The following is a 244,767-nucleotide window of genomic DNA, read 5'->3' on the forward strand; positions in this document are numbered from 1 at the left end:
ATTGATGAGCCCAAATGAGGGCGAAACTCGAGTCTTGGACTTCCGGTTCGTTGACTGTCATGGCTCTTGTGAGCTGCGACGTTGTTTGGCTGTGGAATTTATTATATATATATATATATAGATATATATATATAATCATCCACATACAGTACTGTTTCGTTGTTTCACAGCTTATCAATGCGGTTAGACAAGCAACTACCTTAAGCCAGGCTCGAAACTCGACTGCCCATATGATAGTCGGAGCTTCTAACCGTTGGACTATTCGGCTGCTGCTATGCGGGCAGTGAATTTACAGTGTTTTGACATTGTCCAAATACCTAAGCTCAATTTGTTTACACAAAGGGCATCGCTTCATACGCTGGTGGTAATTTTATATTACTTCCCAATATGCTCAACCCAAGATAGGGGACATTATAGTCACCCACACACAGTACTGTTTCGTTGTTTCACAGCTCATCATCAGTGCGGCTAGACAACCATTATTGCTGTGAGGTAAGATTCAACCTGGAATATGCTATTACAAACCTGCAATTCAAGTACGTAAGTTTAATAAAGTATGTTGAGAAACACTTTTGTGACAATTTCGGAAAGGAAACACAAATAGAGGTGAAAGTCCTTAATCCGCGAAGTTTCGAAGAAATACTTTCCTTCTCGTCAGAGGGAAGGAGTTAGCAAAATGCATAAAGAAATTTCGCCTGTCAAGTATTTAAAGTATCAAAACGATCATATTAGCGTGAAAGTGAAATGTAGAAGAATGAAACAGATGGAGTGGGGTAAAAGGATCAAATTGGTTTCACGTGAGAGTGTATGTGGGGGGTACAAAAAATGGTTTTACGTGAGTGTGTATGTGGGGGGGTACAAAAAAATGGTTTTACGTGAGAGTGTATGTGGGGGGGTACAAAAAAATGGTTTTACGTGAGTGTGTATGTGGGGGGTACAAAAAAATGGTTTTACGTGAGTGTGTATGTGGGGGGTACAAAAAAATGGTTTTACGTGAGAGTGTATGTGGGGGGTACAAAAAATGGTTTTACGTGAGTGTGTATGTGGGGGGTACAAAAAAATGGTTTTACGTGAGTGTGTATGTGGGGGGGTACAAAAAAATGGTTTTACGTGAGAGTGTATGTGGGGGGTACAAAAAAATGGTTTTACGTGAGTGTGTATGTGGGGGGGTACAAAAAAATGGTTTTACGTGAGTGTGTATGTGGGGGGGTACAAAAAAATGGTTTTACGTGAGTGTGTATGTGGGGGGTACAAAAAAATGGTTTTACGTGAGAGTGTATGTGGGGGGTACAAAAAAATGGTTTTACGTGAGTGTGTATGTGGGGGGGTACAAAAAAATGGTTTTACGTGAGTGTGTATGTGGGGGGGTACAAAAAAATGGTTTTACGTGAGAGTGTATGTGGGGGGTACAAAAAAATGGTTTTACGTGAGTGTGTATGTGGGGGGGTACAAAAAAATGGTTTTACGTGAGTGTGTATGTGGGGGGGTACAAAAAAATGGTTTTACGTGAGTGTGTATGTGGGGGTACAAAAAAATGGTTTTACGTGAGAGTGTATGTGGGGGGTACAAAAAAATGGTTTTACGTGAGTGTGTATGTGGGGGGTACAAAAAAATGGTTTTACGTGAGAGTGTATGTGGGGGGTACAAAAAAATGGTTTTACGTGAGAGTGTATGTGGGGGGTACAAAAAAATGGTTTTACGTGAGTGTGTATGTGGGGGGTACAAAAAAATGGTTTTACGTGAGAGTGTATGTGGGGGGTACAAAAAAATGGTTTTACGTGAGTGTGTATGTGGGGGGGTACAAAAAAATGGTTTTACATGAGTGTGTATGTGGGGGGTACAAAAAAATGGTTTTACGTGAGAGTGTATGTGGGGGGTACAAAAAAATGGTTTTACGTGAGTGTGTATGTGGGGGGGTACAAAAAAATGGTTTTACGTGAGTGTGTATGTGGGGGGGTACAAAAAAATGGTTTTACGTGAGAGTGTATGTGGGGGGGTACAAAAAAATGGTTTTACGTGAGTGTGTATGTGGGGGGGTACAAAAAAATGGTTTTACGTGAGAGTGTATGTGGGGGGGTACAAAAAAATGGTTTTACGTGAGTGTGTATGTGGGGGTACAAAAAAATGGTTTTACGTGAGAGTGTATGTGGGGGGTACAAAAAAATGGTTTTACGTGAGTGTGTATGTGGGGGGTACAAAAAAATGGTTTTACGTGAGAGTGTATGTGGGGGGTACAAAAAAATGGTTTTACGTGAGAGTGTATGTGGGGGGTACAAAAAAATGGTTTTACGTGAGTGTGTATGTGGGGGGTACAAAAAAATGGTTTTACGTGAGAGTGTATGTGGGGGGTACAAAAAAATGGTTTTACGTGAGTGTGTATGTGGGGGGTACAAAAAAATGGTTTTACGTGAGTGTGTATGTGGGGGGTACAAAGAAATGGTTTTACGTGAGTGTGTATGTGGGGGGTACAAAAAAATGGTTTTACGTGAGTGTGTATGTGGGGGGTACAAAAAAATGGTTTTACGTGAGTGTGTATGTGGGGGTACAAAAAAATGGTTTTACGTGAGAGTGTATGTGGGGGGTACAAAAAAATAGTTTTACGTGAGAGTGTATGTTGGGGGTACAAAAAAATGGTTTTACGTGAGTGTGTATGTGGGGGGTACAAAAAAATGGTTTTACGTGAGAGTGTATGTGGGGGGTACAAAAAAATGGTTTTACGTGAGAGTGTATGTGGGGGGTACAAAAAAATGGTTTTACGTGAGTGTGTATGTGGGGGGTACAAAAAAATGGTTTTACGTGAGAGTGTATGTGGGGGGTACAAAAAAATGGTTTTACGTGAGTGTATATGTGGGGGGTACAAAAAAATGGTTTTACGTGAGAGTGTATGTGGGGGGTACAAAAAAATGGTTTTACGTGAGTGTGTATGTGGGGGGTACAAAGAAATGGTTTTACGTGAGTGTGTATGTGGGGGGTACAAAGAAATGGTTTTACGTGAGTGTGTATGTGGGGGGTACAAAAAAATGGTTTTACGTGAGTGTGTATGTGGGGGGTACAAAAAAATGGTTTTACGTGAGTGTGTATGTGGGGGTACAAAAAAATGGTTTTACGTGAGAGTGTATGTGGGGGGTACAAAAAAATAGTTTTACGTGAGAGTGTATGTTGGGGGTACAAAAAAATGGTTTTACGTGAGTGTGTATGTGGGGGGTACAAAAAAATGGTTTTACGTGAGAGTGTATGTGGGGGGTACAAAAAAATGGTTTTACGTGAGAGTGTATGTGGGGGGTACAAAAAAATGGTTTTACGTGAGTGTGTATGTGGGGGGTACAAAAAAATGGTTTTACGTGAGAGTGTATGTGGGGGGTACAAAAAAATGGTTTTACGTGAGTGTATATGTGGGGGGTACAAAAAAATGGTTTTACGTGAGAGTGTATGTGGGGGGTACAAAAAAAATGGTTTTACGTGAGTGTGGCCCCTGTGATTGTTGAGTCCAAAATCAGGTGAATCCGAGAAAGTGGTAGAAATAGTATATGCTAATGGAGATTATAAATGGTCCAAAGAATAAATATCTTACTGGATAGACACAGATGCAGAAGTCCTGTCTGTGAGGTTATCCAAAAAGAAAGCGATTTGAAGAATAAGTGTAGAAAGTTATCGCGCGGTTGACTGAGTTCATTCAAAGAGCAGTGAGAGTATTAGCCCAACGTCAAGGCAGTTCAACGCTGTGGTTTAAGAAAAGATGATGATCTGGTTGTCATGACAACCTGTCTTTGCAAAACTAGTAATTAGGGCATTGGGGGATGGGCGAAGTCGAATAGGTGAGTGATATGGTTTGGTGGGATTATGGGCAGTGTAAACAGGGATGAAGCACAAATATTTTTTCAAAAAGGGGGGGGTGAAGCATAAATATTTTTTAAAAAAAAAAGGGGTTATTGCGAGAAACCCTATAATCTGGAAGATTATAGGGTTTTTCTTGTGAGTTTTGTGGATTGTAGGGATTGTAGGGTGATTAAAGGAAGAAACGGGCGGTTAGCGCTTGTAAGTCTGTTATAGTGCAACCAATTTAAAGGAAAGAAAACGTATGTAAACCTATGCATAAACACACTGAAAAGCACACATGAATACAAGCATTAGAGTCAATATACACGTCATATATATAAAACTCAAATCGTCTTGCTTACTTTGGTGTTTAAAACGTCCTTCACGTGCCGGTTGGGGAGTTCGGTTTAAGATCTCCGGTTTCGCGCAAGCACTTGACACATACAGACGATATAGGCGAGATTTATTAATTAACAACAAATAACGATAAGACAAAAAAGTTACTTCTGCATTTAACGACCAACGCTGAAATAATAACGTTATTATTTAGAAACCTATCATTTAACATGAGGAAGGTAGGGTGTTTTTGTAAGTAATCTGTACTTTCACATAAAAATGTACTTAAAAAGACATCGTAAAACTTGAATTCAAATTAAAAATACTATTTAAAAAATAGCGCAGGTCGTTAAATGCAAAAGCACTTTTTAAAAAATCGTAAATAAATATAAAAAAATATTGACTGGGAGGGGCAGACAAAACTTTTTTTTTACATAGGCATCACCACTCATCAAGGCCCAAAGAACACTCGAGAATAAGGGTTAAGAGTGTACAGTAATCAATTGAACAATATAGGAATTGCTAGTAATGGAAATTCGGTAGATTTGTTAACTTAAGTGGAACGGCTCATCAAGAACTTGTTTATGTTAGACTTGAAGACAATCAGAATGTAGTCAGCTGGAAAGCAGGAAAACGGAAGACGGGCGTGCAGTTTTAAGAAAGAATCTTTGTTCATGGAATCTACGTTTAGGGTTAGGCACAGATTAAGAGTGGGGGGAATTATTGATAGTGTTTTCAGCTAGACGAGTGTTTCTTGTGAGAGTTTGGCGAGGGGGACCATAGATTGAAGCTCAGCCGAGCACTTGCCATGAAAATAACGATAAAGCAGAAACAAACTCGCAACATCTCTTCTGTGAGGAAAGAGGTTGCAGCGAAGAGAAAAGGACATCCCCCACGAGGCTACGAACTCTATTTTGAACCCTATCAAGGCAGGACAAGTTCTTTCTAGCAGCTTCTGCCTAGGTGTGGCAACAGTACTTCATCCTTGGACGTATCTGACTCTTATATAGATAGAGAATTGCATCAGCAGTGAGATATCTACTGGATCGATAGAAGGATTCCACCATTTTTCCAGCGGCCTTGGCAACATATTTAATGTACGTGTTCCATTTCAGATCAGGAGTAACGGTCAAGCCCAGAAGCTTGTCAAAACATGAGGCCTCCCCAAGAACTTTTCTCAAAGTGAAAAGTCGCAAAAAAAAAAAAAAAAAAAAGACAACAAAATAATAACAATGTAATAATGGCGAGGGTGCTGAAGAAGCCAACGTCAAATCGGGGTTGTAAATCAACTATGTAATCGTCTCCTCAGATATATTACTTTATATTTTAATATTTGTATTGATTAAGAATATTTTTATTAAGAATATTTTAATATTAACAAATAAATATGCGTGTACTTTGTGGCTAAATATTTGCTTATCCCTCCTATACATCTACTTGTTATGTGTATTCATTCATTTTGCGGACTGTTATCTTTATCTTCATAGTTGTTTTGGCCAACTAATCCTCTGGCCTGCTTGGGTAGGATTGAAACCGCTATCTTCAGACAATGCTCGACTGAAACAGTAGAGATTCAACGCCTCTATCCATTGCGCCACGGGTCTCGAATTGCGATCAAGGTTTGATTTTTTGCTCTTATATATTCTTGATTAACCGATTCCTTAAGTAATCCAATTTACCAAATTTCTATTACTAACGATTACAACAATATTATCCCATTGACTACTGTACACTCTATAACCGTTATCCTCGAGTGGCCTTCGGGCCTTGATAAGTGATGACTCCTATGAAAACAAAAATAAATCTAATTTTGTGCTCTTATCTGGTCTTTCAGTATTGGTTCTGAACCTCATTTCAAAGGATTAAAAAAATAAATAAATATAATATATAATACTAACTTGTCATGTTTGACTTTTTTAAATCATTTCCGTCGTTTGTTTCTTTGTTTATATTAAGAAACATTTTTATAACATTCTGTTTTTTTTTGTTGTTTTTTTTTTTTTCGTTTGCAGAAACAGGCTATAGTTTTGTTTCTTTTTCTATCAATCATTCTTATTTTTTTCTGACAGGGTTGCAGTGCGTGTGTGTGTGTGTGTGTGTGTGTGCGCACTTGCTTTTACGTACGAGTAGAGATTCTGACCTCTCTCTCTCTCGCTCTCGTATCATTATTTCATCTCTTTTTTTTCTACCTTACTAAAACTCAGTGCCTGTGAATTTGTGCTTAGTAGACATACGCTCAACCAACGGAGGGTGAAAAATTGCTTTTCACCTATACGTCCGAAATACTGTTAGCGCCCTTCACGCAGCATAATAATGAAGCTTCTACGAAAACACACTTCCTGATTCCCCAAGCGGCACATATATCCCACCGCCGCCACCACCACCTCACTCGGCTATCTTCACTGTTTGTTTGTTTTTTTATTTTATTTTTTTGTGATGTTTTTGTTTAAATCAAGAGATGCTATCATGTTGCCCTCTGTGCAGTTGTTGCAAATCCGGTGAATAAGAAAATTGGATAGCGGACTCATCTGGGCGCGCAGTGGGTTGACAGCTCGTCGCACCATTCTCTTCTTCCGCTGTTCACTCGGATGGACATTTGTTAGAAAGAAAATAAAATAAAAAATATTTCACTTCTTTTCTGCTGCCTAACCATTTTTGCGGAACGGCTATTTCCCACCTGAAAAAAAAAATAACGCAGACTTGCATGTTTTTCCTGAAATTTCCTTGCAATTTTGTCCGTGGTTTCCAATTCCAAAAGCGGCAGAAACAAAGAGAACAAAAACAAAACAGAAAAACTCACGTGAGATAACGGAAATCACCTTTATCACTATTCCTATACGAAATTTCAGAATGTTGTAATCGAAACAAATATTAGTTCATCCCATGAGTTTAGTCTGATTTTTTATTCTCTCAAATATAATCAAAGGGGCGTTCTAATGGAACTGAAGTATCTAGTTGTAGATCGGTGCAAAAGATTTTGCCGATTTACAATTATTGAAATTGAAAGTGAGAAATTGTATGTTTTTGAAAAGCAATACTCATAACAACTTGTTTTGATCTGTCAACTAGCCTGGGTGCCCACGTTCCTCGGGTGTTTAGAGGTGTGTGTTGACGAAAAAAAAGTAGTAGTAGGCAGGCAAGCTCGAACCCGTACCGCGAAGCAGGAAAAGAAAGTGAGAAAAAAAACGTGACGCATTAGATGCTGCGCCCATCGTCAAAGCGGAAGTGATGAATGTTTAAATTAAGGCTAGACAATCGAAAAGAGGCGATGACATTCGAAAATATCAGCGAAAAAAGTGATCCCCTCCCTGTAGAAAAGTGGCCCTTCCTGGTAGAAAAGTGCCCAGTTGAGGGTGAAGAAATTAATGTTTTTGGCCAATTTTTCGCTATTTGTCGTCCGAAGGTTCGTACTTCAAAATGATATCCATCTCGTGAAAATCCGTCGCCTCTGTCGAAAGTTTTTGCGAGATATACATATATACATACATACATACATGCATACATTTAAACAGACAGGTGAGATTTATATTATACGTGAACTTATACGAGGTTCTTTTACTAAGTTTCCAGACATTTTTGTACAAGCAAAAATCGTCGTACATTCTTGAAAATTAACTATGTTATCGCTATACATCTTATGAGATGACTGGCCAATTTTTATGATTTCAGGTTAGAATGAACAACAACAGCAGGAATTGGAATACATCCTACTAAAGCCTGATTGTTACAGATGATGAATTTAAAAAATGCAATTTGGACGTGAGGACCCTTTACAAGAACGCTATGCAATAAAATTTTGTTTTAAATTAGGAAAAATATTCCACAGAAACGTATCAAATACTTCAAACTGCTTTTGAAGCATCTTAGATGAATCGAACATCAGTTTCTGATTGGCATAAGAGATTCAAGGGAAGCAGGGAGTCTATGAGGGATGATGAGAGGTGTGGGAAGAGTAAGGGGGTCAGAACACCAGAGTTGATTGGCCAAATATAAAAATCATGGATAAAAACCGTCGAGTGTCTCTAGATAATAAGTGCACAGTTTGATGTCCATAAGGGAAATGTACACACAATCATTCGTGAGGAACTGAAGATTTGCGCCAAGTTTGTCCCAAAAGTGATCCATCCTTGTCACAGACTATTTGAGCAAGATGAGCATCAAAACAGTTTCTCACCCTCCCTATAGTCCAGACCTTGATCCCTGTGACTTGTGATTATTTCCTAAGCTCAAGTAAAACTTTATAGGCTGTTGTTATGAGACAGTTGAGGAGATTAAAGAGGCTGTGACGAGGGTCATTACCACGCTCACGCAAGATTACTTCTATGGAGCCTTTCATAAGTTGTTGGAACGGTAGAACAAGTGCATTGCAGCCGAAGGAGAGTACTAAAGTTTCATGTGTGTGCTATCAATAAAAGTGCCCATATAAAAAAAAACGTTTGGAAACTTATTGAGGGCATCTCGTACAATTATTGAAATTAAAAGTGAGAAATTGTATATTTTTTGAAAATCTTAATGCATAACAACTTGATTCCATTTGTCGTTGAACTTATCGTCTCGTCCGTAAAAATTCTTGAATTTTTTTATGTAAAATATGGATTAAACTCATGTTCAATATCTTCTCGTGATGTTAACCTAAGGCCACCTGAATGGTTTTGTAACCCTCGAAATAAGTGGTAATCCGAGGGAACTAGGTCATGAGAATATGAAGGATGGGGTAAAATTACCCAACCTAAACTTTTGGTCAGTACTTCTGTGTGATGACGAGCATTATCATGATGGAAGATTTTTGTTGTATCTAGAAGGTCGTTTTCGGGTCAACATGGGTCAAAATATTGCAGGAATAATATGAATAAAACCTGAAAGAAATATAAATTCATCATGGTGATATATTAAACTACTAACTATATGCATAAAATAAATTACAATGGTTTACAATATCCTTCTTGCACCGATCGGATATATAAAACTAAAAGGACGGATAAAATTAATTTCGTAAACAAAAGAGTTTTGCATGAGTTATGTCCCCTTACAATGATTAAAATCAAGATATCATTATATCAGATCTTATGTCTAGAATACTTATTTTGATGTTGATCAAAAATGTATTGCATGATCGTGATTCGGAAATGTCTAAGACTTGAAACTTAAACTTAAGGAAAAAATATTTCAAGTGAATGTTGCTTTATAACGAGTGATGAAATTAAATTAAAATCGTTTGAATCGTTTTAAATACGTTTGAATTTTCAAATAGGAGTTTGTTCCAGCACTGTTCCTCCCCAAATTAACTTCTAAAATATTTAAAAGAAACTAAAATTGAGGAATATTTATTAATTGATGTCTAATTTTTTTTATTAAGATTTCACCAAAAAAAGAATGCAGATATTTCACATTTCATGAAAGACTTCCATATCCTTTTTGGCCCTTTGCATAAATTAGATAAAATTAAATTTTATAGGAGCTTACCCATTCACTCATATCGAACTCTTCTAACCATTATAACCGAGAGTTAATATCAGGTTGACAAGAAAGTTCTTGCCGATTTTTAACCTTTAAATTCAGATGAACATATCTTGGCTCAAACAAAAAGCCATTGGTAAAAACAAGCACCATCAGAATCAGCAAACTTTTCCTAACGCAAAACTAGTGTATTCATGCCAGTAAAAAAAAACAATTTTGCGTTCTGGTATGAAATCGCTGAAGGTGTTTTTAATATCGCTTAGAAAGTTGTCGAGATGCTTGAAAAAGTGGTAGTTGGTAGGTGATACGTCTGGGAAGTATGGCGGATGAAGCAGAGTTTAGTAGCTCAATTCGTTCAACTTCTCCAGGGTCGGTTGAGCAACGTGCGGTTGGGCATTGTCGTGAGTGCTGTTTCGAAGTTTGTGTGGCTGTTTATTGACTGTTGTCAACATCCGATAGCCGACCACTACGCTACTCATCTTTAAGACTCTCATCGCCACCATGAAATTTCTTAAACCACCATTGTGCTGCGCTTTCAGTAGTGGTTCCTGGGTCAAACACTTCGTTGATATCGCGAGTTGTTTCAGTAGTTTTTCGGCCTAGCTTGAATTGAAATAAAAAAATTGTGCTAATTTGCTTTTTTCCCATCTTGTATTCGATGTTCTGAAAAGAAGACATAATTGTTTTAAAACGATTGTAATTAAAACGATTAGATAGCGCGATAAACGCTCTCAAAATTATATATAAAATAAAGGTATTATAACGAAAACTTATTTAGAAATGCATCATTTGAAATCAAAATTAAAAATTCCATAAGAATTCTTTTGTTAGCGTGGGAAATATCCCGACCCTGACATCGAAAGGGTCAACAATCAGTCCGACAGAAACTGGGTCATTTCGTAGTAGTTTTAATGACAGAGTGACAGAAATGTTATTGGTAGCCCTAGGAGGTCCATCCTGTCAGGCCTTGCCTCCCGGCTTTCGGGAGGAGTAAGTTTATCGCCTGTTGTCTGAAGCGCCCTCACCAGCCGGAGAATACCAACAGGGCCACAACAACTGAACTCATGAAGGAACCCCGAATTTTAAATACTCAAACATTCTTGCGACAAGGATTCGGGAACGCACGTTGACAGTCAAATTTAAAATTCTTCAGTGTTTCACAACAACTGGCAAATAGGTATCCGAACTAACAATATTGTATACAAATGATCTAATTGAACAACATCAAATTGCGACGAAGTATTCGAACGAGCAGAGAGTGTTCGAAAAGCACTCACAACCAATCATTCAGAGAGTCGGTACCGTCGAACTGGATGACTAAAGTTTTTTAAGGATCATGAAGCAACTCTGAAATTGAACTGAACTTTCAATTCGCCACATTATATTTGAAAGTTGCACCAACTCTCAATTTCCTGCACCAGTTTAAAAAAGATTATCAAATTGTTCAACGGAAAAAAGTTATAAATGAAGAATTTTCAATTTGATTCTTTGTAAACCGAAAAGTGACATCTCAGTTTGTCTTTTTTTTTATTTTATTTATTTATTTATTTATTTATTTGTTTGTTTTTTGTTTTTTCGCTAAAAGAGAAAAATAAATGTTGAAACCAAAAGAACTTTATTTTAACTTATTCTGCCAAGGGAAAACAAGTAAACTTTAATTTATTTTTTCTCCTCGGCCGCAAGATCTACATTTTTAAGAAAAAAAGACTACGTGGAAAACCGCCAAGATTCTTTTCACGCGTTCAAAGCCATATTTATTTTTCTTCATTCCTTTTAAAAGAGAATAGTAAGAAATCACGGGGGACTTCAAATCAACCATTGTGCAACTGTGGAAATATCAAATGTATTTGCAGGAAAAAAATGAAGAAAGATAAATGCAACAACAGCAAAAAAACTATGAAAGACAGGCTGAATTGGTCAAATATCAGATGAAACAACAACAGAAGTAGCAAAAAACACGAAGAAACACAACTGCAACAACAAAAAACAATTAAGATTACAGGCACAGCAACAGAAAATAGAAAAGCAATTTCAAAATATGTTTCTAGGACAACAACACATTTTTTACTACAAACTTTAACAAATAAAAATCAAGTCATAGAAAGTTGCATAGGGTTACTATAAAAAGCAATCTAGAACGTCATAATTTCATTTATGTCCCGGGCGAAAACAAGATTTTCGTCTCATATTTTAGAAGGCATGAGGACCTGTATAAAATTGATTGTGCCGATTGGGTGGACTCTAAAAAAGTTCGTTTATTGCTTCGAAAACTGTGAGCTGAAGATTTCAAATGCTTGATTTTGGTACAAGGATTAGTATCGGTAAAAGACTGAAATTCGGCGCAAAGTTTTAACGACGTCAGAAAGCAAATCAAACCTGACATTAAAAAGTTAGCAGAAGACTTCCAACGAATGATTAGCGTTAAAATTAATTCAAATGAATCTGTAGAATCTGATGTCGCGTAAGTAAGAAAGATTCACAAAGAGTCAAAAGTCTATTCCCCAGTGAAATTTAAAAAAGGATTTTATTCCTTCCTCAAAGTAAGTCAGCAATAAGTTCATGTTATCGGTGAGGGACTCTGCATTGGTGTAAAGATTGTCCATACCGCATAAAAGTTTGCCTTACTTGTATCAAACTTGGACATAAAAGTTTCCTTTGTAGAGAAAAGAACAAAATTAAAAGTCAGATACACTTGAAAAAACGAAAAAGATGGTAAAAATATACGAAAATATGTTCTGGTTAAAATATTAAATAAAATATGAAGTTTCATTTAGATTCGAGATCAGATTTATCGGTCATAAATGTTCATACATGGATAAACCTACCATGCAAAAAACAGCCTGAACGATAACTGGATCGAAAATAAATTTGGAAGGTGAATTAACGATTAATGTGAAATTTAACGGTACGACAAACTAATTAAAAGTGTTCATCTTAAAAAAGAAAAACACAGGAAATCTTTTGGGGACAGATTGGCTGTAACAAGTCAATTTGTGGGATTTAACTATAAATACTTTTTGTCAAAAAGTCAAAACTCCAACGGCAGAGAAGGAAAATCTGGTCAGAATCAAAAAAAATGTTTCCTAAAGTTTTCTCAGCCGGTTTGGGAAAATGCGCAAAAATGTCAGCCAGATCCGAACACAAAGCAACCAGTATTCAAGAAAAAATAAATTTGCTGTTCGCCTTATTGGAGAAAATTAGTGAGAAGCTTGAAAAACGTAAAAACCAGTATACTATCAATAATTGAGTTCAGTTAATAGGCAGCACCTACCGTCCATGTCTGAAAGATATCAAAAGAAATCCGAGTTTGCGCTGACTTCAGTACAGGTTTGAACTTAGTACTAAAATATTTGTCTTACCCACTGATTAGCCCTTTTCACTGAGCTAAACGGATAGAATATCTTCTCTAAAGTAGATCTGAGTGACGCATACCTCCAAATTCCAGTCGAGGAAAATAGCTTGAAGTTGCTTTATTTTAATGTAATATCGTGCGGACGCGCGTATGCAAATGCATGCGAAATGACGTTACAGGTAAGAAAACGAAAGAGAACGATCACTTTACAGACGTGGATTACGTTCGCGATCACGTGCAAGGCCTGGATGACGCTCGAGAAGACGATCACGTGATGGATGTTACAGATGAAACGAGAAAATGAGGAAATAAATATCGTTGTACAAAACAAAAAGCGAGTTGAAGTTCTTTTCTATTCTTTGTCTCCTTTGAAACTGATGCCACAACGTGTTCGTTCGACAGACAACGTTACATTAACGCCCATAAATGGTTCTTCAAATCCGAAAGATTAGCTTTTGGAATCAAGATAGCGTCCGCCATTTTTCCAAAAATTATGGAGAATATGTTGAGTTGCCTTGATTTCGCGATAGCATACCTGGATAATATGATCATATTAGTGAAACCAGAGAGCAACATCGGTAACATTTCCACACCGTATTTGTCGAATACAAGGTTTTAAAAGAAGGAATGTGTTACTTCTTCACGGAAGAAATAAAATACTTGGGAAACATCATCAACAAAAACAGAAGAAGACCAAACACGGAATGGCTACAACTATAAAGTATATGCCGGCGCTAAAAATTATTAAGTAATTACAAAGATTTTTGGAATTCGCGAACTATTCATTCCCAATATGCACGACCTACGAGCCCCACTGAATAAGCTAGTAAGAATGAACTGCGTGTGGAAATGGACATCTGAATGCCAGGCGACATTCGATAAAAAAACAATGATGTCAGATATATTCCTCACGTATTATGAGCCAAAAACTAGATGTAATAGTCGCTAGCGATGCGAGCTTACACGACATAGAGGTCAGTATCTTTCGTCAAATGCCGGAGGAAGTAAAAACATCGATTGCACACGCGTCAAGATCTCTGCTCCCGACAGGAAAGCACTATTCACGGATCGAAAAAGAAGTTCTTGCTATTATCTTCGTAGTTACAAAGTTTCACCGATATTTATTAGGGCGATTTTTCACACTACAAACCGACCATAAAACCTTTACTGACTATCTCTGTGTTGAAAAAAAGGGTTACCCGTCCACACAGCAAGATGTTGAAACTATCAGGAACTTTCCGATTACATTACATGAAATTAAACGCGAAATACAAAAAAAACGAATTTATTTGTGTGGCAAAACAGAAAATCACAAATAAAGACCAGCAAATACAGAACAGCTTTTCTATGTGTGATGAAGTTCTACTATACAGCGAGGGGATCGTCATACCAAAAGCATTACAAAAAAATGAAAAGGTACAATACGCCTTGCAGAATAAAGGCTTGATAGTGGGGTGTTATTGGGATTACCCCCATTTACTCATAATGGACTCGTCTAACCATTATAAAACCTTTGGGAGTTAACCCTCTCGTGGCGAAATATAGTGACCTAACGCGAGACTACGGCCTAACTCAAAACTCGGTAAATATCGACAACCTTTCGTTGTATTTACTTGCTTGTACATTATATTCTTTCTTCCTAAACATGTTGTTTGCGTCTTTCTTTATGACACTTTTCTAATGCAACAACGTTAAAGATAGCCAACATTTTGATCTTTTATGTCTAGCATCTCTGTTGCGAAAATCATAACAATCAGTTATTAGTTTAGAATTAAATATTGTGCATATAGATAGATAGATAGATAGATAGATAGATAGATCTTTACTTATATATAAAAGAAACTTTGTCTATCTCTCTCTCTCTCTCTCTCTGAGAGAGAGAGAAAATGTTCCCTATGGACTCCAAAATGGCTGCGCCGATTTTTATGAAATTTCACACAAATATATTTTGTGTCTGGGATTGTTCTTAGATAAGTTTTGTTTCGAAATGCCTCTAATAATTATCTAAAATCGTTAATTAATAGTCGAAACATCCGATTAAAGAATAACAGTACGATTTGGAAAAAAATTAACACCTTATAAATATTACGTTGTGTCATAAAATGAGCGTTTGTCGTATATTGGTTGAAATTGGAATGGAGATGATATATTAAAACGTGTCTATTTATAAAAGATCGGTACGTTGTGTGTGTGATCATCTAGTGGTCGTTCTATTACATATGTTCATATGCTGTTAAGTGTGAATATGTGTGTGACATGCATTTTCACATACCTCTGCTTCTTCGTTGGTCCATCTGGAAATTCTTGTCTAGGAGGGTGACTTGATACCTGTTTTGGGGGACAAAGATTTATTTCACACCAAGACAAGAAATTGGTTCTATAGTTTATTTCACTTTCCCAGATGTCTTGCAGAAGGTGGAAAGTGAATTTGGCCTGTGTTTTTTTCTTCTAGGTTTTATTTCTACCACGTCAGCGATCGTTCTCCACCCCCAACGAAGGGGAGGAGACAACGGCTAAGCCGTCCGCTCTCGTCCAAGTCGCAACCAAATCTCCTCGATTCAGCTAACCTGATCACATGACTCACACGCAATCAAATCAGCTGGTATTGACTTCCGGTCAACGTGTCTACACTATAACTCACACATCTCCCTCCATCTCTCTCTCTCTCTCTCTCTATATATATATATATATATATATATATATATATCCATTCTCTAACATAAAGTCGAACATCACAAGTGCACTTGAAGAGTTTTACCACCGCAAAGGCTGAAAGGCATGGCGTATAAAAATCAACGGTAGGGTCTTTGATAAAACGTTCGAAGTGAATGTTTCAGTTTAGAACACATTGGAACCATGATGCTTGATTTTTGAATTTTAAACTTTAATTCAAGTCATTATATAAAATAATTATATAAAATAAACAGTAGGTTCTCTACAGTGCAATAAAGACTACACTATATCGTAGACTAAGTCACTACAGGCTTCCTATCGATACACTGCAGTGGGTCCCTAACTAGAGCAGGCAATTAATCGATTTGATTGAAAAATACTGATATATATATATATATATATATATATATATATATATATATTAGAGGTTGGACGATTCCAATATTTTTTCTCGATTCCGATACAATTACCGATTCCGTACTAAATTACTACATAATTATTATTTTTCCGATTACCGTAAAAACACATGTTAAATGTGCAAATGTTTTCTCAACCGTAAAAATACTCGGGGATTGATCTATAGATTGAAGTTTTATTGGTAGTTTTAGATCAATATTTTATTAGTACTGGTAGCAATGAAGGTTTTTAAAACAAAATCAAATTAAAAAAAGTAAGTTAAAGGAATCTTTTTATGGCATCGGAAAAAAGGTTGAACTTTTTCCAATTCAAATGCCGATTCTGATATCCCGAAAAGTTCCGTTTTTCCGATTCCCGATTCCGATTAATCGTCCCAACACTAATATATATAAACTATATATAAAGATAGATATTTGGTCAGCTTCTCACGGAAAGGTTGTCGCTTACATAAAATAAATATTCAACTAGCGGTTTATATCTGAAATCACTTTATATTCATAGATGACTTTATATTCATTTTTTGTGTTTGTGGCCAGGCGCTGTTCTCATTAGGAGAGAGCCACTTTTGTTCGGTCTACATCGGTATCGGTTTGTATGCGCTTTTTGTTTGTCTTTTTAATTTGTTTTTAAGGAATGTGCGTATGTTGTACTTTTTTTATTTTTGTTTTGCACAAATTTTGCTTGGCTGGTTCCATAATTTAAATTCATGAATTCAGTCCGACCCGAGTATGCTAATTGTATTCCTTAATACATAAGATTTTAATTTTTTTTTTTTTTCATCTTTCCACAATAATGTGGCGTTCGCTAAAAATTCACCTTCGAAGTTAATTCACGTACCCTTAACGGCTTTTGCTATTTTTCGTGTTCTTAGCATTCTCAGTTTATTCAATTTCTTCCCGGTATTTAAATGGAAAAGTCTGAACCCGAATCCAGTTGCATTTTATTTCTTTATCATGAATTTTTATGGTCACATATTTTCCCAACCTTTCTTCGTTATTTTCAGTCTCCGCCAAATATATTCAGGTTTTGTATTTAATTTTATTCATGCAATGAGTACCTTTTGTTTTTTTTTTTGTTTTTTGTTTTTTTTTTACATATTAAACATTTTCCTGATAAATATCGACGGTCCTTAACCCAATGCAAATTACCACATCGATTACACGGAGGCAGGGTGTTTCTTTTATTCTTTCTTAGCTTTGAGTCGATATGTGTGTTTTCCCCCTAATTACGTTTTATTTTTTACGTGTTTTTTTTTGTTTTTGTTTTTTAATTGTCTGTCTGCTTTTTTTATTTGCGCGCCTGTAACTTCGATATCCACTGACTTTTTTTAATAATTTCTATTTTCTGGTTGTCTTCCGTTAACTTTTGTGGGGTTAGGTTTGGTTCATTCTATAATATTCTTAGGACACGCCTCCTAATTTCCGCATCTCGACCAAATGTCAATCCTTGAGCAAATACTAAACATTTAAAATTGTCTGCACTGAGGTCTGCAAGTTTGAATTCGTCGCAATATTTATTTACCATGGCTATGTACGTTGCAAAATCATCTTCGTCATTCTTTTGCAAATTCAGGCATGACCAACGCTTATGGAATAAAGAGACTTTCGAGTTAAATAGTTCAGTAAGAAGTTCCACCGTCATGGCGAAAGTTAATTCCGACGTTTTCCGAGATAAAATAAAATCCACAAACTTGTTATGCTCAGCCGTCTCTAGTTTTCGTAATAGTAAACGAACCTTTTTTCTGATCCGATCATGTTTGCAGTCGAAACTAAAAAAATATTCATACTGACGTAAAAAAGCTTCAAATGATTTACCTTTTTCAAGTCTGTAGCAGAAATCGTGAATCGTCATCCATATTGAGTTTTATGAAAATGCGATAGTATTATGAGTGGACGTATTAGTTTTTATGACGAATAAGCAGCCCTTTCATTTGCTGTTGATGTTCATATTGCTGGCCCTATAGACTCATTAGTTCTTCTTTTTGGCTTTCATCTGTTTCTGGTGTTAAAATAAGTGTTGTCTTTCCTCTGCGTATTGTTGTTTTTCAATTTGCAGTTTTAATAATGATTTCAATGTCCTTTGTAAGGGCTGCATTTTTATACGATAGGCAAAATACTGAATTAATTGAAATTTAACAAAACCGTGTTCAGATTAACAACTTTTTAGTATTTTTAGAACAACTGGAGGGAAACGGAACAATATTCCGTTACTTTGCAAACGGACGTTGAACAATTTTAAATTACTTGGAAAGAATATTTCTTCCAAAAAGAATGTCTTTTTCATAGACGAGAAAAATATATCGTCAGAAATATTTAATATTTCTTCAAAACAAACATCTTTTTCCATAGAACAGAAAAAATGCTGACCGTGACGAAAAAGGCCGAAAACCGTAGTTACTTTTGTTTTGTTTTATTTATTTATTATTTTTTTGATAAATAAAAAAAAGTTCACTAACACACTTATTTAATGACGCAAGAAAAATAAAGCACGAATAATCGATGTTCTCTTTTTGTATTTACGGGTGCGCCCAGATGTCGTGAGAAGAGAAGAAAAGGTGTGAAAATATTCTTACTTTAAACGAGTTTGCAATTCAAATTTTTATGTATACGCACTCATTTGGTTTTTGCGGGTTACTTTTTTTCCTTTCATCGGTGTTTTCTGACATTTGCTTAGTTTAATTCAACTTTCCGTCGTGAGTTCTTTTGAATACTGGGGTTATTTTAAATTCGAGTGACCTCTGTAAGTTCGAAATCCGATGTCGTCACTGTTATAGCCCTGCAAAAGGGTTACAAAGAAAAACAGAACGCTAATATAAAGTAAAAACATGTATTGCAAACAATACAATAGATGGATTGTTCGTCGTAGCCGACGAACGACCAATATCGACTGATTAATTATTTGTTTCCCAACGAAACAAAATGTGACACAAGGTCGTTTTAATATGATAACCAGCTCCCCTCAAAAGGATATTCTGCAAAAATAAAATTGCCTCACTATAGAAAGGATTCCCCCTCCATTGACTGAGGACAAGTAATTTCAGTGCAGCATCTGTGCAGACACCGCACGTATGTGACCAGCCCAGTACAAGTACCGGGTGTCGACTGGTTATTTATTTGTCTCCCACGAAACAAAATGTGACACAAGGTCGGTTTAATGTGGGAGATAACCAGCTCCCCTCAAAAGGAGATTCTGCAAAAAATAAAATTGCCTTAGTATAGAAGGGTTTCCCCCTCCATTAACTGAGGACAATTAATTTGAGTGTAGCATCTAAGCAGACACCACACTTCAGTGAACAACTCAGTACAAGTACCGGCTGTCGACTGACATTTTACGACTTAGTCGTCTGGTATTTATTCAGATTGGAATAGTTTATTAGTAGGTAACATAGGTTAGTTCCTCCACAACAGTTCAGTAGTGCCATATCTTGGTTCTAATCTTTATGAGGGAACATAAAATAGTGCGGGGTCATCTGTTCGAAGAATTGATTTTCCTTCCCTAGGGCGGGTATTTTTCTAGCTTAGTATAATGTTAACGTTTATGTTTACAGATACTACTTTTAACAGGTTATTCGTTTAAGTAGCACCGCTATAATATCAACTAATGGAAGAATTTCAATGTTTGAATTAATTTCCTTAAATATCTATAGAAGTTTAGACTAAATGGTGCTTGTGTGTGTACTTTATTATATGCTATCCGGATTTGTCTAAAAACGTGGTTTCAACTCTAACCTTTTGGCTCTGAGTAAAATGTTGTATTCGTTATAATTCTGCATTTAGTTTATTCTGTTCCAGGTTTGTTGAAAAGTACTTCTAGACTGGGGTAATATAAATTTTTATTCCAATCCAGAGTGATACTTTTGGGACAGCTTGATTTTCCTCACATTAAAATCCAGCGTTGTGTCTAACTTTGCTCTCGTCACGAGGCAAGGAGATAGGAACAGCGACCCATCGGAACAGGCATCTGTTGTGGGATACGTCTACACAGGATGAGAAAGGGGCATATTTCAATTAATCTAAATGCTTATTCAACTGTCCGTTACAATTCGGCTATGCTTGATAAAACACGAGAATATTATCAATATATCTATTATTGGTCATACTTTTTTTAATATTAAAATAGTAGACTTACCCAGCCTTCTCTGCGTATCAAATGTGTTGTCCATAAGAAATAATATATTGGAAAGGTATGAACCCATTTTCCATTCATTGTTCAAATATTACAATTAATTTTCTTATACTAATTCGATTAAGTTAAACATTTATCAAGAAAAAAATTATACACTAGTTTTGCACCCGCACGCTATTGCTTCGCAATTTAATTCTTGTTTACTACTTGAAATCGCTGAAACGAAACTAATCAATGAGAAAAAAAAGGCAAAGCTATTGTTTTTTTTTGTTACCTATAAACTGTTGAAAACTCTTCCGACACCAAAGATGGGTCAGATGTAAAAACTTGCAAAGTATTGCGAAATCGCGACACAAACTTAAAGAGTTAAGTAGCAAATTATATTGTGATCTTATTCTGAAGAATTTTAAAATATCACAATCAATAGAAATCTAGCAAACAATAACAGAAATTAAAGAGATCAGAAAATAGAAATGCGCTTAATAACTACAATTCAATAAAGCAATCAGTAATAACTACAATTCAATTAAGCAATCAGTAATAACTACAATTCAAATAAGCAATCAGTGATAACTATAACTACAACAAAAATCAGTAATAACAATAACTACAACAAAAATCAGTAATAACTATAACTACAACAAAAATCAGTAATAACAATAACTACAACAAAAAAGTAAAATAAAACAAATACATTAAGAGCAATATTTACATAAAGTCCATTGGTAAAGTCATAGGGAGACCGTCCTTGGAAAAGCTATCGGCTGGGTAGTCGTCAACTCTCGATCTTGTTGTCTCTCGTTGGGTTTCTCCGTCTTTACGGTACCAACCATATTTATATGCGCTTAAACAATCAGTAATTGGCAAATATTCAAATTACTCTCTTCAAATAGAACGTATAATTACAAAACCAGGATCGTTCCTAGATTCAACTTTGAGAAATCCCAATGACACGTAAGTCTTTTAACATTTTTCTCACAAATCCACAGAAACACACGCACGCGCACATACACACACACACACACATCTATCTCTCTTTACGTTATCTCTCTCTCTCTCTTCTCTTCTCTTCTCTCCCCGTCTCTCTCTCTCTCTCTCTCTCTTTCTTTTTATATATATATATATATATATATATATATATATATAAGTAGGTTGTCGTTTGCTTGAAGCATTGTTGAAGAAAATTATAAGGTGAAATTAAAGCCAAGAACAATGCGAGATTTTTTTTTATAGAGTAAGATTATTTCAACTCTAAACAACAGTAGTTTTTTTTTCTGTTGTATCCAATGGTGTTATAAATCTCAATATATTTCGGACTTATTAGTCCTTTTTCAAGAGAAGACAGCGGAAGAGTGTTTTTCATGAGTGCATAATAATTTTCTTCAACAATGCTTCAAGCAAACGACAACCTACTTATATCCCTCAGTCTCGGCCAGACAGAGTTTGCACTCATGAAGAACACTCTTCCGCTGTCTTCTCTTGAAAAAGGACTAATAAGTCCGAAATATATTGAGATTTATAACACCATTGGATACAACAGACAAAAAAAAAACTACTGTTGTTTAGAGTTGAAATAATCTTACTCTTTAAAAAAAAATCTCGCATTGTTCTTGGCTTTAATTTCACCTTATAATATATATATATATATATATATATATATATATATATATATATATATATATATATATATATATATATATACGCGCGTGCGCGCGCACATACACACACATTAGTCACGGACACGTATTTTGTCGTCATACGACTCATGATCACAGCTGCGCCGGATGAGAATCGGGGTCTCGAGTCTAGCGTTCTGCCATTGAACCCATCCTCGTTACTTAAATATAGCGCATTTTTAGTAGATGTTATTTCTTTATTTAGTTTGCCTGCAGTATTGTTTTGAGCGGATGTCATTACCTTAATATTAATTGGGAGTGTGATATGTTGCGTATTTAACCATAGTTCCTGATTTCAAAAGGCGAAAAATTAAAAGGTAAATATTTGTATGTATGTTTTTGTGTGTATATATATATGTATATCTATGTATATATATATATGTTGCATATTTTTTCATATATACGCATGTATGTATTTGTATATGTATGTATGTATAATATTGTACTTAAACCAAATTTATATTTATAATTTTACTCTATTTTATTTCTATCCCTAACTTATAAGTATTTTCTTATCAAGGTTTAAATCCATACCTTTATTTTAATTTTTTCCAGATACATCTGCCTTACTTTAATGCTAGGTTTATTTATAGTGCCTTTTACATTTAATAAAAACCCTTTCCAATATTTGCTGATAAGGAAACCTTGTTTAATAAAAAAAACTATATGTAATAATTATTGTCCGTAACTTGATGTCTACCACAATAAAAACATTGTTTTTCGAAACGATCGTACAAATAATTGATTTTGTTGTTGTTCCTTCTTATGAAACGGATTTTTAATTTAATTATAATTTGATTTTTAAATTATCAATCAAATTACTAAATATATATATATATATATATATATATAAGCATAAGCCTGAAGAGTCCTAGAGTCGATGAAACGCGGAATATTCTATGTAGCTTAATCGCCATATATATTTTATAAATTACTAACTAGCTCTACCTACGTATTGAGCACTTTTGAAGTAAATACTTAAAGTTTACGCATAAATGTATGCTTTCGTACATTAATTTTATGTGAGTAAATGAAGTAGTTATATATATATATATATATATATATATATATATATATATATATATATATGCTCCCTATCTTGGGTTGAGCATATTGGGAAGTGATATACAAACTGTCATTAGCATATTAAGCGACGCTCTATGTGTAAACAAATCAAGCAGAGGGATTTGGACGATATCAAAACATCGTTAATTCATTACCCGTATAGCGCAATGGTGAGAAGCCTTGATTGTCGTTTGGGCGGCCGGGTGCCTATCTAGTTGCACTGATGAGCTGTGAAACAGCGAAACAGTACTTTTTTTACATAGTGGTCACCACTAATCAATGCCCGGAAGCCACTCGGGAATAAGGGTCATTGCGTACACTATAATCAATGGGATAGTATCGTAGTAATCGTTAGTATTGGAGATTTGATGAAGTATCTTACTTAAGTAGGCGGTTCATCAAGAATTTGTTTATGTTGGACTTGAAGACAAGTTGTAGTCAGCTGGGAAACAGACAAACGGAAAAGAGTTCTACAGGCGTGAAGTTCTAAGAAAGAAGATTTGTTCATGAAATCTACGTTTTGATTTAGGCACAGATAAAGAGTGGAGAAAATTATTGACAATGGTTTCAGCTAGACGGGTGTTTATCGTGAGAGATTGGCGAGGGAGGACCAGAGATTTGAGCTCAGACGAGCACTTGCCATAACAAAGTCAGGCTCATAACGTCTCTTCTGTGGGAGAGAGGTTGCGGGGAAGGGAAACGGGCATTCCTCACTAAGCTACGAAGTCTATTTTGTACTCTGTCAAGGCAGGATAGGCTGTTTTAGCAGCTCCTGTCCAGATGAGGCAGCAGTACTCCATACTTGGAGGTACTTGGCTTTAATATAGATAGAGAATTGCATCAGCGGTTAGATATCTTCTGGAGCGGTAGGAGGATTCCACCATTTTCCCAGCAACCTTGGCAACAGACCTGATGTACGTGTTCCATTTCAGATCAGGAGTAAATGTCAAACTCAGAAGCTTGTAAAAACATGGAGCCTCCCCAAGACGAAAGCCATCCATTTCAATTGATGCCAGATGGGGATCAGAGCGTTGATGATGTAAAGATAGGAGCTTGGTTTTAGATGCATTAAAAGTAACCAGCCACCTCTTCCCCCACTGTACCACGTGTTCAAGATCAGAGGACAGAGAATCAGAGATATCTTTGTCATTTACGGCGTTTGATGTGTTGCCGTAGATGGTCGAGTCATCAGAAAAGATGTCAACGAATGATTTAAGTATATGTTTTTGGATCATTGATGTAGATCAGGAAGAGAGTTGGGCCCAGGATGGATCACTGAGAGACTCAAGCATTAATACTGTGGACTTCTGATTTCTGCCCATTAATCACTATTCTTATGAGCCTATCAGAGAGAAATGATTTAATAATTGAGAAAACATTTCCATAGCTGGAAATCTTGTGAAGTAGGCCTTTATGCCATACCTTATCGAAGGCCTTTGATATGTCAAGAGCAGTTGCCCTAGAAAGGAAGCTTTGCCGAGGGATTCACTAATCCTATCAGATATTATCGTTAGCACATCTGCTGTAGATCTAGCAGAACGGAAACGATGTTGCATGTTACTAAGAAGGTTATTTCTGCTGAGGTGGTTGACTACTTTTTTATTTAATATGGATTCCAACAACTTACTCATAACACACAGCAGACTTATTGGTCTGTATTGTATGTGACAAGACTATATATATATATATATATATATATATATATATATATATATATATATATATATATACACATTCTCTATATTATTTTATACGAGTCCACTCACCCATCACCCTATAACCTTATTTTGGGGTAAAAATGTAATAATATATATATATATATATATATATATATATATATATATATATATATATATATATTATTACATTTTCACCCCAAACAAGGCAAATTGCCACTTTGGTGTAGGGGGCAACTATCAGGGGCAACAACTACTGGGGTACTATGAAGGGATTTGGGCAGCAAGATGTCGGTTCACGTTACATTTGAACTTCTGCACGTCAGTACTGTTGGGGAAGCAGGGACCTGGAATGGAATTCCAGAGTCTAGCGGTTCTGGGGAAGAAACTATTGGAGTAAAAAGATCTTTTACATCTAGGGATCTCTACACTGTGGGGTGGGATTTTGCAGCTTGTCGGGTTTGTCGAGGGTGTTCACGTCGTGGGGGCACAAGTGATTGCAGTTCGTCAGAGCATTAACCACTAAAATACTTGTAGAAAAGGCAGAGGGATGCAACATTTCGTCGATGGGACAGAGGCTGAAGCTTAGATGCCAGTTCGGGGCCTATCAGGTTTGCGACTCTCTTTTGAACCTTGTCAAGGAGCGAGAGACTAGTAGCAGATGCACCAGCCCAGATGTGACAGCAATACTCCATACCTGGGCGAATGGTGGCCTTATAGAGGTACAGGATACTTTCGGGTGTTAGTAGTTTTCTAGCACGGTAGAGAGAGCCCACCTTTCTTGCAGCGGCCCTGGCAATGCCTTCAATGTAATTGTTCCAACTCATGTTTCCTGTGAACGTTAGGCCAAGGAGTTTGAAAGATGTGCTCTCAGATAAAGAGTCGTTGGCCATTGCTATAGGTGGTAGGGAGGGTTTCTTGTAATTATTGAATGAAACTAGTTTAGTCTTGGCAGCATTGAACGCGACCAACCACTTTTGTCCCCATTCCATCACAGATTGGAGGTCTTCCTCTAGTGTTTCTGCCATTTCTTTAGAAATGTGTTCATTCGTCTTCCTGTCGTGCCTGCCATAGAGTGTAGTGTCATCAGCATATATACCCATCTCAGAGGCAATTTTGTCGGGGAGGTCATTTATGAATATCAGGAACAATAGAGGTCCAAGGATAGAACCCTGGGGCACCCCCGCATTTATATCATATTGTTTAGATGTACGACCGTCGAGAACAACCTGGATTTTTCTCTTATCTAAGAAGGATTTAATTATGTTAAGTATTCTACCAGTGATACCGTATGATCTAATTTTCCTGAGGAGACCCTCATGCCATACCCTGTCAAAAGCCTTAGATATATCTAGAGCTACCGCTCTGCCTTCCCTCGCTTTGTCCAGTGAATGGTATATACGTTCAGAGATCACAGTTAGGATGTCTGCTGTGGAACGGGCTTGTCTAAATCCATATTGTTTGTCAGTCAGAAGTTTAGCATCTGTAAGGTGATGGACTAGAGCATGGTTAATTAAGGTCTCAAATATTTTGGCAAAAAGTGGGAGGAGGCTAATGGGGCGATAATTTGATGGGTCAGTCCTTTCGCCAGAATTCTTGAATACTGGTACAACAGAAGCAGTTTTCCAACAGCCCGGAAAGCAAGCTTCATTAAGGCATTTGTTGTAAAGTTTGGAGAGAACTGAAGCTACTTCGGCTGAGCACTTTTTAATAGCACAGCTGGGATAAGATCTGGTCCACATGCTTTTGAAGTGTCAAGGTTTTTTATGATAACATGCACCTGAGCAGGGGTAGTTTTCAGATCGTCTAGCGTGGCGTCTGTCCGCATAGGAAAGTCAGGTAGGGGGTGGTTGGAAGGGTCCAGTGTGGAGTTTGAGGCAAACCGACTGGCAAGCATGTTAGCCTTTTCGGTTGCTGAGGAGACAACCTCGTGATTGTTGGTTAGTGGGGGAATTGTTGATTGCCCATTATTTACTACACTGTTGTAGATTTTCCAGAAGTCTCGAGTTCCTAGTTTTTGCTCTTCGATGCGCTTTTTAGTGGTTTCCGTAAATTCTCTCTTAGCTGTCGCTATTTCTTTCTTAACGTTACTTCTAGCTTCTATATACTTCAGTCTGTTTGAACTGGACTTATGTCGGTTAAAGCTACGGTATGCATGCTGCTTTTGAGCAATGGCAGTTGCGCAAGTCGACGTAAACTATTGGGGAGAGTGGGGCTTACTATAAAATTTCCGCATGGGAACATGCGCTTCGATTGCAGTTTTGAACCAGTCAGTGGTCTCGTTTGCACACTGTTCAGCAGGGAGAGAAAAAATATTTCTCCATGGGGCATCTCTGATTAGTTCCCTGATGGCTTCCCAGTCAGCCTTTTTATAATATCTCGTTGTTTTGAGCACTGGCTCTTCAGTTTTGGCTCTAGAGTTTAGGGCGATTTCAACCATTATTACTGCATGATCAGCGTTCCCGAGTGGGCTGTGGGCCTTTTTTATGCAGTCATCGGGAACTGCGGTCAAAAACAGATCTAGAAGTGATGCTTGTTGTTCTTCCTGGTCAGGGAAACGGGTTGGAAACGTAACAATTTGTGATAGGGAGTGAGATATAGTGAAGCTATGAGTTGTGTTGACCGCTGCATCTGTGTAAGTAGAGAATCCAAGCCAGTTTTTGTGGTGGACATTAAATCACCAAATACATGTATTTTCACCAAATACATGTATTTGTGCGCTAGTGTCGAGGGACAGTGCCGTGTCTATGCTGTCAGAGACTTTGTTTATTATGGTGCAGTCCTGAGTCGAGGGAGAGCGGTAGAGAAAATAATAGTAGCTAATATTGTGCTGCATGTTTAGTCTAAAGCACATAAAGGCTTGATCATCTGTTTCTAGGTTTGTTTCTCTAGTCAGGGGGAGGGTATTACGAATGTAAACTCCAAGTCCGTGCATGTGTCTGTCAGAGTCCTTACGGCAGAGTGGGAGATATCTAGGCATGTTAAAGTGGTTAGAGGGGATGGAGGAGTGTAGGTTAGTCTCACTTAGTGCTAAGATATCCGGGGTATTTGTTAAGAGAAATGCTTCAACGTCAGCTTAATTAGTTCTAAGCCCACGGATATTTATGAATGCGAGCCTCAAGGTAGGAGGCAAGTTGAATTTATTTGTCCCTAAGCCTGGTTTAAGCTTATTTTTAGATTGTACTGTCGTCATATTTTTTTAAAGAGTTTCGGTTTAGGTAAGGGGGAGCTAAACAAGAGGTTATGCAGAGCATCAGACATGCATCACAAGTAGACCATCAGCTGGCCTTTCTCCAATTAGGATTGTGGCCTCAGGAAATATATATTTGTGTGTGTGTTTTTTCTCGTCGGATAACCGAAGTTAAGCAACGTTCAACCTGACTAGTACTAGATGGGCGACCATTTAGGAACATTAGGCGCTGTATGTACTCTCCGCTCATCTCGGTATTGTTTCCAGTCGCCCTGAACCTTCACTTGCCACTAGTATTTTATAACGCTGACTCAAGAAAAGTGTGATTGAAGATTGCGTAACTCTTGCCACAACATTTCCGCACCAAGGCACCCTTACAGTGCGGCTAGACAAGCCACTATAGATAGATAGATAGATAGATAGATAGATAGATAGATAGATAGATAGAGGTTTGTGTGCTATTTTGGTAAAATATGTTTTTTAATTATATTTCACTCTTTGTAACGCTCCTCGCATTATCAGAAAATATAGTCTAAAATATACTTCAACAGAATTAATAAGGCGATTCTTGTCCAGAATTCTGTTTTAAAAAACAAAAATAAAATTTTGTATGGTGTGCGAATGTGTGATGAAACCAAAATACCATATTCCAAAAGTTATGTTAATTGATCAAGTGTTTTTATTTTCAAAAAGAAAATCATTTTTAAACGATTAATGCAAATTCGTAAGCATTACGACATACATCTCGCAAGCTTGAATTATTGAGTTATCTCCCTTTGTTTTTATGTTGTTTTCAAAATAGTAAGCAAGACAACCGCTTTTCTGTTATTCATAAAATTTGATTTTCTTATTTTTAAATAAAACTACTTGATCAATTAACCTGATTTTTGGAATATGATATCGAAAAACAGAATTGACAAACAGCTACTCACACATGACCCCTCACATACGAAGGGAATTCCAAAAGTAATGGTTCCTATTTTTATCTCGACTAAATGGGCCAACATGAATTGCAAATGGCATTGTTATGATGACTGAACTTATGCATTAATGACCTGAAAGTTTCTCTGTTTCAGATGTTGTCGGTTTAAGACTCTGATAAACAACCCCTGTCATGGACGTGCGTCAGAAGCAGAGTGACCTCATTGAATTCTTCTATGCAACAAAAAAAAATGAACCTATCGACATTCACCAGCGTCTGTTGAACGTTTACTAAGCCGATGCAGTTGATATCAGCACAGTTAGGAGATGAGTTAATCGATTTCAGAGTGGCAACAGAGACGTAAGTGACAAAGCGCTCTCCGAGCGCCCATGCACAACCACCACTTCATCGCTAGCAAAAGTGCATTGAGAATAGTGATGGCTATGTAGAAAAATGGATTCTAGAGCGCAACGTGTCGCTCGTTATAATGGTACAACTTCTGTGTTCGTAGGCCTTCGACTTTTTTTGTTAAAAATAAGATGCATTACTTTTGGAGCTCCCCAAAAGAGGGAGCGAAAACTTAAAATTCACGAGCGAAAGCTGAATATGGTGCGCCCGGGCGACAGCAAGTATCCCTGCTGAGAGAAAAGAATAAAATAATAGATTACTTTGTTTAATCCATCAACAACAATATCGTTTTAAAGGTTGAGTGAAAACATAATCGGTGAGCCGGTGCAAATAATGAGAATTCGTATTTTGGAGAATGAATGCTTATACATCGAGGACAGCTCACCTAACCTGGGATCACGGGTGCGACCCCGGAGGCCTGATAACCCGCTCGCAACATTGTAGGTGCAATTCGTGTGGAATTTCTAAGGGGACCAATCGAAACATGGCGGAAGTTGACACTATCGTGGCTGATTGGTTGGGGGATCACCCAACTTCACCCCGCCCTGACATATATAATCATAAGCATAGCCAAGAAACGGAAGCTGGAAGTTAAGAGTTTGGAGGGTAGAGTTAGAGTGGAGATTGATCGAAGTTGAGAGCCGAATAATCGCTTGCCCTCCTATTCATGACACTTGTATCACTAACACCGCACTGCTAAAAAAAGGAGAGAGAAAGCATAAAAGTTAATTGTCAACTTATACGGACTCGTTACTTGTGAACTGTAAGAAAAAATTGTACATATACATATTATTTTTTCTTTTACATTAATCAGTAGTCTAGAAAGAAGCTGAGTTTGTGTTTTTTTTTTCTTGTGAATTGAGTTGCCTTCCTGTCGGAAGACGAGTGGGTTATTATTTCTTTTTGCTTAGCGTGCGGCTAACCAGCGAGGTAACGGCATATCAACCCTGACGCGAGAGGAACTGACAAGCACCGGCCGCGAATGGAAGACTGATCAGTCCAACCAATGGGTCCTACTACATTGAAAAAGGTTACACCTGATCGTTGTCGAATGAGATCACAGGAACGACCATCGTATATTTGTTGATGTGATCTGTTTTCTCATTGGATGTACGCTGTTCTTTTGTGCCTATCGTTCCGCTTATTAAGTCATTTTTAATTATCCTCTAATGAATGTGAACGATTCAATCGTTAACGTATGCAGCACGCAAATGCGTGATAATCTAAGTCATGCTCTTAAGTTGCTATGACACGTGATGCTTAACTAACAAGCTGCTTCAGATATCTACGAAATATTGCTTAACACTTCAGGGTAGAATATTTATCTTGTAACAGAACCGGCTGCTTTTTTCCAGCATAATGTTTTAATATCATTTGATTCGGATGCTATATAACAGAAAACATCGTCGTGTAAACATGAGGTGCGTTCAATAAGTTTCCAGATTATTTTGTACGTGCATTTAAAATTGTCATAGACTCTTGAAAATTCAGTTTGTTATTGCTATAAATCTTATGAGATGACTGACTAATTTTTATGATTTCATGTTCAAATGAACAGCTACACCAAGAATTAGAATACACTCTACTAAAACCTCATTGTCACAGCTGGTGAATTTCAAAAATGCAGTTTAGACGTGAGGACACTTTAGAAAATTCTGTTTTAAATTTGGTAAATGCCACATAATCTATGGAGTGCTTCAGTCTGCTTTTGGACCATTCTGCATGTATCGAGTATCAGTTTTTGGGTAGCATATGAGATTCAAGGTAGGCAAGAAGTCTGTGAGAGAGAGGTGTGGGAGGAGTAATGAAGTCAGAACACCAGACTTGATTGGTCACATAAAGAATGTCATGGATCGTCGTGTGTCTAAAGCGACAATAAGTGCACAGTTTGATGTCAGTGTGGGAACTGTACACACAATTATTTGCAAGTAATTGAAGATACAGAAGATACGGAAGATACGGAAGATACAGAAGATTTGGCGAAGTTTGTCACAAGGGATGTTTTTGGTTAATATTGTTGTCGGATATGTTTTTATTTCATATAAATAGAAATATAAAGTTAGAATATTGTTTTATTACCAAAAATATACATTTTTAAACTCTTACAATAAAGTGATACACACTTAAAATAGAAAATAGAAAAATTAGCACAATTTTAAAAATATTTGTTTAAATTCTACAAAAATCAGGGAAATAAAACACCTGTTTATGCTCTTTCAGTGTACCGAGTTTTACTTCTCCGTGTTTCATAGCAATTTCAAAATTGAAAAATATTAACCTGCAATAAAGCGATACACAAGGTTTAGATATATTAATTAAAATATTTATATTTTTTAATAAAAATATTTTTATTTCAATGTAAAGGAAGCAACTACGGATTTTCATTTGCTCATAAATTTTCTATTAATGAAAACTGCCTTAAAGTAGCCCAAATTTTTCATATTTATTTCAACGTTTATATATTAATATTCGCAATCACAACAAGGATTCAGTGAAAGCACCTGCTGGGAGGAGAATTTTAATAGTTTTTGTTATGAATGCGTCAACATTGTGAATAACAAACATTTTCTAATTAAAAGATATCACAATTAAAAGTAAAGATTACAGAAAATAATGTGCATTTGCAATTATTCAAATTTCGCTTGAGCATGATGACTGGAGAACATTTTTTTTTTTTTGCAATTATACAGGTGCCCCCTCCCACAAAATACGACCCATTAAATTATTAACAAAATCTACAATCCTTTCTGCAATCCAACTATATTTAAGACAAATAAACTTCAATCTATACCTAAAATTTTCGTTTAGTTTTACATACAAATAGAGAGAAAAGGAAACAACTGATAGTGGTTGTAACTAGACGAGTGTTTGCCGTGAATGTTTTACATGGAGAAACATAGATTGAAACACAGTGGAGCACCTGCCATGAAAATAACAATATAGCAGAGACAGACTAACAACGTCTCTTCTGTGAGAAAGACGTATCAGAGAGGGTAAAAGGATATCACCCACTAGATTTCAAAGTCGGTTTTGTACCCTGTCCAGGTAGGAAAGGATGCCCTGAGCAGCTCTTACCGAGATGAGGCAATAATATTTCATCTTATGACGTATTTGTGCAGGTAGAGGATTGCGTCAGGAATGAAATACTGTCTGAGTATTATCCAATCATTTTTCCGATTACCTTGCTAACAGATTTGATGTAAGTCTTTCATTACGTATCAGAAGTGAAATTCAGTTCCAGACGTCTATTAAGGCGGCGTGCTTTTTAAGACAATAGGAATTGATTGCAATTAAGGCTAGGTGGGAACTAGAGCGTTAGTGATTAAAAGATAGAAGTTTAGTCTAAAATTAACCAGCCACCTTTCCCCCATTGTATGACGTCTTCAAGATTAGAAAAGAGAGAATCAGAAAGGTCTTGGTCATTACCAGCCTTTGAAGTCTTGTCAGAAATGGTGGTGTCGTCTGCATAAATGTCGATGAATGATCTAAGAATCTAAATGTAACGTGTCCAACAAGTTTCAGTTATTAATGTCAAACAGTTGTTCTATTGTCGTTCAATCATATGTAAAGGGCATTTTGGCGTTTGTCTCGTCAGCAGGAGGTTTGTGTTAGAAAGAACTTTATATGCTACGAACTTAACCTACCATCTGTCGAGTTATCTCAAAGCTAATGTCTATCAATTTATCGTTCAATCATATGTAATGGGCACTTTGGTAATCGTCTCATAAGCAGGTGGTTTGATGCTAAATGGGCTTCATATTCACCGAACATCTACCAGTTTGTTACTTGTCGAATTATCTTTAAAATAATGTCTCTCAATTCATGGACTTTTCCTAAATTAAACAGAGTCATCGCAGCACAAATCAGAGGAATGGCAAAGTTATTGTTAATTTTACGTGTCGGATTTAGTTGTGTGTATTATTTAACGGCATAATCCCGTTGACACACCGATTCTAATCGAAGTTAAACAACGTTGAGTCTGGTCAGTATCAGATGAGTGACCATTTATTAATAACAAACGCTTTATGTAGGAGGACGTCGCCACCTTCCTGCAAGAACTGCAAAAATCCAACGTGGACATCTCCGATATATATGCAACTGGAGACTGCTTGTGAATTTGATATTCTCTTGAAATTTCCTCCTTTGGTTTAACCAGTCTAGAGTGAATGCAGTGTGATTAATCATTGGATGGCAATGAAGCAAAAACTATCGGGCATTTCTGACTGAAACTTGGTGGACAAGTCTTAACTTGTACTAAATTTTATCGTGGGGAAGACTGTGAATTGGCAGTTTTGTAAATAAAAAAGTTTATCGCCGACAAATTCAAACTGACACGATTGAAGAACGGTCCTTTTGGACTCAATCTGTTGAAAGGTCATCAAAAGTCAATTACCTCCCCCATCTCCTCCTTTCATTTCCTCTATATTATATTCGTTTTCTTTTCGCTACTCACATTTTTTTTGAACTCGCAATGACGTTTATTTTTATTTTTATTTATTTTTTAATAATACGCAAATACACATTTATATGTTATAGCTCAATGGGTATTGACTAAGGCTGGAGCGCTATATACTTTGGTTTCGAGTCTATCTGATAGCACCCAAGTTTTGAATTTTGAAATCACAACTCTATGATTGGTATAATATAATAATCGATAGAAAATTGACTGTATTATAATAGATATGGAATCTGCATGAATTAAAATATCATATTTAAGCGTATTTTATGACCGACAACGTCATATATATATATATATATATATATATATATATATATATATATATATATTCATATATATATATATATATTCATATATATATATATATATATTCATATATATATATATATATATATTCATATATATATATATATTCATATATATATATATATATATATATTCATATATATATATATATATTCATATATATATATATATATATATATATATATATATATATATATATATATATGAATGCATTTTAGTCGTTTATCAATATGGTGATGCAAAGATCTCAACCGTTTATCGTTGATCACCTCCTCCGATTCCATTAGTGGAACTCTCTTTCCACTGCTATCCCCCCCCTCAAACGACCAATTTGACTTTCTAATATCAGCAAACACGCGGCGAAGGAAGTCTCACGGGAAGGTGGCGAATGTGACGCGAATGTGGACTTTACGATCCAATCCCACGGCTGGGTCTCGCCCGAACGGGTTTTGAATCAGTGCCATCTCTGGCTGAACTCTGGTCCGATCCACGGAGAGAAAAAGAGAGGATAAAGATGTGACAAGAGAGAGAGAGGGGGTATGAAAGAAAGGGGAAGGGAGGGAGAGTAAGAAAAATATAGTGAACAGGGAAGAGAGAGTCATCTACTCGACCGTTCATGCAAGTGATGCGCTTGTCTTGATACGCTTGGTTGGTTATCGAATGCGTTTCGCTAGCTTCTAAATTTTTTATTATTATTATTATTATTATTATTATTATTATTATTATTATTATTATTATTATTATTTTCTTTTAACCAATTACACGACTTTATTGATACTCTGTACGAACGAACCAGAAATAATATTGGCGATTGAAAAAAATCGCTTTGCTTGCAAGTAAATGTTGTGCGACAAAGCTGGAATTTTGATCACGTGAAAATACACAAGAGACAAAAAACATTTCGGTTGCTTTTCAAATAACATTACTTATTTTTTACATATTTTCTGATGCGGTAGCTAAAAGCACATACTGTGGAATCGGCACACAAGGTTCAAGTTCTGCTGGCGCTTCTGTGTCACTTTCACTGATATCTTTAAGAAAAAGTATGAATCTATCTATCCAACCCTCCAGCTGTGCATCAAATAGTAGAGTAAATTAAACTCTCAAACCTTGGTTTTGTGCAACGAATCTACGAGAAGGAAAAACTCTGAAATAACACTAGATTTTCTCTGCTTGTCGCGGCATTCTTTCCAACCGTATTAAATTTCTCCTAGATGTCGTTTTCTTATTTCAATTCATCATAATATTGTAACTTGAAATGAAATAACCAAGTATATATATATATATATTTATATATATATATATATATATATAAATATATATATATATATATATATAAGTGTAAAATTAAATTCTGTAGATTAAAAATAAAAAATATATTTAAGTTATGAATTTATTGTTTGAATCGTCTTGAAAATATGACCTCACTGTAATATTTAATACGACAATAATTTATTTGATTATTTAATCTGTGATTTAACCTATATATATGCGTGTGTGCGCGCATGCGCGTGTGTGTGAAATAAATAATTGGATTGTCATCATAACTTTAGATCTGGTAAGCTTAATCGCTGGTTGCCATTCTAGCCACACTGATGAAACTGCGAAAGAGTAATGTATGTGGATGACTACAGTGCTCCCTATCTGGGGTTGAACATATTGGGAAGTGATATACAAATTACCATTAGCGTTTGAAGCGATGCTCTTTGTGTAAACAAATTGAGCTTAGGTATTTGGACAATGTCAAAACATTGCTAATTCACTGCTCGCATAGCAGCAGTCGAATAGCGCAAGGGTTAGAAGCTCCGACTATCGTTTCGATCCTAGCTTGAAGTGGTTGCATTTCTAGCTGCACTGACGAGCTGTGAAACAGCGAAACAGTTCTGTATGTGGATGACTATATATATATATATATATATATATATATATATATATATATATATATATATATATATATGTGTATATATATATATATATTTCGACAACCAAACGTGGCAACCAACTAACCGAGACTCGATTTTCGCCCTCATTTGGGCTCATAAATTAGACATATCCTGCTTCGGTTATAGCTTGGTTGATGACCACACACCTTAAGGTTTCTTAATCTGTGTAAGTTAATAGACTTTCTTGTGTATTGCGTCTTTGCTCATGTGGAAGAGTACTTGTCTCGCATGCAAGAGGCTCGTGTTTCGAATCCTAAGTTCGGATATGTCTAACTGATGAAGCCAAATGAGGGCGAAACTCGCGTCTTGAACATCCGGTTTCTTGGCTGCGACGTTGTTTGGCTGTGGAAATAAAAACATAAATAAAAACATTCTGAAAATGTTATATATATATATATATATATATATATATATATATATATATATATATATATATATATAGTCGAGTTATATATATATATATATATATATATATATATATATACAATTGTATAATCTCTCATATATATATATAATTATATCACATATATATAATTATATATATAATTATATGTAATATCTCACATTCTGAAAATTATATATATATATATAATTTTCAGAAGGGGAGAGATTATATAATTACATATATATAACTATATATATGTGTGTGTGTTTGTGATATAATTATATATACATTATAGATTATACAGTTGTGTGTGCATATATGTACGTAAAGCAAATTTGCCAGTAAATGTAGCTGCTAAAAAAAATTGTCAGGCGTAAGTTGATTTACAGTGCCCATCTACGCATGCGCGAAAATTTATACGTTTAAGTTTGTTCATTTGTAAAGCTTTGGTATGCATGTCGTTTTAGCTCTGATAAATTTAGTCGCCGGTGGCACATTATATATATATATATATATATATATATATATATATATATATATATATATATATATAAAGCTGAACGTCTGTGTGTGTGTCTGGTCACGAATAGGCTCCTATATGGTTGACTATTATAGAAAACTGATCACATAAAATGATAGAAGATGTATCGAGACACAGGAATGGGTATGTTTGATCTGGCTTAATGATGATTCATTAAAATTATGGGGTCTGCGTAAGCGCTTGGTCCACAAAGTATGGAAATAAAAAATTTAAAAATTTAAAAAAAATACGTTTACAAGTGTTTTTGATATAGATGTACATAATACTTTGATAAGTATGTTTTAACTTAAATAGGGATGGTATAATAAAATTGTGGAGTCTGCGTTCGCGCCTTGCCTCCCTAGAATGGAAATAGGCACAAACTTTAATAAAGATTTTTCATATCTATCTGCGTAGGTATACTTTGATAATTATGTTTCAGTTTGAAGAAATATGGTATAATAAAATTATGGGGTGTTCGTTCGCGCCTGACCTCCATAGAATGGAAATATGTCACAAAGTTTAACAAGGTTTTTTAATATAGATCCACAGAATATTGTGATAAGTGTTTCAGTGTGAACAAGTATGGTATAATAAATTATGGGATTTATCTATTTTATTTTTACTTTCATCATATTTTGCTTTGGTTTTGATACCCCCAAATTCGAAGCTATCTCTTTACAACCCTTCCTTTTCATAACCTATCATACTTTCATAAATGAGTGTCCATTTTCTGTAGGCTGTTTTTGAACCCAGTCAACGACGGGTACTTTTGCTAGTGTATATATATATATATATATATATATATATATATATATGTGTGTGTGTGTGTGTGTGTGTGTGTGTGTGTGTGTGTGTGTGTGTGTGTGTGTGTGTATTTATGTATGTATGTGTGTGTGTTCATTTCTAAATCAAGTATGAGTTAAAAATAAAGATTTAGGAGTTTGAAATAAAGATTCCGGCGTTCAGAAATACGCGTTTGAAGAAGGTCGATGGTTACATCGGACGAATTTTGTAGAAATAACATCCAAGATTAGAACAGTATTTCCAATAATCCAAATTATTAATCCTTATCTCAAAAATTCCTCAGCAAAATATTCTTAAACGTGCAATTATATTAGAAATGTATAAATAAAGAGTTATATTGCAATTAATTCGTACTAAACGCAATAAATAAAACGTTATAACTTCCCATTTTTAGTTAAAATGACGTTTTTATATAAATAATAAATAATTTTTAGTGTATAAGATTATATGGCAACGTAGAGTTAATTGCGACGCGTGAATGTGTGTGTGTGTGTGTGTGTGTACGCAGTTAATATGTTTATGTTATTCGTTATGTTGTTCGTATAAGTTCGTTTAGTTATAATAAGAAGAATTAAAAGACGGCGGATTTTGAAAATAGAGGTTTATTGAGAGAAAAATATTAAATAATCACAAGTAATTACATGTCTATGTAGGCAAGGGACAGAAATATTAACCTAAGTAACTATATAATCGATAAGTAGATAGATAGATAGATAGATAGATAGATAGATAGATAGATAGATATCAGCGCACCTCACCGCGGCGACCTTCAACGGTTCTCTCGTGTTTATGACATTTTGTCAGCAGCCGTTCGCGTCGGACTCTCAAACAGATTTCATTTTACAATCTTCTACTCGAAAATTTATAACTGACTTTTCCATAACTTCTTCTAAGTAACTAGTTAATGGATTGATTGATTAATTAATTGATTGATTGATTGATTGGCTGCTTTTTTGTATATATACAATTATAGACATAGATTGAGTGATATATATATAGCTATATATATATATATATATATATAGCTATATATATATATATATATATATATATATATATATATATATAGCTATATATATATATAGAGAGAGAGAGGGGGAGGAAGGAGAGAGAGAGCATTCGCGTCGAATTCCCAAACCAGTCTCGAACCTTTATACCTGACCCATATTCTCCCCCACCTCGTTCAGGTTTCACTTAGTATCGCATTTTGCGTCATGACTGTATGTCTCACTGACGACAAGATTCAATTTCCAATACGCATTTTCTTTGTGATCAGATTATGGTTGCGCAATTAATCTTTTGCGTTCTTCCATTTGTTTTTTACTTGGTGTCCGCGAAAGGTCAATTGTTGACGTTTTTTTTGTTTGTTTTTTTTATTCAATTTTCACCCCAAACAAGGCACAGTGCCACTTTGAAGCAGGGGGCTACTATTAGGGAATTAATTAGCGGGGTCATTATGAAGGGAGAAGAGTAGAAAGATGTTTGTTAACATTACACTTGAACTTCTGCATATCATTGCAGTTGGGAAAGCAGAATCCCGGAAGGGAGTTCCAAAGACCCGCAGTTCTGGGGAAGAAACTATTGGAGTAAAAGGCTTTCTTGCACCTAGGGATCTCCACTGTAAAGGGATGAGACTTAGTAGCTTGTCGGGTTTGTCGGGGGTAGTTACGTCGGGGAGGTACAAGTGTTTGCAGTTCGTCAGAGCATTCACCATTAAAGTATTTGTAGAACAGGCAGAGGGATGCAACATCTCGTCGATGGGACAGAGGTTGAAGCCCAGATGACAGTTCAGGACCTATCAGGTTTGCGACTCTTTTTTGAACCCTGTCCAGGAGCGAGAGACAAGCAGCAGATGCACCAGCCCAGATGTGACAACAGTACTCCATACATGGGCGAATGGTTGCCTTATAGAGGTATAGGATACTGGCAGGCGTAAGTAGTTTTCTAGCACGGTAGAGGGAGCCAACCTTCCTTGCAGCAGCCTTGGCAATGCTCTCAATGTATCTATTCCAGTTCATATTCCCTGTAAACGTTAGGCCGAGGAGTTTAAAAGAAGTACTTTCAGGCAATGTGTTCTTGGCCATTGCTATTGGTGGTAGAGAAGGTTTCTTGTAGTTATTGAAGGAAACAAGCTTAGTCTTAGCAGCATTGAATGAGACCAACCATTTTTGTCCCCATTCCACTACGGATTGGAGGTCATCCTCTAGTGTTTCTGCCATTTTCTTGGATATGTGTTCATTTGTTTTCCCCTCATATCTGTTATAGAGAGTGGTGTCATCGGCAAATATACCCATCTCCGAAACAATATTATCAGGGAGGTCGTTTATGAATATCAGGAACAATAGAGGTCCAAGGATAGACCCCTGAGGCACTCCCGCATTTATGTCATATTGTTTGGATGTACGTCCGTCGAGGACAACTTTGATTTTTCTATTACTTAAGAAGGATTTAATTACGTTATGAATTCTTCCAGTGATTCCATATGATCTAATTTTCCTTAGAAGACCATCGTGCCATACCCTGTCAAAAGCCTTAGATATATCAAGGGCCACCGCTCTACCCTCCCCTGTTTTATCCAATGAACGTGAGTCTGTTTATCTCATCTGATAACTTATTTGTCGCGTCAACCCAAAAAGTCATTACTTTGTTGTTTCGGGGATTTAAGAGCAATTTTTCTAGTGTTATATTATCAAAATTTGTCAATGTCAATGGCTGATGAAAGAAACTGTTTTATCATAATTTCAACAGTCTCTAATGATAATTTTCGTTTTTTTTATGTTGTTTTTTTTTTCATGTTGATGTGTTTCAGGTTAAGAACATGTATCCCAAACAGGGGATCTGCTAGGAATCATATGGCTTAATTAATTGACGGTGGAGAGTTTACCCTGGATGTTTATATTTCATATAAAAAACCCACATCCCATATAGCCACTGAACACAAGAGGCTAATATTTGGGACCATATCTAGAGGGGTTATGTAAGGAGGTGAATAAGTTGTCTGTTAACATTTCGTACCTCATATAATAAAAATACACATCGGTTCCCGTTAAATCACCGACGCTAATTAATGCTGAGCCTGGTCAGATCTAAAATGGACACTCCACCAGACTAGATGAATTCTTGTCCTGGTATCCACTAAGACTAAGAGACCAAAACGAAGGATATTCTACAACGCATGAAAACGATTAATTGGGGAGAGGGAAATTATGTTCTCAATTTCTTTACTAACTCAGTGTTTGAGAAATAAAGAACTTTAATGGGACATTCGAATATCTATGTATCTCATATAGAGTGCTAGCCCCATGTTGGAGGTCCCTTGATTTCTGAGAACTTCGTCTGAATTAAATAAAACAAAAGGGTACAATCTTCGACTTGAAAAGTGTAATATTTAAGATTCGCATTAAATTTGATCAATAGTCGTTAGACTTTATGTAATAGGATTTTCAGACTTCACAGTTCTGATTTTTGATATGAGGATTGCTTATGCGTATTAGAATTGTTTGCAAAAATCTCTGGCGGAGTGGAAAGAGTACTTGGTAAATTTAGTTATAAAAATTACACTTCTCTAGACGATGACGGTTCAATCGTCAATACTAACGAGACCCAAAATACAATTGCGAATTACTTCAGATATCTACCAGAACGAGAGCATGCTCTCCTTGTGGATTAAAACTAATGTTCCGTTCGAAATTCCGTGCAGATTTCCAACAGAAAGATTCCTAAGTTTGACATGATATACTTGAAAAAGGTCGGAAGTGACATCGATTGAAACGTTATGAAAATAACACGGAAGATGAGAACAGTATTCTGAAGAATCCAAATTATACGGAGATTCTTTAAATTTTAATTTCTTCTAAAGAATCCTTAAGATAAAACTTTAAATTTTAGATATTTTCTAGATTAATGAATTTTGATCAATATTGGAATAGTAGTCTAGATAGAGAGTTTAGAACGCATATAGACAGCTAGAACACACACTGTGACCTTTCCGGGTCACCGGAAACCAGTGGTGAACCCTCAGTAATCCCTGACAGGGATCCCTTTTTCACATATGCGTCGTGCTCATCTTCACATGAAATTCTTTGTAAGATCTCTCGGCGCAGCAGACTCGTTGATCGGGTTGGTCAGTGTCGATTTCACATTCGGGTTGATATGCCGCTGTCACGCTGGAGGTGAATAGATTTTCATGCACGCAAAAGAAAGACTCAGATATCTCTATTTTATTTGGTTAATTCAAGTTAGATTATAAAAAATATGATATACGCTTATACACAATCGTTCAGTTGTTCATTTTTAACAAACACACTTGAGTCCCAATTGGGTTTAATTACTCTCAATTTGGGCGGTAGCAACGGACGGGAAGAGAGGCTGTGGCGACGACTCTTCGATTAGGATTACATTTGATTAAAACTCAGCTCCAACTGATTGATTTTGGCGCGGGAATTTGCTTATGTACAGAGGTATCGGGGTAGGGTGGGTGCTCTCATGGCCAACCGCCGGTAAGTGCGTCATCCCAAGGAGATTCCCGATTCTCTGCATGCACCTTCGAACGCTTGCAGATTCGGTTCTCACGATCAGAAGAGGTTAACTCTGTGACCCCTCGTCTGGCCTCAGAAACGAAATTATATTTTGTTATGTTTCTCAAAACGTGAGCCAAATGTCTCTTTCACAAAACAATCAGATTTATATGTCAATTTTACAAGAAAATAATAAAATTTATAACTTAACTCTTCCTTTCAGCAGGGTCGACCGCCGCTACCCGGGCATACGATAATGCTTAACAAATATCACAAGCATAGCTTCCCTGCATTCTTCAAAGTTTAGGGAGTCTTAACCTCTTCCAATTGGGGAGAGCTGTCGCTCCTTGGGACGGTCACGTCATACACACACATACACACACACACAAATATATATATATATATATATATATATATATATATATATATATATATATATATATATATATATATATATATGCACATATATAGTCTTTGAAGTTTTTAACCTTTAAAACTATACAAAAAAATAAATAAATATTTTTATCATTCGTTAAGAAAACCATCTAGTCAGTAAGTCATTTAATCACCTGCAATCACTGCATCAACTCGTTCTCGAATTTACTATAATACCAATAATTTATTTTATTAAGGAATCATCAGTTGTTTACTGTGAAACACTGTTTCGGGGATTTAAAAACAAAACAGTATATTACATCATGGCTCCCCAGCAGTATTGAGCAAACACCACCTCCCTTAATCTTAGGAAGAAGACATGTTACAAACATTTGATCCAATTTCCTATTCTTAATTGCAATACTAACCTTTTCATGCTATAAAAATGAATTTCTTACCTGTGCGATTCATCAATTTTCAAATTAAAAATGGATATATTTTTTAATTTATCAGTCTTGTATTTACAAGATTAGGGTTAATCCATTCAACTACTTATCACCCCCACTATGATTAGTATTTTGTATATTTACATTCTTATTTATTTAAAATAAAATATATAAAGGTTAAAAATATTTATACATATATACATTTTTTATTATTATTATCATTATTATTATTATTATTATTATTATTATTATTATTATTATTATTATTATAATTTTATTATATCTAATTATAAATACATTTTATACATTGCTAATATAGTCTTGGATTTCCTTTATTAATATAGTCTGGTTAATCTTAAACGATTCAAACGCATCAGGATAACGAACAAATGCTTTATTTAACTATTTAAATATTTTATTTTTATCCCCACCTTGTTTTATCATCCTTATTACTAAGTTAGAAACTGGTGGTATTAAATCTGTTAATTTTAAAGTAACGCGAGCTATTCTCAAAAACTCTGACATAATGGTTCCATAAAACATAAAAACAGGACAGGTACTATCTTTATGCGGCATACGTACTATTTGAAAGCGTTTCTTTTATCAAATATTTTATAAAAGAAAAATCCTATACTAAATTTTTATATCTAAATCCAGAAATGTAGCCTGTTGTCCTTTATGTTCACAATTCAATTTTAATTCGATATATAAGATGTTTATTTTTTTCGAATTCATCATTATCGTTTATACATATAAGGTCATCTATAAATCTCCTACACCCATGAAAGTTATGTTTTTAATAGTGATGACATATATATATATATATATATATATATATATATATATATATATATACTCGAGTCTATGTAAATACAAATTTGCCCAAAATGGTGCAGATCCAATTCAATTGGGATACCTATCGTTTGGAGTAATATTTTATTTCCTATTTGAAAATAGCATTCTTTAATAAGATGGCTTACAAGTATTTTTAAAATACATTTAGAAAAACTCGTCTTGCTATTTTTATTTTTACACCAAAAAGCTTTAGTGTTTGAAAAGTCTATATATTTACCTTTTCCACCTTCAAAAGCTAAATCTACAGTATCATTTAATTCTTTTATAAGTTTTTCGTGCGGAATTTTAGTATATAGCGTACTAAAATCATAAGTAGCTATAGATTTTGCTTTTATTCTGGAATTTATTTTATCTAATTTTTCTTTCACTGGTTGGGAATTATTTACTACCCAAAATAGATTTATATTACTATAGAATTTTCTTTTCAGGTTATAATTATTTATTTGATTTATAATTAATTTAAATATTTTAGATATAGCTTTACTTAAAGGTTTAGTAATTCACGCCTTTGATCTAGCACTAACTGGATTTTTGTGCATTTTAGGTATCCAATACATACATGAAAGATTTTTGTTTTTTTTTCTTCTAACTGTAATCCTACTTTTTCACTAATACTATTATTCAGAATAATGCTATCTAAATTACTATTACTTATTTATAGGTATCTGAAACGTTACCTATAATTCCTACTTCTATCAATAAACGTTGTATATAATATTTTTTACATATAAAAGCTATATTTTTGCGGCTTTATCAATAGGAACTATTACAAACTTGTCTTGAAGTATTTAAGTTCCTCCAGTATTCCTGAATTTGTTAAAAGAGGATTGGTTTTTCTAGGGTTTTTAAATTTTTTTATATGTTTAACCTTTTCATTTACACATTCAAGTATATTATTTTTCCATGCATCAAACGTAGACTGTGCTAATTTATATTTATTTACCATAGACATAATAAAACCTTCTAGTGCTTCAGTTACTTCTTTAACGCATTTAGTGTAATTTAGGCATTTAGGCTCTCTATAATTCGGACCCTTACTGAGGAGTTTTCTTACTTTAGGATTATTTACTATCTTTAAATCTCCTGTAATTACATGTTTTATCTCATTATTACAGAAAAGAGAGGAATTACATTCACATTCTGGAATATTTATAATATTATCATTTATATTTATATGTTCTACCGTTTTCTTATAATTAAAAATCTTATTGCGTATTGTTGGCCCTAGTTTATATGTAACTATTGGTTTTTGATCTTTTGTCTGTAACTCATTAGGTAGTAATTGTATATTTTTTTGTTTATTAAATATTTTAGGTAAATTTACATCATCAAAAACTTTATTTTCATACAAAACTACACAAACATTATTAGGTTTCTTTTTATACCGTCCACGGGTGGCTTATATAATTTAGTGTCGATTATATCCAGAATATAGTCATACCATTGAATGAAATAGTCCTTCCTATATATCGTATCCGGTTGTAATAATATTTTCGATGCTATTTCCTTCAAAACTTTCTTTTTTGTTTGATTAAACAATTTTCTTATATAATTGAATGACTCAGAAATTTGATTAATCATAATATCTTTAATTTTACTAACAAAATCCTCGCATGAAATTACTGATCCTCTATTATTTCTATTAACATAAGTTCTATCTTTAATACCGTAGCGACTCAAGGCTGGATATAATCTATATATCTATAAAAGTGAACGTGTCTGTCTGTCTGTCTGTGTGTCTGTCTGTCTGTGTACATTTCCCTACGCAATAACTCTGTCAATTTTTAGTCTATAGACTCGAAATTTCAAATACCGGGTACTGAGATTTGGGAAAATCGATGTGACGGGTGTCAGCCAGAAATTTGGCTATTAAGGGGTCAAATTTCAACGATTTGACCTTTAAGAACTCTACCAAACTCCTCCGACAATTTTGGGTCTAGACACTTGAAATTTTAGATATAGGTTCCTTGAACCTGGATCTAACTTAATAAAGTGATTCGATCCCGAAACAATAAATTTTAAGGGGTGATAATAGGGGTCAAAGTTTTAAAAAATTAACCATTTTTTTTGTTTTTTTGCTTTTTTTGCACAGCATACACCTCCAAACACCCGAGCAACGCCGGGCACCCCTGCTAGTCTACCTATAATTTCAGAATCTTGCAGGTTATTATTTTTTTAACTTTAATATTCAAACCATATGGATGAATTACTCGCATTTTTTTAATTATGTTGTCTTCCTTATCCTGACGCATCCTTAGGATATCGTTATCTACATTACCCAAACTATTATATCCATTACTTTTAAATTTTTCAATTATTTGTACGGAAAAAGACGACTGACTACAGGTTTCTTTAAAATGTTTAACAACATGAATACATCCCTTAGTGCTAGTCCTATGCAAATTCATACACATGTATATATATATAACACATATGTATATATATACATGCACATATATATGCACACATATATATATATACATACACATGCATATATATATATATATATATACATATACATATATATATATATATATATATATATAACATAGTGCGTATAGTACGCGCGTGAGAAAATCAACAGCAGCCTCTTAGCAAATATGCAAATCAAGCAAGTGTGCATGCGCTGAAATCACGTGAAAGAGAAGAAAAAGGGCAGAAAAAAAGAGAGCACGTAGTCGAGCAAAGGAAGCGATGGTACGTTTTGTTTATTTATTTTTTGTTTGTTTTGTTTTATTTTTTGTTTGTTTGTTTTGTTCTTTCACGACGATGGAGAAAATACGTGATTGAAAAAGCGAAACGACTTTTGAAAGCTAATGAAATGCGTTATTATTGGAAGAACCACGAATAAATGTATTTCATTTGCACTTTTAATAAAAATAAAATGCACAGTCGATTTTTATTTCTTTCTTATTTATTTTTTGTTCCTTTGCGACGAAGTATTAGACAACGTGTGAGTTTAAGATGCTTGAAATGTAACGGCAGTTAAAAAGTAACGGCCATATTATTACATACACCATAATAAATATATAAAGAATATTAATATATATGTATATGAAGAATATATATATATATGTGTGTGTATATATACATACATACATACATAAATATATATATATATATATATATATATATATATATATATATATATATATAGTTAAATAGAATTGTAGAAGGCGGTACAATGCAGACGTAACGGAAAGACACAAGCTGAAGCAGGTGAGAAATTTATTAATACCACTTATGTATGTATTTATAAGTTGTATTAATAAATTTCTTACCTGCTTATGTATGTATTTATAAGTTGTATTAATAAATTTCTTACCTGCTTATGTATGTATTTATAAGTTGTATTAATAAATTTCTCACCTGCTTATGTATGTATTTATAAGTTGTATTAATAAATTTCTTACCTGCTTATGTATGTATTTATAAGTTGTATTAATAAATTTCTCACCTGCTTATGTATGTATTTATAAGTTGTATTACTAAATTTCGCACCTGCTTATGTATGTATTTATAAGTTGTATTAATAAATTTCTTACCTGCTTATGTATGTATTTATAAGTTGTATTAATAAATTTCTTACCTGCTTATGTATGTATTTATAAGTTGTATTACTAAATTTCTCACCTGCTTATGTATGTATTTATAAGTTGTATTACTAAATTTCTTACCTGCTTATGTATGTATTTATAAGTTGTATTAATAAATTTCTTACCTGCTTATGTATGTATTTATAAGTTGTATTAATAAATTTCTTACCTGCTTATGTATGTATTTATAAGTTGTATTAATAAATTTCTTACCTGCTTATGTATATATTTATAAGTTGTATTAATAAATTTCTTACCTGCTTATGTATGTATTTATAAGTTGTATTAATAAATTTCTTACCTGCTTATGTATGTATTTATAAGTTGTATTAATAAATTTCTCACCTGCTTATGTATGTATTTATAAGTTGTATTAATAAATTTCTCACCTGCTTATGTATGTATTTATAAGTTGTTTTACTAAATTTCTCACCTGCTTATGTATGTATTTATAAGTTGTATTACTAAATTTCTTACCTGCTTATGTATGTATTTATAAGTTGTATTAATAAATTTCTCACCTGCTTATGTATGTATTTATAAGTTGTATTAATAAATTTCTCACCTGCTTATGTATGTATTTATAAGTTGTATTAATAAATTTCTCACCTGCTTATGTATGTATTTATAAGTTGTATTAATAAATTTCTCACCTGCTTATGTATGTATTTATAAGTTGTATTAATAAATTTCTCACCTGCTTATGTATGTATTTATAAGTTGTATTACTAAATTTCTTACCTGCGTATGTATATATTTATAAGTTGTATTACTAAATTTCTCACCTGCTTATGTATGTATTTATAAGTTGTATTACTAAATTTCGCACCTGCTTATGTATGTATTTATAAGTTGTATTAATAAATTTCTCACCTGCTTATGTATGTATTTATAAGTTGTATTACTAAATTTCTCACCTGCTTATGTATGTATTTATAAGTTGTATTAATAAATTTCTCACCTGCTTATGTATGTATTTATAAGTTGTATTACTAAATTTCTCACCTGCTTATGTATGTATTTATAAGTTGTATTAATAAATTTCTCACCTGCTTATGTATGTATTTATAAGTTGTATTAATAAATTTCTTACCTGCTTATGTATGTATTTATAAGTTGTATTACTAAATTTCTCACCTGCTTATGTATGTATTTATAAGTTGTATTACTAAATTTCTCACCTGCTTATGTATGTATTTATAAGTTGTATTAATAAATTTCTCACCTGCTTATGTATGTATTTATAAGTTGTATTAATAAATTTCTCACCTGCTTATGTATGTATTTATAAGTTGTATTGCTTAATTTCTCACCTGCTTTTGTATGTATTTATAAGTTGTATTAATAAATTTCTCACCTGCTTATGTATGTACTTATAAGTTGTATTAATAAATTTCTCACCTGCTTATGTATGTATTTATAAGTTGTATTACTAAATTTCTCACCTGCTTATGTATGTATTTATAAGTTGTATTAATAAATTTCTCACCTGCTTATGTATGTATTTATAAGTTGTATTAATAAATTTCTCACCTGCTTATGTATGTATTTATAAGTTGTATTACTAAATTTCTCACCTGCTTATGTATGTATTTATAAGTTGTATTAATAAATTTCTTACCTGCTTACGTATGTATTTATAAGTTGTATTACTAAATTTCTCACCTGCTTATGTATGTATTTATAAGTTGTATTACTAAATTTCTCACCTGCTTTTGTATGTATTTATAAGTTGTATTACTAAATTTCTCACCTGCTTTTGTATGTATTTATAAGTTGTATTAATAAATTTCTCACCTGCTTATGTATGTATTTATAAGTTGTATTACTAAATTTCTCACCTGCTTATGTATGTATTTATAAGTTGTATTAATAAATTTCTCACCTGCTTTTGTATGTATTTATAAGTTGTATTAATAAATTTCTCACCTGCTTATGTATGTATTTATAAGTTGCATTAATAAATTTCTCACCTGCTTATGTATGTATTTATAAGTTGTATTAATAAATTCCTTACCTGCTTATGTATGTATTTATAAGTTGTATTACTAAATTTCTCACCTGCTTACGTATGTATTTATAAGTTGTATTAATAAATTTCTTACCTGCTTATGTATGTATTTATAAGTTGTATTAATAAATTTCTTACTTGCTTATGTATGTATTTATAAGTTGTATTAATAAATTTCTCACCTGCTTATGTATGTATTTATAAGTTGTATTAATAAATTTCTCACCTGCTTATGTATGTATTTATAAGTTGTATTAATAAATTTCTCACCTGCTTATGTATGTATTTATAAGTTGTATTAATAAATTTCTCACCTGCTTATGTATGTATTTATAAGTTGTATTACTAAATTTCTCACCTGCTTATGTATGTATTTATAAGTTGTATTACTAAATTTTGCACCTGCTTATGTATGTATTTATAAGTTGTATTACTAAATTTCTCACCTGCTTATGTATGTATTTATAAGTTGTATTACTAAATTTCTCACCTGCTTATGTATGTATTTATAAGTTGTATTAATAAATTTCTCACCTGCTTATGTATGTATTTATAAGTTGTATTAATAAATTTCTTACCTGCTTATGTATGTATTTATAAGTTGTATTACTAAATTTTGCACCTGCTTATGTATGTATTTATAAGTTGTATTACTAAATTTCTCATCTGCTTATGTATGTATTTATAAGTTGTATTAATAAATTTCTCACCTGCTTATGTATGTATTTATAAGTTGTATTAATAAATTTCTCACCTGCTTATGTATGTATTTATAAGTTGTATTAATAAATTTCTCACCTGCTTATGTGTGTATTTATAAGTTGTATTACTAAATTTCTCACCTGCTTATGTATGTATTTATAAGTTGTATTACTAAATTTTGCACCTGCTTATGTATGTATTTATAAGTTGTATTACTAAATTTCTCACCTGCTTATGTATGTATTTATAAGTTGTATTACTGAATTTTGCACCTGCTTATGTATGTATTTATAAGTTGTATTAATAAATTTCTCACCTGCTTATGTATGTATTTATAAGTTGTATTAATAAATTTCTCACCTGCTTATGTATGTATTTATAAGTTGTATTAATAAATTTCTTACCTGCTTATGTATGTATTTATAAGTTGTATTAATAAATTTCTCACCTGCTTATGTATGTATTTATAAGTTGTATTACTAAATTTCTCACCTGCTTATGTATGTACTTATAAGTTGTATTACTAAATTTCTCACCTGCTTATGTATGTATTTATAAGTTGTATTACTAAATTTCTCACCTGCTTATGTATGTATTTATAAGTTGTATTAATAAATTTCTCACCTGCTTATGTGTGTATTTATAAGTTGTATTAATAAATTTCTCACCTGCTTATGTATGTATTTATAAGTTGTATTACTAAATTTCTCACCTGCTTATGTATGTATTTATAAGTTGTATTACTAAATTTCTTACCTGCTTACGTATGTATTTATAAGTTGTATTACTAAATTTCTCACCTGCTTATGTATGTATTTATAAGTTGTATTACTAAATTTCTCACCTGCTTTTGTATGTATTTATAAGTTGTATTACTAAATTTCTCACCTGCTTTTGCATGTATTTATAAGTTGTATTAATAAATTTCTCACCTGCTTATGTATGTATTTATAAGTTGTATTAATAAATTTCTCACCTGCTTATGTATGTATTTATAAGTTGTATTAATAAATTTCTCACCTGCTTTTGTATGTATTTATAAGTTGTATTAATAAATTTCTAACCTGCTTATGTATGTATTTATAAGTTGCATTAATAAATTTCTCACCTGCTTATGTATGTATTTATAAGTTGTATTAATAAATTCCTTACCTGCTTATGTATGTATTTATAAGTTGTATTACTAAATTTCTCACCTGCTTACGTATGTATTTATAAGTTGTATTAATAAATTTCTTACCTGCTTATGTATGTATTTATAAGTTGTATTAATAAATTTCTTACCTGCTTATGTATGTATTTATAAGTTGTATTAATAAATTTCTCACCTGCTTATGTATGTATTTATAAGTTGTATAAATAAATTTCTTACCTGCTTATGTATGTATTTATAAGTTGTATTAATAAATTTCTCACCTGCTTATGTATGTATTTATTTTTTTTTTTTTATTCAATTTTCACCCCAAACAAGGCACAGTGCCACTTTGAAGCAGGGGGCTACTATTAGGGAATTAATTAGCGGGGTCATTATGAAGGGAGAAGAGTAGAAAGATGTTTGTTAACATTACACTTGAACTTCTGCATATCATTGCAGTTGGGAAAGCAGAATCCCGGAAGGGAGTTCCAAAGACCCGCAGTTCTGGGGAAGAAACTATTGGAGTAAAAGGCTTTCTTGCACCTAGGGATCTCCACTGTAAAGGGATGAGACTTAGTAGCTTGTCGGGTTTGTCGGGGGTAGTTACGTCGGGGAGGTACAAGTGTTTGCAGTTCGTCAGAGCATTCACCATTAAAGTATTTGTAGAACAGGCAGAGGGATGCAACATCTCGTCGATGGGACAGAGGTTGAAGCCCAGATGACAGTTCAGGACCTATCAGGTTTGCGACTCTTTTTTGAACCCTGTCCAGGAGCGAGAGACAAGCAGCAGATGCACCAGCCCAGATGTGACAACAGTACTCCATACATGGGCGAATGGTTGCCTTATAGATGTATAGGATACTGGCAGGCGTAAGTAGTTTTCTAGCACGGTAGAGGGAGCCAACCTTCCTTGCAGCAGCCTTGGCAATGCTCTCAATGTATCTATTCCAGTTCATATTCCCTGTAAACGTTAGGCCGAGGAGTTTAAAAGAAGTACTTTCAGGCAATGTGTTCTTGGCCATTGCTATTGGTGGTAGAGAAGGTTTCTTGTAGTTATTGAAGGAAACAAGCTTAGTCTTAGCAGCATTGAATGAGACCAACCATTTTTGTCCCCATTCCACTACGGATTGGAGGTCATCCTCTAGTGTTTCTGCCATTTTCTTGGATATGTGTTCATTTGTTTTCCCCTCATATCTGTTATAGAGAGTGGTGTCATCGGCAAATATACCCATCTCCGAAACAATATTATCAGGGAGGTCGTTTATGAATATCAGGAACAATAGAGGTCCAAGGATAGACCCCTGAGGCTCTCCCGCATTTATGTCATATTGTTTGGATGTACGTCCGTCGAGGACAACTTTGATTTTTCTATTACTTAAGAAGGATTTAATTACGTTATGAATTCTTCCAGTGATTCCATATGATCTAATTTTCCTTAGAAGACCATCGTGCCATACCCTGTCAAAAGCCTTAGATATATCAAGGGCCACCGCTCTACCCTCCCCTGTTTTATCCAATGAACGGTATATACGTTCAGAAACTACAGTTAGGATATCTGCTGTTGAACGGGCTTGCCTGAATCCATATTGTTTGTCAGTCAAGAGTTTAGCAGCTGTTAGGTGCTGGACTAGGGCTTTATTAACTAAGGACTCAAATATTTTGGCGAAAAGCGGGAGGAGGCTAATGGGGCGATAATTTAGTGGGTCAGTTCTTTCACCAGAATTCTTGAAGACTGGTACCACAGAGGCGGTTTTCCAGCAGTCGGGAAAACAAGATTCGTTAAGGCATTTATTGTAAAGTTTGGACAGAACTGGAGCAACCTCGGCAGATCATTTTTTTAATAGCACAGCCGGGATGAGATCTGGTCCACATGCTTTAGAGGTGTCTAGGTTTTTTATAATAGCATGTACCTGAGAAGGGGTGATTTTCAAGTCGTCAAGTGTGACGTCTGTTCGCAGAGGAAAATCAGGGAGTGAGTGGTGTACCGAGTTCAGTGTGGAGTTTGAGGCAAACCGACTGGCAAGCAGATTAGCCTTGTCAGTTGCCGTGCAAGCAACCTCATGATTGTTTGTTAGTGGGGGAATAATTGACTGTCCATTATTAACTACGCTGTTGTAGATTTTCCAAAAATCCCGGGTTCCTAATTTCTGTGCTTCGATGCGCTTTCTGGTGGTTTCAGAGTAATCTGACTTAGCTGTGTCTATCACTCTCTTACAATTATTTCTAGCTTCTATAAACTTCTGTTTATTTGAGCTGGACTTATGTCGGTTGAATCTGCGGAACGCATGCTGCCTTTGACAAATGGCAGCTGCACAAGCAGAAGTAAACCATTGGGGGAGTGGGGCTTGCTATAGTATTTCCGTGCGGGAACATGTGCTTCAATAGCAGTTTTGAACCATTCAGTTGTCTCATTTGCACACTGTTCCGCTGGAAGAGTAAAGATATTTTGCCATGGGGCATCTCTGATGAGCTCCCTGATGGCTTCCCAATCAGCCTTTTTGTAATACCTCGTTGTTTTGAGTAGTGGGTCTTCAGTTTTAGGGCGAGAATTTAGGCTGATTTCTACCATTATCACAGCGTGATCAGCATTCCCGAGTGGGCTATGGGCATTTGTTGTACAGTCATTGGGAACTGTTGTCAGAAAGAGATCTAGAAGTGAGGCATGTTGATCGTGCTGGTCTGGGAAACGTGTCGGAAATGTAACCATCTGAGATAGGGAATGAGATATAGAGAAGCTATATGTGGCGCTACCAGCTACGTCTGTGTGATTTGAGAATCCTAGCCAGTTACTGTGGTGGACATTGAAGTCACCAAATACATGTATTTGTGCGCTAGTATCGAGGGAGAGTGCTATATCTATGCTGTCTGAGACTTTGTTTATTAGGGTACAGTCTTGGTTTGAGGGAGAGCGGTAGAGAAAATATAAGTAGCTAATATTGTGTTGCATATTTAGTCTGAAGCACATAAAGGCCTGGCCCTCTGATTCTAGTTTTATTTCTCTAGTTAGGGGGAGGGTGTTTCGAATATAGACTCCAAGTCCATGCATATGTCTGTCCGAGTCCTTACGGTAGAGTGGGAGATAACCAGGCATGTTAAAGTGGTTAGAGGGTATGGAGGAGTGAAGGTTAGTTTCACTTAATGCTAAGATATCCGGGGTGTTTACAAGGAGAAATGACTCAACATCATCTAAGTTAGTTCTAAGCCCGCGGATATTAGTAAATGCAAGCCTCAAGGGAGGAGGCAGGTTGGTTTTCTTTGAGTTTGGTCCTGGTTTAAACGTAACTTTTGCTTGAGCTGTCATTTCATTTTATTTTATTTAAAAGTTTCAGTTAGGGTGGATGAGTGAGGGGGTGCTGGACAAGTAATTGTGCAGAATACCAGACATGCAATACAAGTAGACCATCAGCTGTCCTCACCCACAGGATTGTGGCCTCAGGAAAGCCCACCGGGGATGAGTGCAGGGTCCCTTTCAATGCGCGACATGGCACTACAAACATCCCGATATTTTACAACTGTTGATGGAGCAGCCGCTCTAAGCGCTACCAAAGAGTTAGGGCTCCTGTACTATCAGTCGGAAACAGCAGCCAGGAACTGTCAATCCGGTACCCTCAATCCATTAGGCAAAGCCAGCCCAGTCCAACTGCACTGACATATATGGCACTGAAGCACCCCACTGTGTCCAGTTTAGGGGGGTGGGATGTGGCAGGAGTGGGGAAAAGCGGCGTTCATTACCCTAGTCAGGAAACAAGGTCAACCACTGGGTGATTCAAGCGAGTCCCTGTGATAGTACCTCGACGCCTGGCCAATAGGCAAAGAAGGAGTATGAAAGCCAGGCGATAGACAGATGTATGTATTTATAAGTTGTATTACTAAATTTCTTACCTGCTTATGTATGTATTTATAAGTTGTATTAATAAATTTCTCACCTGCTTATGTATGTATTTATAAGTTGTATTACTAAATTTCTCACCTGCTTATGTATGTATTTATAAGTTGTATTAATAAATTTCTCACCTGCTTATGTATGTATTTATAAGTTGTATTAATAAATTTCTCACCTGCTTATGTATGTATTTATAAGTTGTATTACTAAATTTCTCACCTGCTTATGTATGTATTTATAAGTTGTATTAATAAATTTCTCACCTGCTTATGTATGTATTTATAAGTTGTATTAATAAATTTCTCACCTGCTTATGTGTGTATTTATAAGTTGTATTACTAAATTTCTCACCTGCTTATGTATGTATTTATAAGTTGTATTAATAAATTTCTTACCTGCTTATGTATGTATTTATAAGTTGTATTACTAAATTTTGCACCTGCTTATGTATGTATTTATAAGTTGTATTACTAAATTTCTTACCTGCTTATGTATGTATTTATAAGTTGTATTACTAAATTTCTCACCTGCTTATGTATGTATTTATAAGTTGTATTAATAAATTTCTTACCTGCTTATGTATGTATTTATAAGTTGTATTACTAAATTTCTCACCTGCTTATGTATGTATTTATAAGTTGTATTAATAAATTTCTTACCTGCTTATGTATGTATTTATAAGTTGTATTACTAAATTTCTCACCTGCTTATGTATGTATTTATAAGTTGTATTAATAAATTTCTCACCTGCTTATGTATGTATTTATAAGTTGTATTACTAAATTTCTCACCTGCTTATGTATGTATTTATAAGTTGTATTACTAAATTTCTCACCTGCTTATGTATGTATTTATAAGTTGTATTACTAAATTTCTCACCTGCTTATGTATGTATTTATAAGTTGTATTAATAAATTTCTTACCTGCTTATGTATGTATTTATAAGTTGTATTAATAAATTTCTCACCTGCTTATGTATGTATTTATAAGTTGTATTACTAAATTTCTCACCTGCTTATGTATGTATTTATAAGTTGTATTACTAAATTTCTCACCTGCTTATGTATGTATTTATAAGTTGTATTAATAAATTTCTCACCTGCTTATGTATGTATTTATAAGTTGTATTAATAAATTTCTCACCTGCTTATGTATGTATTTATAAGTTGTATTAATAAATTTCTCACCTGCTTCAGCTTGTGTCTTTCTGTTACTGCATACCCGGCAATTGACATAATTACCGACTGCATTTCATCCTGTAACCTCTATTGCTTTGGCCTTACTGGAACTGATATACATGACCTCCTATAAATAATAATAGATAACACTTACTTCACATAGAAACAAAGCACATATAAACAAATCACAGGATTGCCTATGGGGTCCAGCCTGTCAGGACTACTCGCTATCGCATTTATGGACAAATTCGAACGCCGCGCCCTCAACTCCTGCTATTCTTACACCTTCTTCACGCGATACGTTGATGATATCCTCCTCCTAACACCTTCCCAGGAGGACGCAAACTCAATTTTTAACATGTTTAACAACACCGACCCACACATTGAGTTCACCATTGAGCACCCGGACAGCTTTGGATCCCTGGCACTTTTAGACTTCAGCCTCAAGATCTCCAAAGACGGTAATATATCCACCAAATTCTACAAGAAACCCGCCTGTAGAGATCTCTTCGTACACTATAAATCTGCCCTCCCCCCTAAAGCTGAAATAAGCTATGCGAGGAATGAAATAGCGCGCATCCGCAACAAATGCAGCAACGAAGCGGATAAAAATACCTGCACAAATAAATTCAACCAAGTGCTAGAAACCAATGGATACCAAAAACCAACCATTGAAAACCTCAATAAATCTAGAAGACGCACGCAACATTCTTCCTCTAACACCTGCTTTCTAAAGCTGCCCCATTTCAACGACAAGATCACAACAGCCATCCGCAAAGCTATACACAGAGAGGGTCTAGACATACAACTTATACACACTAGGCCATCACTACGACAACATTTGTCAAAACGCAAAACCCACCCAAGCAACGTACCCTGCACCCTAACTAACTGCCCGATGAACCCCACTAACATGTGCCACCGTACATACACAGTATATCGCATACATTGCACCAAATGTGACCAATCATACATCGGTAGCTCAGTGAGACACCTGCACATTAGAGTAAAAGAACACATACAAACACAAGCCTCTTCTGTTCGCAAACACCTTCACCCATGCGGCAACACTAACAAATCCATCAGAGTAGATATTTTAGCCACCGAACGCAATGTTGGCAACCTTCGTATCAAAGAATCAATCCTGATTGCCAAATTACATCCCAAGATTAATCGTCGATATGAATTAGGCTCTTCATTCTTAACTTAATGCACACCATCCCACCATTGTATAATACAATTAAAAAATAAATAAACAAAAAAAATAAAATAAAAAAGTAAATCCAAAATTAAATTAAAATAAACCAAAAATAAATAAACAAACAAAATAATAAATAAGCAATCCCTATTCAAAATTACTACACATTAATAATAATAACAATGTTTAACAATTAAATAGCAAGCCTAAGATATATGAATTAGATGGTGCGAGCATGTGGGCTACATGGCTACATGTATATGACTCATGCAAATTTATAAGTTTATATGCCCCAATATAACCCAATTGATTTCTCCGAAGAAACCTAACAATATTAATCGCAAATAACAATAAGGCAAAATACACCAAAAACAGACATCCAAGTTAACTCAAATAAATAAATACATTATAAAAAAAAAAATTTACTAAAACTCTCGAAATAACTTTAACCACTTCGTCATAACACATTGCATATATAAATAAATAATTTTAGTTAATATAATTGAATTAAAGATACAAGAATCCATAAATGAGTATATATACACTACATAACGAATTAAATAAAATACTCCCGGAATGAGAACAATATCACTAACATAAAATAAGCAAACAAATAAATACACAAAAAGTAATGCAACGTTATACATCTGAGAAGAAATATCGGTAACGATTATCCCCTTAGAACAACCCATCAAGTAGTCTCCCTTAACCAACCGACTTATTCTAAGTCTACGCCCACCACCACCAAACAGAACGCAGAAACGCAAACAACAAATAAATTAGTTAATTAAATCTCCTCAATATAAATATAAACTACTATAAAAAAACAAATAAATAAATAAAATAAATAAATAAATTAAAATAAAAATAAGTAAAAGAAAAACAAACAAACTCAATCATATCAAATTAAAAAGCAACCAACAATGTCCGGACAATTATTTAGCCCGATACTGTAACTATTTACTGTTTACAACAACACGTTTGAACCATAGACAAACTATTATAAAAAAATAAAAATAAATAAACAAATAAATAAAATAAAATATAATATAAAATAAATAATTTAGAAATATAAAATAAGAATTGAGAAAAAAAAATCTAACCATATACTACCCACAAGTCCCGAGCGATGATTTGCTGCGGTATAGTTACTGCTTACAACAACACGTTTGTCAAAGTCAAGTAAATATCTGACGAAGAGATCTTTCTCGAAATATTATATTACACGGACATACCACCAGACCGACTTTCCCAGGTAACCACTGTGCAAATATAAATATACTGAGTATATGAAATATGAATATGTACACATGTATTTATAAGTTGTATTAATAAATTTCTCACCTGCTTCAGCCTGTGTCTTTCCGTTACTTCTGCATTGTACCGCCTTCTACAATTCTATTTAACTACATACTATACAATGCTTCAAGCAAACTACACCCACCTCTTATTTATATATATATATATATATATATATATATATATATATATATATAAGGAATATTGCACTATATTCTAATGAACCAGTTTTATTCATTTCTTCCAAATCCAAAAAATGAATAAAATCTTGGTTACTGAAATTTAATGGAATATTCTTTATTTATATTATTGCTTTATTGTTAAATGCTAACAATTATCGAGCTTTTTATGTTGAATAGTTTGGACTATATAATAAATATATATGCACAAACATATATTTTCCATGGGTATATATATATATATATATATATATATATATATATATATATATATATATATATGTTTCAAAAAATAAATTTTATAATTTAGCAATGGATACAGTTCAGTGTTTTTTCCTTAATCCAAGGATTTTCGATGTAGGCTTATCACCTCAGAGTAGGAGTCATTAGTAAATATTAGATCTAATTCGAAATAATTTTGCTATTCACTGCATACATAGAAAATATATTAAAGATTAAATCATTTTAAGGTACATAGATAAAGAAAATAAAATTAGAAACAAAGAAAGGATATGAAATTATGGTATCCAGGTGTCGTGGTAATTCTTGTATGGAATTGGATGATATTGTTAGAATCCAAGTTAATTAAATAAATCCACATTGTAGGTAAACTCAAATTTATTGTAAAGCGTTCTTGGTCCTTAGTGATAATCCTTTTAGTATGGAAGGTCCAAGGTTCATTCCACCTCATTTTTAGGTGGTGCAGCCTCTTGTATGAAGTGTCCACTGAAAGCTGTTCTCTGTTATAGATTAAAAACCTCCTTAATATTTTTGATAAAAAATCAATCATATATTTTGAAGATGGACTTAAAATAGAGATACAATAAGATAATATCAAAAATATACTAAGATAACATATATAACATATACAAATATAGATAACCAGAATAACAACAGGCATAATAAGTATAGTATTGGTAGTGACGGTGTCTACGTGGTTAATGACGTGGGCTTAAATCCGGGGCGTTCCGCGTTCAAATCCAGTTCGTTTCACAGAAAACTTTTATCAAAGCAACACCTAAAATTGTGTTTACTCTCCTTGAGATCAGATAAATAAAATATGGTTTTATGGAATAATATGTTGCTTCGTAATGGAATATGAAATTGGTGAGAAATTATTCTGTTTCGGAAATTATTTTACCCGTCTTGGGGCGGGTATTCTCTCGCTTCATTGTATACAAAAAAAAAAAAAAGAAGACGCTGTTTTCTTATATAAAAGACAGCAAGCGGTGAATCACTATTTTTACTAAAATCTCTTGGAAGGTATACGTTGTGTTGCTTCTGGCGCCAACCACATCGTAATGAAGCCCAGATAATTAAAATTGAAAAAGAACTCAACGGTGACACGGCCCTACCATTAGAAAAATCGTACGTTCATGCAGCGTTTCATATAGATTATAATAATCATACTAGCGGGACTCATGGACATTGCATTAATTAATAATCTCTACCATTATATAAATGTAACTTTATCTCTGTGTGTGAGTTCGTTCCTTATAAACTCCGAAACGGCTGAACAAATTATCTTTAAAATTTACAGAACTTTAGTGTATTAGTCTGGGAGTGATCTTAGTAAAGTTTTATCTCAGAATACCCCGATAATTACTGATAATCGATGATCGAAACTGTTATTCTAATTTATCTATCATCGGTAAAGCCATTTGCTTCTATGTCGTTGCTTAGCAACAATGATAGAACAACGGGCCGTGAAAATTCTACTGTGGATAAGTTGATAGCGTGGTCTGTAGGTTCAAACTCCAAATGTAAATTTCTTCATTTTTTTTTTTTCATTAACTGCAAAGAATTTTATAAGACTTGAAAATATACGTGTTTTTTGTTTTTGTTTTGTTTTGTTTTTGTTTTTGCTTTGTTTTTGTTTTTTTTGGGGGGGGTTGCTTGTTTTGTTTTTTTTTCTTGTTTTTTGTTTTTTTGCATGACGTGGTCTGTAGGTTCAAACCCCGCACGTAAATTTTTTAATGTCTTTTTTTTTTCGTTAACTGGAAAGAAGTTCATATAAAATAATTTCATAAAAGAAACAGTAGGTTCTCCAGAGTGCAATGTAGATATAACATACATTTTGAACTAAGTAACTGCATGGAGACATATAAAGTTTCCTCCCAGACAATTTCACGAATTTCGATGACAATAAAAATATAAGAGTATGAAATATTCGTTGATCATCATTCAATCCCGGGCAACGTCGGGTCTCCCTACTAGTACATTATGAGTGAAACATTACGCCATATATATATATTATATTTTATTTATAGTGTTGCATATAATGAACTTTGGCTGGCACTTTTCGGGTGAAATCGATTAAAAAGTTTTCCATGTGCCTGAATACTCTATATACCAAATATCAAGACTGTAGATCAAACATTTGTTGAGTATATAGTTTGAGTGTTGTCCTGAGACACACGCACACATTCTCACTTTTATAGATGTAATAGCAGTTCACCTTGCGTTGCCCGATCGTAAAATACGTATAAATATTATATTTTAATTCATGCAGAATTTGTTTATTTATTATAAACAGAAATACTGCATGTATTAAACGTAACGTTAAATTTCTTTAAAAAAATAAGTAAAAAAAAACAGAAAAAAAATGTGACATGTGCATGCGAGTATTATGTTTTTTTCTAAACCGTTCGTTTCTTGTAAGTAAAAAAGATACTTGAGCTGAGATCGAAACCAAAACCTTAAGATAGTGAGTTAAGTACGATAACTATTAAGCCAGCTTGACACGTGTTCAAAAAGCGTTTTAAAACAAACGTATACTAAACATAAGGAAGCTTTTATGTTTCACAACCGCGCATGCGCAGTCGTAAAATAGTTGAAAACAGAGAAAAATCCGATCACCCCTCCATCACGTACCAATTTTTCAATTTAGACCCATTAGCAGCCCTTTATCCGGATGAATACTAATAAAAAATTTTATCGTGTGTGAATATCCTATATACCAAATTTCCAGTCTGTTGATCAAAAATTCGTTGAGTATATAGGTTGAGAGTTGTCCTCACACGCACACATAGTCACACATTCTCACTTTGATAGATAGATAGATAGATAGATAGATAGATAGATAGATAGATAGATAGGTGTGTGTGTGTTTGTGTACTTTTTATTTGTTTTACATAAGCATTTACATGTCGTCACACATTCATGAACATGTTTCAATCAGCAAGTAACTAGAGCCCCCTTCAGGCGATGCTGCTTATAAAAAATTAGAGTCTGCGATGAAAATTGGAAAGCATTCACAACAGTTATTAATCAATATGGTAGTCACGTGATATTCCAAAATAAAATAAGTTAATGGCATTTAAATAAGTGAAAAAAAAAAGAAGAAAAGAAGAAAGAACTAAAAAGGAGAGAATAAAATAAAGATATATAAAAAAAGAAACAAAAAAGAAAATAATAATAATAATAATAATAATAATAATAATAATAATAATAATTTTTTTAATTATACACTTTTTAAATTGCCATATAAGCTGACAGGCTAAACTACTGGAATAGTTAAGTCGGACATTACCCTCACCGGACATTTAGTGGACATTCCATCTTTTAAAAGACATGTAACAATCGCAATGTCGTCTCCCGCCTTACTTTACTTGCAATCCGTCGTCAAAAAATCGAGGGGGGTATTACACTATGTTACCTATTCAGAAGAAACCATCCTTGTTTTTTGTTGTTGTTTTTTTTTGTTTGTTTTGTTTTTTTGCTTGTTTTTTTTTGTTTTTGTTTTTTTTTTTTTTCGCATTCGCCGGCTAAGAAAAGGTCAGATTCCGTCCCACTTTTGCCATTTTGGTCAGTCCTCGATCGGTCCCCATTAATTCCAGGTAGGCACCTCTCTGCTCTTCGAATAACATTTCTTATTTTATTTAGACTGAAATCCTTTTTTCAAACATTGCATTTTCCTCTGGGTATAGATTCTACTTCCTATGATTCTTCCAACCAGCCTTTGGCCATAGTTAGAGATCATTTTAACCTTACCACACAACTTGACGACATTTCGTGTGTTTTTCTGACCCTCCCTCTCCCTCTCTCTCTCTCTCTCTCTCTCTCTCTCTCTCTCTCTCTCTCTCTCTTCCATGGATGTTACTAACAATTAGGCCCCTTATATTTCCTAGCCATCGATTCTCTCGATCGATCCATTCATACTCATTACGGTTGGAGATCCAAACAAAAAATCCATGCTTACTATATCTCCAGTGGTCAGCCCTCAATTACACAACTGTTCTATTCTATTGATACAGTATGGCAACCAATTCTTTCATTACGAATTAAAATCTATTTGAAACAGCATTGTTGGTCTTAGTGAACATTCCACAATGTAAAACAATTAACAATCTCAATGTTATCTCCAGCTTCACTTTCCTGGCGACCCGCCGTTACCCGTGAGTCTCATAATTCAACAGTTGTGCAACGTGGCCGTTACGCTCGAAACGTGTTCGTTTACATTTCAAACCTTTCTTGGATCCCAGCGCCGTGTGGCACCATCGAAAAGGAATAAACAAATAAAAATAAATGAATCAGGCTCGGCTTTTCTTCCTTTTTTAACACGTTTATTACTGTTTTTCTTTCTCCCTGTCTCGGCACCAGCTTAAAGAGTCTTTCCATAATATTGCGGGGCCACATGTCCATTTTCCCCCGGAGGGTGTTTCCCTTCCTGCTTCACTACACGCCGGTCGTAAACAGTCATTTCTTGTTTTCCATTTTTACATATCCATTTTTTTTCATCCGCACTTTTTCTTTTGACGACCACGTGGTGTCCTTTATTTTTATTTTTATTTTTATTTTTATTTTTATTGTCGTGCAAGCTTGCGCACACTTCTTAATTTGCATATGTGTTGTTTTTGTTTTTTTTCGACTACTGCTGCTATACTCGTAAGCCAGCTATCTTACAGTTCTTGCTGATATTTTCCTATGCACTCATACGCGTTCTGTTATAGTTGTAGCTAGGTGAGTGTTTGCTGCGAATGTTCTACAGGGATGACCATAGATAGAGGATCAGATGCAATGAAAATAATGATAAAGCTAGACTTGCTACGTCTCTTCTGTGAGAAGATTTGTAGAATAGCCTCAGTTTTTTTTGTTTTTGTTTTTTGTTTTGTTTTTGTTTTTGTTTTTTGTTTTGTTTTTGCTTTTTGCGACAGCGGCAAGAAGACGAATGCTATAGACCCGATTGGATTCGAATTCGGTTTAGGCGATTACATAATCCAGGGTGGTATTCATTATACATACACCACCTCTGCCTCTTCCCTGGAATATTTTGTCTACTCTTAAAATGTGTTTTTTTTTTTTTTCGTTTCGCTCTGTTTCTTTTTCCTATTCGTTTATCTTCGGCGAGATTCATTTTTCATTGTGTGCCTCCATTAATCTCGCAATATGACGTCACCGTCTAAAAAGTCCGATTTATTTTTTTCTGGTGTCACACATAATTGAAAACGAAACAAATCCTGATGACGATGTGCGATTAGTTTCATGAAGATTGTTGTCTTCTGTCTTCTTCGAGAAGATGAAATCTTTCGCCTTAAAAGGCGAAGCCAATTTATTCTCCTCCTCTTCCTCATCTTCCTCCTCTTACTCATTTTTCACTACCTTTTTTCTTCTTTTTCTGCTTCTTCTTCTTCTTCTTCTTCTTCTTCTTTATTATTATTATTATTATTATTATTATTATTATTTATCACATTTTGTGTCTGGCAGTTGGTATAGCCGATTTTATACTGGTAGGCGGATCATAACAAATGACCATAGACTATCAACATCTTCTTTTCTCAGTCTTCCCAGCACTTTCCGCAAGATTCTGCCGGTTCCCAACAAGGCAAACTTTTGAAGTACTCCAACATTGCAATGGATCCCAATTGTCTCAATCCACTTGCCAAATCCTTTTGTTACTCTCCCCATCACAATAAGTACAACTTCCACAATCATTTTATTTCCCTTTTAAGTCATTATTATTATTTACTCACTAGGAGTAGTCATATAGGTAATCATCAAAGATTTCTTTTTAAGAACAACTTGTTGTGTTCTCTGGAGTCTAAGTGACAACAAGTTTCCTCAGTCTTTTCAGTACTCTTTAAATCATTCGGTAACCTTTGCAGATGAAATTGCGTTATCGCAACAGTCGCTTACCATTTATTTTTCGTTGGCGGCGACTATTGGTCTTCATTGGAATTTGGGTGCCAATAAGCCTCTCCAAGGTCCATCTTTGCACTCATCCAGCAGAAGTCTGGCTAGTGCTCTCCTTCCTCTGTCTTTCAATCCTCGTTAACCCTCTTGGATTATTTGGAGCGTTGTCAGTTTATGGTGGCATACACAAAAATCTAAAAAATATAAAAATATAAAAAAAATAAATATAAAATAAATGAACAATAAATGAAGTAAAAAAATAAAGTGATTATTATTATTATTATTATTATTATTATTATTATTATCATCATTATTATTATTATTATTATTATTATTATTATTATTATTATTATTATTATTATTATTGGCTCACATGAAGCTTTCACACAAGTCAACAACCGATCTGATTGGAAACTTGTGGTGTTTTCTAGAAGCTGAGTGACAACAAGTCTCCCCAGATGTCCAGCTCTCTCAACCTCCCTCGATAGCATTTGCAAATAAATTTGCGTCATCGCAACAGTCATTTACTATTGATTTCTCGTTGGCAGTGGCCATTGGTTTATACTGGAATTTGAGCGGCACTAACCTCCTCAAGGTCCAAATTCTCTTCGCGCTTGTCCAGTGGAGGTCTGGTCAGTGCTCTCTCCTCGGTTTTTCCATCCTCCTTGACCGTTCTCGGCTCTTTGGTACCCCGATTGTTAGTTTTAAAATAAATAGCAGATATGTTTGTTTAAAAAGGAATTCGATTGTTTAGAAATGTAAAGGTCGCCTATATTTTTATGAGGATAAATGTTTTCGTCCAGAACGACAATACGCTCATTGTCAAAAAAAAAAGAAGCAGACAGGAAAAGCATTTTCTGTTGAACTTTTTAGCTTTTAATGTGTTTTATTTGATTTGTTATTTGTTAGAAAAGAAAAGGACAATTTTTGTTGTTAACGGACTTTTATTGTTGTTGTTACAGAAAAGAATTTTTTTCTGGAAAAAAAGTTACAACTGTTGTGTAATCATAGTTAAATGTATAATGTAATGAATTTTTTTAATGTTTTTATGTTATTGTAAAATGTCTTAAATGTATGTAAATGTTAGTGCATTTTTGCGACAGGAATTCAAAGTCATTATTTTAGGTATATACATTAAAATGGAAAGATTTAGGAAAAATAAGATGTTACTGACAGATGGTTGGCCTAGAAATAAGTACAGAATTTTAGAATGGGACAAGATAGGAAATTATGTAAACGGGTATTTTTGAGTTTTTACAGATGTGATAAGCCAAAAGATAGAGTTTCTTTTGTAATATTTGATTTTTGTATTGTTTTAAAGTCCATAAACATTTTTTGCAATAAGTGTAGCTTGCCGAGTAAGCATTAGAGATGCCCCGTTCCGAAAATATGATGGATCCTTTGAATTGGGTGTTTATAAGCTGGTCGCACGTAACAACTCCAAGCAGGGTAGTAAGTCGGCTCAATAAATTAAAGGCAGGCGGGGGAGGATACGAGAATCCTTAGGGTATCAAAAGAACTATGAGGGCCAGTACCATAGGCAAATCATGAGGTGAGAGAAAAGTAAAATATACCGTAGGTACATAAGAAGATATAACCTTATATTTTTTTTAGAAATGCATGAATGCGGGATATCTCTGCTGGATCTTGGAAGCGCTGATGAGAAAAAAAAGAAAAATCACAGAAATCGGGCCATAGTTAGAATTTAGTGCGCAAATAGGAATCGTGGCGCAAGGTTTGGAGGTTAATTAGTTAGGGGTGATATTTTCTAAATCTTCACCAAGTTCCAAGAGTCCAAGCAAGGAAATCCAAGTGAATCAGTTGATGAAAAGGTATATCTTAATAATTGGAAGCCAACCATAAAAATTAATTATGAGCTTTGAGATGTCCCGAAAAAGATAAGATAGTTACAAAATGAAATCAAAGCCATACTTAATAGAACAACCGGAAAGGGATACAATCAGGACACTTTTGGGCGAAAGAAGTTGTCAATTTCGAAAGAGGTAAAGTGAGACCTCGAGTTTACGGCATAAGGGTGGCTCGATGAAGCAGCTGACGTGGATCAGGGGAGGAATACCCTACACCCAAAACGTAAATGCCAAGAAGATCGGAGAGGGTCTGATCTAATAAAATAAATAAATAAATAAATAAAATTGTGAAATCAGTTGGGAAGGGCTGACTAAAGGAGTTTTTTTTTAGCCTGATCTGTTGTGTAGATATAAAGAAAAACGTACTAGAATTTAAAAATGCGTACATTTTTTTGAAAATAAGGATGATATCGATGTTACTGTTCTTGTAAGTAAAAATGGGATAAGATACCGAGAATTCGAACCTGGAAAGCTAGTTTTGGAATTAAGATTCAGAAGAATTCCGATTGTTAGTTTTAAAATAAATAGCAGATATGTTTGTTTGAAAAGGAATTCGATTGTTTAGAATGTTATTGTAAAAAGGAATTTGATGATTCAATTCTGTTCATAAAAATTAAATTAAAATAAGGTTATCTAGAAGCGAACAATAGAAAATGTTAAACATATTGGGAAATAGGTTAGTCGAAAAATAGGTTAGAAGAATATATGTGTGAACAGTGCATGTGAGTTCAGGACCACGTGAGTCAAGCACATGCTCGGACATGAGGGAACGAGACACGTGAAACATGTCCAGGCCATGGGATCGGTGCACGTTTTTGGCAATGCGATGACGTCATGGCTGGGAGATGAGTTCTCAATATAGTTGGCTAGTAGTGAGAACGGAGAGAGGGTCGGACAGAGTCGGACAGACAGAGCTGACATTGGTCAGAAGGAATCCCCCTTTGGAAAGCGAAGGGTTAGAAGTCTAAATCATGTAGTGACTTGATGTGAAATCATTGACCGGTCGAAGAAATAAAAGAAACATCATCATTTTGTAACTGCGTCTTGTGCCAAAACAAAGGTAAAGTTAATTGTATTTGTATATGAACTTTGTGTATAAACCCCATCCTTAAGAAATGTGTCTCCCTATCATAAGAAATGACTGTTCCCCTTGTGTCGTAAGAACCGATTCTCCTCTCTAAAATATATGTTATAGAAAATTTCACAGACTGTATAAATGTATCTCTCTTATATCTCTCCCCTCATCAATACGAATACCCCATCCGTATTCCTGTATTAAAATGTACCCTGTCTCTCCCTCTAATATGAACACCCAGTATGCAACACTTCTTCGTTCTCTTTTTCTCTATCTTTTATTACTTTCCCTCTTTTTCATCCTCTTCTTTTTATGTTTCTCATTCTTTCTCTTCGTCCTCTTCGTCTTTCTTTTCTTTTCTTCACTCTTCTTTTCTTTTTCTTCTTTTTCTCATCATCATCATCATCATCCTCATTCTAAAGTTTCATCATCATCATCATCATCATCATCATCATCATCATCATCATCATCATCATCATCATTCTAAAGTTTCATCATCATCATCATCATCATCATCATTCTAAAGTTTCATTATCATCATCATCATCATCATCATCATTCTAAAGTTTCATCATCATCATCAGCATCAGCATCATTCTAAAGTTTCATGGTAATCTCCAAAAATACCGTTAGGGCTTACAATATGGCCGCCAGAAGAGTCACGTGATCCGGTAGGTGTGTTAGAATTTTAGGCGGAATTTTTGACACCCCCAACAAAAAACTGCGAATAAAATATATAAAACTCGTAATTTCTGTTTTTAAAGTGGGTTGTCAATTTTCTTTATGAAATATACTTCCAAAATAAACTATTACAGTCGTTTAAAACATAATAGAAGTATTATTTTTTATTTTTTAAAAACAATGTTTACAAAATGTTACGCACGTTCGTAACATTTTGTAAACATTGTTTTTAAAAAATAAAAAATAATACTTCTATTATGTTTTAAACGACTGTAATAGTTTATTTTGGAAGTATATTTCATAAAGAAAATTGACAACCCACTTTAAAAACAGAAATTACGAGTTTTATATATTTTATTCGCAGTTTTTTGTTGGGGGTGTCAAAAATTCCGCCTAAAATTCTGATACACCTACCGGATCACGTGACTCTTCTGGCGGCCATGTTGTAAGCCCTAACGGTATTTTTGGAGATTACCAGTTTCATCATCATCATCATCATCATCATCATCATCATCATCATTCTAAAGTTTCATCATCATCATCATCATTCTAAAGTTTCATCATCATCATCATCATCATCATCATCATCATTCTAAAGTGTCATCATCATCATCATCATTCTTTCGCTATTACAGTTCGTCGCCCATAATAATGTTGTCTCCACCATTATTCCACGCCTTTACCTGTGTTTCTCCAAAACGATTTGACCGAGCCTGACAACTACTGCCAATATCAATTAGGATTTCGACACTGACAAGAAATCGGACTCGTGTCGTTATCACCCCCGTCCCAACTTAAATGACCAACAAAAAACCCACGAAAAAAAAATCGTCACAAAACGCAGAGAACATTTTGTTGTTGAAAAAAATACGCTTTATAAAACACTGGTTTGCATTTTAGTTTTTTAAGAAATTTATTTTTATTGATTCAAAATTTCATTTTTTTTTTTATTCCTTCCCTTTTAATTGCGAATTCTTTTGACTCTCGCAGAACCCCTTTTTTTGTACGTCGAACTGAATTGCGCTTTCTTTGAACCTTGTAAGCTGAGGGAGTATTCAGTTGCATAAGGGAGGCAATAAATTCGAGGGAGGGTATCCAATCCTATTTAGACTATCCTTGTTTTCTCTGTGCTAGCTACGAGGTTCATTCAATAAGTTTCAAAACATTTTGTACATGCATTTAAAATTGTCGTAAATTCTTGAATTCTATACATGTTATGAGATGACTGACCAATGTTTTTTTTGGGGGGGGAGGGGGTTAAGGTATGTATATGTATCTATAAATGTGCCTGTATATGCATTCACATATGTGCATGTACTTATATGCATACGTATGGGCCTGTATCTATATTTGCATGCATGTATATGTCTATATTTATATGTATATATGTGTGTGTGTCTATATTTATGTGTGCATATGTAGGTATCAATATTTATATGTACATTATCTATATTTACATATGTATATGCATAATGAAAAAAAAACAATATCCTGCCATATAGAAGGCTTCATCGTCCCAGCCGGTTACACTGGTCAACAAAATTGAAGTGACTTCATGGATCAAAGACCAAAATAATAATTTTGTGGTGTCAAATCTAAATCTGTTGTCAGAATTCCGCTGTCAGGTTTCAATTTTTAAATTGAGGCATCCCAAATTTGAGCCATCGTTGGTAGAAATTTTAATACTGAAATCACATTCAACTTGTTTAATGCCCGCTGTTTGCCGGATAAGTACAGTTAACGTCGTTTTCCATTGTTCAGGATACCTTTTGGACTGTCAAGAAGATTTATGCATAACAATGGCTGCCCTAAAACATGTTTAGATATTTGGTAAAGTGTTATATATCATCAGAAAGCACGTATTCTGTTCTACAAGATAATGGTCATCGTTTTTTGCTCATATAATCTTTTCTCATTTTTCAGAACCTTCAAATGGATTGTCAAGTAGATAAAAAAGCACATTTTCGACACCTCATTTTTCCACTTTTAACCGAAGTCAAAAAGCGAGTGAAGTGATCAAGGATATTTATGCCGAATGTGGATAAAACGCTATAGCGGAGAGAACTGTTCGAAATTGGTTTACCAGATTCAAACACGGTAATTTTGACTTCAATGACGCCCCTCATCCTGGAAAACTAATCAGGATAGACGAAGACCAACTCAGAGTTCTTTTGAAGGTGGCCATCAGACATGTAGAGAGTTGGATAAAAAGATGAATTGTGTGATTTTGGCACAAGTTCATGCCACCTTCAGTCGATGGGATTCACATAAAAACTTCGAGTTTGGATTCCACACAGACTTACTTTTTGCTGTTAAAATTCTTTGATTTACTTTAAAAAAAAAAACGGCGGGAACTCAGGCAACAACTTAATATATATATATACATACATACATATTCTACATACAACATGTGACCACATGTGCTTTTACTTTGCCCTCATCAGCCGCTAACCAGAGGTGATGACACAGTTTCGGTGGCTAAAGCGGGACTGCCACCCCTGGCGCCACCAGCAGCTATTGCTGCAGGGCAAAGCAATAAATAGGATTAAAAAAAAAAATTACCTGGCATATATATATATATATATATATATATATATATATATATATATATATATATATGATGTTAATCGATCGTGACACACTGCACTGAAGATTCCCAAAAGGATGAAACACTAGTGTCTGTAGGTATTTAATAATTATTATAGTAAATAATTATATATATATATATATATATATATAACTACTTCATTTAATCACATAAATTAATACACGAAAGTATAAATTTTTGCGTAAACTTTAAGTATTTACTTCAACAGTGCTCAATACGTAGGTAGAGTTAGGTATTAAGTTATAAAATATATATGGCAATTAAGTTATAAGTAAGTTATAAAATATATATGGCATATATGGATTCATAAGCCTGATGAATCCTAGCGTGGATGAAACGCGGAATATTCTGTGTAGCATAATCGCCATGTATATTTTATAACTTATATATATATATATATATATATATATATATATATATATATATATATAAGTTATAAAATATATATGGCGATTATGCTATCATCTTTTTAATTATTCATAAAAATAAGGCATGCACAAAGATAGCTTTTTAAGCTTAACTAATGAAAAATAAGACATGCACAAAGATAGCTTTTTAAGCTTAACTAATGAAAAATAAGACATGCACAAAGATAGCTTTTTAAGCTTAACTAATGAAAAATAAGACATACACAAAGATAGCTTTTTAAGCTTAACTAATGAAAAATAAGACATACACAAAGATAGCTTTTTAAGCTTAACTAATGAAAAATAAGACATGCACAAAGATAGCTTTTTAAGCTTAACTAATGAAAAATAAAACATGGGCAGATATAGCTTTTTTATTTTTTATTTTTTGCGCAACATCGAAGGAATATACTTATTTATAACGATGAATGGATTTAAAACATTAGCATGACAGACTAGTCTACCTATTGTGATGAGTGGATGTATGTTCCCAAGTTTCTAAATAAAACCAGTCTTTTGGAACATATTATAGCGAGTCTGCTTCCTTAAAAACTACAAGATAGTCGTTTTTAAATCCAGTGTCTATACATTCCTCTCATGAACCGTCTTCACAATTAATAAAACTTGGTCCATTCATTCATTAAAGTGTTGTCCTGCCTGGTACAAGCATTGATGACTATGACTCGCCATCCATCTCTCTCCCTCGAGGTATTCATGAATTCATTGTTGCTCATCATTTTTTATGTGTTGCCTAGGTTTTCAGACTGTCAATGTATGTTTCTCGCTGTCGTCCTCTGCTTTTTCTACCCACGATCTTTACCGTTATTCTTTGCTGGTTGTTGGCGAATAGTTTGATGACGATCAGGTGCTACTTGTTTAACATGGTAATCCTTACCGAGCGTGGTGTTCTGATTCAGAACCCTATTCACGCTGTTCTTCGAATAAAGAGTTTGATGCATTGCTTTCTCTGCAGTTGCACAGACAGTAGGTTGCAGTTCCTTTCTGTCCGAGCAGTGACCATACTGGGAGATTTTCTTGGCCATTGTATTTAAAGGTATCTTCTGCTTAGCACAACGAAATACGAAAACATGAACAAAATTATTACATCAGTCACCTGTTTTCCATGACCTCACGTTACCCTGATCAGAGAGCTAAAGTGGGTTCTCGACCCTAAACCTTCCTATCTTTGACAGTAGTGCTGTCCCGCTATCCATGCCATTAACAATCCTAAATCCTCCTGTCGTGTTCTTCATCTCTCAACTAACGATCATTTCATTTTGTTAATCGTTATCCTCGAGTAGATTTTGGTCTTTATAAGCGTTGGACCTGATTAAAAATTAACGCTATGTGTAACGTTACACAGGCTTACATAGCAGAGTACGTCGTAAGGAATATACGACAAGTAATAACTCGGCTCCTTTTTTTTTCTTTTTTTTTTTTTTTTTGTAAAGCAACATTTATTTCCCGGTGCTTTCCCGAATAAACTGTGATCGTGCTTCTTCTCTTTGGCCTTTGACCTCTCGAACGTTGTTTTGAACGTGCTCTTGAACGTCATCTACGTCTCTAACGCTATCGTCCTCCCTAACGTGCTCTTTCTTCTTTATATAGTATTTTTTTCTTTACCGGTGAAATCATTTCACATTCATCTGCATACGCGCGTCCGCGCTCTGTTACATATGAAGGTTACAATTACTTAAAAGGGTTTGGGTTAGGGTTAGGGTTAGGTTAAAAGTGTTGCTTGCGTTTGTTTTGACTTTTAATTATTAAGGAGTCACCACTTATCAAGGTTAAAGGCCATTAGAGTTAATGTGATGGATGAATTTTCCGTTGACAAATCTAAGAAGGGATCGAAAATAATAAATGAAATAGACAAAATTTGAATTTTTTATTAGGTCGGTTTGTGATAAGTATTTGTTAACTTTGCGTTTGAAGACGATTATGTTGCATCCTGCAGGAAAGCAATCGTGTGGTAGAGTGTTTCAATGATAACAAGTTCCTGAGAAAAAAAAAACTCAGTTCATGGAAAATTTTATGCTAAGGAATGCTATTATGCGTAGGAATAAAAGAAACATTTTATGCAGTTTTGGTAGAGAACGAGTTCTAGCTATCCATGGCTCCATGGTCTATACGGAAGAATCAGAGATTGGAGATGTCTTGAAATATGACATGTTTATTTTTTTCAGCAAATCAAATAGTTTAACTACATCTGACAACTGCCAATAATGATTAGGAATTGGTCTATAACAGAAAATGTCTTGCTCGTGCCCTTAACGCTTATTTTAGCATAAACGACTAAGACAAACTCGCTGAAAGAAATGACAGCAAAACATAACTGGACGTTTCCAACACGACATGAAAATCGTATTGTTAAGAAAATACACTTTCTAAAAAATCTGTTATTCTTCTTTGCGTTTCTAGAGGCGTCCAAGTCTTTCTATATGATGTTCTGTCCATCATCAGGTCTGCCCGTTCGTCTGCCACGCCTCAATTTGAAATGGAATGTTTTAGTTTGTCAAATTTAATGGTTATAATATTATCTACAGCAAACATACAAATATAAAAAAGTACTGCAAATGAGCAATGCAGTAATTAGGTACAAGTTGAGCAACTGGCTTACAATGTATACGAAGAATCGTTTGGTACTACCACGAGTCACGTATATATAGATTCATGCCTGTTCATCAAACAATAATGTTGTAACATAGCGCGGACGGCTATGTGCAAATACCGAGCCGTGAGCAAAATGACGTCACGGTGAGGAAAAAGAAGACTATAAACAGGAGAGAGCCTTTTCAAGAAGACGATCACATTAGAAACCTGGGTGACGTTCGAGAAGACGATCACGTGAAAGACGTCGCAGTCGTGACAAGAAGTCACGCGTGACAGGAGAATGAGAAAATAAATGTGGTTGTTCTCTTTTCTATTATTTGTCTCCATTTAGATTGAGACTGCAACGTGTTGGTCCTATTGCAACGTTACAACGTCATGCTTGAGTTCCTATCAAGCAAGGTATCTTGAACAGTCAAACTGTCGATAATGAATGAGAGCTTTTTACAAAAAGAAACATTAGAAAACTTAGAAACTTGCATCAAATAAGAGAAATAAAAAGGAACACGATTTATACTGAAACTGAACTTATCATTAATTTTTTAAAAAAATGAAAATTTATTCAAAAGGAAAAACTTGTGTGTGTGTTTCTTTGTTTGTTTTTCACATAAACAACATTCTATCAATAAACATTTTATTGTTTCATAAATTCTAAAAGACTAAAATTTGTTTATTATTTACTTTCATAAATTGCATTTTAAAAAAATAAAACATTTGATTTTGTACTGAGAATAAACTTTATTCAATACTAACAATTCAGTCCAGCTTTTCCCGAGCCCTATATACTGTTCATAACTTTATATATATATATATATATATATATATATATATATATATATATATATATATATATATATATAAGTTTGACTCATGTCCAGGGAACCTACATCTAAAATTTAAAATGTTTAGACCCAAAATTGGCAGAGGAGTTTGGTAGAGTCTGCAAAGGTCAACTCTTTGAACTTTAACCTCTTGGCAATCAAGTTTTCGTCCAAAATCTGATTAAAAAGCTTGCTGCATTACTGAATACTCTTCTTTTTTTTTAATTTCAAATGTTTAGACCCAAAATTGGCTGAATAGTTTGCTAGAGACCGTAAAGGTCAAATCTTTTGAACTTTGACCTCTTGGCAGCAAAATTTTCTATTAAAAAGCTTGCGCTATGTATGAATACATTTTATGTAAAATTTCAAATGTTTAGACTAAAAATTGACTGAGTAATTTGGTAGAGACTGCAGAGGTCAATTTTTTTACGCCAATTTTGACCCCTTAACATTTATTGTTTTGCTCAAATGAAAAAGTTTGATCCATGTCCAAGTAACCTACATCTAAAATTTCAAGTGTTTAGATCCAAAATTAGCGGAGGAGTTTGGTAGAGTTTTCAAAGGTTAAATCGTTGAACTTTGATCCCTTGATAGCCAAATTTCTCGCCAAAAGCCGATTGAAAAGATTTTCCCAAATTTCAACACTTCTTATGTCAAATCTTGAGTCTGTAGGCTAAAAATTGACAGAGTAGTTTGGTAGGGAAATGTACACACACAGACACACACACGTAGACAATTTCACTTTTATAGATATATAGATTAGTATGGAGGCCTGACATTACCTGGTATTGAATGAGAATCAACAAATGTTCCATGCTACCATATTTTTATTGTCATTGAAATCGATGAAATAATCTTTTTTTTCAATCAAATCGATTGATTACCTGCCCTTGTTGAAGAACCCACCTTCACGTGCCTCCCCGCAGTGATTTAGCCCAAAATACATTGTAAACAAGACTCTGCAAATAAATATTTGAAGATGTAAAAAACTTGAAGCATACAAACTGTTTCCAAAATAAATGGATTCGGTATATCAACCCGAAAAAAAAACAACCAAACCAAACTTTGTAATCTACATTGCACTGTAGAGAACCCACTGTTTATTTCACGAAATTTGCGTTAGTGATGGAACTATGCCAATATTTTTCCGACTCCATACTAAATTCCCGATTCCGATACAATTACCAATTCCGATTCTTTATAAATCTTTAAATATTTAACAATAGAGTTGTTATATTTTTTTTTTTACACTCCAAGCAAGACACAATGCCACTTTGATGTTGGGGCCTATTATCTGGGATATAATTGCAGGGACACTATTTGGGGAGTTTAGCAGCAAGATGTCTATGCACATTACACTTGAATTTCTGCATGTCAGTAAAGTCGGGAAAGCAGGAATCCGGAGAAGAATTCCAAAGTCTAGCAGTTCTGAGGAAGAAACTATTAGAGTATAAGGCTTTCTGGCATCTGGGCATATCTACTGTGTAGGGGTGGGATTTTGCTGCTTGTCTCGTTTGTCGGGGATATTTACACTGAAGGGGTACAAGGGCTTGTAGTTCGTCGGATCATCTACCAATTAAAATACTTGTAAAACAGAAGTGTGAAATATTTCGTCGATGGGACAGAGGCTGAAGCCTAGCTGACCGTTTGGGACATATTTATTCCCGATTACCGTCAAAAAACTATGTAAAATGTACACATATTTTTCTCAAGCATAAAAATACACTTGTAAGGTTTGATCTGTAGAGTTTAGTTTTAGTATTAATTTAAAATCATTAAATAAAAAAGACAATTAAAAGAATCGTTTTTGGTAACGGAAATTAGGTACATTTTTTTTTTCGATAACGATTTCGATATAACCTAAAAGTTCCGATTTTTCCGATTTTATTCGCTATGCCTTTCTGCTCGTTTGATGATGAAACTGCTCAAATGCACTTTTGATTTTAGGCTGTATAAAAATACGTATATTTATCGGGGGCATTCCGATACTTAAACTACGTAAGAACATTACCAGGCATATCAAGTACATTGGTGTGAAATTTCAAAAAAAAAAAGCAGCACAGCCGAACGAAATCACACACACACACACACACACAAATTGCTTTTTATACAATAGTAGAGATAGACTAAAAAGCAAAAACAAATATGTAAAATTGTGTATGTTTGAAGCAAGAGAAGATCAAATACTGAATAAAAAAATGAATTATGAATTTAAAGAATAAAACAAACAATAATAAAACAAGCAAATTAAAATCGAGTGATATTTTAATGAAAACGATTTTATTCCGAAGAAATAATTTCAATACAAAGTCACTAGTGCAGAAATATATCTTTTTACATCAAACTTATAGAAAAATCTGTTGGATAATTTACTTAAGAATTGGTTTCTAAACAATAGCATCATTATTTCAGCATAGCCTGTATTCTGCATAATTGCCAAAAACTGATTAAGCAATCAATTTTGAGTTCTTATTTAGAATTCGATTTAATAAAAAAAAAAATGCAGAAAATACAAACAGATCTTCATGATGTACGTAGCTGTTATGGAATGAAGATATCATATCCCAAATATCACGTAAATTGCTCAATTTTTTTTTTAACAAAAACAATCAAATTTTATGATGAGCGTGACCGAATGACCGGGAACCGCCATGTTTTTAGAATATGTTAAAATTCAAGTGGCTTTCGTAAATATGGTTATTACGAATGCCACTGGATAAATCAATTCGACTATCGAGAGTTTGTTTGTATTCAAAATAATTAAAACTTTTGTCTCGCTACAAATCGTAACTTTTTATTTTTTTAATTGAAAATTACTTGATCAATTTACGTGATATTTTATATATGACATCTCAGGCCCTGTCGAGTACATACGCCATAGAGATTTGTTCTATATTTTGTTTTATTCTAAAGTTTAAAATAGCATTATTTAAACTTAAGTGTGAAATAAAATTTTCGATATCCTGCCAAGGGTAAGTTTGTAATAGTATTTATTTATGTCTGTCACGCTTAAGTTTACAAAATTTTTGTTGTTATGAAAATTTTCAGTAACATTTTTATATGTCTAGTATGATTAAGTTTAAAATAACATTATCTTAGGCATGTCACGCTTAAGTGTGAAACAGCATCATACTATTCTGTCACGCTCAAGTTCGAAATAGTATTAACTCACATTTAAATTTCAAATTATATTATCGTTATGGTGTAATCTGATCGTGTTCATAAGTGACGGACAACACCGGAAAATATCGGATCCGGGCAAAACCACATGTAAATCGGATTGCTGGTGATGACGTCAACCCTACGCTCCGATCGAAGAATCAAGAACATGAACAACGAGGAAAATATTGAACTCTGGATTGAAATCGCTAAAAGTATTCAAAATCGAAGGTCAAAACAAGAGAAAACAAATCAAATTCTGATCAAAGAATGCAAAGCGATATAAACATAATAACAAAGTAAAAACAAAGACAATCAGACAAAGAGAAGGGGCGAAGCCAGCGGCACACTTCTACCGTCATACGATCGACCGCCACACACCATCACCACTTTTCCTGGCCCGAACTTTCTCGCCTGTAGGATTATTATTTTGTAAAATAAATAAAACTTTGTTGATTTAACAAGTTGTTATTGGTTACAAAAACCACGGATCGAGAATGCATAGATTTTGTAAAAGTGCGCCTAAAATATATATATAGACGAAAAATAAGTCTTCCTTCTTCAGCACTAAATGAACGAACACAGACACAATAGATACAGTTACATCTGAACGTTATCTACTGTCCAATCGTAATAGATGGCAAATGCACGGAATTTTTTAATAGGCTAGAATGCTTGTGTTTTACGGGCGCTACCTTAACAGTTCCATCCATCCTACGTTGTGTCACATTGTTCTGTGTTGAAAAGTATGTAAATACTGCAGTTGGCTCCATATATTTGGCGTCCAGTCGTTATCGCATACACATGTCTGTCGAGATCAGAACCTGCACAACAGAAACTTTGCCTTTTCTTTTACTTTTGTTTATTCCTTACTGTTTGATACATGTTCATGGAATTTTTAATAGGTTAGAGTGCGTTTGCTTTACCTTTCATCTATTGAGGTGGGATTTTGAATTCTTGCTCTATCTTCCGTCGCTTCCAAGAATCAACTGTCCTCGTCGCTTCCACGAGCCAGACTTTTTAACTCTCTATCAAATCCCACTCTCCGAATATGAATCTCGTCACAAACCTCGCTCTGACGCACTTAGTCTTGTGACGTCACAATCCGACGACAATCATGTCATGTCGACCGAGTGCTTTGCACTCGTTCGATCTAACTCTAGTGTGGCCCCGTGATCCGTTTTCAAAACAATTTGCAGTTGTGTTCGCGACAGATGTTTGAACTCAAATAACTTCCAAACTAAAACAACAGGGATCATTACTCAAATCTATCTCTGTGTAATAGCTAAAACTAACAGTCTGTCACCTTAGCATACCTCTTAAATCTTATTTTTAACTGCTTGTTTTTCTTTGTTTAACAAGGCATAAATCAAGTTAGTATATTATAAAGTTGATTGCATATTTGACCTACTTTCAGTGATGTTTTTTAGACAACTACAAGTAAAATGAAAAATGTACCTTTTAGTCCCATTAATGAGAGAGAGTGGAATATTGCGGTAATTTTACCATAACCAGTTCGTGGTCGAACTGAATTCAATTATATGAGGTAAATAGATGTATCGTGTGTAGTTTCTGAATTTTAGCCGTTAACACACACACACACACACACACACACACACACACACATGATTACGACGTTGCTTTTATAATAAATAATTCTATGGTTCTGATTTTGATCTATTTTGTTCGATCACCGACCAAAGTAGTCGAACCTGTTTGCATTACAAAAACTACAAGGATATTCAATTCCACTTATCGAACCTTTTTAGTCTGTTCTTTGGCCGTGTTTTATGTTAAAGGTTGCAATCAGGTTAAGCTTTCTTGTTCTTCTGAATAAAATGTAAAACGAGAAAGACGTCTTTAATTCATCGACAAACCGTAAACCATTCAGCTGTCCAGTGTTGTCCATGACAACAAACCGCGTGGAGGGTAAAAAAAAAAAAAACCTCCCACAGAGACGAACCTGAAAGGCGGTGACAAAGTCGAACAGGTCTTGGCAGAACAACCAAAGACGCTTCAACGAGCAAGTCGGTAAGTTTGGTTGTTTTGTCGTTATGGGTCGTGCCGAAAAAACAATGTCACAAGTTGAGATCCCTGCTGGAAATTGGGCCGCTCATCAACTCAGACTCGTCTACGATGATACCAAAGAGCTATTCTCCTCGCGCTTGTCTCACAGACGAAGCACCAAGTTCCAAAGTCAATATAAACTTCACTTTACGCCACGGACTTCTCGGCCATCCACTTTCGGTGGTGGTTGCAACATTCACCGTTCGAACCACGGAGAAAGAGACGCGGTAAGAAACTAAAATTATAATACCATTATGTCGTGCGAAAAAGAGAGAAACAATCATTCGTATTATTTGGGTTCATAGGGCTACTGTTCTCATTTTGAGTGTCATTTACATTTAAGTTTCGATCGATGTAACCTTCGGCCTTCTTTAGGTGTATCTTGTCGAACTCTGGAATGTTTCTGTTGAACTCAGGAACTTGGACGGAATTTCAAACGGAACGTTTTATTTACTTTACGTCTTTACGGACTCGTGGAGCAGTAGTTAGAGTACCTGGAAAAAATCATTCGTAAAAGTAATATTCTCCTGAAGGTTCAAGATGCAATTCTCAGTGTGGGCGACTGAAAACTACAATTGCGAATTACTTAGGACCTGCACCGTCATGGCTGACGAAACAAGAGCATGTTACCCCTATGAAGTAAATAAATAGTTCCGTTCAAAATTCCCGAGTTCGGCAGAAACATTCCCGAGATATACCTGAAGATACACCTGGAGAAGGTTGGAGGTTACATCGACCGAAACGTTGTGAAAATGACACTCAAGATGAGAACAGTCGTTCGATGATCCCAAATAATACGAATAATCAATCCTCATCTCAAAAATTCAGAAACGATGTGTTACTTTTTTGCAAGGTTAAAAAAAACATTCCATTTGTTGCACTTAAAAACGAAAAAATGAAAAATATATTTTCTTCTTATTTTTTTTCCTCCAAAAATTTTTAATTAAAAATTCATTTTTATTACCTTTTGAATCCTATGTTAAGAAAGTAATCGTTTAAAAAAAAACAAATACACTTTCAATTTATTTATTGTCATCGAAATCGGTGAAATCGCCAATTTTTCAATCAAATCGTCTGCTATAGTCAGGTATCTCCTGTGATGCACCAGAAGGAAGCTAAACATGTCTCCCTGCAGTGATTTACTTCACAATAAATTGTCGTCTACATTGGCCTGTAGAGAAACCAACTGATGATTACAGAAATTATTTTTATGTAATGGTTTGAATCAAAGTTTAAAATACAAACGTAAAGTATCGTGGTTTAATTATGGTCTAAATTGAAACGTTCATTTCGAACGCGCCCCTGTCTTATTGAAGAACCTTATGTTGATTTTATACATCGGGCCCTTCTTCATGTGCGGTGATAAAACTTCTCAAATGCACTTGTGGTGTTAGACTGTATAAGTGTGTTAACTGTGGTCAAAATCGGACCGTTCATTTTTTTTTTAATTGAATTTTCACCTTGAACAAGGCATAGTGCCACTTTGATGTAGGAAACTACTATCTGGGACATAATTGCAGGGATACTATTTAGGGAGTTCAGCAGCAAGATGTCTAAGTACATTACACTTGAACTTCTGCATGTCAGTACAGTATATACGGCATAATCGTGTTGACACACCGGTTCTCGTCAGAGCCTGGTTAGTATTAGATGAGTGACCATTTAGGAATTCTAGGCGTGGTATAGGCTCTCCGCTTATCTCGGCATTTGTTCCCAGTCGTTCTGTACGCACTTCACTGGCCACTGGTATTAAACAATGTCGATTAAGGAGAGGTGTGGTTGGAGATAGCGCACCTCCTGTCACAAAAAGTCCACGCGCAGGCACTCCTTTGTGGGTATCCATAGTCTGTCAAAACTGAAGGAGCCCTATAGTTAGGGAAACGAGAACCCGGAAGTGAATTCCAAAGTCAAGCAGTTCGGGGGAAGAAACTATTAGAATAGAAGGCTTTCTGGCGTCTACGGATCTCTACTGTGTAAGGGGTGGTATTTTTCTGCTTGTTGCGTTTGTCGGGGGTATTTACGTCGAATGGGTACAAGGGCTTGTTGTTTGTCGGAGCAAAATACTTTTAAAACAGGCAAAGGGATGCAATATTTCGTCGATGTGACAGAGGTATAATCTTAGCTGACAGTTCATGACCAATTAGGTTAGCGACTCTCTTTTGAACCCTGTCCAGGAGTGAGAAACTAGTAGTAGGTGCACCAGCCCGAATATGGCAACAATATACCATACATGGTCGAATAGTGACCTGGTAGAGGAATAGAATACTCTAAGTAACTTTCTGAATCGGATTTTTTCCGATTATCGATTTTCGATACTTATCGGAAGCATTCCTTTATAAAACCTAAGAACATCCCCAGATACATGAATTAGATTTATGTGAAATTTCAAAAAATACGCCCAGTATATATATATATATATATATATATATATATATATATATATATATATATATATATACAATTTTTCTGTGTGCGTGTAATTTTTTTAAAAATAGGAGGCTTTAATTTTGGAACGACCTTCGTATATAACCTTGACTTTTTTTTCTGGCGCTTTGATATTTATTAAACTGCTTTGTAACACATCTTTTCCCGGTAGATCACCGAAATTAAGCAACGTTTAACCTGGCCAGTTCTAAAATGGGTGACCATTTTGTTATTTCAGCTGATGAATGTGCTTTCCGCTTATATCGGAATTGTTTCCGATCGTCTTTTTAATACAGTAGCGTCCAAAAGTTAAGGAACGGTCGATCAGTTTTATTGAGTGGCTTCTAACTGTATGTATGAAAAGGAAATAAAAAATTTTTTGGTGAATATAATAATATGTATTCAAAATTAAAAAAAAAAATTTTTTATTTAACTACCATTATTAAACATTGGAAAATTTACCAAAATTTTTTTCCCCTTTTTCATAGATAAAGTTAGAAGCCATTTAAAAGAAAGTTATCGACCGTTCCTTAACTTTTGAACTCTACTATACATATATATATATATATATATATATATATATATATATATATATATATATATATATATATATATATATATATATATATATATATGTATATATATAGTAATTTATATATGGCGATTAAGCTACACTGAATATTCCGCGTTTTATCCACTCTAGGATTCTTCAGGCTTATGCGCAAATTTTGTGGTTGTCTGTCGTTTTTATATACGCACCTTCTAATGAGATTTTAGTTAGCCAATGGACATGCACTTATATAAGTGCATGTCCATTGGCTGATAGGAAGAGCGCGGTGGATACTAGAAAGCTGATTGGCTAACTAAAATCTCAATAGAAGGTGCGTATATAAAAACGACAGACAACCACAAAATTCTCGCATAAGCCTGAAGAATCCTAGAGTGGATAAAACGCGGAATATTCAGTGTAGCTAAATCGCCATATATATTTTATAAATTACTAACTAGCTCTACCTACGTATTGAGCATTTTTGAAGTAAATATTTAAAGTTTACACATAAATTTATACTTTTGTATATTGATTTTATGTGAGTAAATGAAGTAGTTATGTGTGTGTGTGTATGTGTGTGTGTGTGTGCGATGTGTGCACATAAAGTTATGAACAGTATATAGGGACCGAGCACAGCCGAGGTGAACTGCTAGTATATATATATATATATATATATATATATATAAATAATATTTTTGTAAATATCAAGACAAAAAAATATAAAATAAGAACATCATACGGTGTATTCCATATGTGTGACAATTGTTTTGTAAACATTTGGACAAAATTAAGCATTATATTATTTAAAAATATTCCCAAATTAACTACTTTTCAGACACCAAAATACACACAAAAGTGCCTAGATGAAAAAAAGTCTAGAAACGTTTCAGACTTTTTTCGTATGGGCAATTGTATTGCTAGTGCGCACATGAACACTAGTCCTCTTCGAAGTAATCTCTGCCAGCTACAATGCACTTGTTGTTCCATTATAACAACTTCTGTAAGCTTCCATGGTAGTCCTTATGTGTGAGTGTGTCAATGACCAGCGTCGCAGCCTCTTTTATGCCTCATAACAACAGCCTCTAAGGTTTTCCTTGAGCTTAGGGAATAACCAAAAGTCACAGGGAACAAGGGGTTGTTTTTTTTTACATTTTCACCCCAAACAAGGCACATTGCCACTTTGATGTAGGGGGCTGCTATCATAGACATAAGCTACAGGGGTACTATGTGGGGAGTTGGGCAGCAAGATGTCGGTTCACGTTACACTTGAACTTCTGCATATTAGTAAAGTTGGGGAAGCAGGAACCCGGAAGGGAATTCCAAAGTCTAGCGGTTCTGGAAAAGAAATTACTGGGGTAGAAGGTTTTCTTACATCTAGGGATCTCAACTGTGAAGGGGTGGGATTTTGCTGCTTGTCGGGTTTGTCGGGGGTATTTACGTAGAGGGGGTACAAGTGCTTACAGTTCTCCAGAGCATTCACCGTTAAAATACTTGTAGAACAGGCAGAGGGATGTTATATTTCGTCGATGGGACAGAGGCTGAAGCTTAGATGACAGTTCAGAACCTATCAGGTTGGCGACTCTCTTTTGAATCTTTTCTAGGAGTGAGAGACAAGCAGCAGATGTCTGTGACGAGGGTGGGGTTGTGGACAGGTGCATTGTCCTGGTGGAAATGCCACTAACCCGATTTGAAAAGTGCTAGCCTCTTCCAACGGAATCTCACCCTGAACTCCCTTTTTAACTCAACATAGTATTCCTTGTTGACTGTCCGTCCAATGGGAACCCAGTGCATGTATAGATCATGCCCGTGCTATCAAAAACGGGATCATCATAAGTTTCTAGGTGAATTTGCTCTGTCTGGCCTTCTTGGGTCTAGGAAAGCCAGTATGTCTCTTGGTCTATAGGTCATGAGAGTAGATCCAGCTTTCGTCGCAAGTAATCAGAGCATCAAGAACTCCCAACTGTCGTGACAACGTCTTTCTTTCTGATCTTCTCTGAGCACCCTTGAGACAAACTTCGCGCAGATCTTCCGTATCTTCAGTTCCCTTGAATAATTGTGTGTACAGTTCCCTGACATCAAACTGTGCACTTATTGTCTCTATAGACACACGACGGTCCTTATCCATGAAATTCTTTATTTGGCCAATCAATTCTGATGTTCTGATTTCTCCCACACTTCTCATCATCTCTCGAAAACTCCCTGTCTTCCTTGAATCTCTTATATTATTCAAAAGCTGTTGCGCGATTCATGCAAAGTGGTCCAAAAGTAGTCTGAAGCATTCGATGCGTTTCTGTGGCATTTTTTCAAGTTTAAAACAGAATTTTATTGCATAGCGTTCTTCTACAGTGCCCTCATGTCGAGATTGCATTTTTGAAATTCACCAGTTTTAACAATCAGGCTTTAGTAGGGTGTATTCCGATTTCTGTTGTAGTTGTTCATTTCAATTTGAAATCATAAATATGGTCAGTCAGTAAGATGTATAACAATAAAATATTGAAGATTCAACAGCTTACGATATATATATATATATACTAGCAGGTCGCCCAGCAGTGTCCGGTCCTAAAAAAGACTTAAATGTGATATTTTGATTAATACAGATTTCGTATTTATTATGGCAATGATTTAAAAAGTTATTAAAAAAATGACTCGATCGCCACCACCGAGAATCGAAACCAAAACATTTAGCTTACGATTTACTTTTTCCTTTAACGTTAATGTCTGCGCTATGAATCGAAAGTGCATGCTAAATCCTGTAATGGAAGTTCTTGGTGTTCGGCCGGTAAAAAGATCCAACGCGTATTGTAATAAATCCAAGGAAACTGGTAACAATCCAATATGTACATATTTCCACAGTTTTTCTTTAATTTGATTGGATATCCGGCAAATCTTTGATTACATCAATCCGGTAAAAAGTTATTTTCATATATTAGTTTCAAAATTCAGTTCAAGTTTTCAATCAATTTGTGAATAAAAGCCAAAAGATATCTGTAGACAGGCAAATAAACTTAAATGAAAATGAAAATAATTAAATAAAATGGAAATAATTGAATAAAAGAATTGCTTATCAAACCAAAGCAAAAAGTCTTTAAAAAACAGATGCAGTTTTTGTTATCAATATTATATGTGTAAGCCAGCACAAGTGAGGGGGGGGGAGAAAGAAAGAAAAAGAAAAGAAAAGAAAGGGGGCGTCTAACTTATTAATCTTGAATATGAAATGTCTATGAAATGTTTCGATTTGAAGTTCAATATCTTTTTTTGCAGCATCAATATACAGTTTCCCTTATTCTATGTAGCTAAAATGATTTAAAAACTTTTAAAACATTTAATTGAATTCTCTATGTTTATTAGAAAATTAGGTGCAAACCTTTTATAATATTAGCTGATATTTTCCTCCGAGGAGAGGCATAAACATCGAAAACTCATGGGTTAAGGAAATATATTTTACTATACTGTATTCTTTGTCTTGCTTGCAATAAAATTTCTATATTTGAAATTTAACTTTTTCAAATCACAAAATTTTAAATTTCTAAATTATGATTTATTTGCTCTATCTAGTATATTGAGCAATTTTATTTAGCTGAGGTAGTCTTATATAAAATATTACATCCAATAATTTTTTGTAAGACCGATAATCACTGGATTTGCACACCAGTAGATGTATTTTATTTCATTATTCTGAATAATATATATATATATATATATATATATATATATATATATATATATATATATATATATATATATATATATTTAAATAAGTTAAATATAGTCACCAACAGTGTGTATTTTTTAACATTTTCTTTCGTTGGAATTTCTTAACTCATTTTATATATATATATATATATATATATATATATATATATATATATATATATATATATATATATTAGTTTTGCGACGATGAACCGGAATCGGGAATCGGAAAAGGGGTAATCTTTGAGGCTACGGTGCCAAAACGATTCTTTTAATTGTCTTTTTTATTTGATTTTGCTTAAAATCTTTCAAAACTGGTAATAATGATAAAATAATAAACATTTATTGGTTTTAAACCACCAGTGAAGCTAAAATTGATAGATCGTTCCTTACAATTATATTTTTACGTTTACGAAAATATTTGAACATTTAACATGTATGTTTTTACAATAATCAGAGAAAAATACAACGATATAGTAAAATATTTATAGATTTATAAAAAAAAATCGGAATCGGAATCGGGAATCTAGTACGGAAGCGGTAATTGTATCGGAATCGGGAATCTAGTACGGAAGCGGTAAATGTACGGGAATCGGGAAAAATACTGGAATCGTCCCATCACTAATATATATATATATTATGATTACAGAAAATAATAAATTAGGGTAAACTAGCGTAGTGATCTGAAAGATTACGTCTAAAAATGAAAAGTAATAAAATAAATAAATTGATAAACTGAGAAGTCTCTCGTCAATGACTTGAAAAAGCCCTCATAAATCGGGCGAAACGTTGAGTAGTCAGGTCCTTCCACCTCCATTCTGTTTTTATATTGTCGGATTTAATCCAGCTTAACAACCATATATATATATATATATATATATATATATATATATATATATATATATATATATATATATATATATATGACAGTCGCCTATTTTGGATCCAATAACTGCAATACAATTTCTATTTTTCAGATATTTTATCGATAAAACATTGAGTGTGGACTTTAGTATTAATTTTCTATTCACCGATGTAATTGTTTTTGTTTTGTCACCCTGTAACTTACCTTCCATTAACCTTCTATAACTTTTCATTCAGAATAGATATTGTGTTCCGACATGAGATAACGAAAAAAAAAAAAAGATTTGAGAACAGACAAGAGAACGCCGTTTGCTCTTCCATAAACTGAGCTGGCAGGTTACGTGTTTGAACGTGATTTTTAGCAAATACACTAAACAAAGGTTCCGGCCCAACAACCGATTATATGTCATACGTTGCTATTGTCGAGTGTGAAGTTTCGCATTCCTTAATCTGTAGAATCACTCGCAAGGCAAAAACAATTCCAACCGACCTAATTTATTTTGACAGAAATGTTTAATTGTTTATGCAATTAGAGAGATGTATTATTTTTAGCCTATCTCTCTCTATATATAAAGTAAAGTATGAACTGCCTTCAATAAGTTTCCAGACTTTTTTGTACAGACATTTAAAATTGTCATAGACTGTTGAAAATCCAACATTTTTTGCTGTACATCTTATGAGATGACTGACCAATTTATATGATTTCAAGTTTAAATGAACAGCTACAGCAGGAATCGGAATACATTCTACTAAAGCCTGATTGTCACAACTGGTGAATGTCAAAATTGAAGTCTGGACATGAGGACACTCTAGAAGAACGATATGCAATTAAATTCTGTTTCAACTTGGGGGAAAATGCCACAGAAACATATGGAATGCTTCAGACTGCTTTTTGACCATCTTGCATGAATCACGCATCAGTTTTTGAGGACACGAGAGATTCAAGGAAGGTAGGGAGTCTGTAAAGGATGATAAAACATGTATCAGAAGTAAGGAAATCAAGACATCAGGGTTGATTAACTAAATCAAGAATTTCATGGATAAGGATCGCCGAGTGTCTCTAGAGACAATAAGTGCACAGTTTGATGTCAGTGTGGGAATTGTCACACAATTATTATAAATTGAATATTTAGATGATTTGCGTTAAGTTTGTCCCAAGGGTGCTCGGAGAAGATCAGAAAGAAAGACGTTGTCATTAACAAGATGGGTATCAAGACAATTACGCACCCTCCCTATAGTCCAGACCTTGCTCTCTGTGAATTTTGGTTATTCCCTAAGCTTGAGGAAAACCTTAGAGGCTGTCGTTATGAGACAATTGAGGAGGTGAAAAAGACTGTGACAAGAGTCATCGCCGTGCTAACACAAGAGGACTTCCATGCAGCCTTCCAGAAATTGTAACGGTAGAATAATGCATTGAAGCCGGGGGAGATTACTTCGAAGACGACTAGAATTTTATGTGTGCACTATCAATAACAGTGCCCATACGAAAAAAGTCTGGAAACTTATTGAAGGCATCTCGAATTTTTGTTTTTTTATATTTTGTATGTTAAGGACTCACTCCTAAACTAAATAATCGATCATTATGAATTTAGGAACACAGCTGCTAGGCATAAGTACGGGTAAAAATTGGTTATATTTCATTTAATTTGAGAAACCGTAATGTCTAAACATTTGGAAAATCATAGGATGTTTTTAAACAGTCAATAAAAACTGGAAATATGGTTGTGCCTCTATTTATATATATAGATAGAAATCGCTCGAAACAGGAGATGATGCCAATTGATGTAAAAGGCTAAAAATACTACTCCGGGGTCAAAATTGACGATAATTGCTAGATGGGTATATTCCAACAAAAAAAACACAGCAATTCTTCTTCTTCTTCTTCTTCTTCTTCTTCTTCTTAATAATAATAATAATAATAACAACAACAATAACAACAACAATAAAAACAATAATAATAATAATAATAATAATAACAACAACAACAATAACAACAACAATAATAATAATAATAATAATAATTAATAAGAAAGAAAAATCCTGTCAAATCGTAGACTTTGCAGTCCCAGTTGACCACAGGGTGAATATGAAAGAAAAGGAGAACCGGAGCAAATACACAGAGCTATCCAGAGAGTTAAAAGGGATTTGGATGATGAAGAAAATCAAAATAATACCGATAATAGTAGGAGAACTAGGAACAATTCCGAAAAACTTTGAAAAAAAATGGGAGAAATTGGGATCAGAGGAATGGCTGCGAAAAGACAACGACTAACGATAATGAAAACGGCTGAAATATTAAGGAAAACCCTTGAATGCGGAGAATAATACAAGAATACAATATAATGAAGAAGCGTTACAAGGAATGAAGAACACTGAAGCTGCATATCTACAAGTTCTACATCTCCCTCACGCATCCCCTCCATTGTCTCATCACCGTCCATCCACCCACCCCCCAAAAAGTGATACGAAAGAGCCGAGAAGGGTCAAGGAGGGTGGAAAGACCGAGGAGAGAGCGCTAACCAGACCTCCGTTGGACAAGCACAAAGAGAACTGGAACCTTGGGGAGACTTAGTGGTACTCAAATTCCAGTATAGACCAATGGCCACTTCCAGCGAGAAATCAAATTTATTTGCAAATGCTATCGAAGGAGGTGGAGATAGCTGAACGTCGGGGGAGACTAGTTGTCACTCAGATTCCAGATAATACCACAGGTTTCCAATCAGATCTTTGATGACTTGTGTGAAAGTTCTATGTGAGCCAATAATAATAATATATAAAATACAAGAAATCTTAATCCTTGCTAAAGTTCTACACATTCATTAAGTGTTGGTTGACAGCAGAATTATGTTATTAGCCAATATTATTATTATTTGTTCCCGCTACCAGATAAATACTTTCTGGTATCTGTTGTTTAATTCTACTGTCTAAACTTTAGGAGATTCTACCTATGTACTTAGAATCACAAGAGCATGTAAGTTAATATATTAATACATTTCTTTGATTTTGATAAAAGAAATGGTAGAATACAAATTGTTAGGCAGGCAATCAAAACTGAAAATGTGTATATTCCATTAAGTTTATAAAGTATGGCATTTTTGTATGTGTATATATTTCCATGTATAAGATTCACTCCTAAACTAATTAATCGATCAATATGAATGTTTTAATTCAACTGCTGGGTGTACGAGTGAGTGTTTAATTTATTTTGTGAAGTTTTAATAATAATAGCTATTAGATAGCAGTTAATAGATATTGACAAAATTTCAGTTTCTTTTGAATGTTCTTCAGTAGCACGACCTCTAATTTGAAAGTTTAAATATTTCAGATTTTCATTGAAATCGATTTATAGCCATAAGACATAACTTAAGCAATATTCTCTAAATTTTAATTCATTCTTAAGAAATATTTAATGATTAAGATAAGTATTCTGCCCCAGACTATGGACACAGCACATCCACTTCACAAATTAACATAAAATGAAGGATTAATTTACTCCACTTTGCTGGGAATATACAAAGAAAGACTGTATGCTTCACATCAGAATGATTGGATTGTAAAACAGATCTGTCATAGGAAATGTGGTTGAATAGCACATTCATCCAAGAAATCAGCGACTAACGCACACCTGACAAACTCCTATTGTGGAAGTAACGTGGTAAAAAAGAAGACGAACAAGAAAATAACTGTAGGCATAATACTGATCATTACTTAAAGTGATTTTGTGAAATTTTAATAATAGCTATTAGGTATCAGTTAATAGATATTGACTCAAATTTTGGTTTGGGAGCACAGGCTCAAATTTTGTATGAAATTATTTTTCATTTTGTAATACCTAATAGCGCACTCTCACCAAGGTACTCCCCTCAAGCTATGATAAGACCACATTTGGTGAATGACATGGATTCTATCCCAGATTAATCACACGGTACAGCTCCTGAACAATTTAACAAAACACGCAGTGTGTTTGCCCCTTTGATGCAAATACACCTGAACAACTCGACAATCAGCTAAATCCCAATACATTCATTGTAGAGACTCCCAGATGACGGAACGCTTTCTACCGTTAAAGCATTTTTCTTTACTTTAAATGTAATGTGAACAAACGTTTTCCTACACAATTCTCTACTTAGAATATCCCCTACAAATCTATAATGCCCTGATTCATAGTAGTCCTTTACATCACAGAAGCAATGTGCCTTGATTTGAGTAAATTAAGATAAAAAAAATCTAAGTGGCCGACTATAGTCGAGGTTGACTCTAAGGCTCCCTTTCATTAGCTCCTACACCAAAAATGCTAATGTCAAATGTATCTGTCGTTGACGCAAATACGGACGGTGAAGTAATAACATTTGCAAGCAAAGTGGTGGAGTGTGAGTAGAAAGTAATTATGGAGGAAAAGGTGTGCTACCTCCGCTAAGACAGAAATATCAAAAGAATTAAAAATATAAAAGTAATTAGTTTTTCATTAAGTTAGCAAATGTAAGTGAATCCTTAATGTAAAACGAACTGTAATGTTCTAAAATGGTTGTAAGCCATTTGACTAACTTGTGTCGGGAGTATCCTATATTTGATTGTATAGGTCTTAATCGTACATCGTTTTTATAGGCTTTATGCAAACCATATAGACAAGGCGTATAGAACCAGTAGGTCTAATCAAATTTGAAATATTAACAGGAAGAACAAGAAGTCCATTTGACCAGACATTTTTGGATCTTGGTCTCAATAGCTATGGTAAACTACTGTGCATCTACTGGACAAATTTAGAGTTGTCATCAAAAATATTCTCCATTCTGAGCTGGTCACACTCGAATTTTCATTTGAAAATTTTAGAAACTATCTAAAGTAAGTCTTTGGGTCTTCTCTTTGCAAGCAAAAAAAAAAACTTTTAGAACTTAATGTGGTGTCTATCTGATCCTTCCCTGTTTTTTTGTTGTTGTTTTTTTTGTTTTGTTTTGTTTTGTTTTGTCGTTTTTTTTTTTTTTTCGTCCAACGCAATATTTCCATTTTAATATATTTTTAAATCACAATTTTACGTCGATTTAGCTTCGTTGGGTGAGGTACGAAACCAGTCAGCTGGCTCTTTCACGGTTTACTTTTTATTTGATTTATGTTTAATAAATTGGATCTGTATATAGCCATCATATATATATATATATATATATATATATATATATATATATATATATATATATATATATATATATATACTAGCAAAAGTATCCGTCGTTGACTGGGTTCAAAAACAGCCTACAGAAAATGGACTCTGATTTATGAAAGTATGATAAGTTATGAAAAGGAAGGGTTGTAAATTTGGGTTGAATTTGGGGGTATCAAAACCAAAGCAAAATATGATGGAAGTAAAAATAAAATAGATAAACCCCATAATTTATTATACCATACCTGTTCACACTGAAACACTTATCACAATAGTCTGTGGATCTATATTAAAACACCTTGTTAAACTTTGTGACATATTTCCATTCTATGGAGGTCAGGTGCGAACGAATACCCCATAATTTTATTATGCCATATTTCTTCAAACTGAAACATAATTATCAAAGTGTACTTATGCAGATAGATATGAAAAGTCTTTATTAAAGTTTGTGCCTATTTCCATTCTATGGAGGTCATGCGCGAACGCAAACCCCACAATTTTATTATACCATCCCTATTTAAGTTAAAACATACTTATCAAAGTATTCTGATGTACATCTATATCAAAAATACTTGTACACGTTTTCTTTTGATTTTTAATTTTTAAATTTTTTATTTCCATACTTTGTGGACCAGGCGCGAACGCAGACCTCAAAATTTTAATGAACCACCCTTCTGCCAGATCAAACATACCCATTCCTGTGTCTCGATATATCTTCTATCATTATATGTAATCAGTTTTTTAAAATAGCCAACCATATAGGAGCCTATTCGTGACCAAAAAATCCAAGAGGGCTTTATGCCCAGTCTGTTAAATCCAAGGTAGCTGATCAGCGGCTTGGTTCCCACCAGTTTTGGCAAATAACAAATAGGATCCTGAACAGAAGTGTGCGTTCTATCCCAACCATTATCAATGGACAAGAGGTCATCCCCTCAGCTTCATACCAGGCCAAACTCTTTGCCAAGAACTTTGCAGCTAATTCTACCCTATGCGACGAAGGCCATCAACTCCCCATATTTCCTTCTATAACACAGAACACGCTAGGTAACATAAAAATATCTGTGCATGAGGTCGCCAAGCTAATCAAGAACCTTGATTCCAGTAAAGCTACTGGCCCTGACGGCATCCCAATTATAGTGTTAAAAAAGCTTCAACCAGAACTTGCTCCCATACTTACGAAACTATTTAAGCGCTGCCTTAAGGAGAAGTGCTTTCCGACTCCCTGGAAGACCTCATCAGTTTGCCCTGTATTTAAGAATTCAGGTGATAATTCATCTCCCTCTCAGTACAGACCAATAAGTCTCCTGTGTGTTATGAGTAAGTTGCTGGAATCCATATTAAATAGAGAAATAGTCAACCACCTCAGCAGAAATAACCTTCTTAGTGACACACAATATGGTTTCCGCTCTGCAAGATCTACCGCAGATGTGCTGACGATTATATCCCACAGGATTAGTGAATCTCTTGACAAAGGCTTCCTTTCTAGGGCAATTGCTCTTGACATATCAAAGGCCTTCGACAAGGTATGGCATAAGGGTCTACTTCACAAGATTTCCAGTTACGGTATAACTGGAAATGTTTTCTCAATCATTAAATCATTTCTCTCCGATAGGCTCATAAGAGTAGTGGTAGATGGACAAAAATCGGAGGCCTGCAATATAAATGCTGGAGTCCCTCAGGGGTCAATCCTGGGCCCAACTCTCTTCCTGATCTGCATCAATGATCTCCCTAAACACATACTTAAATCATTCATTGACATCTATGCTGATGACACGACCATCTACAGCAACACATCTAAGGCTGTTAATGACAAAGCTCTCTCTGATTCTCTCTCCTCTGATCTCGAACGAGTTGTTCAGTGGGGGAAGACGTGGCTGGTTACCTTTAATGCATCTAAAACCAAACTCCTATCTTTACATCATCAACGCTCTGATCCCCATCTGGCATCAATTGTAATGGATGGCTCTCGACTAGGAGAAGCCCCATGTTTTGACAAGCTTCTAGGCTTGACCTTCACTCCTGATCTGAAATGGAACACGTACATCAAGTCTGTTACAAAGGTCACTGGAAAGATGGTGGGATCCTTCTACGGCTCCAGAAGATATCTCAATACTGATGCAATTCTCTATCTATATAAAAGCCAAGTACGTCCAAGGATGAAATACTGCTGCCATATGTCGGCAGGAGCTGCTAAAACCAGCCTATCCTGCCTTGACAGAGTACAAAATAGACTTCGTGGCTTAGAGGGTGATGCCCTTTTCTCTTCCCTGCAACCTCTCTCCCACAGAAGAGACGTTGCAAGCCTATCTTTGTTTTATCGTCATTTCCATGGCAGGTGCTCGTCTGAACTCCAATCTCTGGTCCCCCCTCGCCAATCTTTTACGAAAAACACCCGTCTAGCTGAAGCCACTGTCAAAAACTTTCCCCACTCCTTATCTATGCCTAAATAAAAATGTAGATTCCATGAACAAAGCTTCTTTCTTAGAACTGCACGCATGTGGAACTCTGTTCCGTCTGTCTGCTTCTCTCCTGGCTACAACTTGGACGTCTTCAAGTCCAACGTAAACAAATTCTTGATGAACCGCCCCCATAAGTAGACACTCTAAAATATCCACACTAACGTACTGTACTTACAATAACGCTTATCCCTGAGTTGTTTCCGGGCCTTGATAAGGTGTGACCACCTTGTAAAAAAAAAGACACACACACACGCACACACAGACATTCAGCTTTATATTATAGATATAGCGCTTAGGCTTCACAAATGGTTACCTATTTGGTACTGGCTAGACTCAACGTTGTTTAACTTCAGTGATCTGATGAGAAGCAGTGTGTAAACGTGATTGTGCGCTGAGTTGTAGAAATTTTCAGATTGGTATCTGGGGGCGCATTAATTCACTGGGAGATGCACCCTCAGTCTTCATTAAGACATGCCTCTAGGAGAAGGAAACTGATGTAAAAGGCTGCGGTCTACTGTATACTCTGTCCTGTGGCAGTCATCTGCACCGACAAAGGTTAGCAGTATTACCAACAAGTGTGGTTGGTTCGACACAAAGCCTTCACCACTATAAAAAAAATCATCCGTGTGGATTTCCGAACAACTTAGTTGTTGTCGCGTAAACTCATACGTCGAAATCGACGGAAGAGTCCATCATATATGTACATATATACATATGTGGGTGTGTGCTCCTTTGTTTTAAATGTGTTCTCAGATAGCAAATTAAAACCATCAATTATCATTCTCCATCTATCACGAGGTCATTTCTGATAGTATATTATATATTACGCTTTATGCTTGCGTTTGTGCTATAAGCGATTAATTTAGTCCGCGGTGCTAGGAATATACAAAGAAAGACTGTATACTTCACACCAGAAAGATTGGATTGTAAAACAAATATATCATAGAAAATGAGGTTGAATGTACAATTCGTGTACAAGCATCCAATAACTCAGCGTCTAACGCGCACCTGACAAACTTCTATCGTGAAAGTAACGTGATAAAAAGAAGACGAATAAGAAAATACTGATCATTACTTATAGTAAGTGATCCTAGTTTGGGGGGGGGCACAGATCCAAATATATGAAATTATTTTTAATTTTGTGATACCTAACAGCGCACTGACAACAAAGTACACTCATCGAGTTATGATAAGATCACATTTGGTGATTAAGACAAAGATTCCACCTCCAGGTTATCCTCACAAATTAACAAGTTGCGTGATGTGCCTGCCCCTTTGATGTAAACACACATGACTAGCCCGAAAATCAGCTAAGTCCCATTCATTCACTGTATAAACTTCAAAATGACGGAAAGCGTTATATTCTAATAACTTCTTCTCATCGAGGTCATAGTTTTTGGAATTCTCTCCCTTTTTCCTGTTTCCTTGAGTGTAATGGCATGCAGAAATTTAAATGAAATGTGAACAAATATATTCTGTACAACTCCCCACATGAGATGTTCCAATAAATATGGCCTCTAATTCATAGTAGCCCTTTACGTCTCAGTGGCATTGCGCCTTGTTCAAAGTGAATTAAAATTTTATAAAAATCTAAGTGGTCGTCTATAGTCAAGAGTGACCTTAAGGCTCCGTTTTCATTAGCTGCTACACGAAATGTAAGGGAGGACGCCACGCACTTCTCAAAATTACTCTACTTGCCCCTGATCCCCATCTTATAATGCTGAATTTTTATTAAGGAAGCATTGAGTATTATTTTTAAGTCTTTGTTATGACGTGACTGGGGTTTGAACCTTGGTCTCCCGGCCCATAAAAGAACACTCTTATTATTATACCAAAATAGACCAATGATTAAAATTGAAAATATTTTTTAAAACACATCTTTACTAGATCTGTTAAGGTCAGCAAACTAAACAGACAAAATGATTCACACACGAACTACTAAACATAGCGACAGCATATACACACAGCTAACTGAACTCATGTACATGAGTTCATACATACACTCTCTCACTAACAAAACAGGCACGGTTATACACACGCACATCTACAATGCCTCTCCCTTTTACAAATGCGGTAAGACGTAACACGTAAATGTATATTTTTATTTCTCGGTTGTTAACTATATTGCAAAATTACCGACGTTTTTCTTTCGGCTTGTTTATCAATCACATAAAATAAACGAGAGAGTGTCGTTTAGAATTCACGTGTCTATTTCAAGCACGAACGACGGGTCCTGAAAGTTCCCAGGAGATTTCGATCCATTAAAACGGTCAAAATGTTGGGGAAATAATCAAATAAAAGAAGTTGGTATTTCGCAAAAATAATCTCCGGAAAAGAAAAACGCTCTATAACATTTTATTTGCTTCCTTTGTTCTCCTTTCCGATAAAACGTGCGAATTTTCCAAGACTAAAACGACGGCTTACTTTTCTAATTCGCGGAAGCAAATTTCAAAGAGGGTGAGAAAAATTCTCGCCATTGTCTCAGCGGACAAAGTAGTTTCTCTATTTACTATGAACGGCGTTATTGTAAACGGTGAAGACGTTTGATGTGTCCCCTGTGTTATGTCCGGGTGATAAACTGCCTGTTGAAATCTCTCTCCTTACACCGCCCGTCCGTTTTCCTGACAGCATGATTTAACTTGATATCGATATAGCGTCAATAACAAGAACGTTTTAAACTTCTAGGCCTTCCATTCTAAACAGACGACAGTGGCAGCTTCGGGTTTCTGTCATGTAACACTAGAATAAAAGGTTGAAACATAATATCCTTTTTTATCTGTTTATTATTTCTGTTTTGTTTTGGTTTTGGTTTTCCGCCATCTTGTCTTGACTTGATGAATGTAACGTTTTCGTGGTTGGTGCCTGTATGGGAGACGCGGGAATTGTGTCGTATTCGTAGATTCGTCTGCGTGTGACTGACAGCCTCATTAATTAGAAGCACTTGTTCAAATATCGCGAACAAACTTTTTTTATATAAAAATAAAAATTTCATTGTGAATCCGTTGTTTTGATCGATATGAAAAAAAACAGAATCAAATTGACAGTTTATTCGTGCTGTCAATGATTACGATCGTTCTTTACGTCGCCTTTCTCACAGAAGAGATATTACTAGTCTCTTTCTGCTCTATCGTTATTTTTATGGAAGGTGTTCAACTAAGCTAAATTTCTTACTCCTTCATATAAGACAGTCGCAGCAGGAGCTCGTCTTCCTACTACAACAAAGAAAAACTTCTTTCTTCTCCTGTGTGTCTAGCGTAAGACGAAATTTATTTGTGCTGTCAGTCAATGATCTCGTGCGTTTCACATAGCCTCTTTCTCACATAAGAGACATTACTAGTCTCTTTCGACTCTATCATTATTTCAATGGAAAATGCTCGACTGATCTAAAATCTACATCAATGATCTCCCTAAACACATACTTAAATCATTCGTTGACATCTATGCTGATGACACGACCATCTACGGCAACACATCAAAGGCTGTAAATAACAAAGTTGTCTCTGATTCTCTCTCCTCTGATCTCGAGCGTGTAGTTCAGTGGGGGGAAGACGTGGCTGGTTACCTTTTATGCATCTAAAACCAAACTCCTATCTTTACACCATCAACGCTCTGATCCCCATCTGGCATCAATTGTAATGGATGGCTCTCGCATAGGAGAAGCTCAATGTTTTGACAAGCTTCTGGGCTTGACCTTTACTCCTGATATGAAATGGAACACGTACGTAAAGTCTGTTGCAAAAGTTGCTGGAAAGATGGTGGGTTCCTTCTACCGCTCCAGAAGATATCTCACTACTGATGCAATTCTCTATCTATATAAAAGCCAAGTACGTCCAAGGATGGAATACTGCTGCCATATCTGGACAGGAGCTGCTAAAAACAACCTATCCTGCCTTGACAGAGTACAAAATAGACTTCGTGGCTTAGTGGGTGATGCCCTTTTCTCTACCCTGCAACCTCTCTCCCACAGAAGAGACGTTGCGAACCTGTCTTTGTTTTACCGTTATTTCCATGGCAAGTGCTCGTCTGAGCTTCAATCTCTGGTCCCCCCTCGCCAATCTTTTACGAAAACACCCATCTAGCTGAAGCCACTGTCAAAAATTTTCCCCACTCTCTATCTATGCCTAAATCAAAACGTAGATTCCATGAACACAACTTCTTTCTCAGAACAGCACGCCAGTGGAACTGTGTTCCGTCTGCCTGTTTCCCACCTGACTACAACTTGGATGTCTTCAAATCCAACGTAAACAAATTCCTGATGAACCGCCCCCTTAAGTAGACACTTTATGAAATCTCAACACTAACGTACAAGGTACTGTACATGCAATAACCCTTATCCCTGAGTGGCTTCGAGCCTTGATAAGTGGTGACCTCCTTGTAAAAAAAAAAATTCTGGCTTCTTCTGATAAGGCATTCATAGCTCGAACCCGTCGTTTTTTCTTTCTTCTTTATTGTTCCTATCGTCAGGCAATTTCTAATATACAAATAGAGTTTCTTCAACAGGGCTTCTCATTTGTGCAACAGATTACCGCTGGACTGCTTCCCCACAAACTACTTCGTCATCTTCAAAGTCGGTTTCCTATCTATAATAAGCCCACAAATACTTAGTTCTGATTAGCTTAACATCTCATTAATCCTTATCCTCGAATGATATCTGGTCTTAATAAGCGGTGACTCCTTTAGTATAGAAAAGCTTAAATATTTTAGAATCCAAGTGTTGCTTTGATAGACCGGCTAATTTTTTTTTTTTTTTTTACGTTTTTCTACAAACGCCGGATTCTATGTTTTATGTTATAATTTAATTAACCCTTTCAAAATTCTTTTTTATTATATGATTTATTTTCATAACAAAATCTGTGTTGCATTAAAAAAAAAAAACAAATGAAGAAAATTCTGTTTCGTCAACATAAATTTTTATATATGGATTTTGTGACCATGGTCTTTATATATATATATATATTAATCAGCATTAAAATAGCTTTACAAAGATATCAGACATGACCATATTGTGAAATATCAAAATGTTTTTATATGAAGTATCAGGTACTACATTCCGCCATTTTGAATTTAGTCCACTCTTTAAAACGCTTGTAATGGAAACCCCATCATGAAATTTGGAATATATACTGTCATAAGATAGACAAATCTTTTGTGACAACTACAAAAAAATTAAAATGACCTTTTTTGAGATAATTCAGGTAAAAGGTCAAGGTCAACTTTTTTAAATTTGAACTATATACATATATATATAGAGAGAGAGAGAGAGAGAAAGAGATAGATAGATAGATAGATAGATAGATAGATAGATAGATAGATAGATAGATAGATAATTCAAAACTAATTAGAATGATTTATCCCGAAAGATGAATTCTGAAACATTTGAAAGTACTCGGACTTATGATAAATATAGTAATTACATCAGCCAGTTACTGTTATTCGGAAGTTGGAAAAGATAGAAAATAGAATTAATAAACAAAGAATGTCTATTTTATTTAATGAAATATACCTTAGAGAAAAAATGCTGCCGATCTATATTCTTTTTCTTTTCTTTTTTTTACACAGTGATCACCACTTATCAAGGCCCGGAAGCCATTCAGGGATAAGGGTTATTGCAAGTACATTACGTTAGTGTGGAGATTTGATGAAGTGTTTACTTAAGGGGGCGGTTCATTAGGAATTTGTTAACATTGGACTTGAAGACATCCAAGTTGTAGTCCGGTGGGAAGCAGGCAGACGGAACAGAGTTCCACAGGCGTGCAGTTCTAAGAAAGAAGCTTTGTTCATGGAATACGCGTTTTGATTTAGGCACAGATATAGAGTGGGGGGAAATTTTTCACAGTGGATTCAGCTAGACGGGTGTTTTTCGTGAAAGATTGACGAGGGGGGACCAGAGATTGGAGTTCAGATGAGCACCTGCCATGGAAATAACGATAAAACAAAGATAGGCTCGCAACGTCTCTTCTGTGGGAGAGAGGTTGCAGGGTAGAGAAAAGGGCATCCCCCACTAAGCCACGAAGTCTATTTTGTACTCTGTCAAGGCAGGATAGGCTGGTTTTAGTAGCTCCTGACCAGATATGGAAACAGTATTCCATCCTTGGACGTACTTGGCTTTTATATAGATAGAGAATTGCATCAGTAGTGAGATATCTTCTGGAGTGGTAGAAGGATCCCACCATCTTTCCAGCGACCTTGACAACAGACTTGATATACGTGTTCCATTTCAGATCAGGAGTAAAGGTCAAGCCCAGAAGCTTGTCAAAACATGGGGCTTCTCCTAGTCGAGAGCCATCCATTACAATTGATGCCAGATGGGGATCAGAGCGTTGATGGTGTAAAGATAGGAGTTTGCTTTTAGATGCATTAAAGGTAACCAGCTACATCTTCCCCCACTGAACCACGCGCTCGAGATCAGAGGAGAGAGAATCCGAGAGAACTTTGTCATTTACAGCCTTAGATGTGTTGCCGTAGATGGTTGTGTCATCAGCATAGATGTCAATGAATGATTTAAGTATGTGTTTAGGGAGGTCATTGATGTAGATCAGGAAGAGAGTTGGGCCCAGGATTGACCCCTGAGGGACTCCAGCATTTATATTGCAGGCCTCCGATTTTTGTCCATCTACCACTACTCTTATGAGCCTATCGGAGAGAAATGATTTAATGATTGAGAAAACATTTCCAGTTATACCGTAGCTGGAAATCTTGTGAAGTAGACCTTTATGCCATACCTTGTCGAAGGCCTTTGATATGCCAAGAGCAATTGCCCTAGAAAGGAAGCCTTTGTCAAGAGATTCACTAATCCTGTGGGATATAATCGTCAGCACATCTGCGGTAGATCTTGCAGAGCGGAAACCATATTGTGTGTCACTAAGAAGGTTATTCCTGCTGAGGTGGTTGACTATTTCTCTATTAAATATTGATTCCAGCAACTTACTCATAACACACAGGAGACTTATTGGTCTGTACTGAGAGGGAGATGACTTATCACCTAAATTCTTAAATACAGGGCAAACTAGTGAGGTCTTCCAGGGAGTCGGAAAGCACTTCTCCTTAAGGCAGCGCTTAAATAGTTTCGTAAGTATGGGAGCAAGTTCTGGTTGAAGCTTTTTTAACACTATAATTGGGATGCCATCAGGGCAAGTTGCTTTACTGAAATCTAGGTTGTTGATTAGCTTGGCGACCTCATGCACGGATATTTTTATGTTACCCAGCTTGTTCTGTGTTATAGGAGGAAATATGGGGAGTTGATGGCCTTCGTCGCATAGGGTAGAATTAGCTGCAAAGTTCTTGGCAAATAGTTTGGCCTTGTCTGACGCTGACGAGATGACCTCTGGTCCATTGATAATGGTTGGGATAGAACGCACACTTCTGTTCAGGATCCTATTTGTTATTTGCCAAAACTGGTGGGAACCAAGCCGCTGATCAGCTACCTTGGATTTAACAGACTGGGCATATAGCTCTCTTGCATTTTTGTATTACTCTTTTACAGTGGTTGCTGGCAGTCCTGAAAGCAGCTTTAGTCTCAGTGCATCTATTACGTTGGTAGCTATGGAAAAAGTGATTTCTGTGCGCGATAGCAGCAGCACATTCTGGAGAGAACCATCGCTGGCTGTTAGGTTTTTGTTGGAATTTTTTAGATGGTATGAATTGGTCTATGCCTAAAATTAACCATTCGGTCAGATCTGATACTATAGAGGACACTTCCTTTTTAAACATGGAGTGCAGAGGTAAATCAGATATGAATGTACGGAAGCTATCCCAGTCAGCCATAGAGTATCGGTATACAGTACGGTGGAGGGGTACGTCTGGGGGCTTCTTACATTTCGTTTTTATCTTAACTGATACGACGGAGTGGTCGGGGGATCCTAGAGGAGAATGAACGGAACATGAACATAGCTCAGGGGAAGTTGAGAGAAAAAGGTCTAGGAGGCTTGCATATTGACCGGGTGTATCGGGCACACGGGTGGGTTCGCGAACAATCTGAGTGAGGTCATAAGCAATGGCTAAATCATGACAAATCCTCCCCTCATCATCTGTCTTATTTGAATGGTCAGCCATTCCACGTAATGGACGTTGAAGTCACCACAGATGTGGATGTTAGCCGAAGGATGTGAAGACAGTATGTGGTCTATTATATATATATATATATATATATATATATATATATATATATTTAAATAAGGGAGTAGTCACCAACAATGTGTATTTTTTAACATTATATTATTATTCCGTGTCTTGGTTTTTCATTGAGAATTATGTTTGGATCATTGTAATAATGTTTTTAAGTCATTGAAATCGTTTTTACGCGCGTTTCAGGCGTTCTGTGAAGCGTCCTCGTCAGAAATTATTTTCAAATGTGTTGGAGATGTAAAAATGGTCATTTTCGTAGTTCATTTGAAGTGTTTCCAAGGGGTGGAGGCTTGTAAGTGTTTATTATTCATTGGCATGTTCAATTTTTATTACTCTTTTATTGGGCTTGTCCAGGCTGCTGACCTGGCTGTAGTCACTCTCTCTTTCTGCTAATGTTTTTTTCTTTTCCTTTAGCGTGTGTGTGTGTGTGTGTGTGTGTGTGTGTGTGTGTGTGTGTGTGTGTGTGTGTGTGTGTGTGTGTGTGTGCATGCGTGTGTCTGTTTGCTTTTATTGGTTTGAGAATGTGTATACTGTTTTATAGTATTATGAGGTTATTTTCTTCCTTAGGAAGGTGACTGTGATCCGAGGTCGTTACTAATGTGTATGTGTGGGGAGGAGGGGGGCCAGCTCTTCTGAAATAAGGGTAGGGGTGCTTTCATTCTTTTTTTATATTTATTTTTTGGATTCTGTGATTTTAGTATTGTTATTTTTCGTTTTAGTCTTTTCGGGTATTCCTTATATTATGTTTGTTTAGAAAGAGGGGTGTATTTAAAATATGTATAGGGCATTTTTTAATGTTTCTATTTATTTGTCTCCCTATGTGGGTATGGCCAGACTCAGGATCGGTTCCTAGTGTGGGGGAGATTTTGTTCCCCAGAGAGGGGGCAATTGGAGGGGGTATAGGTATGGGAGGGGGTGATAGAAGGGATGATAGTTGTTTCAGTCATGAGGGGGTAGTCCTCCACTAACTGAGGAGGGAGTGAGGTGTTGGAACAGATATTATACTATGGTTCTAAGTATTTCCTAGTGTTGTTGGTTTCGAGGTTAAGTAGGGTTGGTATTGTTCAGTGTGTTGTATTAGAGATAGGGTGTTATGTCTGTGTGTGGTTATATGCGCGCACGTGTGTGTGTTTTAATGTGTCGGTTCTGATTTATGTGTGGGTGTGTATATATGTATGAGTATGGATGTGCATGCGAGTGTACCTTGCATTTCATGTTTTTGTGTGATGATATTAGGCTCTGTTCAGTTCAGGAGTGAATCTGGTGATGAAGTTTTTTTCCTGTGTAAGTAAATAAAAATAATTGCCTGTTTGGAAGATTGGCATTATTTTGAAGCTGTTTCCACTGCATGTGTGTACGTGTTTTGAAACATAGAGGTGTCTGTTATCTGCAATTTTGATGTTGCTCTTATGTAAGGCCACTCTATTGCTGAAATATTTGGTGGCGCCTATGTAGGATTTGTTGCATGTTGTGCATCTTAGTGCATATACTACATTTTTGAGGTGCAATTTAGATCCTTTTTTATTTTGAATGATTGTGTTGAGTTTTTGAATGTGTATGTGTTACCTTCTATTATTATGTCACATACTCCACATCGCGGTTTGTTGCATTTTGTAACCCCTTTTGTAGTATGTGGGACGAGTTTGGAGGAAGTTAGGATGTGTTTTAAGTTTTTGGGTTGGCGTTTGCTTTTTATTATTTTTGTTGTTTTAAAACAACAAAAAAACACATACACATTAGTAACGACCTCGGATCACAGTCACCTTCCTAAGGAAGAAAATAACCCCATAATACTATAAAACAGTATACACATTCTCAAACCAATAAAAGCAAACGCACACACACGCACATACACGCACACACACGCGCACACACACACACACACACACACACCCTACCCCACCCTAAAGAAAAAGAAAAAAACATTAGCAAAAAGAGAGAGTGACTACAGCCAGGTCAGCAGCCTGGACAAGCCCAATAAAAGAGTAATAAAAATTGAACATGCCAATGAATAATAAACACTTACAAGTCTCCACCCCTTGGAAACACTTCAAATAACCTACGAAAATGACCATTTTTACATCTCCAACACATTTGAGAATAATTTCTGACGAGGACGCTTCACAGAACGTCTGAAACGCGCGTAAAAACGATTTCAATGACTTAAAAACATTATTACAATGATCCAAACATAATTCTCAATGAAAAACCAAGACACGGAATAATAAAATAATGTTAAAAAATACACATTGTTGGTGACTACTCCCTTATTTAAATATACATCTTTCTTTCGTTGGAATGTCTTTACCCATTTTATTTATATATATATATATATATATATATATATATATATGTATGCATGTATGTATGTATATTTAGTAGGAGTGGTAATTAATAAAAACCTGAAGAAAATGCTCAATACTGTCGTAGAGCAAATATGCGTTTTATTTTTTTATTACCGTTTTTCTGTTTAGTTACATTATTGTTTCAGCTATTCTACCGCTTTTGGCCGTCTTGTAGCCTCCTCAGATTTACAGAAATGTTCGTTTATGGAAGAATGAAAGAACCCCTCCACTGACATCGTTCTTTCATTCTTCCATAAACGAACATTTCTGTAAAGTCTGAGGAGGCTACAAGACGGTTAAAAAACGGTCAAATAGCTGAAACAATAATGTAACAAAACAGAAAAAACGGTAATAAAAAATAAAACGTATATATATATATATTATATGTTTTTATTTGTTTTTACATAAGCATTAATATGTCGCTACACATTAATGAGCATGTTTCGCCATGTTTAGTTATTAATAACTACAGACCTCTTCGGGCGATCTACTTTATACAAACGCTTAGTCTGTAATGAAAATATTCAGTGTATCAAGAAATTGTTATCAGGAGGTCACATTACATGTTATTATGAATAGAAATATAAAATATAAAATTTAAAAAAAAACTATATATATATATATATATATATATATATATATATATATATATATATATATATATATATATATATATATAAAGGAAAATAGTTCTTAATATATGGAAAGAAGATAGAAAAATGTGTTGGGATTAAAGTTTGTAATGAAGTAGAGAGAAAACAAGGGAGTGGCATGAAGAAAGAAAGAAAGAAAAAAGAAAGAAAGAAAGAAAAAAGGAAAGGACGGGGAGGATAAAAAAGATTTTAAAAAATAGATAAAAAAAGAAGTAAAAAATATAAACTTTTCAGAGAAAATATACATGTAATAACGGAAATGACACAGACAGTCAGCAATACGATGCATCGTATCATTCTATAAAAATAAATCAATCAGTCAGGATTACGGGTTGCCTTATTGTTGTGATAGGGGACTCAAATCAACCTCAATCAACCTCAATGACAAAATTAATTAGAATTACTTGTATTCATCATTACCAAAATAAACCTGTGAAGAGAATAACGTGAGAACTACAAGTTTAAAACTAAGCATTGGAGATTAATAAAGACAAAAGTTAAAAAAGTGAATTAAAAATATAAAGGAATTTCGATAAAATTATGAATCGATAAATGTAAGTAAAATCGAGTTATGTCCCTTACACTGTCTCGATATACTTAATTACACAGGAATAAGTAAATTTTAAAAACAAAAATAATGTATTTATATTAAGATAAGGTTGAAAAGATAGATTTAACTTTTAAATTAATTACGTAACCAGTATGAGGTTAAGATAAATAATGACTACAATTAGGTTAAAAGGGAAAAGAGAAAATGTAAAAATCTGAAAAATGTAGTTTAGGAGTTTGAGAGTAAATAAATAAATAAATTAATCAGAGTAAAAAATTATTATAAAAAAAATAGAGAAAACATTAAACGATTAAATGAATATAAAAAAGAAAATTGTAGAAATATCATCTGAAAATAAAATAATACGAAAGTTGGATACTTACTCAATTCGAAGGGAATGAAAAGATAAAGAAAGAAAGAAAGAAAAGAAAATGAGAATGAACAAGATTAATAGGGATTATGAATATATTCATAGTGATCCCTATTAATGATTCCAACTATTTCATAGTGATCCCTATTATAATTTTTACTATTATTTATTTATAAACTGTTTTCATTTTTTACCTTCCTATTAATTCCTTTTTGTTTATTTATTTTATTGTTAATTCGTATATTTTTTATATATTTCCGTTAATATTTCATAATATATACATCCTCCATTTTTAACCTAAATGTTCTTAATCCACATTTTGTTTTATATTCTGTATAATGCTGGCTTTCTCCTCTTTTGATGAGAAGCATTTAGCTTCTAAATGCTATGGTTCTCTCCCAGTTCATCTTCTTTCCTTATTGATCTGATGTTATGATAAAGTTATCTGTCAATTTTATTCCTCACCATTTATTTATTCGATTTAATTGCACTTTTTAATCGCATTAAGCTTTGTTCATCTTGTCACCCAATCAGAGAGGAAAAACTTATTATAAAAATAAAATATTGAAATATTAAATGAATATAAAAATAGAAAATTGTAGAAATATCACCTAAAATAAGAAATACGGAAGTGGAATACTTAATCAATTCGAAGGAAATCGAAAAAGTAAACAAATAAAAAAATAAAACATAGAGATAATCCATATATATATATATATAGTCATCGACATACAGTCCTGTTTCGTTGTATCATGACTCATCAATGCCGCTAGACTTGCATCTCTCCCAAGCCAAGGATTGAACCTAGAACCGTCGTGTTGACAGTCGGCAGTTCTCCCACTCGACCACAGAAACGACACCCGCGAATAACTCGTCGGAATGTCTATTTAAATGGACATCCGGCACCACTTCTTATATATATATATATATATATATATATATATATATATATATATATATATATATATATATATATATATATATATATATATATATATATATATATATATATATATATACACATGAATATGTTCATATATATATATATGACAAAAGTATTTTAGTGTCTGAAGAGTCGCTATTTTTGGAATATATTTAAATAATATAATGTTTGAATTTGTCCAAATGGTTACGAAACACGTAAGGAAATAACGCATATGATTTTCCTATTTTATATTTTGTTGTCTTGATTTGGACAAAAATATTATATATATATATATATATATATATATATATATATAAGAGGTGGATGTAGTTTGCTTGAGGCATTGTATAGTATGTATTTAAATGAAACGTGTAGGAGGCGTACAATGCAGAGGTAACGAAAGACACAAGCCGACACAAGTTGTATTAATAAAACTTTCTCACCTGCTTTAGCTTGTGTCTTTCCGTTAACCGCCTTCTACACATTTCATTTTAACTATATATATATATATATATATATATATATATATATATATATATATATATATATATATATTACCTTTTTAATGCATACATTGTATCACGGTGCATATTTTTTGTGACCGTATATTGATAATGTGTGTAATTGTAATTGCACTGAATTATTATATCATGAACGACGCCTTATCTAAGGTTTCCAATAAATTTGTTCATTTACAGCCAATTCTAATATGCTGTACACATAAAAAGTGATTTTACAAGACACTAATACAATCTGGGTAACTTTGCAGCATTACTCTCCTGTTTCTTTTTTAGTTATTTTTTATTAAAATATTGTTGAATAAAATATGTTTAAATTATCGAAACTACATAAAACATATTGTCCTCGTACGCACATTCTAACTTTTAAGGATGACTCGATTAACAACCGTATTACAGAAATTGGTTCGCATGGGAAATAAGTAGTCATTGCGAATTTTCCGTGGTTTTTTATATATATATATCGAATGCTCTTCGAAATATGAATAGCAAAAAGCGGTGATCTGTTTCATCATGTGATTTCTGCATAAGGCAACTGGGCGGTTGCGAAAAAAGTCGGATGCAGTAGAAAATTTAAAAAAAAAGTTTTCATTTTCTTCTGTCTGGCAGAAGAAGACAATTGAGTTATAAAACATGACTTCTAGTTGCTGCTAGAAGACAAAGTGGAATTGCATTATCTTAATTCAATTCAATGTAGGATTTCCCCGGGCTTTTTTATATATTTTACTTGGATTGAAATATTTTCACGCTTTGCAAAACTCTTATTCATTTCGTGCTGAGAATAAATAAATATAGAACGCACAGTGCAAAGTTCATTTTCCTCGTATACAGCTTATACAGATGGTATATTTGTGGACTGAGCACTAGTTACCTTCCGGTTCTTATTGTTGAGCACTAAGTTGAAGTTAAAAGTCGATCACTTAAGCTAACGTGCGTAGATCATGATATCATAATCATTAGTGAAAGTGTCTGTCTGTCTGTGTGTCTGTGTGTCTGCCTGTGTACATTTCCTTACGCAATAACTCTGTCAATTTTTAGTCTACAGACTCGAAATTTGATATACAGGGTACTGAGATTTGGGAAAATCGATATGATCGGTTTTCGGCCAGAAATTTGGCTGTTAAGGGTCAAAGTTCAACGATTTAACCTTGAGAACTCTACCAAACTCCTCCGCCAATTTTGTGTATAAACAACTGAAATTTTAGATATATGTTCCTTGGACATGAATGTAACTTAATAACTTGCTTTGAGTCCAAAACAATAAATGTTAAGGGGTCATAATAGGGATTAAAGTTTTTTAAAAAATGACTGCTTTTTTCTTGGGTTTTTTTTTTGCTTTTGTTTTTTTGTTTTTTTTTTTGCTCAATATACACCTCCAAACACCCGGGCAACGCCAGGCTGAAATGGAGTAAATAAAAAAAAGTGAATTGTTTAAAAAAAAGAAACAATAATTGCACGCACATATTACTCGTAAATTTAAACTCAATAAATTAATATTTACGAACAATTTGTTATCCAACAAGTAGCACACAATAAACATTAAGAAATTCCTTATTCTGCGATATTTCAAAGAATGATTTCTTCTCTTCAGAGAAAAGATTTTAGTAAAATATTATTTATAGTTAAACTATAATTTTGCTGTTTAGCACATAAAATAAAACTGAAAAATGTGGGGCGAATCATAATTGCATAAAAGTTCATGAAAATGTTTATGAAAATAGGAAAATAAATTGTTGGAGTGTAAATAACTATTGGAAGACTGCATCTTTGACAGTCAAAGAAAAAACATATTTATAGGCTTTACTAGCACGACTTTGTCGAGTAGGTTAAGCATCTTTCTGAAAACAGTGTCATTGCTAAATACGTAATTAACAAACATCATGTCCCCGTCTCCCATTTGGAAAATTTTTGTAGACAATACTTCTATTCTTCAGTATAAATTCTATATACAAGGTGTAATGATAAAATTGTCGCCCCATAAAAGACAACATGATTCCATTTCCCTTTGGTAAAAACCTGTTTTCTTTTTTTGTTATTACAGACCATCTATTAGTTAGATAATTGTGTACAAATCCCAAAAGTGATAGAAGTCTTCAATAATTTCTGAAAGTGATATAATGTTCAACGACTGAGATCGGAGATGCGCCGATGTACAACTCATGCTTTCTACCGATCCAAGTTATGACAACAGGACCATTTCTAGCACTCTCAAATGCATCGCTAGACTTCCAGGAATAACATGGATGTGTCCAGGGATATGAAAACAAAGTTTCCAACCACGGTTATGGTCTTTGGTGTGGTTTCAAGTGAGGGCGACATCATGCAACCTCACATCTTCGAAGTCGGCTTGAAAGTCAACACCAAAGTGTACCTGGGTGTGCTGAAGAGTGTGGTGATCCACTGGCGCAATTAGATGGCTGCTAGCAGACTCTGAGTATGACAAAATTAAATATTACAGTTATTTCTCTTGATCTCAACAGGATTTATAAAATAGTCATAGCTTAGCGTCCCAAAATATTAAAATAGATTACTTCCCATGATAAGTGAAACTGTAATTTAAAATCAAAACAGTAGGCAACAGAGTAGGATCTATTTTCTTTCTTTTCCCTTGATAAGGCAATATATCTCCGAAAATTCGGAAACTTGTAACACCATCAATGCAACTGGGAATAATTTATCATCAACAACGACTAAATGGTCATTCACATAAATAGATATTTTACTTAAAAAATTAGTGAATTCTTCAATTATTAATTTGCTTATTCTGTATTCAACAATTGTCCCGCCTTCTGAATTGGTAAGCCTTCAAGCATACCTTTTTAACTTATATACAATGCTTCAAGCAAACTACAACATCCTACTTATCTATCTATATATATATATATATATATATATATATATATATATATATATATATATATAAAGTCTTTAAATTTAGTCTTTAAATATTCCTATCTATCTAATATATCAATCTACCCACACATTCATGTATGTATATATACAATCCTGTATGTATATTTACTTATATTTTACTATATGCATTTACTTACATATATACTTGCTTTAACCGGAATTTGCAGATATCGGCTATCCTCTCCCCTTAAAAAAAATTATTTTTTTATTTTATATTTTATTTTTTTATTTTTTTATTTATTTATTTATTTATTTATTATTTATTTTTTGTTTATTTATTTATTCCATTTAGTGTCTTTTAACAACTCTTGCTGACATTTTCTGAAGTAATAACCTGTACATTTCAGTTGACCTATTTTTTGCCCTATATTTTTCGCGCCTTTTAACATCATTTTGTCTGGGTCATTTTGACATTTGCTTTTCTATTTTATATTTAATTCTATCACCATTTAATTTTTTTCTCTTCTTTTTCACTGATTTTTTTCTCTCTTCTTCCTCCCTGATCTTTCTTAATTACATTATGTCTCAGCAGCCGTGTCAAACGCATATCTTATTTTTCTTTTATTAATTTTATTGGAATTTTTCCCCTTTTCTTTGTACATATTTGTGAATTATTCCATGGATTTCGGCCTTTTGGATTATTTTGGACCATCTTCCAATTACGTGATTTCATTGGATTTTACTTGTGCGAATGGAAATTCAATTAACTTTATTGGATTCATATTTTTGGATTTAACCATCATTGGATAATTTACCTTTCACCAGACGATCCATTCACGTGTATCACCTTTTTCTTCACCATATTACCTCTGCTTCACTTTTTGTTATCAAGTAAGATCTTTGACTTACTTGCAATTTCATCAAATACTTTTGTATGCAAAGTCCGATCCCGCATTTTGCTAATTCCTACCCTCTGATGAGAAGGAAAGTATTTCTTCGAAACTCCGCGGATTAAGGACTATCCACTTATCAAGTGTTTCTTTTTCAGATTAAATATGTTTTTAACTCTTTTTCAAAGTGTTTTTAACATGTTTTATTAACGGTTTGCTCTTTTTATAAGCTCTATCTCCTATTTGGTTTTATCGAACTTTTACATCTGCTTGAGATTACTTTATAAATATTAATTGTTTCATATTTATAATATACTCTAGTTTTACCATCTTGGATCATTTTGGTAAATTTAATTGTAATTTTATTTTATTATTAGCTCCCGCTTGGTTGAGCTTTTTATTCTCTCCAGATATGTTTGAAAAGGAACACATTCCTGTCTGCCAAAAATATCCTTATTCCTACCCAACAAGAATATATCCACAAATTTGTTCTCGCTTTGAACACTTTCCTAAAAAATATAAGGTGGAAGGCTTATCACCATGACTTAAGCATTAAAAATAATCTTAAAGCGCCTATTTCCTCTGAAGACCAACCTGACCCAGAAATCTTAACAAATGAACTCCCTATCAAGTCTCATAGAGAACAAAAGAAAATCGAAAGAATTGCTGCCAAATTTTACGGATTAAAAACCACTGCCCACCTCAAATACAACCCTTGCTTTGAGGAGTTTGAGAATTCCATGTTAAATTTAGTCAAAAAAAATAAATTTAAGAAACAAAAACACCATTATAATCCGATTACTCGAAAGATAAATAATTCTGTCGAGAAAGTTAAAAAGAATAAACATATATTCGTCCCTGCTGATAAGACAAAAAATTATTATAAACTTGACTATCCTACATATAAAAGACTTTTGTATAAAGAACTTAATAAATCTTATAAAATAGTCCCTCCTAAGACTTTAGATTCCATTAATTCTTAAACTTTTGCTGGGTTCTATGAATATTCATAACTTCACTGAAATAATTTCTCCGGGTACCCCTAGATTCACCCTCAAGAATCATGAACATAATTTCTATGACAACCTCTCCATCAGATTGATCTTCCTATCTAATTCTTACTTAGGTGCTGTAAGCAAAAATATCTTAGATAAATCATCCCTTCTATTAAAGAAAAAGTAAGTTTCTCTCTTTTGCTAAATTCAGATTCCGTAATTAATTGGTTTGTCTCCCTTAAAAATAAACACCTCCTTAATTTCATAACCTTTGACATCCAAAATTATTATCAATCAATTTATCCGATCCTTGTAAATAAGGCTCTAATCTTTGCTAAAAGAAATTCTGACTTAACTAATTTAGAAATTAAATTAATTCTCCTAGCGAGAAAGTTCATTATATAATTTAACAATAAGCTTTGGACTAGAACGGACACCCCTGATAATTTTGACATCTTAATGGGTGCTTCTGACTCTGCTAAAATTACCGATTTAGTGGGACTTTTCTTACCGAAAGAACTTAAATACCACTTTAAACATATCCAAGAGGGCCTTTATAGAGATGGTGCCCTTTTAACTACAACAGCCAGGCCAAGAGAGTACATAAAACAATTAAAAAATTACATAACTTCTTTAATAACTTTGGTCTTTCTGTAGTTATCGAACCAAATAAAAAATTCAGATTTTCTAGATGTTACACTTAATCTTAACACCGAAACTCATAGCCCTTATCATAAACCCAACCTTACGCTTTTATACGTCCATAAATCTTCTAACCACCCAAACTCAATTATAAAATCTATAGTACCATCCGTCTCTAGAAGAATTTCTGCTCTTTTTGCTGATAAAAAACTTTTAATCAAAATGCTACTTTCTTCAATAATGCCTTAAGGAACTCAGGACACAAGGAAAAGATTAAATACAACCATTATGCTCCTCCTGCAGGCCGCCTTAAATCTGTAATCACACACAATATGACTCGTAAGAAACCAGTTCAAATAACAAGATCTGCCGCTATCAATAACAATGAACCAGTCTATATATAATCCAAACCAAAATACTAATCGTAATACTTCTAACCCACCCAATCGCATCGGAAGAAAAATATTTGGTTTAATCCTCCATTTAGCGTTAATGTCAAAACCAATATACCTAAGGAATTCTTCAACATTGTACAAAACTCTTTCAAATAGCCACACAGATATGGTTCTATTTTCAATAAAAACTCAATCCGGATTTCTTATTCAACAATGCCTAATTTAGCATAACGAATCTTAACATCTAATAATAAAAAATTAAATCAGCCCAAAAAATCCCTTTCCCAATTAAACCCAAAACTAACTGTAATTGTAATAACAAACATCTTTGCCCACTCAATAATGATTGCATCCATAAAGATGTTATATATTCATGCACAATTACTGAGCTCGCACGCAATCCTCCCATAACAGACACTAATATTTTGTCTTCAAGTTATCATTCTTCCCATCCTTCATCTGATATAGTTATTAATCCAATATACCACTCGAGCAATCATACAACTAGCAATAATAATAATGATAATAATAATAATAGTAATAATAATAATAATGATAATAATAATATTTCTCCTAACAGCCATCCTAACACTAACAATACTCATTAATAAAACAAATAGTCCTCGTACAATCATTGTCCCACCATTTGTTGAACACTATGAACAAAATTAAAACTATTTAACTAATACAAATCAGCAAATTAATATTAATATCAGACCTCAAGCTTTTAATAAAGTACATACATATATCAGCGCTACTTCAACATTAATTAAGAAAAGAATATATTTTTCTTTTAACAACCATAATTCTAATAATAACCAAGGAACTTCTCTAACCACTTTAATTTAAAAAAAAAACTTAACTCTTCTCAATCAAATGGACTATCATAAAAAAGTTAAGTCTTATACTCCAGGCTCTAAGTCATGCCGCCTCTGCACAACCGAACCTATAACTATAATTAATTCCCCTCAAAGTAACAATATAATAAATTCTAAAAGCGAACTGATTTCTTTCTGTAAACATAAGTCCATATTTAATTATGGTAATTTTGAAATTACATAGTTATTACTTTAAACTTTCAGATAGATATATAATTTTTCTTTAACATTATCGTTTTTTCTGCATACTTTCTTAATACTTTATAAGTTAATAATCCTTTATTTTAATACTTTATTTCTTCTTTGCTTGACCGGTTTTTATCTGCAATTTTCGTTTTAGTCTTTGTATATTCCTATCTATCTAATATATCAATCTACCCAAGCATTCATATCGTGTATGTATATTTACTTATATTTTACTATATGCATTTACTTACATACTTACTTGCCTTATCCGGAATTTGCAGATACCGGCCATCCTCTCCCCTTAAAAAAATTTTATTTTTTATTTTATATTTTATTTTATTTATTTTATTATTTATTTTTTACTATTTATTTATTTATTCCATTTAGTGTCTTTTAACAACTCTTGCTGACATTTTCTTAAGTAATAACCTGTACATTTCAGTTGACCTATTTTGGCCCTATATTTTTCGCGCCTTTTAACATCATTTTGTTTGGGTCATTTTGACATTTGCTTTTCTATTTTATATTAATTCTATCACCATTTAATTTTTTTCTCTTCTTTTTCACTGATTTTTTTATGTTTGTTCTTAAATATATATATATATATATATATATATATATATATATATATATATATATATATATATATATATATATATTCACAAAACAAGACAACAAAAATTAGAGTATCATATTGTGTATTTTAATGATCGTTACAATCGTTTCGAGATCTTCGGACAATTTCAAACATTATATTATTTAAAAATATTCCAGAGGCCACTCTAAAATAGAATAAGGGTTATTTTTATTACATTTTCACCCCGAACAAGGCACATTGTCACTTTGATGCAGGGGGCTACTATCAAGAACATAAGCTACAGGGGCACTATGTGGGGAGTTGGGCAGCAAGATGTCGGTTCACGTTACACTTGAACTTCTTCATGTCAGTACAGTTGGGGAAGCAGGAACCCGGAAGAGAATTCCAAAGTCTATCGGTTCTGGGGAATAAACTACTGGCGTAGAAGGCTCTCTTGCATCTAGGGATCTCAACTGTGAAGGGGTGGGATTTTGCTGCTTGTCGTGTTTGTCGGGGGTATTTACGTCGAGGGGTACAAGTGCTTGCAGTTCGTCGGATCATTCACCGTTAAAGTACTTGTAGAACAGGCAGAGGAATGCAATATTTCGTCGATGGGCAGAGGCTGAAGCTTAGATGACAGTTCAGGACCTATCAGGTTGGCGACTCTCTTTTGAACCTTGTCTAGGAGTGAGAGACTAGTAGCAGATGCACCAGCCCAAATATGACAACAATACTCCATACATGGGCGAATGGTGGCCTTATAGAGGTATAGGATATATATGAATGTTAAGTAGACGGTGAGATAAACACATAGCGATCAGTAATGGTGGAAATTGAGTAGCGTCTACTTATATAAGGGGAACAAGAACTTATTTACATTAGACATGAAAAAACGAAGCTTTGTTCATGGAATTTTTGTTTAGTTTTAGGCACAGATAGAATTTGAGGGAAATTGTTGACAGTGGTTGTAGATAGACGAGTATTTTTTACGAAGATTTGGAGCTTACCATAAAAAGTAACGATAGAGCAGAGAAAAACTGACAACATCTTTTCTGTTAGAAAGAGGAAGTGGGGGAGACGAAATGGTCCTCACCCTCTATATTGCAAAGACGGTTTTGTATCCTTTCAAGAATATTTTTAAGAGCTTCTGCCCAGATGTATCATCAGTACTTCATCTTAGAATGTATTTGACCCTTATACGCGTAGACGATTACATCGGGATTGAAATGCTTCCTGAAACAGTGAAATGATTCCGCCATTTTAACAGTGATTTTGGCAACGGATCTGATATAGTTTTTCCATTTCAGGTCAGGAATGAAATTCAATCCGAAAAGTTTGCCAAATAGGGTGCTTTCTCAAAACGAGAGCCGCTCATTTCAGTTGGTAGCTAGCCATTTTTTAACCACATTGGACCACGTGTTCAAAGTCATTTCAGTTGATAATTAGCCATTTTTTACCACATTGGACTACGCGTTCAAGGTTGGAGGAGAGAGAGTTAGACAGGTCTTGGTCATTGCCAGCATTTGAAGTGTTGCCATAGCTGGTAATATCGTCTGCATAAATGTCGACGAATGGTCGTAGCACATGATTTCGGAGATCGTTGGTGAATATTGGAAATATAGTTGGGCCTAGGATTGATCCTTGAGGAACGCCAGCGTTAAAAATTTTGGTTACATGTTTCAGCTATGACCTAATTTAAGATCTTGCTTTCTTAAGTTACGACGAAATTACTTAAATACGTAAATCTCATCCGGAAAATGTCGGAATAATTTAGTTCGAATTCTATAAAATTTTAAAATAACCCTTATCCCTGAGTGGCTTCCGGGCCTTGATAAGTGGTGATCACTGTGTAAAAAAAAAGGTTTCTATGATATGTTATATTGAAGCAATATGTAAAACCTAGAATAATACATGTGTGTGTTTTTATCATGAATATAATGTCGTTCTTTTTTTATCTTGCCTTTGTGTTTTAATGCAATGTAGATCAAGTCTGCCTTGGGAGTTGAAAAGAGAAGAGAAAATGTGAACAAATCACATGGGACGATAAAAGAAGCTATATGCCCAGAGAACAAGCAAGCCAACGTAAGTTCATAAAAATAATACAAAATTTCGCTTTTTTTATTTTATCTTTTTTTTTTTCATGAAAATGTGAAGTAGTATACAAAATTATTGTTTATCTGAGAAATATGTTTCATATAAAAACACTGAGTGGTTGATCTTCTTCCTTCTTTGTTCTGTATTTTCACGCATGAAAAATAAAATCTGTGAAGCCATTTTTCTTCATCAGCTAAAACGCATGCATAAATGATGATCATAATCGACAATATTTATCACTAGCATGACCTATGAATTTCCACGGAATGAGAAATATATTTTATCAACATATATGTATTGATAAAGCTGATATTTTTCTGGATCGCGACAAAAATCTATTCTTTTTGACAGAAAAGCAATAGCACGCAGAGTGCCCATTGTATTTTAAATATAGAACTAACTCAAATTAGAAAAATTAATAAATACTAATAAATACTCAGAAAGTAATATTGTGCTACATAGTTCAATACAAATAATAAAATCATATTGTAAGATACAATCTTTAATTTACTCCTTCAGTTTAGCACTTCTTGGTAGAAAATGTTCTTTTTTGTTACCCTGTTTCTTTCGAATGTTCTCTTTTTATGTAAAGTTTCACTGACTTCTTTCTTTAGTGAAGATAAGCTGCACATTAAAATTATTACGAGTTCTTTTTCACACCATTACAACAACGATAATATATTATGATAATGATATTTGAAAATGAGGCTACATCAAGAGGAGATCACTCTCATCTTATCCATAGTTGCTAGATTGAACTTTTTAAAGCCAAATTTCGTGACTTTGGCATTTTTTGAAGCGGTTTGATCTTCAAAAGTTGTATTTGACCTTTTTTTCTCAACGCTTAACGTTAGAACTAACTAAGGGGGAAAAGGCAGAATATTATATTAATATTGATATTAATTTATTAAAGTATGCAAACTGTTTAACCCGGCTGTGTTGGTTGTATCATAAATTCATAGAACTTATCGTTTAGTCTTTCCTTTTCCAAGGTAACCATGATGAGAGCCGCTTAATGTTCAATTTGCTGCTTGTGTTATATTATAAACCCTTTTTCTAAGAATTCAAAACACAACAACCATTCGTGTAAGCAACAGTCCGTTTTTTATTTCTCCTGTTGTGCTTGCTTATGGTAGATAGAGAGAGAGAGAGAGAGAGTGGGTGAGCGCCAGAGAGAATTATCGTGGCGTCTACTTGGTTGACAATCAAATCTCCAACTGTAATCTTTTTCCTTCTGTGAATTTTTCCTGTCAATCTTTTCAAAACACCACATAACCAGATTCCTTTCTGTTACATTTTTCATAACAATAATAAGGTCTTTTTATATTTGTGAGAAATATTGAAACAATTCCCGTTTAGTTTGTCAATTTCTGACATTTCATCCGCAGACGCGTGCCACATTTTAATTCATGAACATACATATATGTATATACACCTATACACATATATATATATATATATATATATATATATATATATACTAGCATGTCAACCAGGCTCAGACCGGGTCATTCGTGTAACACTTGTACCTTTTTACTTAACTCCCCGTGAGAGTAATAGTATTTAGTATTTTTAGTTATGATATTTCTAATGTCGGACGACTGTAGGTTTTTATCGCGGGATGTTATATATGCATATATATATATATATATGCATATATATATGCATATATACATATATATATATATATATATATATATATATATATATATATATATATATAATATATATGTATATACATATATATATGTATGTGTGGTGTGTTATCGTGTGATGTTACATATATATATGTATATATATATATATGTGTGTTATATATATATATATATATATATATATATATATGTTATATATATATATTTATATATCTGTAGAAATATATTTTCCTATTACATATCAATCGTTATTTAAGAAGCTCAATACAATTATAGAGCAATATAGAGAATAAATTACAAAAAGTTATATTCCAAAATTCATGATGTTGACCCTCTTATAATTTATTCCTTTAATTCAGTTGACTTATACAATTCGTGACAGTATCTATTTCCTAGCGCAAAATCAATCAGTTAGTTATTATATCAATCAGTGAATCTATTATGCCCTTAACTCATCAGAAGGAATAGTAACAATCGATCCGTCAAAAGGAATTGAAATGTGATTTGATATGGTAATATATATATATATATATATATATATATATATATATATATATATATATATATATATATATATATATATACATACATACTTATGATACAAAACATATCTAAGATCACTGCCAAACACATAAAGTAATTTCGTGTGAAATTTCATAAAAATCGGCCTAGCCGTTTTCGAGTCCACAAGGAAGTGACGCACACACACACACACACATACATACATACATACATACATATACATACACACACATACACACACACATACATACATACACACACACATACACACACACACACACACATACAAACAATTCCTGTTATATAATAGTAGAAATAGGGCAGGTATGTTTGAACCTCGGTCCTCATAAACAAGAATTCCATTGTGTTTAACAATAGTGTCGTATACTAGACAAACAACTCATTTTTCCCGAGAGCAATATAAATAATACTGTATCACATTTCAATAGATAAAGCATATTTAAAGAGCGCAATGTGTTGTGTTTTAGTTTTTATATACATGAAAGGGAACTCAGCGCTGCTGGGCGCAATAATGGTAACAATACTGCAGTACTTCTGATAAATCATATATATTAGCCATAAAGTGCTCAATACCCTAAGTAGAGAAGATGGATTTGAAAATCGCATTGCTCTTCAATTCGTTTTGTTATGCTAGCCAAGGAATTTGATATTTCCCGGGAGTAGTAATAGTAATAATAGAGTATTATATTCGATAAAGAGTATATCTTAACGCAAAAGTGCTCAATACCTTAGATAGAGCAGATGTGCGTGAACAATAAACTGCCTGGAAAAAATGAACTTCACTTCATTTCGTTATCGTATTGCATACTAGATTAAGAACTCCGCATTGTCCGGAAGCAATAATAGTAAAAATATTTTATTACCTAGAAAGTGATATATGTTATTTAGAATTCTCAGTACCCTAGAGAGAGCAAGTGTGCTTTAAATACCCATTGCCTGCGAACAATAATTTCTATTGGTTTCGTTAATATGTTATACACTAGACAAGACACTCGGTATACACGGAAACAATCATATTAATGACACAATATTACATCGTATAAGTATTATATGGTAAATACAAAATTAGTTCATACTTTATATATAGCAGGTGATTTTGAACGTTGTATTACCCTTAAAGGCCTTTGATAGAGTATGGCATAAAGGTTTACTTCACAAGATCTCCACAGTATAGCTTATGTTTATATCTTCTCAACTATTAAATCATTTCTCTCTGATAGTTTCATAAGAGTAGTGGTTGATGGGTAGAAATCAGAAGCTCAGAGTATTAATGCTGGGGTCCCTTAGGGGTCCATCCTATGCCCAACTCTCTTCCTGATCTACATTAATGATCTTCCAAATCATATCCTTACATCATTTGTAGACATTTATGCTGATGACAATACTATCTATGGTAGCACATCTAAGACCGTAAACGACCAAGTTCTTTCCGATTCTCTCTCCTCTGATCTTGAGCAAGTGGTGCAATGGGGAAAGAGGTGGCTTGTTACTTTTAATGCATCTAAGACCAAGCTTTTAGCTTTACATCATCAACGCTCTGATCCCCATCTGACATCAATTAAAATGAATGGCTCTCGTCTTGGGGAGGCCTCATGTTTTAACAAGCTTCTGGGCTTAACATTGATCTTAAATGGAACACATGCATTAAATCCGTTGTCAAGGTCGCTGGAAAAATCCTTCTATCGATCCAGTAGATATCTCACTGCTGATGCAATTCTCTATCTATATAAGAGCCAGGTACGTCCAGGGATGGAGTACTGTTGCCACATCTTGGCAGGAGCTGCTAGAAAGGACTTATTCTGCCTTGATAGAGTTCAAAATAGACTTCGTAGCCTCGTAGGGGATGTCCTTTTCTCTTCCCTGCAACCTTTATCTCACAGAAGAGATATTGCGAGTTTGTCTCTGCTTTATCGTTATTTTCATGGCAAGTGCTCGGCTGAGCTTCAATCCATGGTCACCCTCGCCAGACTTTCTCAAGAAACACTCGTCTAGCTGAAAACACTATCAATAATTTCCCCCACTCTTTATCTGTGCCTAAACCTAAACGTAGATTCCATGAAGAAAGCTTCTTTCTTAGAACTGCACGCCTATGGAATTATCTTCCGTTTTCCTGCTTTCCAGATGACTACAATATGGTTGTCTTCAAGTCTAACGTAAACAAGTTTTTGATGAACCATTCCATATAAGTTAACAAATTTACCGAATTTCCGTTATTAACGATTACTATATTGTCCAATTTCTACTGTACACTCTTTAACCGTTATCCTCAAATGGCCTCCTGGCCTTGATAAGTGGTGATGCCTGTATAAAAAAAGTAATAATATAGAATTACATTTACTAATCCAAAAGTTCTCAATACTCTAAATAGTACAGCTGTGTTTAAATGCCACTTTATCCGATTGCATGAACCTTAATGTGTTTTGTAATGTTGTTGTACATTGGAAAATAATCTTGGCGTTGCCCGGGAGCAATAATAGTAACAATAAAATATTACATCCGGTAAGTGGCATATTTCAATCTAAAAGAGCTAAATATGTAGATGAAGCTGATATGTCTAAACGCTGCGTTGTCGGTAAACCAATAACATCAATGTTATTAGTTGTAGTGTTTTATACTTGATAAGAATTTCAACCAAGTAATAATAGGAATATTAGTATAAATTATTTGGTGCGTTATATCATGGCCACCGAGATATAAAAGGCCTGTTAACTGAAAAATACCTGCAGGCAATGTAGGTAAGATTTGTCGAACTGTTACTGTCGATACTATATGACGGCATTTTTAAAAAGAGCATTAAAACATGTTAAAAAAGAAAAGAAAGGAACCCAATTCGATTAATAATGAAACTGAACTTGATTCAATATAAAATATAAATATTATGTAAAATTACGTAATTTTAAAGACAATCTAATACTGATAAAACTGAATTATGAATTTAGGGAACAAACAATTAAAGAAACATAAAACAAAAACAATTCTTGGCCTTCGGGACAAGATCACAGTGTAGTGGTATCTGTTCTGATGCTACAATTCAGTAGAGGAGAAATCCTTCCTAAGTGAGACAATTTTATTTTTCTTCCTATCCAAAGTGCTCCTTATTGGGAGCTGGATTTTCCCCCACAAGATTACATGTTGAACTATTTTTAAAAAACTATTACTTTTAATACAGAAATTATATTTAAAGTTTTAGTTTTATGTTCTTCTATGTTCATTTGTTCCCCATGTTTTTCATCAAAATGTGTAGCATATTTTCATCCGTTACATGGTTCGGAATCCTATACTTCGCTATAATCTTCATTTTCATATCAGTACAAAGATAATCATACCATAATGTGAACATTGGTTAAAAATAAGAAAATATAGTAACATTTATATTATTTTTCGATTTTTTTTATTTCTTTAATTTAATTTGATTCATACTTTTATTTCGTTTTTATTTTATTTTATTTTCATTTAATTTTAATTTATTTTTATTATTATATTTTCCACACTAAATATTTTTATTTTTTTTACATTTATTTTTTCATGTATATTCAAATAATGCTTTTGGCCTTTCTTTTTCCCTCAAATAGTACCTTCAAAAAAGTTTTCGTGATTAAATAACCTTATAACTTATAACGGAAACCTTTTGCATATGTGCTTTTTAGGGAGCGACTATTAAATTAAAATCCGTTTACGCAGAGTTCACGTTCCCTATGAAGTACCTATTTTATTATTGTTATTATAATAATAATAATAATAATAATAATAATAATAATAATAATAATAATGGTGCTTATGCAGTGTACGCACCGTGCTATATTTTAGATATGATTTTCAAGTTAAATTTATGGTATCTTTTCTTTCATAAAATTTGTAGGTGAAAGTGCAGAATAGGGGTTTGTTTAACTATACACATAGATTCGAAAAAGTTGTCAAAAAACAAATATATATAAATGTTAACAAAGGCAAGATACGTTACTTTTCTACTAATCTGGCTAATTTTTTAGTGTTTTTATTTTATATAATGTGTTTATTCGGCTCAAAAAACATAGTGTTTACCGATGTATTTGAAAAATGCAAATGGCGGCATGATTGCTGTTGCACACGGTAAGTTTGGAAAACGAGTTTGAACAAAACAATTATACAAAATACTGTTAAAAACTCGCTCAATATATGTTACCGTGACATAGGCGAACATATATTCGGTGGGTTTCTATCAGTATTTTGTATAATTTGTTTGTTTGAACTCATTTTCACAAACTTACCGAGTTCAATAGCGAGTATGCCGATATTTTTCTTTTTAAACATTGTATGATTTTCGAAGCGAATACACGTTTTAAAGTGAGTAAAACCACTAAAAACCTTTCCAGATAGGTAGAAGAGTAACTTATCTTGTTTTGGTAACAACTATTTGATATGTATTTGATTTTTTACCACTTTTTTTTTAATCTATGTGTATGGTAATATTTCAAAGAAATAAATTACGCCTGGTGCTAAAATATTGAAATCATCAATTACTTTAGTAAAAAAAAAAACTGTCGTGAAAAATGCTTTTAACTTTAAAATATTTGGAAATACTCAATGAAAGTTTATATTTATTGTTAAAAGAACGGACTGAAAAATATTCTCATATAAAAAGTGTGTTTTGCAGTTTAAAAAATAAATAAAATGAAATATTCGACTTCCTTCGATAGATATAAAAATTCGAAAATAACCTACTTACTGTTATATTTTGTTAGATGAAAATTATCCCAATGTGCAATTATTATAATAATTATCCAAATGGAGAATTGTTTTTTCTCTTTAGAAGAATAAACAACATGCACAATCTGAGGCAACGAAAAATATTTTTATGGCCACGTGATTAAACACCGGAAACTTTCTATACCTACATGATGATCAGGAAATGACGTCATGCTGTCATGTTCACTGACCTACTCTATCGGTAGCCTTGGTTATATATGCTGAATCGAATAGTGCTGCATACCGTCGATAGAACAGAATCGTTATCTGCTGAATAAAGAAAGGGGAGATAAAAAAGGGGAAAGATTCGGCATTGCATGGGAATAGATTAAAACAAATCTTTCGCTATTGTAAAAGAGGATAAGAAACTCAGAGTTGTCCGAGAAAACATCAAAACAATTACTAGACGTTGCATGGAATACATTAAAGCAAATATAAATTACAGTATAGAACATTAAAGGAACATGGGGGAGACAAGAAACTCATTAGTACCAAATAAAACATTAAAAACAAAAACATAAGTTATATCATATTATTAAGGGGAGAGACCAGATACTCTGTGTTGTCTGGCCGCAGTAACCTTGCAGTGATAGTTTAGGTGAATTTTTTACATTTTTATTATCATTTTCAATGCATCAAAATAAGAGAGCTGAATGGGAAGTGGAGAAAAAAAAGAGAGATAGAAAGGGAGAAGGGGAGGATGTAAATATAAGGAGAGGGGTAGAAAGATGGAAGTTTCAATATAAAGATGTTCCGCACGCTTTTAAAACTATTTTACTTTTTTAGTGGGCAAAGCTGAGTGGTCTTGCTGCTAGCGTGTTATAAATCTAAATAGGAAAGACTTGCAGTCGTGTTAACAGTGATGTTTCGTTTAACATTGCATCCTATTACGAGAAAGATAAGCGCAGCAAGTAACGCGATTTCCTGTACCGTTTTGTACTGAGACGCACTTTATCAAATTCGCAATCAACATGAGTAGAGGAAGTGTTTTCCTTTTAGAATATTGATCGCAGAAGCAACTTCAACTGAATAAGACGGTTAAGTCAGACGAGTCCAGACGTATGGACAAAGTAAAGTTGATTTTTAACAAAATCATATTTACATGAGATGGGGGTGGGGGACATTTTCAGGGACAATATTTTCCTCTTCAAGATGAATTTTTGTTCATCTAAACGTACTCAAATTTTTTATTTTGTCCCGTGTGGCAACTTAATTTCCCAGGTAATTGCTCCTGAACTAGGCAAGTTGTATTTTTCTAATACAAAATGCCCTGTTTGAGAGACTGGAATCTACAGGAAGGCTTATTACTAAAGCCACTCCCATCTACATGGTTAAACGATAAAAAAATTGTCGCCTAAAGAAAATAACACTGCAGCTGTATTTTAAAACTTTTATTGCAAAAATTAATTCAGGTAACTTGATTATGTAGTAGAGTTGATATCTATTCGATGTAGCTGCCTTTAAACATAATCGCCGCCTCGATGCGGGTCCGGAACTGGGAGCATGCCTTTTCCACAAGTGCCAGCGGAAGCTGGCTTTGGTGTTGTGAGAGGTCATGTTGGTGATGTTTTCGACATATGACCAAACGAAGTAGTCCAGCGGGCTCAGCTTGGGAGAGGAGGAGGGCAGTGAAAGAAGGGTACAAAGTCGTAGCATTCCTTCTGAAACCAAGCCTGAGTCTCTTTTGACTTGTGGGCTGGCAGCAGCCACCTGGTTGCATCCAAGGATTACCACATTCTTCAGCATATCCAAATACACTTTGGTGTTGACTTTCAAGCTGATTTCGAAGATGTGAGGTGGCATGATGTATCCCTCACTTGAAACCACACCAAAGACCATAACCGTGGCCAGAAACTTTGTTTTAATCACCCCGAACACGTACCTGTTATTTGTAGCAATCCAGCAATGCATTTTATGGGTCCTGGCAATGGTTCTGTTATCATAACTTGAATCGGTAAAGAGCATGCGTTGTACAGTGGTGCATCTCCGATCTCGCTCGTTGAACATTGTGACACTTACAGACATTATAGAAGGCTCCTATCGCTCTTGTGATTTGTATAAACTGGCCAACTAGTAGATGGTCTGCAACAAAAGAAAAATAGTTTTCATCAAACGGAAATAGAATCATGTAGTCTTTTCTACGGCGACAATTTTATCGTTCCACTCTATATATTTAACATATCTTATTTCTTTGGCTTTGTGGAGAGACCGGTAAATCAAATTACCACACAGTAATGTTCTTTTAAGTGTTGATATTATTTGCGAAGCGCAAAGGCTTATTAGGTATGATTAAACGGGATATGATATTAATATATGACTGTACCCTCTTGATGTGGCAAGCACCTAAGACAAAACGGGTTGGTTTCTTCCGAAAATTTATCTTAGTCCAAAAATGCTTGATTCCTTAGCCTGTCCCATGTAGCGACTCATTTCTGAGGGAATGATGACGGAAATATACATATTAAATCAACATTATGTTTAAATTTGCCTTCGTGGGGAGACAGGTAAATAAAATCATCATGCAGCCGTCGTTGAAATAACTTCGATACAAGTATTTTAGCTCATTAGGATTGGGCCAGCCCCAGCTACGAAGTGTTTTGGGTGATATAAGAGGCGCAACTTCGTGTCACACACACTTCAGATGTAACCATTCACTGCAGCAAACATGGAGGTTCAGGAAGACATCTTGCAGCAGGTTGCCTGTACACCATTACGTGGAGTACCGCCTTTTCGCCTTTTCGTCTACCCGCCACGCGAGTTTATTCGAGTGTGCATCTCTCCCAGTGAATTAAACTAGATACCAACCTGGAGATTTTTACAATTCGGCGCGGTACATACAGCACCTAGCCATCCCAAACGGTCACCCATCTAGTACTGGCCAGGCTCATCGGTGCTTAACTGCGGTGATCTGGATAGAACCGGTGTGTCAACGAGATTGTGCCGTTTGTAGCGGTATTTTGGTATAATTAGATTATTTACGATTTAAATAAGAACTTGTTTAGGTTGGACTTGAAGACTGATATTGTAATCAGCTGAAAAGCAGACCAGCGGAATAGAGTTCCACAAGCGGGCAGTTCAAGGAAAGAATCTTTGTTCATGGAATCTGCGTTTAGATTTAAGCACAGCTAGAGAGTGGGGGAAATTGTTGATAGTGATTGTAGCTAGTCGGGTGGGTTTTTTTGTGAAAGTTTATCAGGGGGATCATAGACTGAAGCTCAGACGAGCACCTGTTATGAAATAATAATAGAGCAGATGTGGTTTTAGATTGCAACTCTTGCCACAAAAGTTTCACGAGCACGAGGCACCCTTACAGTGGGTATCCATAGTCCGTCAAGACTGAAGGAAGCCTTAACCGTAGCTTTTCATTTTGATGCGAGAAGAAAGCAAATTCTAACCTTGACTACAATTCTTTATCTGGAATTTTTTTTACAATTGAAATCTTCTCTGACTGAATTGGTACTGTTAAATTTTATTTGCAACAACATTAATATTCACACTCGAGTAATTGTCTTTTCTCTACTATATTTATTTCTTTTCCATTTTCGGGTTATTTTTTATTGCAAGAATGACTCTTCGTATGACGTATTTCAATGTGATTCTTGTTGACCAATCAATTTTTTTATTGAAGTATAAAATTGGATATAAGAAGATTACAGACACGGTGTCGTATTTTAATTTACACAAACGTAGGTCACGAGATCTCGCGACATTAACATTATTTCACGTTGAAAACAAATACACCTAACACTAATTTCAGAACATATTAAATCATAGAAGTGCAATAAAACAGAGCCGAGATTGGAAAGAAGGGAGTTTTAAATGAGCCTCAAATTCATATTAGATGAGTCAATGCACCAACTGACACAAATAATAACGGTTTTTTAATGGTTTTTATATAAGGTTGGGTCGCCTTTACATCTGACTAAAAGTTGAATAAAATTTGAGTATAGGAAAGTTTCAAATTTCGTAGTTGAACATTTTTGACTTACAAGTCATTTTCCATTATATTTTAAAACAATAATTCGGTCAGTTTTTATGATAAACCAATACATTTTGTATTTTTACCCCTGTTTTCAGGATCAATCTTTCACATGAAATGGTTGCCAGTGACGTTGCATCACCTCTTATACCATATCTACGTTTACTCTTACTCCACTCCGATTCCCATAAGTCATAATTAGGGCTATGACAACAGCATATTCTTTTCATTGTTTTGGCTCTCAAGTATATATCCGTCACATTTAGATACAGTTAATCAACCGAGATCCACATCACTTTATATAAAAGCATATAAAATATCAACGGATACACATTCAAGAGTCAAAACAATGAAAAGAATATGCTGTTGTCCTAGCCTTAGTCATAATATGTTCTCGAAGTTGTTCACACTTCCTCCTCCACATCCTCATCATCTATGACTGGAACATTTTACATATTGTCACGGTTGCCATCTTGGTAATATCCACATGCACTTATGTATTCTAATGCATGCCATCTGCAGGTACACATTGGGGTACTGCATCCTTTCAGTGAATCATCTGAATCGGTTCATCTGAAGCAGGACTTTTGTCTGTTATCACTGGAACAAGTTTGTACCCTTCTACTAGTGATGGGATGAGTCCAATATTTTTCACGATTCCGATGCAATTACAGATTCCGTACTAAATTCCCGATTCCGATGCAATTACCGATTCCGATTCTTTACAAATATCTAAACATTTAACTATTACATTGTAATTTTTCCCGATTACCATAAAAACGCGTTAAATGTGCATATATTTTTTATAACGTAAAAAAAAAATTGTTTATGGGGGTGATTTCTAGCTTTTAGCTCTACTCGTAGTTTAAAATCAATAAATATTTATTTTATCATTTCTACGAGCAGTCGAAAATTTTGTTTTAAACAAAATAAAATTTTAAAAAGATGATTAAAAGAATCGGTTTTGGCATCGGAAAATAGGAACATTTTTTACAATTCCGATACTAATTCCGATGTGGCCAAAAGTTCCGATTTTTTCGATTTTAGATTCTGATTAATCGTCCAACACTACCTTCTAATTTCCATCCCTACTCAGATGGTGCCATTTCATCACTGCATCCCATCGATTCTATAACATGGCAGACGATAATTTGCACGATGCAAGAAATATAAATTCGATTTAAGAAATTTTAGTGAATTAATTTTTTCAAAATTTTCGACAAGATTTATATGACGTATTTTTAATATGATTCTTGTTGGACAATCTATTTGATTATTAAAATACAAAATTGGACATAGAAGCCGCATTTGCAGCCATAAGCGTCAGTTTCCCCTTTCACTTCCGCCTCATAGGCGTTATTTGAAGATAAATGTGTGGACATCAGCGTAAATCACCATGGTTTTCTGAATAAAGATGGCGTCACACGGTTTAATATTAAACAATTTTCACGTCGGTTGTGAAAGAAAGCAAACGTATAATAAAATACATTTTTTTTTAAATAACAACTAAAAATTGAGAAATGTGATGTCGGAAATGTTGGGGAGGAAAGAAAAGTTTTGCGTATTCAATAAAGAAATAAAATCTGTTTATGAAAAATAAAACGAAATTTTTTAAGTCAAAGAAATGCTAGTATTTGAATCGGTAGTTTTGCATCGCATCAAATAAATATTCAAATGATGATACATACATGAATAAAACAAAAGTTTGACCTAATAAAAAAAAAACAGGCGGAAACAAAATTAAAGATCAAAACAACAATAAATGTACAAATATAAAAGAAACAAAAGAAAAAATAACCAACTTTATAACAAAACTAGCTGGTCAGCCGGCGTTTCCCGGTCATACAATACGCTTAAACATGATATTTTAATGCATACAGATTCCGTATGTATTATCAATCCTCTGTTGATTTTATATATTACGAGGAATAATTTGCCCGGTGGACTAATTCGTAAAATAATTTTTTTAAATGATAATGATGATAATGTCGTTCATCAAATTCCGTCCGTGTTTGTTTACAATATCACGTCAGCTGATATTTGGGATTGCCCATCTTAAACATAGTCTTTCTTTTGTTATAGATAAAAAAAAGAAAGAATTTTACAGGGGAATATTTTACGTTACATCGGTCAAAAGAAATAATAACATTATTTCCCTTGGCTGGTGCAATGTAAAATATTCCTCTGTAAAAACTTTTCTTTTTATCTATAAGAAACGGGAAAATAATAAAATTACTTTCTTTTATCTATAAGACAAGGGAAATAATAAAATTACTTCCCTTGGCCGGTGTGACGTAAAATATTCGCCTTTAAAAATTCTTCTTTTTTATCTATAAGAAAAGAAAGACTATTTTTAAGATCGGATTTTTTCGATTTTCGATAATTATCGGATGAATTTCTGTACGGAATGTATCTAAGAACACTTCCAGACATATAAATTACTTAAGTGTGAAATTTGCAAAAAATAGGTTCAGCTGTTTAAGAACCTATAAGGAAGCAACTTACACACACACAATAGTGGTAAAGATAGAGATATTCGAATAACACAAACAAGAATCGTCATTTGGCTTTCTATTTTCTATAATACTATTTTCTATAATACTATTTTCTATAATACTATTTTCCATAATACTATTTTCTATAATACTATTTTCTATAATACTATTTTCCATAATACTATTTTCTATAATACTATTTTCCATAATACTATTTTCTATAATACAATTCTATTTTCTATACTACAATTCTATTTTCTATAATACAATTCCAATACGAAACGACGTTTTTAAAGTGTCAACATTTTTCTTATTAACCAATACCACGCGGCCACATATGCCACAGAACATTTAAACCAACCGTGACTATCACATTCACAGACTAGTACCCACGAGGGATTTTATATCTCCAACGGGAAAGATGAAAAAAAATGTCAGAATCTGATGAAGACTTTTCAAGTCGAAAGCTTGTTTATTAAGATTAATAATTTATTATGGAGGAAAAAAAAAACAAGAAAAACGCCTTGTTATTTGGGTTTCTAACCTAAAGACCGTAAGTTTAAGTACAATAACAATTAAGCCAGCTGCCAGCTTGGCACGTTCTTTAAAAATGTTTTCAAATCTACTTATACTAAACATAATGTGAACGCGTCGCACATGCGCAGTATTGAAGAAGATAAAATACAATCACCCATAAGTACTAATTTTTCAATTCTAACCCCTTAGCCGCTCTTTTTCCGGATGTAAACCAATTAAAAATTTTCCATATATCTAAATACCGTATATACTAAATTTCAAGTATGGAAATAAAATTTCGTTCAGTATATAGGTTGAGAAGTTTCTTTACACACACACACATTCTCACTTTTATAGATATACTAGCATTTCAGCCCGGCGTTGCCCGTGTGTCTGGAGGTGTATATTGAACAAAAAGAAAAAAAACGGCCAATTTTTTTTAATTTTGACCCCTTAAAATTTATTGTTTTAGGCTCAAATTAAGTTACGAAGTTAGATCCACGTCCAAGGAACCTATATCTAAAATTTCAATTGTTTAGACCCAAAATTGGCGGAGGAGTTTGGTAGAGTTCTCAAAGGTCAAATTGTTGAACTTTGACCCCTTAACAATCAAATTTCTGGCCGAAAACCGATCACAAAGATTTTCCCAAATTTCAGTACCCTGTACATCAAATTTCGAGTCTGTAGACTGAAAATTGAAAGAGTTATTGCGTAGGAAAATGTACACACACACACACACACAGACGCGATCACTTTTATAGATATATAGATAGATAATTCAAAAAGAAATTAATTTTGTGTACACTTTCGATACTTATCTTTATTTACGATTTCCGGTGTATATTAGAAACGCGACTAGACATTAAAAGTGTGTTACATGTTATAGAACAATCTATATAACCAGCGTGCATCTATATATATTGACGTGTCTATGTATATTGGTATAAACGTCTGTGTTTATAGCGGTCGTATTGTCCCATATATATATATATATATATATATATATATATATATATATATATATATATATATATATTAATATTTATTAAAACGTAAACAGTTATATTTGGTCGCTACAAACAGCCATCTGTTTCAGTCAGCGAGACTTCATCAGGCAACCCTGAACCATGTGACTGTAAAGAAAAAAGCATATATATATATATATATATATATATATATATATATATATATATATATATATGAAAGTGAAAGCGTCTGTCTGTCTGTGTGTCTGTGTACATTTCCATACGCAATAACTCTGTCAATTTTCAGTCTACAGACTTGAAATTTGATATACAGAGTAGTGAGATTTGCGAAAATTGATGTTACTGGATTTCGGCCAGAAATTTAGCGATTATGGGGTCAAAGTTCAACGATTTGACTTTTGAGAACTCTACCAAACTCCTCCGACAATTTTGGGTCTAAACACTTGAAATTTTAGATATACGTTCCTTGGATAGGGATCTAACTTCATAACTGGATTTGAGCCCAAAACAATAAATATTAAGGAGTCATAATAGGGGTCAAATGTTTAAAAATTGACCGCTTTTTTTTCCCTCAACATACACCTCCAAATACCCGGGCAACGCCGTGCTGAAATGCTAGTATATCTATAAAAGTTAAAGTGTCTGTCTGTGTGTGTCTGTGTGTCTGTGTACATTTCCCTACGCAATAACTCTGTCATTTTTCAGTCTACAGACTCGAAATTTGATATACAGGGTACTGACATTTGGGAAAATCGATATGATCGGTTTTTGGTAAGAAATTTGGCGATTAAGGGTGGAAATTCAACGATTTGACCAATTTTGGGTCTTAACACTTTAAATTTTAGATATAGGTTCATTGGACATGGATCTAACTTAATAACTTTATTTGGTCCCAAAACAATAAATTTTAAAGGGTCATGATAGGGGTCAAAGTTTAAAAGAAATTGACTGCTTTTTTTTTTTTCTCAACATACACTTCCAAATACCAGGGCAACGCCGGGCACCCATGGTAGTATATCTATAAAAGTGAACGTGTCTGTTTGTCTGTGTGTGTGTATACATTTCCCTACGCAATAACTCTGTCAATTTTCTGTGTACAGACTCGAAATTTGATATACAGGGTACTGACATTTGGGAAAATCTACGTGATCGGTTTTCGGCCAGAAATTTGGCTGTTAAGAGGTCAAAGTTCAACGATTTGACTTTTGAGAACTCTACCAAACTCCTCCGACAATTTCGGGTTTAAACACTTGAAGTTTTAGATAAAGGTTCCTTGGACATGGATCTAACTTCATAACTTGATTTGAGCCCAAAACAATAAATTTTAAGGTGTCATAATAGGGGTCAAACTTTTAAAAATTGACCTTTTTTGTTTGTTTGTTTTTTTGTTCAGCATACACCTCCAAACACCCGGGCAACGCCGAGCACCCATGCTAGTATATATATATATATATATATATATATATATATATATATATATATATATATATATATTTGTATGTACGTATATATGTATGTATATATTATATATATATATCCATTGTATATATCCATTGTATGTATATATATATATATATATATATATATATATATATATATATATACTAGCAAAGATACCCGTGCTTCGCACGGAGCTTTGTTGCGCACTCGGGTACCAAAATCTGTGGGCACCTTTCCAGTAAGTTGATGTTGTAAGAGCAACGATTGCATAAGGTGATTAACATTTTAACTACCTCTTGTAGTGACTGAAATTCAATCAGGAACTTCACAAAACATTTTCATCAAAAAGGAAGGTTACTTGATGTTACATAGTAAATTTTTCATTGAAGTCATTTTCAACTCTTGCTTAAATTTTATCTTGCACATTCAATACTAAAAACTTACCACAATCAGATCATGTCAGTTTTTCCTCATATCCATTTCTCGAACTTTTCACTAAAGAGCCTCAGGGTAAACTACATTTCTGCTGCTTTGATTTGGAGCCAGAATGTAGAGTTTTTCTGAACTTCCTGTCCGGCTGATGGAGACGTAGAACATACCGTGACTGAAGCAGTCTGATGTCAAGTCTACGCCAATGGTGTTAAATGTCTGACCTTGACTTTTGTTTATGCTCATTGCAAAACACACCTTCACAGGAAATTGGAGTCTCCGGAATTTAAATGGAAGTACTGAGTCCGATGGAACTAAGGGGATCCTTGGCAGTAGAACGGTTTCGCCTTTGTAGGGACCACAGGAAATGGTGGCCTCAAGTACATTGGTGTGCAATCTGGTGATAACACATCTGGTTCCGTTTGTTATTTTTGGCGGTTCCAAGGATCGAAGAATCATGATTGGCGATCCAATTTTGAGATTTAAAATGTGTGGAGGCATTCCAGATATCTCCAAAGAGTTTAAAAACTCCACAGGGTAGTGAACAGCTTCATATTCATTAGTAGCTGAATCAACTGACTTGTATTGCTTTGTGTCTCCTGGAAATTCATCCATTATTGAATTGTTCAAATGATTCACATTGCTGTTTAATGGCGAAATAATAGCCCTCTCAGCAAGCCAATCCGGTGATTTTCCATTGTTTTGCAGGTCTGGGTACACTTTGTCTTTCAGTTGCTTCTGATTACCGACACATTTACCAAGCGCAGTTGGAATCTTAATTGTGTCAGGTGAAGAAGTGATAGGAAACTGACCATTACCGATTTGGAGAAGCAATTTTGAGAAGTCTGCTGCAGCTGTGTTATCAGAGATATAGGCTCTCATATTAGTAGTCAGTCTCTTCCCTATAACGTGCCTCCAGAGATAGGATTGTTTCAAACTTGCATTGACAATGTTAGCCCTTGTGCCATTTTTAACCACTGGGAGGATTTGACGGAAATCACCGCAAAATAAGGTTGGAATGCCACCCATGGGATTCTTGTTTCCTGTGATGTCTTGCAGTGTTCGGTCAATTGCTTCATAAGCACTCTTGTGCGTCATTGGGGCTTCGTCTACAATGATTGCAGAGGTGTCTCTAATTACATTTGCCAAGGCTGAGTTACCAGTAATTTTGCAAACTGGCTGATCCATTCGATGAGTATCCAAGGGTACTTTAAAAGTGCTGTGAAGAGTGCGGCCACCTTGTAGTAGAGTAGCAGCAATGCCACTGAATGCTGTTGCAAGCACAATCTTTCTCATGGATCTAATTTTTGCAAGGATCAAATTGATTACAAAAGTCTTGCCCGTACCACCTGGAGCATCAAGAAACATCATGTTTTTGTTCATTTCACCTTGTGCTTCCAACATTGCCATGAATGAATTGTAAACTTCTCTTTGAGAATCGGTCAGTTTTTCTTGCATATTTTCTGCTTGTAGGGAAGTTCTTCAAGATTATAAGTAACTTCACGTTGATACTCTCTCGCGAGTCTTTCATCTCTCCCTTGCATTGGTGCAGGTAATCCATAGCTTGCCAATGGTTGACCGCACATAAGGAGAACTTTTTCTTCAATTAGACAAAGAGTTTTATTGTAGATGTCCTCATTAAAATCTGCTTCTGGATTGTTAACTTCTTGCCTGTATCTGTGAAGAATGTCTTCAGATATTACATCACGAAAAGCCATCCAGATCTCAAGAGGATTTCTTGGCTCACAGGCTGTTAAAATTATCACAAATAGGCTTCGCAAATTTGAAGGTGATTGAGTGGCACTTGCCTCTCCTACTGCTTGATGCAAGTGATGGTCATTTTCTAGAAGGCCTCGAGCAAGGCACGCTGCTCTGTATGTTTCAAACACCTGACCATTGTATGCTCGCAAATTTTGAAATGAAGTTGGACCAGCAACCTCATTGAGCAACAGGCGTAAGAAATAACACTCCCCTGCTTTTGGACTAATCGTGTAGATTCTCCCAATGCATGGTGCCTTCCATACATCATCATTTTCAGTACCTTCAACTTGTACCCCACGCATTCTTCTCATCCATTTCTTTGTCGATTTGTTCCAAGTGTAAAACTCAGGGACTTCTACGTATTTGAGACCCCTTGCAAAGTCATCCTCATGGCAGAGTTGAAAAAATGCTGTCAAAGTTGTGGCAGGCGGTGGACCTTGGGCTCGTTCCAGAGCAGTATCAGCTGAGAACATGACACGCTGCCCATTTTCAAGATGAACAGAAAGTTGTACAATTGGGGGGAAATGTTCATGGATGGGATGTTCCAATATCCTCCAGGCTGCCTCTGAACTGCCGACATACCTTGCATTCTGGAACTGCTGGATCTCATCCACAATGTGACTTTGTACTTGGCCTTGTTGGTTAGCTGCTCCATCAGTTCTTTGTAGTTCAAACACTGCTTGATCACATCCTTTATTCACGTATTTGAGGACATATTTGATGCTTTGGATCGAGCTGCAAATTTCTACGTTAATGTGAGCGTTGAACTGCTGAAGGAGGACCTTGTTGTACGGAACAATCCACTGGTTTGTTATTTCTTGATTAACATACCGACCATTTCTCTTCATCCTTATTGTACCAGTCTGGCCTCCATCTTCCGGTTTTCTTCGCCTGTACTTGGGGTAAGAGTCTTGGCCTTGCTTGGTACACTGAAGAAATTCTTTTGGGTATTTTTTGGAACATTTGTTGTCAATCATACATGGACAATTTGGATTAAATGGTCCACAAGGTCCATGCACCATATGTGCCATCACTTTAGCATGAAGATCAGGATCTTCCTCTTTGTCAGGGATCTCTGCAGATATGCAGAGATCCATTTTTTCTGGTAGAAGTTTGTCCTCTGGGGCCTGCCAGGTGAGGATGTGTGCATGCGGCAGTCCTCTTTTTTGATATTCAATACTGTACAGGAAAGCCCTCAACCTGCCAAATCCTCCCTTTTTAATAAATTCAAGTAACTTTTTTAGCTTCTGCCTGAAAACCCTGGCAACAATATCTGGACGATCCTGAGGGTCTTGCCCTTGAAGACAATTTTCTGTAATTTCTGTCCACTTTGGATTTGTTGTGAACATGATGAAGAGGTCGGCTCGGCCCATTCGCCGAACATATGCCATGGCATCACTTTGACGCTCAAACATGTATCGAGGGCCTCCTGTATAAGTTGCCGGAAGTACAACTCGTTGACCAAACTGTTCTGGATTCCCATCCTCCCTAAGAATTGAATCTCTCAAGTTGCTATAATTGTCAGCTCTCAGGGTCTGTTGCTCACGCCTCAGGAACTGTAAACGTTCTGTTTCAATCTTGCAGTACACATCCACCAGCCATTGTTGAAATAGCCTTCGGTACCAGAGAAAATAGTTTCCAGGCCGAGTCATTAAATGGTACGAATAAAATTGCTGTTGGGTAACTTTTCGCCCATTGGATGCCTTCATGTAGATGTTGTAAGATGGAGAACCATAGGGGTACATTAACGGGTACATTAAAGTATCGTAGAGGGGATGTAGTTCGGAGATCCATTTTAATGTATCATTTCTAAAACGCAAGACAATATCCCGGTTAGCTGTTGGTTCATTCTCCATTAATATTCCAATCTCATACGTTGTTGTTGGAGCATTGAATCGCCGTGGATGCTCTTCTTGCGGCCTTCGGTCTTCCCTTATGACAACTTTATGTTCTACCAAGTGTTCTTCTTCAATCCTCTCCTTTGTTGTTTTCAGCTGACAAATAAAGCTGTTGTTCTCATGTAAAAATTCAGTCAGACTTTGGAGAATGTCTCTATTGAGTCTACTGTCACGTCCCCGATTATGTAGTTCCTCTTCCAGACTATCCAAGAAGTAGACTTGAATAAACTTTGCTGTTTCATCTTCAGGTGGTAAAAGACTCCCAATCTGGTGGCAAACCTGGCCTCGAATTCTAAAAGAAGGATTCCACCCATGTACTGCCGCAATTTTGTGACCAAATGATGTCATTGCAAAACAATTGTTATAACTGCGTAGATTTTGCAGAAAATCTTTAGAGATGGGACCATTGCCGGAGAGCAAATCTTGAAGCAACTGAGGCAGTGGTGGAAAGCTATCAAGCACAACTTTGCCAGAAGAACAACAACAACCAGGGGTTTCTCCTTTAAATTTTACAGCTGAGCAATGTTGACATACTTTGTCCATTTTTCCTATATCAGCTGTAGTGAGAGAGTCATTTTTGTTGTAGAGCAATCCTTTTCTATTGCAGTGTTCTATTTCATGGTGTCTCAAAGCAGTCATTCGTTGTCTAGCTGCCTCGTTTTCTGTCAATTGCTGGGGCAAAGTCATACTTTCTCTCCATGCAGCCTCTCGTTGTTGCCCTTGGTATAGGCGAAAGCTTCGTTGGGTTTCCGATTCATTCTGATGTCGTTGAGCCACTCTCAACTGACCTTGTGTACGTCTACTTACCTCATATAATTCATTCGATCGTAATATTGCTTCTCTTTCCAGTGCATATCTTTGCCTTTCTTGAATTTCATCTTGTGATGAATTTAACCGCCTTACAGCATGTCTAGTTCTGTCAGCTTCACGTTGGGTTTCTCTTTCCAAATCTAACAGTCTTGCTCTCCTTTCTCTTTGACGTATCCTGTTAAGTTCTAGACGTCTTTCTCTATCTGAATTGTTTTCATTGGAGCGAATTGCAGCAACTCTTAGTCTATTAGCTTCCAATCTTTCCATTCTTTCTTCCTCACTTTCGTTTCTACTTCGTTTGTGTGGCATAATTTCGGTTTTAAACGGAATTGTTTAACGATATTAATGATTGTAAATTAATTAAGCGTAAAGGAAATGTATACTAACTGAAATGGACGAACTATAAATAATATTTCTGAATAGTACAATTATAAACAATTATATTGTACCTATTTACTATGCCTCCCCACGGGACAGAGTTAGACACCAGGGTCGTTTTTTAACGTGGAGAAAAGGTACAAAAATAATAATTGTCTCAGTCGTGAAGGATTTCTCCTCCACCGAAAGAGAACAAGAAAATGAAGTGCAGCATCTGAAGAACAGATACTACACTTTGATCTTGACCAAAAGGAATGAATAAAAGCGACCTACGTGTGACTCATTACTTCCGGGTGTAAACGTCACAGTCTAAAAGTAATAATTAAAAAAAAAAGTAAATGTAAAATAAATGTAATACCAACTTAGGTTAACTAAATAAACAGTACAATTAAAACAGTTCTATTAAAACAAATAATTACTAAGATCTAGGTAATTGTTAGTCTCATTGTTATGGTTTTAAAGAAAAAAATGTGTAAAAAAAAGTTCTGCTTTTGTGAGTACGTGTATTTCTTTTAAATTACATAACCTTTTTATTTTATTATTTATATCTCTTTTAAATTTATATATTTTGTTAGTAAACTGGAAGAAATTCAGTTGAATAAAACCTTGTTCGTGTTCTTTACGTTAAACTCATATTTTTATAAAAGGTTCATCCGGTTTAAAGAAAGCACTAAGTTTAAATAAGACTGGAAATAACTAATTCAATATATAAATAGAAAAATGAAATAAATATAAGCTTTAAGTCTTAAGATAGTAATAATCAAAATGTAATAAATTATTTGTAGTTCAAATCTATGATAAACAGGCTTTCGAAATAGGCTCGACCAGAAAGATTAAATTGGAACGAAATTATAATCTCCGTGCCATTTTCAAAACAACCCCACAAAAGTAACGATATCCTGCAGTTGGTTAAATGACAATGGTTGTAAGAAAAATGTAAAAGAAAATGCGCTTATCTGTTTATTTTGACCTGTTTTATTTAATTAAAAAAAAATTGGCTATAACTGGAAGAGAGCGTTATGTTTTGGGGGTTGTTTAAAAAATAGAATGGAAATAAAGTTAGTTCCGTTTTAATTGTCTTTAATTGCGGCAAGCGCTAACAAAATCGAAAAATCACTGTTTACATTCGAAATGTTAACTTTTATAGGTTTACAGGTTTGCTGACAAGGCTGGGGGTGTTTAATACAATTATTTTACTAAATTGATTTTTTTCATTTAAAAATAAAATTATTTCTTTTTTAATAAAGTTTTATTTTAAAATATTTGTTTTTGTTTATTTATATAAAATTACGATAGTTGAATTGTATTCTTTCAATTATATTGGCAAGTAAAATATAAAAGATTAAAACGAAACGAAATTGAAATTTCCATTACATTTTCAATACTATCCCAAAACATAAAGCTTTGCTCGCCAATTAATTGTTTTGATAATATACGTAAAGTGAAATAAATCGAATATAAAATTAAATGAAAATATATTAAATAATTAAATGTTAAATAGATTTTGTAAATAGTACAGTTGAAATGATTAGAATATTTCCAATATGTAATAATGGTCGAGGTAATTAGTTAAAGAGATTTAATATAATGTGATATGCAAATGAGCATAAGTCATTCGATATGGGGGTGGTTTGTAGACTAGTATATAAAGAAATTAGGCATAGATTCTTATGTCTCCTATAACAGAAACATCCTAAAATGGGTTCTAATGTTTCTCTACCAGGAGAGATCTACCCTCTTACCTCCTTTATATTTCGTTGATGATGGAGAGCTGTACACACAGACAGAAACACACGAACCCTATTACTTTATAAAAAAAAAATATATATATATATATATATATATATATATATATATATATATATACGTTTGTAGGTGTGTGTGTGTGTGTGTATGCGTGCGTGCGTGTTTACACATAATTAGATACAGTTCACGTGATTTATGGATATATTTATACACTTAACAGGTTCAACCAGAGTTCAATAATGCCCGTTTTGTTAACGGGCTACTAACCTTAGTTGACGGGTTCCCTTCACATTGCGGACATTGAAAGAAAAACATTTCACAGTGAAGCAGTAACTGAGATAATTTCTATTAATGTTTCCTTGTTTATTTACATTTAAAATCGATGTGTTTTACTCAGGAATTTGTAACGCTTTCTCTTTTGGTTCTTATATTGTCTTTAGTTAGCCAGTCGAATGCTTCCACCTGACTGACAAACTCGCTGACTAAACTCATATTTTTCAACTGAATAACTTCTCCCACTCTGATTGACTAACCGTCTGCTTACGTGTATATATAAAAACTATCTCTTCATTTCATTCTCCGTCGCCACCAACCAGATCAACATTGAGAGAATATATATTTAACGAAATCCGACGGTAGAATGAACCTATTTTGCAGTTTTTTGGGGGGGTTTTTTATCTATGATGGTTAATAAGATTTTCTTTTGTGCGGCATGTTTGCTCAGTTGGTAGATTGCTTGCCTCGCATGCAAGAGGCTCGGGTTTCGAATCCTGAGTTCCGATGCGTCTGATTGATTAGCCCAAATGAGGGCGAAATTCGAGTCTTGGACTTCCGGTTTGTTGGCTTTCATGGATCTTGTGAGCTGCGGTGTTGTCTAGTTGTGGAAATATTTAAATTATTATTGTTTATTGAAAACTAAAGTTCCAAAATTTAAAATATGTTTTCGTTTTGTTGTTATTCATCTTGCATTTGACCAATAAATATTCTGTTGTGACTTTTAAAAGCTGCTAATAAATTCGTATTATTTAGATTCTTCGAACTACTGTTCTCATCTTGAGTGTAATTTTCACAACATTTAGATCGATGTAACCTCCGACCTTCTTCGGGTGTATAAAGTCGAATTCGGGAATGTTTCTGTCGAACTCAGACGAATTTGGACAAAGTTTCAAAATTTACGAGGTAGCATGCTCTTGTTTCGTCAGCCATGACTAGATAGAGGTCCTAAGTCATTCGCAGTTGTATTTTTTGATTGTCCACACTAAGTATTGAACCTTTAACCTTCAGAAAAATATCACTTTTACAATTGATTTTTTCTAGATAGTCTAACCACTGCACCACGGGTCCGCCAGGACTTCTATCCAATCATGGCTGAACAAGAACATGCTACCCTCGTGATGTTAATAAAGGGTTCCGTTCGAAATTTTGTCTAAATTCCCGAGTTCGATAAGATACCCCTGCAAAAATGTCGGAGATTTACATCGACAGAAACGTTGTGCAGATAACACTCAAGATGAGAACGATTGTCCAATTAATCTAAATAATACAAATTTTATATATGTTTATCAGGGCAGTTTCTAAACGTCGAAGCTTAAATTAAACCTAGGCCAGAGAAGCAAAACATTCAGAGTATGCTGTGTGTCTGGTATTCGCTTGGTTACACATGTCTAAACATTCTCGAGTTCGACAAGATATACCTGAAGAAGGTCGGAAGTTACGTCGACCGAAACGTGAAAATGACACAAGATGAGAACAGTAGTCCGAAATTTCCAAATCATACGAATAACCAATCCTCATCTAAAATCTTCAGAAATCCTATTAAATATTTCATTTCGATAATAATTAAACAATCGCAACACCACGACCAGCAACCTGTCGCTAAACAGGAGTTTCATTAGTAAACATACAAACATGTAAACATGTGGAAAACCCACAAGAAAAGCAACGGAGAAAAAAATATCATACTTTGTGATCGCATAGAACACAAGATGTTAGACTTAATAAAATTGTCAGTTAACGGTAGTGTGAAATTAGTAAAAAGCAATTCACTGTTTGAAACATTCGATAATAAATTAAGATTCAACCGATAGAAAGACCAGACGAGTGTGAAATTATTTTTAATCAATATTGCTATTAATTAATTTTTTTCATTTTTTTCTTTTTTGTACAATTTTTAAAATATAACAGATTTAGCTTGTGAGGTTTAATTCTCTTATAGATTCAACCGATCTAGACAATGGTCAAGGCATCAAACAATTTTGTTCGGATTTTTTTTTTTTTTTTTTTAGAGTAACGCGTTTCTACTTTTCTGACTATTAACTTCATATGCTGCAATTCAATTTATTGTTCTCTGTCAGTGGAGGAGAAGTTCTTCACGGCTGAGACAATTTTTAATTTTTGTTCATTTTCTTCACGTTAAAAAAAACGACCCTGGTATCTAATTCTGCCCCGTGGGGAGGCATTGTAAATAGGAACTAATTATACATTAAGATGTAACGGTTAGAAAGACCAGACCAAATTGTTTTTAATAAATATTGCTATTTATTAAAAGTAAAATTGCATTTTTTTTTATTCGAATATTCGGATAATAAAATATTAATCTTCAGGAAATTGAACGGTTTATTCTTTTGTTTGTTTGTTTTTTTTTTGTTTTTGTTTTTTTGTTGTTGTTTTTTTCTATTTTTCTTTTGTTTTTTCTCTCCTCCCCCCTTTATATGCTACGCTGGTGGTGGTAAGTCCTTTCCTGACTTGAGATGTTTATCATACATGCGTTCGAGAGACGCCAAAAAAATGTAATCGAACGTATAAACATCACTGTGACTTAACTCCAAACATCTTAAATTCCCAGCGATTTTCTTCTCAGCATAATCTGTTATATTTCTCGGGGGAGAGAAACTTCCGAGCCGCCAACTGTCCCAAACCGGACATGGACTCCAACTGTCGTAAACTACCGCAAAACTCATTGGCAGTCCTGAAACTGCGCGTAAACTAACTCTGAATATGTTGATCCGTTTTGTCCAGTGCTTTGTTCGAATCACACCTTGATTGACAATCCTATTTAATCTTTCCTTTGTGTTCCTTGTTGAACAATGTATCTTCATTGTCTTTTTTACTTAACTCAATCCTTATAATCTTTATTCTGTTGATCAACTTATATTGTTTCTTTTTGTTATATTTTTTTCCTATTTTTTTTTCTTCCCTAACATTTGGGGACAATGGTGGTCACTTCGCTACAAGAAATATAAACTAATCATTAGAAATTTTAATGAATGGATTTTTTTTTTTTTTTTTTGCCAGGATCACGGTGTAGTATCTACTCTGATACTGCACCACCTTTTCTGACCTCAATCAGTGTAGGATAAATTCTTCTAGACTGAGACAATTTTTATTTTTGTTCTTATCCAGAGTGCCCTTTGGATTTGTGATTTCCCCACATTAAAAACCGAACTTGTGTCTAACTCTGCCCTCGTGGAGAGACAAGTAAATAGGCACATGACGTTAGCATAACGTTCACATGATGTATTTGTATAATGACGCTTGTTGCCGGATCAATTCCATCATTGTTGGTTGATTCATGGCCGACATAAAAGACACATTAGCGCCATAAAAGTCAGTTTCCCTTTCCACTTGCGCCTCATAGGTGTTAGTTGAAGATAAATGTGCGGACATCAGCGTAAATCATCATGGTTTACTGAAGGAAGATGGTATCACACCGTTTAACATTAAACAATATTCGCATCGATTTTGAAAAAAAAAAAAAACGAACGCATGATAAAATAAAAATGTTCGAAAATGGCGGCTACAAAATAGAAATTGGTGATTACTTAGAAGCTGAGGAGAGAAAACTTTTATGGATTATATAAAGAACTTTTTAAAATAAAACGAAATGCCAGAAACAAACAAAAAAAAATCGTGGACAATTTTCCCAAAGGAATGTTATTGCTTAAGAGTTTTGCATCGAAACAAGTAAAGATTCAAATGGCGATATATGGATGAAACTAAACATTATCGTTGATGGATATAAAACAATCGGGAAACAAAGTTAATGATTAAAAAAAATAATAGATACGAAAAATAAAAGAAAAAATATATATTCAATGTAAGTCACCATGGTTCAATAACATCAGATCGTCTAATATCAAACAATCTTCACATTTGATTCTAAATTTTATATTTTTTTCTTTTTCCTCGCCATGATGTTAAATTTAAAAAAATAACGGTATTTCAAAAATAACGCCGCAGATAAGAGCACGCGGACTCTTCATTAACATTTTTTTTCTTAAACTTAACATCATGACGAGGAAAAAAAAAAAAAAAAATATATATATATATATATATATATATATATATATAACACATTCTTACAAAGTAGTATAACTCCGAAATATAGTCATTTTAAACAAGTAAATCCTTGTTTATTTCATAATATTGCGTTGTAATTCGGCTTTCAAACGTATTTTATGCGCATTTCAATTTAAAATTCAAATTCAGTTAACGCTTCTAACACGGAAAACACTACCCTTACCTATATATATATATATATATATATATATATATATATATATATATATAGAGAGAGAGAGAGAGAGAGAGAGAGAGAGAGAGAGAGAGAGAGAGAGAGAGAGAGAGAGAGAGAGAGATGTGTGCGTGTGTGTGTGTACTATAGGATCCTAGTTGAAATTCTACGCACGCTTTCTTCATCTATTTGCATAAAAATAACTTCTATGTAGGTAGGGGATGCTGAGGCAAAACTTAACTCTGTGGTGGATTTTGGCTCGGTTTTGTTACTGAAGAAAAATGTTGCTTTTTATGCATTCAGGGTGGCTCAAAAACGGCAAATTTTATATTGGTTTAGAATGTTTGTATTTGTTCATATTTTTTGTTTGTTTATTTACTTGTTCTTTTGGGGGGGAGGTCTAATTCAAGCGAGTACATGCACCAAGTCAAGTTGCAGAAACTAGTTTAAGCATTTTCAGTTCGCACAAAGTTTGGAAGAGTTATGTGGCATGCAACATTTCGTCGATAGGACTGAGGTTGAAGCCTAGCTGACAGTTCGTGACCTATTAGGTTGGCGACTCTCTTTTGAACCCTGTCCAGGAGTGAGAGACTAGTAGCAGATACACCAGCCCAAATGTGACAACAATACTTCATACATGGGCGAATGGTGGCCTTGTAGAGGTACAGGATACTTTCAGGCGTAACTTTCTGTCACGGTAGAGCGCCCACCTCCCTATTTCGGGGGGGGGGTCTTTTTGGCCTTTTGGCCAAGATCAAAGTGTAGTATTTGTATAGTATATTATTTAATCCCCCCTTTTGAGTTGGCCTTGTGCCTAAGTTTTTTGTTCAGTTGAAACTTACATTGTAATTTCAGCTTGAATAAAGAATTTAATATCTCAAAGTGTAGTATCTGTTCTGGTAGATGCTGCAATCAAACACCATTGTCCTTGTGCCAATGGGCTTCTGGTCCATGTAGGGGCAACTCTATATACCAAGAGGCTCTCACTGTCCAGCTCCCATTTCTCACCTCCCGGGAGCTGGTCCCCTTTTTTTCTTTTTTCTTTTTTTTATTACATTTTCACCCCAAACAAGGCACATTGCCACTTTGGTGTAGGGGGCTACTATCAGGGGAAACATCTACTGGGGTACTATGTAGGGATTTGGGCAGCAAGATGTTGGTTCACGTTGCACTTGAACTTATGCATGTCAGTGCAGTTGGGGAAGCAGTGACCTGGAATGGAATTCCAAAGTATAGCAGTTCTGGGGAAGAAACTACTGGAGTAAAAAGATATTTTACATCTAGGGATCTCTACAGTGTGGGGGTGGGATTTTTCTAGCTTGTCGGGTCTGTCGAGGGTGTTTACGTCGTGGGGGCACAAGTGCTTGCAGTTCATCAGAGCATTCACCATTAAAATACTTGTAGAACAAGCAGAGGGATGCAACGTTTCGACGATGGGACAGAGGCTGAAGCTTAGATGCCAGTTTAGGGCCTATCAGATTTGCGACTCTCTTTTGAACCCTGTCAAGGAGCGAGAGACTAGTAGCCGATGCACCAGCCCAAATATGACAGCAATACTCCATACATGGGCGAATGGTGGCCTTATAGAGGTACAGGATACTTTCGGGTGTTAGAAGTTTTCTAGCATGGTAGAGAGAGCCCACCTTCCTTGCAGCGGCCCTGGCAATACCCTCGATGTAATTGTTCCAACTCATGTTTCATGTGAACATTAGGCCAAGGAGCTTGAAAGACGTACTCTCAGATAAAGAGTCGTTGGCCATTGCTATAGGTGGTAGAGAAGGTTTCTTGTAATTATTGAATGAAACCAGTTTAGTCTTTTCCCTCATGCCTAATTTGCTCAGTGGGGAAGCAAATAAACACAGTCGACCTTCCTCGCAGCAGTCCAGGCAATGCCTTCAATGTATTTGTTCCAATTCATGTTACATGGGAACGTTAAGCCAAGGAGTTTGAACGAAGTACTTTTATGTAATGTATTATTAGCCATAGCTATTGGTGGTTGAGAAGGTTTCTTGTAATTAATTAAGGAAATAGGCTTAATCTTGACAGCATTGGTTGTTACCATCCATTTTTATCCCCATTCCACTTACAGACTTGAGATAGTAGTTAAATAGTTAATTGATGCAGAGGGTGTAAACAGCATAAATTGCAGTAAATTAAACTGGATCATGATGCTGCTGCTTGTACCCTGACATTCGCGGGAAAGGGAGCAGGTTCTACGGAAAGCCAAAGTCGACCAGCTTTTACTCGACTTAATCTTCGACATACGAACGAAATGAAGGCTACCATTCATTAACGAACATCACCCTTAACAAAACCCGGATCTCGCAACGAAAATGGAAGAGTTTACAACGAAACCGATGAGAACTAAGCAGAGCTGGTATTTACTTCATCCCTACCACAGAAGATGTGACACAAGGTCGGAAGGTAATAGGAGAGTAAAAGCCAGCGCCACTAAAGGAGTATTCTGGCCTTTTAAAGTTGTATTGGCAGGCCCGTTGCCATTCTCCGGTAGGGGTACTTCAAGCAGTAAGCAATGTCCTTACTCCACCCAAAAGATGGAGGGAGGATGGACTGCACTGGATCAGCAACCGTACCTAGCCAACAGGGAAAATGTCACCTTAACAATGTCCTATACTCCTCTGTTGGCTTTTTGGGCGAGATAAAAAAAAAAAAAAAAAAGAATCATCCGCCGAATTAAACAGACCGATATTTACTTTGTTCCCACCATAGGAAGATGTGACACAAGTCGGAAAGTAGAGAAAGTGAAGTAAAAATGCCTGGGCAACTCCGTCGGAATTTCCCGGTAGGGATGCCTCAAACAGAAAGTAATAAACTTGCTCTAGCTGAAAGGCAACGCTTGTGAGGATTGATCTCTTGCACAGGACCAACAGACATTCCTCAGTGAATAGGAAATACGGCATCTTAACAATGGTTTATACTCTGTTAGTTTTGATGCTAAGGGAAAATACCATCAGCTGACATAGGCAGAACTGGTATTTACTTCCTTCTCACCATAGAAAGATGTGACACAAGCGCGGAAGGTGGTGGAGAATCAAGCCAGTGCCATTGAAGGAGAATTATTAAAAATCTATTAAAAATCGCCTTGGTAGGCCCGCCGGCATTCCCAAGTAGATGACGCCTCAAGCAGCAAGCAATAAACTTACTTCACCTGAAAGCCCGATGTCAACGGTCTGGGAGGGTGGACCTTCTATAACTGCACATGACAATTGACCGTGCCCAGTCAACGGGGAAAATACTATTTCAACAATGGCCTAGATTCTGTTGGCTTAGATTCAAAAGGAAAAACCATCGACTGAACCAAGCAGAACTGAATAAATTGGCGCTTATATCAAGCGCAAAATGTCATTGATTGATTAACAAAACGAATCATTTGAATGACCGGACTAGGTTTACAAAAAGACGGGAGTGACAAGCATAAATATTAAAGCAATAAGAAATACAAGAAATTAAAAAAATAAACGAAGAAAAATAGATAATTTTAATATAAAATATTCAAATAATAAGAAACTAATTTCATTACTACTTTTTAAAAAATAACAAAGTTGGTGAGCTTTTGTGTAACATAAATAAGTCCGATATTAAAACAATACATTATAAAAAAGGCTGACTGGGAAGTCATTAGGAATGCCCCATGGCGAAATATCTTTTCTCTTCCAGCGGAACAGTGTGCAAATGAGACAACTGAATGGTTCAAAACTGCAATTGAAGCACATGTTCCCACATGAAAATTCCATAGCAAGCCCCACTCTCCCCAATGGTTTACTTCTACTTGTGCAGCTGCCATTGCTCAAATGCAGCATGCGTACCGCATATTCAACCGACATAGGTCCAGTACAAATAGACAGAAATAATTGTAAGAGAGAAATAGCGACAGCTAAGACAGAATACACTGAAACCACCAGAAAACGCATCGAAGCACAGAAATTAGGAACCCGTGGTTTTGGGAAAATCTACAACAGTGTAGTAAATAATGGGCAACGATTCCCCCACTATCAAACAACAATGAGGTTGCTTGCACGGCAACCGACAAGGCTAACCTGCTTGCCAATCGGTTTTCCTCAAACTCCACATTGGACCCGGCTCACTACTCCCTCCCCGACTTTCCTTTGCGGACAGACGCCACACTACATGATTTGAAAAGCACCCCTTCTCAAGTACATGGTATCATAAAAAAACTAGACACCTCAAAAGCAAGTGGACCCGATCTCATCCCGGCTGTGCTATTAAAAAAATGCTCCGCTGAGGTTACTCGAGTTCTCTACAAACTTTACAATAAATGCCTTAGCGAATCTTGCTTTCCCGACTGCTGGAAAACCGCTTCTGTGGTACCAGTCTTCAAGAATTCTGGTGAAAGAACTGACCCATTAAATTATCGCCCCATTAGCCTCTAACCGACAAACAATATGGATTTAGGCAAGCCCATTCCACAGAAAATATTCTTAACTGTAATCCCTGAACGTATATACCGTTCAATGGACAAAGCGGTAGCCCTCGATATATCTAAGGCTTTTGACAGGGTATGACACGATGGTCTTCTAAGGAAAATTAGATCATATGGTATCACTAGAAGAATACATAATGTAATTAAATCCTTCTTAAGTAAGACAAAAATCCAAGTTGTCCTCAACAGTCGTACATCTAAACAATATGATATAAATGCGGGAATACCTATCCTTGGACCTTTCTTGTTCCTGATATTCATGAATGACCTTCTTGATAAAATTGTTTCGGAGATGGGTATATTTGCTGATTGCACCACTCTCTATAACAGGCACGAGGGAAAAACAAATGAACACATATCTAAAGAAATGGCAGAAACACTAGAGGATGTCCTCCAATCTTTAGTGGAATGGGGACAAAAATGGATGGTCACATTCAATGCTGCCAAGACTAAGCTTGTCTCCTTCAATAACTACAAGAAACCTTCTCTACCACAAATAGCAATGGCCAAGAACACAGTACCCGAAAATACTTCATTTAAACTCCTCGGCCTAACGTTTACAAGGAACATGAACTGGAATAGATACGTTGAGGACATTGCCAAGGCTGCTGCAAAGAGGGTGGGCTCTCTTTCTCTACCGTGCTAGAAAACTACTTACGCCTGAAAGTATCCTGTACCTCTATAAGGCCACCATTCGCCCATGTATGGAGTACTGTTGTCACATTTGGGCTGGTGTATCTGCTGCTTGCCTCTCACTCCTGGACAAGGTTAAAAAAAAAGTTGCCAACCTGATTGGTTCTGAACTGTCATCTAAGCTTCAGCCTCTGTCCCATCCACGAAATGTGGCATCCCTCTGCCTGTTCTACAAGTGCTTTAATGGTGAATGCTCTGACGAACTACAAGCACTTGTACCCTCTCGAAGTGAATACCCCCGACAAACCTGAAAAGCAGCTAAGTTCCACTCCTTCACAGCAGAGATCTCTAGGTGTAAGAAAGCCTTCTACTCCAATAGTTTCTACCCAATAACTGCTGGACTTTGGAACTCCCTTACGGAATTCTGCTTTCCCAACTGTATTGACATGCAGAATTTCAAGTGTAATGTTAACAAACATCTTGCTACTAATCTCCCTTCATAATGCCCCTCCAACTTGTGTCCCCGATAGTAGCCCCTACTTCAAAGTGACACTGTGTCTTGTTTGGTGTTAAAATTGAATAAAAAAAAATAAATAAATAAATCGATATTCTTACATAATAAAGGCGCATCAAGGAGATGAAGGATTCGGATGTAATTTCCTATCGTTTATAATAAATTAATCCTCTGCAACATAATACCTCACCGAATTTATTTGGGCCAACTCTCTCTCCCCAAATAAATTCATAAATAAATTAATCCTCTGCAACATAACACCTCACCGAATTTATTTGGGCCAACTCTCTCTCCCCAAATAAATTCATAAATAAATTAATCCTCTGCAACATAACACCACACCGAATTTATTTGGGCCAACTCTCTCTCCCCAAATAAATTCATAAATAAATTAATCCTCTGCAACATAACACCTCACCGAATTTATTTGGGCTAACTCTCTCTCCCCAAATAAATTCATAAATAAATTAATCCTCTGCAACATAACACCACACCGAATTTATTTGGGCCAACTCTCTCTCCCCAAATAAATTCATAAATAAATTAATCCTCTGCAACATAACACCTCACCGAATTTATTTGGGCTAACTCTCTCTCCCCAAATAAATTCATAAATAAATTAATCCTCTGCAACATAACACCTCACCGAATTTATTTGGGCCAACTCTCTCTCTCCCCAAATAAATTCATAAATAAATTAATCCTCTGCAACATAACACCTCACCGAATTTATTTGGGCCAACTCTCTCTCTCCCCAAATAAATTCATAAATAAATTAATCCTCTGTAACATAACACCTCACAGAATTTATTTGGATTAACTCTCTCTCCCCAAATAAATTCATGAATGAAGAAATATGAAATGTACTAAACTTGTTTCCGTTTTGCTTTCAGTCACATATTTTCTATTAAATGTGTGTTCACAGTGGAATCACCGGATTCCGTGAAGTTTCTTACGTGGCTATATATCTCAGAATCAATCTGGGAAATGTTAGCATAAGCGCTTCACCCATCGTTTAGAATTATTGTCCCGGTTAACATCCACATCCGGATGAGTGAAAAAGGAGTATCTGCTTTTCGGTCGACCACCTCCGCTAAACACCAACCAGATTCACGTTCGATACCATGTCGCGAAACACCTAGTGCCTAGTTCGGATAGATACTTGAAAAAAAAGAATTTTACACTTATCAATCTCCACCTCTTTCGGATTTCCATCCTCTGATATGCCCTTCCCCCAATCATAAATAGTTTCGTTCTACAAATTACCAACACTCGTCTAGCTGAAACCACTATCAATAATTTACCCTACTTTTTATCTGTGTCTGAACCTAAACGTAGATTCTATGAACAAAGTTTCTTTCTTAAAACTGCACACCTGTGGAACTCTCTTACGTTTTCCTACTTTCCGGCTGACTACAAAATGGTCGTCTTCAAGTCCAACATAAACAAGTTCTTGAGTAGCAGTTCCCCTTAAGTAATTTACCAAATTTCCACGACTAACGATTACGATGATATTGTCCCATTGATCCTTACCCTCGAGTCGATGAGCAGTAGTTTCTTTGTAAAAAAAAGTATTTCTCAGAAAAATACACCGATCAACGATGACTGCGCCACTTACACCAGTCTCTTCTGAAATTACACTTTGTGAAAAATCATTATATATATATAATGATTTTTCATATATATATATATATATATATATATATATATATATATATATAATCTCCTCTTAATGTCTAATATATGTATATAACTATGCATATATATATATATATATATATATATATATATAATCATATATATGTATATATAATTATATATATATATATATTACTGTTTATAATAAGAGTAAATATGAAAGTGCAATAAAACATTATTTTGTTGTAATATTAATTTATCTGGTAATCTTTCTCGTGATTTCTTTTCTAATTTGAAGCTAGAAAATTCTTATTTTAATGTAACGCCAATAATATGCGACTGAATATCATGTAAGACTTACGTAATGAAAGTAAGTTTTCTATTATCTATTGTTTGGGATTATTACCATACGCATTGAATTAGAGCAGTTCTGCTCATGATTCCCACAATAGCATAACTAACACCAGTCTCTTCTGAAATTACACTTTGTGAAAAATCATTATATATATATATATATATATAATGATTTTTCATATATATATATATATATATATATATATATATATATATATATATACATATATATATATAATTGTTTGTATGAAAAAGTTGCTTAGATAAGAAAACAACTGTTTTCCGTATTGAACGACAAAATTCGATTTTTGGACAACTCCATCTCTAATCATTAATAGACTGCAAATAACGGTTCAGTATATATGGTAAATAACAGATTTTTCACTTCTAAGAAACACTCAGCAATCCATTGAATCATTTCGAATTGTCAGTCAGCTTCATGAAAATTTGGAATGTTGTCCACATGAAATCATTGCTATAAATACCATTTACAAGACAAGATTCTACGAGGCATTGCTTGTTGCTTTTTGTAGAAGTATTAAAGTGGTATATTAATGTTGATTCGTATTTCGTACCACTTTCACTTTATCATTTTTTGATGCGTCTGCAGGATTCGTATTTCGTTTCAGTTTCACTGAGTTTCGTTTTTACATAAAAACGACATTAAGTAACATTCGGTAGCCATATTGTTTTTCTTTTGTGTGGTTTCAAGTGAGGGCCACATCATGCCACCGCACGTCTTGAAAGTCAATACTAAAGTGTACCTGGATGTGCTGAAGAGGGTGGTGATCCCCTGGCGAAATCAGGTGACCGCTGCCAGACCCTGGGTGCGACAGCAGGACTCGGCGCCGGTTCACTAGTCCAAAAAGACCCAGGCTTGGCTTCAGAAGGACTGCTACGACTTCGTACCTTTCTCTTACTGACTCCCTTCTTCCCCGACCCAAACCCGCTGGACTTCTTCGTTTTATTATACGTCGAGAACATCACCAACATAACCTCCCACAATACTAAAGCCAGCCTAATTGCCGCTATCCGCCGAGTATTCGCCGAGCTCCCGTCTGCACTTGTGGAAAATACATGCTCCCAGTTCCGGACCTGTATCGAGGCGGTGATTGAGGCTGAAGGCGGCTACATTGAATAGATGTCGACTCTACTGCATAATCAAGTTACATTAATAATTTTTTGAATAAAAGTTTTAAAATAAAGCTGTAGTGTTGTTTTGTTTTTTAGGGCGACAACTTTATCGTTCCACCCTATAGAAGTATAACGAAAACAACGTAAAAACTACTTTTGATGCCTAAACAGATTAGATGTTTATTTGTGTTTTGTTTCAAATAATGGCGTTTTGAGCTTGCTTACTGATGAATAAGATTGTTTGCGAACTTTGGTGAGATTTCCAAGTGAGCAAAAAAGAAAGAAAGGGTTTGCTAGTCGACGATTGTTGTGATTGTTGTGATGTTTCTATTTACTTGCCTTCCCGCGAAGGCAGAGTTGGACACGATGTCGGTTTTTAATGTTGGCAAAATTCAGCTCCCCAAAAATCTCTGGATACGAATTAAAAAAAAAAAATTGCCTCAGTCATGAAGTATCTCTGCTCCACTGACCGAGGACAGAAAAAATGAAGCGCGGCATCAGAACAGACACTACACTGTGATCTTGGGCCGAAGTTGTAATGTTTGTAAAATAGAATGTTATCATAGCAAAATAAATATTTACAAAGAAAATTATAAGATGTTTTAATAGAAAAGTATGTTAGAAACAAACAATAATTTTTTTCTACAAAAACACGAAATGCAAATAAAAATAAAATTTATTTTTAAACGCCACAGACACAAAAGCTAATCAGCAAATAAAAAGAAAATATATTTCAAATTAATTTTAATAAGTTTATTTAGATTTACTTTTCAAAGTCTGAAGCAAAAGAGATGAAAACGAATCTTACTAGTTTCAAAGCGTGTTTCGCGTTTAGGACGATCGTTTTCTAGAGAGGAAAGAACTTCTGTTCGCAATGGCGGATTTTTCTAGTTGGAACTAATTTCAATGCGTGAGCAAACAAATCGCATGTGTAGGGACCAACTTATTTTTTATAGGGCGGATTTAAAGCAGATGGTGATTCAAATTTATGAAAGCTATGAGAAAGCATTCGGAAATTTATCAGTATCATTATTATGGTGTTGTTTGAACATGAGTTCCTTCTGAAGTTTGGACCGCCATTGTAACTTCATTCCAGTTACTTGAGATTTACCCAATCTTTTCACGTGATGACATCTTGTGAAAAAGTCTGTAAAGACAAACTCGTATGAGTACAAATACAGAAATAACGAAAGATTTTTTATGTAATGTTACTCATATGTTTGTTTCTAAACAAACATTACTTCGTTTTGAGTTTGTTTGTTGTTTTGCTTTGTTTTTGTTTTTTGTTTTGTTTTTTTTTTTATTTGGTTTGGGAATTTTATTTATTTATTATTTTTATTTATTATTTATTTAAATAAGTGTTTTACGGTACAAAACTTATAAAGCGCTTTAAATAAGGTCGGGAAGACTCTAGGGGGGGCCTTTCATCAACAAACTCATCGGGAGTCAATCGCTGAATTTCTAAATGTAAAACAAATGTCACGCAAGAGCGAAGACTTAAGTGGGGATTATTATAAAATTATAACGAATGGATGAAATGAGAAAAAAAATTATATATATATATATATATATATATATATATATATATATATATATATATATATATATATATATATATATATATAATTAATTAAATGAAGGGCGAATGGAATTACGAGTAAAAAAATTACGAGTAAATTATACGTTGTAGAATATGTACAATTGTATAAGATATATGTACAAAATGGGATATGTGGGGGGGTAAAATTTAAAATATATCCCCAAATAAGTCCAAAAGATTTTACGAATTCTTTCTGCCGACAGAGAGAGGGCCTGCGTGAAAGAATAGAGACTGGCTTCAGAATCCTTAGGTGATTCGAAGAGTCTCTCGGTGTAAAATCCTAAACCAGTCCATTTTATATGCATTGGCACACGCTGGATTTTCAGCAAGGTGCTGACCAAGATCAGATTCCAAGGTGAACGAGGGGTGACGAGGCTTACCTAGTCTGATGTTTGCTGAAACATGTTGGTTTATTCTGGTCTGCAAATTTAAACGGGTTCGACCTACATAGACAGCAGCACACTGACAGTTGAATTGATAAATCACATTACTATTTGTGATGTAGGGCAAACCATCCTTCACAACTGAGGGAAATACAGACTTAACATGATAAACCAAGCGAAGAGCAACAGATTGGAAACAATTTGATACAGACTTGATAACAAGCCTACCCAAACATTGACCAGGGTCACCAATCCAAGGAATTTTTAAATAAACAGGACGGAGGGACCAAAAACTGTAGGAGCTTTTACTTTATTATAAATAATATTATCAACCAATTTCTCCGGATAACCATTGTGAATAAAAATGTCTTTAATCTTCTTTAATTCACAATCCAGTTTACTAGAAGAACAGATTTTAAGGGCTCTATACACTAATGTCTGAATGAGTCCTATTTTTCTTGAAGTAGGGACGAATGCACGCCAATTTGTGTAGAAGCCGGTAAATGTCGGCTTACGATAAACAGTAGTAAGAATAGGGTTCTTACCACGTTCAATTAAAACATCAAGAAAGGGCAAGCAACCGTCATTCTCATCCTCCGTAGTAAATGTTAATGATTTATGGAGGGAATTAAGTTTATCGAAGAAAGCTAATGCCTCGTTTTATGATGCAAAAGCTGCAACGTGTCGTCGACGTATCTAAAGTATATCGATGGTTTCGACATACTGTTAAATAGGGCAGACTCATAATATCTCACAAAAGTGTCGGCCAATGCCCATCTGAACCCCATCAATCTGACTATTCATGATGTTATCAAAGCTGAATTCTACAGCTTTAGTACAGATTAATAGGAGTTCAACAAATATTTCTCTAAAGAAGAGTGGGGGGGGGGTAAATCACAGTTGTAAAGGGAGTCAGCACAAATATCTATTGTCTCTTGTAGCAGGACATTGATAAATAAACTGGATACGTCGGAAGAACACATTAAGCTGTTATCAACATCGGGTTGCAATTCGTGTAAGTAATCAACTAATCTAAATGAGTCACTAATACAATGTTTAGTGTATAGAGCCTGAACCAATTCTATAATGGTTAGAAGCCATTGGGCTAAGGAGTGCTGGGCAGATCCCGCCATAGACAAAATAGGTCTAAGCAGAATGCCTTCTTTGTGGATTTTAGGAAGGCCATACAGTACAGTCTAGGTCTCAGAGGGCCAGAAGGCCTTATTTTTTCATATATATATCTTTTGTAAAATAACCTTTTTTTTTGTAGAGATAAAAAGATTTTGATCTGGATTTTGATTTCATTTTTATAGGTGCTACCGTGAATATCGACAGGACCAATACAAAGGAATTTATCTGAATCATTTAAAATGATTGACATTTTCTGGACATAGTCCGCTCTGTCCAAGATAACCACACCAGCACTTTTGTCAGGTCTACAAATATAAATATCTTTGTTAGATTTAAGTGTTTTAACGGTTTTAAAGAGTGTGCTGGACCAAACAAAATCTTCAGAGTTAATGTTTGAATTTGAGTAACGAAGAGCCAAGTCCTTCAAACTGGCCTTCACAGTGATTACATGTTCAGGTGTAAGATGATCGTGGTGCTTAAGTTGAGAAAATAAAACTTCAAATGCTGCAAGCGTTTCTTCTTTGTCTATACGATTCGGGGGAACACAAAAAATCAATCCCTTAGACAACACTGCAGTCTCAGCTTTAGAAAGGACAAGATTTGAATAATTAAAAATATTCTTGCCTTCAGCACTAGAGGCACGTCCAAATCTAGACCGAATAAGTAAATCCAATTGTTTATTTAGTTTAATAGAAATATGTTGTCCAGAAAATTCCTCTCGGTTTGCCAAATTGATAATCGAAAGAAGTCATAAAAGCTACAAAACCTTTTAATTCGAGAAAATGAGACAGTCTTTAAATTTATATAAGAGACACGTTGTCTGCATAATTTGTTTATTTCATCGTGGATGTAAGCCCGTTCAGTTTTGAGGCTAGGTGTTACCTTAGAAGCGATAATTCTTTTGTTAATATAAAATGGAGATACGTTTTCTTCAATGCATGAGTGGAGAAAACGAATGGATAGTTTTATAAATCTTTCTGTAACGAGATAGTCTGTTCATTTCTTTGATTTGTTCATTGTTGTGCCGAGTCCGAAAGAATTTAAATACGTGTTTATATATTTTTTTCATTTCATCCATTCGTTATAATTTTATAAGTAATCTCCACTTAAGTCTTCGCTCTTGCGTGACATTTGTTTTACACTTGATAGAAATTCAACGATTGACTCCTGATGAATTTGTTGATGAGTCTTCCCGACCTTATTTAAAGCGCTTTATTATTTATTGTTTGTAATTAAGTGTCTTCAGGATAAGATCGAACGAAGATGACTATAAGCAAGTTAAATATTAAAACTCTTATAGATTAGATCGTAACCTACACTTAATTTATACTATCCTACTTTTTCTTTCTATTTGCTTGTTTGCTTCTGTTTGTTTGCTTGGCATTACTGCACTTATTTTTACACAAAGCATGTCCATGCATCGTTCATGTAGGGAAAATTGTACTTTACATGATTAGCGCGGGTGTCATTCGCTTAAGAATAGAAATCGAAAAGTCTTAAACTTGAAACCTGACCGACACGAGACAAAAACGTGTCTTATGCAAATTGAGACGCTGTCGGGTTTGACAATATAAAAAGTATTTCTTCAGTTGGGGACGATACGTTTTGTCAGCTCGACGTCAGTACGGTGTACTTTACAATCTGGTGTCAGTTGAAGAAAGTCTGTTTGCGATAACATCGAAAAGGCAACAGGACAGATTTTTTTTTACGTGTGCTTCGACGTTGTGAACTTGGCGATCTGAAAATCTTTTTTCTTTTTCTTTGACTCAAACATTCAACGATTAGAGTTCATTGGGAAGTTATATTGTAAGTGATTATGAGCTATTACAATTGTCCTTAATTATGAAATTTAAACTGTGCAAAAGTGACAATCCAGATTGCAAAATGCGTAGTTTTCACTGCTTCATGAGTGGCTTTAATTGTTTCTATAGTGTTACCGATTTCCGAAATAGGAAGAAACGCAAACAATTTGCTGTTATTGAAAAATATTTCTTACGTATTATTTATTGTTTATTAAAATACACAATAAAAGCTTTCTTTTCCTTTTCGCTAAGAATTCATTCAATGCTCCGAACCGACAGTTGATCACAATACTCAAGTATGTCTGTGTCCGTTTCCATGTCTGTCTTTTGACTTTCCTGCAAAAATCCTTATGTCACATCATCTGTCTGTTTTATTTGTTTGTTTGTTTGTTGTTTTTTTACATAGGAATCATCACTTATCAATGCCCGGAGGCAACTCGAGGATAAGGGTTAAAGAGCGTACAGTAGTCAATCAGAATATAGTAATCGTTAGTAGTGTAAATTTGGTAAATGGGATTACTTACGAGGGGAACAGATCATCAAGAACTTGTTTGCATTGAACTTGAAGACGAGCATATTATAGTCAGCTGGAAAGCAGGCAAACGGAAGATAGTTAGACAGGTGTGCAGTTCGAAGAAAGAAGCTTTGTTCATGGAATCTACGTTTAGGTTTCGGCACAGACAAAGAGTGTGTAAAATTATTGATGGTGGTTTCAGCTAGACGAATGTTTTTCGTGAAAATTTGGCGAGGGGAGACCATAGATTGAGGTTCAAACGAGCACTTACCATAAAAATAACGATAAAGCAAAGACAGGCTCGGAAAATCTCTGTTGTGCGAAAGAGGTTGCAGGGAAGAGAAAAGGACATTCCCTACGAGACTACGAAGTCTATTTTGAACTATGTCAAGGCAGAATAAGTGCTTCTAATAGCTCCTGTCCAGATGTGGCAACAGTACTCCATCGTTGGACGTACCTAACTCTTATATAGGGAGAGAATTGCATCAGCAGTGAGATATCTATTGGAACGGTAGAAGGATCCTACCATTTTTCCGGCGATCTTGGCAACAGATTTGATGTACGTGTTCCATTTACAATCAGGAGTAAAGTATTTGTATCTCTGTTGCTCAGCCCATATTTTCAAAACAATTTATATGCATCAGATCTGCGTTATTCTTTGTTTCAATTTCTATACAATCTTTGTTTTCCTTATATTTTTGGTCTCATAAATTAGCAAATCACCATTATCCACTGGCCAATGACTGACGTCATACAAATAAAAATTTCAACGCAAAGTGCATTGTACCAATTCCCCAAACAACCGCATTTCCATACTCTTTGGACTTTTTATTATTACCTTTTTTCGCCATATGCCTCGGGTCTTCATTGGTTCTTTATCCTATAATATCAGACGTACCCGGCGTTGCCCGGATCAAAAGTGTGACATATTCATATTAAAACTACTATATCTCTCGCTTGTTTTTCCCTTCCTCTCTCAATCTCTTCTCTCTAGATATAAACACATACGCACACATGCACATGCACACACACATACACACGCGCACGAATACATGCACAGATACATTCACATATGCACACAAACAGACACATACACACATAGACATACACATACACGTACGCATACAAACATACACATACACACACATACACACATACACTCACATTCACACATGCACGTATGCACAGAGACGCACATGCACACAGACATACATACACACATACACATACACACATGCACTCATACATACACGTATACACATTCATGAACACATGCACACACATACACACATGCACATAGACGCATACGCGCATATACATTCATACACATGTGCACACACGCGTACATACACACATACACATATGCACACATACACATATGCACACATACACATATGCACACAGACACATATACAAATATATATGAGCACATACACACGTGCACCACATACAGAGAAACTGGAATCTTAGGGAGATATCAATCATACCAGTTATTATAGATGCTACGGGACTTATCAAGAAGAACCTGAAGTCTTACCTAACTAATATTCCTGGTGAACCAAATGCAAGAGTAATCAGACAGTTGCATTTAAGGGAACGGCGGAGATACTAAAAAGAGCTCTCGTTTTTTTTTCTTTTTTTTTTACACAGTGATCACCACTTATCAAGGCCCGAAATCCACTCAGGGATAAGGGTTATTGCAAGTACATTACGTTAGTGTGGAGATTTGATGAAGTGTTTACTTAAGGGGGCGGTTTATTAGGAATTTGTTAACATTGGACTTGAAGACATACAAGTTGTAGTCCGGTGGGAAGCAGGCAGACGGAACAGAGTTCCACAGGTGTGCAGTTCTAAGAAAGAAGCTTTGTTCATGGAATCCGCGTTTTGATTTAGGCACAGATATAGAGTGGGGGAAATTTTTCACAGTGGATTCAGCTAGACGGGTGTTTTTCGTGAAAGATTGGCGAGGGGGGACCAGAGATTGGAGTTCAGACGAGCACCTTCCATGGAAATAACGATAAAACAAGGACAGGCTCGCAACGTCTCTTCTGTTGGAGAGAGGTTGCAGGGTAGAGAAAAGGGCATCCCCCACTAAGCCACGAAGTCTATTTTGTATTCTGTCAAGGCAGGATAGGCTGTTTTTAGCAACTCCTGCCCAGATATGGCAGCAGTATTCCATCCTTGGACGTACTTGGCTTTTAGATAGATAGAGAATTGCATCAGTAGTGAGATATCTTCTGGAGCGGTAGAAGGATCCCACCATCTTTCCAGCGACCTTGACAACAGACTCGATGTACGTGTTCCATTTCAGATCAGGAGTAAAGGTCAAACCCAGAAGCTTGTCAAAACACGGGGCCTCTCCCAGACGAGAGCCATCCATCACAATTGATGCCAGATGGGGATCAGAGCGTTGATGATGTAAGGATAGGAGTTTGGTTTTAGATGCAATAAAGGTAACCAGCCAAATCTTCCCCCACTGAACCACGCGCTCGCGCTCGAGATCAGAGGAGAGAGAATCAGAGAGAACTTTGTCATTTACAGCCTTTGATGTGTTGCCGTAGATGGTCGTGTCATCAGCATAGATGTCAACGAATGATTTAAGTATGTGTTTAGGGTGGTCATTGATGTAGATCAGGAAGAGAGTTGGTTTCAATAAAAAAAAAAAAGCAGGGGAATGTTGGCAGAAAAGAAAAGAAATGAAAAAAATACACACATGCACACACTTACACACACGCACACACACACACACACACACAAACATACACATGCACATATATATACACACATACACACAGATTATTTGAGGAGTGAGTCAGCATAAGGAAATTAACTCTATGAAAATATCAGAGTTACTTCCCTTTGGTTGATCAATTAGTTTCAAAGACCCAATAAAATAGGCAAAGCAAAGAGGACACCAGACACCGGTTGTCTTTCGTGTAAAAGAAAAAAACTTTATATTTATTAAAATTTTAATTTAAGCATAAATTGAATAATAACCATAGATATTAAACTCATTTTACAGCGAGAATTTAAAATGATAGCTCTGTGTTTGTTTATTTAAAAGTTTTGTAAAAAAAACAAAGCACTGTACATTAAAAAAAAAAAAAATTAATAGTTATTTATTTCTACAAAGGAGTCACCACTTATCAAGGCCTGAAGGCCACTCGAGGATAAGGACTAAGTAATGTAAAGTGGTACTGTAGTAATCATTAATGGTGCAGATTGGATATAATTTGGATTATTTAAGGATACGGTCCAACAAGAACTTGTTTACATTAGACTTGAAAGCTATCATGCTGTAGTCGGCAGGGAAGCAGACTAATGGAATAGTGTTCCACAGCCGAGCAGTTCTAGGAAAAAAGCTTTATTCATCGAATCTGTGTTTAGAATTAGGTACAGTGGGAAAAATGTTGATAGTGGTTGTAGCTAGTCGAGTGTTTTCTGTTGAACGTTTGTCATAGATTGGAGCTTTGACGAGCACTTGCCATGAAAATAACGATAGAACAGAGACAGGTTCACAAGGTCTTTTTCTGTGGGAAAGAGGTTGTAGGGAAAAGAAAAGGGTATCACCTAATAGGTTTTGAAGTGGGTTTTGAACTCTATCAAGGCAGGATAGGAGCCGAGCAACTCCTGCTCAACAGTACTCCATATTGAGACATATCTTCCGCCCTTTTTTTTTTTTTTAATAAATCTTTCCCTATATTAAAAATCGACTTTCTAGTGAAAAAACAACTTTGGTTTTAATTATCTGTTTGTTTAGAGATGTCGCGAATGGCAAAAGTCAGCCGGTGTTGATTGAAAACGTCCCTTTGGTTTTGTTAGTTTGTTGGGTCTTTCCACTGATTATCTTGCTATAGTCTCCTGGCGTTGTTACTACTGCTAGAATAAATTCAGGATTTTTCCTCTGCATATATTATTATCGTCTCTTTACGTGTGACTATTAGAATCAACTATTTGTTGCTTAACTCACCATTGTTATTTTTTTTACATCTATAATATAAATCTCACCTGTCTGTTTAAATGTATGTATGTCTGTATGTTTGTTTGTTTGTTTGTTTGTTTGTTTGTTTGTCTGCCTTAAACTTTCGACAGAGTTGACGGATTTTCACGAGATTGATATAGTTTTGAAGCTCGACCATTCGGACGACAAATATCGAAAAATTGGCCCAAAACATCAATTCCTTCACCCTCAACTGGGCACTTTTCTACATGCAGGGGTTGCTGTTTTTGCCGATATTTTCGAAAGTCATTCCCTCTTTTCGATTGTCTGGCCTTAATTTAAACCTAGGTCACTTCCGGTTTGGCGATGGGCACAACAGAAAAAAAACGTCACTTTTTTTTCATATTCTTTCCTCCTTCACAGTACAGGTTTGATCCTGCCTGCCTGCCTACTACCACTTTTTTTTTTTTTTTTTTTTTTGCTCAACACACACCTCCAAACACCCGGGCAACGCCGGGCACTCAGTCTAGTCTAATATATTAGGCCCTTCATTGTTTCACAATTTTTGACAATATGCATTTACATTAGAAGAATATTAGTAGATTATTGATTTTTTTTAGAATTCAGATACACTGACATGTATCTGAGTTCAAAAAAGTTATGGAGCCATGAATATCTGATTACACACCAATCATCGGTATCGATTTTTTTATAGCAATCAAATGGTATATTTAATCTGACGGTTTCGTGTATCCATGAAAAAGAATTTCCTTTCGCAGTTTTTTTATTTATTTATTTATTGACCATATCCTCCTAAACACATACTGTGGCAATCATTTATTTGAGGTTAACAAGGACAAAATGGGCGCAGATGATGCTACTATCTATGGCAACACTTCAAACGACCGCAAAGACCAACATCTTTCTTGATTCTCTCTCCACCGACCTTGAGTGTGTGATACAACGGGGTAAAAAATGGTTACTTTTTATACATCCAAAACCAAAGCTCTATCTTTTCACCACCAACGCTCTGATCCCCATTTGGCCTCAATTGAAATGATCGGCTCTCGTCTTGAGGAAGCACTTTACTTTGACAAACTTCTGGAACTGATCTTCACTCCTGACCTGAAATGAAAGACGTACATCAGATCCGTTCCGAAAATCACTGGGAAAATGGTGAGATCAGTCTACAGGAATTGAAAGAGAAAGTTTTTACATCCAAACGCAGTCCTCCACCTGTGAAAAAGCTAACTATGTCCTAAGATGGAGTACTGAGGAGGAGTTGCTAAGGGTACCCTTTCCTGCCCTAACAGGGTAGAAAACCTTCAAAATCTAGTAGACAAGGAGTTGTTCACCTCTTTACTTCCTCTTTCTCTAACCCTACCCCTAACCCTAACTCTCCTTACCCCTTCGGCTGAGCTTCAATCTATAGCTCCTCCTGTAAAACTTTTTGGAACAAATACTAATCTAGCTATAACAATCGTCAACAATTTCCTTTACTTTCTATCTGTGCCTAAAACTAAACAAAAATTCCATGAGCAGAGTTTCTTTCCTAAACTTATCCGTCTGTGGAACACAATATCATGGAGCTACTTTACAGCTGACTATAACATGATTGTTTTCAAGCCTAATGTAAATAAGTTCTTATTGAGCTATCTTATTATATAATTAAGCCCTATCCAAGTTCCACCATTACAGATCATCACGGTGTTGTCTCATCATCTAATACTCATTAACCCTAGTCTTAGAGTGGCTTCCGCGCCTTGATAAGCGGTGATTCACAATTAAAAGCAAAAAAACTTACATGAACGTGAAAACTTATAATCTACATTGCACCATAGAGAACCTACCGTTGATTTTATTAAATTATTTTTTCTATATAATGGCTTGAATTAAAGTTAAAAATGAAAAAGTCAAGTATTATGGTGCAATTGTGCTTTAAACAGAAACATTCATTTAGAATGTGCCCCTGTCATATCAAAGAACTTACTGTTGATTTTATATGTCTGGCCTTACTGCTTGTGTGGTGATAATGGCTTGAATTTAAGTTTAAAATGAAAAAGTCAAGTATCATGGTGCAATTGTGCTCTAAACAGAAACATTCATTTAGAATGTGCCCCTGTCATATCAAAGAACTTACTGTTGATTTTATATGTCTGGCCTTACTGCTTGTGTGGTGATAATGGCTTGAATTTAAGTTAAAAATGAAAAAGTCAAGTATCATGGTGCAATTGTTCTCTAAACAGAAACATTCATTTAGAATGTGCCCCTGTCATATCAAAGAACTTACTGTTGATTTTATATGTCGGGCCTTTCGATTTGTGTGGTAATAAAACTTTTCAAATGCGCTTGTGATGTTAGGTTGTGTAAGGTGTTAACTTTGGTCAAAATCGCGTGATCCTTCTTTTATCGGATTATTTCGATTATTGACATTAATATTTATCGAAGGTATTCTGATACAAAATCTATCTAAGAACGCTGTCAGGCACATGAAGTATTTAATGTGAAATTTAATAAAAAAATCGACCCAGCTGTTTTAGAGTCCGTCGGAAATGAATTCTCTCTCTCACACAGACACACACACAAAGTTCCTTTTATAAACTAGTAGAAATTAACATTTTTTAATTCGGCAAGGGAGGTAATTCGTATTTATTTCTTTTATTTATTACATTTTCACCCCAAACAAGGCATATTGCCATTTTGATGTAGGGGGCTACTATCAGGGACATAAGCTACGGTGGTACTATGTAGGGAGTTTAGCAGCAAGATGTCGGTTCACGTTACACTTGAACTTCTGCATGTCAGTACAGTTGGGGAAGCAGGGACCTGGAAGGGAATTCCAAAGTCCAGCAGTTCTGAGGAAGAAACTACTGGATTAAAAGGCTCTTTTACATCTAGGGATCTCAAATGTGAAGGGGTGGGATTTTGCTGCTTGTCGGTTTTGTCGGGGGTATGTACGTCGAGGGGGTACAAGTGTTTGCAGTTCCTCAGAGCATTCACCGTTAAAGTACTTGTAGAACAGGCAGAGGGATGCAACATTTCGTCGATGGGACAGAGGCTGAAGCTTAGATGACAGTTCAGAACCTATCAGGTTGTACAATAGGAACCTGTTGATATAGAGGGTGACTCCAATGTCACTGAGAGATTTTTAAACTTGGATAGATCACTTATTTTTAATGTTTTTTAATGGAAATTTAACATCTGACTAAGACATAATAATAAAATTTTAATTTAACGCGATTTTCAAAATCATTTCAGGATTTCCGAGAGTGGAATATTCCCACGCATTTAATTCACGATAAGGAGAACAGGAAAGAAACGCAACGGACAGGTAATTTTTATTTTTATTTAAAACATTTTTGATCTCATTAAAGCAAATTGCTTCCCTGGGAACTGCAACCTAGTCCTCTTCAAATCAAATAACAATAAACATTTGTCATAAACCGGCATCAAATGTTATTCATTTCAATCATTATTTTCAATCCTCTCATAATATTCGTCATTACGCAAATGCAATCTACCTATCTCATTAACCCTTATCCTCGAATTGCTTTTAGTTCTGATGAGGACTCATTAGTCAAAAAAGAAAGGGAAAAGGAACTGAGCCATGTTGCAACAGACTAGCTTTTAAAAGTGAAATACAAACTGTATATATTAATTGTCATAGGTATGTTTTATATTTTATTTAGTAATTTATTTTTTATTACATTTTCACCCCAAACAAGACACATTGCCACTTTAATGTAGGGGGGCTACTATCAGGGACATAAGCACATAAGCTACAGGGGTACTATGTGGGGAGTTGGGCAACAAGATGTCGGTTCACGTTACACTTGAACCCCAAACAAGACACATTTATTTTGATTATTGACATTAATATTTATCGAAGGTATTCCAATACAAAATCTTATAAGAACGCTGTCAGGCACATGAAGTATTTCATGTGAAATTTAATAAAAAAATCGACCCAGCTGTTTTAGAGTCCGTCGGAAACGAATTCTCTCTCTCACACAGACACACACACAAAGTTCCTTTTATAAACTAGTAGAAATTAACATTTTTTAATTCGGCAAGGGAGGTAATTCGTATTTATTTCTTTTATTTATTACATTTTCACCCCAAACAAGGCACATTGCCATTTTGATGTAGGGAGCTACTATCAGAGACATAAGCTACGGGGGTACTATGTAGGGAGTTGGCCAGCAAGATGTTGGTTCACGTTACACTTGAACTTCTGCATGTCAGTACAGTTGGGGAAGCAGGGACCTGGAAGGGAATTCCAAAGTCCAGCAGTTCTGGAGAAGAAACTACTGGAGTAGAAGGCTCTTTTACATCTAGGGATCTCAACTGTGAAGGGATGGGATGTCAGTACAGTTGGGGAAGCAGGAACCCGGAAGGGAATTCCAAAGTCTAGCGGTTCTTATTAGCAGACCCGGGAATGGGCGTTGCCTGGGTCCCAGGAAACTTATACTCCTTTATCTAAACTTTATATTTTAATGCCGTTTGTGCAACAAAACCATTGAAAATAAATTTTACCCAAAAGCATCCTCATCACTCTTGTTAACACGTCCATAACACTTTCGTTTACGTAAACTAAAATTCTTCCATAACTTTGTTCGCATCTATTTTTCAAATTAACATTCATTTGTAGCCTTTTTTCTTATTTCATCTGCCACTCACATTTTTCCAATCTAATTTTTATTTTTCTAATCATGATAATCGATCCAGCCACCCACCGTCACTTGGATCAATTAATAATAATTTTTTGCCTGCCACAGTTAACACAGATACTACACTGTGATCACAGCCAAAGGGTCACAGTATTACATCTATCCACATTGACCATCATTTTTCATTTTCTATGATGGAGTACGGGTATGTCTGAAAAGTACATTTTTCATGCAAAATTTACTTTCTTCAATTTTTTACACTAAAAATTGATTTTGGTTATTCATATCATTTGGATTCATCGGACTATTGTTCTCATCTTGAGTGTGATTTTCACAAAGTTTCGATTGATGTAACCTCCGACCTTCTTCAATCCGCAAGGACATGTGGCACAGTGCTTAGAGTACTTGAAAAATCAATTGTAAAGTTCAATTCACAGTGTGAGCGATCGAAAAATACAATTACAAATTACTTAGGACTTCTATCCAGTCATGGCTGATGGAACAAGAACATGCTACCCCCGTGAAGTAAATAAAGGGTTCTGTTCGAAATTCCGTCAAATTCCCAAGTTCGACAGAAGCATTCCAAAGTTTGACAAGATACACCTGAAGAAGGTCAGAGATTACATCGATCGAAACGTTGTGAAAATGACACTCAAGATGAGAACAAAATATACAAATAACCAATCCTCATCTCGAAATTCAGAAATGTCATAAAAATTGATTTTTTCATCTTACTATTTCTGCTTTTTTTTTTTTTTTTTTTTTTTTTTTTTTTACTTATGATTAATTTTAGTATACAAAGAAACACCGGGAGTTTGTGCTATTTTGAATTCATCAAAACTTTCAAAGTTTATGGGAGACAATCCACCCAGAAATTACTATCTCGTTTCGAAAAAGGTACTTTTTTTTTACTCAAGTAATACTTTTTACATTCCAAAAGATGCAAGCAAAAACCTTGCCTGCTGATATCTGGTTGCTTTGGACGGCTTTCACCTGTTGCTGTCCACTCAGCTGATGGCCAATTTGATGCTGAAATCAAACAGTGGATCCACATTTCATCCATTGTTTCATATTTATGCAAAACTACTATCTGATGGAATAGGAAATTAGGACGGATAGAAGACAATTTTGACCAATAATGTCCTCGTCGGTTATATTAGTATAAATAAATTAGCATTAGAACACCACAAACGACAACAAATACATACTTTCTTCGAAAGGAGGTAGTAATTCTTGTGAGGATGGCCTTCCATAACTTTTGAAAGTTGCGATAAATTCAAAATAACACAAAAGTGCAGTCTTTCTTTCTATACGAACAGTAATTATAAGCCAAACAAAAAAAAACAGAAATGGAAAGAACAGATCAATCAAACCAAACAAATTCACCGGTTTGCAAACCTAAATTGCTTAAGGAGTAGATAGGCTCTGTCTATCGCCCGGCTTCCATACTCCTTCTTTGCCTATTAGTCAAGCGCAGAGACACTATCTCAGTGATTCGACAGAAACACCCAGCGGTAGATCTTGTTTCCTGGCTAGGGCAATGAACGCCGTTCTTCCCCATTCCCAGCACGCCCCACCCCTAAAACTGAACATTTGGGAGTGCTTGAGTATAAGATATGCCTGAGCGGTTAGATTGGGTTGACCTTCTTCTAAAGGGTTGAGGGTACCGGATTGACAGTTCCTGGCTGCTGTTCCCGACTGGTAGTACAGGAGCCCTAACTCTTTGGTAGCGCTTAGAGCGGCTGCTCCATCAACAGTTGAATAATATCGGGTTGTTTGCAGTGCCATGACGCGCATGGAAAGGGACCCTGCACTCATCCCCGGTGGGCTTTCCTGAGGCCACAATCCTACTTGGAGAAAGGTCAGCTGATGGTCTACTTGTGATGCATGTCTGAAGCTCCGCATAACCTCTTGTTTAGCTCCCCCTTACCGAAACTCTTAAAAATAAATATGACGACAGTACAATCTAAAAATAAGCTTAAACCAGGATTAGGGACAAACAAATTCAACTTGCCTCCTCCCTTGAGGCTCTCATTCACAAATATCCGTGGGCTTAGAACTAACTTAGCTGATGTTGAAGCATTTCTCTTAACAAATACCCCGGATATCTTAGCACTAAGTGAGACTAACCTACACTCCTCCATTCCCTCTAACCACTTTAACATGCCTGGATATCTCCCACTCTGCCGTAAGGACTCTGACAGACATATGCACGGACTTGGAGTTTACATTCGTAATACCCTTCCCTTGACTAGAGAAACAAACCTAGAAACAGATGATCAAGCCTTTATGTGCTTTAGACTAAACGTGCAACACAGTATTAGCTACTATTATTTTCTCTACCGCTCTCCCTCGACTCAGGACTGCTCCATAATAAACAAAGTATCTGACAGCATAGACACGGCACTGTCCCTCGACACTAGCGCACAAATACATGTGTTTGGTGACTTTAATGTCCACCACAAAAACTGGCTTGGATTCTCTACTCACACAGATGCAGCGGGCAGCACAACCCATAGCTTCGCTATATCTCACTCCCTATCACAAATTGTTACGTTTCCAACCCGTTTCCCTGACCAGGAAGAACAACACGCATCACTTCTAGATCTGTTTTTGACCACAGTTCCCGATGACTGCTTAGCGAAGGCCCACATCCCACTCGGGAACGCTGACCATGCAGTGATAATGGTTGAAATCGCCCTAAACTCTAGACCCAAAACTGAAGAGCCAGTGCTCAAAACAACGAGATATTATAATAAGGCTGACTGGGAAGCCATCAGGGAACTAATTAGAGATGCTCCATGGAAAAATATTTTCTCTCTCCCTGCTGAACAATGTGCAAACGAGACCACTGACTGGTTCAAAACTGCAATCGAAGCGCATGTTCCCATGCGGAAATTTTATAGTAAGCCCCACTCTCCCCAATGGTTTACGTCGACTTGTGCAACTGCCATTACTCAAAAGCAGCATGCATACCGTAGGTTTAACCGACATAAGTCCAGTTCAAACAGACTGAAGTATATAGAAGCTAGAAATAACGTTAAGAAAGAAATAGCGACAGCTAAGAGAGAATTTACGGAAACCACTAAAAAGCGCATCGAAGCACAAAAACTAGGAACTCGAGACTTCTGGAAAATCTACAACAGTGTAGTAAATAATGGGCAATCAACAATTCCCCCACTAACCAACAATCACGAGGTTGTCTCCTCAGCAACCGACAAGGCTAACATGCTTGCCAGTCGGTTTGCCTCAAACTCCACACTGGACCCTTCCAACCACCCCCTACCTGACTTTCCTATGCGGACAGACGCCACACTAGACGATCTGAAAACCACCCCTGCTCAGGTGCATGCTATCATAAAAAACCTTGACACCTCAAAAGCATGTGGACCCGATCTTATCCCAGCTGTGCTATTAAAAAAGTGCTCAGCCGAAGTAGCTCCAGTTCTCTCCAAACTCTACAACAAATGTCTTAATGAAGCTTGCTTTCCGGGCTGTTAGAAAACTCTTCTGTTGTACCAGTATTCAAGAATTCTGGCGAAAGGACAGACCCATCAAATTATCGCCCCATTAGCCTCCTCCCACTTTTTGCCAAAATATTTGAGACCATAATTAACCATGCTCTAGTCCATCATCTTACAGATGCTAAACTACTGACTGACAAACAATATGGATTTAGACAAGCCCGTTCCACAGCAGACATCCTCACCGTGATCTCTGAACGTATATACCAATCACTGGACAAAGCGGGGGAAGGCAGAGCGGTAGCTCTGGATATATCTAAGGCTTTTGACAGGGTATGGCATGAGGGTCTCCTCAGTAAAATCAGATCATACGGTATCACTGGTAGAATACTTAACATAATTAAATCCTTCTTAGATAAGAGAAAAATCCAGGTAGTCCTCGACGGTCGCACATCTAAACAATATGATATAAATGCGGGAGTGCCCCAGGGTTCTATCCTTGGACCTCTATTGTTCCTGATATTCATAAATGACCTCCCCGACAACATTGCCTCTGAGATGGGTATATATGCTGATGACACTACACTTTATGGCAGACACGACAGGAAGACGAATGAACACATTTCTAAAGAAATGGCAGAAACACTAGAGGAAGACCTCCAATCTGTAGTGGAATGGGGACAAAAGTGGTTGGTCGCGTTCAATGCTGCCAAGACTAAACTAGTTTCATTCAATAATTACAAGAAACCCTCTCTACCACCAATAGCAATGGCCAACGACTCTTTATCTGAGAGTCCATCTTTCAAACTCCTTGGCCTAACGTTCACAGGAAACATGAGTTGGAACAATTACATTGAAGGCATTGCCAGGGCCGCTGCAAGAAAGGTAGGCTCTCTCTACCGTGCTAGAAAACTACTAACACCCGAAAGTATCCTGTACCTCTATAAGGCCACCATTCGCCCATGTATGGAGTATTGCTGCCACATCTGGGCTGGTGCATCTGCTACTAGTCTCTCGCTACTTGACAAGGTTCAAAAGAGAGTCGCAAACCTGATAGGCCCTGAACTGGCATCTAAGCTTCAGCCTCTGTCCCATCGACGAAATGTTGCATCCCTCTGCCTTTTCTACAAGTATTTTAGTGGTGAATGCTCTGATGAACTGCAATCACTTGTGCCCCCACGACGCGAGCACCCTCGACAAACCCGGCAGGCTACTAGATCCCACCCCCACACTGTAGAGGTCCCTAGATGTAAAAGATCTTTTTACTCCAATAGTTTCTTCCCCAGAACCGCAAGACTCTGGAATTCCATTCCAGGTCCCCGCTTCCCCAACAGTACTGACGTGCAGAAGTTCAAGTGTAACGTGAACCGACACCTTGCTGCCCAAATCCCTACATAGTACCCCAGTAGTTGTTGCCCCTGATAGTTGCCCCTACACCAAAGTGGCAATTTGCCTTGTTTGGGGTGAAAATGTAATAAAAAAAAAAATTTAAAAAAAAAAAAAACAGAAACATGAAAAATCAATTTGTAGTCTAAGAATCTAAAAAGAAGTAAATTTCGCCTAAAAATGACTTTGTCAAACTTGTCAGTACTCCAGCATGAATGAAAACAACTCAAGTGACAGGTAATAAACCTTTCCTTCATCTGAATGGAGGTACTAATTCTTGGGAGACAGATCTCCTATGACTAATGCAACTATTTTTCAAAATTGGAATCCATTGAAATAATTGAACATGTTCAATAATCGATCAAAAACTGTAAAAAGGTTGGCAACAATTTTCACCGCCATGAAAACCGGATGTCATGACCATAGCAAGAAACTACCGTTGTGTAGATTTATTGACATAAAACAAATAAATGAATAAAGGAATTTCATGCCGTCTGGTGTTAATAAAATTCTCATGTAAAAAGATAATATTTTTAACCTAATTGAGAACGGGTTCTGGAGTCAAAAGTTTTTTTTTTTAAGAATGTTTATTTTGTGGAAAAATATTTATGAAAATCGGAAAAATAACAACAAATCTAAAAGTACAAAGAAATAAAAAAATAAAAAAAAAAGAAATTAAAAATTTGTAAATTGGAAAAATCCAAAAATGCAAACAAACATTTTTGTCATGTACACCCTAAATAATATTGCCCCATTTACGACTATTTATGACTATGTTTAGAGGAAATGAGCAAGATGTTTGTTTACATTACATTTAAACCTCTATAATCAAGGAAGCAAGGGAGGAAATTAAAATATTTAGCAAGCCAAGGAAAGAAATTATTAAGTTGAAGGCTTTCCTACATCTAAGGATCTCTACATTGAAGAGGTGGGATTTTGTTGCTAAACAGGTTTGTCGGGGTTTGTGTGTCGAGGGGATAAAAGTGTGATTAGTTCATCAGAGCACATTCCATTAAAATACTTGTAAAACCAGCACAGGGATGAGACATGCACCAGCTCAGACGTGACAACAATACTCCATGCATGGGTGAATAGTGGCTTTGTAGAGATATGGAGTACTCTCTAGTGTAATGGTGGCTTTGTAGAGATATGGGGTACTCTCTAGTGTAATGGTGGCTTTGTAGAGATATGGGATACTCTCTGGTGTAATTGTGGCTTTGTAGAGATATGGGGTACTCTCTAGTGTAATGGTGGCTTTGCAGAGATATGGGTTACTCTCTAGTGTAATGGTGGCTTTGTAGAGATATGGGGTACTCTCTAGTGTAATTGTGGCTTTGTAGAGATATAGGGTACTCTCTAGTGTAATGGTGGCTTTGTAGAGATATGGGGTACTCTCTAGTGTAAGTAATCTAGGAAGGTAGAGGAAACCCACCTTCTTTGTAGCAGCCTTTTCAATGTCCCCAATGTATTTGTTCCAGGTCATATTGCCTGTGAATGTTAAGCCGAGGCATTTGAAAGAAGAGCTCTCAGGTACGGTGTTATCAGTCATAGTTATTAATGGTTGACGTAAGCCGTATTATCTTCTTTTTCTTAATAAAAAGCATATCATATGACTCGGCAAACCTGAATTTGAAAGCCATAAAAAGCATATCATATGACTCGGAAAACCTTAATTTGAAAGCCATAAAAAGCATATCATATGACTCGGCAACCCTTAATCTAAAAGCCATAAAAAGCATATCATATGACTTGGCTAACCTTCATTTAAAAGCCATAAAAAGCATATCATATGTCTTGGCAAACCTTTATCTAAAAGCCATAAAAAGCATATCATATGACTCAGCAAACCTTAATTTAACAGCCATAAAAAGCATATCATATGACCTGGAAAACCTTTATCTAAAAGCCATAAAAAGAATATCATATGACTCGGAAAACCTTAATCTAAAAGCCATAAAAAGCATATCATATGACTCGGAAAACCTTAATTTAAAAGCCATAAAAAGCATATCATATGACTCGGCAAACCTTAATCTAAAAGCCATAAAGAGCATATCATATGACTCGGAAAACCTTAATTTAAAAGCCATAAAAAGCATATCATATGACCTGGAAAACTTTTATCTAAAAGCCATAAAAAGAATATCATATGACTCGGAAAACCTTAATCTAAAAGCCATAAAAAGCATATCATATGACTTGACAAACCTTTATCTAAAAGCCATAAAAAGCATATAATCTGACTCGGAAAACCTTAATCTAAAAGCAATAAAAAGCATATCATATGACTTGACAAACCTTTATCTAAAAGCCATAAAAAGCATATCATATGACTCGGAAAACCTGAATCTAAAAGCAATAAAAAGCATATCATATGACTTGACAAACCTTTATCTAAAAGCCATAAAAAGCATATCATATGACTCGGCAAACCTAAATCTAAAAGCCATAAAGAGCATATCATATGACTCGGAAAACCTTAATTTAAAAGCCATAAAAAGCATATCATATGACCTGGAATACCTTTATCTAAAAGCCAAAAAAGCATATCATATGACTCGGCAAAAATTAATTTAAAAGCCATAAAAAGCATATCATATGACCTGGAAAACCTTTATCTAAAAGCCATAAAAAGCATATCATATGACTCGGCAAACCTTAATCTAAAAGCCATAAAGAGCATATCATATGACTCAACAAACCTTAATTTAAAAGCCATAAAAAGCATATCATATGACCTGGAAAACCTTTATCTTAAAGCCATAAAAAGAATATAATATGACTCGGAAAACCTTAATCTAAAAGCCATAAAAAGCATATCATATGACTTGACAAACCTTTATCTAAAAGCCATAAAAAGCATATCATATGACTCGGAAAACCTTAATCTAAAAGCAATAAAAAGCATATCATATGACTTGACAAACCTTTATCTAAAAGCCATAAAAAGCATATCATATGACTCGGCAAACCTTAATCTAAAAGCCATAAAGAGCATATCATATGACTCGGAAAACCTTAATTTAAAAGCCATAAAAAGCATATCATATGACCTGGAATACCTTTATCTAAAAGCCATAAAAAGCATATCATATGACTCGGCAAACCTTTATCTAAAAGCCATAAAAAGCATATCATATGACCTGGAAAACCTTTATCTAAAAGCCATAAAAAGCATATCATATGACTCGGCACACCTTAAGCTAAAAGCCATAAAAAGCATATCATATGACTCGGCAAACCTTAATTTAAAAGCAATAAAAAGCATATCATATGACTCGGCAACCCTTAATCTAAAAGCCATAAAAAGCATATCATATGACTCGGCAACCCTTAATCTAAAAGCCATAAAAAGCATATCATATGACTTGGCAAACCTTTATCTAAAAGCCATAAAAAGCATATCATATGTCTCGGCAAACCTTTATCTAAAAGCCGTAAAAGCATATCATATGACCTGGAAAACCTTTATCTAAAAGCCATAAAAAGCATATCATATGACTCGGCAAACCTTTATCTAAAAGCCATAAAAAGCATATCATATGACCTGGAAAACCTTTATCTAAAAGCCATAAAAAGCATATCATATGACTCGGCACACCTTAATCTAAAAGCCATAAAAAGCATATCATATGACTCGGCAAACCTTAATTTAAAAGCAATAAAAAGCATATCATATGACTCGGCAACCCTTAATCTAAAAGCCATAAAAAGCATATCATATGACTCGGCAACCCTTAATCTAAAAGCCATAAAAAGCATATCATATGACTTGGCTAACCTTCATTTAAAAGCCATATAAAGCATATCATATGACTTGGCAAACCTTTATCTAAAAGCCATAAAAAGCATATCATATGACCTGGAAAACCTTTATCTAAAAGCCATAAAAAGCATATCATATGACTCGGCAAACCGTTATCTAAAAGCCATAAAAAGAATATCATATGACTCGGCACACCTTAATCTAAAAGCCATAAAAAGCATATCATATGACTCGGAAAACCTTAATCTAAAAGCCATAAAAAGCATATCATATGACTCGGAAAACCTTAATCTAAAAGCCATAAAAAGCATATCATATGACTCGGCAAACCTTAATTTAAAAGCCATAAAAAGCATATCATATGACCTGGAAAACCTTAATTTAAAAGCCATAAAAAGCATATCATATGACTCGGCAAACCTTAATTTAAAAGCAATAAAAAGCATATCATATGACTCGGCAACCCTTAATCTAAAAGCCATAAAAAGCATATCATATGACTCGGCAAACCTTAATCTAAAAGCAATAAAAAGCATATCATATGACTCGGTAAACCTTAATTTAAAAGCAATAAAAAGCATATCATATGACTCGGCAACCCTAATCTAAAAGCCATAAAAAGCATATCATATGACTCGGCAAACCTTAATCTAAAAGCAATAAAAAGCATATCATATGACTCGGTAAACCTTAATTTAAAAGCAATAAAAAGCATATCATATGACTCGGCAACCCTTAATCTAAAAGCCATAAAAAGCATATCATATGACTCGGCAACCCTTAATCTAAAAGCCATAAAAAGCATATCATATGACCTGGAAAATCTTTATCTAAAAGCCATAAAGAGCATATCATATGACTCGGCAAACCTTAATTTAAAAGCCATAAAAGGCATATCATATGACCTGGAAAACCTTTATCTAAAAGCCATAAAAAGCATATCATATGACTCGGCACACCTTAATCTAAAAGCCATAAAAAGCATATCATATGACATGGAAAACCTTAATCTAAAAGCCATAAAAAGCATATCATATGACCTGGAAAACCTTTATCTAAAAGCCATAAAAAGCATATCATATGACTTGGCAAACCTTCATTTAAAAGCCATAAAAAGCATATCATATGACCTGGAAAACCTTTATCTAAACGCCATAAAAAGCATATCATATGACTTGGCAAACCTTCATTTAAAAGCCATAAAAAGCATATCATATGACTTGGCAAACCTTTATCTAAAAGCCATAAAAAGCATATCATATGACTCGGCAAACCTTCATTTAAAAGCCATAAAAAGCATATCATATGACCTGGAAAACCTTTATCTAAAAGCCATAAAAAGCATATCATATGACTTGGCAAACCTTCATTTAAAAGCCATAAAAAGCATATCATATGACTTGGCAAACCTTTATCTAAAAGCCATAAAAAGCATATCATATGACTCGGCAAACCTTCATTTAAAAGCCATAAAAAGCATATCATATGACCTGGAAAACCTTTATCAAACCGCCATAAAAAGCATATCATATGACTCGGCAAACCTTAATCTAAAAGCCATAAAAAGCATATCATATGACCTGGAAAACCTTTATCTAAACGCCATAAAAAGCATATCATATGACTCGGAAAACCTTAATTTAAAAGCCATAAAAAGCATATCATATGACTCGGCAAACCTTCATTTAAAAGCCATAAAAAGCATATCATATGACCTGGAAAACCTTTATCTAAACGCCATAAAAAGCATATCATATGACTCGGCAAACCTTAATCTAAAAGCCATAAAAAGCATATCATATGACTCGGCAAACCTTTATCTAAAAGCCATAAAAAGCGTATCATATGATTCGGCACACCTTAATTTAAAAGCCATAAAAAGCATATCATATGACCTGGAAAACCTTTATCTAAAAGCCATAAAAAGCATATCATATGACTCGGAAAACCTTTATCTAAAAGCCATAAAAAGCATATCATATGACTCGGCACACCTTAATTTAAAAGCCATAAAAAGCATATCATATGACCTGGAAAACCTTTATCTAAACGCCATAAAAAGCATATTATATGACTCGGCAAACCTTAATCTAAAAGCCATAAAAAGCATATCATATGACCTGGAAAACCTTTATCTAAAAGCCATAAAAAGCATATCATATGACTCGGAAAACCTTTATCTAAAAGCCATAAAAATCATATCATATGACTCGGCAAACCTTAATTTAAAAGCCATAAAAAGCATATCATATGACCTGGAAAACCTTTATCTAAAAGCCATAAAAAGCATATCATATGACTCGGAAAACCTTAATTTAAAAGCAATAAAAAGCATATCATATGACTCGGCAAACCTTAATTTAAAAGCAATAAAAAGCATATCATATGACTCGGCAACCCTTAATCTAAAAGCCATAAAAAGCATATCATATGACTCGGCAAACCTTAATTTAAAAGCAATAAAAAGCATATCATATGACTCGGCAACCTTAATTTTAAAGCCATAAAAAGCATATCATATGACTCGACAAACCTTAATTTAAAAGCAATAAAAAGCATATCATATGACTCGGCAAACCTTAATTTAAAAGCAATAAAAAGCATATCATATGACTCGACAAACCTTAATTTAAAAGCAATAAAAAGCATATCATATGACTCGGCAAACCTTAATTTAAAAGCCATAAAAAGCATATCATATGACTCGACAACCCTTAATCTAAAAGCCATAAAAAGCATATCATATGACTCGGCAACCCTTAATCTAAAAGCCATAAAAAGCATATCATATGACTCGGCAAACCTTAATTTAAAAGCAATAAAAAGCATATCATATGACTCGGCAAACCTTAATTTAAAAGCCATAAAAAGCATATCATATGACTCGACAAACCTTAATTTAAAAGCAATAAAAAGCATATCATATGACTCGGCAAACCTTAATTTAAAAGCAATAAAAAGCATATCATATGACTCGACAAACCTTTCTTAAAAACCATAAAAAGCATATCATATGATTCGACAACCCTTAATCTAAAAGCCATAAAAAACATATCATATGACTCGAATACCCTTGATATAAAAGCCATAAAAAGCATATCATATGAGTCGGCAAAGCTTAATTTAAAAGCCATAAAAAGCATATCATATGACCTGGAAAACCTTTATCTAAAAGCCATAAAAAGCATATCATTTGACTCGGCAAACCTTAATCTAAATGCCATAAAAATCATATCATATGACTCGGCAAACCTTAATTTAAAAGCCATGAAAAGCATATCATATGACCTGGGAAACCTTTATCTAAAAGCCATAAAGAGCATATCATATGACTCGGCAAACCTTAATCTAAAAGCAATAAAAAGCATATCATATGACTCGGCAAACCTTAATTTAAAAGCAATAAAAAGCATATCATATGACTCGGCAACCCTTAATCTAAAAGCAATAAAAAGCATATCATATGACTCGGCAAACCTTAATTTAAAAGCCATAAACAGCATATCATATGACTCGGCAAACCTTTATTTAAAAGCCATAAAAGCATATCATATGACTCGGCAAACCTTAATTTAAAAGCCATAAAAAGCATATCATATGACCTGGAACACCTTAATTTAAAAGCCATAAAAAGCATATCATATGACTCGGCAAACCTTAATTTAAAAGCAATAAAAAGCATATCATATGACTCGGCAACCCTTAATCTAAAAGCCATAAAAAGCATATCATATGACCTGGAAAACCTTTATCTAAAAGCCATAAAAAGCATATCATATGACTCGGCAAACCTTAATCTAAAAGCAATAAAAAGCATATCATATGACTCGGTAAACCTTAATTTAAAAGCAATAAAAAGCATATCATATGACTCGGCAACCCTAATCTAAAAGCCATAAAAAGCATATCATATGACTCGGCAAACCTTAATTTAAAAGCAATAAAAAGCATATCATATGACTCGGCAACCCTAATCTAAAAGCCATAAAAAGCATATCATATGACTCGGCAAACCTTAATCTAAAAGCAATAAAAAGCATATCATATGACTCGGTTAACCTTAATTTAAAAGCAATAAAAAGCATATCATATGACATGGAAAACCTTAATCTAAAAGCCATAAAAAGCATATCATATGACCTGGAAAACCTTTATCTAAAAGCCATAAAAAGTATATCATATGACTTGGCAAACCTTTATCTAAAAGCCATAAAAAGCATATCATATGACTCGGCAAACCTTTATCTAAAAGCCATAAAAAGCATATCATATGACTCGGCACACCTTAATTTAAAAGCCATAAAAAGCATATCATATGACCTGGAAAACCTTTATCTAAAAGCCATAAAAAGCATATCATATGACTCGGAAAACCTTTATCTAAAAGCCATAAAAAGCATATCATATGACTCAGCACACCTTAATTTAAAAGCCATAAAAAGCATATCATATGACCTGGAAAACCTTTATCTAAACGCCATAAAAAGCATATTATATGACTCGGCAAACCTTAATCTAAAAGCCATAAAAAGCATATCATATGACCTGGAAAACCTTTATCTAAAAGCCATAAAAAGCATATCATATGACTCGGCAAACCTTAATCTAAAAGCCATAAAGAGCATATCATATGACTCAACAAACCTTAATTTAAAAGCCATAAAAAGCATATCATATGACCTGGAAAACCTTTATCTAAAAGCCATAAAAAGAATATCATATGACTCGGAAAACCTTAATCTAAAAGCCATAAAAAGCATATCATATGACTTGACAAACCTTTATCTAAAAGCCATAAAAAGCATATCATATGACTCGGAAAACCTTAATCAAAAAGCAATAAAAAGCATATCATATGACTTGACAAACCTTTATCTAAAAGCCATAAAAAGCATATCATATGACTCGGCAAACCTTAATCTAAAAGCCATAAAGAGCATATCATATGACTCGGAAAACCTTAATTTAAAAGCCATAAAAAGCATATCATATGACCTGGAATACCTTTATCTAAAAGCCATAAAAAGCATATCATATGACTCGGCAAACCTTTATCTAAAAGCCATAAAAAGCATATCATATGACCTGGAAAACCTTTATCTAAAAGCCATAAAAAGCATATCATATGACTCGGCACACCTTAAGCTAAAAGCCATAAAAAGCATATAATATGACTCGGCAAACCTTAATTTAAAAGCAATAAAAAGCATATCATATGACTCGGCAACCCTTAATCTAAAAGCCATAAAAAGCATATCATATGACTCGGCAACCCTTAATCTAAAAGCCATAAAAAGCATATCATATGACTTGGCAAACCTTCATTTAAAAGCCATAAAAAGCATATCATATGTCTTGGCAAACCTTTATCTAAAAGCCATAAAAAGCATATCATATGACCTGGAAAACCTTTATCTAAAAGCCATAAAAAGCATATCATATGACTCGGCAAACCTTTATCTAAAAGCCATAAAAAGCATATCATATGACCTGGAAAACCTTTATCTAAAAGCCATAAAAAGCATATCATATGACTCGGCACACCTTAATCTAAAAGCCATAAAAAGCATATCATATGACTCGGCAAACCTTAATTTAAAAGCAATAAAAAGCATATCATATGACTCGGCAACCCTTAATCTAAAAGCCATAAAAAGCATATCATATAACTCGGCAACCCTTAATCTAAAAGCCATAAAAAGCATATCATATGACTTGGCTAACCTTCATTTAAAAGCCATAAAAAGCATATCATATGACTTGGCAAACCTTTATCTAAAAGCCATAAAAAGCATATCATGTGACCTGGAAAACCTTTATCTAAAAGCCATAAAAAGCATATCATATGACTCGGCAAACCTTTATCTAAAAGCCATAAAAAGAATATCATATGACTCGGCACACCTTAATCTAAAAGCCATAAAAAGCATATCATATGACTCGGAAAACCTTAATCTAAAAGCCATAAAAAGCATATCATATGACTCGGAAAACCTTAATCTAAAAGCCATAAAAAGCATATCATATGACTCGGCAAACCTTAATTTAAAAGCCATAAAAAGCATATCATATGACCTGGAAAACCTTAATTTAAAAGCCATAAAAAGCATATCATATGACTCGGCAAACCTTAATTTAAAAGCAATAAAAAGCATATCATATGACTCGGCAAACCTTTATCTAAAAGCCCTTAAAAAGCATATCATATGACCTGGAACACCTTTATCTAAAAGCCATAAAAAGCATATCATATGCCTCGGCAAACCTTAATCTAAAAGCAATAAAAAGCATATCATATGACTCGGTAAACCTTAATTTAAAAGCAATAAAAAGCATATCATATGACTCGGTCACCCTAATCTAAAAGCCATAAAAAGCATATCATATGACTCGGCAAACCTTAATTTAAAAGCAATAAAAAGCATATCATATGACTCGGCAACCCTAATCTAAAAGCCATAAAAAGCATATCATATGACTCGGCAAACCTTAATCTAAAAGCAATAAAAAGCATATCATATGACTCGGTAAACCTTAATTTAAAAGCAATAAAAAGCATATCATATGACTCGGCAAACCTTCATTTAAAAGCCATAAAAAGCATATCATATGACTCGGCAACCCTTAATCTAAAAGCCATAAAAAGCATATCATATGACCTGGAAAATCTTCATTTAAAAGCCATAAAGAGCATATCATATGACTCGGCAAACCTTAATTTAAAAGCCATAAAAGGCATATCATATGACCTGGAAAACCTTTATCTAAAAGCCATAAAAAGCATATCATATGACTTGGCAAACCTTCATTTAAAAGCCATAAAGAGCATATCATATGACTCGGCACACCTTAATCTAAAAGCCATAAAAAGCATATCATATGACATGGAAAACCTTAATCTAAAAGCCATAAAAAGCATATCATATGACCTGGAAAACCTTTATCTAAAAGCCATAAAAAGCATATCATATGACTTGGCAAACCTTCATTTAAAAGCCATAAAAAGCATATCATATGACCTGGAAAACCTTTATCTAAACGCCATAAAAAGCATATCATATGACTTGGCAAACCTTCATTTAAAAGCCATAAAAAGCATATCATATGACTTGGCAAACCTTTATCTAAAAGCCATAAAAAGCATATCATATGACTCGGCAAACCTTCATTTAAAAGCCATAAAAAGCATATCATATGACCTGGAAAACCTTTATCTAAAAGCCATAAAAAGCATATCATATGACTTGGAAAACCTTCATTTAAAAGCCATAAAAAGCATATCATATGACTTGGCAAACCTTTATCTAAAAGCCATAAAAAGCATATCATATGACTCGGCAAACCTTCATTTAAAAGCCATAAAAAGCATATCATATGACCTGGAAAACCTTTATCTAAACGCCATAAAAAGCATATCATATGACTCGGCAACCCTTAATCTAAAAGCCATAAAAAGCATATCATATGACCTGGAAAACCTTTATCTAAACGCCATAAAAAGCATATCATATGACTCGGAAAACCTTAATTTAAAAGCCATAAAAAGCACATCATATGACTCGGCAAACCTTCATTTAAAAGCCATAAAAAGCATATCATATGACCTGGAAAACCTTTATCTAAACGCCATAAAAAGCATATCATATGACTCGGCAAACCTTAATCTAAAAGCCATAAAAAGCATATCATATGACTCGGCAAACCTTTATCTAAAAGCAATAAAAAGCATATCATATGACTCGGCACACCTTAATTTAAAAGCCATAAAAAGCATATCATATGACCTGGAAAACCTTTATCTAAAAGCCATAAAAAGCATATCATATGACTCGGCACACCTTAATCTAAAAGCCATAAAAAGCATATCATATGACTCGGCACACCTTAATTTAAAAGCCATAAAAAGCATATCATATGACCTGGAAAACCTTTATCTAAACGCCATAAAAAGCATATTATATGACTCGGCAAACCTTAATCTCAAAGCCATAAAAAGCATATCATATGACCTGGAAAACCTTTATCTAAAAGCCATAAAAAGCATATAATATAACTCGGAAAACCTTTATCTAAAAGCCATAAAAAGCATATCATATGACTCGGCAAACCTTAATTTAAAAGCCATAAAAAGCATATCATATGACCTGGAAAACCTTTATCTAAAAGCCATAAAAAGCATATCATATGACTCGGAAAACCTTAATTTAAAAGCAATAAAAAGCATATCATATGACTCGGCAAACCTTAATTTAAAAGCAATAAACAGCATATCATATGACTCGGCAACCCTTAATCTAAAAGCCATAAAAAGCATATCATATGACTTGGCAAACCTTAATTTAAAAGCAATAAAAAGCATATCATATGACTCGGCAAACCTTAATTTAAAAGCCATAAAAAGCATATCATATGACTCGACAAACCTTAATTTAAAAGCAATAAAAAGCATATCATATGACTCGGCAAACCTTAATTTAAAAGCAATAAAAAGCATATCATATGACTCGGAAAACCTTAATTTAAAAGCCATAAAAAGCATATCATATGACTCGACAAACCTTAATCTAAAAGCCATAAAAAGCATATCATATGACTCGGCAACCCTTAATCTAAAAGCCATAAAAAGCATATCATATGACTCGGCAAACCTTAATTTAAAAGCAATAAAAAGCATATCATATGACTCGGCAAACCTTAATTTAAAAGCCATAAAAAGCATATCATATGACTCGACAAACCTTAATTTAAAAGCAATAAAAAGCATATCATATGACTCGGCAAACCTTAATTTAAAAGCAATAAAAAGCATATGATATGACTCGACAAACCTTGATTTAAAAGCCATAAAAAGCATATCATATGATTCGACAACCCTTAATCTAAAAGCCATAAAAAACATATCATATGACTCGACAACCCTTGATATAAAAGCCATAAAAAGCATATCATATGAGCCGGCAAAGCTTAATTTAAAAGCCATAAAAAGCATATCATATGACCTGGAAAACCTTTATCTAAAAGCCATAAAAAGCATATCATTTGACTCGGCAAACCTTAATCTAAATGCCATAAAAATCATATCATATGACTCGGCAAACCTTAATTTAAAAGCCATGAAAAGCATATCATATGACCTGGGAAACCTTTATCTAAAAGCCATAAAGAGCATATCATATGACTCGGCAAACCTTAATCTAAAAGCAATAAAAAGCATATCATATGACTCGGCAAACCTTAATTTAAAAGCAATAAAAAGCATATCATATGACTCGGCAACCCTTAATCTAAAAGCAATAAAAAGCATATCATATGACTCGGCAAACCTTAATTTAAAAGCCATAAAAAGCATATCATATGACTCGGCAAACCTTTATTTAAAAGCCATAAAAGCATATCATATGACTCGGCAAACCTTAATTTAAAAGCCATAAAAAGCATATCATATGACCTGGAAAACCTTAATTTAAAAGCCATAAAAAGCATATCATATGACTCGGCAAACCTTAATTTAAAAGCAATAAAAAGCATATCATATGACTCGGCAACCCTTAATCTAAAAGCCATAAAAAGCATATCATATGACCTGGAAAACCTTTATCTAAAAGCCATAAAAAGCATATCATATGACTCGGCAAACCTTAATCTAAAAGCAATAAAAAGCATATCATATGACTCGGTAAACCTTAATTTAAAAGCAATAAAAAGCATATCATATGACTCGGCAACCCTAATCTAAAAGCCATAAAAAGCATATCATATGACTCGGCAAACCTTAATTTAAAAGCAATAAAAAGCATATCATATGACTCGGCAACCCTAATCTAAAAGCCATAAAAAGCATATCATATGACTCGGCAAACCTTAATCTAAAAGCAATAAAAAGCATATCATATGACTCGGTTAACCTTAATTTAAAAGCAATAAAAAGCATATCATATGACATGGAAAACCTTAATCTAAAAGCCATAAAAAGCATATCATATGACCTGGAAAACCTTTATCTAAAAGCCATAAAAAGTATATCATATGACTTGGCAAACCTTCATTTAAAAGCCATAAAAAGCATATCATATGACTCGGCAAACCTTTATCTAAAAGCCATAAAAAGCATATCATATGACTCGGCACACCTTAATTTAAAAGCCATAAAAAGCATATCATATGACCTGGAAAACCTTTATCTAAAAGCCATAAAAAGCATATCATATGACTCGGAAAACCTTTATCTAAAAGCCATAAAAAGCATATCATATGACTCAGCACACCTTAATTTAAAAGCCATAAAAAGCATATCATATGACCTGGAAAACCTTTATCTAAACGCCATAAAAAGCATATTATATGACTCGGCAAACCTTAATCTAAAAGCCATAAAAAGCATATCATATGACATGGAAAACCTTTATCTAAAAGCCATAAAAAGCATATCATATGACTCGGAAAACCTTTATCTAAAAGCCATAAAAAGCATATCATATGACCTGGAAAACCTTTATCTAAAAGCCATAAAAAGCATATCATATGACTCGGCAAATCTTAATCTAAAAGCCATAAAGAGCATATCATATGACTCAACAAACCTTAATTTAAAAGCCATAAAAAGCATATCATATGACCTGGAAAACCTTTATCTAAAAGCCATAAAAAGAATATCATATGACTCGGAAAACCTTAATCTAAAAGCCATAAAAAGCATATCATATGACTTGACAAACCTTTATCTAAAAGCCATAAAAAGCATATCATATGACTCGGAAAACCTTAATCTAAAAGCAATAAAAAGCATATCATATGACTTGACAAACCTTTATCTAAAAGCCATAAAAAGCATATCATATGACTCGGCAAACCTTAATCTAAAAGCCATAAAAAGCATATCATATGACTCGGAAAACCTTAATTTAAAAGCCATAAAAAGCATATCATATGACCTGGAATACCTTTATCTAAAAGCCATAAAAAGCATATCATATGACTCGGCAAACCTTTATCTAAAAGCCATAAAAAGCATATCATATGACCTGGAAAACCTTTATCTAAAAGCCATAAAAAGCATATCATATGACTCGGCACACCTTAAGCTAAAAGCCATAAAAAGCATATCATATGACTCGGCAAACCTTAATTTAAAAGCAATAAAAAGCATATCATATGACTCGGCAACCCTTAATCTAAAAGCCATAAAAAGCATATCATATGACTCGGCAACCCTTAATCTAAAAGCCATAAAAAGCATATCATATGACTTGGCAAACCTTCATTTAAAAGCCATAAAAAGCATATCATATGTCTTGGCAAACCTTTATCTAAAAGCCATAAAAAGCATATCATATGACCTGGAAAACCTTTATCTAAAAGCCATAAAAAGCATATCATATGACTCGCCAACCTTTATCTAAAAGCCATAAAAAGCATATCATATGACCTGGAAAACCTTTATCTAAAAGCCATAAAAAGCATATCATATGACTCGGCACACCTTAATCTAATAGCCATAAAAAGCATATCATATGACTCGGCAAACCTTAATTTAAAAGCAATAAAAAGCATATCATATTACTCGGCAACCCTTAATCTAAAAGCCATAAAAAGCATATCATATAACTCGGCAACCCTTAATCTAAAAGCCATAAAAAGCATATCATATGACTTGGCTAACCTTCATTTAAAAGCCATAAAAAGCATATCATATGACTTGGCAAACCTTTATCTAAAAGCCATAAAAAGCATATCATGTGACCTGGAAAACCTTTATCTAAAAGCCATAAAAAGCATATCATATGACTCGGCAAACCTTTATCTAAAAGCCATAAAAAGAATATCATATGACTCGGCACACCTTAATCTAAAAGCCATAAAAAGCATATCATATGACTCGGAAAACCTTAATCTAAAAGCCATAAAAAGCATATCATATGACTCGGAAAACCTTAATCTAAAAGCCATAAAAAGCATATCATATGACTCGGCAAACCTTAATTTAAAAGCCATAAAAAGCATATCATATGACCTGGAAAACCTTAATTTAAAAGCCATAAAAAGCATATCATATGACTCGGCAAACCTTAATTTAAAAGCAATAAAAAGCATATCATATGACTCGGCAAACCTTTATCTAAAAGCCATAAAAAGCATATCATATGACCTGGAACACCTTTATCTAAAAGCCATAAAAAGCATATCATATGACTCGGCAAACCTTAATCTAAAAGCAATAAAAAGCATATCATATGACTCGGTAAACCTTAATTTAAAAGCAATAAAAAGCATATCATATGACTCGGCAACCCTAATCTAAAAGCCATAAAAAGCATATCATATGACTCGGCAAACCTTAATTTAAAAGCAATAAAAAGCATATCATATGACTCGGCAACCCTAATCTAAAAGCCATAAAAAGCATATCATATGACTCGGCAAACCTTAATCTAAAAGCAATAAAAAGCATATCACATGACTCGGTAAACCTTAATTTAAAAGCAATAAAAAGCATATCATATGACTCGGCAACCCTTAATCTAAAAGCCATAAAAAGCATATCATATGACTCGGCAACCCTTAATCTAAAAGCCATAAAAAGCATATCATATGACCTGGAAAATCTTAATTTAAAAGCCATAAAGAGCATATCATATGACTCGGCCAACCTTAATTTAAAAGCCATAAAAGGCATATCATATGACCTGGAAAACCTTTATCTAAAAGCCATAAAAAGCATATCATATGACTTGGCAAACCTTAATTTAAAAGCCATAAAGAGCATATCATATGACTCGGCACACCTTAATCTAAAAGCCATAAAAAGCATATCATATGACATGGAAAACCTAAATCTAAAAGCCATAAAAAGCATATCATATGACCTGGAAAACCTTTATCTAAAAGCCATAAAAAGCATATCATATGACTTGGCAAACCTTCATTTAAAAGCCATAAAAAGCATATCATATGACCTGGAAAACCTTTATCTAAACGCCATAAAAAGCATATCATATGACTTGGCAAACCTTCATTTAAAAGCCATAAAAAGCATATCATATGACTTGGCAAACCTTTATCTAAAAGCCATAAAAAGCATATCATATGACTCGGCAAACCTTCATTTAAAAGCCATAAAAAGCATATCATATGACCTGGAAAACCTTTATCTAAAAGCCATAAAAAGCATATCATATGACTCGGCAAACCTTCATTTAAAAGCCATAAAAAGCATATCATATGACTTGGCAAACCTTTATCTAAAAGCCATAAAAAGCATATCATATGACTCGGCAAACCTTAATCTAAAAGCCATAAAAAGCATATCATATGACCTGGAAAACCTTTATCTAAACGCCATAAAAAGCATATCATATGACTCGGAAAACCTTAATTTAAAAGCCATAAAAAGCATATCATATGACTCGGCAAACCTTCATTTAAAAGCCATAAAAAGCATATCATATGACCTGGAAAACCTTTATCTAAACGCCATAAAAAGCATATCATATGACTCGGCAAACCTTAATCTAAAAGCCATAAAAAGCATATCATATGACTCGGCAAACCTTTATCTAAAAGCAATAAAAAGCATATCATATGACTCGGCACACCTTAATTTAAAAGCCATAAAAAGCATATCATATGACCTGGAAAACCTTTATCTAAAAGCCATAAAAAGCATATCATATGACTCGGAAAACCTTTATCTAAAAGCCATAAAAAGCATATCATATGACTCGGCACACCTTAATTTAAAAGCCATAAAAAGCATATCATATGACCTGGAAAACCTTTATCTAAACGCCATAAAAAGCATATTATATGACTCGGCAAACCTTAATCTAAAAGCCATAAAAAGCATATCATATTACCTGGAAAACCTTTATCTAAAAGCCATAAAAAGCATATAATATGACTCGGAAAAACTTTATCTAAAAGCCATAAAAAGCATATCATATGACTCGGCAAACCTTAATTTAAAAGCCATAAAAAGCATATCATATGACCTGGAAAACCTTTATCTAAAAGCCATAAAACGCATATCATATGACTCGGAAAACCTTAATTTAAAAGCAATAAAAAGCATATCATATGACTCGGCAAACCTTAATTTAAAAGCAATAAACAGCATATCATATGACTCGGCAACCCTTAATCTAAAAGCCATAAAAAGCATATCATATGACTCGGCAAACCTTAATTTAAAAGCAATAAAAAGCATATCATATGACTCGGCAAACCTTAATTTAAAAGCCATAAAAAGCATATCATATGACTCGACAAACCTTAATTTAAAAGCAATAAAAAGCATATCATATGACTCGGCAAACCTTAATTTAAAAGCAATAAAAAGCATATCATATGACTCGGCAAACCTTAATTTAAAAGCCATAAAAAGCATATCATATGACTCGACAAACCTTAATCTAAAAGCCATAAAAAGCATATCATATGACTCGGCAACCCTTAATCTAAAAGCCATAAAAAGCATATCATATGACTCGGCAAACCTTAATTTAAAAGCAATAAAAAGCATATCATATGACTCGGCAAACCTTAATTTAAAAGCCATAAAAAGCATATCATATGACTCGACAAACCTTAATTTAAAAGCAATAAAAAGCATATCATATTACTCGGCAAACCTTAATTTAAAAGCAATAAAAAGCATATCATATGACTCGACAAACCTTGATTTAAAAGCCATAAAAAGCATATCATATGATTCGACAACCCTTAATCTAAAAGCCATAAAAAACATATCATATGACTCGACAACCCTTGATATAAAAGCCATAAAAAGCATATCATATGAGTCGGCAAAGCTTAATTTAAAAGCCATAAAAAGCATATCATATTACCTGGAAAACCTTTATCTAAAAGCCATAAAAAGCATATCATTTGACTCGGCAAACCTTAATCTAAATGCCATAAAAATAATATCATATGACTCGGCAAACCTTAATTTAAAAGCCATGAAAAGCATATCATATGACCTGGGAAACCTTTATCTAAAAGCCATAAAGAGCATATCATATGACTCGGCAAACCTTAATCTAAAAGCAATAAAAAGCATATCATATGACTCGGCAAACCTTAATCTAAAAGCAATAAAAAGCATATCATATGACTCGGCAACCCTTAATCTAAAAGCAATAAAAAGCATATCATATGACTCGGCAAACCTTAATTTAAAAGCCATAAACAGCATATCATATGACTCGTCAAACCTTAATTTAAAAGCCATAAAAAGCATATCATATGACCTGGAAAACCTTAATTTAAAAGCCATAAAAAGCATATCATATGACTCGGCAAACCTTAATTTAAAAGCAATAAAAAGCATATCATATGACTCGGCAACCCTTAATCTAAAAGCCATAAAAAGCATATCATATGACCTGGAAAACCTTTATCTAAAAGCCATAAAAAGCATATCATATGACTCGGCAAACCTTAATCTAAAAGCAATAAAAAGCATATCATATGACTCGGTAAACCTTAATTTAAAAGCAATAAAAAGCATATCATATGACTCGGCAACCCTAATCTAAAAGCCATAAAAAGCATATCATATGACTCGGCAAACCTTAATTTAAAAGCAATAAAAAGCATATCATATGACTCGGCAACCCTTATCTAAAAGCCATAAAAAGCATATCATATGACTCGGCAAACCTTAATCTAAAAGCAATAAAAAGCATATCATATGACTCGGTAAACCTTAATTTAAAAGCAATAAAAAGCATATCATATGACATGGAAAACCTTAATCTAAAAGCCATAAAAAGCATATCATATGACCTGGAAAACCTTTATCTAAAAGCCATAAAAAGTATATCATATGACTTGGCAAACCTTCATTTAAAAGCCATAAAAAGCATATCATATGACTCGGCAAACCTTTATCTAAAAGCCATAAAAAGCATATCATATGACTCGGCACACCTTAATTTAAAAGCCATAAAAAGCATATCATATGACCTGGAAAACCTTTATCTAAAAGCCATAAAATGCATATCATATGACTCGGAAAACCTTTATCTAAAAGCCATAAAAAGCATATCATATGACTCAGCACACCTTAATTTAAAAGCCATAAAAAGCATATCATATGACCTGGAAAACTTTTATCTAAACGCCATAAAAAGCATATTATATGACTCGGCAAACCTTAATCTAAAAGCCATAAAAAGCATATCATATGACCTGGAAAACCTTTATCTAAAAGCCATAAAAAGCATATCATATGACTCGGAAAACCTTTATCTAAAAGCCATAAAAAGCATATCATATGACTCGGCAAACCTTAATTTAAAAGCCATAAAAAGCATATCATATGACCTGGAAAACCTTTATCTAAAAGCCATAAAAAGCATATCATATGACTCGGAAAACCTTAATTTAAAAGCAATAAAAAGCATATCATATGACTCGGCAAACCTTAATTTAAAAGCAATAAAAAGCATATCATATGACTCGGCAAACCTTAATCTAAAAGCCATAAAAAGCATATCATATGACTCGGCAAACCTTAATTTAAAAGCAATAAAAAGCATATCATATGACTCGGCAAACCTTAATTTAAAAGCCATAAAAAGCATATCATATGACTCGACAAACCTTAATTTAAAAGCAATAAAAAGCATATCATATGACTCGGCACACCTTAATTTAAAAGCAATAAAGAGCATATCATATGACCTGGAAAACCTTAATTTAAAAGCCATAAAAAGCATATCATATGACTCGGCAAACCTTAATTTAAAAGCAATAAAAAGCATATCATATGACTCGGCAACCCTTAATCTAAAAGCCATAAAAAGCATATCATATGACCTGGAAAACCTTTATCTGAAAGCCATAAAAAGCATATCATATGACTCGGCAAACCTTAATCTAAAAGCAATAAAAAGTATATCATATGACTCGGTAAACCTTAATTTAAAAGCAATAAAAAGCATATCATATGACTCGGCAACCCTAATCTAAAAGCCATAAAAAGCATATCATATGACTCGGCAAACCTTAATCTAAAAACCATAAAAAGCATATCATATGACTCGACAGACCTTAATTTAAAAGCCATAAAAAGCATATCATATGACCTGGAAAACCTTTATCTAAAAGCCATAAAAAGCATATCATATGACCTGGAAAACCTTTATCTAAAAGCCATAAAAAGCATATCATATGACTCGGCACACCTTAATTTAAAAGCAATAAAAAGCATATCATATGACTCGGCAACCCTTAATTTAAAAGCAATAAAAAGCATATCATATGACTCGGCACACCTTAATCTAAAAGCAATAAAAAGCATATCATATGACTCGGCACACCTTAATTTAAAAGCAATAAAAAGCATATCATATGACTCGGCAACCCTTAATTTAAAAGCAATAAAAAGCATATCATATGACTCGGCACACCTTAATCTAAAAGCCATTAAAAGCATATCATATGACTCGGCACACCTTAATTTAAAAGCAATAAAAAGCATATCATATGACTCGACAAACCTTTATCTAAAAGCCATAAAATCATATCATATGACTCGACAAACCTTAATCTAAAAGCCATAAAAAGCGTATCATATCACTTGGCAAACCTTAATTTAAAAGCCATAAAAAGCATATCATATGACTCGACAACCCTTAATTTAAAAGCCATAAAAAGCATATCATATGACTCGACAACCCTTAATTTAAAAGTCATAAAAATCATATCATATGACTCGACAAACCTTAATCTAAAAGCCATAAAAAGCGTATCATATCACTTGGCAAACCGTAATTTAAAAGCCATAAAAAGCATATCATATTACTCGACAACCCTTAATCTAAAAGCCATAAAAAGCATATCATATGACTCGACAAACCTTAATCTAAAAGCCATAAAAAGTAAATAAATATTGAAAACTAAGAAAAAATTTTAACAAATAATCGAGCTAATATACTAAATATGCTAAATATGTTATTCCGTCAATCTAAGATGTAAAAGAAATTTTTGGAATGACCAATCAAACAAACTACAGATAATTTAATTGAATATTAGGTTAAAATGTTAAGTATTTAACAGGCACTAACAAGATCGGAAACTATTAAATAACTACGGGGCTACGACGAAATGGGTATCTAATGAAGAAAACTTCCATGTATAAGTGAGTGGCATAGGTAGTAGATCTGAGTATGAGAGAGAAAATACCTCCGAATTCCTGTATTGATTACTGTGTTATGGGAAGCTGTTAAACCGGAAAAATATAAAATAAAAAACATTGAAAATGAACGGAAAGAACAAAGTGTGATACTTCTTCTGGCGCTACACTTAGCCTATTCAGTAAAAGAGACATCCTTCTAGACGGTAAATTTTTATTTTTGTTCCAATCCAGAGTGTCTCTTATTGGGGAGCTGGGTTTCCCCACACTAAAAATTGACCTTTAACTTTGCTCTCGTGAGGAAACTAATAAATAAATACGAACGTATATTTTCGAAAAAACATACATAAATTTGGCTTAAATGGTTGCTGAAGCAGATTTGCATATGCAGGATATGATTAGAAAGCTATGCGGTTAATGAAATAGGGAAAACTGGCTTTACTTTATTATAAATATAAAGCATTATTACGAGTCAATGACAATTGGAATTTAACCGTGTAATAAGGTTTAGGGTCGACGTGCCAGAAATTTTATACAAAGTCGATGGTGAAGACGGGTTATTAAAGTATTTTATTTTAAAGTTCTGAATTTTAAAATGATTGTTTATATTACTGGAATTAAACAATAACCATAAAATATAAACTAACTCAAAGAATACGAAAATATATACGGAGCCAGCAATTTTCTATTTTCTTTCCCAAACAACAATTAACATGCTGGGGACGGTCGAAGAATAATCCGTTGAACAAATAACACTCAAGATATGAACAATAGTTCGATCAAAACAAGTAATATTTTTTATTTCAATCAAGTCAATTGTTAAAAAGAAATTTTGTTCACGATGATGTTGTGATGGCGAAACAGATGATCGATATGTTTTCATTGACAGGAAAAGAGATTGATGAACTTTCGAACAGTCTTGGTAAAGTTAGACTCCAGTCAAGTTCACGCGAGTCCGTGTCCAGTAACGTGTTACCGATAACTCCAATTCGTTCCTGCAGAGATTCCGAAGTGGCCGTAAAGACCGAGAAGAAAAAAATAAACAACACGAAATGGAAACGTGAGTTGTTTCCAATATTAATGATTCTCTCTCTTGTGTGTGTGTGTGTGTGTGTGTGTGTGTGTGTGTGTGTGTGTGTGTGTGTGTGTGTGTGTGTGTGTGTGTGTGTGTGTGTGTGTGTGTGTGTGTGTGTGTGTGTGTGTGTGTGTGTGTGTGTGTGTGTGTGTGTGTGTGTGTGTGTGTGTGTGTGTGTGTGTGTGTGTGTGTGTGTGTGTGTGTGTGTGTGTGTGTGTGTGTGTGTGTGTGTGTGTGTGTGTGTGTGTGTGTGTGTGTGTGTGTGTGTGTGTGTGTGTGTGTGTGTGTGTGTGTGTGTGTGTGTGTGTGTGTGTGTGTGTGTGTGTGTGTGTGTGTGTGTGTGTGTGTGTGTGTGTGTGTGTGTGTGTGTGTGTGTGTGTGTGTGTGTGTGTGTGTGTGTGTGTGTGTGTGTGTGTGTGTGTGTGTGTGTGTTAATAATTTACTTGAAACGTTCTCGGTTTGTATATACCAATCGTAATTGATTTAAAAATATTTCTGAATAAAGTTTTTATAATGAAAAAGATCTTTTTGGTAATTTGGTAAATTAAAAAAAGTCATAGATCAATGAATGCCTTTGTATTGATAACTGAGAAGGAACGGCAGAGTGTGTCGGTTAAATGAACCATATAAGTTGTCCAAAATGGTGTTTTTATAAGTTTTTTTTTATTAAAGATAAACATCTGATGAGTACGTGACTAAATATGCAGCAATAACATAATTTTGCAGATTTTTTAGTTGCAACACGAAACAATATTGTAATAGATAACTTTTTGAAAAGTAATGCATAACCAGCTGCAAAAACTTGCTTTTTGTAACTTAAGAAGTATTAGACTATATATATATATATATATATATATATATATATATATATATATATATATATATATATATATATACACACCCACATATATATGTATTTATATATTCATTTAAACAAACATTGTTATATATATATATATATATATATATATATATATATATATGTATATATATATATATATATATATATATATATCTTTAAATATAAAATTCATCCCCATACTATTGCTCTTGCTCCCGTCTCTTTTTTTAGATTTTATCATTAAGGAAACAAATTACTAAAAAATAAACTCCTCGATTCCAATTTTGATGAGTGAGGGCGAAACATGTCAATGTACTCGTTTTGATTTTTCCCCCCTACTTTTATTTTTTAGTCGCTATCAATTTTCCTTTTCTCCTCGGTCTTTTTTTTTAATATAAAATAAATGATTGGTTTTCGGCCAGAAATTTGGCGATTAAGGGGTCAAAGTTCAACGATTTGACCTTTGGGAACTCTACCAAACAATTTTGGGTGTAAACACTTCAAATTTTAGATATAGGTTCATTGGACATGGATCTAACTTAATAATTTAATTTGAGCCCAAAACAATAAATTTTAAGAGGGTCATAATAGGGGTCAAAGTTTAAAAAATTGACCGTTCTTTTTTTTCTTTTTTTTTGCTCAACATAGATCTCTAAATACCCGGGCAAAGCCGGGCACCCATGCTAGTATATATATATATATATATATATATATATATATATATATATATATATATATATATATATATATATATATATTCTCGTGTGTGTGTAGGACATGTTGATAATCAATTTATTTTAGCCGATAAGGTCCTGAATATGACCTTAAACTATAGCAGTGGTGAGGCCCCAGTTTGCGGGCTTTGGGGAGTGTGGAGCCACCCTTTGATTACCATTGCTCTCAGGTCCACTCTGACCCGGAGTGGTAGTACCTGTGAAGGTCCCAACTATGGGTTAAATAGAACTCGACTTGAAAACAACAAATATATTCTATTAAAAAAAAATTCTTAAAAATGTTTGGATTCGGCATTAAATAACCTGAAAAGGGTTGATATGCCGTAAAATAAAAACAACCAACGAACTAACCAACCTAGCCGATAAATATGAACAAATACAAACACTGAAGAACCTTTTCCAAAATAACTCTACACCCAAATTCACTTCAGGACTAAACGTTATTAACGAAATTCTATTCCTCGATGTTCTCATAGACAGCTTTACATGCATTTAACACCTATTTTTAATTTTCTGCCCTCGCCAGGCCTTCTCAACACAGCATTTGATTTTCACCCGAAGATGCTCTTGAAATGAAACGAAAACGTTCCCAATACATATGGAATACATATTAACATTTTTGATTTTCACACAAAATAAGAAAATAAAAAACATTTAAAAATAAACAGAAGATCGCTGTTATCTTTAATAATGTTTTATTAAGATATATATATATATATATATATATATATATATATCTTATTATCTCTTACCCCCCTTTTTTCTCGTATTTCCTCTAAAACACTTCTTCCAAATACTAACAACCATTTTTGTAAGGTCTGACGAGGCTGTTGGATCGTAAACATGGTCCAAAATCCGAAACATATGTAACCAAACAGATAAAATGGTCTCCGCTAATCGAGCCAGAGGTGTCTCGTGTTGCGGGGTTCAAATCGTTCGACTGGTATTAATCGTGACACCCTGCACTGAAGATTCCCGAAAGGATGAAACACTAGTGTCTGTAGGTATTTAATTATTATAGTAAAAAATAATTATATATATATATATATATATATATATATATATATATATATAGTAGAACCCCGTGATACAGCATTAAAAATTAGTAACAAAATACAGTACATTATAATACACATCTATATAATCAAATAAAATTAAAAATAACACCATAAGGCGGGGGAAGTAACGAGGGGCTGGAAAAAATCGTATTCCACATCGTAACTTGAAAAATCAGTATCCTAGGGCCATCGCTTTCCAGGGTTTTACTATATATATATATATATATATGATGAAAATAATGGAAATAGTATTCCGACATGTTCCTTTTTTATTTTCTATATATATATATATATATATATATATATATATATATATATATACTCACATTTCCATCATTCACACAGAGGAAGACCGAAGGATCTTGTTTTTTCAAAAGACTTTTTGTATTCCTACACGTCAAATCATAGCAAATAAATACAGAAAAGATATAAATATTTATATATTTTTCGTATTGATTTTTTATTCATACATATTTACACACACGCATATATATAAAGAGATTTATGTGTGTGTGTGTGTGTGTGTGTGTGTGTGTGTGTGTGTGTGTGTGTGTAAATATGTATGAATAAAAAATCAATACGAAAAATATATAAATATTTATATCTTTTCTGTATTTATTTGCCCACTTATATATATATACATATATATATATATGTATATATATATACATATATATGTGTATATATATACACTATACACACACATATATATATATATATATATATATATATATATATATATATATATATATATATATATATATATATATATATATATATATATATATAAGTAGACAATGTAACGTGTCTGTGGTCAGGTTGGGAGTTGCTGTCTGAGACGATATGATGTGAAACCCCACTGAAGATCTCCTTTTATGCATTTGTAAGAATCTATTTCACGATATTATATATATATATATATATATATATATATATATATATATATATATATATATATATATATATATATATATATATATATATACACACTCTGCGTGTCAAATTATTAACGAGATAACATTTTTTTATCAGTTTCACAAATTTACCGGTAGTTTCGTATCAAAAGCTTCGGAAACGTTGGCGATGCTGATGCGTACTGTGAAATTTTCGTACTGTTCCGTGCAATGTAAACAACATGCCACCGTAATTGCTCTATTAAAGCAGCATCACATACAAAACCGATTGAAATGGGCATTTTTTCAAATGACGTGTGTGTCACTCTTGATGGCCCAGATGTCTGGGGCAAGGGATGAGTACTAGATGAACGACATCGTCATCAGTGTTTAAGATGCCAACAAGGTGGTGATGGGATAATGATTTGGCCAGGGATTATCGGAGGTACTTTAGTTGGCCCATGGAGAGTCTCAGAAGGCGTAAAAATGACGTCAAATGCTTACATAGCTTTTCTGAAGAATCACTTTGAACCATAGCAGAAGAAGCAAACGTTGACGTTCAGAAGAAACATTATGCCCTCTCGCATTACCAGGCGAGGGAGCATTATCTTGCATGAATGGAATAACTGTTGACGAAATCACAAATTTGACTAATTCTGTGAACCAACGTCTTTTACAAGTTATTCATAAAAAAGGATCGCATATCCCCTACTAATTATGTCAACGTAGAAATTTCTATGTAATTATTGTGTCCTAAGTATTTTTCCTAGTTCATTTGATGTTTGAAAATTATTTCAATAATTAAGTTATGGGTGTATTGTGTTTTTTCTCAACCTCATTAATAACTTCACAAACTGAAATCAACAGATATTCCTACCTTCTGTCATAGTTTTGCTAATACTGCTTTAAATACTTTATTTTCTGACTGGAGAAGCTGAATTGTAGTGTAAGCACTTTTTCAGAGTTTCATGGATTTTTATTCACTCGTTCCTTTAATATTTAAAAAATTGTAAACTCAATTTGATACGCAGGGTATATATATATATATATATATATATATATATATATATATATATATATATATATATATATATATATATATATATATAGTGCAAAGTTTTGTTGAAAATTCAAAGACTCACGTTGTCTTTTTTATAACCTTCGTTTATTTCCTGGATTTCATTAATGAGTGGCAATTTTACGATTTATGTCTCCGTAAAAAATATCCTATCCCCACCAAGTTCTTCAGATGTTTATCCATTAGATTTTTACAACAAAGGGTATATTTTTAACATGCTGGACATCGAATTCGGGTTAAAAGATTTCCACAACCATGCTTCCTCACTTCCTCCATCTTTTGGTATTATGTTAAGATAGTTTTTCGTTTTAACCCGTACTTCCGTATTTTTATTTTTTTATTTATTAATTATTTATTTTTGTTTTAATTTTCCCTATTTTTCCTATTAGTTTTTTTTTCAATTATCATATAATTTTATATAATTTTATTCCTATATTTATGCGTGTTTATTTTAATATTGTTTTTTTTTTTTTTTTTGCTTAGTGTTTGAATTCGTATTATATTACTCGATGCAGGGGAGGTCACTCTCGTGGTATCATTTTTTATCTAGGATTACCTCCCTTGCATTTGTTTTTTTTTTGTTTTTTGTTTTTTGTTGTTGTTTTTTTTCCTAATCTGCTCTAGTGCGTGAAATTAAATATTTGTTTCTGTGCAAACACCCGTGGATTACATCTAGTCTTTTGTTTTATAATTTTTCTTTTGATATTAAAATATGATAAGATTCTAATATACATAGGTTGAATTTTTTCCATTTGCTAGGTTTATATTTTCCCCCCTTATCAATTATTTACCATCTTAATTTATATTCAGTTTTATGTTCCTTTAATTCCTTAATCCATAAAGTGGTTGAGTTTTTCTTTGGGTTTTTTTCGATTGTTTTCGCTATTACTATTGGTTCTGTTTCTATTTTCGTTATAGTGGTTGTCATTATTGCTATGATCCTTTCTACCGTTGTTTTCATTTTTATTTACATTGTTGTTGTTTTCGTTATTTTTGGTGTTCTTTTCTTTCTCAGTTTCATTTTTAAACGATGCTAGGTGATTACGATATCTGTCCTTAAAGCAAGTTCCGTTGCTCCCAAGATATACTTTAGTTTCATTATTTGTTACAACTTCACATTTGTATACTACGTTTGAAGTTAAACAGTTCCCCCTCATTGGACATTCATTAGGGTCCCGGCAGTTACATTCTTTTACATTGTTAGATTCATTTCCTGTCCTATCTCTGTTTTTTTTTAATTTGTTTAATTTTGTGTTATTTGGGCCAATTATGGTATTTCTTAAGTTAGCAGACGTTGAGAAGGATAGCTTAACAGTGTTTTTATTAATTATCTTACTTAGTTTACTATCTTGCGGAAAATTTCTTTCTTTAATTTAGTAAAATTATATGGTGGCTGAACGGTGGATTGAACCACGTCTGTCTCTTCCTTCTATTTTTCTTTTTAACTTCTCTTTCAATTTTATTATGGTCTATCTTTTCATTTTTCTTTTTTGTGCTTATTGTATGTTTTATTTTTTCATTTGTTTTTGCTCTTTTTTTCCTTTTTTATATTTCCTCATCGACATGTTGTAAGATATTACATTTGCATTGTTTATTGTTCTTTCTGTCCCTATGTTATTGTTTTGAGTTTCCTTAACAGATTTGATTTGTTCTTTATATCCTGATCTAGCTAAGGCTTTGTTATAATATTCCTTGTTTTTATTGAATAATTATTCATTTTGTGATATTTTGGATATTCTTTTGAGATGCTAAGTATAAGTGCTTTTTTCATACTATTCGGATGGTTGGACTTGTGATCTATGTAGAATAGCGTTTGGTTGGATTTATGGTAGGAGTTGTTGTTTAGATTCAGGGTTATGTCTAATAAGTTTACATATTTGTGGTTTGGGTCTATTGTTATATCTAGGTTCAGTTTAATGAAGAATTGTTTAATTTTTTGTTTGTTTTTTTTTTCAAATAACCTATATATATATATATATATATAATATATATAGAGAGAGAGAGGAAGAGGGAGACATACAGAAAGAGAGAGAGATCATTAGCTAATGTACAGAATATATATATATATATATATATATATATATATATATATATATATATATATAATTATTGCTAAAATCATTTTTGATACATACAGACACTAGTGTTCTAGTGGTTTATCCTTTGGGGAAATAATCAGTGCAGGGAGTTACGATTAGTCCATGTAGAACAGTTGAGGTAGCAGGGTCAGTTAACATGGGAAGACTAAGAAATTCGTGATGAGGATCGCTTTTACAGAAAGGGGGGGAGTAATAAAGATTTGGCCAGAGATGGAAGTCAATTTCTCAAATACAGCACATGCCACCATGTAAAAGACCTTAGACGAAAGACGGATGATGATGATGATGATGATGATGATGATGATGATGATGATGATATATGCAAGTCAATAGTGTAAGCATTTCGCGCGTCTCAAAATCTTTCTAACACTAAAAACTCTGATAATATTGTATGCTTGGTTGTTTGCATATTGAGTGTATCAGATAAAAGTGGACACGAAGTGGCGGAAGGAAATGAGACAATAAGTTTTTGTACAAGATGTACCTGTGACTCATTGGCGTTGGTGAAATGAGCAATGATGGCAACTGACAACATGAATGTACTAAGTTTGAATTTAGTTGTTTCCACAGTAAGACTAGAAGGTTGCCAGATTGTCTTTTTTAAAGCCAAATTTCGCCAATTTGGCCTTTTTGGAAGCAGTTTGAAAATTGAAAGCGTAATGTACGGACGAACTAAAGAAGGAACAAACGGAATATTATTATTATCATTATTTATTTATTATTATTATTATTATTATTATTATTATTATCATTATTATTATTATTATTATCATCATTTATTTATTATTATTATTATTATTATTATTATTATTATCATTATCATTAGTATTATTATTTTTATTATTATTATTATTTTATTATTATTGTTATTATTATTATTATTATTTTTGTTATTATTATTGTTGTTGTTGTTGTTGTTGTTGTTGTTGTTTTCTTTCATTTTCTTTATTATATTTATTCTAAATATAATTTATTTATTAGTTCCAGTGGTTTCTAATTTGGCAAATAAAATTGAATTCCGATCAAAAACTCAACCAGAAATGGGGAAATTCCCGTCGGTTTCTCCGAAGGAAACAACTTCGCCAGATGCAAAGAACCCGTGCAACCGCATAGAAAAACATTCCTCTCGCAAAGACTCTAAGATTTGTGTCACATCACCGGAAGCAAAAACAACGGTAATGTATCACCAGGGTCATTATTTTCAAAGATTCACATGGTGTGTCAGGAAAACTATAGTGTCATCACACGTCATTTTGTTAAATATTGACTGAGCAATACAGGTAAAATCATTTAGGTTAAGATGTTTTAATAGGAAAGAATGTTAGATAGCAAACATTAATTTAAAAAATAGGCTGACCTCTACAGTTTGACGTAGTCCTACGTAGAGGTCCCTTAATATGACGTGAACTTTAGGTACAGCTTGATAGGCACGCACCATTCAAGAGTCAGGAGTGAGTGAGTGAGAGAGAGAGAAAGAGAGAGAGAGAGAGTGTGTGTGTGTGTGTGTGTGTGTGTGTGTGTGTGTGTGTGTGTGTGTGTGTGTGTGTGTGTGTGTGTGTGTGTGAGAGAGAGAGAGAGAGAGAGAGAGAGAGAGAGAGCAGATTGAGTTGGAGTCAAGAGAGGGACAGAGACGATTTTCAGATCGCCGGAGCTTCCAATAAAGGGGGTCAGAAATGACAATAGTCAGAATCAGCGGTGCAACTTCCCAATAGGGAAACATCTGTAATAAAGTTGCTGAAAAAACAACCTGGGTTTTGTTGATTCATTGAGATGAACCTTCTTTGCAGCTTTCCATCAAACAAGATCAAAGACAGACCAGGTATGTTTCTCTGATTGGCACGATGTTAAATCCCCAGAAAACTGTTATTCGTCCCTTTCTGCTGTAAATGTTACATTTCCGTTGTTAAACTGTATCTGTTAACACAAACACTGTCGTAAGTGTTATACACGCATGAATTCAACGAACAATAGAAAAACTAGACTAGATGAACACGCGTATATACACACGTCAAATTGATGAGTGTGACAAAGGTATATACAAACGTATATACACTCTGTATACACACATTCATTAGAAGAAGATTTTATACTACTAGACGATGCACGAATATAGACACACACACACACACACACATATTTATTTATTTATATATATATATATATATATATATATATATATATATATATATACATAAAAACCTTGGAGACGTACCACCAAAGATGCCTCCGAAAAATCCTCAGAATCAGTTGGAAGGACCGACGCACCAACACTAGCGCCCTGAGTGAGGCTGACATTCCCACTATCACCGCTACTGTTGCTCAACGCCAGCTCAGATGGACTGGTCATGTTGTCCGAATGCCGGATCTCCGCCTCCCAAAACAGATTTTCTACTCTCAGCTTGTTGAGGGAAAGCGTGCCCAGGGTGGCCAAAAGATGAGGTATAAGGACAACATCAAAGTAAATCTAAAGCGGTTTCACGTGGACCTTGAGACATGGGAGGACGTGGCTGGGAGCAGATTGGCATGGAGGAGCGCTGTCCACGAAGGTGCTGCGCTTTATAGTAGTGACCTAAATCAAGCTGCTGAGGATAAACGCAAGCACAGAAAGGACAGATTATCAACCAGACACACCCAACCCCACACCACCACCACTACCTTTATCTGCCCAAATTGCACAAGACAAATTGGGTCTAGGATTGGGCTCTATGCTCACCTGAGGACCCACAGAAGCCACAACGGAGGACAGTCTTACTCGGACACGAGTGACCGCCGATGATGATGATGATGATGATGATGATGATGATGATGATGATGATGATGATGATACATATATATATATGCATTTACGTATATATATATACATATATATACATATACATATATATACATATATATATAGATACATATATATATACATATATATATACATATATATACATATACATACACACACACACACACACACACATATCTTTTCTCTCTAATTAATTCCTCCTTCCCCCGCCACCACTTACACCGTTTCCGAGATTTTCACAAGAGACGGTTATGAAGGAACACCGGTTTGGGTTGTCTTTACTTCGTAGTTGCTTAAAAAAGACTGGAATGGAATTTTACCGTGCCTTTCCGTTCTATGCTTTCTACTGGGTGAAACGCACCATGGACTTAACCGAATCGAAGGGTTATTTATGGCATTTTTTCGCTTTATTTCGTTTTGTAGTTGCATAAAAAACGGGAATGGAATTTTAACGTTCCTTTTCGTTCTATGCTTTACACTGAGTGAAACGCCCCATGGACTTAACCGAATTGAAGGGCTATTTATGCCATTTTTTTCATTTTTCGCTGTTTTTTTGTTTTTGTTTTTCCGAACACGTTCGTCATTTTTTCCCCTTATTTTTACTTTTTGTTTTTCGATTTCTTTTTTAAAGAAATTTTACGTTTGTTCGCTGTTTTTTTTTGGGGGGGAGGGGTGTCCGAATTTTTAAAGAATTTTAACATCGTTTTTTTTTTTAAACAGGGTTATTACTTCGTTTATTCTTTAATTTACCTCCCCCCTTACACACACACCTGCAAACACCCGAGCAACGCCGGGTACCCCCGCTATTATAATAATAAATACAAAATCCGTGTTAATCAAAATATCATATTTAAGCGTATTTTACCACTGGGCAATATCGGGCGGCTTGCTAGTTTGAACTATTTTCACTGTTTATGAAATACATCATTTTTATTGTTTATAGAATGGAGATGGAACAAACTCCATCCGAAAAGAAGCTGAAGATGCGATGCGAGCAGCCGAACTTCATTATAAAATTGACTGTGTTCTCAAGAGAGTACTCTTCCCTGATATCTACCACAGTGTCAAAAAACAATTAATTCATCTTCCAACAGTCGGTAGGTGGCGCTGTTTTCTTTTCTTTTTTTTTCTTTTTCTTTTTTTCCTGCAAAATGCAAATGCTATTTTAACCAAGTACTTGTTGTACACACCAGGTGCTGCCCGGGAGTCTTTTTACTGTTATATTTGTTTTTCTTTCCCTCCCCGTCTCAGTCATTTTTTTAATTAAATGTTTTTGAAAATATAGTAACACTTTTCTATAGAGAAATTGGTAATTGAGCATAACACGGTAGCTTAACTTTCAAACATGTCGCGTCTCTCAGTTAAGGCATGGAAGTACAAAATGGAAACAATACCTGTGCTTTTCTCCAAAAACTACTTTCATATTTTTATTACTTATTTTCATTTATTCTTTATCGCATTTTTTTATAACTATTTTTATTTAATATATATTTTGGTCAACTGTTTAGATATTTAAAAAAGATATATTTATTTACAGCAATAAAAAAAAACAGTGAATGTGTCGCATTGTGTTCCAGCTTTAAAAAGAAAGCTCTTTTTAAAAGTGTTTGTTTCATTTGTTTAGATATTTTGAAAATATATTTATTTATTTATAGAAACGTGAAATATTGTTTTTTTGAATTCTAATTATAATAATATTTTATCAATTAATTTTTACTTTTTTTTTTTTCGGCATCTACAGGGATTTCTGCAATATCATCTATTGGAGTCGTACTTATATTGTTTGAATTTAATATTTTTTAACATATGTGAAATATTCACATTTTCGCAACAGTTAAATTATTTTTCTCTTATGCATTCACCTTTTTGTAACTGTTAAAACTGTAAAAAAAATGTGATGCAATGCATTCATTTTTTTTTTTTTTTCACATTTCTGTAAATTAATATATCATTAAAATGTATAAATAGCTTGTGAAAAATAAATGAATAAAAACTGATTAAAAAAGAAAGTTTAACAATTCAAAACAATATTTCGTGACGCATTCATTTTTTTCACGTTTTTGTTAATAAATATATTTTTAAAACATAAATATATTAACACAAAATATCCTCTCTCCCACCCACCCCCAAAAAAAGCAGTTTTGGCGAAAAACGAAGGTGTTGTTTCCATTTTGTGCTTCCATTCCTCAATTGAGAAACGCGGGTGCCTTCTAACAACGTGTTTGAAATTGTGTTATGCTCAATTCAATAACTGAATCTACTTGGAGCCATTTGTTGTGCCTTGACATGCTTTGTCGTACCTTAATTTGTTGTACATCAATAAAAAATCACATCTATGTTGTTCAAAAAGAAATCAATTGTGCAATTGTATTTGTTCTGGAATTATATTGTTATTGTCATCAGATTATTATGACATTAAATATAACTAAAAAATATAGAGGGAGGGATGATATAGAGGGGAGACAAATCTTCATAGGTTAAAATTTGAATTGTCTCCCTTGTATTTTTAAGTCATAATTTCAAATTTTTGTTATTTTAATGCTCATTTCAAGCGGATCAACATAAGTTTGTTTTTTTTATAACTTAACATGGTTACGTAGATGGAGTTCATCGCATCTTTTAAAAATATTATTTCGTAAGGTTAAATTTGAAAATGTTAGAAAAACAAGCACTGATATATATATATATATATATATATATATATATATATATATATATATATATATATATATATATATATATATATATATATATATATATATATATATGTAATCGCGGATAAAGGGAAACACCACTTTTCAAACACGCCGTCAGTGGCGCCCGCGTCTGTCAACTAAGGTATGGAAGCACAAAGTGGGTACAATTTTAAAATATATTTTATGTTTATTTTTTCACCCACCCCTTTTATAGAAAATAAAAGCATAAAAATACGTAAACTTTTTTATCAATTATTTTTTTTTTAATTTTTATCACATATTTTTTCAAATAACTGTTTATTTGAGTTAATATGTTATATATTTTGTCAAACTACTTAGATATTTTAAAAATATATTTATTTACTAATTTATTTATTTTTTTACAGTTTTAGCAGTTTAAAAAAGGTGGATGTGCAACATAAAATTGTTTAACAGTTTTTTTTGTTTTGTTTTTATTACATTTTCGCCCCAAACAAGGCACCTTGCCACTTTGATGTAGGGGGATACTATCAGGAACATAAGCTACAAGGGTACTATGTTGGGCAGCAAGATGTCAGTTCACGTTATACTTGAACTTCTGCATGTCAGTACAGTTGGGGAAGCAGGAAACCGGAAGAGAATTCCAAAGTCTTGCAGTTCTGGGGAAGAAGTTAAAAGGCTTTCTTACATCTAAGGATCTCAACTGTGTAGGGGTGAGACTTAGCTGCTTGTCGGGTTTGTCGGAGGTATTTTCGTTGAGGGGGTATAAGAGCTTGTAGTTTGTCAGAGCATCCACGATTAAAATACTTGTAAAACAGGCAGAGGGATGCAACATTTCGTCGGTGGGACAGAGGCTGAAGTTTAGAGGACAGTTTGGGATCTATTAGGTTGGCGACACTCTTTTGTACCCTGTCCAGGAGCGAGAGACTAGTAGCAGATGCACCAGCCCAAATGTGACAGCAGTACTCCATACATGGGCGAATGGTGGCTTTGTAGAGGTACAGGATACTTTCAGGCGTAAGTAACTATCCAGCATATTAGAGAGAGCCCACCTTCTTTGCAGTAGCCTTAGCAATGATTTCGATGCATGCATTCCAACTCATATTTCCTTGAACGAAGTGTACTCAGGTAAAGTATCTCTAGCCATAGAGATTGGTGGTTGGTAAGGTTTCATGTAATTATTATAGGAAATGAGCTTTGTCTTGGCAGTGTTGAACGTTACCATCCATTTTTGACGCCATTTCACTACGGACTGAAGGTCTTCCTCTAGATTTTCGGCCATTACCTTAGATATGTGCTCATTAGTTTTCCCCACGTGCCTGCTATAGAGCATGGTGTCGTCGGCAAATATACCCATATCAGAGACAATTTTATCAGGTAAGTCATTTATGAATATCAGAAATAATAAAAGTCCAAGGATCGATCCCTGAGGTACACCTACATTATTATCAAATTTTTTTAACATACGGCTATTGAAGACAACGGGGATTCTTCTCTTTTTTTTTCTTTTTTTTATTACATTTTCACCCCAAACAAGGCATAGCAAGGAGCGAGAGACTAGTAGCAGATGCACCAGCCCAAATATGACAGCGATACTCCATACATGGGCGAATGGTGGCCTTATAGAGGTACAGGATACTTTCAGGTGTTAGTAGTTGTCTAGCACGGTAGAGAAAGCCCACCTTCCTTGCAGTGGCCCTAGCAATGCCTTCAATGTAATTGTTCCAACTCATGTTTCCTGTGAACATTAGGCCAGGGAGTTTGAAAGATGTACTCTCAGATAAAGAGTCGTTGACCATTGCTATAGGTGGTAGAGAAGGTTTCTTGTAATTATTAAATGAAACAAGTTTAGTCTTGGAAGCATTGAATGTGACCATCCATTTTTGTCCCCATTCCACTACAGATTGGAGGTCATCCTCTAGTGTTTCTGCCATTTCTTTAGATATGCATTCATTTGTTTTCATGTCATGCCTGTTATAGAGTGTGGTGTCATCAGCATATATACCCATCTCAGAGGCAATTTTGTTGGGGAGGTAATTTATGAATATTAGGAACAATAGAGGTCCAAGGATAGACCCCTGGGGCACTTTCGCATTTATATCATATTGTTTAGATGTACGACCGTCGAGGACAACCTGGATTTTTCTCTTATCTAAGAAGGATTTAATTATGTTAAGTATTCTACCAGTGATACCGTATGATCTAATTTTCCTGAGGAGACCCTCATGCCATACCCTGTCAAAAGGCTTAGATATATCTAGAGCTACCACTCTGCCCTCCCCCACTTTGTCCAGTGACTGGTATATACGTTCAGAGATTACAGTTAGGATCTCTGCTGTGGAACGGGCTTGTCTAAATCCATATTGTTAGTCAGTCAGAAGTTTAGCATCTGTAAGGTGATGGACTAGAGCATGGTTAATTAAGGTCTCAAATATTTTGGCAAAAAGTTGGAGGAGGCTAATGGGGCGATAATTTAATCTTTCACCAGAATTCTTAAATACTGGTACCACAGAAGCAGTTTTCCAACAGTCCGGAAATCAAGATTCATTAAGGCATTTTTTGTAGAGTTTGGAGAGAACTGGAGCTACTTTGGCTGAGCACTTTTTAATAGCACAGCTGGGATGAGATTGGGTCCACATGCTTTTGAAGTGTCAAGGCTTTTTATGATAGCATGCACCTGAGCAGGGGTGATTTTTAGATCGTCTAGCGTAGCGTCTGTCCGCATAAGAAACTCAGGTAGGGGGTGGTTGGAAAGGTCCCATGTGGAGTTTGAGGCAAACCGATTGGCAAGCATGTTAGCCTTTTCGGTTGCTGAGCAAACAACCTCGTGATTTTTGGTTAATGGGGGAAATGTTGATTGCCCATTATTTACTACACTATTGTAGATTTTCCAGAAGTCACGAGTTCCTAGTTTTTGTGCTTCGATGCGCTTTTTAATGGTTTTTTGTCGCTATTTCTTTCTTAACGTTACTTCTAGCTTCTATGTACTTCTGTCTGTTTGAACTGGACTTATGTCGGTTAAATCTGCGGTATGCATGCTGCCTTTGAGCAATGGCAGTTGCACAAGTCGAAGTAAACCATTAGGGAGAGTGGGGCTTGCTATAAAATTTCCGCATGGGAACATGCGCTTCAATTGCGGTTTGAACCATTAAGAAGGATCTAATTATGCTAAGCATTCGTCCAGTAATACCATAGGATTTTATTTTCATGAGAAGACCATCGTACCATAGCCTGTCAAAAGCCTTAGATATATCTAGGGCTACTGCCCTCCCCTCCCCTGCCTTATCCAGTGCTTGGTATAAACGTTCAGAGATTACAGTTACAATATCTGCAGTAGAACGGGCTTGCCTAAATCCATATTGGTGGTCTGACAGAAGTTTAGCAGCTGTAAGGTGGTGGACTAGAGCTTGATTAATTAAGAACTCAAATATTTTGACGAAAAGAAGGAGGAGGCTAATTGGGTGATAATTTAATGGGTTAGTTCTTTCGCCAGAGTTTTTTGTAAACTGGTACCACAGACGCAGTTTTCCAGGAGCCAGGAAAGCAAGATTCATTAAGGCATTTATTAAAGAGTTTAGAGATAACAGGAGCGACCTCAGCGGAGCATTTTTTTTAATAGCACAGCTGGGATGAGGTCAGGTCCACATGCTTTTGAGGTGTCTGTATCATGTACTTGGGCAGGCGTGATCTTCAGATCATCTAGCATGGTTTTTATCCGCAGAGGAAAATCATGGAGGGAAATGGCTTGCTGAGTCCAAGGTAGAGTTTGAGGCAAACTGACGGGCAAACATGTTAGCTTTCTCAGTTGCTGTGCAAACAACCTCATGATTGTTTGATAGTGGGGGTATTGTCGATTGCCCATTATTTACTATACTATTGTAGATTTTCCAGAAATCACAAGTTCCTAATTTTTGCACTTCAATGCATTTCCTGGTGGTTTCAGTATATTTACTCTTAGCTGTTGCTACTTCTGTCTTGCAATTATTTTTAGCTTCTATATAATTTTGTCTGTTTGTACATGACTTATGCCGGATAAATCTACGGTGTTCATGTTGCCTCTGAGCAATGGCAGCTGCGCATGTAGAAGTAAACCATTGAGGAGAGTGGGGTTTACTGTAGAACTTCTGTGTAGCAACATGCACTTAATATTTTGCCCAAACATATAAGTAAGCAGATTTTGGAGAATAACGGGAGTATTAAATCCATTTTGTGCTTCCATACCTCACTGGACAGACGTGGGCGCCACCTGCCGGCGTGTTTGAAAGTAAAGGTGTCCCTTTTGCTCAATTACCTTTTATTTATTAAACGAAAAATCATTTTGTAGATTATTATTGTTTTTCGTTTTTTCTGAGACTTTCGGGGCATCCACCTCATGAAAGAATATTATTTTGTCATTTTTTCTTCTTTCTTTTCTTTTGTTCTTATTTTGTCGGTGTTGCTAAGTCCGAGTGTTGGCCTTTAGGGGAAAAATTGTTCATCCAATCTTGTTGACGGTTCTATCAAAATCAGATCTTATATGTTTGCGTGGTTGACGCGCATTTACATTTGAATATGAATTGTTCACAGACAGACGACATATATATATATATATATATGTATATATATATATATATATCGTCAATTATGATTTGGGCTTGACCGGCAGTCACCAGAGAAGCCGAGCAAAGTAACAGATGCAGACGAATTTCAAAACAAACAACTAGAAAAAAATAGAAATACAATTAATATAAAATATCAAAAACCTACTGCAAATTTATTGAATATATTCCCCCCCCCGAAAAGTCGCATTTTGTATTGTTTAGTTACTTTGTTACTGTGCTTGATATTAAATGTAATGTTAAATTCCTTTAAAAAAAAAAAAACTGAAAGAAACCGAGACTTATGCATGCAAGTATCATGTCTTTTTCTAAACAGTTCACTTCTTGTAAGTAAAAATATAAGAATAATCAAGCTGAGGTCGAAATCAAAACCTACAGACAGTGAGTCAAGTACGATAACCCTTAGGCCAGCTTGCCATGACTTTAAAAAGTATATTCAACTTCGTGAAACACTCGGAAAACATAAAAATCTAATGACACCCAAGTATTATTTTTTTAATTTTGACACCTTAGCAACCCTTTTCTCCAGATCAAAAATGATTAAAAAGTTTTCCACGTGTCTGAATATCCTATATACCAATATTCAAGTCTGTAGATAAAAAATATGTTCAATCTATAAGTTAAGAACTGTGCTCTCACACAAATTTTCATTTCTATAAATATACATCGATAGATTATGAATGAACGCCATCAAAAATGATGGAAAATAGTATACTCCGTCAATGTTCGTCTTAATATTCATAGAAAATAACAACCAGAAAGTTGTTTTTTTTTAAATGAAAGTGAAAGTAAAAACGTAGTGCACTTATTGATCCGTGCTGAAATAATAACGTTATTATTTAAAAAGCCATTCTTAACATGGGGAGGGGAGGGTGTTTTAAACCTATTCTATACTTTAACCTTACAATTGAATAAAAAAAAAACATATCATAAAACTTTAATTAAACTTGGAAACGCGATTTAAAAAATAGCGCGGATCAGTAAGTGCACTAGCAGCGAAAGAAATAAAGAAAACGTCTCACTATGGAAAAAAGAGCCGAAGATTTATTTCCAAATTCATTTCAGACGATGGGAGTTGTTTGACTTGCTATTTTTTAATTTATATATAGACCAATGCTTCCTGCTATATACTCAGCACTGTTGAAGTAAATACTTAAAGTTTATGCATAAAAAATACTACTTTCATATATTTATTTATGTGAAGTAGTCATTCATATATATATATATATATATATATATATATATATATATATATATATATATATATATATATATATATATATATATAGGTCAATGGTATTCATTGTTTGTGCAGCAATATTGTTTGCAAAGTTTTTCTTCTTTGACTGCCTTTAATTCTGTATGTTTTTGTCTTTGTCTTGCAATTCCAGAGCAAGAAATGCTTCTGAAGTTCTTCAAACAGAAAGCGGAAGCAATTACCAACGTCCGGCGTTCTGACAAACTTCAAGTATTGCTAAATTTTCTGATGAGGTACGGAACAAAATAAACTTTCTTTGTTTGACCAAAAATTCGTCAATTCATTGCTGAAGAAAAAAAAAACTAAAAGAATGTTTTTACGGAAATCTTTCTGGACAAGAAGTGTCAGTAATTAATTGCAACTTGAATTTTCAAATAACAATTACTTAGCAATTTCTTTTAAAACAGCCTTTATTTAGTTAATACATATACCTCTTAATCTCAATACTATGTTAAAGACAATATATATTCTTATATATCATACTATATATAATAAGCTTCTCCTTATTATTTAAAATTCATTAAAGCTTCCCCCAACACTCTATAATTCCTCTTAATCTTTTTCAGCCCTAACGAATCTTACGCTAGACACCGCATCTCCCCCATGCTACCTAGCACCTTCTCTACTCTTCTGATGAGAAGCGTTAGGCTTCGAAATGCCCTGGCATAAAGAGTCCCTTCTATCCCCCAAATTTTGCTTGTATTCCATTATTCAATAAATGATCCATTCTATATCTACCTATATATAGTTTTGTGTCTTCATTTCATTCTCTTGTTGTCCTATTGTATAAGCTTCAATAAAAATTATTGTTGAGCTTGGTATTATGCGGATAAGTCTCTTTTTTGTGGAATTGATTTTTCTCTTTTCCTTTTACTTAAAGCTATATATATATATATATATATATATATATATATATATATATATATATATATATATATATATATACACACACACACGTCCAAAAAGTAACTGAAGGGTAATGAACTTAAATAGATTCTTTATTTTTGATGATATAATTCTGTAATTTAACACAACCTGACTAAAACATTGGAAATACCCAGGCTTGGCTCCAGAAGGAGTGCGACGATTTGTACCCTTCTATCACTAACCCCTCTCCTTCCCGACCTGAACCCATTGGACTACTTCGTTTGATTATACATCGAGAACATCACCAACATGACCTCCACAGCATCAAAGCAAGCCTGATTGCCACCATCCACCAAGTATTAGCCGAGCTTCTGCCGGCACTTGTGAAAAAGGCATGCTCCCAGTTCCGGACCCGTATTGAAGTAGTGATTGAGGCTGAAGGTGGCTACATTGAATAGATGTTAGCTCTACTACATAATCAAGTTACCTGAATTGATTTTTTGGTTTAAAAAAAAATAGTTTTAAAATAAAGCTGTAGTGTTGTTTTCTTTATGGCGACAATTTTATCGTTCCACCCTGTAGAAAGAATTTAAAAATGGCAGGCATTCATTTTGAACGCCATGTTGTCATTCTCGATCCGTTCTGTTCTGTTTTTATCCGAAACCGGATGTTAGCTACTGCATGGGGACTCATCAAAATGCCCGGGACAGCTTAGATCCGGCTTTGAAGGGAGAAGAGAAGAAGTTGAAGACAGATGACACACTTCTGGCTTTTCACCAGGGATTCTTATAGAAATTAGTCACTTCAAGGACATTGCAATTCTTCTAAGGTTTCAGTCACTTGAGGTTTCGACAGGCAAAGGAAGCTGCAGATTACATTTTGCGTGTGGTACAAAAATAAACCGTGTGAAATTCCTTTTTCTCTGTTTCGATTATAAATGAATCTGATTGGTTGATTCTATCGATGACGAGTCTTTTGTAGTTCATCATTATCATCCAACGTTTTCTCTGCAAATTGAAGAATATGGCCTATCATTAATTCAATGCCTCCGAGACTTTTTGTTTCTCCCTGCTTTTTTTTTTTTTTTTTTTTTTTGCTGATTAACTACCTTGGAAATGTAGAAGGTACATTATTACGCCACCTTTTCATTGGTTTTCCTCTTTTTCTGTAACTTTCTCTGGGTGCTCCCCCCCCCCAAAAAAAAAATAACGCCCAAAGAATCGTTAATAAAATTCACAATCTTCTCTCCAACCATACTTGATGCAAATACACATCAGTCTATGCGTGACTTGTCCACCAAATTTTAATCATGAATGTACAACACTTTTTTTGTATCGCCATTCAATGATAAGCTCACCTTAATTTGGATGTTTTGATTTTCTTCAGATTCGGGCTAGTGTAGGAATCGCAACTCCCTTATTTTGTCCTTTAGTCCTCACATTCCATCAACGATGTTTCTGACAAAGAGGGAAGAATTGCTGTTTCCAAGATCAAAATCTTTTCATCTAATACTTTGTTTTTAGCTCTTTGTATGAAATAGCTTCATGCCTTGTCTGGAGCGATTTCCATAAAAAAATAAATAAATGTAATCTATGAAATAACCTCAAAAATAAGTCTGCGAGATTAGGATTAGGATTAGGGTTAGAGTTAGATATGCAGTATCTTTGAGAATACTTAATGGATACAATCCTGGTTGGTTATGATACAACGACTGTCATGCATGGAGATCATATCACCTACTGATGAGACGATCGTCAAAGTATCCCCGTATATATCATTGAATGGATATTCATGATTGAAACATTGTGGGCTGAATAATTCATGAATAATAACCACACTTTTATGATACCGAGTTCCACTGTATATTGTATATGAATACAACTTGAAGATATACGGCTATAATCAGCCACATAACTCTCGTTTCTCTTATTTTGTACTTTAGCCCTCACATTCCATGAGCGAGGTTTCTTACAAAGAGAGAAGAATTGCAGTTTTCTAGATTAGAATTCATTCCATCTAACACTTATCAAGTTTTTGACCTTGAAGTACTATTTTATTTTTAGCTCCTTACAGCAATTGGCTTCATGGTTTGTTTGGAACGATTTCCGTATAAAAAAAGAATAAAAACTTGACACACCAGTCTTTGTTAGTTCACTAAAGTTAAGCAATGCTGAGCCTGGCCAGTACTAAATAAGTGACTATTTGGAAGCACCTAATAGATGCATTATGTAATAAAAATCCCTTCAAATTCAAATCAAGTTACAAATCAATCTCGCGCAAAAACAAAAACTTTTTAATTTTGACGATCGATGATCACAACGTAACCAGATTACAGTTTTGAACCTCTCTTCAAGTAGTAGCAAAATAATTTTATGAAATACTTAATATTGATTGGTTAATGAAATCGAACTTAACCAATCAGAAGTTCAGAATAATACAATCATGCTTAATTTAAAGATGTTTTTCTAAATTATATAGCAAAGACCCAACACACAGTAAGGCAGTTAACCTAAACCTTTCACATAAACTCTTGTCTGTCATTTTCATAGCAATGCTGTACAATCAACAATTACTACTGAGTTGTTTGCACGCATAGTTCGTCCATGTACAACAGCTACTCCTGCTATAAAACAACTGAATTGTTTTTCCTTTTAGATCTTACCAAAAAAATACAAACATTTTATCTCTTCATTTAAACCAAGTTCGTTAAATAAATTATTATTTGTTTAATTGTTTTTGTCATTCTTTTGTCATTACAAGGTTTCTTCAGTAGAAAATGTCTTAAATTTTAAGCTTAAGCTTAAGAGGTCTTCAGTAGAAATTGAAATTCAAGAAGTCTTGCTTCATTGGTGTCTAATTACTATGGATAAAATTCAAAGCAAATTGGAAATATTTGAACTTTCAACTGATAAGTTGTGCCCATATTATGTCTGCCAAAAATCTTTTCAAATACTTTAACGAAATTGAAATCTGGGGAATATTTATTAATTGATGTTGAATATCGTTAAAAAAAATTTTAAATTAGAGGTGTTTTAACAAAGGGATTCCACCTCTTTTTATCTCTTTTCATAAAATTAAATTAAACTAAATATAACCCATATTACAATCGCTTAAGCCTAGAACTGTGTTCCAAAATTCATAATGATCGGTTAATTAGTTTAGAACTGAATTGTGTATACGAATACGTAGACATTATATGTGCTGCAGAAGGGATATATTCATTTGAAGTAGCTGAGTGGGCTTAGCTACTTATTTGAGTAATAATTCCATAAGTCGCCTTATTGAACAAATGTCTCTGGTTGGAGCTGGTATATTCCTGATGTGAGGCGTTAGCATATCTTTCAATGTCTTTCTTAGGTGCTCCACCAATCGGTATTTATGTCTTAACCAGTCAATCATATTCTTGAAAGGAGAAAGAACCTGGATGTATTCATATTCATTATATCAAAACATATATACATATAGGATGGAGATATGACACTCTTAAATAATCAAATTCTACCGATAATCACAGTGTTGTCTTGCCAATCATCTGACACATTAACTCTTATCATTGAGTGGCCTTTGATGACTCCTTTGTAAAAAAAAAAAGGTAACAGGGTCCAAAAGAAGAGTCTTCAATCTGATATATCCCACTTTGTCAACTAAGCTCCAACCCCTGTCCCATCGCCACAATGTCGCATCTCTGTGCCTGTTTTGCAAATATTTTGATTGAATGTGCTCTGATGTGCTGCCTCGATGTACATATCCCCGACAAACCTGCTTAGCAACAAAATCACACCCCTTCACTGTTGAGGTCCATAAATGCCAGAAAGCTTTCTACTCTAATAGTTTCTTACCTCGAACAGCTAAACTTTGGAATTCATTTCCTACTACCTGCTTCGCTTACTGTACTGATATGCAGAAGTTTAAATGTAATGTAAACCAACATCTTGTTAATCTTTCCTAGGTATGGTCTCAAATAGTAGCCCCTTACGTCCAAGTGGCGATATGCCTTATTAGTGGTGAATGTGAGTAAAAAAAAAATTTTTTAAAACACACTACAAAGTAAACAATGCTGCTAAAAATTATTTTCAAAAGGTATTTCATATGTTGGAAATATTTGTTGCCTGAAATAACACTTTTCACAGGACTTTTAGGACTGAAATGGAAATTTTGGCAAGCTTTTACATCTAGACATGAAACAGTACTTTTATATCATCTGATGACTTTTTGCTGGTGTTTTATTTTTACTTCCAGAGGAAAGCAGTTTGGAATGGACAAGCGTGCGCTGAAGATCACCCACAATCCTTTCAACAATCTTCGTTATATAAAACTGCTGCCGACGAATAGACGAGAGAAACGTTTCGAGCTGACCACGTGGCATCATCAGCCGATCTACAAACCAATAACTCAATCGATAGAGAATAAAACCGCTATCTTTGTCAATGCAGGCCACATGGCACCAAACTGAATGCACTAGTGGCGGCAATAGATGATTAGCTAACGTAGGGGACAAATGATGAGATCAGTGTTTTAGAATAGAGATTTGGGGGATTACTTGGATTATTTGGGCTACTATTTTCATCACGTTTTGGCAGATGCAATCTCTAAACTTCTTCAGATGAATTCTTTTTAAAACTTTCAAATCTTTGTGTAACTCGGGAAACTATAGAAGAAGTTGAACCATTTATTTGTTCCACGAGGTTGGATTTTTCTCATTCAAGCAGTAATGACTGGTTTGAATAAGGGGGGGCACTTTGGTAATCGTCTCGTCAGTAGAGCACATGATCCTAAATGGGCCTTATCCAAACATAATTCCCCAGATTTTTTATCTGTGAGTTTATGTCAAATGTCGATCAAAATAATCCCCCAGACTATTCGTGAATTGAAAAGGGCCATCACAGCGGAAATCAATGCAGTGTCAAGAGTTATTGATAATTTTACATATCATAACCACGTTTGTTATTGAAAAACTGTTGGAATTACTGAAACTTGGTGGATAATTTAGTCATAGACTGAAGTTTATTTGTACCAAATATGGTTGAATTGCAGAAAGGATTGTGAATTTCATTAATAATTCCATGCGTGGCATAAGGGGAGGGGGGGGTGAGGTATCCTATAATTCTACAATCTTGTTATTTAGACCAGAAGAGGTTATGTATCTACTACAACTTTGTTCAGTATACCAAAATACTATTAAGTGGATAGATTTTCAATCTCTGGTTCTTCCTTGCAAGATATTCGCAGCAAGATTTCGTCCATCTTCCACAATTAAAAAGAACTTTCCTTTCTATTTCTGCTTCAAGATTTTCTTTTTTTATTAGTTTTATTTATTGTTGTTGTACTTTTCTTTTTATATCTTATTTAAAGACTGTCAGTTAGAACTGATTGATAATCAATGCTTTTAATCATTGTGTTACATTAAGTGGATCAACTAATTGTATCATTGTGTTACGAGTATATGTGGATCAACTAATTGTATCATTGTGTTACGAGTATATGTGGATCAACTAATTGTATCATTGTGTTACGAGTATATGTGGATCAACTAATTGTATCATTGTGTTACGAGTATATGTGGATCAACTAATTGTATCATTGTGTTACGAGTATATGTGGATCAACTAATTGTATCATTGTGTTACGAGTATATGTGGATCAACTAATTGTATCATTGTGTTACGAGTATATGTGGATCAACTAATTGTATCATTGTGTTACGAGTATATGTGGATCAACTAATTGTATCATTGTGTTACGAGTATATGTGGATCAACTAATTGTATCCTTGTGTTACGAGTATATACGGATCAACTAATTGTACCATTGTGTTACGAGTATATGTGGATCAACTAAAGCGCTCAGCTCAAAATTTCATACAGGCTCCCGAGTTCAACATAAAGATCTCCAATTTGTATTATTTGGATGCTTCAGACTACTGTTCTCATCTTGAGTGTTATTTTCACAACGTTTCGGCCAATGTAACCTCCAACCTTCATCAGGTGTATCTTATCAAATTCAGGAATCTTTCTGTCTAACCCGAGAATCCGCATGGCATTTCGAACGGAACTTTTTATCAAATCCACTGTTTTAGGCTAAAAATTTGGGGGAAAGAGTCTATGGCATAGTGGATAAAGTACTTGGTATAATTCACTTGTAAGTGATACTCTTCTGAGGCTTGAAGGTTCAATCCTCAGTGCAGGCGACACTTTAAGTACAATTGCAGATTACTTAGGACTTCTATTACGTCATAACTGACAGAATGAGAGCATGCTATTCTCTAATTAAAGGCTTTTGTTCAAAATTCTGTACTGATTCCTGAGTTCAACAGAAAGATTCCCGAGTTCAACAGAAAGATTCCTAAGTTCGACAAAATATACCTGAGGAACGTCAGAAGTTATATCATCTGAAATGCTGTGCAAATAATGCTCACGATGAGAACAGTAGTTCAAATAATCCAAATAAGATGAATTATCAATCCTCATCTCAAAACTTCAGAAACAAAGATTCCCGAGTTTGAAAAGATGCACCTGAAGAAGAACGGAGGATACAAGATGAGAATAGTAGTCCGAATAATTCAAATTATCAATCTTCATCTAAAAAATTCCAACACGTAAAGCTTCTTTTTCTTTGAAAAATCTCTATTCTATTCTATTTTACTTTATCTACTCTTATATAAAATAAACAGTGTGTGTGAGCTTCTTCGTCATAGGTTCTGAAACGATTGAGCCTATCTTTTGCAAATTTAACACAAAGCTAATTTATATGTCTGGCAGTGTTCTTAGATATGCTTTGTATAAAATTTATCCAAATAAGTATCGAAAATCGAAAAAAAATCAATCTTAAAAATAGTCTTTCTTCTCTTATAGATAAAAAAAAAAAATGTTTAAGGGGATTATTTTATGTTACACCGACAATGGAAATAATAAAATCTCAACAAATCATTTCTCTTTAAAAAAAAAAACAGATTTATTGTTATCTGGAGATGTAGCTCAGTGGTGAAGCATTGGAGTAGAGAATGTATGATCCCCTGTTCAAGACGGGTGTACTGCACCATTTTATTTTAATTTTTTCTTATTAATGAGTCCAATTTACGATAAAAGAGGTACCATTTAAAATTGCTGAAAATCATTTCTTTGTTTGCATATTTTAAAACTAAACATTAATCAGAAGTGACTTTTCCAGGGCATTCATTGTCAAGCCCAAATATCAGCTGACGTGATAATGTAAACCAACAAAGATGGAATTTGATGAACAACATTATCATTATTATTTTTTTATTTATTTTTTTAAATTTTTTTGCGAATTAGCCCACCAGGCAAATTATTCCTTGTAATATATAATAATCAATAGAGGATTGATTCTATAATAATACATACACAATCTGCATAAATTAAAATATTATGTTTAAGTGTATTGTATGACCGGGCAATGCCAGGCAGATAACTAGAAAGCTATAAATCGAACTTGCATAATAAACGTTGCAAAAAGTTGGCATGACTATTTTGCATGTTGCTGACGACATCCCAGCAGTGTAGCAAATACATGGTCAAATATATAAAGTTAAGCCAGTCTCTTTATAGTTTCTTTGTCATCGATAGCTTTCATCCTCAATAAATCGACGTCTGGTACATGTATTCAGCAAGAAAAAATCCCAATTCAGTTTAAATAATTTCATCCAATCAGAATAATATTCAAAAGTATGCAATTTAAAAAAAAAAAAGAAAAAAGAACTCTATATTCGTAAATGTAGAATTACCTCCCCTTGTTTGGTTGACTTTGCACTTTTTTAAGTAGACAACAAATTCTTTGTTTTATATTCAAGTAAATTATTAATAAATGTTAAAAAATAATTCGGGAAATGCAGGTTAGGGCCAGGTAGTTCAAAAAAAAAAACAAAAAAAAGAGGGGAAATATATTAAACAATGACTCAAAATAAAATAAACACGTTTTGTATCTTTTATCTTTTCCGCAGGAAGTGAATAATAATGCCTCCTATTTTTATATTCCGCCCGAATGGATCAGAGGGGATTACAAATTGCACTGTTATGATGACTAAGCTTATGCATTCATGATCTGAAAGTTTCATCTCTCTGTTGCAGATATTAACAGTGTGCAACTCTAAGAAAGCAATCCTATTCATGGGCGTGCACCAGAAGCAGAGATACGTCATTGAATTCCTGGCGAAAGTGCATTGAGAATGGTAGCGTTTAAAAAAAATAGGAGGCTTTACTTTTGAAATGACTCTCGGATGACAAAGCACGCTCCAGACACCCATGCACAGCCATCGTTTATCATTGGCAAGAATGCATTGATAATGGTGGTTACTATGTAGAAAAATAAATTCTGGGATACAAAAAATTGCATGTTTTAATGGTACAACCTCCATCTTTGTAGCTATTTAACTTTTTGAGTTATAAAAAAATAGGAGGCTCTACTTTCGGAACAACACTTGGAAATTCCCCGGGGATATTAGAATGTCCATTCATCATCCGAATTAGTGATTCTAAATTTTAAAACTATGGAAATAAATGTTATATCATTTCACCCCATCTCATCTCTTGATGAGATGGGGGTGAAGAAATGAATAGATGAAAACTTCTTTTATCTAATTATAGCGTCTGTGCACATCAAATGGTACGAGATGTTTTCAATAAGTTCCCAGACTTTTTTTGTAAGGTCACTTTTATTGATAGTACACACATAAAACTCTAGTCTCCTTCGAAGTAATCTCCTCCGGCTGCAATGCACTTGTACCATTTCAACAACTTCTGGAAGGCCCCATGGAAGTCTTCTTACGTGAGCATGTCAATAACCCCCATCACAGTCTCTTTCATTTCCTCAGTTGTCTCATAACGATAACCTCTAAGGTTTTTCTCGGGCTTGGAAAATAACCAAAAGTCACAGGGAGCAAGGTCTAGACTAAAGGAAGGGGGAGAAACTGTCTTGATGCCCATCTTGGTCTTGGTTCACAACTAAATTCTTGTCACAGGCTATAGGATGGAGTTGTGAACTGGCGCATTTGTGTAAATCTTACACATCTTCAGTTCCTCATGAATAATTGTGTGTACAGTTCTCACACTGACATCAAACTGTGCACTTATTGTCTCTATAAACACATTATGGTCCTTATTTATGAAATTCTTTATTTGGCCAATCAACTCTGGTTTTCTGACTTCCTTACTCCTCCCACACCTCTCAACATTCCTCACAGCCTCCCTGCCGTCATTGAATCTCTTATGCCACTCAAAAACTGAGGCTCAATTCATGCAAGTTGTTCCAAAAGCAGTCTGAAGAATTCCATACGTTTCTGTGGCATTTTTTCCAAGTTTAAAACAGAATTTTATTGCATATCGTTCTTCTAAAGTGTCATCATATCCAGATGTGACAATCAGGCTTTGGAGACTGTATCCACTTCCTTCTGTAGCTGTTCATTTGAGCCTAAAATCATAAAAATTGGTCAATCATCGCATAAGATGAATAGCAATAAGATACTGAATTTTCAAGAGTCTACAACAATTTTAAATGCCTGGACAAAAGTCTGGAAACTTATTGAAGACACCTCGTAATCTTCATTCGTTCTCAAGTTGAATAACTCGATGAATTACCTTAAGCATATTATTCAGGCAAAGAGAGAGAGTTCCGTCTATAATTTGCTATTTTTAAAATTTACATTCACCATGTCCAGCTTCCAATAGATTCACCCTCGAGTTCCTAGCATTCTAATCTACCACATTGGTCGTTATTCTAAGTCTTCATCTTCATCTTCATCTTCATCTTCATCTTCCCATGCATATCACTTTTGAACTTTTGATCTCTTGTCATTTTAATTCCGGTTTTCGTCCTCTTCAAGGAGTAGGATGACTTGTTTCAAGGTCACCAGAACACAACATAATGTATATATTTGTAAGCTTTGAAAGTGATATTGTTTCTATGCATATCAAACTATAATCTATTATAGAAGGCGCAGGTATCTGTGTGTATGTGTATTTATATGTCCAGTTTAAAATCAAGAAATAAAGATGTGCATATTCTTGATTGGTGTTGCCTTACTTAATTAATATCTAAAATAAGAAAGATTTTTTCTTCAGTCATTTCCAATATTATCTCTACCTATAAATAAAGAGTACTTTTTGTGTGTGTGTGTGTGTGTGTGTGTGTGTGTGTGTGTGTGTGTGTGTGTGTGTGTGTGTGTGAGAGAGAGAGAGAGAGAGAGAGTTCCATATGGACTCTGGAACGGCTGGACCGATTTTTCTAAAATTTAACAGAAATATACTTTATGTATCTGACGGTGTTCTTGGATAGATTTTGTATCGGAATGCCTCAGATAAGTATTTAAAATCATTAATCGATAATCAAAAAATCTGATTAAATAAGGAAGTCCAATTTAGAATAAAGTTAACACTTGATAAAGCCTAACATCACAAATGCATTTGAGAGGTTTTATCACCGCACAAATAGAAGGAGCTGACACATAAAATCAACTGTAGGTTCTTTGATAAGACAGGGGCGCATTCGAAATGAATGTTTCTGTTTAGAGCACAATTGAATCATGATACTTGACTTTTGAATTTTAAACTTTAATTCAATCCATTATATAGAAAAATAAGTTAATAAAATCAACAGTAAGTTCTCTACAGTGCAATGTAGACTGCACTGTATTGTGGACTAAGTCACTGCAAGAAGGCATGTGATGTTTCCTCCCAGTGCACCACAATTGGTTCCAAACTAGAGCAGGCAATCAATCGATTTGATTGAAAAATTAGCAATTTCACAGATTTTGATGACACTAAAAGTATGATCTGGAACATTCGTTGATCCTCATGCAATCCTGGACAACATCGAGTAACCCTGCTAGTCTGTTATATAAAGAAGAGTTAAAATGACTTACATTATTATTATTTTTAATACGTAAAACAAGAGAGGACTGACTGGGCGGAGATGCAAAAAGAAGCTGGGAGACAAATGTAGAAAGGGAAGAAAAGATTCAGAAAGTGAGAAAGATGAAAGTTTTGATAAAAAGGTATCAATCACCCTCAAAATAATTCAAGACAAATTATCGATCCTCATCTAAAAAATCCAGAAACTGTTGTGGAGACGCCCACTAATTAACATAGGCGGGTGAGTGAGATATATAAAGGTATCACTCACCAATACCGGGGGAAGTTCTGCAATGACTGCCAAATAGGCAAGACGCCTATGTTGCCTCCAGAAGACATGCAACACGCCACCTGCCGAAATATCTCCAATTGACGTATATCTGAAGACATGTAAATATGTATATAACTTCTCTTCCTAATATATTATTCTTATACCTTTACTTTCCGTGTTCTTGTTAATTATTTGTGCAGATACAACAATATCATACACCCTTTTTAACCTATTTTTTGATGGCCCGAGCCACGACGAGTAGCTCTGCTAGTTTCTTATAAACAACAATTTTCTTCAAGATGGATATGATGTATTATATTATGTAAAATATATCTTTTGTATTTCTGGCTCTGATTAGAATAAATTTGTTGCATATTGTTGCGAGACTGTCATGGAAATAAATAACATGTGCCTATACACAAAGAGATTCATTTTAAAGAAATAAGATTTTAAAATGTATCTTTTATTTAATCATCAAGCTTAAAGGATCATTAATTTATTTACTCATATTAGTTCATACCCATTCCATTGATGCAGTACCTGGGTATGTCAATTTCCATCTTTATTTAGCTTCTACTGCTTTACTGAAAAAGTAGTTAATGCATAGTTTGGATTATTTGGACCATTGTTCTCATCTTCACAATTTTTTGGTCGGTGTACCTTCCAACCTTCTTCGGGTGTATTATGTTGGGTCTTTTGGTTATGATCACAGCATACAACTGTTATATTGTGGCAGGAAACGCCAAAGGTTTGAACGATTGTTATTATTAACTTATTAACTGTCATGTTTATGCAGGGAGAATGTTTTGAAAGAAAGGAATATTTAGCTAAAATATTTACATTGAAAATCTAACAGAGGAATTTTAATGTAGATTTAGATTTATAAACAATAAAATATTGCAGAGATATTTATGTTATAAAATAGATTTGAGAATTTAATGTTTTAAAAACAATAAACAATGGAATCGACCTGGTAACAAAGAAAGAGTTTTCATATAAAGACTAGAGATACAAGTATGAGAAGAGGTTGACTTTGGAAACATTCAACTGAGAAAACTAAGAGACAATGTAAGGACTAAAGGGATAAAGTGTTGTAAATCCCTGAGGGAAACATCTAACTGTGAAAATGAGAATAAATGGAAAAAACTAAAAGACAAGTCTTGTTGTTACTGCTTCGCTGCGAAATGTTTTCTTGCAAAGAGACAAAGGGGCCACATCCTAAGGTTAGTAGTCCGTTATCAAATTACCATTGTGTGCTTATGTGTCATGTTTGTTGAACCCGTTCTGAACTAATCACAGTTATCTTGTCCATGTTGTGTAAACTCTGTTTTAATATGCGTAAACACGCGCGCACAAGCACACACACACACACACACAACGAACATATATAACCACTAGACGATACACGAGCATCGGTTTCATACACATGTATATTATATAGACTAGGCATGCATGAATGCACTATATACATTCGTTATATAGAGAAATAAAAAAGGAACAAACTAAGTTATGTGTTCATCAACGTTTCGTTTTAATTTTGAGACTTCCTCTGAATGAATGAAATTAAGAAAACAAAACACCAGCATAAATATTTAAAAATATATTTTTTATGTAATTTAATGTAAGACCCTGTTCCATTTCAGAAACGGGAAAAGTCGTTGGAAATTCCAAAAAAAAAAGAGGGGGGCCATAGCGTTGTGAAAGAGAGTAAGATTTTTTTTTTAATAACGTCATATAGCCGTTAATATATTTAAAAAATATAATGCAATTCATTTTCTTTTGGGAACAAATATATAATTCAAATATGGATGTGTAACTGAAGTGAAATGAATGTATTTTTGTTATGTAATTTATTGTTTGATTATATGTATTAATTATTATATGTATTAAATATTATATGTATTAATTATTATATGTGTTAAATATTATAGGTGTTTTCTATAGTGTAAGAGAATTAACCTGTTTTTAAAATGAAAATATGTTCTTTTAATAGGAGTTTACTTATTAATGGCAATACTTTATAGAAACCTCCGTTTTGTTTAATTGTGCTTGAATTTGCAATAAGCGCTGATTCAAGAAGTTTCCGTCATGGTTTATCTTCTTTATTATATATATAAAATGAACTTTTTTTCCCCCTGTGATTTTGACCTTAATAGGATTAAAAATTAAGACATTTCATGCAAATGTAATATGCACAAACTGCAACACAATATCTGAAGTGTGTTATAGGCATATTACCAATCCACTTCCTCGCTAATCGTAGATTCCTATATCTTTTCTGTTGAGAGTTCACTGTCAAAATCGGTTAAGATCAATGGAAGTAGTAAAATTTTTCTCTCTAATAAATTCTTCCTTCCTCCGTCACCCATTTACACTGTTGCATGATCGTTCACAAGGGACAGTTATGAACGAACACTAGTTTCTGTTTTCTGTACTTTATAGTTGTTTAAAAAGACTGGAATGGAATTTCACCGTGCCTTTCCATTTGATGCTTCCTATTGGGTGAAACGCACCACGCATACTTTTACGTTGCTTAATTACCATTTATTTCCCAACATTTATGCACTAAAAAAAAGACAAGGATTCTTTCCATTTTTTTTTTTAAATAAACATATAATACATCATTTCCGTTTTATTTCATTTTGTTTAATTTTTGTTCTTTTCTGTTTTTGTTTTTCCGACTTTTTTTGGAAGTTTAACATCGTTTTTTTTATTATTGATGCAGGGTTATTACTTCGCTTATTCTTTACTTAACCCCCCTCCCTTACACACACACCTACAAACACCCGGCAAACGCCGGGTACCCCCGCTAGTTTAAAATAAATTTAACTATTTTTGCTTGTTTGAAGTCAAAAGTATGATTATGTTGCAATAAATCAGAGAAAAATGCATTCAAAGAATTGCTATTTCTTATATCTCTTTTATGTTCATTGAGCCTTATCTCTAATGTGCATTGAGTTGCACCAACGTATATATGATGGCAATTTTGGCAAGGAACAGTCAGTTGCGTAGTTAGAGTAAACATTACCCCTCTGATGTTGTGTCACCGTCACCCCTTCTTTGCTGTCACCCGGACCGCCCCCCCCCTCCCTTAGATATGACACTTCATATATATATATATATATATATATATATATATATATATATATATATATATATATAAAACCACTTAATCCTTTTTACAATTATTTTTCACAGTTCAAAAAATGAAATAAGTATCATCAAATGATTTCCAATGTACTATTAGAAACTACAAAAAATACACGGTTTTAAGTTTTCAATAAACATCGGAAAAATTTTTCTTTAGTTACTAATTCAAAAAAAAATGTAAGAGTTTCTAATATTTTAGAAAAGATTAAAAACTTAAAAATCTTTACATAACATTTGATAAATAAATCCTATTTTCAAATTATTTTTGCACCTTTTTTGCTGTCATCCAAGGCAGACCCCCCACCCCCCACCTCGCCCCACTCTAGTTAATCCACTAGGAACAGTGTATGTGCCTGCATTGGACACTGATTTGTTTTGGAGATATTTTGTTGTTTTTAACGTTTGTTTTATAGTTTGTTACGTGGTTTGCGTGATTGGAATTCCTAGTTTGTTTAGTACATTGCAAATCATTGTATTATTGGTGTGTGTAGGTAAAAGATGTCTGCTTATGAGAGAAATGTCTGGTGTATATGATTTTTGTTTATTTATCCTGGAAAATATTTGTGTGGCTTTTCGCTTAACATTTAATATTAAATATGTGGGATATTGCAAGGTTTTCAAATTATTTGTGAGGTATTTGAATTCTTCGTCCAGCTATTCTGGACTGCAAAGTCTGAATGCGCGTAAGAAGAAACCAATTATCATTTTTTTTTTTAGATTTTGTTATTATGGTGTGAGTAGAAATGTATGTAATCATTTTTGTGTGTAGTTTTGCAGTGAAATTTGAAGGATAGTTTATTATAGGACTTTATAGTAAGTATGTCTATAAAAGGTAATGAGTGATTGTTTTCTGTTTCATAAGTGAACTTTATGGAAGGTTTGACCGAGTCTAATTTGTTTTTAATATTATCTATGTGCGTGTTTTCAGGATGAAATTGTCAATTTATCGAAAATATTCTGCGTTTGAAGGTAATCTAAATTTGAAAAAAAACAGATTCTAGAAATTCTAAGAAAAGGCTGGCTAATACTCCACTACCCATAAGAAGGCCAAAATTTTGCTTGTAGAAATTATTATTAAATTGAAAATAAGTCATGTCAGTTATAAATCTAATAATTTTTATAAAAGTGTCGGGAGGAAACGGTAAATTAATGTTCGATTTTTTAGGTGTGTATGGAGTAAATTTAAATATTTTTTAATGGGGACATCGTTATATATACACCCCACAGGTGTTTCTTGTTGAACTCTGGAATCTTTCTGTCAAACTTGGGAATCTAATACAGAATTTGGAGCAAAACTCTTTATTTAATCCACAAGGTAGCATGTTTTTGTTCCATCAGCCATGACCGGGTAATAGTCCTAAATAATTTACAATTGTACTTTGAATGTCACTTGGACTAAGGATTGAACCTTCAACTTCCAAAAGAGTTTAACTTTCAATTGAATTTTACCTATTACTCAATCCACTATGCCACAGACCCTTCTCAAAAATCTTTAGCCTAAAACATCATCAACCGATCCATAAGCCTAACCTAATTGATAGAGAATAAACTCGCCATCTTTGTCAATACCAGTCATGTGGTACTGAACAAAACGCACTTGTCAAACTCGGGAATCTTCTGTCCATTACACTCATTGTTTCCAGTCCTCACGTGGAAGCAAGCAATATCCAACTGACGATCTCTAATCTTTAAAATCCTTGAGTCATAATAAGTCATAACCCATTATTTTTTAAAAATTGTTTTTTGCAGAAATTTCGTCCAGATGACTGTGTTGTAGAAGTGATGGATGGATCTCTCTCTCTCTCTCTCTCTCTCTCTCACACACACACACACACACACACACACACACACAGAGCAAGAAATGTGACACTATGGTCAGAAAGTGCGATTGAGGAGTACTCTGCCCTGTAAAAAATGCTTGGACTGTTGACACCTCAAGCTATTAGCAATATACTAATCCCTTCTCAAAGCCTCCTAGAACTGCGCAAGAACAGAATCATACCACAATAAATAGGGAAAAGGCCATTTTAAAAATGTGCCAAGGGAAAAATTTCAATGAGTACATTCGAGTGTTACGACATTGAGCTCCCAAGAGACAGTCTCTATCTAGTTTCTGTCTGTTGTATCTGGTCTTACTTTAGGTCATTCAGATTTTCTGATAGGAGACGTGTTCATCTTGGCACAAAGTCTTTCTTTTCACTACATTATGGTCTCCTTTTTGCAACTAAAAAATAGAGCTTTTCTCCTCTCTCTTTTTTTTTAATTTCCTTATTTTGTCTTAGCTGAGGATGGGGTATCCTACCGGATATCTTATACATTCCAACCGAAAAGTCTGTTTAAGATTCTAATCGTCACTTTAAATGCTATTGTATCTCTCTTGGTTTACCAGGTATATTTTCCCCATAGATTTTTTCATTCTTTTTCAAGAGTCCAGTTCCTTGCATAATTACTGGAATGGCGTTCTTCCTAAGATTCCAATTTCTTTTCATGTCGTTCATAAGACTTGATATTTCGTCATCTTTCCCTCTCAGCTCTATTTAACCCAGCATCATTGGAGACACTGACTTCTACTAATGTTGCTTCTTTCTCCTTCTTGTCCCATATAACTATGTCAGGTTTTATAGTTCCGTTTTCTAGATACGTAGCTGTAGGAATTACAGTCATACTGGATGGTGTATAACTTATTTCCAACTGTCCTTTCTGGTAAACATGTTTCTAGGATTTGCTGCTGCATTCAATACTCAACTTTTTACAGATGGTCCAAAGGAGGTTGTTCTGCTGGCTCTTGTTTCATGATGCTGATGTACCATTTTGACGTTTGGATTTGGATTGCCCGGTGCTCACAATAGTGGCACGATGCTGATGGTTAATCTCTGAGACGCATACCACTTGCTCCTCTGGGCAGATAAAGCCTAGGCAGAGTTTCTGTATGTTGTTCTTTACAGTGTCAACCTTTTCCTCATTTAGTGTCTAGTCTGTGTCCTTTTGTGGCCAGTCAACAATGCCAAAATTGTATATTATCATAGGCATGGCAAGTTGGTTAATGGCAGTTATTTTGTTTTTGTTTGTAAGCCGTGTTTTACAGATTTCCCTACCACAGCATACATACATTCACTGCAAATTTTTCCTCTCATTTTAACATGCTGAAGTGTTCTCTTCTATGCCAAGCTTTTGTATTGTTCCTGCTCTTTTAGCTCTTTGATGTCAGTATCTTCATAAAGTTGCTTTCCGTTTTGATCTTGAGTCCTCATATGAGACATTAAATTTGATTTGCTGATAAAAGAAGTGCCACATGAGAATGTTTTTCTCTCTTTTTTTTTCATTTTTCTTAAACTTTTTCTTCTAGGGGATGGGACATCCAACCAGATGTCTGACATTTGCCCCTATTTTAGTGAGTCCAACCAAGAGATCTTTTCAGGATTCTAGCCGTCCCTTTCAGTGCAATCGTTTGTATTTCACTTGCACTTGGTTCACCGGGTATGCTTGCTATGTACTTTTTAAAGTTCTTTTTCATAAGCCCAGTTGCTCCTATGACTGGTATAATTAGTGTGAGTTCTCATATGTAATATGTGATTCCTGAGAAGATAATCTACAAGAACGTGGCTTTTTCTTAGTTTCATTTTACTTCAGTTGGTTCTCAAATCAAAGGACACCTTCCTGCCACTTGATCTCTGTATTGAAACAAAAAAATGGGCTATGTTCGATATGAGACCTTTTTTGTCCCAATTCATAATTGCTCTGGAATTACATTAACCATTTATGATCTGGTTGAACTAATTTGTTCAGTTGTAAATAAATGAATATAACGGCATAAATAATGTGGGAATTGATTAAAACCCACCTTGTACGCGTTGTTTCAGTATCTGGGTAGATGCCAGATATCTCCAGATTGCAACTGTCCATTGCTTACATTCAGTATGCCGCCATCTGTCTCAGAGAGTGAAGGATTTCGTTTATAATCATCACAGGGCTGTGATAACAGCATATTCTTTTCATTGTTTTGACTCTCGAGTGTGTATCCGTTGATATCTTATATGCTTTCATAAAGAGTGATGTGGTTCTCGGTTGATTAACTGTGTTGGATATATACTTGAGAGTCAAAACAACAAAAAAAGAATATTCTGTTGTCATAGCCCTACTCATAAACGCACTTTTTTCAAGCACCATTGATAATAATCAAAATAAGTTTAGGAAATGCAAAAGTTCCCAGTTCATAATTTTTCCAGTTTGAAGACAACCATAGTATTAGTACCTGTTAAACTAACTAAAATTAACAATAAAATTTTTTTTAACCATTTACATCATAATTCAGGTCATAAAGTGTTAAAATCATAAAATGTCTATTGAGCTTTAACAAGAGTTTTAATCAACATACATGAATTATACGTATATGTGTGTGTGTGTGTGTGTGTGTGTGTGTAAAAGAATTTGAATGCCTATGGGAGAGAACTTAACTGCTTACTAGACACTATCCTCAAGTGACTAAGGTCTCTATGTAGAGGGGTTTGCCAGGACAACCTGGCATGAGTATACTTTTCCCAAGTAAACCCTGCCGCGCTTAGCATGTGCACACTATAAGGAAACAGTCGCACATGAATCATTTAAATATGAAACAAGCATGATTATCCAAATGTACGGCACAATCACATTGACACACCCATTCTCTGTGAAACTCTGTTCCGCTTGCCTGTTTCCCTCCCGACTTCAACCTGGATGTCTTCAAGTCCAACACAAACAAATTCCTGATGAACCGCCCCCTTAAGTAATGACGCCTTCCCAATTCTCCAATACTATTGCTACACTATCCCATTGAGTACTGTACACACAATCCCCGAGTGGCCATCGGGCCTTGATAAGTGGTGAACTCCATGTAAAAAAAAATAAATAAATAAAAGTTAAGCAACATTGAGCCTTGCCAGTACCAAATAGGTGACCATTTGGGAAGGTTGGGCATGAAGCCAACACCTTGACCTCGAAAAATAAACTCCTCGCTACAAAAGCGTCTACAAAGTTGTGGATAGCCTATACCCCTCCAGCGGCTCAAGTCTATGGATGGATGAATGGATGGATGGATATCTAAAATAGCTGAATAAAAAGAGGCAGATTTTTGGGATCAAATTTTGTTTTGGATGCCAGATTCGCATGTTTTGAACTATTGTTATCTTTGTTGTTGATGAAAAAAAAAAAGAAAGAAGTGATGTTGCTGAGCATGATTATTTTGTTGGCATTTGTTTCCCCCCCCCCCCAATATCTTTCTCTTAAGAATTCTGTCTAGAACGATATCAAGTATTTACAGGAAGGGACATTTGAAAGTTGCCAATGCCCTTAAGTGAAAGTATTTCTGTGGACTGAACTGAGTTTGAACTTGGCACAATCAGGTCGTCAGTTCATATCATTAATCCTTGAATGACCATCACCTCTCTACTACTGCTGCTGCTAATACTAAGAGCAAATGTCTGTCATGAGTGAAGAGATGAAATACAAGGGGCATTCTGAAAGTAATGCCTCCTATTTAGGATCAGAGGAGATTGCAAATTGTGTTATGATGAATGAACTTATGCATTCATGACCTGGAAGTTTCATCTCTCTGTTGCAGATATTCATGGTGTGAGACCTAAGAAAGCAACTCCTGTTATGGATGTGTATCAGAAGCTGAGCTGTGTCATTGAATTACTGATAAAAGTGTATTGAGAATGGTGGTGACTATGTAGAAAAATAAATTCTGGAGCACAAAAGGTCGCCCATTTTAATTGTATCACTCCTGTCATCAGAGTTCATTTAAATTTTCAAGGTCCAGTTTCAAGGCTTTTCAAGGTCTTCTCCAGATAAAATGCAAGTTTTCAAAACAAAATATGCAATTCAAAAAAGTGGACAAATATCAACAACAAATAAATGTTACTTTGCAACCTACCTGCATCATTTTTTGGTGTTTTTAAGTAGTTTTAATTGCCTTTTATTTCATCTCAAATATTAAATCTTTATAGTTTTTAATTTCCAACCAAGATGGTTGCAATCTTGTCCATTTTTTTTTTGGAGGGGGGGGGGCAGCCGACCTAATTTTAAATCGTCACAATTTCTTTTCTTCTTTTTTGAGTGGAGAGGGAGGAGGGGGAAAGTATGTTTTTAGTGGGATGGGTTAATTTTATTTACGGTGCCCGTCACTACACCTCATCCCTTGAGCCCCCACCCCAAAACAAATTAAATTATAAATAAGAACAAAAATAAATGGATTTGAATCTTTATTCCGAAAGTAGTTTTGTGAAAAAGGGACATGACTCTTTTATCCAAAATATTAGGCAATTTCAGAATAATGTATTTCGATTTTACTTTCAATATTAAAAACATATTTTAATAGTATTAATTTTGATTATATTTTTAATATATTTCAACACAAACTTTTTACTAAACAATACAATTTTCAAGGACTTTTCAAGATAAAAATAACCCCTTTTCAAGGCAAAAGTCAATATTCAAGGACTTTTTAAGTCTGTACGAACCCTGTATAGAGAAATGTGTTTTCAGATATGAAAAAAAAAACCCTGCAACTCTTGGATAAAAGAAAAATAACATTAAAAGGTAATCAGACTTAAACCTTAGAATTGAGAAGATAAAATTGAAAGAACACAAAGAAAATAATATTCAGTTATTTTATTTGGCAATCAATAAAAATCAAAATTTTATAAATCAAATACAAATCATAACAAAGAAAAAAGAAAAAGGAAAAAATAAAATATAAATTCAAAAATGCTTAGATCTATAGAAAAATAAATTCAATCAATATTTCTGAAATATTTCGTAATTGCATCAGTTCAATGAATTTGAAATTCATGCTTATATAACACTTTCTTTGTAACTTATTAAAAACCCATTCTTTCTTAATCAGCGATCCATAATATTTTGTGTTCTTTCCTTAGTCCATATGTTATGCTTTGAAAAATGCCAAATACAATTTTTGAAGATTAAACTGCTTAAAAAAAAAAAAAGAAAAAAGAAAAGAAAAGGCTAATTTCATCAAATTTAGCTCTAAAAAGGTCAATATTCGAAAAATGCTCCCTTGTCCAGGGTTGGCAGATTAGCCTTTATAAAGCCAAAATTCTCAAATTTAGCCTTTTTTTAAAGCAGTTTAACATTCAAAAATTGTATTTGGCTTTTTTGAAAGCATAAGGTATGGACTAAGGCAGAAACAAGCAAAATATTATATAGATTTGAATGCCAAACAGTTTCAAAAAGGCCAAATTCATGAAAATTATTTAAAATACAATGGATACTATTTTCATAGAAATGTTAATATTCATATTCGCTGCATGTTATTTTGTTTTTTTTCTGTCAAGAAAAATATCTGATTTACGAAAACATTTGTTGCTTAAATATATTTCATTCTGTTGAATTTTCATGGGTCCTGCTAATATATAATATTAGAGAAATGTTCTTTATTTTTTAGCAGAAACTAGATAGTTATTTTAGGTCAAATTTTCGCAAATAAGTTATAAGTTATCTCCCTTTATTAGAACTTTTCAGTGACGTCACTCCAGATATAGAACTGAGACTTCACCTTAACATTATGAATGCAAATCAGTTCAAACATATAAAACGTATGAAGTGAACAACAAAAGCATTTTCTTGATACACAACATCAGACGAATATGAACGGCAGTAGCTGCTTATGATTCTTAAATATCCACAAAGACTTTAAAAAATAAAACAAATCTTCAATTTGAACTGAGAATCATTTTTATTATCAAATAGCAGTTAGTTACGGCGTGCCTGTGGGTTTTTGAAAAGTAGCGTTTACAAATTCAGAAATATAGAGGATTTTTAATCTTAATTTTGTTTATAAATCTGTTCAAATTTCCTGAAGTAAAAAAAATAATGTTGTAAATAATTTTTTTTTTTTTTTTACTTTTTCTGCACTTTATTTTTTAAAAAATAATTTAACTTTAACAGAAAATAGCAGGTTGTAAAAAGAAGGGTTTTTAATACCTATCAAGGTAAATGTAAAAAAAAAAAAATGGATTTGTATCACAAACATTAAATTTATGATTAAAAAAAAAAAAACAACTAATCGTGAAAATAGTTGCTGAAGGATATGTCAACCAAAAATCTTTAAAAAAAAAAAAAATAAATAAAAATTAAAAAATAAAAAAATAGAAAAAAGAAAAGAGCGTTTGAAACTTTCAAAAAGACTATGTATTTAAAAAAATACTAATAGGTGCATTTCGAATTTCATGTTTATCTAACTAATCTCTCTCATAGTTTTATACACTAATTTTCAAAAGAAATATTGGAAGGTTTTCTCTAAAAAGAAAAAAAAAATGGCTGACTATAGTCAAAAGTGACTCAAAAACTTCCCTTACATCTTGTATAGAGGAGAGCACCATTCCATTCTCAGCATTACTCCATTTACCCTTGATCCTCCTCTTATGATGCTGAGTATTTCGTAAAGCATCATCAAGTACCACTATTCTTTTCTGGTCTTTTGTATTAGGTTGACAAGAAAGTTCTTGTAGAATTTTTAATTTTGATTTCAAAACGATGTATTTTCAAATAAGTTTTCATTATAATACCTTTACTTTATATATCATATTAAAGAGCGTTTTTGCTACGAAGTGTCATCTTCCCTTCTTTTATGCAACAAAAATGACTCGTTTCCCAATCGAGTTGTGACTTTTGATGAAAAGTGGGTTCTTTACGACAACCAGCGACACTCAGCTCAGTGGTTAGACATCGACAAAGCTCCATGATACTTCTCAAATCCAGAGTTACACCAAAAGAAAGTCATGCTGATTGTTTGGTGGTCTGCAACCAGTCTCATCCATTACAGTTTTTGAATGCAGGCGAAACCATTACAGCAGTTAAGTACTGCCAACAAATGGATAAAATGCATCAGAAACTTCGACAACACCCAGTATTAGTGAACAGAAAAGGCCCAATTCTCCTTCAGGACAGTGCCCAACCACACGTTGCTAAACAGGCCCTGCAGAAGTTGAACGAATTGAAACTCTGCTTTATCCGTCATACTCTCCAGACTTCTTACTTACCGACTACCACTTTTTTCAAGCATCACAACTTTCTGCGCAAGAAATGCTTTAAAACCTAAGCAATATCAAAAAAGCCTTCAGCGATTTCATCACCACGAGAACGTATGATTTTTACATTACTGGCATAAATACACTTTTTTTTTGCGTTTGCAAAAGTGTGTTGTTTCTAATGGTGTTTATTTCAATCAATAGATTTTTGTTTGAGCTGCGATATGTTCATCTGAATTTAAGTTAAAAACTGCAAGAACTTTCTTGTTAATCTGATATTTGGTATGACCGAGGATTGAACCTTGACCTCTTGACAAACAGTAATCTCTACTAGACTATCATTTCCATAAAAAAATGTTCGACATTCACAGCAAGAACTCGTCTTATTATCACAACTGCAAAGAACTTTCCTTTCTTCTTACATATGTCTAACATTAAACTGAATTTCAATGAACAGAGTTTATTTCTCATCTGTAAAACACGTTACCATGGGATTACATCTACAAGATTATCTTCAAAAACCAATTTCATCAAATACGTGTCATAAATTGTCATCACATTCTATTTAATCCTCTCATAATATTCACCATCGTTACACTGATAATCTAACCATGTTATTAATCTGTATCCTCAAGTGGCTTTTAGCCTTGATAAATGGTGAGTTATTAGTAAATAAATAAAAATACATTCTACCCAAATTTGAAGAAAATTCTGATGCAATGATGTGATCCTGAATGGGCTTCATACTCACCAAACCATAACCTCCCAGATTTGGTTATAAATATGAATGAATAGTCATTTTGCTGTTATATATGGTAATTAATGCATGTACGTTTTTAAGATTTGTGAAAAGAGTGCATTTATGAAGTTCTTCTGGAGGTCAAACTAAGGCTTGACCTTTAGTCATCAGCACTTGTTTCGTTAATCCAAATTTTCAGCAGATTTGGAGCGAAATGAAATGCAATAGATTATCATTATTTGCAAAAAATTACATTTTTACCATTTTTAAGTATTTTATCCCTAGCTTCTCTTATCGGGTGGGTTTGATCGTTGTTGGAGTTTTATGTCATATCGTGAGATCATTTTATGCTGGAACTGTTTAATTCATTTGTAGATTAATTTGTTTTGAAGGCAAATATTTTGTAAAACAAAAAGCCTCTAAATGATAATTTCTATTTAACTCACACATGGCAGAAACATTAATTCCATGTCATTTGGAACCTGGAAATAGTTGCAATTAAAGGGCGTATCCACACTCCCCTCCCCAAACCCCAAAATTGGGGTCTGACAACTGGATGCAGTTTTGTGTCATACCCTGAACTGTTGGAGGAGATTAGGATTACAGCCCTGAATTTTTGAGATGAGGGTTGATTGTTTGTATTACTTGTTTTGATTGGACTATTGTTCTCATCTTGAGTGTTATTTGTGCAATGCTTCGGTCGGTGTAACCTTCAACCTTCATCAATAGAAACCATCTACAGAGCCAGTAACTTTTCTTCTTTCTTTTCCAAGATAACGGCCAACATGCCTGATAACAGTCAAAGGTTACACCAACTGAAACGCTGCACAAAAATACACTCAAGGTGAGAACAATAGTTTGATCAAAACAAGTAGTGCAAAGATTAATATTAGTTGATATGGTCGGGAAATAGGGTAGGCAAAAAAAGGCCAGGTTAAAAGCCTCAAAGAGAGGGGATAAAAAATATTTTTTTTAAATCAAGGAAAATTTGGTCTAGTTACTTTTTTGCATTCATGGTTATATAACTTAATGAAAAATTTCCATGAAAATCTAAAGCAATTTTGAGAAAATTAGAAGAATAATGGAATAGCAGAATAAGGATAATGAATAACAGAATAGTGGAATAGCAGACAATTGGCAAAAAGAATAATGGATTAATGGAATAACAGAAAAAGAATAATAGAATAGCAAACTAATGCGATAATGAGTTAACAAAATAATGAAAAAGGAGTAACAGAGAAGTGGACTTAATGAGAAATAAAAATAGCAGAAAAGGACGAATGACAAATGAAATAACGGCCTAATAGATAAGTAATGGAATAGCAGATTAAAGACTAATGGAACACCAGAATAATGCAATTTCATACTCACAAATTAATGGGAGAATAAAATAGGTTAATTAACAGACAAGAAATAATTGAATAATGAACTAATAACCAAAGAATTATAGACAGCAACAAAACTATTTTCATTTCGATTAACCATGAGGATCGAAACTAAAATAAAATTTATATTCATTTTCTTTCATGAATCAAAAAGTAAAATATCAATACGTCAATATGTTGTATGAGAAAAAAAAAGAATGTTGAACATATTTTTCAAACACCATTTCATTATTTTTATTATATAACAAAAAATATTGCAATCTTACTCGATGTAGATATGTACGAAAGGCACTCCTTTTATTGGCAAAATCTTGTGTTCAGAGAGACTAAGCGTTGGTGTGGCACCCCTACAGATTCTGACAATGGAATATTCCTAACATCACTCCCGGTGACCAGATTCTGCTTTTCAGCAGTCTGAATCCAAGACTCAGAGTGAGTACCCACTCAACTAACATGATTTCTGTATTTTCTGTTTAATATATATGATTCATTTCACTGTTTCGGAGTCTTTTCGTCATTCTTTGCAACATTTACAATATAACACTAAGCGATCTATAGAAAATCTTCACACAAAATCCACAAGACAAAGCATTAATTTTTGTTAAAAAAAAAAAAAAAGGATTTACAATTTCAAAGAGTCTGCAATTTTCTTAAAAAAAAAAAAAAAAAAAAAAAAATTCAGCCTGCAAAACTTTGGGGTTTTCTGTTGCAAATAATTTTTTTTTTTTCATTAATTGTTTTCAGCTAAGTTCATTCTGATTTTAGAATTGCATTGTCGATTTTGTTATGTAATTAAGTGAAAATAACCTTTATATAATTCTTATGATTCGCATCCAAAGACTTTAATTCTTTATGGCATTTTTTTTTACCTTCTCCAGTCATAGAAAAACCAAAATGCTAGAAATCTTCTCATAATTTCTACACATCGATACAAGCAACTCTCTCGTCGATTTCACACATTTAAAGAAGATACAGGTTGAGTACCTAAAAATATGCCACTCACAGAATCGTTAATAAATTTCATAATCCTTTCTGCAATCTAACAATATGTGGTACAAATAAACTTCATTCTATGCCTGACTTGTCCATCAAATTTCAATCATAAATGTCCAACAGTCTTTGTTTTTATTTTATTTTTTGTTGTTTTTTTTTTTTCACAGTTTATTAATTAACACACCTAGATACAACATGCAAAATTGTTTTTCATTATAAGACTCTCCTCTTGACACTGACCGGATTTGGGCTGTGATTTTTTTTTTTTTTTCAGGTTTGACGATTATTTCTGATATACATCATCTTTGCAATAACCCCACTTTAAACAGTATGGGAGACCATTCAGAATCACACCTCCTACTGATGAGGCGATAACCAAAATATCCTTGCATATCACTGAATGGCAGTAAAACTGTTGAACATTTGTAACAAATTCAGGGCCAAGTCAAACAGACTGCAATGTATTTGTATCAAATATAGTTGGATGACAGAAAGAACTGATTTTATCAACGATTTTATTAATGATATTTTTAGGGGTATGTCCTATATATCATATACCGAAATAGTGTGAATATTTTTTTTTTTTTTTTTTTAAATAATTTTATAGTTATCTTCATGGTAAAACCTCGGAAGTTTTGTAAGCCACTTCATCTGATTATCTTCATATTAAGCTGACTTGTAATAAAAAATAATTTGCATATAAAGGAATTGTTAAAAAAAAAAAAAATAGTCAAAAATGATAAAAACAAAATGATCTGTTTTATTGATTTCAGGAAAAATTGAGTAAATTTCAGTAATTAAAATTTTTAATTGCTTTTACACCCATTAAAAATTTCATTAAATAAATTTTTAATGGATTTCACGCCAATTAAGATTTCATTAATGTTTTTTATGAGTTCCTACACATTAAAAATTTCATGAAATAAATTTTTAATGGATTTCACACCCATTAAAAATTCCATTAATGTTTTTAGGAGTTCATACCTATTACAAATTTCATTAAATAAATTTTTAATGGGCTTCACACATATCAAAATTAATAATTTCGTTGCTAATTTGTCATTACTTGACACATCTTAAAAACAAATTAATCTCAATAAGAAAAGGAATGTTTTTAAATGCATAAAAAGACAAATTTTTTTACGTAGAAAAAAATATTTTCATGATCAAATTTTGTTGTTCAGCAAATCAATAAATAGTTATTGCATTTTATGACGTTGATTGTCAATTCTTTTTTTATGCTAAAGCATGCATTGTATGATTTGATTGTAGATTTATTTGTCTTGTCTAAATATAGTCTGTCCGCATATAGTCTGTCTGTAGATAGTCTGTATTAAATCCATAGATATGTACTACTACTCTGGATAAGAGAGGACCTGGGAGTAGTGGTAACACACCTCAAAAGCTCCCAAATTGAGCCCTCTGCACTGGATTCTTATTTTTGTCATACACAAGACAAAGGGAATAGTTGATATGGTTGGAAAAAGAAGGTTAGTTAGGGGAAAAAAAAGGAAGATTATGGAATTTACTGAAAAAACTACATTTACCTAAAGACAAATTGGTAGTACATCTGTGTGGAGTGTTTGAGCTTCTGGGTAAACCATTGTAGAAACATGGAGGTCTTGGATAGCAGGAAGGTCAGCTGGTCAAAGAAGATTTGGAAGCAAGTGATTGGACAAGACTGTCCAGAGTGGAATCTGGAGACAGTTGACTTGTTGAACTGGAGAGCGTGTTTGTGAAATATTAAAAAAAAATAAATTTACGTCTTATAAATGGACAAGAGAAAAATGATGTTAAATGGAGAAAAAGAGAAAAGGTTCAAAAAGATGAATTTAGATGTAGTAGGGTGGGTTGGAGTGAACACCTTGCTCAAGGTTAACCAAGTTGAGTGTCATATCCCAAACAATCAATAAATGCCCTTTATTTTTGGACTTTTAAAAAGTCGACTTTTTAAATGTGATAAAGGTTTGAAAAATAGATGTTTGTTTCGGGGGGGGGGGGGAGCAGTGTCTTCTGTTTATAACATCAATATAACTATATAACTAGATGTGAGTTAATCAACGTTTGTTTTTCTAAAGTTTTTTTTTATTATATCTTAATACAAACATGGATGGAATATGAACAGCCAACAAAAATCTGAAATCAAGATGAATTTTTCAATCTGCCCCATCACCACCCCTGTTTGTGTGTGTATGGGATAGAGAGAGAGAGAGAGAGAGAGAGAGAGAGAGAGAGAGAGAGAGAGAGAGAGAGAAGGAGGGACAGTAGAAGAGAATGGGAGAGAGGGAAGGTGAGAAGAGAGGGAGTGGTAGAAGAAATTAGGAGAGAGGGAGAGAAAGATGAAAAGATTGGGTCAGAAGGAGAGAAAGAAGGAGAAAGAGAGAAAAGGAGAGAGAGAGGGAAGAGAGAAGAGTGAAAGATCATCCGAGTCATGAGGTAGTCTACTATATGGACTGTCTAGACGCTTGAGAATCTAATATATTACTAAAGTTCTA

General features: G+C 34.4%; 1 protein-coding gene across 1 annotated transcript; it reads left to right on the forward strand.

Annotated features, from left to right (window-relative positions):
* The first annotated feature begins 80,203 nt into the window (after window positions 1–80,203).
* Window positions 80,204–221,118, forward strand: LOC145248312 (uncharacterized). The gene is made up of 8 exons (XM_080110219.1): window positions 80,204–80,559; window positions 118,362–118,460; window positions 167,710–167,782; window positions 196,766–196,936; window positions 204,636–204,829; window positions 207,392–207,545; window positions 215,113–215,212; window positions 220,086–221,118. The coding sequence occupies exons 1-8, from the start codon at window positions 80,320–80,322 to the stop codon at window positions 220,297–220,299; spliced, it is 1,245 nt and encodes a 414-aa protein (XP_079966345.1). The 5' UTR covers window positions 80,204–80,319; the 3' UTR covers window positions 220,300–221,118.
* Window positions 221,119–244,767: the final 23,649 nt, after the last annotated feature.

Source organism: Euprymna scolopes, chromosome 26 (assembly GCF_053919585.1).
Source record: "Euprymna scolopes isolate OS-2025 chromosome 26, ASM5391958v1, whole genome shotgun sequence".
NCBI lineage: Eukaryota > Metazoa > Mollusca > Cephalopoda > Sepiida > Sepiolidae > Euprymna > Euprymna scolopes.

What these genes read in the sequence shown, in the direction of transcription:
- LOC145248312 (XM_080110219.1), top strand. Translation starts at nt 80,320, where the DNA reads ATGGGTCGTGCCGAAAAAACAATGTCACAAGTTGAGATCCCTGCTGGA. An exon ending in AAACAACACGAAATGGAAAC is followed by an intron (nt 196,937 to 204,635) that starts GTGAGTTGTTTC and finishes TTTATTTATTAG; the next exon opens with TTCCAGTGGTTTCTAATTTG. An exon ending in CACCGGAAGCAAAAACAACG is followed by an intron (nt 204,830 to 207,391) that starts GTAATGTATCAC and finishes TATTGTTTATAG; the next exon opens with AATGGAGATGGAACAAACTC.